Below are 223,884 nucleotides of genomic sequence, written 5' to 3'. Positions count from 1 at the left end.
ATGGCCTCTCCTTGAGGATGCCAGCAGGTATGAATTATTGCCAGAGGTGGTGGTTTCTATGATGCCTGTCCAGTTGGAGCCTGCCTACCCAATGTAGCACACGGAGGCTGCTGAGTATCCCATGGATGGGACTGACTAATGGGGTGGGATGGGTTTGAGTGGGCAACTTAGGCTCGTGTGTCCCATTAGCAAGCCCCTGAGCCACGCTGCATGACTCTGCTCTGCTTCCAGGCATTCTCAGCCGCATCCAGTTCCATGCATGTGGGAACCGATGGATGATTAAAGAAATCCCTTCCCATGGTGGGGACAGGGCTAGGACTCCTTAGGGCTTTCCCTGCTCCTGGACAAGGTCCTGCTGACACAGCCTGCAGAGCAAGCACCCTGAGAAAGCCAAGCAAAGCCCAGAACCCGTGGCCAGGGCCAACCCTGACATGAATAATGTACTCCCTTGTCTTTTTCCCCCTCCACTCATTCCCCCCATCCTCACACCTCCTCCCCCTCCCTGTTCTCCAGCTGCTCTGCTGGCCCCACAGCATTTCAGGTTAGGTCTCTGAGGAGGTGGGGTTTAGAACATGCTGGTAAGATCCAGGGCAAACTCATCAGAAGACATGGAGAAATGCAGCCTGAGGAAAAGGTGTAAGAATGGCAAAGGAACATGCATCCTTCAGGAATCTGGCCCAGGCTCGTTCTGAGAGTGACTTGTGTTGAAAACTACAAATCTCCCTACCAGTTGCAATAAAGCTCTCAAGGTGTCAGCCGTTACTGACGCTGCACGACCATGAGTGTGGTTAGATTTCATACCAGGCAGCTTCTTCAGGAAGAAATGAGCCAAGCATTAAAACATTACATGACAAGTTAAGCAGAGCAGAGGGTGGTATTTGGAGGGGAGACTTCCAGACAGCCAAATGCTGTGAGAGGGAATAATGCGGGCAAAGATCCTGTGAATTGCACAGAGGTCACATTGAGCGACCCAAACCGTCTCTTCGAGCCCTTAATGTCTATGATAATTTATTAGTTCAAAAACATCTTGGAGGTCAGCAATCTCAGAGCTTTATGGCAGAGGCATATGGGTCAAACACGCCACCACCACCTCCTCTTCGGGAATCTTGCTTGAAGCTTTCAAAAAGTGAAAATAGATTTACCAGGTTTTTCCTGCTTTTAGCTAATGGTCTGTGAAGGAGAAACCGCGGCAGCGCAGAGAAATGGGGGAAATGAGCCTATTCCCAGCTGAATGATGGGTGTACATGCGGCCTTAGCACCTGTCTCGGCCTTTCATCCCCCGCCCTCAGCACAAATCCCAGAACCTCTCAGTAGTGTCAGTGGCATTCTCACTTCTCCTCCCTTCAAAAGGCTCTGGGGTAACCCTGGCTGGCGACTGGCTCTGGGAGGTGAATGCTGGCCTGACATGCTCAGTGCCTATGGAAATGACCTTTCCTGGAGCAGCAGAAGCAGGAAATAAACAATAAGAAAGGTAATTTAACAAGGTGTAACAGCTTTTAAGGGCTCATTTATTCCAACCATAGGAACTAGACTCCAACAGAAATAAGTGCCGTTCACAGCAGATTTACTGAGCAGCAGAACATCAGAGAGTTTGCACTTGGCATTTTGGCCCACTCTGGTATTTTATCCTCTTAACAAAGAGAAATTAAAATTGGAAACCGTGAAGAGAGAGAAAAGCATTTTAGACTCCAGAGCACATGTTCATTCAACAGAAAACTATGCAACAATCTAAACACCAGGAACGGCTCAAAGCAGGGGAGCCATCCACTGGCAAAGCAAGGTAAACATTTCCCATAGAAATCTAGCCAGTACCATTAACGGGTTCCAGGGCTGTTAATGGCTTCACATCATCATCTGAAATCTCTTTTCAGATCCTGATGCACACACAGCTAGTGCAAGCTGTGACTCCAGTCTGCAAGTACAAACAGTGCAGGATCAGGCGCTGGCAGAAGAAAGGGAATTTTGTCTACTTTGCAATTGGACACTGCGAGAGCAGTTCGTGGTCCACACTAGCGGGTCACGTCATCCCACCTCCAAGGGCGACACAGCTACAGCTACACTGCTTGTCTAATAGACTTTTCTGACAGGGGACAAAGGATCTCTTCTAGGAGGATGCTTCCATCCAGAAATCCAGGCCTTGGGAGATGCTCAGCCTTCCTATGAAGAAACATTTAGTTGAGCTGAATGTTTTCATCCCTTAATATTTACCTTGAAGGGCTTGACCACACTGAGCCCTGGTCTACACTACGAGTTTAGGTCGAATTTAGCAGCATTGGATCGATTTAACCCTGCACCCATCCACACAACGAAGCCATTTTTGTCGACTTAATGGGCTCTTAAAATCGATTTCTGTACTCCTCCCCGACGAGGGGATTAGCGCTGAAATCGACATCACCGGGTCGAATTTGGGTTAATGTGGATGAAATTTGACGGTATTGGCCTCCGGGAGCTATCCCACAGTGCTCCATTGTGACCACTTTGGACAGCACTCTCAACTCAGATGCACTGGCCAGGTAGACAGGAAAAGGACCGCGAACTTTTGAATTTCATTTCCTGTTTGGCCAGTGTGGCAAGCTCATCAGCAGAGGTGACCATGGAGTCCCAGAATAGCAAGAGAGCTCCAGCATGGACCGAATGGGAGGTACTGGATCTGATCACTCTATAGGGAGACGAATCCGTGCTATCAGAACTCTGATCCAAAAGATGAAATGCCAAAATATTTGCAAAAATCTCCAAGGGCATGAAGGACAGAGGCTATCACAGGGACCTGCAGCAGTGCCGTGTGAAACTTAAGGAGCTTAGGCAAGCCTACCAAAAAACCCAAGAGGCAATGCCTGCTTGGGGTCAGAGCTCCAGACATGCCGCTTCTATGATGAGCTGCATGCAATTCTAGAGGGTGCCCCTACCACTGCCCCTCCCCTGTACGTGGACTCCTGCAAGGGGGGAGTCTCACGCAACAGGGATGAGGGTTTTGGGGATGCGGAAGATGAGGAGGAGGGGGAGGTTGAAGATAGCGCACACCAGGCAAGCGGAGAAACCATTCTCCCTGACAGCCAGGAACTGTTTATCACCCTGGATTCAATACCCTCCCAACCTGGGCTCCCGGACCTTGAAGGCAGCTCTGGTGAGTGTACCTTTGTAAATATAATACACGGTTTAAAAGCAAGCATGTTTAATGATTAATTTGCCCTGAAGACTTGGGATGCATTCGCGGCCAGTACAGCTACTGGAAAAGTCTGTTAATGTGTCTGGGGATGGGGCAGAAATCCTCCAGGGACATCTCCATGAAGCTGTCCTGGAGGTACTCCCAAAGTCTTTGCAAAAGGCTTCTGGGGAGGGCAGCCTTATTGTGTCCTCCATGGTAGGCCACAGCAGGCCAGTAGCATGCAGGCTGGAATCATTGCATAAGAAAGCATGGCAGCGTGTGGTCCTGGTGTTTGCTGGCATTCAAGCAACATCCGTTCTTTCTCTCTCTGTGTTATCCTCAGGAGAGTGATATCATTCATGGTAACCTGGTTTAAATAGAGGAATTTTATTAAGGGGACATCAGAGGTGGCCGTTCCTGCTGGGCTGTTTGCCTGTGGCTAAAAAGAAATCATCCCTGCTGTTAGCTACGCGGTGGGGGGAGGGGTGAAGCAATCATCCCAGAGAATTGGGGGGCGAGGGGAGGGTTAGTTGGGTTTGTGCTGCACGTTAACCTGAAAACATCAGCCCCCTCCTTTTAAATGGCCAGTGTGTCTTTTTCAATCTTAATTTCCCTTTTTTTCCTCCCGCAGCTGCAAATATTTCAACGCTGCAACTAGCATCTCCGTCCCAGAGGCTAGTGCAGATAAGAAGGCGAAAAAACCGCACCCGTGATGAAATGTTCTCTGAGCTCATGCAGTCCACCCAAACTGACAGAGCCCAGCACAATGTGTGGAGGCAGATAATGGCAGAGTCCAGGAAAGCACAAAAGGACCGTGAGGACAGGAAGGATGTGCGAAAGGACAGATTGCTGGAGCAACAGGAGAGGGGGCTGCAATATGATGAGAGGAGGCAGTATGCAATGCTGAGGCTACTGGAGGATCAAACTGATCTGCTCTGGCATATGGTTGAGGTGCAGAAAAGGGACAGACTGCCACTGCAGCCCCTGTCTAACCAACCGGCCTCCTCCCCAAGTTCCACAGCCTCCTCGCCCAGACGCCGAGAACGCGGAGTGGGGGTGGCTCCAGGCACCCAACTACTCCACCCCAGAGGACTGCCCAAGCAACAGAAGGCTGGCATTCAATAAGTTTTGAAGTGCAGCATGGCCTTGTCCTTCCCTCCTCCCCTCATCCACCACCCCTCCCGGGCTACCTTGGCAGTTATCCCCCTATTTGTGTGACGAATTAATAAAGAATGCATGAATTTGAAACAGTGACGACTTTATTGCCTCTGCAAGTGGTGATCGAAGGGGGGAGGGGAGGGCAGTTGGCTTACAGGGAAGTAGAGTGAATCAAGGCAGCAGGTTTTCATCAAGGAGAAACAGACAGAACTGTCACACCATAGCCTGGCCAGCCATGAAACTGGTTTTCAAAGCTTCTCTGATGCGCAGCACGCCCTGCTGTGCTCTTCTAACCGCCTGGTGTCTGGCTGCATGTCATCAGCAGCCAGACGATTTGCCTCAACTTCCCACCCCGCCATAAACATCTCCCCCTTACTCTCACAGATATTATGGAGCTCACAGCAAGCCGTAATAACAGTGAGAATACTGGTTTCACTGAGGTCTAACCGAGTCAGTGAACTGCACTAGCGTGCTTTTAAATATCCAAATGCACATTCTGCCACCCTTCTGCACTTGCTAAGCCTGTAGTTGAACTGCTCCTGACTACTGTCCAGGCTGCCTGTGTACAGCTTCATGAGCCATGGCATTAAGGGGTAGGCTGGGTCCCCAAGGATAACTATAAGCATTTCAACATCCCCAACAGTTATTTTCTGGTCTGGAAAGTAAGTCCTTTGCTGCAGTTGTTCATACAGACTAGAGTTCCTGAAGACGTGAGCGTCATGAACTTTTCCCGGCCATCCCACGTTGATGTTGGTGAAACGTCCCTTGTGATCCACCAGTGCTTGCAGCACCATTGAAAAGTACCCCTTGCGGTTTATGTACTGGCTGCCTTGGTGCTCCGGTCCCAAGATAGGGATATGCGTTCCGTCTATAGCCCCACCACAGTTAGGGAAAGCCATTGCAGCAAAGCCATCCACTATGACCTGCATGTTTCCTAGTGTCACTACCCTTGATAGCAGCAGCTCAGTGATTGCGTTGGCTACTTGGATCACAGCAGCCCCCACAGTAGATTTGCCCTCTCCAAAATTGATTCCCGACTGACCAGTAGCTGTCTGGCGTTGCAAGCTTCCACAGGGCTATCGCCACTCGTTTGTGAACTGCGAGGGCTTCTCTCATCTTGGTATTCTTGAGCTTCAGGGCAGGGGAAAGCAAGTCACAAAGTTCCATGAAGTGCCCTTACACATCCAAAAGTTTTGCAGCCACTGGGAACCATCGCAGACCTGCAACACTATGCGGTCCCACCAGTCTGTGCTTGTTTCTCGGGCCCAGAATCAGCGTTCCACAGCATGAGCCTGCCCCATTGCCACCAGGATGTCCAAATTGCCGGGGCCCGTGCTTTGAGAGAAGTCTGTGTCCATGTCCTCATCACTCTCGGCACCGCACTGCCGTCGCCTCCTCGCCTGCTTTTGCATGTTCTGGTTCTGCATATACTGCATGATAATGCGCGAGGTGTTTACAATGCTCATAACTGCCGTAGTGATCTGAGTGGGCTCCATGCTTGCTGCGGTATGGCGTCTGCAGGAGAGCAGGGTTGCAGGGGAAGCGGTGGTTGGATGACCAGTTTTGCAGACCTACTGCACCGTCTGCTGCCAGGACACAACAGCTGAGTGGGCTGCATGCTTGCCGTGGTATGGTGAGACAAGAGCAGCCGAGCAGAGCTGCAGCGGAAGCGGCCCTGCGAGACCACCAGGAGAGCAGAGTGCCAAGGAAGCAGTGGATGACGACGGTCGTATAGAGGACCTGCAAGGTGGATTCGTAGCATCAGGAAAGCAGAGTGGCAGCGGAAGTGGTGGATGACGATGACAATGGTTGGCAGTCCTACTGCACTGTCTGCTGAAAGCAGTATGGCGCCCACACAGAAAAAAGGCGCAAAACGATTGTCTGCAGTTGCTTTCACGGAGGGAGGGGCGACTGGCGACATGTACCCCAAACCACCTGCGACAATGTTTTCGCCCCATCAGGCATTGAGAGCTTAACTCAGAGTTCCAATGGGCGGTGGAGATTGCTGGAACTGTGGGATAGCTACCCACAGTGCAACGCTCTGAAAGTCAACACTAGCCTCGGTAGTGTGGACACACTCCACCGACTCCGCCCTTAGATATACAATGTGCTTAATGCCTTAATGTGGGGACACACACAATCGACTGTATAAAATCGCCTTCTAAAAGATCGCCTTCTATAAATTTGACCTAATTTCGTAGACATACCATGAGTCAGCACAGGGCACTTTGCTTAGCACATTTCAGGCTGGTACAGAAGGAAAGGAGAACTCTCTACCTCTGCAAACCTGGTGAGATCCCTGGGGATGAGCACCTGGGGACTGAGGTTTTATTGGCCAGGACTCATGTGGAACAGCTGACTTGGTCTGCCTGGATGTCGAGTTTCCTAGCAACGAGAGCCCAGGGATTTGGTTCCCTTTCAGGTTGGGTAAGCTTGAGCAGGGTTATGCACTGTATTAATTCATACCAGGGTGGGCTCTTTTACTCTCAGATTTTTAAGGCCAGAAGTGTCCATTGTGATAATCTAATCTGGCCTCCTGCATAGCAGGCCTAAAATCCCCACCTAATAATTTCTGCATCAAGCCCATAACTTCCAGGTGAGCTAGACCACCTCTTTTAGAAAGCTATCCAGCCTTGATTTAAAGACTTCAGGTGATGGAGAATCCACCACATCTCTAGGTAAATTGTTCCAATGGTTACTTACCCTTGCTATTAAAAAGTCCCTTATTTCTAGTTGAGTGTATTTAAAACCAAATTAATAAGCATGTTGAACTGCACTGGTTTCCCCTTTGCTGCTAGGGGACATTCAAGGCATTGGTTTCCAACTCTAAGGTCCTAGATATAGCTTCGGTCCTGGCTTTGTTACAGGTGACCTCTCTGTCTATGCACCCACTAAGCTAAGCTGCTTTGGCTCATCCTCCCCTAAAATGCATTCCTGGGAGATTGGAGACAGAGGGTTCCCAGCTGTGAGATAAGCTCCCATCAGCCACCAGGCCCACTGCAGTTGGGGAGTCTCAACATGAATGCACAATGCAAGGCATCTCTCTGATCAAGCATGACTCTGATTATATGGACCTTTGCTGGGGATGGTGGTGGTTGGCTTATGATGGGCTGGCATGGCTCTGTACAGGGAGTGAGGGTGTCCTTGGTGTCTACTCTAGGCAATTTAAACCTGTTGCTTGATTTTAATTTGTGTCACGTGCCCAGATGCCACAGCAACCAGCTCATAAAATTCATTAAATAGAATAAATCGAAAATGCACTGAACTCAGACTGATCACACTTCACACTCTTCAGTTCCACTCGCTTGTAGACAATGAAACCAGTCTGTTTATTTTAGCCTTCCCTTCCAAAGAGCAGTAAAACAGAAAAGGTTTCCATCTACACCATGAAAGCCCTGCCAAATCCACTTCTCTCTTTTTTAATAAAACTCCTCACCCACATGCCGTGTTTAATGTTACTTAAAGGGCAAATCTAGGGACCTCTTTGTTAAATATTTCTACAATAAGACTCACTGGTTCTCCTCCTTCCTTATGCCCCAGAAATTTTGTCCCCCAAGAATACAACAAATCAGAGAGCGCTATTTAAAAAGCCCCTATAGAATGGACCCAGAACGTTGCACAGAACAGTAGCACAATTTATTCTGACCAGTGTATCCAGGGATTTCAAATAAAACCTGAATTCCCCCCCGTAAATGGCAGTTTTAATTAAAAGCCAGGTTCTTCAGGTTCCTTAACACAGAAACTGCTCGAATGCAGATTTTAAACACAGCAGCAGGAACCATAATTATTCATTTTCAGCTGGAGTGGCTGGGTTTAAAAGCTCCATTTGCACTGGAAAAAAGTCAAGCAATAAGCTCACTGAGAACTTCCTGCAAAACGTGCAGTGGTTAAACGGCCTGCCGCTTTCTCCTCCAGCTGTTTGGATACAGAGCTCCTTTCCAAGTGACAATGAGCAAACAGGCATGACCCCTAGGCCTAAACAATTCTGACTTAACTGACTCTTCAGATCTTTTAAGAAGAGCCTTTCCCAGCAATGCAGGATGGAGGTGCACTGAGTCCTTGGGTTCTACTGCACAGAAGACAAGGTATTTGTCACTCCCTAGTACATGGCTGTGTTTATCCCACTTCCCTTGGTCGTCGCCAGGTTAAAACTCACTTAATGGTTTGTTCACCTGAACTATTCCTGTGTACCTGCCTCCCATATCATTGGCTACCCAGACACTGAAACATCAACAAGGAGTGCCATACCTCAGGCTGTGAAGAGCCGGTTGGAAAACAGATTTTCTGCCCCATGGAAAAAAAACAGAGTTTGAAATTTTTTTCATCCCAAACCAAAATTCTGAAAACATTCATTTCAGGTCAATCAAAACTTATTTTGATTTTGACCTTTTTTTATTTTATTTTCTATCAAACAAAGAAAATTTGGAATGAAGAGTCATTTTGAAATAACTCTTCTAGATCCATCCAGCTTCCAGAGTTACCTGAGCAGCACGAAGACCACCATCACAATGAGCACCATAGTTTCAATATATGCTCCGGTGTGACTGGCTCAAGGAGCCTGAACTCTTAGGTCTGGGTTGAGGCACAGTGGCAGAAGATGCTGTTGCAGAAGCTTAACAACAACAATACCTAGTTCTTCTAGAGTGATTTGTATCCATAGATTTCAAAGTGCTTTACAAAGGATAGCAGTGTCATTATCCCCATTTTACAGATGGGGAAACTGAGGCACGGAGTGATTAAAACGACTTGTGCAAGGTCATGCAGCAGGACAGTGGCAGGGCTGGGACTAGGACCCAGGTCTCTTGAATCTCAGCTCTACACACCAGGTTTGCACTGCTGCTACCCACTACACTGGGTTTGGGAGAGGTAGGGTTTTGATTGCTCGTGCCAAGAATTAAATGCATATTTATAATTGCACATATTCCATTTTTAAGGATTAAGACATGTGAGCACCAGCTTGGGGCTGAAAAAAAACATTAAAAAGTACAAAAGAGACATTTCAAATGAAACCGGAAGTCTCTGGAATCAGTTTCTTTCTCTCCTCAATATCAATCTCTAGGAAACAAACAAAAGACTTTTAAAATATTAAGACATTATTGGAAACAATAAAAAACATGCCAATAAAAAGCAGCATGTAAATGGATCAACTTTATTCAGTGTTATTATTGCTCTATCAGTTCTGACAATTAAGTTGGCACATAACAAAATAATAATTTTTGGGACAGCAATGAGCATTAAATACTTTTTTCATTTTTTTTTTAATACTCATAATATTTTCCTTTGCAGTTTTAACAGTTATGAAAAATTATAAAAGAAAGCTGTGCAGATCTCTGATCTTGAGACTAGTCTATTCTCTGTATCAGGACTTCTGCAGTTAGTCAGTTGGGGTAATTACCCTGGAGTACAGTTAGCAGAAAGACACTTTTCTCCCTTAGGAACACACATTGGGCAGTTGGGCTTTCCACTGTTCTACACCCAGTTGTGTTAAATGTTGGAAAGACCCACTGCTGTTTGCATTTCTCTCTGTGCAGAACACCACCAGTAATTCTCTCACAACAGCCAAAGATTGTCTCATACTTACTTATGTTTGTAAGGTACATCTGAGTCCCTATATTCCGTTCTACCCTCACCAGGCTTTTCATTCTCGAGCTGTGCCTGCTCTCTGACCCTCCAACTTCATTGAATTTTAGTTTAAATCAGTTCCTTATAACTTTATAAGATGCAAAATCTTGGTTCCAAAGATCATCATTTAGCAAGCAAGGGGGAAGTCCACACATATACCACACAAGCTAAGTAGGAGCAGTATACAGTATATTAAACCCTCAGGACGACTGATCTCTCAACAAAAGGGGCAGATTGCTTGCTTAGAGTCAGTTGCACTGAAGGGTAAATCACTTAAAAGATGCAGCTAGTCCAGTTGTGTCCCTCTGAAGTACAAAACCAAGGAAGGGAGAGAGTCCTTTTGAAGTTCAAATGCTCCAAACTAGCCACAGCTCTCTGGCTGTGCATTGCATCAGAAACGTTGTCATTCTAATACTGAGTTTACTTAAGACACAAAACGTGTTTGCAATGAAGTTGTTCGCATCTTCTGAAGTTGGCCAGCTCTGCTGCTGCTAAGTGGCATCTCTGGTGGTCCCCGCATTTGTGTTAGTGTGTTGGCCAGACGGCAACCACAGCTATCGCAATCAGCAACAACACAATCACCACCAACATTCCTGAAACAGACAAAGCAAAATTAAGTTACCGTCTTCGTCTTATCTGAAGGATTTTTTTCGAAAAAGGAAACTTACTTTTTGAGTCCGCTTACATCACCCTAAACAATAACATAGGGTAGAAACTCGGCTACCCAAAGTTTTCAATTCTAACTAAAACCAGATCATTACATGTTAATATATGTATAGAAATCAGACTACAAAAATCATTTATGAAAGGTAGTTTGCTTAAAGCTATCAGGACTGACACTGTATATTTGGTCTCTGGTTCTGTCTTCCCAAGAATAATTCAACTATTCTACAGGTGAATGATTAAAAAAGTCACCACACAACTTCAGCCCCTGTCCTGAAGAGGGACACCAGGTTATCACGACACACTCCAAGCAGTCCCATTAAGTTAGTTAAAAACATGCAGGATTGGTGAAGTTTAGTAGAATTTACGGAATCATAAATTAGTTCTCTCTCTCTCTAAGACAGGTGAGTGCTAAAATTTAATAGGAAGATTGCTGCCGGGACGTAAATAATTTGACTACTACAAGGCAAAGTTATTTGCAAAGCAAAAAACCACAACAAACCTGTGCAAAACAAATCTGACTTAGGAAAATGAATGGCGGTGAACATTTTAAAAAAGAATTTGAGAGCGCAAACCTGCTGTGTGTAATATGCTGTACATTACTGGGTTTACAAAATGTTATGACAATTTACTAGCTCAGGTGCAAAACTCAGTCTTAGCAGGAGGAGAGGGACAAAACTATTCACATATTAAAAAGAAAAAAGATTGCTCTAGGACAATGACAGACTAGAATTTTGCAAGCCCTCTGCATTTGAGTCTCACAAAGCTCTCTCTCATTCACAATACAGACTGACTGAAAGCCGGAGATAAAAGGACAGTGGTTTTCCCAGACCATGTTTTGTGATATCTTGCTAGATGAAGCTAACTCTGCTGCAGTACTCTCTAACCTCCAAAACATAAGGGAGATAACCTGCCCCTCTTAACTGAAATACAAGTTTTACATCTTGCAAATGGAGTGCATCATTGCAAATTTTGGTAATAAACCCTTCTCTTTCCTAAACAATGACAAGTCCCCTAGCATTAGAACACCTGGCAAAACCTCCTGGATAGCTTCACAATGTCCTATGCATTTCACTCAACAGAACACCACACACCGGCTTCCCCTCAGATTAAACCATCTTTGAATTATTAAACAGACTTTTTTTTTTTTTTTTTAAAACATCCGCACTAAAGTATCCCCTTTAGAGTCGGGCGAACCATATTAGGGCTCAAAGAGTGGAAAAAATGTCCCTTCCATTTGGTCTGCTAACAGATGACTATTACTCAACTACTTACAATATTTACAAGTCCAGCTCATAGCAATTAAAAAGGATGTATTAAAATAAACTTCTTTTTCCAAAGTGGAAAGGATATTAGACATGGCTCTTCATAAATAGTGTCATGTTTTCTGTGCAGAAACAGCTTCTATGCCAGTGGGCCATATTTTTTTCCAGTGAAATGTGGTTGCCACCAACTTTACTTTTCATCTGAATTTAGAACTAGTACCACGTGCCCAGTCTGACCCGGTCAATATCTCACAGCACTAGACATGGATTTGGCTCTTCCTAATAAAGTTGTTTGTTAAATTAACACACCATAGAAGCCAATATTAGCATGCTTCCCCAGTGATAAACAAGTCGACTATTGTTGAGAGTCAAACATGTTTAATTTAGCCTAATACTTGTTCTTGGCCATCAGCTCTTATTCTAATTGGGAAACTCTTGGAATAATCATAAATCTCAGGGTAGATAACACATTCTTTAAAGAGCTGTTGGTGCTGCATGGGAAACCATTCTGACCGAGAATTTCAAAGGAGCCTATGGGTGTTAGGCCCCAAAACACCCACTGATGTTCAAAGGGGGCTTAAACCTAAATTCCTTGAGCACCTCTCCCCATCGTGTTCGCTTACACAGCAACCAATGACCATGTGATGGAGCACTGCCATTTCACGGGGGAATAAGCCACAGGGCCAGAGGAGTTTTTAATTAACGATCCTGTTACCGTACACACACCCCTGGTACTGACTACCACGGAAGAGAAAAATGGAAGCAAGCGATCCGTGCAGAGTAACTCACACACAACCCTTCCCAACAATTTCTACACAGCGTCTGCTAATTTTTAAGAGGAATTGGTCCATGAAATTTACTGGCCATTCCCCATCCCTCCCCAAATGACCTGTGATAAGAACTGATAGTGCTGTTGGTCACATACAGCACGGTGAGACAAAAATGGCTGAAATGCCGGCAGAGTACTCAGGCAACACGTGACTCTACCTCTTCTGTACATGACATGTAAGCCCTCCCAGCTCTCCCAACACTAGCCAACACCAGCATTTGGAGGAAGAGCAGCTGTCGAGAGCTAAACCCAGGCAACACTAAGGAGAAGCCAGTACGAAGAGAGAAGTGATTCACAGATCCTCCCTCCCTGATCAAGAGCATCTGCCTTCAAACTATAAGCTGATCCACAGCGTTGGGGTCCTCTGGGTCTTCTTAAAGCTACTGGATACTCCAAAGATCCAGGATGGCAAACTGCAACGCTGCCCCAGCCACCTGAATCACCACTGCCCTGGTGAACTATCCATTTGTGACCTTCAGCCTTGATTATCGCAACTCACATCAAATACTGGAGCCACATGCCCCGAAAAAAGCTCCAGAAGAATAAAACATTCCAGCCTGTCAATTTAACTGCACTGGTTGTCCCTGACACATCACCCTGGTGCTCTGCCCTATGCACGGCTGCCCATTTAATAGAGAACCTTGCTATAGTCAAAACCCTCCCACAGCGTTAGCTCTAACTACCTAAGAGATCAGCTCTCCCTCCATAACCATCATCTCCCATGACAGCAGTGCATCACTGAAGCCATGAGCCTGTCAACAAACCAAGTCTCATAAGGGCAGGAGACAGACATAAGCGGGAGCTGGACTTAACCTATGGAATTCATCTCTGGAAGGTGAAGAGAGCAGCCCTGAGCCTCACTGTGTACAGAACTGAACACAAAACTCTTCTCTTCTACTTGTCTTTCCCTCAGTAACTTCCTCTCCCCGACAAACACCTCTCCCCCCCCCCCCGCCCCAAGAATACAGGGGTGATTCTCAGCTAACATTTAGCAAGCTGAGTCCACTGGAGCTATGCAGACTTGCACCAGGTAAGACTCTGGCCTGTAATCAGGGAACTTGCTCCCCAAGAAGGAAGAGAGAGATTGATGGTTGTTATTTGTGATTCTGGAGAGGCACTGAGGACTTGTCTACACTGTGCATTAGTCTGCACTACAGGAGTGTAAAATCTAGTGTGCACTAGAGTGTCGTGCACTAACTGTACCCTGCTGACACACATTCCAAGTTCCCTAGTGCATGTTAATGTAGATATTCCAGTGATGGATGCTAAACATGAGCACAGATATAGGTAGAGAGAGATATTTGTTTTTCCTCTGTTAAAGGAGAAAGAATAGTGCATTTAACCAAACCAATTAACCTGTAAACTTGTACTTTGACCATTAACTTTCAAAGGCACCAGATGAAATTTAGAATATGATACATTTTAACCATGTTTGAACTCAGTCTCCATTTTTAAAATGTACTGTACATTTTGGGGTGTTTCTCTCTGACGGCATGGTTAGGAGTGAACGATGCTGCTGGAATTGGGAGAAATAAGGCATGTAATTATAGTGAGACACTTTGCCTATCCAATATGTTTTTGCGCTGTCGGAAAAAGTTTTAGAAGGTCAAAATCCTCAGTGCAGTTTTGATGTAACTGAATTCAGAGATTTTAGCAATTAAGAGACAACTGAGATTGGTTTCTTGCAAAATACTCTACAGGTATGAATTAGTAATGATACAAACTAAAATTAATTGGACATAACTATTCTGTGATAACTCCCAAGTAAATGTGTTTATCAACAGAATTATTATACAGCAGGATTTCAGGAAAGCAGAGGATTAATCAAAATGTTGCCAACATGCAATAGGAGCATGACCAGGAGATTTAAAAGAAAGTGAAATACAATAGCAGCAGAGCATGATGAAAAATAAAAAAATAAGTTTTGCGCCTTGAAGGAAACTGGTATACATAAAGTTAGGAGTTTTGTTTGGAAACACTAAAGTAAGCAGCAGATGACCATGTGCATCATCAACAAATACTTTTAAGCCTATATGGAGTAGACGATTACAAGGATATGGATTTATAAAGTTGTTTTGTGCCCACTAAATTGCAAAATGTGTGACATGCTTTCATAAATAATCTCATTGACACGATTTGACAGTAATTACGCACTCTAGATTCTCTGCCTGTTGGGCTTTTCTTGCTTCAGTACTGTGAAGTGTAAACATCCCATCACTAAGGAACATCTCAAAGAAAGTTCACATGAAAAACTCAGTGATGAGGTAAGCAGGACTTACAGAGAATGGAAGAAACAACAGATGCATATGTGACTAGTATGAGATATGCTGATGCAGACCTTCGTTTAACAAGCTTACAAAGAGGAGAAGGTGAGAAATGCAAGTAATAATCTGCATATAATCAATGGAACAAATCAGCAAACATGAACCACTGGACAATGGACAGCTATTTTGTAGTTCCTTAGTCTGATGAATTTAGAATATGGATGCTGCTGAAGGTTAGCCAATCCTAGAGATGTAGGGAATCCAGAATGCTCTCTCTCAACATGCGCTCTGTCTAAATCTCGCAGCCATTAGCGAGGGGAAATGCTACGCTACAAGACTAAGCTTTTGAATCTCCACCAAAACAGGAGCTCCAGTTGTATTTTGGACAGCACACAAACTGGATCCACCAGGATGCTCACCCATCCAAGAGGGGCAAGGACGAATTGAATACTACATGTGCTGAATATCAGGGGAGCGAGCGGGTTCACAGGTACTAACAGACCATAACCTGTGGGCTGTGAGCTGATAACTCTTTGCTAGCATGCCAGGCACAGCTACAGAAAACACCAGCCTGTCCTTCCTTCACTAGTGACTGAACTACGGGGTCCTTCTCCCCACTCTTTACTACTCCACCTAGGGAGTGAAGATCCCCTTCACCCTTGGGAAACATACCCACTTCCCATACACAGCCCCAGAGCAGGTGAAGGTTCGCTCAGGAACCCCTCACTTCCCAGACTACAGGCGAGGGGAGTGCATCATCCTGGCAACGGCACCCCGGCTCCTGGGAGAGCAGACTGCGGAGCAGGAGTCAAAACTAATGACAAGTTGGGAGACCCCTCTGCACCTCAGCCTCTCTTTTCATGAGGCAGCCTCATGCCCCATGGACGCCCTTCACCTGGAGTGCACTGAGATGCACCCTGGGGCATCTCAGAAACAGAGTTTGAGACAGTGGCAGCAGGAGTGTTTCGGTCCCACTATAGAAGGTCAGGGGAAGAACAAGCATAGCTTGCTGCCACTTTGTAGAGACAGGGAAAGCCCCATGAAGACTAAAGTTCTTTCTGTGGTAGGAGAGGCAAGGAGGAGGGCAGTTATGTCACTGTCCTGCCTTCCTCCCTCCTCCCCGCCCCCGAAAAAACTTCTGTAGGGAGCACTTGCGTCAGTTGGTAGATGCTATGAAGATAGTAAGTAAGTGGGGGTTTGGGAAACTGGAGGCAACTGTGATTCATTCTGGTATGGTTTATGATTAGGATAATCTTGCACTGATACACTGTCTTTAACCTAACACACTTAGAGAGATATAGAACCAATACATAGGAATCACTTCATCCACCACTGAAATGCAGCCACCTCTGGGATGAAACTAGGCAACTGTTTAACAGCACACACGCAAGCACCACAAAAAGCATCTTCAAGGAGGCTAATATCTGTTCCATCTGAAATTGTAGGAGGAATTTCAAGAAGGAATGTGATGGGATTTAGCGGGACATTTTAACATGCTACTTGTACGTAGAGCTGACTGAAATGAAAATTTTTTCATAATTCTTTCAGTAATGGGTGTATAAAAATTTCAAAATATTTTTAAAAACTGAAAGAAGCCATATTAAATTGGGTCCTTTTTGAACCCTTTAATATGGAAACAATTTCAATGTGTTTTTGTGAAAATAGTTTTTTGGACCAGCTCTACCCCACTGATGACTATGATCAGATATTAACAAGCAGCAGTCAGGGCTGTCCATCTTTTTCAGAGGAGCAAACCCTTAGCAGTACAGAGACACCTGCTGATCCAGCACCAATGCCAAAGGGTGAAAGACACTGAGTGAAATCTCAGCACCTCCTCTGAAGAGTCCCATTCTACGATACACTTTGGTTAGTTTGTGAGAGCTCATGTCCTGAGCTGAAAAGTGGACCAGGCTGCAGGGCCTGTTTGTACATGTAACTTTACAACATCCACGCAAGAGTTTCAAGTATGCTGGAAAGATGGGTAAAGAAATACCAGCTAGAGAGCAGAATGAGACCATACAATTATTTTCCCCATTTATAACCTAATCAGGATTTAGCGCTACCCTCCCCCTACAGAGCAGTTTGTCTTATTCAGTAAACGACATTGTAATCTGTCTTAAAAATGATAATGAACCACATTAGTTTCACCGGCAAATGCCTACTGCCAGCCAAAGCCAAGAATCACTCGTCAAGAATCTCCGTTACTCCTGCTGCCTTTTGGAATGGAAGCTATGGGAGCGCCTGAGGCCAAATGTTCACCATTTCTTTAGAGTACTTCTAATTCTTAATAGTAATGATGGTCTGAACTTAGTAGAAGTTTCTGCACAAGAGCACAACTTGATGAAGAGACAGCTTTTCACATTGGACATATAAAACGCACCCAATTGTTGCTTGTCAAGTCAATGTTTAATGCCCATTTTCTGGCATGCCAATATTTACTGTGAAATATCCACTTATTGTGCTGAATATAGCTCCTGGGAAGTTGAGCGTGTTTAGAGTCTGGCAGCAATTCAAGAGCCTTTGAAAAGGCATTCAGGAACTCTGTCATAAATATGTCTTGTTTTGACAACTCCCTCTTGAATAAATGTCAAAAATTTTCTGGTCTGCTTCTATCAGACTATTGATTTACCATTAAAAGTCACTCCATACCTGCTGTATACCGACTACTTACATTTAATATGGTACCAATTAGGACATACAGTAATAAGCTTCTAAAAGGGGACATATAACGTTACTGGCTACATGCAAAAGTTTCAACAATCTGAGGAATATGCTGGATAGACAGTGTGGAAAACATAACATTACATTAAGGATATTTCTCTTCAGTGTATCATTTGCAAGCAAGAAGCAATTAATTTCATTTCTATAATGAAAAGGCATTTGCTTTGTAGCTGAAAAGCTTTTCTTGTTCACCCTGCATGCAAGCCCCACAACTCACTCTGAGTCTAGATCCAGAGGAGGGATGTCTTTGGGACCCTGACTATATATAGCAACAGCAATGGAAGCTTCCCCACAACCACGCCATCAATCTGCCTCAGCTAAATGGGAGTGAATATTGGTATAAAAAACTGCAAGACCCCCAGTTCATTTCACATAGCTACCTTATGGCAATGGGATAAGTCACTACCAAGCTGCTTCAGATACAAACAAGTGATGGCAGTCGGAATGCCTTGGCATATCTGACCCAGTCCCCTGAGCCACCTACTCCCTTATCAGTTTGACATTCTTGAAGTTAGGAGCTGGTGCTGACACATCTGCGGACACTAGAAGGAGCGGATAAGTTACTCTTGAATGGCTCTGCCCTTGGCTTTCTTAGAGGTCCCAGGGCATAGTGTTGGATAACTGTCCTCCAGCCCAGGCAGCTCTCAAGCATTTTCAGTGCACGGTTCCATTCTGTCACCATTCTTGCTCAACACAGCCATGGGGCTGTCAGGAGAGCTAATGAGGGAACAGGTTTTATAGTGTCTACAGTACAAAGATGGCGCCCAGCTCCATCTCTCCATCTCACCCCACCCATTGTGTGCAGCTGAGAGAATTACCCACTGCCAAACAGAAAATGGGGTTCAGCTGGCTGAGCCACAGCTCAGGTAAGAATGCCATAAGGTTCACATGCAAGCAGAAACAAGACGACATGAAAGAATATAGTGAGGGCAGAACGTTTGCTGCTTGTTTCTCAGGCTTGCAACTTGAGGGTCATCTTAGATCACAGCTGATTCTGTACCTCCCGGTAGGAGGACCTCCCAAGAACAACTTTTACCATGTGAGCTCAGCACAAAGGTTGCACCCTCTCCTTTAGGATGGAGGCTTCCCAAGGCCTTTACCACTTGAGGCCGGATTGTTGTAATGTGCTTTAAATGGGGCTGCACCTTAAGGCTAGCTAGAAACTGCAGCTAGTGCAGATTGCAGCTACTGGCGTATTAAAGCGTTTCACTCAAGAGAACACACTACACTTGTGCTCTGTGCAACTGATTTCTGGTGAAATTTAAAGGACTAGTTTTGACCTACGCAAACCCAAAGGGCTTGGGCCCTAAAAGGTCTGAAACCCTTTCTCCAGCCCCCAAGGTGATACCATGGTCCCTGCAAATATCTGACGCTCTTGATCTCACCATGCCTGATTTTCAACCATGGAATTTGCCACTCCCCCTCGGTTTGGCAAATCCAGGTTTGGGGCTGAGAGGCTCATCTGTTTTTTTAGGAGAAAGATGGTGAGAGAGGGACCAGGGGGCACTGGACGCAGCTGAGAGGGGATAAGGGAGGGAGAGTGAGAACTCTACTGTGAAAGTCCTTTTATGGTCACTTTAACCTGCTAAGTTCTGAAGCATATTCATAACCCGTGTTCTGCACACAGAGCACTGATGGCACCTTTAGAATCAGGGAGAAATAAATAAAAGCATATGGCAAGGATAGGCTCTCCCCCTCTTACAGATGGCTCATGTCCACCACTTTGCATTTGAATTCACAGTCTGGGGGTACTAAAGAATCATACCGCTGCTGTGACCAGGAATGCTTTTTTCTTCTTTTCCACACCATAGCAGCTGTGGGAAACATCTCTTTCAGATGTGAACTTGACTAAGCAATCCATGCCTTTGTCACTTGGAGTGGTGTGATGAACTCTGCAAGGGTTAAAAGCCAGCTGGAAACTGAACTTGATGCCAAATTGGACCACCCATTTTGTAAGCTGTGTGGGTTTTGGTTTGATTTTTTTGTACATCAAGAACACAGGAAACTAGGGTTCAGTGCTGTGCACTAGCTGCCTGCTGGTTTTCTGGACGGAATTTCAGGTGCTCAGTTCAACCTAAAAAGCCCTAGATGGTTTAGGACCTGCCTACGTAAGAGGTAATTCTCCACCGGTTCCATAGTTGTGGTTAACATGGGTACTCAGGGAGGGGACTCCAGCTCAACAGAGTATTCCCCATGAGAAGCCCTCAGCTGTGGAACTATCTTATGCCCTTGACTCAAAGTAGCCCAGGTGTGCAGACCTTTGGGGATCCCTGCAAGGCTCTTTTTTGCTTTTGTGGTGATCATTTATGGAGGAGGTGGTTTGGTGGAGAGAACCTTGCCATTGCGAGTGGAGCCTTGTTTGAGGTTTTCTGATGTTTTGCTGCTGGTTTAGGTGTATTATTATTCTCAATTACATCAAAAGTACCTAGAAGAGTAGATTGGTGCCTCTTTTGTGTCATTATGCAGTGAAGTAAAAACAATAAAAATATCACATAATGACTTTAAAGAGCCTGGTGTAGCATTACATTATCTGGATATATAATGCGACCCATGCCAAGAAAATTATATCTCTGCAGAACTGTGTACCCAGAGTTTAGGAATAAGTCCTCAGATCTATCACAAATGACATGGAGTGCTAACTTATAAACACAGTATTTGCTTTACGGAGGGGAAAGCAGGGAAGAGGAATTTTCAAGGAGAGACTTTAGCGTCACTGCTGCCTTCTTTGTGAACTTCTTTTTAATGTCCCAGTTTAAGGAAAAATACCTTACCTGATTTTTAATTAAGTTAATTTTTCAGTGTTGCCAGGTATATGGCAAACAAATCTGTTAAAAACCCTTTATCTTCAAGACATCAGAGAACCAACTTGGAAGGCTATGAATTCAATTTATACACCAAAGTCACTAGTTTTATATGGCAAACAACCTAACAAATCCATCTTTCCTTCATATTCCCTAAATAAATCACAACCCCACGCTCCCCCCACATCCCAAAAGCCATAAAACCTTTCAGTCTATATTTTTCTGTTTTAACGTGAGACAGGGTATTCAATTTGTATTGCATTAAGAACCACTTTAGTATAAATCCCACACTATTAAGCTGGCTTGCATGTAAATACACTCCCTGATTGCTACACCTGCATCATTTGAAACACATCCTCTAGAGGCCTGCTCTTTATTAATTTTGTGACAGCCAAACTACCCCCCTCCCCCCAGTGTGATATGTCTGTGTAAAAGTCTGCAATTTCACATTATCCTACACCCCCACCCATCCGAAGAAACCTACACACTTTATTGCTTTTGACCTTCTTTTTAACAGGTATGACTTGAGAAATTTAATGTTACAATTGTACTTCTCAACTCTGACACCAAAATCATTGGCAATCCTCCAACAAATCAAGCACAGGCTTTGGGAACAGCTAATAAAGGCTCAGAGAGCCATATGTTTCATCGGGTCTAAAGAAAAATGAATACGTCTGAAAGAAGCTGAGCGCCCTGAGAACATTTGCATTTGGAGGAAAGCAAAAGCTAGGTCACTATGCGATATGAAAATATTACAAGTTATCAAATTTGGAGTTACACATAAAGCTCCATATTAACGGACAATCTTATCAAAAGCCTTAATGATCTGAGTGCAAACATGAGAGGTTTTGTGTTTCTTTGTAACAATCCCTCAATCCATCTTGTTAAACGTATGACTGAAATAGTGCCCTTGCTCTTCCTTTTTGCCACGTAGCATTGGAAGTCAGCTGTAGTACCATAGTGGATGCTTGGTCACAATAAAGTCTTACAATTACCATTAATACCGTCATTTGCCATCAGAGCCTGAACATGTGTTAGTATTTACTACCAAGTGCTGACTGCTGGCAAAGGAAATAAAGTGAGGGATGAATCAAAAGCAAAAGAAAGAATGAGATGGGAATTCATATATGTCAGAGTCAGAAGAAGTGTGCAGTGAGTTTAAATCCAAAATGTTTAGTGTCTCCACAATCAAATAATCTCCAGAGTTTATGGTCCCAAACCACATGCACACCCCAACGGAATGAAAGGAAATGAGATAAGTGTTCCCCCTAAGCTATCATTGTTCTATCTCAATTCATTTTTGGAGCTATTTTTTAAATCTGTTGCTACTTTTCTAAAAACGAAATCAATGCCAGAGGGTGTACTCAACTATTTCCAAGTGGAATTTCAAAGACTTTCCAAGCTCTTTCAGGAAAATTTGTTTTTTAATATCCAACTTCAAATTAACTGTGATAGAAGATTACTTCACTGAGGATAGTTATAGCATTCTAAATACCAGAAGCTTTTCTCTTTATAGTTTCCAAATACCTCTTTTGTCCTTACAAAACACTCTGGTTTATATCTTTTCTAAGGTACACACTTTTCTAAGGTATGTTGGCAATGACTAGAGTGGTTGAGGTCTATCGCTTTAAAACAATATGGAAGCATGACTTAACCGATTACTGTACATCTATGTAGACACCAAGTCAGCAACCAGTTACATGGGAAGGCAGGTATTTGAGAGGGTAAAGAATGAACGGAAGGTTCTCCAAACGTTTTAAAGAAGGATGGGTGCATCTTATCTCCATTATACAGATAGCATGCCTGTGCTCTAGTTGCCCTAAGTGATTTGTCTAAGGCTATGGCTACCCTACGAAGCTTTTAGCGACACAGCTGAGCCACTACAGCTGTGCTGCTAAAAGGCGCACAGTGTGGCTGCTGTTTGTCAGCAGGTGAGAGCTCTCCAACCAACAAAAAAAGTCCACCCCCCAGGAGCGGCAGTTTTGGAAGTTTTGGAACCGCCTTCCAAGGGAAGCAGTTGGGGCAAAAGACCTATCTGGCTTCAAGATTAAACTCTATAAGTTTATGGAGGAGATGGTATGATGGGATAACATGATTTTGGCAATTAATTGATCTTTAAATATTCATGGTAAATAGGCCCAATGGCCTGTGATGGGATGTTAGATGGGGTGGGATCTGAGTTATTACAGAGAATTCTTTCCTGGGTATCTGCCTGGTGAATCTTGCCCCTATGCTCAGGGTTCAGCTGATCACCATATTTGGGGTCGGGAAAGAATTTTCCTCCAGGGCAGATTGGAAGAGGCCCTGGAGGTTTTTCGCCTTCCTCTTTAGCATGGGGACATGTCACTTGCTGGAGGATTCTCTGCTCCTTAAAGTCTTTAAACCATGGTTTGAGGACTTCAATAGCTCAGACATAGGTGAGAGGTTTTTCGCAGGAGTGGGTGGGTGAGATTCTGTGGCCTGCGTTGTGCAGGAGGTCAGAGTAGATGATCATAATGGTCCCTTCTGACCTTAATATGTATGAATCTATGAATCTTTGTTGGAAGGAAAGCGCTCCTTCCACCGATAAAGCGCTATTCACGCCAGCGCTTTTTGTCAGTAAAACTTTTGTCGTTTGGGGTGTGTGTGTTTTTTTGTTTTTTTTTTAAACACCCCTGAATGACAAAAGTTGCGCAGACAAAGTGCCATTGTAGACAAAGCCTAAGAAACACAGAAAAGGCAGAGAGAGAACTGGGAATAAAATCTATTAGTCCCGATTTCCAGGCAAGTCTGCTGGATAGAGAACGTGGAGCCAGATCTGGTTAACCTGAACTATTATCCACTTTTTATAAACAATACAAATTAGTTCATAGCACAGTCATAGAAGCAGCATTTCCACTTACCTTTTTTCAAACAAACATTACTGGATTACTGCAGCTTCAGTGAAGCACATTAAAACAATTGATATCGAGGCAATTAGCTGTCTGAATTACCCCTACCTCCGTATGAGTGCAAAACAAATGAAACATTTTTAGACAATTCATCACTGCCCAAATACATACTGGGTGTAGATTTACTAGTAAAAATGGTATAAGCTTTTTCTAGCCATTCAAAGACATAAACATCACTTATAAACACTTTTGTTATTCCCACCTAATATTGCGCTCATATTTCAGCGGAGAGCTCTGACAGGTGATAACTACTACACAATTGTGTGTTTAATTTTCTATACTTTTGTTGAGACGCCAGCTGATTACAGTATACAAGAAAGCTACTTTGGGGCAGGAGCCATCCTTTTGTTGGGTCTCTCCAGCACAGTGGAGTCCTGGTCTGTGATTGGAGCTCCAAGGTAGATCCACAATACAAATAATAATAATAAAAACTAACAACGTAAACACACAGGTTTCCCCTAAGAGTCAGTTTGGGTGTTTTTCACACATCACCTGTTTTCTGGGTGGAGTTGGCAACATCCTCTCCTCTGTCTGATGCCTTGTATTGATGTCGGTTCTATAGGAAGCATCAGATAGGAGATGTTTGTATATAAGGTCACCAAGATCTCATCAAGCGAGAAGCTGGAAACATTCAAATGCTTTTTCCTTTTGTTCTCCGTAAAGTGACTTCATAGGCTTTCCTTGTCCATCCCCACATTGCTATCATCAACCTATTTCCAACCCAAAAGGTCATCAGCTGACACAGTTACTGGATTTTCAGATGTGGCTTGTTTTTTCTTTTTTTTTTAAAACACACACATTTTCCAATTTTCCCCCTCGCAGCTGCCTTTCCCTTACATGAGTGAGACCTGGATGTAAGACGGGTCAAGTGACGTGCTGCATTTCTGAATAACTGCGTTATACTTTGGAACGGGACTCCTAAAGGTTTGAGAAACTCACAATCCTGCACTAAGTTTTACCAGAAGGAAAAAACCCAACCCAAACTAAACCAGCCACGCTGGATAACAAGGGAAGAAAATCTCCTCTGTACCTGCGACACTGAAGGTGAAATTTGCCCCCTGCACAAGGAGCTAGCACAGGGCCTGGACACCACTTACATCCCTCTTAGCCCCTCAAAACAGTGCCTAAATGGTACACAGGCCTCCCTTGCTCAGGGGTATTTTACCCCTTCAGAACATAAAAGCTGATTATAGAGCTAACAAGGAGAGATTCTCTATGAACGTCTACACTTCGGGCCCAACTGAGATGCAGGTCTAAGGGAGTCTGAATTGGTTTACGCTTTCTTCCAGACTCCTCACAGCTTAAGATACAGTAACATAGGGTCAGTCAGACTTGCACCTCACAAGGTGCCAGAAGACGGGGTGGGTCAGGGAAAAAACATAACAAAACAGGGGAGGGAGGGTTAAGAAAGAGTGAGCTTTACTGTAACTTACTGCTTTTCATGCACTCTGGTAGTCAACTTCCCTGTGACTCTTGTGCTCTCACAGTTGCCAATATAGGACACATTTGTCAGGGACAATTAGTTTAATAGGCTGGGGCATGGGGGCCGAGAGGCTCCCAAGTGCAGAAGGGTCACGTGGACGATCGGGTGAATTTTAGGCCATTTTCTTAGGAGGGAAAGGAAAAAAAGCAGAAATAATCCTAAAGTTCAGCACAACACAGTGCTCCAGCTGCTTACTTGCAAAACTCTCTTGTGAAAACGTTACTGCTCCTCATTCTGCTCCTCACACTGAAGGGACTTTTCTCCCTGCACTGGCATGATCACAGGCCTCCCACCAGGTCCTCACGGCTAGGTGGCACTCATCCTTATATGGGAAGGGGGGGAGGGGCTTCCCGCAAGGGGAGGCAGCCAGCAGGGGGCACTGAGGAGCAGAGAGAGGTAAGCAGAGCAGCACTCCAGCAATTTGCCTACCTGCCGCCCCAGGGCAGCACTCCTTCTCTGGCACACCCTTCCTTGCGTGCACACATCCACACACCCTCTCAAGCTCAGACCCTGCCACCCTCACAGACAGTTTCCTCACTCTGCTGCCTTGTTCCCTCCAGCACAGTAACTACAGCCGAGGCCAGCAGGGGGGATTGCAAGTGATTTTCCGGGAGACAGAGTGGAGCACCACTGAGATGCTAGTTCTTTTCCTGGAGTGTGGAGCAGGCAGCTGTGGAGGACCTAGGCCAGGGAAGTGCTGGCACTCCACTCCTCCCTCTAGTATGAAAAAAACAGTGATTACCCTCCTTGCTAGGCTAGAGCTGCCTGGAGCAGACGGGGCAGCCGAGTGGGGAGCATACCTGCCAATGACCCTAGAGTGCTGGCTGGGATACCAAGAGCCTGGGATGGGTGTTCAATCCCAGCTAAACCAGGACTGTTGGCAGATGTGACTTCAGGCCCCTCAGCGTACGAGTTACACCAGCAGGGCTTTCCTTCCTTACAGTCCATCTCAGTGAGCCAAAAAACACCAAGGGCATAAATGACACATCAATAAGCAGATGAGCACTGGAGCCTAAGGGATCCTTACTGGGCCTAAATTGGGGTCACTTACCCAATGAGGATTCTGCAAGGGTAGAGGTACGTTACATCCGCTTAGACACCAGCCCCAAATTGATATTTCATTGTAAGAGCCATGAGAAAAGATGCACGTCTTCCTCTGTGTGTCACACTGTGCTGAGCATGCCAGTCAAGCTCTTAGTAACAGATTAAAACAGGGAAAACAAACAAAGGTGGGGAAATGGCGTCAGTCAATATACCTCACAAAGCTTCCACTGCTACGTTTCACAAGCTAATGCAGTGGCAACGCAGGGCATGCTGTTATTGCCAATTTATGCAACAGCATCAAGGGTACTTACGGGTGTGGGTGAAGGGGGACAATTACACAAGCTTGGGCTGCCATGCCTGCTGCATGTGATAGCAGTTACAAGCACTTCTAGGCTTTTTAAAGCATGTCTGAACATCTGAATGGAGACAAATTGATTGAAAAATATGGTTTTCACCACCTCAATTGCATGGAATAAAGCAGCAGGGCGCTGGCTAACATGCCCATGTCATGACACATGGCATGTGTGGAAGGGAAGAAAGCAGAAGGAAATATGGACAATGATAGAGTTGGCCAGAAGTGACAATTCTGTTTCGTGGTAACTTTCAAGGTTTCCAAATCTGTTTTTGTTCTGCACTGGAACAACTCAAAACCTTCCCAACATTTCCATGAAAACAAAACTGGCTGATATATCTGGTTTTGGATGCGAGCATGTGCTCTCTCTCTCCTGGTGGTTAGGGCACTAGCCAGGGGCGTGGGAAACAGGTTCAAGTCTCTTCTCAGACTTATTCTAAGCGATATAGGATGAAAAACTGCTCTGCATGTAGCGCAGACCTGGGTTCAGGCTTTTAAGTGCCTCAGTCACTTTTGAAACTGGGACTTAGGTTCTCAAAATCACTTAGGGCCAGATTAAATACCTTTACAAACCTGACTCTTAGGCACTTTTCAAAATGGTATCCCTAGCCAATGGGACTTAAGTCACGGGGGAATAGGAGCTTTTGAAAATGGGACAGGCTTTGAAGGCACTTCATTTCTTTTTTAAACTCATAATGGCTGAGTTTTACATACAGACAACAAAACTTCCAGTGTCTCCATCAGAGGAGGATGGGGAGTGGAAAAGGAAGAGAGAATATTTAATGATTAGTTCCTTATGGTTCTTACATTCTTGAAGCATATTTCTTGCACTCCCTGGAACACTTGTGCATTCTTGATTGCAAGATGGCAATAAGCGACTTCCTTTAAAAGCATAGTCTTTTATTGGAATACTAAAAATATCCTGAGAGCCAAGCTTTGCTTAGCTCTCACTCTTTCTTGGAGACGCACCATCATCCCAATGTGTTACATTTCAAAGACAGCAATAAACATTTCAGCATGGTCTGTTCAATTCACTTCATAATATTGTGCATTTCTATTATAGCCCCACTAGCACCATAAATCACCTGTGCACAGATTAAGCATGAGAAATTCCAGCTCAAAAGGAGTGTGGATTTTTCTTTTAAAAAAATTAGAAATGGGTGAAAAATACAGTCAAAAATGGAAGGACTCTGGCAACCTCAAATATGGAGCTACTAGCAGGACCCATAAAATGGCAAATGCACAAGTACGCAGCACTGCTCCAGAATATCTGTGTGAGGTAAACCTACCAGAAAGGAAAATACTCTTTGAGGTACTGCATGGAGAAAGATTCATATGTTTATAATGTCTAAACAAACATTGCAGAAGAGGATTAATTACACACAGCACATCTAAACTGGTTACACACGTCCACTTCTGCATAACTTTCTTTCTTTCTTTATTCTCTCAAGGCCTGCATTACTGTTGGATTGTTACACCCTTCAGTTGCCTCCCTTTGCAATTTCCCAGGGTCTGAAGCAGAAACGTACATTTTCTGGTGCACCGAATATAAAGCTAGAGTAGCTGAAACATCATCCGTGTTACTATGTCAGCTCTGGGAGAATGAATTTTTCCTTTAGAAGTGGCTGTGTGGCTATGGTTGAGAACTAGATGGTGGAGTGGAGACAGGATGACCAGATGTTCTGATTTTATAGGGACAGTCCCTGTATTTGGAGCTTTTCTTATATAGGCACCAATTACACCCCCACACCCTGTCCCGATTTTTCACACTTGCTATCTGGACACCCTAAGTGGAGATGTGTTCTGGCTTCCACCTCCGACTTCAAGATGTAGTGCAGATGGGACAAATTATTTTTTTCCCCTCCCTCAGGGATTTCAGAAGTGTATGGTAAACTAAATTGTGTTAGTAATTGTGCTTAGTTCTGCTCATGTTTATAGCTAGACATGCCCACTCTCTCACTTCTTTTTGTCTGCCTACTGCTGTCACATGCAGTAAGATTTCTGCAGAGAGCTAGTTCTGTGGAACGTGAAATGCACTTGGCATTAGTTCTGTTTACCACCAACCCCTCTCTCTCCTTGATGAACTCACAGGAAAACACACACACTTTCTAGAACTCTTACCCCTTGGCTGGGTCTCTCATGCAGCAGAGAACCTGTATAAAGAACCAATGGTTATTTTCTGGTAGCTCTGTTTACAAAAGTTTATTTTATAAAATGAGGTATCAACAAAATGTACGATGTGGAAGAGTCTGGTACACAAATAGCAGGATGCTGTGGCCTAACGGAGGAAGGGCTCCTTTGGAGCTGGGGACTGCAAGATACATCCTAATCTGGGTCACAATATTCACATTCAGGCTCAGCACAAGCGTTAACTGACTTCAGTGAGACTACACCTGTGCTTAAAGTAACACGCATGTGTAAGTACCTTCCCGAACTGGGGCCTTAAAAGGAGGAAAGATAGTTTTCTGGATAAGGCACTGGACTGGGCACTTATTCTTGGATCAATATCTGGTTCTGCCCCAGACTCTGGTGGAGATTTGGAACAAGTCACTCAATCTCTCTGGCCTCAATTTCTCCATGTGTAGAATAGAGATAATAGCACCTTAGCTCACAAGAAGGTTAAGGGAGTAAATTCACAAGTGACTAACAGACACTCAGATGCCACAGTAATGGGAGCCATTTATGTATCCTCTAGCGAGCCCACCCAACAGCCAGCTGGCCTGGTGGTCAGGCCTACAGTTCTCTATCTGCTTGTTCTGGAGGGGGCCCTGCCAGGGCATACACAGCAAGCCTCAGTCCCTCTTGCATCCCCCTTCTTCTCCCCTTTGGGTTCTGTCATGATGCGGAGGAAGCAGGAGGGGGAGCAGGCCCAACCACTCCACTGGCTCCTGACTTAGGGCCCAAAGGGGTGTTGCAGTGTGCAGACCACTCACCGCTCCACCCAAGTTACACTCCCCTGGGACACTTCCTACCAGGTTGTGGCACCTCTATTTGGAGCACGGTCACATTCCTAGTAGAATCAGCTTAGCCTGCCAGGGGACAATGACCTATTCTTCGGGGCCTCTTGTGGGTTTCCAACTCAAAACGGGGGATACGGGTCACTGCTTCCGGTGTGGCCTTACCCATGTTGTAGTCACTCTTCCAACAGCTCCAGGATCAGCCTCACTTTCTGGTGCAGTCTGTAACTCCTTTGCCTCAGGCCCTACCTGGACCCTTTTAAACTGTCCCTCCACATGGAGCATGCCCTGTAGTTCCTTAGAGGCAGGGCCTCCCTAGCCCAGTACTGCCCCATGCCTTGCTCTGGTTTATTGTGGGGCCTGTGAACCCCATCACAGGACGAAATATCCTATGGAAACAAAGATAGCCATTTACCTTATTATGAGAGATACTGTGTCACATTTCCCTCTTCCTATTACATGATCTCATGGACAGAAGGATGATAAACACAAAGCTTTCCAGGTCTATCGCTCCGGGCATTTACTACTGGGTGAAGCACTTCCTGCTCTGCACAGCCCTATAGGGTAAGAATCCCCATTGACTTACTGAATCTGTTCATGCTAGTAGTACTATGCCCAGTAGTCAGCAATTACGGTATCAGGCCTTAGTCCTATGGAGACGTATGCAAGTAAGTCAATTTACTCACGTGAGCACTCCCATGCACCTTGTGTTTAAGTGTGTGCAGCCTCAGACTCTTAGTTTGTGCTCCTGGAGGTAGTGCCAAACACATGGAAGTCTTTGCATTCTTGTTTTTATAAGGGTGATGTCTCATCCAATACTAGTACATGACCTATGGGTTAGGAGGCCTAGTGTATCCTCTATTACTCTCTGCCAAGTGTTCACTCCCAGTCCAATAAGACTTGAACAGACGAGTAGTGTGATTTTTTTTTTTTTAAAGATTTTTTTTCCCTCTAGTATCCAAACTGATTCATTTCAGACACCATTCCCTCACTTTTCATTTCAGCAAGGCTAAAAGAAATGAACTGATCATGCCAACTCGGCTCCGGCAGCTGTTGAACTGAATGTAGCAAAGCCTACGCCTTATCTTTATGAACTTTCAGTTGTGTTAGGCTTTGTATTTTTAAATCAAATGCCACACTTTTCATAGTGAGGAAAATCTGAGGGCCCTCCTCTCCACGGACAAGAGAGTTCCTTTTGTACTTTACGTTTTCATTCAGTAAAAACTACTGTTTCTTCAGTTTCTAGTAATTTCACTAAATACAGTGAGGAGACATGCATGTTGCATATAAGCCTAATAGCACAGCACACCTTCCTTAAGAAAAATTTTCTATAAAATATACATCGAGATCAATTCCTTCATAAGCTGTTGTAAGGCAAGTAAATGTTATTTTAAGTGCTTAACAGTCACAAGTCTACTTGTGTAGTACTTTATATTCTGATTTCACAACTGATACAAGGTGTTCTGAGAGGGGAAGTTTGTTTTTTTTATAATACTTTAAAAAAAAAATCAAAACCTGTTCTAACCATCTGCTGCAGTACAGTCAAGGAGCACCTGCATAAAGTTTTTCTAGACAATGCTACAGTGTTCCTAGGTTTCATGCCTGAAGCATTTAGTAGTTTTATATGAAATTTTATGAGCATCGAGTAGAACAGAAACATGCATAATCCTTCCAATGCATGCTCAATCTCACACAGGCATGGAGCTATTGGGATGATGTTTTTCTCAACTATTTTAGGAAGACTTAAACAGTAGATGGACATGGATAAGGTTAACACTCAAGTGGAGAAATATTTATCATCTCACAAATATGATGGTGGAAACAACTACAACACATCTTTCACCATGGTCCTCAGAAATTTAAATACAATTAACCCACTGCTAAGAAACCTCAAAAGAGGTTATATACTAAATTGGGTAAGTAAAAGGTTTCCCCCTAACTTTTGCTGAAACATATCTTTAGTACCTGTACATTTGCTGATATATAAATATGGCACTTTTGTTGAGAAAAATGTTTTAATAAATAATTCAAACACGAACAATATTCTTAGAAACATGATCACCCTTTGGCAATCCAAACCAACCAGAGCATCTAAATACTGCAGAAAACAGCAAATTAAATATTTATTATTAATGCCACTTACAGCTGTTAAGAAACGACCGTTATAAAAGTGCCAATGGAAACAACAGACCGGGTAAGACATAAGATATTTCAGAAATAGCCTCTAGCCAAACACACACACAATTGTGATGAGCAATTACGTTCAAATTGCACAATCATTGTTTAAAAAGTCTATGGGTAACTGAGTCTGAAGAACAGAAAGGCTGATAAAATACCACAGTTCAGTAGCAATTTAAAAACCCTTGTTCATGTAGACCAAGCAGGGAATTCAGTCCTTCCTGAACTCCTGAAGTAATCTAACTGTTAACAGAAGTTTCTACAAAATAAATAAAAAAATTGCATTTGTCAGAGCCCACACACACACAGAGATCTTTGATTCCTAAATGCTAGTGCACAACACATAATTTTGGTTTTGGAAGACCGCTTTGTCTCCTGTGTTGGGGTGGCTAATTTTTTTTTAAGGCCGTCTTGAATGGTGCCAAAACGTTATAATTTATGCAAGTACATTACAAGAGGTTTGCTCTCATTTTGCAAAAATGAAGTACAAAAAAAGACAGAAAATTCTCACATTATTTCATCTCAATACTTTCCTAACCTTTGCTAAGTTTACAGAACTATAGTTCTCTGCCTTTGCCATCACATATGACAACTATAAGCTGCCACAGCAGCTGCAAAATAAATGCCTTTAAAGGAAATAAAGAAATAATTGCATTAAGGACAAAGAGCAGGGGAAAAAAAACTGACTGGGTGACATGAGTAATGCAGGGCTGAACTGGACGTACCCCTGGGACTGAATGTGGTGTTTGTTACAGATCAATCCAGGGTAACCCCTCTATACTCACCGACTACTGGAGACTTTTGTTCCTAACAGAGAAGGGTAGTAAAAACAGAAGGGGAATTGGGAGAACCCGCACATGGAAATAAGGTTTGAAACCATGTCCTCATATATACTGTACCGTGTTCTCATGCCCTGAAACGTGTCCACCTTTTTGAACTCTTTATAGTGTTACTCTTTAGATAGTGCCAGAGTTACGGATGGAGGCTCACAAAAAAGAAGTCTGTATAGTGAATGCACCCGTTGTAAGACAAAAATTGATCCGTACAAAATATTTTGATGTGAAATTAAATTGCTTATCTTACTATACTGAGTTTTCCCTTGAATCTAGTGCTGTAGTAATGTTTTCATAGTTTATTCCCCTTACACCTCTAGGAAGAAAAATAGTAAAGAGGCATATAAATCGTTGTGGCTCATTTGTCTGAATTTTACCGCTTCCCCTGAATTTAGGACATTCCACATGCTTTCCCAGTACCACTGTTTTGATAGTATTACCAGAAGTGTCCCTTATTAATCACCTTGCCACTAAAAGGTCTCTCTGGAGCATTTGCTTATTATAGACTTTTTCAATATGTTTCAGTTTACTCTTAATTCGTTAAAAGCTCAGCAAAGACGAATACATTCAAAACTAACTTCTGCCACCACAGAACTCAAAAAGAGAGAGGAGGTTTTTCCTATTACCTATGTTTATTTAGACAATCCCACGCAGTTTTCCTCCACTCCCCAAATATCAGAGAATTGCTGGATTATGCCTTGTCTTGGTCTAGAAATATGTCTACACATTTAAGGATTTGTAGCTAGGAATGTTTCCTTTTAAGGCGACATTAAAATGAATGAAATACCTTCCTGGATATTACTATTTGAGTCAGGATGTTTGGAAGAAATTCTTTATTGGCTCCATCCTGCAAGGTATAGAGATCTATGGGACCATTCACATACTTAAACATGTGCTTCAATGCCTTGCTGGATCAAGGATAAAGTATCACAACCCAGCAGAATAGAGCCTTTACGGGGTACAATGCATCTCCAAATGTTATGGAACTGCAGCTTGTGGGTTCTTCTGGTTCATTATAACTAGGACATTTGAGACCAACTGGTTACTAACTGCAGTGACAAAGCACTGCAAAGCAAGATTTTCCCACTAAACGAAAATTCGATGTTGTACATACTATTCACTCATTGGTCTTCCTTTCATACATCAGTGGCTGATGTTACAAACTAAATACCTCAGCAGGTAGGGAGGGATGAAGAAAAGATGAAAACATCTAGGTTGTTAAGCTGATGATTGAGCAGCAGTGAGTGGAGCACAGATCTACGCATGTCCTGTGTTTGATGATCACCTGGTTCTCACTTGGTGGGCCAGCAATGATTAGAAGCGCTATGTAGACAGTATACTAAGGAAAGGACTACACTTAGAATCATAGAACCATAGGGTTAGAAGGGGCCACAAGGGTCATCAAGTCTAACCCTCCTGCAGAGATGCAGAATTTGTTGTGTCTAAACCATCCAAGACAGATGACTATCCAGCCTCCTTTTGAAAACCTCCAGTGAATAAGCTTCCACAACCTCCCTAGGCAGTCTGATCCATTGTCCTACTGTTCTTATAGTAAGGAAGTTTTTCCCGAAATGTAATCTAAATCGGCTATGCTGTCGATTGAACCCATTGCCTCTTGTCCTACCCTCTGTGGCAAAACAGAACAACTTTTTTCCATCTTTTTTATGGATCCTTTCCAGTTTCTCTACATCCTTTCTGTATACTGGTGACCAAAATTAGACACTACTCCAGCTGAGGCCTAACCAGCATTGAGTAGAGCGGTACTATCACCTCCCCTGACTGGCATGCTATGCCTCTGAGACTGCAACCTAAAATTGCGTTTGCTTTTTTTTGCAACAGCAACACATTGCTGACTCATGTTGAGGTTGTGATCCTCCACAACTCCCAGATCCTTCTCAGCAGTGCTGCAGCCAAGCCAGTTATCCCACATTCTGTATTTGTGCATTTGTTTTTCCTTCCTTAAGTGTAGCACCTCACATTTGTCTTTGTTGAATTTCATCTTGTTGTCTATAGGCCAGTTCTCCAATTTATCAAGATCCCTCTGAATTTTAGCTCTGTCATCCAAAGTGTTGGCAACCCCCCAGCTTTGTGTCATCTGCAAACTTGATCAGTATGCTCTCTATGCCTACATCCAAGTCATTAATAAAGATGTTAAACAACTCCAGACCCAGAACAGATCCATGTGGAACCCCACTTGATACCTCCCTCCAATATGACATCATTCCATTAATAGTTACTTCTTTGTTTGTGGTGGTTTAACCAATTATGGATCCACTTAATGGTAGTTCTGTCAAGCCCGCATTTCTCCAGCTTACTTATCAGAATGCCATGTAGGACTGCGTTCAGACACTGCACACCCAGCTAGCATGGGTATAAATAGCAGTGTAGACGGTGAGGCACTGCTTAGGTATGTACCCTACACGGCTCTCTACACACCCAACAGTACCTCCCACATCTATACTGCTCTTTTTAGCAGTGTAGTGTCCCACTGTCTCCCCCCGACAGACCCTTTCCCCAATACAGTGAAAGACACTGGCAGCGGGGAGAGGTTCCAGCAGCTCCCCTTACCAAAGTCCTTCCCTGCTGCAGGGAAAGACTTTGGCAGTGGGGAAAGGCTCTGGCATCCCCACTGCCTCACCCTGCCAGATCTTTTCGCTGCTGCATACAGCTACACACTGCAGTGAATCCAGACACAGGCTGCCTTTTGCAGGAGCATGTAGCTACATGGACCCTACACACTGTTGCAATTGTACACAAGGGCTTAAGACTAATCATGTGGGTGGTGGTGGGAGTGCCTTGTGCTGCTTAACAGCAGCCCCTCTCTGCTGCTTTAATATCTTGTGTTAGTGAGTTCCACAGGTTAATTGCAGTACATACTGCATTACCAGTTTCAAATGTGTTGTTTTTCAGGTCAGAAGAGTGGTGACTGCAATATGGGACCTTAAAGGAATCCGGGGACCTACTCCACCCCAGGAAATATACGCTGAATATCAAAGTTTCAAGTAATTGAACAAATACGGTGTTTTGCTTTGTATAACAGTCAAAAAGATCACTAGTGCTACCACTGAAAAAGTAATGTTGTTTACATGACTTCTAGGAGGACTCCTATCTGCAGAGCAGTAACTCAAGCCAGATGGTGCAAGTCTGCAGAAGTTTCACATATAAAACCAACACTAAAAGTCTTTTCAAATGGAAAAAAAACCAGATCCCCTTCATTCATTCTTATAAAGGTGTGTGTCAAACTGTAAAATGATGGTTTTTTATTCTTGTCTTCAATCAGATTATACAAAGATGCATTTTAAAATTATACTTCAGATTTATCATTCCTCTGTTATAATCTATATCACCTGTGGGTGTGTTTTATTACTGTTAATCGAGCCACCTTTAAGGACAGGACACTATGAAAAGACCCTGTGCTGTCTGGGGCACTGATCCAACAAGCAGATCTGCGTGGCCTGACCCAGGCATCCATGTGGAGCCCTACTGATGTCAGCTGGGCCTCACATAGGTACAAGGGTCTGCCCAGCTGGATTTACATTCAGAATCAAGGCTCAGGGGCCAGATCTAAAGCCCTTTGAAGTCAATGTAAAAAAACAGATCGCCTTCGATGGGCTTTGGGTCAAGAATGACATGATCCAAACTGACATGGTGCTCAATATTCAGATGAGGTGACAGAAGGGAGCCAGGGGACTTCTACAATGTGGCTTCTGACAGCTCGTTAATAGTGGAATGCAGTTTGTCCAACAGGTCCTGCTCCAGCTCAATCATGCTGGCACCTTTAGTCCGTGCAGGCTACACGCTGTATTAAAAATATGGGCAGCTGCAGATTGCCTGATTTTACTTTTTCTAGGTGCAGCCTGTGGGACTGCAGTAAGGTGCTGATGCTGCCCTGAAAGGGGCAACCTCCGATTTAAGACAAGCCATGGAACATCAATGCTCTTTAAATAAAATCCACATTTATCCAAAGCTTCCCCTCTCTTTGCTCCAATTACATTTTTTCTCTTTAATAAAGGTTTGGGTGTGGCAGTTAGTTTGCTTCCTAACAGAAATCATTTTTAAATTCTCTATGGGGGTTTTAAAGACTTTGAGAAGAGATGTTTAGTAAGATCAACTGCCAAGAAACATCTCCCAGTTAACTTCCTTTGGTCCCAAGTCAGTAGGTGACATTAGCACAGCAGATTCTATCTGCAAATCCAAATTTCTAAAAAGAGACAGACAGTTTCCCCCCCAGATCAGTGGTTCTCGGCATTTACCATTGTGGGCCACATACGCAGCCCTCTATGGGTTACGTGGGCCTTATCTGCACAATATATATATTATCTGTATGGCCCCGAGGATGTCACATGGGCCACAGCTGTGTGCTGATTGGGCCCCAAGTGGCCATGGGTTAAGAACCACTACCACAGACTGGTTTCAGAGTAACAGCCATGTTAGTCTGTATTCGCAAAAAGAAAAGGAGTACTTGTGGCACCTTAGAAACTAACCAATTTATTTGAGCATAAGCTTTCGTGAGCTACAGCTCACTTCACCGGATGCATACTGTGGAAAATACAGAAGATGTTTTTATACACACAAATCATGAAAAAATGGGTGTTAATCACTACAAAAGGTTTTCTCTCCCCACACCCCACTCTCCTGCTGGTAATAGCTTATGTAAAGTGATCACTCTCCTTACAGACTGATTTTGATAGGGAAAACATCCTAAGCAAGGCAAAACATTTTTTAACATTTTAGCTTTCGAAACACATGGTGTGGCCTATAATACTATTCACAGTAAAGGATGATTTTAAGTCCCCTTCCTCACTTAACTTGCCAGTGAACATGGGAAACCATTAGTTCAAGCTGCTACAATTAACTCACAACTTCCCCTTCAAAGCTTGCACAATTTGGAGCTGCTTGGCAATGCAAACAACCCGGGAGACTCATTTTCATTGCAATGTGAAAGGAGGGGTAAATTACTGAGTTAAGTAGATTATTGGGGAAGAAGTCACACTCAGCAACCTTCTGAGATGATTAGACCCTGGGAAATTCATATTGCAAATCCCTAGGCCCTGACAATGCACATTCATTACCAGTTTCTGGACAATCTGCAATCAAGAACTTCTCTGGCAGCATTAAACACCCCTCTTCCAATGGACTTTCATTTAACTTTTCAAAGAGGAGCTAAATTTTAATTTTGCAGGGAGAATGCTTCAGCAGCGAAGCAAGCACACACTCAGCAGTTCACCAGTAAAATAGCCATTTTCTTCAAAGAAATTCCATCATTTTCCAAATAAAAATGTTATCACCACCAAATCCAAATACACACACACGGAACATAGGCAACTGACTCCCTTTGGGTACCCTCAAATGGACCTCTGCGAATAAGACCCAGAGTGAAGCAGTTATTTCTGAAAGGAGCTGCTGTTTTACAGTGGGGTGCACATTTAATAAATACAGCGATAACACAGCAACTTTCAATTTGACCAGTTAAAAGTTACAGTTGTGGCAAGAAATCCAGTTCCCCTAGTGAAAAGGACTTATGTGTTTGACTTTGTATCAGGTATTACACAGGAAGTTACAGGAAAGTGTCAATGCCCAGGAGTAGAAGACAAACATGAAGATTAAACTCAATAAGTTTCTGGAGGAGATGGTATGATGGGATAACATGATTTTGGCAATTAATTGATCTTTAACTATTCATGGTAAATAGGCCCAATGGCCTGTGATGGGATGTTAGATGGGGTGGGATTTGAGTTACTACAGAGAATTCTTTCCTGGGTATCTGGCTGGTGAATCTTGCCCACATACTCAGGGTTTAGCTGATCACTATATTTGGGGTCGGGAAGGAATTTTCCTCCAGGGCAGATTGGAAGAGGCCCTAGGGGGTTTTTGCCTTCCTCTGCAGCATGGGGCACAGGTCACTTGCTGGAGGATTCTCTGCAACCTGAAGTCTTTAAACCATGAGTTGAGGACTTAAATAGCTCAGACTTAGGTGAGGGGTTTATTACAGGAGCGGGCGGGTGAGATTCGGTGGCCTGCGTTGTGCAGGAGGTTAGAGTAGATGATCATAATGGTCCCTTCTGACCTTAATATCTCTGAGACTATAAAGCTCCTGTTCTATTGTGGCCACTCCCTTTATGCAGAAAGAAGACTGCTGGAAAAATACTGCCTCTATGAAAGGCTGCTCCCCAGCAGCTTCAGTCAGTGAGCTCCATCACAGGGTTTTATTTGTTTAAGGGACAGAATTTTCTTAGCTTAGAAGAGTCCCTTTTCTTTTTTTCATCTGGTACGTTACAGTGTATGCTATTCACCGTTCTTTTGTGAATTTGGGGCTTTCCCTTTGATTTACACTTTTTGTGCAATTGTGTAAATCAAAGGGAAAGAGAATAGCACAAGGCATGAGCAATATGGCATGCACAGGAGAGCACTGGCTTGAACTCCCTCTTTGGTCACCTGATGCTGGTTTACTAAAGACAGGGGTTTTTTTAGACTTTTTTTTTTTTCAATGAATTGAAAAGCACCTTGTAGGAGAAAGGAGAGGATCTGAGGTTGCCACACTAGGATACAGCTGCTGAAAGTAAATTCCAGCATCACCAAAGCCTTATTCAATCCCAGTAACTCAGATTGACCCTCTCGGGCAGTGACAACCTCCTTCCCTCTCAATGGGCCCGAGGACAACACTGAAATGATTTCAAAAGTACAACCCTTGGGCATATGCAGACAGATGATCTTCAGGATACACCATCACTGATGAGCAAGAAGCATAAGGCCTGGGGAGCCAGGTCACTGAACTGGAGCACGGGATTAATCTCCGGAAGATAGTCACAGGAGGAAGAGAGTTCTGATATGGGACGTAAAATGTATAAATAAAGAAGATGTGAGCATGGAGAAGTGGTGTCAGGGGCACATCATGCAGGTAGGAATACGTGGAGGCCACCTGAAAGAACATTAGGGTTATTGATCTAGGGGATAAACCAGCTGAGCAGGATCTAGAGGCAACTACATGTGCTCTGAATTGGACACTTCACGATCTAGTGTGGCTGTCCCAGGAGAGTGAAGGTCTGATTATCCTTCTGCTTGCTCTTTACTCCTGAGGGCATTACACACCAAAAAACTTAAAATTCTGCACACAATATTTTAATATTCCACAAATTTTATTTGTCAATAAATAAATGCAGAGTCTCCAGCATGGCAGTGGGGAGCACAGGCCCCTGGCTTTACAAAGGTAGGAGATCACTCTACAGCCTCCCCACTGTTGCACCCAACCAGTGAGGTTGCACCCAACCCTGACACAGCACAAGGCCTGGGCCTGCCCCAAAAACACCCTGGGGCCCAGCCCCTCTGCCCCAGGCACACCACGTATGGGACAGGCAGGCTCAACCAGGCAGGATCCAAGTATGGAGGGGCTCAGTGTGGGGGGATCCAGGTGTGGGGTGAGAGAATTGTGTGTGGGACAATCTGGGTGCAGGCAGCTCAGTGGGGGGGTCTAGGTGTGGAGGGATCTGGATGCACAGAGGCTTGGTTCCAGGTGCAGGGGCAACGGGACTTTGCAGGGGCTTCCAGGTGAAAGTGGTTGGGGCTTAGCGGAGGGGTCTGGTTGTCTCAGCAGGGGGGTCTGGTTTCTGGGGGAGTGGGGCTTGGTGGGGTGGGGGTCTGGGTGCACCTAGCTGGGGGTCAGGGGCAGGGGGGTCTGTATGTGTGGGCTCAGGCTCCTCAGGGTGGGGGGTCTGAGTGCAGGGAGTTCAGTGCGGGGTGGTCTGGGTGCAGGTGTGGGGGTCTGGAGGCAGAGGGTTTGGGTGCAGGGAGGCTCCAGATGCAAGGGTTGAGATTCAATGGGATGAGTTCAGATATGGAGGACTAGGGGGGTTCTGGGTGAGGGTCAGGCTTGTCAGGGGTGTCTGGGTATGGGAGGTTCAGATGCATGGAGGTTGGGTGGACGGGGGGAGCAGCTCCCCAAACAGTGACCCCTCCCCCTGAAGCTGAGGAGCACAGTGGGGCAGAAAGCAGGGCAAGATGCTGAGCTTCCTGCAGCTGGGGGAGGTTTCTGGTGGTGGGTCTGACCAGCCCCAGCCACTCCTTGCAGGGGAAGAGGAAGTCCCGTCCTCTCCTGCCTCCAGCCTAGCCAGGACGAGCAGCTTATCCTGGCTCAGGGTAGGAGCCACTGGCTGGGGTGTCCCACCTCTCCACCAGCTACTCCGGGTGCCTGAAACAATGTACCTGTGCAGCTAGGGAGTGGTGTGTGAGTGCTCTTGCGGCATCCCTTTGCTTCCCTGTCAGAAAGTCATTTTTCTGCAGGGAAGCAAAAAAAAAAATCTGCAGGGGACATGATTTCTGCGCATGCGCAGTGGTGCAGTATTCCCCCAGGAGTAGCTCTTGGACTGTATGCTGGGCAGAGAGAGCAGCTGAGAATCCTTCAGCACAGAACCTATGTGCCTTTACCCTCAAGACCTCCTTTGTTGAAACTACCTTGGTTTTTATCAAGCTCCAACAAATGCAAAGGTAAGTCTCAAGCAAGAAGCAAGGCACTATTCAAGACCATTATCCAGCAGCCTTATACAAATAGTGCAGACAGATTTACACCCCAACTCTTATCCACAAGCCGAGCTAACTATGGCTTTTTCACTAAAGGGTATATTTGAAAATTTTCCTTTCTACAAAATTACAGCACAGGGAATCATCTACCATTCATAAGACCAGAAATGCAAACCAGTGCAGCCATATCCGAACACGGTTGCAGGAGTCACCTTCAAAAATGTTTCCATTGCCTTTGTATATCACATTACTGCAACATTGTCTACAGAATCCCTATACCAATGGTAAGAAATAGGGGACAACTAGAAAGCTTTGAAAAGGTACCCACTGTGGGCAATTAAATTAATCCCATGTGGGCAACCTTTAGATGGGCCTATTGGGATTTCTCCCCTTCTCCACAGTCTCACTCTCCCCTCTCTAATTTCCTCCCTTCTCCACCCCATCTATACTCTGTTCCTTGGTTATCTGTACACAGCTGCCTTGACCTGACACCTACTCATGTGAGTCTCTGAAATGAGGGTTCTCTAACTAGATAGTGCAAATTCATGCCTCACTTGTATCCAGGCTTTTTAAAGCAAACTTTTTCAATGAGAATTGCTGCCGAACTCAGCGCACTCCGTGGCCTTCCTGGGGAGCACACTTGTCTGGGCTGTCATCCCTGCACACCAATACATGGCAATCTATCTTCCAATTAAGGTACAAAGCCAGCTAATATACTTAGACTCACTTTATGGATTATCGAGTGTATCAACAGTCCTATGAAATGGGGGAAGAAATGCTAATTACGCTTCGCAAACTCCTGGTAGTAGGTTTGCCAGGCGTCCGGTTTTCGACTGGGACACCTTGTCAAAAAGGGACCCTGGTGGCTTTGATCAGTACTGCCGACCGGGCCATTAAAAGTCTGGTCAGTGGCATAGCAGAGGCCCGGGGCTAAGACAGACTCCCTACCTGCCCTAGCTCCATGTGGTTTCCGGAGATGGCCGCCAGGTCCCTGTAGCCCTTAGACGCCGGAGTGGCCAGGGACTGCGAGGTTCTGCGTGCTGCCCCTACCTCGAGAACCAGCTCTGCAGCTCCCATTGGCTGGGAACTGCAACCAATGGGAGCTGTGGGGAGCGGTGCCTGCAGGTGTGCACGTAGAGGTTGCAGGGACCTGGCGGTCGTTTCCTCGGAGCCACCGTAAGCGCTGCTGGGACCCCGCACCCCAACTCCCTGTCCCAGGCTGGAGCCCACCTGAACCCCAATCCCTCACCCTCGGTCCCACCCTCAGCTGGAGCCTTCACCCGCACTTGGCTCAGCCCAGAGCCCCCTCCCGTACCCCAACCCCATCATCCTCAGTCCCAGCCAGAGCCCCCCTCCCCCCCTTCACTCCAACTCCCTAGCCCAGCCCGGAGTCCCTTCCGGCACTCCAAACCCCTCATCCCCGGCCCCATCCCAGAGCCCACAGTCCAGTCAGAACCCTCCCCCCCCTGCACCCTAACCCCTTGCCCCAGCCCGGGACCTCCTCCTATCCCCAAACCCCTCATCCCTGGCCCCACCCCACAGCCTGCACCCCCAGCCCAGAGTCCATACCTCCTCCCACACCCCAGCCCGGTGAATGTGCGTGATGGGGGGATGGAGCGAGCGGGGGCAGGGTCTCAGAGAAGGGGCTGGGCAGGGGTCTTCGGTTTTGTGTGATTCGAAAGTTGGCAATCCTACCTGGCAGGCATCATCCTGAGCCAGGATACCCATCTCAAAGGCAGAAACAAGCTACTGGATAGGGAGCTGTTGCTCTGCCTGAGCAGGGCATGGCATTTGGCAACCGAATAAAACCCTCCACTTCATTACCCAAGATGAATGGCCAACCAGTGGTCACTGACAACACATACAGCCTTAGGCAAAACATCTGAGGCCTTACATTTCCTCAGACCTAGCAAAGGATTGAGTGCAATTGAGGAAATGCTCTGGGAAGAATTCAAGCTTCCCATAAATCCCTTACTTATTCTGAGAGATACATCCTGGGTTCCCCATTCTAAGTCAGCGGGAACTCTGACCAGTCACCAGATGTCATGGTAATGTGTCTTTTAAACCCTACCTGTGGGGACTTTCTTTGTAGCCTATAAATCAAATAGCCCATGACTGATTTTTTAAAATCTCTTCTCCACAGTAATAGCTCAGGCTGCTGGTAATAACAGTGATGTCACGGCCACATCTGGCCATGCCCCTTGTGCATGGATCTTCAAAATACACATTTCAGATAACCCTCCCAGGTAGTAATTTAATACCTCTCTCCTCTTCTGCCTTCATACAAGATGCAGTGACAGAAAAGCAAAAGTGGAAAGGGGAAGCAAAAGTGGATGGGAATCTGGGAGGCAGTGACCATGAGTTGGTTGAGTTCAGGATCCTGACACAGGAAAGAACGGTAAACAGCAAGATACGGACCCTGGACTTCAGGAAAGCAGACTTCGACTCCCTCAGGGAACAGATGGGTAGGATCCCCTGGGGGACTAACATGAAGGGGAAAGGAGTCCAGGAGAGCTGGCTGTATTTCAAGGAATCCCTGTTGAGGTTACAGGGACAAACCATCCCGATGTGTCGAAAGAATAGTAAATATGGCAGGCGACCAGCTTGGCTTAACGGTGAAATCCTAGCGGATCTTAAACATAAAAAAGAAGCTTACAAGAAGTGGAAGGTTGGACATATGACCAGGGAAGAGTATAAAAATATTACTCGGGCATGTAGGAATGAAATCAGGAGGGCCAAATCGCACCTGGAGCTGCAGCTAGCGAGAGATGTCAAGAGTAACAAGAAGGGTTTCTTCAGGTATGTTGGCAACAAGAAGAAAGCCAAGGAAAGTGTGGGCCCCTTAATGAATGAGGGAGGCAACCTAGTGACAGAGGATGTGGAAAAAGCTAATGTACTCAATGCTTTTTTTGCCTCTGTCTTCACAAACAAGGTCAGTTCCCAGACTGCTGCGCTGGGCATCACAACATGGGGAATAGATAACCAGCCCTCTGTGGAAAAAGAGGTGGTTAGGGACTATTTAGAAAAGCTGGACGTGCACAAGTCCATGGGGCCGGACGAGTTGCATCCGAGAGTGCTGAAGGAATTGGCGGCTGTGATTGCAGAGCCATTGGCCATTATCTTTGAAAACTCATGGCGAACGAGGGAAGTCCCGGATGACTGGAAAAAGGCTAATGTAGTGCCAATCTTTAAAAAAGGGAAAGAGGAGGATCCTGGGAACTACAGGCCAGTCAGCCTCACTTCGGTCCCTGGAAAAATCATGGAGCAGGTCCTCAAAGAATCAATCCTGAAGCACTTACATGAGAGGAAAGTGATCAGGAACAGTCAACATGGATTCACCAAGAGAAGGTCATGCCTGACTAATCTAATCGCCTTCTATGATGAGATTACTGGTTCTGTGGATGAAGGGAAAGCAGTGGATGTATTGTTTCTTGACTTTAGCAAAGCTTTTGACACAGTCTCCCACAGTATTCTTGTCAGCAAGTTAAAGAAGTATGGGCTGGATGAATGCACTATAAGGTGGGTAGAAAGTTGGCTAGATTGTCGGGCTCAACGGGTAGTAATCAATGGCTCCATGTCTAGCTGGCAGCCGGTGTCAAGTGGAGTGCCCCAGGGGTCGGTCCTGGGGCCGGTTTTGTTCAATATCTTCATAAATGATCTGGAGGATGGTGTGGATTGCACTCTCAGCAAATTTGCGGATGATACTAAACTGGGAGGAGTGGTAGATATGCTGGAGGGCAGGGATAGGATACAGAGGGACCTAGACAAATTGGAGGATTGGGCCAAAAGAAATCTGATGAGGTTCAATAAGGATAAGTGCAGGGTCCTGCACTTAGGACGGAAGAACCCAATGCACAGCTACAGACTAGGGACCGAATGGCTAGGCAGCAGTTCTGCGGAAAAGGACCTAGGGGTGACAGTGGACGAGAAGTTGGATATGAGTCAGCAGTATGCCCTTGTTGCCATGAAGGCCAATGGCATTTTGGGATGTATAAGTAGGGGCATAGCGAGCAGATCGAGGGACGTGATCGTCCCTTTCTATTTGACATTGGTGAGGCCTCATCTGGAGTACTGTGTCCAGTTTTGGGCCCCACACTACAAGAAGGATGTGGATAAATTGGAGAGAGTCCAGTGAAGGACAACAAAAATTATTAGGGGTCTGGAACACATGATTTATGAGGAGAGGCTGAGGGAACTGGGATTGTTTAGCCTGCAGAAGAGAAGAATGAGGGGGGATTTGATAGCTGCTTTCAACTACCTGAGAGGTGGTTCCAGAGAGGATGGTTCTAGACTATTCTCAGTGGTAGAAGAGGACAGGACAAGGAGTAATGGTCTCAAGCTGCAGTGGGGGAGGTTTAGGTTGGATATTAGGAAAAACTTTTTCACTAGGAGGGTGGTGAAACACTGGAATGCGTTACCTAGGGAGGTGGTAGGATCTCCTTCCTTAGAAATTTTTAAGGTCAGGCTTGACAAAGCCCTGGCTGGGATGATTTAATTGGGTATGGGTCCTGCTTTTGAGCAGGGGTTGGACTAGATGACCTCCTGAGGTCCCTTCCAACCCTGATATTCTAGAATTCTATGAAAAGGAAACTGCCCCTTCCTATTATTTATTATTTGTTCCTAGGCTACCCTGTGTGATGCTACAGAAGCATACAGTATGACCAAGGCAGAATTCGTTCACAGCTAGGAAGAAGAAAATGGCCCAAGTTAATTTTATAAAACCTCTCCTTGAGCTTAACCTAGACACCAAGCATACTGTCTTCCTGTCATCTTCCAAGTTTCAGAAGCTGGTTGCTTACTATGAAGCCACTGCAAAGCGCTTAAGAAGATTATTACAATTCAGGCTTTGTGAATCCAACTGGGAATGAAAAGAAAGTGGAGAAGGTGGGTAAGCTTTGTTATTTTTAGTGGGGAAATTACTGTGTAAGAGGGAGGGTATCGCCAGATTGTGAGCAATGCAATTATTGTTATGGAGGATATTATGTGCTATGAGGCAGCCTTTGCTTCAGCTGTGATCCCAACAGGAGAAAAATATTTAAGAATGCAACTACTGATTTATTCTACCTAGGATTTAACTGATTACTGCTAACAAATTACTTCAAAAATGGGATTACATGCTTATCTGACATTAATGTGTCCCTCTCTCTCACAGTTGGATTGTCAGTACTGGTACTAGCAGTATAGATGGGTTCCAGCTACGTCCCACCAGCTGTACTAAGTGGGAAAGTACTCTGGTGCTGGGCTTCTTGGCACTTCTGGCACGCTGTCTAGGTGGCAGGTGTGTGTGAAAAGGCAGATCTGTTAGCACCCTTTGCATCCCAGTTCAACATCCTGCTTATGTGCACCAAGTTATCTAGTAAATTATTCCCCGATCTTGGCTGATGATGTGTGCAAGTTTTGAATACAGGAGATTCCTGGGCAAGGTAAACTTTCTATGCTCACCCCTTACTAGCCACTTCTAGACATTGATTTGCTGATCAGTCACCAGGCAATGAAATATCTCCTTGGCATACACAGATGGTCTTCTACCAGAGGACTTGAAGCGTTGTTCTCTTCAAACCTGGGATCTTCAGCAGATTAACATTCTTCAGTACTGATTGAAATACTGCTAAGACTATAACTAGTAGCAGGTCCTAGTCCAATGACTTTCCCCCTCTCCCAAGTCCAAAAAACTTGTAGTTTTTTTTTCAAATAAACTAAATATGAAATTATTTCCATAGTCTCTGTGGGCTGGTAACATAGATGGAGCTGCTGCTGACCAGGCTAATGTGTAGAGCTGAAATAAAGGCCTACCCAAGTGTCGATTTGTGGCCTTGCCGTGACGCAGAATGTAAAAGGGTAGATATACTTTTGTCCATGATAAGAAGAAAAAAAAGTAATATGTTCTTTCATTGCCTTGGCAATACCTTCCACCCCTGCCGGGCTGAGGCAGCTGCACAGGCCCCTCGGGGAAAGAGAAAATGGATTAGGGGTGATCTGCTGCAAGAAACGCATGGTGACTTTGGGTGCAGGTCAGAGAGGCACCTTGAATTGCATAAGAGCAGCTGGGGTAGGAGAGGAAGGACAAAGTGACAGCCAAGCCCCTAGAGCACAACTGAAGGACAAGGGAGGAGGACGGATGGCAACAGAGGGAGCTGTTTGAGCAGCTGATCGCCATGACGACCAGCAAGCTCTGGACACGAGTGTCTGCACCAGCACCATTGCCAGTGGACTCTCCTACATGCTAGCATGTCCTGCAGCCAAAGCAGCTACTGGACAATTCTGGGATGGGGCGGGTAATGAGTCAGTCAAGGCAGTCCGAGGATGGAAGTACGCATGAGCAGATATACCCTGTTCATTCGACCCCCATGCAACCATGGGGAAAGGAGAAAAGGCTTCGCTGACAGTGTGTAATTCCATTACCAGTGAGATGATAATGCTCAGACTGGCATCACTGTGACCGTTTTCATGCACATAGCACTTTTCAATATTGTTACTGTTTACATATTTTACTGACTAGCAGCTCGGCTGACTGTATTTGTTCTTAAGGCAGTATTTTATATTATGGCATTGGGCACACTTGCATCCAAATGGTTTTGTAAGCAGCGCCATCTTGCCTTTAGTTGGCCAAATGCACATTCTACTACTGTCCCGCAACTACTTATAATGTAATTAAACCTTCTTCTGCCAGGTGCTCATACACCAGGGTACAGCTTCCAGGCAACAGAGGGTAGATTGGGTCCCCTAAAGTTACAGCAGGCACAGACACCCCACTGATAGCCATATTATTTGGAAGGAATAACATCCCTTCTTCTCCAAACAGGTAAAGTCCAGATTTACCAAACACCCTGGAGTCAGCACCCTGCTGGTGCATCCTAAGTTAGCGTTCATGAATCTGCCTTTATGGTCAGCCAAGGCCTGCATAATGATCAAGCAGAATCTTTTCTGGTTGACATATTGATGTGCCCCTTGTGGTGGGCAAACAATGGCCCTGTATGCCATGATGGCTGCATTCTCTCAAAGCCAGTTGTTATTTTGGGAATATTAGCAACATCCACCGCGCATGGCTAACCCACAGCAAAAATCACCTCACAAATCTCCATCACTACTGCACCAACAATTGACTTGTTAGCCACTGACCTGTAGCGGTCTGGCAATAGCAACCTGCTTCTGGACTGATATGGCCTCCTTTATCTAGGTGTCCTGGTGCTGGAGTGTGAGGAACTTGCCCCAGCTAACTCCAAGATGGTGGCCTTCCTCATGAGGAAATTCTGGAGGCAATGCTGGTCATCTCAGATCTGCATAATAATGTAGTCCCACCTCTCAGTGCTTGTGATCCTGTGCCGTAACCACCCATCAGCACAGAGCAGAGGTCCACCCCACCTCTAGTCCTACCCCCAGCTGCGGCTCCCGCCTCAGCCCCCTTAACCTCCCCTTGGAGCCGCGACCTCGCTCCCGGCCCCAGCAGGGCGGGGACTGGGGTAAGAAAGGGTGCAACCCTCAAAAGTTTGGGGGCCCACTGGCATAGGGGGAATCCACAGCGACAGCAACCTGCATCAGCTGGTTCCACTCTGCAATGTCAGCATCTAGCTGGCATAATCTCCTTGCCAAGAACTGCCACCTCCACTTTGAGGACTGCAAGCTGCTGAACTGCATCCTGCTGCATTAACAGTGCAGCCACAAGTAGGAACAGTTTGTCACCCTGTGCTGATCCATGTTCTGGCAGAGGCTGGAGTGGACAGAAGTGAGGTGCATGCAGAGCTGGAAGTGCTTCAGGTTGCTGTGCTGAAGGCCTAAGAATACTTCTGCACAGGATCTTGGGAAAAACAGAAAAGATGTCCCACAATGCACCACAAAACAATTCACAGAGTAGCTCAATCCTAGAACATACCACCAGAAATCCTTTCACAAGGTTACTGCAGTAGACACATGGGTATGACTCGAGTGTGGCCATGCAGTTGGCTTAGGTGGGTTTAGCTATCCCAAATGCCCTACCCAGGTAAACTCTGCAGTGAAGAAATAGCTGCAGTCTGTGCCTCAGTTCCCCATCTATATACTGGGGGTGATAGAACTGCCCTACCACACAGCGGGGTTGTGAGGATAACTACATTAAAGATTGTGAGACACGGCCATACTATAGTAATGGAGGCCATAAAAACACCTAAAGATGGATGAAAAGATCATTAGCTCCCTATGGCTAGCAGCCTAGATCACTAAAGTTTTCCTTACATCCTTCAGGAAATGACTTATCTGAGATACTACACATCTCCCATCAAGCTATCAATAAGTTCCATTACTCACAGCTCCCTACGTTCCATGGAAATATAGACGTTCAGACTTTAAGGCCAGAAGGGATCATCTAGTCTGGCCTCCTGAATAACACAGACCATGGTACCTCACCCACCCACTCTAGCAACAGGCCCATAACCTCTGGCTGCGTTACTGACATCCTCAAATCTTGTTTTAAAGACTTCAGGTTACAGAAAATCCACCATTTACACTAGCTCAAACCAGCAAGTGGCCCGTGGCCCATGCTGCAAAGGAATGCAAAAAGAACCCAGTCTCTCTGATGATCTGACCTGGGTGGAAATTCCTTCCTAAGCCTAAATATAGTGATCAGTTATACCTTGAGTATGTGGATGAGACCCAGCAGCTAGACACCTGAGAGAGAATTCTCTATAGTAACTCAGCCCTCCTGTGCTAGTGTCCCATCTTTGGAAGTTGCCTATATCTGCTAATTGCAGTTATGGATGGGACACACACCACTGGAGGCAACTACACCATACCATTCCCTCCATAAACTTATCATGCTCAGTCTTCAAGCCAATTCGGTTTTTTTTCCCCCCACTCCACTACTCCCTTTGGAAGGCTGTTCCAGAACTTCATTCCTCTGATGGCTAGAAACCCTTATTTAATTTCAAGCCTAAACTTGTTGATGGCCAGTTTATATCTATTTGTTCTTGTGCCAGCATTGGCCCTTAACTTAACTCCTCTCCCTCCATGGCATTTCTTTCTCTGATGTATTTATACAGAGCAATCATTTCTCTCCTCAGCCTTCACTGTGTTAGGCTAAACAAGCCAACCTCTCATAGATTCATAGATATTAAGGTCAGAAAGGCAGGTTCTCCATTCCTCTGATCATCCTAGTAGCCCTCATCCCTGGGTTCTCAGATTTCTAGTTCTCTTAGCCTGCCTATGATGAGTTGTTTCTGAGCCTGATGGGTACCCTGAGGTCATTATCTATACGTCCTATGAGTCCAGCCAATCTACAAGCAAAGGTCTAACCACCTGACCTCAGGACAGATATATAGGCTCTAGGGCTGTCGAATGATTAAAAAAATTAATCCCTATTAACTGCAGTTTTAATGGCAGTACCATTTTAAATTTATTATAAGTATTTTTGGATGTTTTTATACATTTTCAAATATACCTATTTCAATTACAATGCAGAATACGAAGTGTGGAGTGCTCACTTTATATTACTATTTTTGATTACAAATATTTGCACTGTAAAAAAGTCAAAAGATGTACAATGTACAAGTCGAAGCATAAAGGGGCATCTGAAAGTTTAGCATAGCTGGCATGTAAATACCTTGCAACACCGGCTACAACAGTGCCATGTGAAAACTTGTTCTCACTTTCAGATGGTGTTATAAGTAAGAAGCAGGCAGTATTATCTCCCATAAATGTAAACAAACTTATTTGTCTTAGCAATTGGCTGAACAAGAAGTAGGCATGAGTGGACTTGCAGGCTCTAAAGTTTTACATTGTTTTGTTTTTGAGTGCAGTTATGTAAAAAAAATTCTAATTTGTAAGTTGTGCTTTCACGATAAAGAGATTGCACTGCAGTACTTGTATGAGGAGAATTGAAAAATACGATTTCTTTTGTTTATCTGATTCACCTTTAACTTATACTCCACGGACTAAAATGGAGCTAATCCCGATTGCATTCAGCGTAAGTGAGAAGAAAATCAGATTCAAGTACAAATGCACCTGAACCCCGTGGATGCATACTCGGGGCGGCTAGCCCATGTCTTTGCTGCCTTTGCCCAGGCTAGTGCAGCTACACTACTATTTTTAGCATGCTAACTCACACAAGAGCTAGCATGATTATTTCTAGGCAAGCTGGGAATCAGACTCCTAGCTCACAATGTAGACATAGCCTAACTTGTTCTGTGGACGCTGGTACAGTGCACTTTAAGGAACTTTTAGTGAACTGTAGTCACACTTTGGTTTGCTGCTGTGCACACTAACACACCATGTAGACGAGACCTAAGAGAAGCAAATGGGGAACCAAGAGACGAGAGAAGAAATTATAGCCTGTAAGAACCATAACTAAAATGAAGAATATAATAGTAAGATGAAAATTTACCAAGGTCCTGGGGACCAGACTCCCTCTCAATATACACCAAAAAGGTCGGATGCAGGGACAGAGTGAGAATCCATCCAGCTCTGCACTTCAATCCTATTTCTTTCATAATCAAACCTGAGGTTTCCTCCAATGATACATATTGGTGATTAATTTTAACTAAACATTTATCAAACTCAAAAACCTATCTGAACATAATGCCTATACACACAGCTTGAAAAGATCCAAAAGCAAGCAGCAGAAAAACACAGAAGAGTTAGTTACCTTCCTGTTAGATCTTTGGTATCATAATAACCAGGAAAAATCATTATAGATTCTATTTTTTCCACCAACAGGTGTTACTAAAATTTTCTACATTGCTTAAAAGCTGATATTTATTAGGTGGTATTAAAAGAAAAAAATTAATGCAAGATTGAGGTAAAGAAGTTCAGCACACAGACAACAGCAATTTTAAATGTTAATGTTCATATACAGTGTTTTTTCTTTTTTAAATATGCTAGTTTATGTAATTAAAGATCTGACAAAAAATATTCAGGATGAATCGTATAGTACAGTTAATATTTCTGTAAGAACCCAACATTTAGAATTTCCTGACTTTTAAGTCCTTAATTTTTCACTTTGAAGTGGAATTAAAATTATTTTTTTCATTTAATGTTAAGGAACGTTTCACTGCTAATGGCCTTTACAGGTACTATGGTTCTGATATGGTTCTTAGTGTAAGTACTTCAGCAGGACTGCAACATTTGCTCATTGTTCCAGAGCAGTCTACTATTAAGGTGTCCAAAGAGCCATAATGAAAAAATTTCTATGTTCTTGGATTCATAAGCAGTGGAGCACAAAGAGACCTGCATGGGCTGGAAACCATATGGCATTTATAAATTCTCACGGTTCACAGAGAACTGATGGGGCCAGAAGTCTCTCCGGTCCTGGCAGTTTGACCTTGACCTTTTTGATTAAAAAGTAGAATAATATAAAATTAACATGGCACACATTAAATGGATTAAAAACTGGCAAACTGATAGTCCTCAAAATGTAATTGCACATGAAGAAGCGTCATAGAGCGGGTGTATTTCCAGTGGGGTCCCACAGGGATTGGCTCTTGGCCCTACGCTATTTAACACCTTTATCAATGACTTGGAAGAAAACATAAGATCACCACTGAAAATTTGCGGATGACAAAAAAAATGGAGGGAGTAGTAAATAATGACGAGCACAGGTCACTGATATTGAGCCATCTGGATACCTTGGTAAAACCAGGTGCACGCAAACAATACACATTTTAATATGGCTAAATGTAACTGTACATCTAGGAACAAAGAATGGAGGCCATACTTACAGAATGGGGACTCTACCCTGTAAGCAGGGACTCTGAAAAAGATTTGGGGGTCGTGGTGAACAATCAGGTGTGACTCTGTGGTGAAAAGAACTAATGCAATCATTGGATGTATAAAGAGAGGAATTTTGAGTAGGAGTAGAGAGATTATTTTACTTTTGTATTTGGCGATGATCCAACTGCTGCTGGAATCCTGTGTCCAGTTCTGGTGTGCGCAATTCAAGAAGGACGTTGATAAATTGGAGAGGGTTCAGAGAAGAGCCACGAGAATGATTAAAGAATTAGAAAACATGCCTTATAGTGACAGACTAAAGGAGCTCGATCTATTTAGCTTAACAAAGAGAAGGTTAAGTGGTGACTTGATTACAGTCTGGAAGTATCGACATGGGGACAAATATTTAATAATGGCCTCTTCAATCTAACAGGGAAAAGGTATAATGTGATCTAATGGCTGGAAGTTGATGCTAGACAAATATGGATTGGAAATAAGGCATACTTTTCAACAGTGAGAGTAATTAACAATTGGAACTTCCATAGGTCACTCACAGGGGATTCTCCTTACCTGACCATTTTAAAATCAAGATTGGATGTTTTTCTAAAAGTTCTGCTCTAGGAATTGTTTTGGGGAAGTTCTATATGGCTTGGGTTATACAGTAGGCCAAATTAGATGATCACAATGGTCCCTTGTTGTTTTGGAATCTACGAAATGGGTGGTTTTCTCTGATCTTGTGGAGCTTGCAAGGCGAATGAATAAAAGATGCTGCTTAAGTTTGTGCCCCTTATGATGAAGCAAGATATTTTACAGAAGATTTGCCTTTCATCCTTTACATGCAGACACAGAGACAGATGGAAGTGGCAATGTGGCATCACAAAGCCTCAGTCTAAGAATTAACCAAACTCCCTGCTATGCAAATGCATGGGGGTGTCCGCAGGCAGGCAGACAGGTAAATAGGTGGGGGTGAGGCAAAAGACAGAATCTTCACATAGATGTGACAATCATACCTCTGACCTGTCTCTCATTTCAAATCTAAATTCACCTTCGTGTTCTCATTTAATTATACTTTATATCAGGAACACTGAATTAAACTGTGATTACAGATAAATGTTTTCTATGCTAATGACATAATTTCCATAACAACTTGGGGCTGAACTAATCAAACCTCAGCCCTCCCTGACAAACTACCCAAAATAGCACTGTTTGCGAGTAGTCCTCTCCATCCACCACATCACCACTTCTTGACTGCCTCCACTGGGTGATCTCTGTTACTTGCCAAATCAAATTCAAACTTCTTGTTCTCACCTACCACACCCTATGCAATCACTCCTCAGTCTCTCCTCACCATGTCTCATCTCTCATTATGACATGCTACTCTATGCACTCTTCAAGTCTTTTGCCTCAAAGCTGTTCTCTGATTGCTGGCTTGGTACCTTCTCTTATGCTGCCCCTTCAATCGGAAGTCATCTTACTTCTGGTCCTTGTCCACGAAGCGTCCATTTTGTTTCCTCCTTCAAACCCCTATTTGAAATTCACCTCTTCAAGCAATTCTGCCACTTGCTGCTCATCTTCAGAAACACCCCCATCTCCCTGTCCTGCACTGGTACACGGGGTCTTGCCTTGCATAACGTGGATTGCAAATCTCAAAGGAAGGGAACACGACTACCTATGTTTGTCAAGCTCCATGTAAGTTTACAGCATGACATGCATTATTAATCATTTCACATTTTCTGGGCTAGCAACCTATAATTTGTTCCTCATTTTGGGTTGTGGTTGTAGACAGGGCCCACATTTGTGCCTCAGAAGATTGAGAGGGATGATTTACTATAGATGAGCTAATTACCTTCCATAATCATCTCTTCATCGGTGTTAGTCAAACTGGGTTTTTCTGAACTGACATTTTCAATAAAGATGCAAACCATGTCAGTATTGGTCCATTACAGCCAAGAGATGTGAAGACAGGAAATCATGTGAAGAGTTTCAATATTTATCGGGAATTGGTCTCAGCTTGCTGGAGAAAGCGTCACAAATTATTATTCCACCGGCTTTGAAATAAGCCACTTTCTAATCTTGCTAACGTTAAAGTTTCTTTTAGGTGATGTTCAAGATTACTATATTAGTTAGTTATTCAAGTCATTTCTCTAAAAGCTAATAATCTAATAACCCCATGAAATTTGAAGGCTAGTATTCCTCCCTCTATAAAACACAGACATTAGTTTCTTAAGGAACAGTGTTTGCCCTTTTGGTCTAACCTCCAACCCACCATTAAGACTGATGAACAAAACCTCTTCTACCCCCCACTAATTGTTTTGTTTACCCATATACGTCGGCTATAAAGGCTGGATAGTTTTGGGTCCCATAGGAACTTTCAGACAATTGCTCTAGCATTCTGTTGGGGGATGTGGGTTTACTTTTATAAACAGAGGTTGACCTCTGGCATTGCCAAGCTTGCATTTGCTACTGTCTTCAGTTTGGCAACACAACACAAAAGCAGTGTGCATGTATACACTTTCCAGGCTGAGCCAGCTATTCAGAGTGGGCTGGAGCTTCACACGTAATGGGCCCCCTAGAGACAAAGCCTGAAAGTTTCTTAATTAAGTCTAAGTGAAAGACAGCCTAAAAGCATCCCGCTTACATCTTCAGAGTACCTTCATTCTGGACTTCAAACACACAGAGTACACTGCCCATCAGACCAAAGCATTAATAGCCAGTTGACAATTTTTCTCTTTTAAATATAGAATGCCTTGCCTTCTGTGCAGCCTTTTCAGCCTGCTCGCATTTTCCCTGCAATTTTAGACATGTCTCTGGTTTATAAAACAGGAAACAAAGGGACTTCTTGTGTGTCAGCAGCCCTCCACAGGGTCTGCGTTTCATTCCACCCTTCTCCAAAGCAGGGCAATGTCTGGAGAGCTCTTTAGCCGTTTTTGGCTCATTAACATTTCCATGAGGGATCAAAGAATATATTTAAAAAATATCTAAATATAAGTACAATTCCTGCTAGGGAACCAGAACATATTAAAAAACCTGTTCAGATTCCTTTCCCTGACCTGCTTCATTATTATTAGGTAACTGTCTCTTCATGAAACCAGGTTTTATTTCCATTGAGCTGCCATTCTATAAATCCTGTGGCAGTCTCAATAAATCCATTCCACTCAACCCCCGCCTCCCGCGACATTTTCTGAGCTTCCCTGTGATAACGCTCCTTGAAAACAGAACCTAATTACTGCCTGGCAGTAAGTCACCAGGAGTAGGAATTGCTTTAATTTTTCCCCCTTTTAGCAGCTGCTCAGGGTAGGCTGCGAGGTGGCTGTGGTAATGAAGCTGGGGTGAATACTAAAGAAGCACTGAGGCATAGCATCCTGCAGAGAAAAATATAGTATTTTCTCCTTGTTGGAAGCAAATCAAGGAGCTTTACGTGTCAAAAAGGGAGCTTTTTACCGTATATTTGCATTCCCAAACCAGAGGAATTCCTATGCACCTGACCATCTTGTAAAAACTTCACCTTAAAATGTTGAAAGTGCTAAACACACCCTCCCCCTGCTTCTCCTCCTCCACAGCAATTCTTTGCTTTCTCATTAGAAATGCCCAGCAACATCCACTAGACAAAGACACTGCAAACAAAGTGCATGGAGAAGGCGGGAAAAAAAAATCGAAAGAAGAAAGAAGTGCAGAAGAATTCTTCGTTCACTGATCTGTAGAATACATTAATATCCTAAACTGTTGGCACAGCCTAAAATACTCAGGAGGCTAACAATGCAAGCAATGACTCTGAGTCTGGGATCTTCAAATAAACCACCTCCGCTGTCATGGCCACCGGGAAAGAGAATAACAGCGATATTAGCTGACCTTCATTTTGTTGTTACTCCGGACCTGAGTGCTGGACCCCTGTTTGCCTGTTACTAGGATTTCTTAGCTGAAAAATGTAAGCATTTCCTAGACGATACCAGAGCCAGTTTATTAGGTAAATAAACCAGGCCCTAAGCAGTTGCTTCTGCTTGATAATGAGAAAGATCTCCCCCCACATCCTCCACCACCTAAAATAAAAACCCATCCATGCTCTTAACTAACACTGCATGCACGTTTTTAAACAGACAGTTAATGAACAGGTGAAGGGCATTTCTACCTAGCCAACTCATGGGCAAGACCATGTGTTCACCAAACTACAATATAGACACTGCCTACCATTTTTACGGCCTATGTCATATAAACTTGTCCATCCAAGGAAGTGGAAAATCATCATCAAAAGACTAACATTATTTCAAACATTTCTCTGAAGACTGCATGTAGGGGGAAATAGGGGTTTTTTGAAGTGATCATCCACAAAGGGCTGTAAAAAAAAAAAAAAAAAAAAGTATAAAGTGCGTTTCCCAGAATCATAGAAATGCAGGAGCAGAAGGGATCTTGCGAGATCATGAAGCCCAACCCCACATACTGAGGCAGAACAACATACACATCATACACATAGACAGAGCACCAGGACTGGCATCTGTGCCGCCCAGCTGGAGCGAGCCCCACTGCCGCACAATCTAGAGCACCGGGGCAGGCCGGCGGCTCTCGCAGCCGCGCTGGCCAGCAGGAGCTCGCAGCCCTGCCGCCCAGAGCGCTGCCAGCACAGTGAGCTGAGGCTGTGGGGGAGAGGGGACAGCAGGGAAAGGGTCGGGGGCTAGCCCCCCTGGCCAGCAGCTCAAGGGCCAGGTAGGAGGGTACCGCAGGTCAGATGTGGCCCGTGGGCCGCAGTTTGCCCACCTCTACTCTAGTTCCTTACCACCACCTTCCAGCTAAGAAGGGCTGGAGGCATCTGCCTTGAAAAGAACACAAGGTGCTCAGTCCTCTGAGGGACAGAGAATGAGGCCTCCACAACTCTCCTGTCTACTGCAGGCTGAGGAGCAAAGGACTGAAGCAGTGTTTCAAAATCCTACCACAACATTAAAAAAATTACTTTTGTACAAATAGTTAATCAGGACTTTTTTAAAGCAATTCAAAGTCATGACATGGAAGTTATGATAAAAAAAACCCAAACAAAGCCACCAACTATGCTATGAAAGAATGGGCACCATCAAGTTAGTCTCTGACTCTGATAACCTACCGATTAACATGTTTCAGCATTATTTCTGGAAATTCAAATTGGTGATTTAATTCTGAGATGTATCCCAGGAAACAAAACTGTAAGCAACTACCCCTGAATATTTCAGACAATTCCAAGTTTTCCTTTTTATATTCAAATATAACTAATTACTTGGCCATTTGGGATGATGGATGGCTTGGGTGAGGTAGGTGCTTAGCGTCTCAGCTTAGGCTGATTGTACCAGTTTAGTGGTATGTGGGCTGCCAACAGCTGCTCTAAATCTGCTAGGTGCAAACAAGCACTGGTGAAGTTCAGTCTATTTGAACAGCTGCATATGTAAATGTAATTAACTAGGTGTCTATTAGAGAGACAAGGTGGGTGAAGTAATATCTTTTATTGCACCAATTTCTGTCTATTGCCTGTTTTTTTCCTCACCCACCCTTTACTCTCATAAGCATACTGTGTGCCACCCTCCCTCCTTCACAAGAGAAAAATCTGACCACTTGTTGCTCACTAAATGGGCCTAACCTTTATTAGATCTTAGAGTGTGTGTGATTTATACCTTTACAGATGAGTCCCAGAGACTCCATTCTCCAGACCCCCATCATTCTTTTATGCCCCTAAAATATGGGATTTTGCTATCAAAGTTTAGTCATCCTGTGAATTATTTAGGTTTTCGGCTGAAGTATTTCCATTAGGGCTGTCAAGCGATTAAAAAAAATTAATCGTAATTAATCACGCTGTTTAACAATAGAATACTATTTATATAAATTTTTGTGGATGTTTTCCACATTTTCAAATATATTTATTTTAATTACAACACAGAATACAAAGTGTACAGTGCTCACTTTATATTTATTTTTTATTATAAATATTTGCACTGTAAAAAATAGGAAATAGTATTTTTGAATTCACTTAATACAAGTACTGTAGCGCAATCTCTTTATCATGGAAGTTGAACTTACAAATGTAGAATTATGTACAGAAAAATAACTGCATTCAAAAATAAAATGCAATGAAAAACTTTAGAGCTTACAAGTCCACACAGTCCTACTTCTTGGTCAGCCAATCGCTCAAACAAGTTTGTTTACATTTGCAGGAGATAATGCTGCCCGCTTCTTATTTACATTGTCACCTGAAAGTGAGAACAGATGTTTGCATGGCACTATTGCAGCCAGCATTGCAAGATATTTATGTGCCAGATACGCTAAAGATTCATATGTCCCTTCATGCTTCAACCACCATTACAGAGGACATGCGTCCATTCTGATGATGGGTTCTGCTCGATAGCGGTCCAAAGCAGTTCAGACCAACGCATATTAATTTTCAGCATCTGAGTCAGATGCCACCAGCAGAAGGTTGATTTTCTTTTTTGATGGTTCGGGTTCTGTACTTTTCTCATCGGACTGTTGCTCTTTTAAGACTTCTGAAAGCATGCTCCACACCCCGTCCCAATCAGTTTTCAGAAGGCACTTCAGGTGCTTAAACCTTGGGTTGAGTGCTGTACCTATCTTTAGAAATCTCACGTTGGTACCTTCTTGTGTTTTGTCAAATCTACAGTGAAAGTGTTTTTAAAACGAACAACATGCTGGGTCATCATCCGAGACTCCTATAACATGAAATATATGGCAGAATGTGGGTAAAACACAGAGCAGGAGACATACAATTCTCCCCTAAGGACTTCAGTCACAAATTTAATTAACGCATTATTTTTTTAACAAGCATCATCAGCATGCCCTCTGGAATGGTGGCCAAATCATGAAGGGGCATACGAATGTTTAACATATCTGGCACATAAATACCTTGCAATGCTGGCTACAGAAGTGCCATGCGAATGTCTGTTCTCACTTTCAGGTGACAAGCAGGCAGCCTTATCTCCCGTAAATGTAAACAAACTTGTTTCTTAGCGACTGGCTGAACAAGATTTAGGACTGAGTGGACTTGTAGGCTCTGAAGTTTTACATTGTTTTGTTTTTGGGTGCAGCTATATAACAAAAAAATTCTACATTTTTAAGTTGTGCTTTCATGATAAAGAGATTGCACTATGGTACTTGTATGAGGTGAACTGAAAAATACTATTTCTTTTATAATTTTTGCAGTACAAATATTGGTAATATAATAATATAAAGTGAGCACTGTATACTTTGTATTCTGTGTTGTAATTGAAACCAATATATTTGAAAATGTAGAAAAAACATCCAAAAGGGTTAATAAATTTCAGTTGGTATTCTACTGTTTAACAGTGCTATTAAAACTCATTAATCAAAATTAATTTTTGTAATTGAAATTAATTTTTTGAGTTAATCATGTGCGTTAACTGCAATTAATCAACAGCTTTAATTTCCATATTTGAATTTCCAACCAAAAAAAAAGGAAGTTTTACCCAGGAAGAAAGCCCATTTTCCAACCAGCTCTATTCATAACTAACAGTTCTACAAACTGTATCTAGTAACCCATTCACATTGCTCCTGTCACTGCTAGGGTAGTGCATTGCATGCATTACTCTGTTTTTTTTTATTTATATACTTATGTATGTTAAACACTTTGTTTCTGTATAGTTCTCTGCATTCCAATTAATTATTCTGATTGTGATCCAGTGTACCTGTTTCTCCATCAGATACTTTTAAATCAGATTACCTGAGTGAATTTCACACATTACTCCAAATTAAGGGTACGTCTATACTACCTGCCGGATCAGCGGGTTGTGATCGATCTATCGGGGATCGATTTATCGCGTCTAGTGTAGACGCAATAAATCAATCCCCGATCGCTCTGCCGACAACTTCGGAACTCCACCATGGCGAAAGCGGAGTCGACGGGGCAGCGGCCGTTAGAACATGAAGTAAGTGATTCTAAGTCGATCTAAGATACATCGACTTCAGCTATGCTATTCTCATAGCTGAAGTTGCGTATCTTAGATCGATCCCCCCACACACACACACACAGTGTGGACCAGGCCTTAGTCTCATCAGTCACTGATGCTGCACTAGAATATTCTCCTCTGACTTGAATTCAATGCCTTTATTTATAAACCCAGAACTCGTTGCTTCAGCTGTTTCCTAGGATTGTGCCAAAGGTTTGAGAGCCATCCACTCTTGTCCCTAGATCCTACTACAGATTTACATTTTGCAGCTGCTAATGTATAGGTTTGAAAATGTATAGTAGAACCTCAGAGTTATGAATACCTTGGGAACAGAGGTTGTTTGTAATGCAAATATTCATAATTCTGAACAGACCATTATGGTTGTTCTTTCAAAAGTTTATAACTGAACATTGACTTATTACAACTTTGAAACGTCACTATGCCAAAGAAAAATGCTGCGTTCCCTTCTCCCCCCCAACCCCCACAGTTTATGTTTAACACAGTACTATACTGCATTTGCTTTTTTTTCTTTTTTCACCTCCGCTGCTGCCTGATTGTGTACTTCCAGTTCCAAACAAGGTGTGTAGTTGACCTCATAATTCTGGTGTTTGTAACTCTGAGATTCTACTGTATTGTGTTTTGAAATCTGTGTCTTGCCTCATTACCTTACATTTTTTCGCACTGAACAGCACAATCCACTCATCCCGTTTGTTTTTGTTTATTTTTTAGTTATCCAAAAGATTAGAGGGGAAAATGTTGTTCTCCTTTTCTCCCCAGTATACTGTCTCCATTTGGCAGCATTGTTCCTGTCACTGTTTCACATTGCACCTGTACAGCAAGTAGCAGATGAGTTTCCCCTTATGCATGCATGGGTCTTTTCTTCTTCCCTGCTGTGAAAGCATTTAAAGTGTTGTGTAAAGCCACAGAAATTGGCAGGAAGGACAACCAGAAAGGTGTGGTACCTGGAAATACTTTTAACCCAGACTTTAAACTAACTTAATTCTAAACCCCTTTCCTTAGCTTTTCTTCTGGTCTGACCCCTGAGTGATCCCCTTCATTGTTTCTTCTTCCAACCCTTGGAACACGTGTTTCTGACTCTTGAATCAATTCTCTGTCCTCCTTTGTGAATGCTGTGACAAATCATTCATGTCAATTTGCTACAACAGGTACCTTTCCTGTCACTGCTCCTGTACCTCCAGCTCCCCATTCCACGCTGCACTTTCAGATGAACCTGCTGCTGTCATTTTAGACTGTAAGCTCCTTTGGGCAGGGACTGCCTTTTTATGATGTGTGCGTAAAGCAGTGGGCCCCTGCTCCTTGAGTGGAGCCTCTAGACATTACTGCAATATAAATGAATAGTGTCCAAACATCCTAACAGTGCACCCTACAGAAACAGACGCTTACCTGCCTGCCTTTACCATAGTATCTGAGCACCTCATAATCTTTAATGTATGCATCCTCACACACCTCTGTGAGGCAGGGCATCATCCGATGAAGTGAGCTGTAGCTCACGAAAGCTTAGGCTCAAATAAATTTGTTAGTCTCTAAGGTGCCACAAGTACTCTTTTTCTTTTTGTATAAAGACAATATACAGCAAAAGACAAGAAAGCTAAAACGAACCAAACCTCCATTCACATTGCAGCTTACTTGCCTTTTGTTATATTTTGTACATCAGAGGAACAAACCCGAGTAACTGCCATAGGTATCTGATTGTGCGTGTGCCCTTGTGTGTAAAAATGGCATAAACTAGGTTCTTCTAATTCATCACTGCATCAAATACAATGCTGCAGTCTTTTAGCTTCATTGCAGTAGAAGTTCAGATTCCTTGATTATGAGAAATGATTAACATGGTATTGCTATATGGAATACACCTATTTTAACATTAGTGCTAAGCAGCAGGAAAGTGGAGGCTCCGATTTTCCTGTCGCACACCATCCTGTTGAGGGAGCAGTGCTGCTGGTCCAATTTGCACTTTGTACACAATACATTTCTTTTGTTTGTACCATTCTGTCTCAGTTGTTCACACGAAACACCTTTCTGGACAGCATTTCTTAAAAATGGAAGAAACTCAAGAGGAAAAAAACACACAGAGAAACATACAACTTGGCAGGCCAAGAAAACTAATCAAGTTTCAAGCATGGACAGGTGACTCAGAACCAATGCAGCTTTCGGGAAGAATATTGGTGTAACCTTTCTGAGAAACAGACTGCAGGAAAGGTTGATTTAATGTCACACTAGACCTCCACTGCTCTAAAAATAAATAAATAAATTGATAGAGACTTGCTCATCTAAACACACAATGTACGTCAGAGGAACAAACCTGAGTAACTATCATCCATAATTTATAAAGCAAATTAAGTTCATGGCAAAAATAACTATTACTGAGAACAGAGGGATCGTAGAGTCTGGCAGGAAAAGGCCACAGTCTGCATGAATCATTACTTTCTAGAGGAAACCTTATATAATCCAGGCTACTCTATTTTAAAATAATTGAAGCCTCCTGGAAACTAAAAACAAACTAGCAAGTTTGGCAAAAACGCTGCATTAAAATTCAAATTCACTGGTGATTGGTTAAGATAAAAAGGAAGCCTGTTCCCAACTTACTCTACAGTAGCTTGAGTCTTAGTTTCAACTTCCTCAGAAACCTTTATCAAAAGATAAGTGAAATGAACACTAGACACACATCTAACTGGGTCCATCAACGAACGAGTTCCTAGAGAAAGGCTATTAGATTGCAACGCCACCTTGTGGAACAGGAGAAAAACTAAAAGTGAAACAAACCCTGACTGATTAGATCTAATTTTACTGTGGTAGAAAAATCGCCAAGGGCACAACTGATATGTAAATTCATTCATAGTTGCTTCCTATTTTCTTGGAAGTTCAGAGTGGTCCTGAGTAACAATGGCAAAGACAGGCTCCTCCCCAGACTACTGTTAAGAATGAAACGATATAACCATGATGTCAGAAATATAAAACTTGCTCCTCTCTTTGCACTTTCTTTCACTGCGAAGAAGCCATCCCATTGCTTGCTGCCTCCTTAAGAAATATGCCTTTTCTCCTTAATCCTACTCCAAGAGCCTGCTATAGGAGACCACCCAAGGAGTGTCCTCTGAATGAGAAATGGTATAGGATCACATGGACGCCAATCCCCTCCCATCTTTTGTTTAGAAGACTTCATCCCGTTAGGGCACTTGTCTATGACCTCGGTCAGAACTAGAGTCTAACCTTGAGTTCTACTGAAATGAAAAAACTCAGAAAAACCAGACCATTAATCCGCTTTGTTATTCAGTGGACGCATTTTAGAACAGTACAAGTATTCTTTTTTTTTTTTTTTTTTCAAATTCAGTATTTAACCTTATCTATACATGTGAAACTGAACAGCAGACCTCTATGCTAGCATTCATAAGACCTTATTATTTGGTGCCTGTATTTTTACATCAGGGTCTTTGATACAAAATTAATCTGTTCCATTATTGTTCTCAAATCTCCAGTTTGAGATTGTTTGAAGCATCTCAACTTGAATTTTACCCTTAATATTTTTAAAGCCATATTTCAGGTTTTTTTCTTAGAGCCAGAATTGGTATGCTAAATTGTGTATGTACTTTATTGTGCCTATGAAATCAAATATATAAACATCATGATTTGTGACTGTTTTTGAGTTCTGAATACAAAGAAACAGTGACGCAATTTAGCACATTCTCCTTTGAAAACCTGACCACAAAATATTATGTAATAATTCCATTATAAAAGCAAATATTTTGCACTAAGCCATTCCTGTGTCGTCCAACTTCTTAAGGATCAATAGTATATTTCTTACGCTGCTTTTTTACTTACTTGATCAATGGTTTATGTGAGCATGATGGTAAAAGGTGAATGACAACACAACTGCTTCATTAATGGAAATGGAAGTGAAAAGTGTCATCAGCTATCCCCCATTGGCATACACTTCTATGGAAATGAAATAGAGCCAAGCAGCATACAAACATCATCTGCTTGTGGAAGACAGAGGATTGTCAACAATAATTTCAGTAGAAACAGTACCCTGACCAAGGGCTCAATCATGTGCCCACTGAAATCAATGGGAGATTTGTCACTGACTTCAATATGGCGGTCACTGGGCCTCCAAGGGGATGCACTCAAAATGACAATAGGTCATAATTTGTTGGAATCTAGGCTGGGATTGTCATAAGCACTCAGCAGTGGCCTAATTCTGCCCCCACTGAAGTCAAAATGAGTTTTACCACTGACCTCACTAGGATTAAACACTGCCAAATTAAATGTAAAAAAGTAATAAGAAAAGCCAAAAAGGGAGTTTGAAGAACAGCTAGCCAAAAACTCGAAAGGTAATAAAATGTTAAGTACATCAGAAGCAGGAAGCCTGCTAAACAACCAGTAGGGCCCCTGGACGATCGAGATACAAAAGGAGCACTTAAAGACGATAAAGTCATCCCGGAGAAACTAAATGAATTCTTTGCTTCAGTCTTCATGGCTGAGGATGTTAGGGAGATTCCAAAACCTGAGCCGTCTTTTGTAAGTGACAAATCTGAGGAATTATCACAGATTGAAGTGACACTTGAGGACGTTTTGGAATTAATTGAGAAACTTAACAGTAACAAGTCACCGGGACCAGATGGCATTCACCCAAGAGTTCTGAAAGAACTCAAATGTGAAACTGCAGAACTATTAACTATGGTTTGTATCCTGTCCTTTAAATCAGCTACAGTACCCAATGACTGGAAGATAGCTAATATAATGCCAATATTTAAGAAGGGCTCTAGAGGTGATCCTGGCAATTACAGACTGGTAAGTCTAACGTCAGTACTGGGCAAATTAGTTGAAACGATAGTAAAAAGAATAAAATTGTCAGACACATAGAAGAACATAAATTGTTGTGCAGAAGTTAACATGGTTTCTGTAAAAGGAGATCATGTCTTACTAATCTATTAAAGTTCTTTGAGGGGGTCAACAAACATGTGGACAAGGGGGATCCAGTGGACATAGTGTACTTAGATTTCCAGAAAGATTTCTAGGTCTCTCACCAAAGGCTCTTACGTAAATTAAAGTTGTCATGGGATAAGAGGGAAGATCCTTTCACGGATTGAGAACTGGTTAAAAGACAGGGAACAAAGGGTAGGAATAAATGGTAAATTTTCAGAATGGAGAGGGGTAACTAGTGGTGTTCCCCAAGGGTCAATCCTAGGACCAGTCCTATTCAACTTATTCATAAATGATCTGGAGAAAGGGGTAAACAGTGAGATGGCAAAGTTTGCAGATGATACTAAACTGTTCAAGATAGTTAAGACCAGAGCAGACTGTGAAGAACTTCAAAAAGATCTCACAAAACTAAGTGATTGGGCAACAAAATGGCAAATGAAATTTAACGTGGATAAATGTAAAGTAATGCACACTGGAAAAAACCACCCCAACTATACATACAACATGATGGGAGCTAATTTAGTGACAACTAATCAGGAGAAAGATCTTGGAGTCATCGTGGATAGTTCTCCGAAGATGTCCACGCAGTGTGCAGCGGCAGTCAAAAAAGCAAATGGGATGTTAGGAATCATTTAAAAAGGGACAGAGAATAAGACGGACAATATCTTATTGCCCTTCTATAAATCCATGGTACGCCCAGATCTTGAATACCGCGTACAGATGTAGTCCCCTCATTTCAAAAAAGATATACTGGCATTAGAAAAGGTTCAGAAAAGGGCAACTAAAATGATTAGGGGTTTAGAACAGGTCCCATATGAGGAGAGATTGAAGAGGCTAGGACTTTTCAGCTTGGAAAAGAGGAGACTAAGGATGGATATGATAGAGGTATATAAAATCATGAGTGGTGTGGAGAAAGTGAATAAGGAAAAGTTATTTACTTGTTCCCATAAGATAAGAACTAGGGGCCACCAAATTAAATTAATGGGTAGCAGGTTTAAAACAAATAAAAGGAAGTTCTTCTTCACTCAGTGCACAGTCAACCTGTGGAACTCCTTACCTGAGGAGGTTGTAAAAGCAAGGACTATAACAAGGGTTAAAAGAGAACTGGATAAATTCATGAAGGTTAAGTCCATTAACAGCTATTAGCCAGGATGGGTAAGGAATGGTGTCCTTAGCCTCTGTTTGTCAGAGGGTGGAGATGGATGGCAGGAGAGAGATCACTAGATCATTACCTGTTAGGTTCACTCCCTCTGGCACACCTGGCATCGGTCACGGTCGGTAGACAGGATACTGGGCTGGATGGACCTGTGGTCTGACCTGGTATGGCCATTCTTATGTTCTTATTATATTCAGACCGATGTGGAGCGTTTTTGAGAATTCCACTTGAGGTGTCAATAAAATCCCAATTGCAAGGCAAATAAAATAAAAACCCTAATTCTTCTATCTCAATTGTACATAACCAATGAGACAGTAAAAATAAAGTAGCAACTCTTTGCAACAACCCCCATCAACAGATCTCTTCATTTAAAACCAGTTTTCTCTCAATACATAGACAAGACTAGCGCATAAATCCCACCACTTGATGGGAGACAAAGTCCATTAAGGAACCTGAAATTCTGTTCACAGAAATAAGACAGCCACAGAAACACTGAGTGTGTGTGTGAACTTCACGTAAAGTTCTGACTGCATCAGGGATTCTCTGGTTTATTACTACGTTGGCTGCTAACGTTCTTCGATAATACGAATATTGATGATGCCGTGTCAAACACACTAATATATTATATTATGCTCTTAAATTATTCCTCTGCTGAAGTCAGAATCCTCTGCAAGGACAGTTGTCAGAAAAAGACATTAAAATGAGGCACAACTCACAGGAAGAGATAAGAGCTAGAATAACAAAGATACTGTTTTCATGCAAATATGTTAAGGATTAAAAAACCAGGGTGTGGGAGAGCCAGCCAGAGAGAGAGAAAGAGATCACAATTATTTTTTGTAAATCCAAAGTAACCCTACTGAAAGCCAATGGGTTAGTCTGCATTTAAACCAACGTCACTGAGATCAGAATTGGGCCCCATACTTCTAAAACTGATTTGCAAAGTTACCTGTGAGGTGTCAGTTCTTTAGAAAAGCTCATGTTCATCTGCGAGCTTTTTCTGACTTTAGAGAGACACAGTGGGTGAAATAAGAGCTCTTCTTCAGCTCTAGGAAAAGTACTCAGAGCGTCACAGCTAAACACAAGATTGAACGGATTGTTTAGTATGAGTACCTTTCCCAGACCCACAGAAGAGCTCTGTGAAGCTTGAAAGCTTGTCTCTCTCACCAACAGAAGTGGGTCCAATAAAAGATATTACCTCTCCCACCTTGCCTCTCTAATATTCTGGGACCGACATGGCTACAACATTGAAAACATTTTCTGACTTTAAATCTTTTTTGTGCTGGGCATGCTTGGCAGTAGGGGAGAATGATTGAGAAATGCTAACAGTAACATGTTAGAACTACAGTAGAACCTCAGAGTTACGAACACCAGAGTTACTGACCAGTCAACCACACACACACCACTTGGAACCAGAAGTAACAATCAGGCAGCAGCTGAGACCCCCAAAAACAAACAAACCCCTCCCACCCCCAATAAACTATAGTACTGTGTTAAATGTAAACTACTAAAAAAATAAAGGGAGAGTTTAAAAAAGGATTTGACAAGGCAAGAAAACGTGTTTTATTTAAATTAAGAACATTAAAAAGCAACATTTTTCTTCTGCATAGTAAAGTTTCAAAGCTACATTAAGTCACTGTTCAGTTGTAAACTTTTGAAAGAACCACAATAACATTTTGTTCCAAGTTACAAACATTTCAGAATTCCGAACAACCTCCATTCCCAAGGTGTTTGTAATTCTGAGGTTCTACTGTATGTACTGCCTAGCACAGTTATTACAAGATAACCGAATGATCAGACGGCCAAAGAGTAACTAGCTATTTGAGGCCAGTCTATTGTTTATGTATGCACAAATTGTTATGCAAACACAGGAAGACCCACTGGGGTAGATTCAAAAGGGCAGTATTGAAGCAGGCAGACCTCCTCACCCAAAGAATTTTTTTCCCAATGCGGACAGGGTAAGAGGGTAGTCTGTGTATCCTCCTAATTTCCATGTTTTACAGCTTCATACTCTCAAAACCTGTATCACAGTCGCTACCTTAAATTGTTGGGGAGGGATTAATTATCTTGCAACATTGTCTGGATACTATATTTATATTAAGAAACTTTCAGAAAGGGGGAAAATATATCTAAGAGCTGAGAAATTATTAGACACACTAGATATTGTTTGATAGCATTCCATAAGCAGTCATTTTCACTATTTCCCCTGAACTGTCATTTAGCTTGGCAGTTTCCCACGGTTATACAGAACATTGATTTTTCAAGCTTTTTTCATTTGTGGACCACTAACAAAATTTCGAATGGAGGTGTGAATCCATTTGGAAATCTTAGACATAATCTGCAGACCCCGGGTTGAAAACAAATGTAAAACCACAGAAATTGGCAGGATTCAGGAGCAAATATATCAGATACTACTTTAAGTTTAATTTTGTTTAGCCTGCCTACATTTTGAGTTTCAAACATACAAAAGAATTACAAAATAAAAATGTCAGTCATATCTATGATTCTTTCCACAGCTGATAATTTTTGGGTTAGGTGGAAAAGTACTCCCCTGCCAAACTAATCTGTAGTTGGCATCTGAGCTTCACTTAAACAGATTGAAAACAAGCAGTTCAATTTAATTCACAGATTCATACATTTAAAGCCAGAAGAGACCATTATGATCATCCAGCTTAACCACTTTCATAACACAGGCCATACAAATGCATCAAGTGATTTCCGTATCAAACCGATAACTTCTGACTGAGCTAGAGCATAATATCTCATAGAAAAAAACATCCAACAAAACTCATCACATCCTTAGGTAAATTGTTCCAATGGTAATTACCCTCTATTAAAAATTATGCCTTAATCTGATCTAAATTTGTACAGCCAGTGGATTTTTGCCTGCTAGATTAAAGAACCTTCTATCAACAAAAAACATCTTTTCTTCATATAGGCACTTATTGACTAATCAAGTGTCCTCCTAGCCCTCTTCTCACTGTTAAGTCACATAAATTGAACTCTTTTAGTGTCTCACTATAAGGTAGGGAAAAAACCAAGGAGTACTTATGGCACCTTAAAGACTAACACATTTATTTGGGCATAAGCTTTCGTGGGCTAAAACCCACTTCATCGGATGCATGCAGTGGAAAATACAGTAAGAAGATATATATACACAGAGAACATGAAAAAATGGGTGTTGCCATACCAACTGTAACGAGCCCAATTAATTAAGGTGGGCTATTATCAGCAGGAGAAAAAAACTTTACGCAAAGTAAAAACTATTTCCCCATGCTAATTTTCCCCCCCTACTCACACCTTCTCACTCCACCCTACTCACACCTTCTCACCTTCCCCCCTACTCACACCTTGTCCACTGTTTGAAATGGGCCATCCTGATCATCACTACATAGGTTTTTTTTTCTCCTGCTAATAGCCCAGCTTAATTAATTGGTCTCGTTACAGTTGGTATGGCAACACCTATTTTTTCATGTTCTGTGTGTGTGTATCTATATCTATATATCTTCCTACTGTATTTCCACTCCGTGCAACTGATGAAGTGGGTTTTAGCCCACGAAAGCTTATTCCCAAATAAATTTGTTAGTCTCTAAGGTGTCACAAGTACGCTTCGTTTTTTTTGCTGATACAGACTAACACGGCTATCACTCTGAAACCTGTCACTACAAGGTAGGTTTTCTAGAGCTCAAAATCATTCTCGTACTTCTTTTCTGAACTCTCTCTAAGTTGTCAACACCCTTTTGGAAATTGTGGACAACAAAAATGAACACAGTAATCCAGTAATGGTCTCAACAATGCCATATTACCATTTCTATTTGACATTCATCCAAGGATCACATTTGTTCTCAGCCACCGCATGACACTGAAAGCTCATGTTCAGTTCATTTTCTGCCACAACCTCCATGTCCTTTTCTCAGTTACAGCTTTCCAAAATACAGTCTCCCATCCGACTAATATGACGTAGATTCTTGGTTCCTAAACGCACAGCCTTGCATTTAGTGGTATTGAAATACATGTTCAAGTGAGGCTCCCAGTTTATGATGCGATCCAGATCGCTGTGTAGAACTGACCGGTCATTAGTTACCACTCCCCCAATTTGGTGTAAACTGAAAACTTCTCCAGCAATGATTTTATGTTTTGCAGAGCAATGATAAAGATACTGAATAGCACCAGATCAACAAATAATCCCTGTGGGACCCCACTAGAAATATCCCCTCCCAGCACTGAATGATGATTTGCCATTTACAGTTACTTTTTGAGATCAGTTATCCAACTTTCAATCAATTTAAAGTGTACTGCATTGATTTTGTATAGTGCTATTTTATAACCAGAAAATTATGTGGTAATTAGTCAGATACTTTAAGGGGGCTTAATTATATTATATCAACACTGTTACCTTTGTCAGCCACATTTTAAATCTCATCAATTAACAATATCAAGAATTTTCTTGAGAGGGAAACCACAGCACATACAACTTTCTTGGCACCAGGGATAAATTTGTTCCTGTGAACTTAATATGAGTATAGAAGTACACAAGCCATTTCCTACCACAGGAAGTTGACTTTTTGTCCACCATCTTCACATGCCGGGTTTGACTGCGCAGTTTGTCATCCGTATTTGCTACCAAATTGGTGAGGTCATCGATGATCTCTGGGGAAAAGGAGCAGCAAAACACAACAATTAATATCTGATGTTCTCTTGCATCACTTCCAAACAAACTAAATGTATACCCCCAAATCAAAAAAACAGCAAGAGGACCAGAAACATGGCCCCACCATTAAACAGCAGACTAAAGGTGGTGGTTTGCATAAAAAGGCATCATTTAGGAAATTGGGAGTCAAATTCTACTGAGGAATGTAGAAAGGAACACAAACCCTGGCAAGACAAGTGTACAAATATGATTAGGCAGGGCAAAATAGAATTTGAAAAGCAACTAGCAAAACACACAAACTAAACAGCAAAAATATTTTCAAGTATACCAGAAGCAGGAAGTCTGCCAAACACTCAGTGGGGCCACTGGACAATCAGGGTGCTAAAGGAGCACTCAAGGAAGACAAGGCTATTGCAGAAAGGCCAAATGCATACTTTACGGCAGAGGATGTGAGGTAGATTCCCACAATGGAGCCATTCTTTTTTGGGTGATGAATTTGAGGAACTATCCCTGACTGAGGTGTCCACGGAGGAGGTATTGGAACTAGCTGATTAATTAAACAGTGATAAGTCACCAATACCAAATGGGATTCACGCAAGAATTCTGAAGGAACTCAGATATGAGATTGCAGAACTACTAACTGTGGTATGTAATCTGTTGCTTAAAGTAGCCTCTGTACCAGATGACTGGAGGATAGCTAATGTGACCCCAATTTTTAAAAAGGCTCCAAAGGTGTTCTGGCATTACAGGCTAGTAAGCCTAATTTCAGTACCAGGCAAATTGGTTGAAACTAAAAAGAACAGAATCATCATACATACAGATGACTGTGATATGTTGGGAAAGAGTCAACACAGCTTTTGCGATATAAATCATGCCTGACCAATCTATTAGAATTCTTTGAGGGTGTCAAAACAACATGTTGACAAGGGTGATGCACTTAATATAGTGTACTTGAACTTTCAGAAAGCTTTAACAAAGTGCCACACCAAAGGTTCTTACGCAAAGTAAGCAGTCATGAGATAAGAGGGAAGGTCCTCTCATGGACCAGTAACTGGTTAAAAGAGAGGAAACAAAAGGTAGGAATAATAAATGGTCTGTTTTCACAGTGGAGAGAGGTAAATAATGGGGTCCCCCAGTGGTCTGTATTGGGATCTGTGCTGTTCAACATATTCACAAATGATCTAGAAAAGGGATAAACAGTGAGGTAGCAATGTTTGTGGACAATACTAAATTACTCAAGATAGTTAAGTCTAAAGCTCTTTGTGAAGAGTTGCAAAGGGATTTCAGAAAACGGGGTGACTGGGCAACAAAATGGCAGATGAAATTCAATGTTGACATGTGCAAAGTAATGCACATTGGAAAACATAATCCCAACTGTATACACAAAATGATGGGGTCTAAATTAGCTGTTACCTCAAAGAAATCTCAAAGTCATCATGGAGTTCTCAGAAAACATCTGCTCAATGTACAGCAGCAGTTGAAAAGCAAAGAGAATGTTAGGAACCATTAGGAAAAGGATAGATAATAAGACAGAAAATATCAGAATGCCACTATATAAACCCAAGGTATGCCCTCAACTTGAACACTGCATGCCATTCTGGTTGTCCCACCTCAAAAAAAGATCTATTAGAATTGGAAAAGGTAGAGAGAAGGGCAACAAAAATGATTAGGGGATGGAACAGCCTCCACATGCGGAGAGATTAAAAAGACTGGTACTGTACAGATTAGAAAAGAGACAACTGAGAGGGATATGATAGGGGTCTATAAAATCACAAATGGTGTGGAGAAAGTGAATAAGGAAACATTATTTATCCCTTCACATAAAAGAACCAAGGGTCACACAATGAAATTAAACAGCCAGGAGGTTTAAAACAAACATAAGTACATATTTCTTCACACAATGCACAGTCAACCTGTGGAACTCGTTGCCAGGGGATGTTGTGAAGGCCAAAAGTATTAATGGTTCAAAAAAGAATTAGATAATTTCATAGAGGATAGGTTCATCAATGGCTATTAGCCAAAATTGTCAGGGATGTAACTTCATGCTCTGGGTGTCCCTAAACCTCTGACTGCCAGAAGCTGGGACTGGACAACAGGGGATGGGTCATTCGATAAATTGCCCTGTTCTATTTAATTTCCTCTGAAGCATCTGGCTCTGCCCAGTCAGAAGACAGGATATTAGACTACATGGACCACTAGTCTGACCCAGCTTGGCTGTTCCTATATATTCTTATGGAAGAGGCTCACAATTGCAATTTCTGTAAATGTTTCTGCAAGCATTAGTTCCACTGCAGTGATTGCAGCAGGACAAAATTAAAAAGTTTCACATTGTTTCAATACACTGCAATGTACAAATGGCAATTCCACTTATAGCCAAGCTGTTTGGTGGTGGAAGAAACAAAACAAAAACAACACACTGATTAACTGGAAGAGGGCTCTCCTGCACATACTTTTTAACAGAAGGACAACGAAATTCCAGGCCAAGCCTTGCCCAGTCCCATGCACTCATTGGATGTATCCTTGTCCTAAAAACCAAACTAGGTGAAAAGCCTGGGTTGAGATTTCCAGAAGAGGGTGCCAAAACTTACACACACCCAATTTTGAAGATCTAGGCATACGGTACAAAGCTATTCTCACAGACCTTAAAGAAGACCACTTTGCCATTTAAAATTTCCTCAGAATTCATCCTGCCAACTAGAAATAGAATTCAGATCACTTTCTTAATGGTCAGCACCTCTAGATTTTGTTTAGAAATGTACACACTACTTATTTCTGGATGTGTGAATCCTCTACATTTCAACTGATTTCTACCATGCAGTTAGGAATGAGTTTCATGTGATAAATGAATGAAATCAAGGAGCACAAATTAGCAGAGGGACAGCAGCCAGAAACTGCATAAGGTTTCAGCACATCTTCCTCTGATTACACTTCTCGGACTTTCCCTGCTATTGATCAAGGTCTTAATAAATTCAATTCAGTATCTTTTCATATAAGTTCTGGGCTCACTGGAGTGTCAACTGGCAGGTGGTGACTTATGAAGTCATTTGTGCACAAAAGGATCCTAGTATTGCATTTCTCAGTTACAGCGCTAATGAAACTTCAAGACTTAATTGACTGAGGAAAAAAAGACAAAAGAAAGAAGAGCAAAATTGAATTATGTTACATCTGTGATACTGAAATATGTTAATATCCTGCTAATTTTTTAATGCATATAATACCCTGTTTACACACTGACTGAGGGTTAAACAGCGCAATTACCAAATGCAGTGTGAGACCTTTATTGCTTTGACTGTATTATGGTAAGCTATTTTAAACAAGAGATTTCCCAAGTTCCTCTCTGCTCTGTACACAAATGGTGACACACAAATAACCCAAGACTTTTAATGAACGTGAACAAGACCTTTTGGGTGTGTAAGGAATGCAGAATTAAGCACAGTTGACACCGTTAATGTCATTACTTGTTCTTATGATTTCTAGAAAACACTATTTTATACATCTAGAACCAGACACAAGCTTTCCACTGATGTATGAAAAAAATAAAACTTGGGCAACAAATTATTCTCTAGCATTTGCTGCAAGAAAATAAACTTTCCTTATGCATATTTCCACTATATCTATTTTTTCCTCCATCCCAAGTAGCAATTGTGGATGGAAACAAAGAAATTAAATCTGTGCCTGACCATGTCAGTGGATTGCACGGAGAAAAAAAAAAAAATCAAGATTTTAGTTCACTTCATGATTTTCTCCTTTGTACATAGCTGACCGAGTAGCTATGAAGTAACAGGGGGAGATTTCCATAAGCACAAGTGGCAGGGAGGTACTTAGCTCTCATGGGACGTCAACAGGAGTTAAGGATGTTACTGCCTTTTTTTTTTTTTTTTTTAAATTTAGAAAGCTTCCCCCATAGTCATTTTTAGCGCAAAAATGCATAGCATCAGGTCTAAGTCATCTCTAGGCGACAAGGAACTGGAATTGAAAAGAATCCTGTACTACTTTTGAATCTTTAAATATTACATCTGTATTCCTTTCCCTCTATTAAACTAGTTAATGTTTATATTAACGGAGCTCTATGGCCAGGCATTAGCTACTTCTGCCTTTCTTCCCATTTCCCCCATTCTCCGTTTGTTCTCCTCATCTAGACTGCTCATTACTCCAATGCCAAAGTAGCATTTTTATACAAACCAACAGGAATATTGTATATTTACCTGGGACAGAATGAAACAACAACAGTAGAACTTCAGAGTTACAAACACCTCAGGAATGGAGGTTGTTCGTAACTCTGAAATGTTTGTAACTCTGAATAAAACATTATGGTTGTTCTTTCAAAAGTTTACAACTGAACAGTGACTTAATACAGCTTTGAAACTTTACTATACAGAAGAAAAATGCTGCTTTTAACCATCTCAATGTCTTACCTCGTCAAATCTTCTCAAAAACTTTTTTTCTTCTTTTTTTAGTGTTTACATTTAACAGTACCGTAATTCATTTGGGTTTTTTGGTCTCTCCTGCTGCCTGATTGTGTACTTTCAGTTCCAAATGAGATGTGTCATTGACTGGCCAGTTCGTAACTCTGAGGTTCTACCGTATTTACGTTTGGTATGAGTAAGGCTGTTTGTCTGTCACGGAGGTCACAGAATTCACTGATTCCGTGACTTTCCATGACTTCTGGAGCAGCTGGTGCAGCTGGCTCTGGGGCTGCCTGAGCAGATCAGGCAGCCTCTGGGCCAGCAGCACCAGCTGCTGTTGAGGCAGTATGAGTGTGGGAGGGGTCCCAGGGCTGGAGCAAGGGGTTGAGATGCAGGGTGGTGCTTACCTTGGGGAGCTCCCCGGAAGTGGCCGGCATGTCCCTGCAGCTCCTAGGCAGATGGGGCAGGGGGTCTGCGTGCTGTGTGCGCTCTCAGGCGCCGCCCCCAGAGAGCCCATTGGCGCAGTGCCTGGCCAATGGGAGCTGCGGAGCCGGAGCTTGTAGTGGGGGCAGCACAGGGAGCCCCCTGGCCTTCCCTCCCCCTAGAAGCGTAGGGACACATGGATCCAGGTAGCGGAGCCTGCCAGCCCCTCCAGCTCCCCATCCCCCAGCACCAGCGGGGTCCCGGGCGGCACACGCCGCCCCCCTCACCCCCCAATACCAGCAGGGATCCCGGGCTGCACACCGCTGTGCCCTCCCACCAGCACCAGCAGAAGTCCCAGGCGAACCCTCCGAGCACCTGCAGCGACCCTGGCCCACACACCCCAGCACCCAAGCGACCCGGCCCAAGTTTTATTCAGGGGGTCTATAGTACAAGTCATGGACTGTGAATTTTTGTTTACTGCCTATGACCTGTCCATGACTTTTACTAAGAATACCCGTAACTAAAACGTAGCCTTATCTAGGAGTGATTTTTACACTGGTGAAGATCTTGCTGTTTGTTCATCTTAAACTGTTTTCCCAACCACCACTTATTCAGACACAAGGTTTGAATCACGGGTTTAGCTCAGGATGTTAATTCCCTTTCCTTCTTCCCCCTCCTCAAGCCTAAAGGCTGCAATGACAGAACTTTTGGAAAGCTGCATCTGTTTTGTGTGATGGGGCACACAGGAAGCCAGCACAATGCTGCATGCATTGCAGAGGAGAGTTTTCTCATGTTTGCCTCTAAATTTAAAAAAAAAAAAAAAAAGCGTGCTGAAAGTTCCCTTCACAATTCAGTTTCCCATCGTTGTCAAGGACAAAATGATAAGCACGCTTGGGAAATAAGATACTTTCCTTTGCCAACACCGAGCAGATCCTCCTTGAAAAACATCCTGGCGAACAGGCTGCAGCTAAATGAGGAGAAACAAATGCAACCAGGAGTGTTTTTTGTCTGAAAGCTCAAGGTATTATGCTTGTATCCTTTCTAAATCCTTCTCGTCCCACACTACCTGAATCAGGATATTAGCAATGACTCATGTCCCCATAAAAATAAATATATGAGAGAGAGAGAGAGAGAGAGAGAGAGAGAGAGAGAGAGAGAGATATTTTTGTTCCAAAGAGCTGGACTGCATCTAGTTTGGGTGAAACATTTTGAACTCCCAAAGATTTTATGTCACCATTTGCTTTAAATATAAATGGAATCAGCTCAGCTGAGCCAATTTCATTGCAATTCCAGTACAACACCACACAAGTGTCCTAATCTTCTAGTACAACATTTTTAATAAAGATAATGAGCTCCACGAAGTTCCTGGCAAAACTTAATACCCATAAGTGCTAAGGACTAAGTGAGACCTCCCTTGTACAGGTGTGCTGCGACAGAAGGGGGCAAAGACAGCAGAAAGAGCCCCCTCCCAAATCACTTGCTCAGGAGACCAAGCATAATCTGGCCCAAAAGGCTGTGATGTAAAGGGCAGCAGGAGAAACCAACACGCTTGGCAGACCTAGCCACCCCAGCAGAGGGCAATTCTGGGAACAGGAAGGAAGTCTGTGTCCCTACACATACTCTGATGACTGTACTGGGAGAGAGTGGGTTATACCTCTTGAAACAGGTGTAGCAAGCAGTGCCCCTCCCCCAGAACCCCACAGCCTTTTAAAGGAATAAAACCTGTAAGCACCACTGCTTGGGCAACGCACCTCCTCCATCTCCACTGTCCCAGTTCAGTTCAGACTCCTAAGAGCGCTTGACCATCATGTATATTAAGAGAAATTGCTGAACGGAATAAAGTATGATTTGACTACAATGTATATTTACTTTAGAAGGTAGATTTTTCAACTCTCTGTTTTACTGCTACAATATCTATATATTTCTAGGTAGCAGGAGCCGGCTGTAGGAAAGAGACTACTGGCAGGAATCAGATTATCCACCAAGGGTGCCGAGGGAGACGAATCCATGGCACCCTTCCGCCCAGCATAACATTTATCTTTTCAATGCAAGTTTCTTCCCACCACCACTCTTTTACAGTGAAGGAACACAGATAAATAGGCAGAGATTGATAGACAACCAAAGGAATGAAAGCTTCCTATTTTCCTACACAGCAGAATGGGAAAGCAAGCTGAACACTGAAAGGTTGCCATTGACCTCATGAAGGACGTTACTGTAACACTGCACTGCAAACCACACTTAAAGATGCCCCACTAACTGCCAACTCACCCAAATTAGTTGAGATTTTTCTTTCAGGAAAGGAGGATCACCGAACAGAAGATAAAATGTGCTGTAAACACTTAAAGTGTTTCAGTAATCCAGGCACAGCTGAAGTGGGAGAAGTTTGGGGGCTTATTACAACACAAAATATGCATTAAATCAGTTAGAAATTAGATTGCATTGTACCATTTATATCAATGTGAACTTCTGCTTAAAAACTGATGATGTGATCTGGCCTTCCAAGCAGGTTGACCGGCCTTTAATAAAACTGGACCCCTCCCTTAAAAATGCACACACATTCCCTTGATATTTTCAAAGTGATCAACTACCAAACCAAGAATTGCAGCCATTTTCAAACCCCAGATGATGAGCTGGGTGACCCAAGTAACTACACAGGTTTCTGGAGGAAGAATTGTGGAGATAGCTAACTGTGAAACTCCATAGCATACGAACACCTATCACCAACCAGCCTCTGATCCCTTTTTTGGAAGGTGGCAGCAGAGAAATGTGGACTTCTAAAGATTCAGATTTCTGGAAATTTTGAAAACGTTTCTGAAGACAAACTCTGAAAATCTGGGCTGTAAATTGTAGTGGCAGGTTTTATTCAGAGATCTAGATTCTCATCTCACAGTGTCACAATGCTCTCTGAGCGCTTTACCGATTTACCAAGGTGAACACAAGATGGTCTCTGTATGGGACAATTGCCACAAAAGTTCCTTCTTTGTGTATGACTTTTGCTTTTCAGGTTGTCAATTCCATTGCTCTAGCTGTCATGGATCTCATGATTATGAAGATTACAACAGGTTGGGATTAATTCAGGTTACCATCAAGTAACATGAATTAATCCCATGTAGGTATTTGTAAATAAGGGCCAAAACCCTGAACAACTCTTAAGACCAAAGAAAAGACAGTGAGGAGGGTAGACAAGGGTGGGAAGAGGATGAATTCTTGGTGGTCTGTGTGGATAAGTAGGCAGATTGCTGTGTTCTGAATTGCCTGACACTATTTTATTTTAAAGCAAGGTCAATGTTTCATCCCTCGGCATAGTGCATTTTGTGGCACTGCAAGAAAGCCAGGCTCCACTATTGGTCACTCGTTCCCAAACCAGAAGAGGAGGGAGAAAGTACAGGACCAGCTCCTGGAGGATGGGGAAGGACAACCATGTACTGATAAAAAGCAGCCTTCATGGGAAAGTAAAGTAAAGTGACTTGACAGCCTCAAAATGAGCTCCATCTACTATTGCCCAGCCAGACAGAGGTATATAGGGGAGGATAGTGTATAACGGAACCATTTAAAAAAAAATACGAAGGAAAATGTGTTTAGGTTTTATTTCAGTTTAGCCCAAGATACCTTGCTGAAGCCATAAGGCACCATACATACCTACTTTTTTTAAAACTGAAAAAACATTTTTAAAGAAGTATTACACTTTTAATCCATCACTGCACCATCCATCTGGGCCTAATTATTAGAACTTAACTGCATTTGATAAACCAGAAGGATTAAAAAGCTAGCTCTTTGTCATGCTACATCAGTCATGGCAAATTCAAAGCAATATTGATGGCTGCAGTGAACTTGTAAAGGATCAATCACTTATCTACCATATAAACGGTGCATATTCCTTTTCAAAGTCTTATTCTCAAAAATGGAAACACCGGCCTTAGTAGCAACTGTTAAATACTTTCTACTTAGTATTACCCAAGAAACCCATCAAAGAAGATCTTGACCTCCCTCCATCAATTGAAGAGGTTATGAAAGCCATCAAACAACTGAACTCTGGCAAGGCGTCCGGAAAGGACAGAATTCCAGCAGAACTGTACAAAGCAGCAGGCCCAAAGACTATCGAGGTGTTTCACTACATCTTCAGCAGTATTTAGGAAGAAGACGAAATGTGACAAGATTTTAAAGACGCTATTATTATTGTATCACTGTTTAAAAACAAAGGCAGCAAAAACTACAGAGGCATTTCTCTCCTCTGTACAACAGGGAAAATACTAGTTTGCATTCTACTGAACAGACTCATTGTGAACATATCTGAGAATCTATCTGAAGCGCAATGTGGTTTCAGACGAGCTTTCAGAACTACAGACAGGATTTTTGTGGTAAGGCAAGTCCAGGAAAAATGTTTAGAGCAGAATATGGACCTGTATGCAGTTTTCATCTACTTGACCAAAGGCTTTGATAAGGTCAACAGAGGGTCTATGGGTTATTTTACATAAATTGGCTATCCAAGAAGGTTCATACAAATCATCCATGACCACATTGGAGAGAGATCTTCTCAAAGCAGTTTTTACAGATGACTGCACCCTGATGGCCCATAGACATGACATAACCTTCAGGTCATCATTGATAGATTTTCTGAAGCATCTCAGCTCTTTGTCCTTACCACCAGTCTCAACAAGACAGAAGTCTTAGTCCAACCAGCACCTCATTCCAATGCCCCAGCCATCTCCATCAAAGGCACACAACTGAAAAATGTGGACCAGTTCAAGTATTTGGGCTGTACCATCTCTAGTGACTTCCCTTGATAAGGAAATTGCCTTCAGAATCAGTAAAGCCCTTGGCCGACTTCAAATAAAAGTCTTTAACCAATATAACATTCGTCTCTCCACCAAATTGAAGATCTACAGTGCAGTGGTCCTAACCTCTCTCCTTTATGGTTCTGAGAAATGGACTCTTTATAGATGGCACATTAAACAGTTTGAGCAATTTCGCACACCCTCCCTAAGGTCCTTGAGAAAGGAAACACAGCCAGCACTGAGGAAATGTTACTGAGAGCACAACACAGGTAGACCAGACATGTCATCAGAATGGAAGACCACCGTCCCCCAAAACAAATGGGAGGAGCTGAGGCAGAGCAAAAGAAAGAAGGGTCTGTGACATTACGCCCCATATTCTTCATAAAATATTGTTATGCTACGAATAGGGCAAAACAGATGTGTTTTGTGCAAGATGGGTCATGTGAGGTATCATTGGAAAGGTTATGATTTATTGAATCTGATTATCCAAATTGTATGTATCATTTCTGAATCTGAAGTTAGTTGTAATTGTTACATAGTCAATATTCCTATGTGCGTACTTTGGGAACATCCACCAGACAGTATGCCATCAGCCTGGATGGACCATTAGGAAGGACAATAGGACTTTGAAGATACTAATCTCCCTCCTTCCTGAGAAGTTTCCTGGGATGCTGCTTTGACACTGCAGGGTCATGTGATCATGTCACCTGGTACAGGATACCATTTTGAAATGCTGGTACTTTTCCACAGGAAGGAGGTGGGGGTCAAATTAGGAAACAAAGCATTCCCACAATATGCAAATCGTATTTAAGGCTGGGGAGTGAGTTAATCTTGGCTCTTCTCCATATTCTCCCCGTCCAAGAAGGAAGACGGATGAAAACACCTGAAAAAACAAAGGAATTGATCTGGGGGAGGCAGGGGCTGAGCCCAGGCAAGAAAGGTCAGCCTGTAAAAGGAATCCCTGAAGATTTAAGCTGTAAGTGATGCAGTTTACTTTCAAGAAAGTCTGCAATCTGCTTGAAACAACATTTAGGATGAGAAATTATTATTTGTAGCCAGTATTCCTATTAAGCTTAGTTTGCATGTTTTGTTTTATTTGCTCGGTGATCTGCTTTGATCTGTTTGCTATCCCTTATAATCACTTAAAATGTACTTATTTTAGTTAATAAACCTGGTTTTTGTTTATTCCAAAAGCCAGTTTGTGCAATTTATAATGGGGGGAGGGGGAAGCTGTGCATATCTTCCTCCACATTGAGGGAGGGAGTGAATTCCATGAGCTTATGCTGTATAGAGATCTATGCAGTGTAAGACAAATATAATTTTGGGTTTACACTCCAGAGGGTGTGAGCGCCAGAATGCTGGGCAATTCCCTGAGCGGAGTCCTCCCAGAGAAAGCTGATTGCAGACACTGTTCGATTCTACAGCTGGGTGTGTCCCTACCTGTGTGTGCACTCTGGAAGAGGGGTTGAGAGCCTGTCAGAGCGACACAGAATAAGGGGAACCCAGGCTGGTGGGACAGGAGGACTCAGCGGGATCCCAGCACATCAGGTAGCAATCCAGAATGGGGGTTCGACCCATCACAGGGTCATCCATATAAGTACTTCAAAGATAACTTGAAGAGCAGTCTCCAGTGGGCTGGCATCAAACTCAAAGAACTCAAGCAAACAGTTCAAAACAGGACTCACTGGCGGTCTCTGACAAGATTAGCATGCAACAGGTTCGAGCGGGATAGATGAAATTGTCTCCAGGCTGCCTGGGAAAGGCGTCACAGATCTGCATCATCAAACATCACAGATATGGACTACCCATGCCCTCAGTATGGCTGACTCCATGCATCTGGGTTTGGACTTCAGAGTTATATGCACAGACATAGAGGAGAATTGCAACAATATTATCGTCATTGTCAGTGATGGATTATTATTACTACTACAACAAATTTTTAATCACCAGGCTTCAGAATCCTGAAACTTCACATTAATGGTGCAGAAATAAGATCTTTAAAATCATCATTGCTGTGTATTTACTCTGTCTTTGAATTAAATATTTGCAGTGTGACAGAGTAGCGTCAGACTACTCACTCTCTGAATTTTGGTTTCCATTCAAGCATGTGCAATTATGGCTAAAATTATTCAAATGAAATTGACCACCGTGGAAAAATACCTTCTGAAATTAGTACAGTGGAATAAGAGCCTGGCAGTGGAAAGAGGATGGTGGGGGGAGTATTTACACAATTTAAAATGAGTAAAAATGAAATCTAGATCAGGTTTGTCAACAGCTAGGAATCTATAGAACTATGCTAAAGACCACCGGAGAAGGCAGGGAATAAAAATGGTGCTGAGCTGAATTTAACAAAAGTTACAATATTCTTTTCAGATAAACTATTAAAGACTCTGTATCTCTTTTTGCTTAAAGATTTTGCTTTTGTAGAAAACTACAGTGAAATCATAAAAAAACCCCAACTTTCTCTGGTTTACTTAAATTCAGAAAAACATTCAAGCCTTCTCTATAAGAGAGTGGTTCTCATTCTCTCCAGCCGTGGCATGGATAATTTCAGCGCTTCCCCTGGGATGGACATACCACATGTTAGCACAGCCATAAGTCATTTCCAAAGGAAATGGATATGCACAGTACTACATCTGGTCACTTGCATCCAGGATCTGGGGGAAACACAAAGGCAAACCCTGAACTGAACCCAGACCAGGTATTAGGAGAGACTGTTGCATGTAATAAGATTTAAAAACAAACAAACAAAACCCTGCAATTTTTAGATGCTCTATTTCCATAAGGTCACCTGTCCCACAGTGACTGTTTAACATGAAAAAACATGGGTCCATACACCATGACCACCACCCTCATCTACAAATTCCCCACTTGCTCCCCATCATTCATGTCTCCACCAAGCCTCTCTGTGATTTCCAATATCCATGATTTCTCAGACCCCTCGTCATGGTCCCTTCTCCCTCTCCCCGTAGACTCCGTTTACCAATTCATTCTACAGCTGGTTGAATATTTTCTGATGGAATAGTCGTCCATTGGAAAATACTGTTTGATAAATAGTATCAACTAGCTCTTGTATAACTATCAATCAGAAGATCTGAAAGTGCTTTACAAAGCAGGTCACTATTATCCCCCATTTCACATATGGGGAAACTGAGGCATGGAGAGGTGAAGTTACTTGTCCAAGGTCATCCTGCAAACTAGTGGCAGAGCTGGGTATAGAATCCAAGTCTCTCAAATCCCAGTCCAGTTGCCATACTGCAGGTTTCATGGGAATGGATCACTTTTGTCACATTTTCTGCGGGGTTTTTATTTTTTTATCAGGCCCAAACATTTCATGTCAACTTTATCATTGTGTTTCCCCTTATTATTATGACATATTATATATATAACAAATATATGGTCAAAACATTAAAGTTGAAATTAAATGTTTCACGAGGTCGAATCTAAAACTCTCAGTATATTTCACTGAGCGAAAAGTTCTGAGATTGACTTTTCCTCCTGATTTTGAATGAAATTTCTAAACCTCAGAATTTCCAGCAGGACAGAAATGATATTCTTCGGACCACTCCAATTCACTCTCCAGAACCCTCAACTCCTTTTCTTGGTCTCTGTTTGATAATAAAGTCAGTCCCACCAATCCTCACTCTAACTCACTTTCTCCGTTTAGCTCCTGGGGTGCTGAACAACTCTAGATCAGTGGTTTTCAACCTTTTTTTCCAAGTGCAGGCCCCTAAAAAATTTCGACTGGACCCCTTTGGAAATCTTAGGCATGGGCTACAGACTCCCAGAGGTCCATGGACTGAAAACCGTTGTTCTAGATCATGCAAATCTCATTACAGACATGAAATTTACCTATTACCATCGTACTGATTCCTGGAAGGACTAACAGCAATAACCTATGCCAGTAGTCAAAATGCAACATATAAGCATAAATGCCATACACTTTAATCAAGAAGTGAGAGTCGCAGATATTACAGATCCCAGCATGCAATGCTTCAGTTTGGTCCAAGTGGGGGGTCACTGCAGGCTGCAGCTGCCTATTGCTAATGAAAGAAGCTGCAATCTGCTTTATTTTATGCAACTTCAGTGGAACCCTCTGGCTCCTGGAAAGTTGCCACTGCAGTCCTCGGTTGGGCAAAGTCTGGGCAACTATGACATATGTTAGCCAAATAAATGCAGCCTCTGAGGCACATATCAGGTGCTTAGGACACTACTGGGTGTTATAAAATAAAGTAATTATTACTATTTCCCTTCCTCCCTGGTTTTTTCATGAATTAATCAGGAAAGAGAGGGGCTTGGAGCGTGGACAGAGGGAGAGGCACAGTAAGAACTCCATTAAACAAGTGCAAGCCAGACAGTGGGCTGGAGAGCAGAAAACTTCACTACTTAAGAAAACAGCATTTTTCTTTTACAGGAAACAATGTCTCCCCCCAGCCTGCTCCCTGAAGCAGGAAAGGAATTTGTTTGGTTTGGGTTTCTTTACATCCCAACATGACTCAGAGTTTCTGCCCATGTCATATTCAGGTGTGCCCCTGCCCCATAGGCTTGGAGTTTGTTATCATTCTCCTTAACCACATATGGAGTCCCAGGGAAGAGTGAATTTCTACAGAAAACAGGCCCTCTACAGCCCGAGTTCCCACTTTCATACCAGGCTTTACACGAAACAATTTTCTGATTTATTTAACACACATAAAAGACTCATTTGGTTTTGGCAACTGTGTCTTGAATCTCACTCTTTCTGCCCTTTGAGTAAAGAAAGCCAAGAAGAAACTGCCACATGAAAAACAGTACAGGCGAGCACACACACAAAAAAGATCTTTACAAAATGATTTATTCTTCAATTTAAAAGAACACGCGTAATGTATCTCTACAGTATATCCCAATGCGCGAGTCATAGAATATGCAATTTTATATGGACATTGGAGTTAGCCTTACGAAAAATATATTGAAAATTAAAATACATAATACTTTATGCTTCGCAACGCCCCCCCCCAAAAAAACCCCAAAAAAACAATACGACAAGAATCTAGGTTGGCAGCCAACCAATCTGTATATTCTCCCTCTCCAGGTCCGTGGGGCCTCAAGAGAAAAACAAGATGCCAAGAAAATGAATTACACTTTGAATGCCATTCTGTACACATCCAAACCTCACAATTACACGTTAATAAGAAAGAAAGCATTGTTCAATGGCAGTGATATGAAATGAAGATTGCAACTAATGTAAGTACATCAGAAACCTAAAGTACCATATGCCAGCTGTAACATCAATACGGAGTGAAAGCCGAAAAATACAGGAAGGAAATTCAGAGCCAAGCTTCTCAATCTATCTCCAACTCAGCTAATGTGCCCAGTTTTTGCAAAGGATCTCACGTTTGTGTGATGTGATGTGCCACGGACAATGCCTCAGTAGAAATGGGTGCTTTTTCTCAATTTACCCCCAAAGCTTAAAATTCAAAGTACGTTAGTGTTTCTATTGACTTCAACTTTGCCTTGTTTAATACAACTATTATTACAGAGGCATCAGTAGGGACTCCATTATGACGACTCTGTTAAGTTTTGCACTGGAAGCAGGACTCAAAGGACTGTTTCACACTCTATTGATCCAATTTGATCTCCACTTTGGCACAGCGGCCATTTTATGGAGAACTGAATTTTCCAGGGGTGGGTTTTTGTTTTTGTTTTTTTTTTAAAAGGAAAATATTTACTAACATTTGCAGAGGAACCAATCAAATGCTCCTTTTGGAAATTTTGTCCTGTTTTTGTCACAGTTCTTTGAGCCCCTCCTAATACAGGGGGTGTTTGACCAATGGCCCTTGAAGGTTGCGGTGTTCAAAAGAAAATGTATGTTTGTTTATGCACTAAAGATGTTCCAGACACTGATTTATAAACTTAAGTGTTTGAATCAGCTCTCCTGCTACATGCCACCGCCCCAACTGCTTTCCCAGCATCTCTGGCATGAGCAGGGTGTGCTCTGAGAACCTGCTGTCCCTCCACTGTTGTAATTGCTAAGCTGCTCCCCCACTGCATCATGGGGGAGGGAGGATGGTAGCTCTGGCTGCTGCATTACCTATTCCCTGTCTGGCTGTGGGAACCCCAGGCAGAGCAGGACAGTGTGAGGAATTGCAGGTCTTGGAACACAGGCCCATGCATTTCCAAGTGGTGCCCAGACCACCCCTGTCACCCAACAGCTCTCCGGAACTACAAGGGGAAGGGGGCTAGCAGGACTCTGGCCCACCAGAGTCTCCACCGATGAAGATCCTGATTTAAGCAGACATCCAGCCCCACCAATTAACCCAGACACACTACCTCAGCTAGGAGGCGGCACAGGAATCAGCTGAGTGGACTCCTGATCTGCTGTTGTACTGAACCTTAATTCCTAACTGGTTTGACTTTGCCATTGTTCCAACTCTGGTTTGATCTTTGCTACTGCTACTGTATGTGACTGACTCCAGCTTGACCATGGCACTGTTCCCTGGTTCCTGACCCTGGCTTGACCCTAGGCACGTCTGTATGTGACTGACTCCCCTCCGGACTCAACACTGATTCCAGCTCAACATTTGGATGGATTCCTGACCCCAGCTCCGGTTCGGATTCTAGCTTTGATTCCTGGCCTCTGATCCTCCACTCTGACCATTAGGCACGACCGTCCATGCCCCAGTGACTACAAACTGGAGCTTGACTGGCTTTGCTTAAGGAAGCACCTAGTAAAAGATGGCTCCTCCTCCCCTCACAGCTAGATAACAACCCCAATTCCCTGCCCCAGCCCAGGGGTTACTGTAAATTGCATCCAGATACCTAGGGACCACACATCAGCTCCAGATAGAGTACAATGTTTCCCTCCCTCCTCAGTATGCCCCTTGCACCAAGGATTGCAGGCAGGGAAGGGTAGGAGCCAGCTGTGACTGTTCCTGAACCCCCCAGGGACTCTTCTATACAAAGGGAATTCCCACTGGAGCAATTATGGGTTGTTACTTCTCCTGTCATACCCCACGAGAGGCACAAGAGCAGTAGAGCAAAGCAGAGCAATCTACCCCTCAAGTATTGACTGCGGACCCTTGTTCTTTTGAAATGTTTGATCTCCAGGCCACCCTGAAGTGGGTGAGTACCACTGCCTGATGCCACCATGATCTGATGTGATGGATCTGTGTAAGCTTGGTGTACTTTAGGACAACATATATGTTGTTCCTACTAGTGGAGACCAGAGAAAAATATTTGCTTCACTACTGAGTCCTTTATCATCTGCTATGTGTATCGATGGAATGTCTCCAGGACTGCCATATCCCTCACACCTGTCACATGGTATTAAACAAACACAGCTAAATAGACCCTATCACTCGTTTCGACCCAAAATAGTTCACAAGGGATGGATATATAGCCAAATCAAATTTTGCTAAACATCCAAGCAAAATGGATCTTTTATTTATATCTCCAAATACTATGTCTGAAGTTAATTAATACATTTGCAAATCATCCTAGACAATGGAAAAGAACTGTCCCAAGCCATCAGCTGTAAACGATCATCAGATTATTCAGAATCAAACAATGATCCCAAGAAAACAAACGGTAACACTGAATCCAGGATACACAATTATTAACTACAACTGTTATTTTAGAACACACACCAAAAGTTTCCCTTCCCAGCTGCTTATTTTGTTTTATTCGAACAAAAACCATGAGCATTAATTTTAGTTGTACTTAATTGAATAATTTCTCAAGGGAATAGTTCAGGGAGAGTTTTAAAGCAGCCTGTTTCCAAGAGCCATTACTAATTGGCATGTACCATAATCTCAGTGTGCCAACCAAAATAGTATGCTTTAATGTTACTGGAACTACTTTCAATCCAGATGTGTTGAGAACTCTCAGTGATATAAGGCAGGCAATAACTATATTTACACAAAGTAGTATTTTGAGTTTCCTTTTGCAGCTATCTGGGATGAGATAACAGTCTCCATAATTGGAAGCATTTGAATATAAAGCCAGGTCACTTATTTCTCCCCCTCATTCCCAACAAAAGTTTTGCATCCCTTTCTTTATTGACTTAAAGGCTGTGTGTATGTGTAGAACAGACCTCCAGTTAGCAGAGTTAACTAACTGTAACCCGTGGACTCTGCAATCAGAAAGGCAAATTGACTCCAGTTTACAAAACTTACTGAACTATTTTTGCCACTAGCATATATCCCATGCAACAACACTGATTGCAATTGGGTGGCATGGGTTACAAGTCAGTAGGAGAATCTAGCCCATTGTCTTGTAAATATTTTTTCTATGTTCCGTAAATATCTTATCTATGTACTCAGGGTGAAAGCCAAAGTGCTCTTTTCACTATGAAAAAAGGAAAAGACCAAAAGGTTTCTCAACATGCAGTGAGATCTTCAAATCACTGACTTCAGGTGCAATGCTACTGAGTAATTTTTCCACACAATTGTGTTTAAAGAGAAAGCATTAACTCTGTGAGTACAGTGTTTTCCAGTAGTAAACACTGGAGTCTAACCATGAACATTTACATAATTGTGTTCACACCAGTTAATCAGGTAAGGGAGGGTCACTATCTGAAAAGTTTCTCTTCCTTTTCCATTGGCTTGTTGCCCTGCACTCTACGGTATTTGTAATGTACTCTCTGACAGAACTTGCACAGACATATAGGTCTGAGTTTTCATTCATTTCATTCAATAAAGTAGGACTTTAAACAATGGATATAAAAAAAATAAAGAAAAAGGACGGAACTAGCCCTAACTTCACATTTTTGTTCCCCCTTTAACACACAGTCAGTATGATTTGAAATGTGCCAATATCAGAAGGAAACTCTGAATAGCTATAAAAGTTTCTTTACTTTACCTCACTATCTTCCCAAGTCTTCACACAATCACTATATTCCTGTAATAGACATGAAACGAATTTACTCAAAAGCCAAGACATATGTAACAATTCAGTGGGCAACAAATCTACACTGAAGTTGCGTGCCGTTGATCTGCCTAACAATACATCACTAATGAAAGGACCACTAGAAAAAGCCGATGACTCATTAAAACACAGCTGTGAAGTTTTCTTTTTGACTTATAGCAGCAGAGAGTGATGTTAGCAGCATGTTGATGGATAACCCTCAGAGGCAGGCTTCTTCCTTGAGGACAAAGGCCTATCCACTTGGGAGCTGCTGTAGAAGTTTCTCAAGCACCTTGCAAGTCTAATTTCTCAAATCTTGCCTAGATCTGAAGAGACCATTTGTTCCATTGCAAAGAGATTTACGCCATTGATTACAGGGCTAATACCATTTTGTCCCCAAGGAAAAATTACAGTCAACAGGTTTTGCTTTAAGATAACCGGTATTGCCCCTCTTACATGCAAGAACTTTCAAGTAAAACAGTAGCTTTTCCAGTTTCTGAACAGCCTTTCAGAAGCCTTAAAACATATGCAAGCAGAAGACAGTTCAAGTATTGCAATTTCTGAGATGTCCAATCCATATGGGATGTATAATTCATAAAGTTATTCCTACCCAAATTAAAGAAGATCTGACCAAAAAAGCAGGGCTTACATGTCCAAAAGTATTAACCATAGCAACTATTCCCATCTGACCAGAATTTAGGTAGGAACTCCCATATTCTGCATGCGCATGTTAAAAACGTACTTTAGAAGTTACGGAAATACCGTTAATTGCCACCACGGTTTCTACAAATGAGAATTTTTAAACAATTAAGAGCACTTGGTTTAGAAGTAGATTTTTAAAAGGATTGGAAAAAATGAACAATGGTATGCTACAGTTCTAGGAATACCAAAAGTGTATTACACAGAATGTTAAATTGAAGGAGAGAAAATGGAATATGTGTTGATGCTGGCTTTATTGCTTCTCTCCAAGGCGGTGCTCCTTCTTCATTAAGTTTCACTTTTTTATCACTGGAGCAGTACCATCTTCAGATTCCATCTGTCGTCCTAGTTGCCCAGGGATAATGTTGGACTACGATCAAAGGGGTGATTTCACAGCAGTAAGGGCAGTGACATAGCCATCCACCTTCTCCAAACCAGACTTCATGTTTAGTACGCAAAACATTTAATTTTTAAAAATAAAAAAGGAGGAATTTTCATTGTGCATCTGGTTTAAGCCCAACGGCCGGTCCAGAGCAGGGCTTTCATGCTTCATTCTAGCTGTTCTCAGAGTTTCAGCAAAGTAGGATGAATTATTTAGGGGGAGGAGAAAAAAAATCTCAAGAGTTTCCAGAAGCACTGTTAGCAGCACTTCAGTACACTGATCATTTCATGTGCTAATATGACATCACGGCCGTCTACCTAGAGACCAGCAAAGTCTCTTCAATGATGCATCCAAGTTTAGAAAGCAAGAGGAGCAGTGGCCACAATGGCCAGGCCCAACCCTGGTCTCGCAGGGTAACAAACAAATTAATCACTGTGGGTTCAAATTCTGTCTCCCCGATTCATAAATACTCTAACAAACTCATGAGGGTCTCTCAAAAAAGGAGTAGGATTTAGCTCTGAAAGAGAAGAGATGAAATCCTGGCTTCACCAAAGTCAAGAGTAAAACTTCCAGTAACTTCAACAGGACCCAGCTTTCACCCTTAAGCTTCCAACTGATCTGAAGGTGTAGCCTCAAAGACTGCAGTGCAGTAATCTAATCTTGAGGTGATAAGGCACACAGAATGGTAGCATGGTCTGCATCCCACAGAAAAAGTTGGTATTCCTTTTCGCCAAGCACAGATGGCAAAATGATTTTGACAACTGCTGCATCCAGGAGTGACAAAAGTCCAACAAAACCTGCAAAACAGAACAGGCGCCCACCCTCAAAGGGACTGATATATTCTCTGCTAATTGTTCAGGTTACTTCCACCAACCTACAAACATCATCTCTGTCTTCTCTGCATTGAGCCTCAGACAGCTCGGCCTCATCCAAAACGCCCAGTCTCATCTGGGCATTAAATGATGTGCTCAGCTACAACAAGATGGCTGGATGTAAGGAAGATCTAGGGCTGAGTGTCAGTGAAGAAGAGCCACCATAGCCCATACCTACTGGCCTAAGAGAGAGAGAACTTTACAGTATTCCCCATCAGTATGTCTTGAGGTAGACAATCACCCAGTATGACCCTATGGGATCACAGATAAAAATAAGTGAAGCTACTTTAAGGAAGCTCTGTCAACCCCTGTCAGAGACCACAAACAATTCACCAACAGTATGAAGTATGCTCAATACAGTATGCTCACAGTATTGAAGACAGCTGATAGATCAAAAAGAATCAACCTGGATTCCTGGATCTAGATCCTCAATTGGTGTAAATGGTCATAGGTCCACTGAAGTTAATGCTGACTTATGCCAGCTGAGGATCTGATCCCTGATCTGCATTCATCAATGAGAGGAGCTCATCAACTAACTTCGCTAGCACAATTTCATCACCATACCAAGGTCGGAAATCAGACTGACTGTGTTGAGGGACTCTGATTCCTGCCACTGCCAGAACTGTTGTAACTCAACCTTCCCAACCATCTTCCCCGAAAAGGGAGGATAGAATTAGGTCAGTAACAGGCAAAATTGTTACCTGATGGCTTCTTGCACAGATGTCTCAGAAGTGCTTCCTTAAAGGAAGCCATTCCTTTGTCAAAGTGGCCTTTACCAACCAGAAAAGGCCTCGATCTAGCACACATCACCCCCCAAATTTCCTACAGCATCATCAGAATTTCCTTGATACCAGCCCAAATTTGAGTTGCATTTGTCCTCCTTTCTATATAAACCATGACACTTTAAACCAGAAGTCTGTCCCATAAGACACAAAAGATATTGATGTGAAGGAAACAGATGAGAGCACAGTTTAACGCATTTATAGACAGGAGCTCCAAAAGCCCAGAGAGAAGAGCATAATTTTTAAAAACGGAGCCAGAGTTCACTCACTCTCCCTTTCAAGTCTGTAGAATGGGTAGATGCACGAGGAAAGTCTGTAGTCTGTAGATGCACGAGGAAAGTGGTTAAAAAAAACAACACATGGATAAAGCTGGGCATCCACAGATAATGGGCCCCCAAATATCTGAATCCTGGCCAGCTGTAGCTAAGGGTTTCTTCCTTCTCCCTGTCCTCTGCCCTTGGCCATGGCAACTTTCCATGCTCTACCCCATGGATTTTCTGCAGCTGTGGCTGTAAGCATGCTGTTTAGTGTGGCTCCTCCCCTCAGTCCCTGAAGGCAGCTCCATAGTGGGAGCACCTCATAGGGCTGCTCTACGCCTCCATGAATTTCCCCCCTCCACACAGCACATTTGTTGAGAGGGCCAGTATGATTCATAAACAAAAGCTATACACGGCTTAGGTTTTAGTACCATTAAGTGAAGTGTCCACAAGACACTTCAGAAGATCATGGTGAAACGCTTCCTTAATCTCCATGCACAAGCTCTAAATTCCAGAGTGTGACAAACTCCAGCCCAGGAAGGAAATTTTAAGCCTCCTCTTTATCAAAAGTTTCATAAATACATAATCTGTTCAGTCTGTGATAAGATTATCAGTCCTCACTCCACTTATTTTGCAGTTCTGTTTGTTACAGAAGCTAGCAGTCTGATCGCTTTGAAATGCATGGGTGCAAGTTTGTGTGCCAACTTTTACTGAAGCAGCAGCCGGAGCTCATAACTCAGCCATAAACATTTTCACTGGTCAAACAAGAATTCAAGCTTTTCCCTTTACAAACGTACAAAAAAGAAAAGATCTATTAAGGAAGAGTGTGAATGCGAATATAGGGGACCATAAGGTTTTATTAGCTGTTCATATGTGCATGTGCTCTTAAAGTCAACATTTATAATGATTCAGGGCTTTGATATCTCACCTTAAAAATGAGAGTTGTGTTAATACAGAGGAAAAAGCAGCTCAAACAGTAAACATGTAAACAATTTTTGTCAGTTTTTAAAAAGCGGATTTTTTGAAGTATTTACAGTGTCCCAAAACACCTTACAACAAACAGAAAAGAATGAAGTCAGAAGGGGGTTGGGACATCTCTCTGACTAGGACAAATACTAGTTGAACAAACAAAACGTTTCAGGTCTTCTTTCATTATTTCTGAAGTCAAACAGAAGATTCCAGATGCAATCAAAATAAATTATGGTATTGGATTCTCAATTGTATCCTGATAAACACTGTTTTGGTTTACAAGGCTGGCTTTATTACAGCACTCTGTAAATCCTGACATCCCTAACTTCTCAATATATTTCACAGGGCAACATTAAAGTATGAAAAGCTACCATTTGAACTTGTGGAACAAGACTTAAAAGTGAGCTGTTTGATTTTAGAACGACTATTGAAGACAATGGCTGAATATCCAGGGATAAATTCTCTGTTGGTATGGATTCTCAATACCACATCTCACAATAAGGGCAGATACAAATACATGTCCATTCGTGTGTTGTTTGCAGCGTTGCTGTAGCTGTGCTGGTCCCAGGATATGCAAGAGACAAGACGGGTGAGGTAATATCTTTTCCTGGACCAACTTCTGTTGACATTATATGTTAATATATAACATTATATTATATATTGACCTTTCCCCTTTTCCCTTGAAAGACTTAATCAGGTCCAGATAATTTAACACATCGATGCATTGTATGTGCCATTCCCATTAATACAAAGCACCAGATGCTATGGTCTGGCAGAGCTGCACTTGGTTCAATACCTGGCAGAGGCAAACATGGCTTTATGCCACCTACCAAAACTGGAGCCAACTGGCAGCTGGAGATCTTCAGAGCACCAAACTAGCTCTACACCACCTGGGGATCTCCCCTCTGCGGGGGCAATCCTCACAATGCCAGTTAAGCCAGATTTAGTCCCTTTTGTGCCACCAGAATAGGAGCCAGCTTGCTGACCCACGTCTATGGCACCAGCAACAGCAAAGAAAGGTGTCCCACTTGTTCTACTAACAATGTTTCCAAGTCATTACAATGCAAGCGTTCGTATCAGGCCCATCCATCAAGTACACGACTATGTGTTTACTGACAAGTTTTAGCAACACACAAGAACAAGGAGCTACTGTGCCTGCAGTTATTGCTTATTACAAATACATAATCTGGCCATTTTAAAGAAAAAAAGGTTAAGTGTTTGGCATCACCAGTGGCAGGTGCACTAGAAATCCACACAGTACATACACCCACACCAAGGACAACATGTGTACTAGTTTTCAGATTTTAAAGTTTAACCTCTCTAGTTAAAGAGAAGTTCAAAAACCTATTTCAAGATTTCAGATCCTACTTTTTGGCTGCCTATCTTAAATAAAAACTTTAACACATTTATTCCTTTGCTTTCTATTTAAGGAAAGGTTTCCCATCTGGACTGACAACCTGCATTCCATAGCTTTAGCCTGACAAATGAAAACAGCTGAGTTATAAATCTCCAAGAAACGGATTTGTCATGGAAACGGCAACTGAGCATTAATTACGGGTGCAGTTCAGTAAGAAAAACAAACAAAAAACCCAAAACAATGCAGGGTGTTTCTTCCCTGTATCCTCTGTCTTTTTATTTTAAAAGGCTAGAATTCTTAGACACCTAAGGGAGTTGGGCACTCAACCCGCACTGAATTTCAATAGCAGCTGCACACCTAACTCCTTAAGAAACTTTGGAAATCCTAAGTGTATTCATGGCTAGTAAAGTAAGTGGATAGACCAGTTCTTGAGAATAAAACCTCTTCCAGCCCATTGGTGTCAATGGAACTTCAAGTATCAGACATCAGCATAGTAAATGCACAGGGAAACCAGCACCAAAAGGGCTTAGAAGGATAAAACTGTAGTAAAAAATAATTTCATTAATGCCTCAGGATATCATCATATTACCAAAGTCTCTCGGCTAATATAATAAAAAGTGTTAATTAGCAGATTTCGATCACTGCGCCATTTATTTTATCCAGGTTTTATATTTGTACGTTAGCTGCTAAAAAAAATTTCCTTTTCTTGTCATTGATTTTCCTTTCCTTTGGAAAAAGGGCACTCTTTATACATGGTTTCATTTTAGTATATTAATTCAGCTCTTTAGTGGCAGGGAAGGGACTGCTAGCTGATCAGTAGAAGGTATCCAAGCAAGAAAAATTAGGTTTGTTAATTCTGGTTACTGTTAACTCTCTCTTTACAAACACTGCAGAGCCTTTAATTCAGTTTCTTCTAATATTTTTAATAGCCAGTGCATTATAAAAATCTAGCTTCCCATGAAAAACACACTGCATTGTCTTGTATGCATGTGATTTAAAGGTTACTTCATTCTTCTAGTCCTAACTTCTTGGCAATCTTTCCTATTGATCTGTGGTGAGCATTAATTCACCTTTGCACAGTTGGTGGTTGAATAACTTTCCCCATTTCTCTAGCTTTCTCCAAAACCTGAAAGTTTTCGTCATGCTTTTGACTTGTAAACCAGCGGTTTTGTTCAATTAGCGGTATTACTGCCACATTGTGCAGTGACATCGGTTTGCAAAAATGTTTCACTGCATAATATACAAAATGTGGCTAGTTTGCTAGCAGGACAGTTACTGTACGGATGTCTAGCCTTTTCTCTCTCCGTGGGTGGCATTTAAGAACACTGACTCATCACATGTGGAAAAGCACACAGAAGTTTGCTCCCAACTAAGATAAGATCTGGGAAAACTCCCTTTAGTACCCTGATAAAAAACACTATAAGAGCTAGGCATTTACTACTACTAGACCACCATAATGTATTATTAAGTATCCAGGTTTACTGCAGACTACTTGCAATCTATGGGTCTTGTACAACACTCAGCACCGTAGTATCCAAGCACTTCCCACTTTGCTCCTCCATTATCAGACTTTGTTGTTTCCTGTTCTACCATTTCTCTGATTGCTCATCGTCCAGTGTATTTCCCCATTGCTTCCCTTGTCAGTCTTCGACCAGTACACACTATCCTCTAGGTATTGGTTATTGCTATTTGACACCACCTGTATCTCATTACAGCTCTTCTAAGTATACATTTAAAATGTTATCACACTATTGTCACTATCAATATCTGTTTGCAGTAAGATTACACCTGGGTGTCTATTGCTAGAGGCCAGACACAGGAGAAATGGCTGAGAGTTGCATCTTAATGTCTTTATTTTACTACACCTCAGGTAGCTCTGTGTCTGTGTTGTGTCCTCCATTCTGGGAGGATGTCTGATGTACTTTATAATTCCCCCATCTACAAGCAGACAGAATTATATGTTTAAAAGCTAAGTGAGGCGACTGTGTTTGGAACTTCTTTTTATTAGGATTGTGGTTTGATTCCTATCAGGTTTCAGGGCTATAAAAGCAGATGCTGGCAGCACAATACATGTTTGTTAAAGGCTATTCCAGCTGCAGTGGTAAATTTTTATTCACCTGATTTTTGACATGCTGAAACAAGACATGCTTTACACCTCTCCGATATGGCGAAGATACTTTCATCACAACAACATCTCTCTCCCTATCTCTAATTGATGCTGACTATTAAGTCTAACTGCACTGGTGGAAAGAGAACTTCACCAACCACTGTATGCTGGGTACTGCAAGCACAGAGTACTCCCTGCTTATTATATAAGATGTTCTTTGCAAAGAAAAAGCCATAGGAAGTGCACCTGCCATAACTTGCAAGCTGGAAAGTGTAAGCTAACATTTCAATGATCAACCACAGTGCTGCTGCCTAATGTGTCAGGTGTATCAAGAAAAATAAACTTTGCAATATGTTCCATTGATATTTCAAAGGGACGTAAATGCCACAGTAGTCATAGGAGCAAAGGATCAGCAGGGAAGGGGCTGAATGAACAGACTCAGACAATGACTCCATGTGAATAGAACAGCAGATCAATTCAGTCTGCAACTGAAATAGTGTACCACATGCTGTGAGAGTGGTGTGGAGACAGACAGCCCTTTGAGAAGAGGGAGGGAGGAAGCAGATTACTCTCCACTGATTCCACTTGGAGCAATGCTGGCAGCCCATTGCTATCACTAACAACATTTATATAATGCCATAAGATGAGAAGAGAGCAGAGGAGCAGGAAAGAATTGCAGAAAGGCAGGAGAAAAAGAGGAGTCTGAGGGGAGCAAGGACACTGGCCAAAAGGGATGGCATGTTGGAAAGTTGGTCCATCAACCCTCCTTTTTCAGTCACCCAAGCATGAAGCTGATGGTGGTTGCAGCAGAAATTTTGAATTTCCACAATGAGGTTTAAGACTGTTCCGTGTTATTTCTTTCTCAAGGAGGTTTGAACAGCGTGCTGAACACCCATTTGTCACAACTTGAGTTCTCTTTTTTGTTGTATTATCAATGTTTGAACAAACATCAGGAACCACTTTGCCATACATAGCTAGTGCCCAGTACAGCTTTCCTATAGGTCTGCCTCATCAACATTCACTCCATTTTCCAAGTTCAAATGAAAACTTCTCTTCTCCCTTGACTATCCCTCTTCCTTTCCTACTGCTTGGCATCTGTTTCAAACTCTGAAGTGTTTGGGAATAGTCTTTGTAGGAAAGACTACAGAAGTATGCACTGTCTAGTTGTTACCGATTGATACAATTTGCAATGTGAAAACTAAAAACAGCACACACCTTAAGTCAGACAGAGAATGACACTTTTAGTTACAACTGAAGTCTCAAGAAGACGACTAATTCAGGAAAGAGGAAGGAGAGAAAGTTCTCTTCTCTTCTTTAATTCCCTAAGTACACAAATGTGGCACGTGTCCAGCATGGCTTCCCAGATGTAATGCTTATCTTCACACGGGATGGATTTCCAGGGTTAAGTCCTCCTTAAGGCTGGGGACTCCACCACTTGTTTACTATTGCATGGCATTCCCATCCTTTACTTCTAATTCACTATTATTGCTGGGGTTTTAAAAGCTGCCTAAGGAAATCAGGCACCCAATTCCCATTGAAAGCCAATGCGATTTTGGCACCTCCCTCACGCGCCTTTCAAAATGCCAGCCTACGTGAGCTGCCAATGTGCTGTGAACAGTTACCAAAAGACAAATCATTGAAACTATACATTTTTCACTTTTCCAGAGTTCCCCACATTTGAAGTTCACATCTTGACCATTCTTGCCTTTTACTTTTTTGGGATGAGGGAGCAGAGGCAGGAGAGAAGGGGTCATGCGTATGCATGCGGAACAGAAAATATACCCCTTAAGTGGCAAACGATTTAGTTCCAGCTTATTTAAAAGCAGATTTTACCTTCAATATTTTCCCGCTGGAGAAATGGACAAACTGTATTGTTCCTAAAAGCATGCCATAATAAATGAAAACCAAACACCAGTGAGAACTCTTAATTTCTGCTGTTTATTGGCTGAGGCAATGGCTTTTAGCAAGAAAATGTTGCTTTCACTGGGCAGAACACATTGTTTATAATGCAAGCTTTTGAAGTCCAATAAGAAAAAATAGAGAGGATTTTGTTGCTTTGTGTGTGGTTTTGTTTTGTTTTAACAATGTGATACAAACCAGCTTGATACACAAATTAGAGGTGATCTCAGTCTGTTAACCCAGCTAAAGCAAGAACATCACTGGCAAGAGGATGGGCTGACTAAATGCCACTGATTGGCATTAATATGGGGTACAAATGCGGACTTCATTACAGAGGCAGAGCATGGCTTCTAGCTTTGAATCCGCTACAAATAGTTTCGCTGCACTGAAAAGTGGGATTTCAGAATAGTGTCTCACATTTCACATTTACCGTTTTACCATTTAGTCAGAGACTATGGCTAGTCTTGCCACCCCTCTTGATTGAAGGAAATGACCTACAAACATCATAGCCCCTACTGATTCACACAAAACAGATGCCTTGTGCAAAATGTCAGCCAATGGAAGCGGGTGGGGGGGAGAGGGAGAAAGCAAACACTTTAAAATTCAGCCCGAATTGTAAAATGTGGTTTAGAAGTTTTTGCCTTTCATTTCTCATAAACTAGATCACATATTTCCATTAAGGTCCTTTTGATTTCTTTGTTGTGGAATGAACAATGCTTTAAAGCTACTAAAATTTCATTTCTAACATGTTTCTGTTTTCGATCTAGCAGCGGGACTATTTGTTTTCCTAGCTCGTGACAGAATTAAACAATTTGTCTTTGAAAACTCTATAAGCCTTCACCCTGACCCCCCAACCCCCCCTCCTCCATCTGCTTTTCAGATTATGGTACTTTGATTTTTACCAGCTAAAGGTTTATGAACTGTTGTATAAACCCAATTACTCTCAGAGTAAATTGTTTAAAGCTCATATGTTGTTTTTTAAATTTTTCCCTGTGGAATGCTATTTGAGATTTTGAAGAGAAGAGACTCATTAGGGCATTTTGGACTAGAAACGTACAATTCAGAGAACTATGGAGCTTCCAGAACTGCAGAGAGGGAAAACCTCAACACATTTAAAGAAGAATGAGGCACCCCCAGAGACTTTTCAGGGTAGGGCTGTTAAAAAAAAGTAAACTTGGTTTTGGGGGGAGGAAGTCCTCTAAAAACAGATTAAGTTTCATCTGAGGTAGGGTTTTGCTCTTTAGTCAGTCTCTGCCCCACTTCCTGATTGAAAGCAGGGGCAGGGGACCTTCCACTCTATTCTGGGATGTCAGCAGCAGATAGCATCCCAGCACAGTGTCTGATGGGACACTCCTGCAGCCAAGAGGAAAGTTGCTCTTCAACTTCCTCTGCTGATACAGCTTAAGTTTGCAGGAGATAGCATTCCAGTAGCCGAGGAGCAGGTACAAACCAGATGGAATAGTTGAGAGTGGCCATCAGGAAAAATCAATGGAACTGGGCTGCCAGATGCTTCTCCAGATATATACAGAGATGGGGCTTGAAACCATGCATCCCCAGCAGCGGCCCCAAGCTAAGAATAGGAGCTAGTTCCTGCTCCTGGCGCTACCAATGCCGGTATCTTGCTCCACACACATCAGATCTTCTCCTATTCTGTAGGAGTCCTAAGTGGTGCAAGAAGCAGAACTGCTCCTGTAGTGGTCCTGGTAGCAGCTCTCCTTACACATCAACTCATGCTCAGTGATCCAACCACCTCCCTCATCGTGTATATTTTAGATAACAACCCTTCCCCACACAGTCGCTCATTCAGCTGTTGGAGGGCTCCAGCAAGGCCTCCGTTGGGACTGTGTCTGCTTTTCTGTGCTAAGAGAAGGTCATTAACAGATAAGCCTCTGCCTGCCCCTGGGAAGTGGACAACCTCAAATTAAAGCATCAGGTTCCAATTTTCAGTACTGTGAGCAACTGCACACACAAATCAAGCATGCATATGCAGTTGCTATGTGTCAGCACTGAGAGGGAGCTCTAAGCGATCACCAATCCAATTTTAGTTGCAAAAATGACAGATGCACACACGCAGTGCCCTTTCAAATAGGCAGGCTGAATTCATGAAAATGTTCCCATTTCAATCCAGCCCCATCATCACCGGTGTATGCGCAATGTGCCCAGCCGTTTAATGGCATCATTGGCCAGGTGGAGAGCTGCCGTTGAAATAAATCAGTGGGCACTTGACAAGATACATGACAGTCTGAAGTTGACGACAGCTGGATCGCAGGTCATTAGAAAAACAGCATGTAAAGAGACTGGCTGCACAGTTGCCCTGTCGTGTTCGAACCCAGTTCAGAGATGACCACAGGTGCCTTGGGAGATCAAAACCTGGGCGGGGTAGATGGTTGGGTCAGTGACGAGAGAGTGATTAACAACTGTCACCGTTGACTATTTGTTGTGCCAAGCAGATTCCACCGTCACATCTTGCGATGGCAACATACTGACCATATGCTGTATTTGAGCCTAGTCTGCACAGCACCATACAGGAAATTAATATGTTTTGCTGTATATTTGTAAGAAAAGGAGCACAATAACATTCAGTGAGGAGCTCTAGTTCTCTGGCCTACCTTTCCTTGCAGTGAGGAGGTGTGGTCTAATGGTTAGATCAGGGCACTGGAAGTCGGGACTCCTGGGTGATGCTCCTAGCTCTCCCACTGACTTGTCATCTGACCTTGACCAAGTCGCTTCACCACTCTGTACTTTCGGTCCCTCATCAATTACTTATCAATACTTCCCTATCTGGCATTATTAGACCTTATAAGCACTTGTGAAATGCTGAGATCCTTTGCTATCATAGTGCTATACGAATGAGGGCAAGCACCATCTTAAATGGAACAAGCAATACCGCTAACTCACCACCTGCAAAGAAGATCAGATTAACAGACCCACCAATGTCTTATTTACTTTCGCTTCTTTCTGTTAAGTCTCCTCGCAGGCTGGCCCCAGTGCACTGTGTAAAGCAGCTGTTAAGAAACAAGGACAGTGTGTTGCTTTAACGAAACGGCTTTACCTCTAGTGTCAGAAATGACAAATGATGAATAGTTTCTAGCGAGTTCCTGCCGTGAGCCTGGCCCAGGCTGTCAGGCCAATATTAACGGGTTCGGGTTGGGGGGTTACCCTTCAAGTGGCCAACATAAGAGGAAGACCAAGGTGCCATGAGTTCAACAGCTGCAGCTTGTTTAGAAAAATGCAGGCGCTCACTGAAGTCGTGCAATCAATCTGTACCCAGCTTCCCCTCCACCCCTTTCCACCGATTTAAAGTGGAAGTAAAACACTGAGAAGTTAAACATGGGGTAAGACGATTTGCCTAGAGAGGCAGAGGACAGTGCTGCACGTGCACCTCCAAAAACATCTCCCTCCCGTTTTGCCTTAGAGGTGAACGGGAAAGCTCTCATTAAAACCTTGCAGTGAGTTTCCAGATAAAAGGCATGAAGATCCAAATATTATGAAACACCTAGTATAGGGAAATTATAACTAAGAGGCAAATCTCAGCACAGCTGCTGGACTGTGCTACATCACAGCTAGCATACAGCAACGGGTAGCAGGCGAAGGGAGCAGCCCGGGTTGCATGAGGAGATGCAATGCTGGAGGCAGGCTGCTTTCAGGCACTTAAAAAGTGCACCTATCGCTCACCCACTGGAGCAGTGTGTGTGTGTGTGGGGGGGGGGGGGGTGGTAAGGCAATGTATCCTGTGACTATAAAAATAGTTCCCAGGAGAAAGAAGAGAAAGATAGAGGAAAGGTTTAAAAATCTCAGACCTGATCAGGGCCCTGTTCCAACTCTTTGCTCTGCCTGAGCAGTGCAAAGGATGCAGAAATCTAGTTTTAAAAGCCAGCGGGGGACTGTTCTTGCATGCGTGAATCCCTAGGTGGTGCAAAACCAGCTTTACACCAGGCACCAACACTGGCCTGCTCAGTGTAGGGGGCAGAAGGCTGTGTAGCCAGAGCATACTGTGTGCTAGCCATCCTGGGCTTCCCCTACCTATGCACCCCAACACCTGGCACATAGCTCAGGTGCAGCTGAGGATCCAGCCCCTTTTCTCCACTATTTTGAATACAATTACTGTTTAGTAATGTATTCTGACCTTCACTCTCCAGGGCTTGCTGGACCAGATTTGGGACCCTTCTCCCAGGAGCCCGGCTGCCCTTTCAGAAACGACATGTGGCCCAACAGCCATTTCCAGCTCATTTTCCAACTTGTGAAACGTGTGAAGTATTTTGACATATTTGAAACCTCTCTCATTAGTTTGCCTCTGCCCGCTACTGTCCCTGAGACAAGAAGAGTTGGAAGAGTCAGGATATTGTTGGGGAGAGTCAGTTCTTGGCTTCTGGTTACTAGTTAAAATCCAGCCAAGATGAGTAGCAGCCCAAAGGGGTAGTGCTGAGAATGGATGTGGTGTTCACAGTCCATCAGTGTGACCGCCGCACACATCCACTCTGGATTAAAAAGGCGTTGGAGCTTGGACTGTAGTGGAGATCTCTTGAGATCAAAGCTCAAGGACACTGGTTTAGGGCAAAGGCATTAACTTATTCCATTAGTAAATCTAGGAGGGCCTCATTTCTCCTTTCAAGCACCTTTCTGCAACACCACATCAACAGTGGGGTGTAATCCTGCAGTCTATCCCCAGCTATAATCATTGCTGATATCAGGGAGACAGTTTGCTCAAATAAAAGGTGAGCACTCATCTCAGGGTTTGGTCCACCCTCATTATTGCTAATTAAGCACTGACTACTTGCTTAGTACTGTATAAGACATCTTGAAATCAAAGACAGACGTGCCCCATAAATTACACTTCTATCTGCTGTGCAAAATTCAAGGGATTTATCAACCTTTCCAGCACTATCTGCCCAACGTGGCTATTTGCCAGAGACATTCTAAAGATTCATGTTTATTGACTGCAGCTCCCCAGATTCTGCAGAAAGCCACAGGCAATACAAACACATCAGCCTCATCTTCCAGCACTCCCATTCGCTCCCCATTCATTTCAGGATCTGCTTCGGAGATGCTTTCACCTTTCTAAAGCCCTCTCCCTAGTCTATCTTACCGACCTGGCTTCCACTAGTTTTCCTGATGCACTAGCACCCCCTTTTGGACATCCCCCTCCCCCGCCCCACAGAACTCGTGGGGTCCAAATCTTCCCCTGCTGCATCGAGCACGCAGAACAATCTTCCACTTTCTCCTCCACACTGACTCTATATCTCTTCAAATCTCATCTTAGCTCTTTCCGGCTTTGCCTCTGCACCATATTTCTCCCTCTGCTACTCCAACTGGAGCGTTCATAAACTGTTTATTTAGGAAGTTTTAACAGGTTTACAAATCACTGCCATGTAAATATCAGAAACAAAACAATCATTACAACAATGAGCTTATTTTACTTAGAAAAACCTTATGTGGTAGTGTAATCACCAAGTCGCTCTATTTACCAAGGTGCTACCATATTACAAAGCGAGCCTTTTTACACCATCCAGAACATGTTATTTCTGGTATTTTATTAAAATCAAAAGAAAATACGTATATGTATCAAACCAGGCAAGTCTATCAACTGTTAATATTCAAAAGAAATTGGACAGGTGTGCTGGGTTTCTTTGCAGGCAAATGTATTAGGTCTCCAAAACAGATGTTCTATGAAAAAGGAAATAAGCGTGATATGTTACTGGCCTGAAAGTTTACAGGGATTCAAGAGCAACTGGAACATGTATTATCAGTTACCATTTCATTCTATCACTCATTCGTAAGTCATTTTGAGATACGCCCCACGGATGTAAAATACAGTTTATTACAGCAATATCATTAATAAATAAATAAATACCTGGCTGTTCTATAGCACTTGTCATCAGTAGATCTCAAAAGGCTGCAAATCAGTAGATCCAACAGCATATAAATATGGCTAATTGCTAAATCTTAAAATGCCTCAGGAAAACACACTGAAGTTTTTCTCTTGATCCTATATTGTATGAAATTAGGGCCCGTCTAAATTAAACCACTAGAGTGGCACAGCACTGTAGCACTTCAGTGTAGCCACTGCCTATGCCAATGAGAAGGGTTCTCCCACGGGCATAGGTAATCCACCTCCCCGAGACATGGTAGCTAAGAATTCTTCTGTCAGCCTAGTGCTGTCTCTCAGGGGGTGTGGATTTTTCACACCCCTGGGAAAAGTACCTATGCCAATGTACGTTCCCACAGTAGATCAGCCCTTACAGACACTATTCAAACGTCCGTTTATATGGACCACCAGCCATTGGGGAAAACACACCGCATGCAGTGAAGTGGGCAAGGCCAACAAAAAGCAGTGGAATCATGGAAACATCATGAAAGAGGATAACTTCGGTTAGAGACACAGATGAATTTTTCTTAAGCTATTTATTGGGAATAAAGTAAACGGAGACATAGGTCAAACAATCATCCTGCTCTTTGCTAAATGCTAATGTAGGTGTTGAACAGACAGTAAGATTAAAGGGACTTCCTCCTTCCTTCTAACAAGTAGGAAAGTAATCCCCTCCACACTAGATGTTTTAATAAATGCTACTACATATTCCGACATCTAATCAACACACTTCTAGAATAACCTGGGGAAAAAAGATTCAACACTGTCTACTACACAGTAAAGTGATCAGAAACAAGAAGCATCCAACATTCATTTCCAAAACAGGGTACACTGCAAATGCTCTTCCCACGTCTACATGCACCCCATTTAAGCCTTAGGTTACAAGATTCTTTAAGATGCAATTTTTTATCTAGCTTTCACAGCACAAATAGCCACAAGAAAGCTACCAAGAACCCCTGTTTGCCGATTCAGGATCATTCGATATGAAGGGCACTTCATACAATCCTAAGCAAACTGCTCTAAATCCCTTAACTGATGGAAGTACAGAGAATACTTTTATCGATTTCATGATACAAGACACAGGTCAAACACTGAGTGAACAACGAATAATTCATGCTTGTAAAGGAACATAAAAATACTGTATAGTTAGAAATTCACTGCATATCTATCAGTGGAGTGCAAGAGTTTTAATTAAGACAGATTAATGCACCCACAAAACCTATTGCATTAAGGCAATTATGGCTTTCCTAGATTGGCTGCCAATATGATACAGGTCCAAAAGAAATTACCCCTTTCTGCTGCAACAGAATAAATTGGTTTCCTTGAATCCAGTGGTTAAAGAATCCAAGTTCCTGACCTTGACTGTTTTACTAGTAGTAGTCTATGCTGTAGGGAACAAATTGGGATGACATTTGCTGAAATGTGTGGGATTTATGGTATAATAAGTTGTGCATATGTGCCAAAAAATAAAACACTTAAATCCAACAAAATCAAGATTAATTATCTATTAAAATACCAAAGAGAACAGCGCAATACAGGTGGTGCAAGAAACTGTCTGGCTTTCTTACATTGTGACTAAAGTTATTTTTGAGGTCACATTAAACATTCTGCATCTTCTATCACACTCTCACTGGGAAAATGAAAATGACTAAGGAGCAGCTATTTTTCTGTGTGGATTTTGCCCTTTCATAAACAAACGCTATATAACCCTTTCATAGACAATCATGCTAAACTCACACAAAAATATTGTACTGCCTGGCTTTCATCAGTGAGACAGTCTGATAATTAACTACTGTGTGTTTATGACAATCCCTGCACAGAGGTACAAAACACCCTATTAGTGCACCTACCAACCTACCTACCCACCCACTACTCCATGCCTCTGTAGATCAAACCCATTTCTACTCTTCCCCACCTCCAACACAGTGGCCTTGGGTGTTATTGCTGTTACTTACAACTATAGCTGTTCAAACATCAATATGTTTGATAGATGCCTCATTCTCTAAATGCCATTCTTATTCCCTTTTGGTTTTCTAAAGGCAACTTCATGTACTTCCTTTCTTCAGCAGCAATAACCATGCTTTAAAATCACAAAGCAAACATCCTTTTAAAAACACATACAGAGATCATAGAAGACTGAGTCCCGTCTCCCCTGGAATGTGAACAAATTGTTAATACCCTTGCAATCTGCTTAGTTTCCTTCTTAATCCTCATTTTAGCCAGTGCTCTCCTCGCAGGAGTTCATATCAATATGTCACTAGCAGTCAAATAATGCAGTAAAGAGCCAATGTTATTGTGAGCCTACAGTGGAATGACTTGCTACCCAGCAGGAGACCAATCTATATCAGGCAGCGGTATGCTCTTCTCTAGCAGGGGTAACTGCTACAAATGAGCTAGACTCCTCATGACAACATCAAACATCCTTGCTAAAATATGGTCAGTTGGTTCAAGCTAGAATACAAAGGCAGCACTGCTCTCTCCATATATCTGTAAAGCAAGGCATCTGTGTCTCCCCTCCCCAGTGCCCTACCCCTAAACCATGACCACATGTACACAGCCCTCTACCGTGTCTCACACATCTGTCAAGTCAAAGTTTACAGGACCACATGACAACTACAACAGCTTTGCAACGTTTGCCTTGGTACACATAAATCTGAAGCCTTGAAATCTGAGCCATGCTTCTCCTTTCAGGTGCCTTTGTGGTAGTCTGTTATTCTGAAACATAGTGAAACTTTCATTAAATTTTATTAGCTTTGCTTCATTTCAGCAATGCAAATAGTTTTCAGCAGACCACAGTTCACCAGTGATTACACTTTTCTAAGGAATTCACAGTTCTAACAACTACTGATCAATAAATAAACTGAAAGGAATAGTTGAAAATACTGTGTTGTTTCCCTTAGGGCTCACTGACCCCACAGTTTACTATACATATGCCAGCAACAGTTCCAGGAAAACAAAAGATGACAAACTTCTTATTGCATCTATTTCACAACCATGACTGCCTTGGGGCCATATCTGTTTTATGTGTCGTCCAATTCTTAAACAATTCTTCTCAATCTTATTTGCTTTTAATTATAAAGTAAGAGATGAGATAATTCACACCATATGATTTTTTTTGGAGGAGACAGAAAAGGGTAGAGAGGAAAGTACACCATCATCTTTGCATTTAGGTTACCAGAGTGAAGAGAAACAGGGAAAATACAAGGTTTGTGCCCTTTTAATGGTGTATAAAGCACCAAAAAGGTTTTGATTTTGCTTGAGGTCCTCACACATTAAAAAAAACACATTAGACTGGAAAATTCTATGGACACTGGATTATGACAACCCACATATCAAACAAGTGAAACCTGAATGACTGAAAAGTGATTTTTATTTAGACTGCTTAGAACTCTCCTTTAAAACGTATTTAACGTACATACCCTGCACTTGGATGAAAAGATCTGTTTGTTAAAGATTCAGCCTCCTCCATCATTTCAGTTAAGTGCTGAAAAATTGCCTAACCTACTTCTGTGTCCCAAAGAAGGACCTAGGGAAAAACCTTTAAGAGAAGCCATTAACTACATCCCTCTTGGTAAATGGTATATTGGATATTTTCAAAAGGACTACAACTTTGAAGTATATTTTCTCTAAAGTTTAGTTTCCAAGGACAGGCAACTTCTATGGCCAAAGCTCAACTACCGCTAATCAGTAGAGCCACAAAGTGGAATATAAGAATGACGGTACAGTACTTGTACAGTAGGACTAAAATGTTTTTACTATCCCAGAATTGATAGACATATTAATTGGAGGCAGCTGCAAGGGAAAAAAACCTGCCCTAGTGACATGATTCATTCCTTTTCATAGATAATTACATCTGCTCATAGTGAATCATAAGTTCAGGGAATTTTTTTTATGTTAAGTTTAAACACAGCAATCAGATATGTTAGTCTGTAGGATAGGGCAAGCCAGATGACATGTCCTTTTTCAGAGACTTGTTTACATTTTCAGTGTTGTCAGTCGTGAATTAAATGGCAATTTCATACACCAATAATTTTCACCTAGATAAATCCAGTTTTTATAAGTGGTATAGGCAGTGCAGACACTAATGGCAAAAGCCCTCCAAGGGGAGTAGTTGGAGCAAAAAACCTAACTTGTTTCAAAATTCAGCTTGATAAATTTATGGAGGGATGGTATGATGAGATTGCCTGTAACAGCATATGGCCCATCTGCTACTGCTGTTGACAATCTCCAATGGCTGGAGGTGGGACACTAGAGGGAAAAGGCTCTGAGTTACTACAGAGAATTCTTTCCCAGGTGTCTGGTTGGTGGGTCTCACCAACATGCTCAGGATCTAACTGTTCACCATATTCAGGATTGGGAAGGAATTTTCTCCCAGGTCGGATTGGCAGAGACCCGGGGGGGGGGGGGGGGGGCGGGCACCAGCTTCTGCAGCATGGGGCATAGGTCACTTACCGGTTTGAGCTAGAGAAAATGGTGGATTCTCTGTAACTTGAAACCATTAAATCAAAATTTGAGGACTTCAGTAACTCAGCAAGAGTTAAGAGCCAATTGTAGGAGAGAGTGGGTGAGGTTCTGTGGCCTGCGATGTGCAGGAGATCAGACTAGGTGATTGTCATGTTTCCCTTCTGGCCTTAAAATCTATGAGCAAAAGAGGGATCACTAAATCAGCAGCAGGGAGACTTTAGCAGCATAGTTTGTGCACCTTAAGGTGCCAAGCATTTTTACTTGGTAGTTTCCCAGGGCTTGTACCCAGGCTGCATCGTTTAGCACTCTATAGCAGAGGAATTCAAAGCCCTTTAGCAAGAGGACTACTTTGCAACTTCTGCAAACAATAAATTAAGCTTCACCAGCAATGCAAGGTGGTATGCCCCCATTTCACAGGTGGGGAACAAAGTCACAGAGAGGTTAAGTGATCTGCCCACAGTCACACTGTGAGTCAGTGGACAAGCCAGGAACCCCGATGGCCAGTCCTTTGCTGTAACCACCAGATCACAACGGTACGTCAGCCATAAAACTAGGGGTTTTCTTAGGTGTGTGGGGGATGAGCAGCGGCTTGAATATCAGCTTGGATTTTTCCGTACCCAAACTAAAAATGAGAATTAGCAATTACTGTGCAATTTGAGCTGCTGTTCTTGTAAAAGGCAGGCGATGCACCAGTTGCATTTTATCTCATTTATTTCTTTAGCTACATGAAACCTAGAACATAAACGAAGCTTTCCCCAAGAATTATTCTGGTTTTCCTAAGAGAAAGTAACATTGTTTAAAAGGAAAACCATCCCTTTTCCCATTCTTCTTCTAGTTCTTAAAATCTGTCTACTGAGAGGCCGAAGACAGTGCAAGTTGTAGTTCAATTCCATAAGTAGTGAGAAAGCCCATCAGAAGGTGTCATACTGACAGGACAGTCTCTGTTCAGGTTTTCATGTCACGTATGTCCAATAGATGTAGTACATCTTATCTTCAGGCACACATGTGGTTAACAGGAAGCACCCAGATACTAGGATAAACAAGTTAAGCCCCAGTCCTTGCAATACCTATGAGCTTAACTCCTGTTTCCCATCGAAGAACTGGAGAGTGACCTTTGGCGAAGACAGACATTTAAAGTCTCCCTCATCTCTCCCAAAACATTACTTTCATTTTTAGCCCTAGCACCACTGCTTGTTTGTGTAACTGGAGACGTGTCAGGCCCTTTCTTCCAGAGTGATTTAAACTGCTCCAGTGTTAAAAGTAAAACAGAAAGAACAAAGATGCTAAAATATTAATCATCTTGCACAGCATCCACTGGGAGTAAGTGGAAAAATGCAATGCTTTGTGATCTGCTGGCCTCACTTCCAGGTTACTGCCTGTTCAACACACAGAGACTCCCTTTCCTGTACATATGGAGAGGACTTGGGAAAGAATTTACCTCACCAGCTCTTTTAGATTTGCCATTCAGAGTTCAAAGTTCCCTCTGTAGTGACTACTACTTACTGTTTATTGCTGAAGAATGACAATGTGCTCGGTGCAGCACTGCTCAGCAAAGCCCAGCCATTTCCTGCCCCAGAGCTTCCGAGGTACATGTATACATACATATATACATACACACACACACACACACGAGAGAAGACAGGATGCACTGACAGCTCCAGAGAACAGAGAGGCTTGTTTGTGTGTGTGACACAGAGTTATTCTTATTATGCTCAGAATGTGGGGGATTTGTGAACAGAGAACCTAGAAAGTTAGATCTGCTCCCTTTACTCACAGCAGGCATGCAGGGTCCCATGTAAAAAGTTCCATGTGCTCTTCATGTTCAGAATCTGATCTTGCAAAGCCAAAATTCTGATGGGTCAGGTGCACCTGATGTCACCATCTACAACAATGCAACACAGGGAACTCATCTCCAAAGGAGAGGAAGATCCCAGCATCTATGTCAAAGAGAAAATGGGGAGAGAGACAGTAATAATCATCTGCTCCCTTCTTCTCTTTCGTGCCACGTCAACACAGTGGGGCTAAGGCGGCAGCTGATATCAGCAATTCAAAGGGAAACCAAACACTCACCTTCCACTTAGCTCACTTTCTACTGTAGTTGTTACACAGCATTGCTAATGTAAGTTGCCACTTGGCTACGAGTTCTGCATGGGTAGACTTCTAAGACCAGAAGGCGCTCCAGTGACTTGTATGAAAGTCCACTCACATGGAGCTCCTTGCTGGATCATGGCCTTGTTTTTTTATTTTTTTGATGTTCCAGTCATAAGGAAGCTGAAACAGACCTACTGCTGAAAAGGCAACAGAGTTTCCAGATGGATCCAAGGGGTCCAGGGAACCAACAAATATATTCAAAGCAGCAGTGAAAAGAAGTTGAATTCTGCTCTCAGTTAAACTGGTGTGAGTCATACAAGACTCCTTTGGTTCCAGTACAATTATTCTGGATTTATGCTAATTTAAGTAAGTGCAGAATCTGCCCCAAAGTGTCAACCTTTTCCCTATTTTTCTTACTCTGCTACCAGGAATAATTTGTCATGGCAGGATATGCTGCATCAACCCTCCAAAAAGATTAATATTGAAGTAAATCGCCCTGGAGTAGGTCTACAGCGGTGCCACTGTCGTGCTTCAGTGTAAACACTCATGTCACTTTAGTTAATCCACCTCCCCGAGAGGGGGTAGCTAGGTCCACAGAAGAATTCCTCCAACAACCTAGTGCTGTCTACACCGGGGATTAGGTCAGCATAGCTACATCTCTCAGGGGTGTCAATTTTTCATAGCCCCGAGAGCTCTGATGTAAGTTTTCAGTGTAGACCAGCTTGTAGATTAATAGAATTAAATTCCTGAAGGGGATGATTCACACTACAAAAGAGGAATGGTGTTGGTGGGACTCTTGGGCTATTGAAGACAATAGAACTCTGGTCCCATGCGTTGTAACACACCCAAGACCCACATCAATCAGACATAATGGCTGGATTTCTTAAAAGGGACCTAAGGGAGTAAGATGTCCATCATCCAGAAAAGGTCATATTATGGAAGATACTATTCAACGCTGAAGTAACCGGATATGCTGATGGTGCTGTGGAACACTAAGGTCAGAAATGAACCCTTTCCTCTGTACCCCATAATCCCCCCCCCACACACACACAAGCACGCATGCATGTGCAACAACTGGCCAGTTGCACATTTCTTCTGCCAGTCCCAGGAGAGTAGATAAGATGAACCCACTGGTTTGCACCACTTTGGGACCCCATGTTCCAAAACACACTTATGAAACATGAATTATTTCATGCAGTATTAACAAGCAAAGAGAAAAGGGAAACTACTGTTTTTAAGGGACAAAACGCAGCTTTTTGATTTAACTCTCCTCCTTAACTCATTTATTCTATGCTTCTCCCCCTAAGGGAAAAGATGAAGGATCATGTGGGGAGGGTGGTGGCTCAAGACAGTTTAAGTGTGTATGAAACGGCTGTTCCCTCTCAAAACACCATTTGTGTTGCCAGTGAGATTGCAACACAACCATGACACTGCTCATTTACTCAATAAAATATCATGAATTCCAGCTGGAGATTCCTTTTCCCTTCCAAGGGCAAAAGATGTTTTTCTTGTTTAGGGTGTGGAGAAAGATGCAAACTAACATTCAACCATATTCCAGTCTTTGGGGGAGATCCTTAAGCCCCCCAAACCTGTATGAAAGTTAGACGGCACATGAATAGCAAACTAGCACTGAATTTGCCTCCTCTATGGCCTCATCTACAGTGCGAGTGTGACCGTGTGCTGACAATGGTGAGTGCAAGAAGGTTCATTCCCAGCCCTTTAGCTGACATTGAAAATGTCTCAGCAGTGGGAACAGAGGAACAAATCCTTCAACCCCATTGCAGAAAGAGAGAGGGAGGTTGGATGAACTGGGTACCCACTAAAATGTTTATAAAATAGTTTCAACCCATCTCTACGAGCAGTTAAACCATTTTCAACCCCAAGGGAAGTAAAGGGGATCAGCGGCAGACCACCACTGCCAAATATGATTAGTTTTCCTCATGTAGGTGGGGACCTATGAGCAAGTCCACAGTTTGGTAACCTGAATGGTCATGTCAATGTTTTCTGATCTGAAGTGCCATGTAAAACATAAGGCATACCTCCCCCTGCCCCCTCTTCAGAGTATACTCCACAAGTCAAACACCCATTTCTAATATTAACTTAAGCACAGCAGTAATCAATAACGCAGGTTAAAAAGAAAGGTTGGGAAGGTTAAAAAGAAATGGCATGGCTGCCATTTTTCAGTGCCTAAAGTTTATTTTTTTGTATCATTACTGCCAGCAGGAATCATTTGAAACCTTTTTTTCCCCCTTTCCAAAACAAATTTCTTGCTAAAGTCAATAGTGCTGGCCAGTATATGAAATGTTTTTACAGGACATAGCTGAAGAAGAATTGCTTCTCTATTGAAAGGGGGGTTTGGTGGGGACAGGCCATACAGTACATATAAACTGGGGGTGGGGTGGGGGTGACAATCTCTGTTTATAATTCTCTGTCGATAGCACCCAACTCTATTAAGACTGGTTTGTTTTTTTACCAGGCTTCTTTAAAACTTATTGTCCTGGGAGACTTGTAAAAAATGCTCTCTAACATCTCCCAGCAACTCTGAAATAAAAATGTTTTTCTTAATCTTCCTTATAACTCCACAAAATAAACGGTCAGGCAGCTACAATTTAGGAGCATGGAAAATGTTAATGACTTGGATGACAAGCCAGGCCACAGAATTCCCCAAATCCCACAACAATTCTCATGGCCTTTATTCAAACAAGGTCTACTGATTTTCTCTTTCCGATAGACTGAAAATGTTCCCGACTCCTGGAGAATATCCAACGTCTTCGTTCCAACAAAATACCTGAGTTATCCTACTAATTGAGACCCATTTAATCAGGTCTTTCATCCCACTGGATGTTGTCAGTAAAAGTCATCAGGACACATCGCTGCAGAACCAGGAGTAATTCATGAGTACTTCATGCATGAAATTTTTAAATTCTATCTTATTATGGAGGCCCTGGTTGCAGCTCTAACAGAGCTAAGTGCAAGTTGAGTTTTGCACTTGATAAAGAAATTAAGTGCCTGTTTCAAGTAGGACATATCTTGCCCAAAATTACACCACTTATTGTTTAAGTACAAAATGAATTTTCTGGGGATTTACAAGTAAATCAGTTAATTAGTTTATGAGTTAAAATTTTAAAGAGTGGATGCTGTAAGAAATTTAGCATCCGTCTCAGACTTTTTTTGTCCTGAATGATCTCATCTCAGGTAGTTGTCGATCTACAAAATAAAAAAAAAATGGGCAGACAAAAAAATAGAACAGATCTACAACAATCGGTCATTTTTGAAAAGACATTTTTAGGATTAATGGTCTTTTTTTTTCATTATTCTTTACAACTGAAAGTTTCTCTTTCAGCAAAGGCTGAAGAATAGTGTTCTCCCTCAGAGAAACTCACGAAGAAATGCCCTATTTCAAAATGGCTGCTGTCTGTCATTGGGCAGTCTGTAGTCTCAGTCCCATTAAGAACAACCATGGACATTTTGAAAATGACAGCTTAACTCAGAGCTGCCTATGCCCTCAGTCCAGATGAGAACAATTGATATTGGTAGGCATTTTGAAAGGGCAATACCTTTGAGTTTTTATGAAGTTTTATGTGCCAGCCTCTCAATTATGAGAAACAGAAGCAAAACATGACCATTAATCTTAAAGTTTCTTTTCAAATACCATCTGCTGCATCAGATCTATTCAACAGGGAATGCCAAAAGGGAAACTTGCCATACATTAATATGATGGATTTCTGTTAAATTTAACCTTAACTCTGAAGTTCTTGGATTTATAATGCTTGGTTTTGAGAAAACTGCACTATCCCTGTAATTTGTTTTTACCCTAAATTACTGACATGTCCTCCCAAACTTACCTCTATCTTAATGTACTTTTGGTCTGGGAATACTGAGTATATTTAAGATTTTTTAAAATTAATTTTAAAAATTAAAAAATCTTGCATGCCAGAAAGAAAACAAACACTAATTTCACTGGTCTCTCTAGGACTACCATTATAATCAACCAGGGGAATTGGATTAGGATCTATAATCAGTAAAATATTCCCTCAACTCCAAGAGTGACTAAATTTGCTTTGTTGCTTTTCTCCACTACTTTAACAAAGTCTGTTCCATCAAGTGTTGAGAAAAACCAATGCCATGCTGTCGCTGAAAAAGTAAGTTTCTGGCTGTAATGATTGGGAAGATGAATTATGAACGTGAATGGAGTGTAAATTGACTCAGGGTCACACAGGGGAACCTGCAAAGCACCTACCCCTTATGTTGCTGCTTATAGTTCTACCAAACAGCAAAAGGTGTGAAATTACCAAGACTCTTTAGTTTCACTGGCGTTTCAGAATCCTGCCAGCAACAGTGACATTACCACGAATCATGTCCATTTCATGCCACTGCTGCTTGCCTAAAGCTAGGCTGGAGCTATTTTTATGACAAAGTGGCCCAAAAAAGGCTGGGAGGGAGAGTTAGAGAAGCAGATCCCACTGCCCACTTCCCCACTCACTCTTCACAGTGGGCAGAATGCTCAGAGAGTTGGAAATGACAAGATGAAGCTCCTTCCCCTTTGTAGAACTTAAATGGAAATACAGCTTGAAGTCCTCCACTCTAGTCAGAAGCGGACACTAAAAGAAAGCACTACTGAATTAGAAATCCCAGCTGCATGGGGAAAGGGAGCCTGGGTTTCTCACCAGCTGTTGCCCTGGATCTCACTAGCCTACCCCCACAACTTAGCCCTGGTCTACACTACGGGGTTAGGTTGAATTTAGCTGCGTTAGGTAGATTTTAAAATGAATGCGTCTTCACAACCAACCCCGTTCTGTTGACCTAAAAGGGCTCTTAAAATCGACTTCTGTACTCCTCTCCAGTGAGGGGAGTAGTGCTAAAATCGACCTTGCTGGGTCGAATTTGGGGTAGTGCAGACGTAATTCGATAGTATTGGCCTCCGGGAGCTATCCCGGAGTGCTCCAATGTGACCGCTCTAGACAGCGCTTTCAATTCCAACGTACTAGCCAGCTACACAACGAAAGACCCAGGAAATTTGAATTTAATTTCCTGTTTAGTCAGTATGGCAAGCTCAGAAGCATAGGTGACCATGCAGTCCCCCCAGAATCGCAAACAAGCTCCAGCATGGACCGAAAGGGAGACACTGGATCTGATTGCTGTATGGAGAGAAGAATCTGTGCAGGCCAAACTCCAATCAAAAAGAAATACTAATATATATTCCAAAATTGCACAGGGCATGGTGGAGAGAGGCTACACCAGGGACACACAGCAGTGCCACGTGAAAGTTAAGGACCTCAGGCAAGCCTACTAAAAGACAAAGGAGGCAAACGGTGCTCGGGTCAGAGCCCCATACATGCCGCTTCTATGATCAGCTGCATGGCATTCTGGGGGGGGACCCTACCACTACCCCACCACTGTCCGCAGACACCTGCAAGGGGGGAGTCTCATGCAACAGGGAGGAGTATTTTGTGGATGAGGAGGAGGAGACTGCACAGCAAGCAAGCGGTGAATCCGTTCTCCCCAGCAGCCAGGACCTTTTCATCACCCTGGAGCCAATACCCTCCCAAGGCGGGATCCCCGACCCTGAAGCCAGAGAAGACCCCTCTGGTGAGTGCACATTTGTAACTACAGTACAGGGTTTAAAATCAATAGTGTTTAATGTTTGATTTGCCCTGAAGAATTGGGATGCATTCGTGGCCAGTACAGCTACTGGAAAAGTCTGTTAACGTGTCTGGGGATGGAGCAGGAATCCTCCAGGGACATCTCCATGAAGCTCTCCTGGAGGTACTCTGAAAGCTTTTGCAGAAGGTTTCTGGGGAGGGCTGCCTTATTTCGTCTTCCATAGTAGGACACTTTACCATGCCAAGCCAGTAGCAAGTAGTCGGAATCACTGCAGCACAAAACATGGCAGCGAATGATCCTGGGTTTTGGTTGCATTCAAGCAACATTCGGTCTTTATCTTTCTGTGTTAGCCTCAGGAGAGCGATATCGTTCATGGTCACCTGGTTGAAATAGGGGAATTTTTGTAAGTGAATAGTAAAAGGACCCTGTTCATGCTGGATTGTTTGCGCTTGGCTAAAAGGGATCATCCCGGAGAATAGCCACATGGCATGGGAAGGGGTGAAGGGATCATCCCAGAGAATAGCCATGCGGTGGGGAGGGGGGAGGTGTGTGCTGCACATCCACCTGAAAAACGCAGCCCCTCCAAATTCTGTTGCCCAGCCGTGTGTGGTGTGTCACCATACCAGCAGGCGCTCAATATAAAAGACGAAATGCGACCTTGTACCTAAAGCACATGTGCTGTCTGCTGTGAATTGCTTGATTCACTTTGAAAGAGTCTCCCTTAACCGCCTGCCCTCCTCCCCAAGTTCCATATCCTCCTCACCTAGACTCCCAAGAACACGGGGAGGGGGTGAGGCTCTTGGCACCCAGCCACTCCACTCCAGAGGATAGCCCAAGCAACAGAAGGCTATCATTCAAATAGTTTTGATTTGTAGTGTGGCTACAATAAACAATGTGGCCTTGTCCTTCCCTCCTCCCGCACCCCACCCCACCCAGGATACCTTGTCAGTTATCTTTTTTTTTCTTTTTTTTAATTAATAAAGGAAGAGCGCATTGTGTCAAAACAATAGTTACTTCATTTCCTTTGCCAGCTGTGATTGAAAGGGGGAGGGTGGTTGGCTTACAGGGAATTAAAAGCAACAAAAGGGATGAGTTTGCAGCAAGGGAAAACACACACAGCTGTCACGCTGTAGCCTGGCCAGTCATGAAACTGGTTTTCAAAGCCTCTCTGATGCGCAGCACGCCTAGCTGTGCTCTTCCAACCGCCCTGGTGTCTGGCTGCTCAAAATCAGCTGCCAGGCTATTTGCCTCAACCTCCCTCCCTGCCATAAACATCTCCCCCTTACTCTCACAGATATTATGGAGCACACAGCAAGCAGCAGTAACAATGGGAATGTTGGTTGCACTGAGGTCTAACCTAGTCAGCAAACAGCGCCAGCGAGCTTTTTAAACATCCAAAGGCACATTCTACCACCATTCTGCACTTGCTCAGCCTATAGTTGAATTGCTCCTTACTACTGTCCAGGCTGCCTGTGTACGGCTTCATGAGCCATGGCATTAAGGGGTAGGCTGGATCCCCAAGGATAACTATTGGCTTTTCAACATCCCCAATGGTAATTTTCTGGTCTGGGAAGTAAGTCCCTTTTTACAACTGCTCGAACAGCTCTTAGTTCCTAAAGATGCAAGCGTCATGGACCTTTCCCGGCCATCCCACATTGATGTTGGTGAAACATCCCTTGTGATCAACCAGTGCTTGCAGCACCATTTAGAAGTATCCCTTGCGGTTTGGCAAGGTGGTCCGGTGCCAAGATAGGAATGTGTGTTCCGTCTATCACCCCACCACAGTTAGGGAACCCCACTGCAGCAAAGCCATCCACTATGACCTGCACATTTCCCAGAGTCACTATCCTTGATAGCAGAACGTCAGTGATTGCACTGGTTACTTGGATCACAGCAGTCCCCACAGTAGACTTGCCCACTCCAAATTGATTCCCGACTGACCGGTAGCAGTCAGGCATTGCAAGCTTCCACAGGGCTATTGCCACTCACTTCTCAACTGTCAAGGCAGCTCTCATCTTGGTATTCCTGCGCTTCAGGGCGGGGGAAAGCAACTCACAAAGTTCAAGGAAAGTGGCCTTACGCATGCAAAAGTTTCGCAGCCACTGTGAATCATCCCATACCTGCAACACTATGCTGTCCCACCAGTCTGTGCTTGTTTGCCAGGCCCAGAATTGGCGTTCCACTGTATCAACCAGCCCCACTGCCGCCATGATGTCCCAATTGCCACAGCCTGTGCTTTCAGGAACGTCTGTGTCCATGTCCTCATCACAATTATCCTTTTACTGGCGTCTCTTAGCCCGGTTCTGCACATACTCCAGGATAATGCACGAGATGTTTACAATGCTCACAACAGCAGCGGTGAGCTGAGCAGGCCCTGTGCTTGCCATGGTATGGCGTCTGCACGGGTAACCCAGGAAAAAAGGCGCGAAACGATTGTCTGCCTTTGCTTTCATGGAGGGAGGGAGGGGCGACTGATGACATGTACCCAAAACCACCCTCGACAATGTTTTTGTCCCATCAGACATTGGGAGCTTAACCCAGAATTCCAATGGGCAGCAGAGATTGCGGGAACTGTGGGATAGCTACCCACAGTGCACCGCTCCGTGAGTCGAAGCTAGCCATGGCATTGAGGACACACTCCGCCAACTTAATGCGCTTAGTGGGGACATACACAATCGACTGTAAAAAATCGATTTCTAAAAATTGACTTCTACAAAATCGACCTAATTTCGTAGTGTAGACATACCCTTAGTCTTTTGTATCTACCTCTCACTAGCAGATAATCTTTCAGCTAGCGGTTCCACCTATTTACCACTTCATCTCTCTAAAATAAAGAAATAGAGTATCTAATAAAATGCTAATTTATAATCTTTAACTTAACTCTGCAGCCCCTAATTCTGGTCTGGCACAATAAGATTTTAAAAACTAATCTTAGTCTCTGGAGCTTCTGTGCATTATATATAAGACCTTGGCAGTGGGGAGATCTTCACTGCTCCTCTTTAAGAGCAAATAACCTTGTCTGACAAAAGCATTAGCAATATGAATGTCAAAATAAAGGATCCCTTGGGCATTTCAATAAACAATCAGAGCATCAATTTAACACATGAACAGGACAGTGCATAAGCTAAATAGATTCTCTTCAAGGCTAGATATTACCATATGCTTCCCACTACAATGAACCAAACTACCATAAACCAGTGGAAGAAACCCGGTTGATCTCATTGTGCACCCAGTTACACCAGTGTAGGAGAGAGGAGAATCTGCCCCAACATGCCTAGTGTTCGTCTTTGACTCAAACTCAGACCATCTAAAAACAATCTTTGCCTCCTAATGGCAGGCTGGAGGTCTGAGCAAGCCAGAACAGTACTGTGTAGAATACCTATTTTAATACGAAATATTACATTTGGAGGGGCAGGGGGCAGAGACAGTCACAGCTCAGCCAAAAGAAAATACCCCCCGCCTATCTGATTTTCTATTCTTTTAAAATTATCTAGTTTGGGAAAGCAACTTTACAGTTCAATTCACACTGCTAATTTTCTTTGGCAAAAGACCATGTTATCAATAAACACCGTCTAAAATCCCAATTATAGTACACGATACCCACCCATGATACCCACCCTGCTACATAGAAACAGAACAGAGAGACGTGGAAAAATGTAACCATCAAAAAATAAAGGCAGGTAACAAGCCTATCTGAAATTACATGCCAAGCAACTACATTAAACAATGCTAAGTTTGTAAAGTCAAGGACTAAAAAATTAAGGAATGCCAGAATGAAGGTTGCCCATCCTAGTGCCCCATGGCCCTCCCTTAATTCTTTATACCAGTATCCCCCTCTGCTACCCCATCCCCGCCCTCCCCCAGTCCAGCTCCTCACCTCCCTGCATTCCAATAAGGCAGCTTACTTGTTTCTCCTCCTTCCTGCCAGCAGGGGGAGCATTAAAAGCGGGGGAGGGGGTGAAGGAGAGAGAGAGAGCGCGAGAGAGAGCCCGCATGTCCTTGCACTCTCGTTCTAGTGCCCAGCACCAGGGTGGTCCCTAGCAGTTGGGAGGTGCAATTGCAGGGAAAGACCTGCTCAGCCTCTCCAGATCTGAGATGGGCCACACTCAGTACAGATTAAATCTTTGGAGGATTTAGTTGCCGAACTCTAAAAGGTCTCTATTGAGCATGTCCCAAGTGAGATTTTCAAAGGTTCAAAACGTAACCAAATATGGGCAAAGTTTGACAGGAATGAAGACAGGCTATGCAGATGATAAAGTGCTGTTGGCAGATTCAGAAGGCCTGATGAAGTTAGTGGAGTTTATAAATTAATATGGCAAAGAATAGAGTCTAGAGTTGAATGTGGACAAGACAGAAAACTACGGTGGCAAGCAAGGATTCTGTGAAATATGCACAATTCCAGTGAACGATACCTCCAGACAGCAAGACAGACATTATTGCTGCTTAGGAAGCATCATTACAGAAGATGGGAGATCGGATACTGAAGTCAGCACCAGAGTAGCAAGAGTGAAAGACACATTCTGGAATAATAAACACCTGATGAGAGGGAACATAAATCTGTTTATATTCCAACTCTTAAAAAAACTTACATTTGGTTTGTGTTAAATTACAGCTGTGACACACGTACACACAAACAATAAAAGAATAAAGAACCTACAATCCTTCGAATGACGGTGTTATGAAAGAATTATGAAAACATCATGGATAGACTGTGTAATCACCAAAAAAGTATTGGAGATGATTGGAACTCTCTAAGCAGAGAGCTTATGAAAAGAAAGTCAATGTGCAGGGCACATTTTAAGGGGTTCAGAGGGCAACGCATGTTTACGTGCACTGGAAGGGAAAGTTGATGGCAGAACACATGGCAGAAAAAAGTTATCTTGGATGGCATGACAAAGTGGGTTTTCCCCCCTTGTTGTTATATGTGTCTTACGGCCTTGTATTAATACTGTGTGTACCTCAGTTTCCCTGTGGACTGCACCATTGCCTCGGTGGTTGGAATATGGGTGTCTGACTTTTGCTGAGGCCCTTGGGGGCAGGTGAGGCTGTCCACTTATCTGCACATAAGCAACGGACGGGCCCTTTGTAACTTGAGAACCAAGAGGGGGATGCGACCAGGTGACACTTTGCCCGGGAAGCAGGACAAAGACCATAGGAGAGGCAATGGGCGTGTCAGAGGCCAGACAGCTGGGTCCAAGACAGTCTGCTGTGGTGGAACTGGAGAGGAGGGGAATCCAGGGTGTCTGGCCTGGGGTTCCCCCAAGATGGACTTTGCTGTAATTCATGATGTCTGTGCTTACAAGATCTGTTCTACGCTGTGTTCCTGTCGACCAACAAACCAACTGTTTTACTCACTGGCTGAGAGTAACTGCTGACTGCAGAGTTGGGGTGCAGAGCCCCTCTGGCTTTCCCAGGGATCCCGTCCAGGTGGACCTGCTGTGGGAAGTGCACGGTGAGAACAGGGGTGCTGGATGCTTGGAGGTCAGACCCAGGAACGCAGTAGCCAAGGAGGCTTTTTGCCTTGGGCAGCGTGCCCTGAGGGGAGTCACGCTACACCAGAGTCCTGGCTGGCTTCATACAGAGCAATCCCAGAGCATCTGGCTGGTGACTCTGTGACAGATGGTCAACGTGGTATCCTGGCTGAATTAAAAAGAGTATTCATCCACACAGATTAGCAGAGAATCATCTAGAATGGTTGCAAACCTCCAGTAATGGAGATAACACACAAGAAGAGGACGACAAAAAAAGGCACCTCACTGGCAGCAGGGTCATCCCGTGCCAATTTCAAGTCCCTGTTCCAAAGCATGGAGATGCCAGGGCACCTCAACAAAATGGTAAGAATTTAACCTGGTTAAAACAATGTATTTTTTCCCAAACCCTTGTTCTGAAAAATGCCTCCAACTTTTCAAAAACACAACCTGAGGCAGACATCCAGCATGGACAATTTCAGCCCAAACAGTTCAAGTTTGGAAAAGTTGTAAGCCACTGAAAACAGGCTTTGATAGGGTGCATCTACACAACATTTTGGAGTGAGTCTCCCAGCCCAGGTTGACAGTCTCGAACTAGTGGGGCTCTCACTAGAGCTTTAAAAATAGTTGGACAGCCCGTGCTTTGAAGTTGAGGCTTAGGCTGGAGCTGTGGCTCTGAAGCCCACCAACCTCCCCTAGACTTCAGAGCCTGAGCTCCATCCCAAACCGCAAGCTAAAAGCATGAGCTGTCCAGCTATTTGTAGAGCTCTAGTGCGAGCCCCATAGCCTGAATCTGTCGGGCCAAGCTGGGAGGCTCATGCGAATATACTTTATATAGATGTACCCATAATGGGAAGGGTTGAGTAACTTTCCTACAGGCCTCTCTATCTGTGCTGCCTACCTAATGCATCAGGGGCATTGAAATTTTCAATCAGTTGCTCTCAGGAAAACACATCAGCTGGCTTGATAAATCATAGCTGGCTGCCTTGTGTTATTGTCATCTTTAGTTTCATTCTTGCATTACAGCCTATTTCAGAACACTGCAATCTGCATATCTTTAGGACTTATATTTCAGAATGCGTTTCTACCCTGATGCTTGAACAAAGATGCCGTGATCTGAACTGACTGAGCATCTACTTTACCGTGACATGTAGAAATGTTACCTACAAGAGTATGCTCTGCTGGAGTGAGCAGAGGGGCATGATTTAGTTTTGTCTGCTTCCCGAACAAGGGATCACCACTGTCTATGGCATAACAGAGAACCATACTAGCCCTTGATACACTGTCTGTGGTGTTTACTACTACCTAAGCGGTATTAAAAAAAAAAAACACATACTCAAAATGCCTGCGGCTACCAGCAGAATTATCTACATTAACATGCCCAGTGGCACTGACTGATGGGGGTGGCAACAGAAGGAAATTATTGGAAGTCTAGTGTCCTTCCCCCTCCTCAATCATCTGCAACTCTAAGGCAGTACAAAGGATATATGCTTACAAGTCAGGCACCAAGGTATCACAATGAAGCATTTAAGTGCGTGGGGCTTTATGGATATTTTTTAGGAAAGAAAATTATTTACAATGTCAGTGATCACAAAAGGCTTCAAAGTCCATAATAGATTACTCCATCCAGATGAATTACAAATTGGTATTTCATTATCTGAATTTGCCTTTTATTTCATTTGAAACACATATCCATCCCCATGTTATAACACTGGGTAATGAATCAGAATCCTAATAAAATTATTTGGTTCTTTGTTTTAAAATCACCCCAATGTTGTCTCTTTAGAACCTTAACTTACAACACTTTAGAAACACATGGTATCTTTTTATCTGGTCACGTTAACCTCAATTATGTTTATAACTGAAATATACAATCTAGTTTAAGCAAACACTTGTGCCCAGTGCTGCTCTAATTCTACAGATGTCTACAATTAATTTTGTAGATACTCAATCTAGAAATCACTACTCATGGTGCCATTTCAGTGTCTGAGTTTAGCTGAGCATTACCTGCCATTATCAAGGCTATTTCTGAAAGCAGATCTCTACTAATCATAGAATATCATCCTTGGAAGGGACCTCAGAAGGTTATCTAGTCCAACCCCCTGCTCAAAGCAGGACCAATCCCCAATTTTGCCCCAGATCCCTAAATGGCCCCCTCAAGGATTGAACTCACAACCCTGGGTTTAGCAGGCCAACGCTGAAACCACTGAGCTATCCCCTCCCCCCAACCACTGAGCTATTGCAGTGCTATTTAAACAGGCAAGAAAGCTGTATCTTCTATTCAAGTGTTGCACAGTGAAGAGTTCTGTTTATACATAAGACGTTAGTGGAATATCCAATTTTATCCTGCTTTATTTCTCACTCTGGTTGGAACATTACAAGAAGTCATTTAATTCAGCTTTCTGGTCCAGTGAGGCACTGATTACTAAAGTACTTCCATATGTTACATTTATTTATTGTAGAAGGGATCAGGGAAGAATTCTAACTATCTGGCAATTGGTAAACATTACAGGGGATCAATTTTTGACATAGCCACCATAGTTCTGCTTTTGGGAATTGCTCAGTGATGGAAATGGGCTTGAACGGTCTGAACGTCAGTCTGGAGGGACGTTCCTATCTCAATCGGGTCTGAACCATATCAGCGGTCTCACTGAAACCTACCAACACCATCTCACCTTCTACATAGAGTTCAAATGCTTCCCTGTAGATTTCAAGCTCTGCACAACTCTGCGGTACCCTGCATCTCTCTCCACTGTCCACCTCCCGCTGACCTTGATCCTCAATACACACCTTCCACCTCAGGAACTCCTTTTGCACTGTGTCACTTCTCTTTGACCCTCCTTTCATGCTGCCCTACCCTGGAACTTCCTCCCTAATACTGGTGTGGAAGGCTGTGAAAACCCTCCTCACAACACATTTGTCCCACAAAGCTTATCAGTGGAGCTCTGTAGCTCTACCATTTCAAACACTGCTGCAAAATTGGGTGAAGAATCCACCTTCTGGTCATGTGGTGCTTTGTCCACCTAAATTGTTGCCCACTGTTCATCCATGTACACTATAAGGCCATGGGACAGGAACTGTGTCTCTTGGATATTTTGTACAGTGGCCAAGCACAATATTAGTGTTCAACAAATCAAAAGAAAAAAACATTAATAATGCCACAACAACAATGATGTGGGTGAACCAGACAATCATTACATCCTCAAATGAACTTGCACAGAAAAATCATAAAAAAGAAAACACCATATCACCTTGGGACAAACACTTTTCATGGTGATCACTCCGTATCTGATCTTTCAATACTCATCCTCAAAGGAAATCGGCACAACACCTTCAAGAGCCTGAGAACTTAAATATGTAACTCTGCTAGACACAAAAAACCATGGACTCAGAGACGCTGGTTTTACAGCTTATTACAACGTATAACACCCCAACACTGCCTGCTCCCTTTAATTACCCACTTCAAACCCCTTATTTATAAAACATTCTAACCCTCAATTGCTCATTTCATTTCAAGCGCCTGCCTACAACGTTCATTATTTAACAATCTGTCCCAGCTTATACTTAGCTCACTCTGATTTTCTTCCCCAGACCTGAAAGAGAGCTCTGTATAGCCTGAAAGTCTGTACCTTCCACCAATAGAAGATTATCTTTTTTTTTAATTATTATTACTACCACCACCACCACCTCATCTACCTTGTCTCCAACATTAGTAATAGTCGTTTGGGCTTTGAGTCAAGGCAAAAATGACAATGGTCAGCTCTTCTGTTTGCTATAAAGGATTGTGCATGCTTGAGAAACTACACACTCTTAATTAGCGATTAAGGAGATGACAGAAGACTAGCTTTGAAAAAGCAGGGATCTCTTCCTTCCTTCCTTCCCTCCACCTCCCCCACCATTAGATTGAAAGTAACCTGCCACTTTCATTCTGGACTCAGATTTTGTTGTGATGCAGATAAGGGGAAATGAACTGAAGAATCCCCCTATGCTCAGAAAAAGCACTAAAAATATTTCTGCTAACATTCCCAATATACAGGCCACTCACCTGCAAGGTTGCAATTCAACCATTTGAACACAGTTCTTTCCTTACTCGCAACTCATTGAATAGACCACCTCACCCCCTCCCCAGCCCACCACTGGGGCCAGAGCTCTTTTGGGAAGCAGTGATGCATATGAACCAAAAGGTAAAATGGCTTTGTTTGATATTCCAAGATGTGCACAGGTTTTCATTTTTTTGCAGAAAAAGATAATCCAAAGATTTAAAGAAAAAACACAGTAAGACAACTCCTAGAACTGTTCAACACCTCTCAACCAGGCTTTCTAACTTCCAGGCATTATGAATCCCAGAACACAAGCTTGCATAGCAGCATAAAGTGACTGCTCTTCTCATAATCCAGGATATAGGATTTCTGAGGCCTTTTCTATTACAAAATAAAACACTTTCTTGTAGTTCTTTGCCTATTTTCATAGGGTTAGTGTGAAATGCAGGAGAATCCAACAGGTACAGTTCACAAACTGACTCAAGCTTAACGGGTAACTGACTTCAAGATGTCCTTACCGGTTCCAGTAACATCTCATGATGATCGAATGACCAGGGGTGTGGGTTTCTTCTTCTGTGTTGTAACCACCTAGGTTTTGACTCTCCTGCAAGCTTTCTGCAAAATCCATTAAATGGCTGTTAAGCCCACTTGATGAAATCACCACAATACAATGCACATGGCCCCCACCAGTCTTGACTCTCCCCTATTGCTGAGCATTACACAAGTCCTGATGGATATTTAAGTAAGCCATGAGGCTCATCCTCTAGGCAGCAGATGGATCCACATTTGCACAAGTCTCCTAAGCAAAAGGTAGAGAGGATTGAGGGACGCCATTACAGCAATATAACTTTTATAAGGAAAAACTCTCTTAGCTTATTCCATAGCCCTCCTCTTTGTAAATTATCTTAAGCAAGTAGGCCCAAGACATTGTCATGTTGTTTTTGTGTAACAGTGTCTCTTTAAACAGAGCCTCAAAAAGGGATGTATAATAAGTACTAATGATTTAAGAACACTGACAACGTGACATCTAACGTACCATATCAGAGCACCTCAGAGGCGTGAGACTCAAAAGGAAATCCATAGGAGGATCAATCAGACCCAGTTAGCGGGACAGACAGGAGAGGATTTGAAACCCAGTCTACAACAGTTCCCTGCCCTTAGAGAAACACCAGACAGCCTGCACCCAAAAAGCATACGCTGGATGCCTGAGATCAAGGCATCTATGAGGGAGATGATCAAAAAGGCTCGTTATTTTAGTCATTTCCTAGCTTTTCACACAAAAGCCACCCTGAGCCCATGAAGTCGGAGGACATACATCCTACTGCTACTTTGTTGCATATATAGATTATGAAAAGCTGAGACATACAACTCAATTGCTGGTCATATTCAGGTGTCAAATTTCCTTAAATATGGCCTGTATAGGAAGAGAGATTGGGTTTGTGCCTTTCTGCTTCCTCAGACCACTTTCAGACACTATAAAAAAGATGTGGGACATGTGTAAAAAAAAAAAAAAATCCCAACACAATAGAAACCCAGCTCGTCTGCCCCTTGACCCTCTGCCCTTCCCGGAAGACTACGGCTGGCTGTGGAGCTGGCAGCATTAGGGAACACGAGATGCTAGCTACGAAGTGAAATTAACAGGGAACATTACATATCCCCCACGGAGCTTACCTGGGTCCCTGGGTGCCAATAACTCAGGGAGGGGCATGTTCTTGGATGCTAGGAGGCCAAGGGCAGACACAGCCTGCTAAGCAAGCCAGAGGGAGAGAGCAGAGACACTATTTCAGGCGACAGGCCAACTCAGAGGAGGAACACTGTCTGAGCAAAAGTTGGGTGAGAGTCAAAGGATGAACAAGAAAAAGGTCAGGAAAGTAGAGCTAGCCTGACTGATCACAAAGGTCCCCAGTGAGATGGCCTCCCTGGGAGGACTGTGAGAAGAGAGAAGTTATCTGGGGAGAGTGTGCAGCCAGCCACTGAAAGGGTAGGACTTGCTGTCTGGTGAGCTTGTGCATCCCAGGGTGTACACAGGGTCCACCTGAGAACTGGCCTCTGGGTGCCCAGAAGCAATACCCCTAAATTTGGTCCTTTCCCTACTCAAGATAACTCTCAGTTTACAGGTAAAACTCCCTGTCCAGTCAGGCTGAGATAGATCTTCAGCTCCCTAGATAAATCAGTTACCACTTGGCAAATGATGCACTTGCTGGGTCAGGGCTGCCTGCCTACAATGATAGTATCTAAATTCTAGGGTAGGAGATTAGGAGTTAGGATTTTTTAGGACGGGGTGTTATAATCTGCACCCTGATCTCTGTGTCCCTTTATGGTGAGGGGAACTCTCAGGAACAGAAGCAGCCTGATTCCTGTCTGAAGAGGACACCTGCCAACTGTGACTGTCAGCCCCTCTGAGGAGTCCAGATTCAGCTGTAAACCTGAGGATCATTCATGGAATTGTGAAGGCACCATCTTGTAGCTAGAGAGGCAGATAAATTGCTTGGGAGACACTCCCCCAATTCCCTGAATTGCATTCTCAAGCCAGCGGGTAAGGACTTTTATTACCTACTGTCTATTAAACCTGTGGAGGGTTTTGCCATCTTATCCCACATGTGAGTCTTTTGGGCTGTGCTGAACTAAGTCAGCTAAACTGTTTAATTGTTGCTACAGAAGAGATTGTCCCAGGTCATCAAGGGCGCCCATGGAGAACACCTACCAATGGGACACAATTTTATTCTTGCTGTATCAGCTCTCAAGCAGGGAAATTCATGGCTGCTATCAGCATAGGAGGGCACTGGTGACCCTGAGAATATTGGATTACCCTGTTATATTTATTTGTTGTTCAATACAATTATTCTGTTGACTATATTGTGTGTAAAAACAACGAGGAGTCCTTGTGGCACCTTCAAGACTAAAATGTATTTGAGCATAAGTTTTCGTGGGCTAAAACCCACTTTATCAGATGCATGGAGTGAAAAATACAGTAAGCAGTACATGTACACACACACAGAGCACATAAAAAGATGGGAGTTGCCTTACCAAGTGGGGGATCAATTCAATTGGCCTTGTTAGCACTGACCCCCCACTTGGTAGGGCAACTCCCATCTTTTCATGTGCTGTGTGTACACACACACACACAGAGCTTACTGTATTTTTCACTCCATGCATCTGATGAAGTGGGTTTTAGCTCACAAAAGCTTATGCCCAAAGAAATTGGTTAGTCTAAGGTGCCACAAGGACTCCTCGTTGTTTTTGCTGATACAGACTAACATGGCTACCCCTCTGAAACCTGTATATTGTGTGCGTTTATGTTATTCCTTGGGAGTCTGCCATTATCTGGCAGGTAGCTCAGGGTTACCCTGTGCTTCGAATTTTCCTTCCAAGATGCCCCGGTGATCCCACCAGGAAGGAGTGAAGAGGTGGAAGAACCACCAAGTAAATTTATCTGGGAAGAGAGTAAGGAAGTTACATCCCGCTGAGCTGATCCAGATCAAGCCAGATCAGTCCATCAAAACCCAAAAGGAGACTGGCATTAAAGAGATAACCAGGTGGATAGTGGCACTACAGTTTTTTTGTTCACACTGTTAAAACCAGGGGGGTGGGTTGTTGGTTTCATTAAAAAAAAAAAAATTACTCAAAAACCTGAACAAGCAGTTGGGAAAAAGCTCTTTTCTTAAAAAACTAATGGCAGATTAAGTTTGCCATTCATATCTGACACCCACCAATAAGCCCTCCAACAAAGCCAAAGGTAAGACCTGACCGGCCTGATGCTTACAGTATAAAGAACAAGGAAGAAAGAAAAGCTTTGAAGCCGCCTTTCAGGGCTTCTTTATCGATCTTAAAGAAATAAAACAATGTTACACGACCAGTCTTTCTTATGCACTTCTGATCACCTTTAAGATGAGAGGAGGGAGACCGCTTCCCCCGCACAGAATGCGATGGGTGAGTTAGAGACTGACTAACCATGGAAAAATCCACATAATTGAGAAGACAAATGTTGAACAATTATTTTACAGCTTGAACTATTCAAGGAAAAAAGCTAAATCTGCCAAGAGGCCAGACAGATTCCCTGTATGCACGTATTAGTATGGAGCAGCCGAGTCAAGCTTCAGAAATGTAATGCTTTTATCTTCATCCAGTTTGTGCTTTGGTGGTTATCTGTTTCTGAAAGCACTAAATAAAGCAGTAAAAATGTTGAAGGACAAAAAGGATGGACTCCACATATTGTGTGTGTGGCAGGGTGTACGTATGTGTGTGGGGGGGTGTAAAATGGAGGGGGGCTGCAGGAAAAGAAAGGAAGGTCTCGTGGTTAAGACAGCTACATAGTGACAGGGAGAACTGGATTATTTTCCTGCCTCTGCCACAAAGTTCCTGTGTGTTACTAGGCACATCACTTAAACCAAACTTTTCACAGGTGGTCACTAATTGTGTGTTCCTCATTCGTTGGGTCCCCACCTTGACAACATAGGTCTGACTGGCTGAAGTGCCAAACACCCACAGCTGCAAGCTGAAGTCAATGGGAGCTGTGCTTTGAACATAATGGGCTACATAACCCTTTACGTACCGTGAAAAATTCAGGTCCCAGGCATCTCAAATTGGGCACCTAAAATTGGTGGACACTTCTGATCTTAATTTCTCTGTAAAATGGGGATAGTACCACCTCCTTACCTTGCTGAGGTTCCTTGAAAAATAAATTTATTAATATTTTGGAAGCAGATACTTAAGTGATGAGCGCCATAGAAAAGCACAGTATGAAATTAATAATTCTGTCTTCAGATCAGGATTTGCATACTGTGCAGTAAATATGGCAATGGGGCCACACATTCAACAATGAGGCTAAAACAGATACCACAAATAGCTGCTCTTTAAGCAAGCACCATCCATCCTGAACACTGAATGAGAAAGGGATCCTATGGGAAAAAAATAATGTGACCATGTCATTAAAGATTATCATAATTCATACGCACAAGGGGACCTGACAACCTTAATTCTGGCATTTCTTATATTGAGGCTGTGTATTCTGTTAATGAGATGATTCAGGACAAAAGATTATCTGACACAGGTTGTAAATTTTTTCCCCCATATTAGGTTAGTTCTAACTAAACAACATGCATTAAGATGCAGAAAGATTCCGCAATTAAATGGAAAGCAATTCTGCTCTCAGACTATAAGCGCAGGGAGGCTAGATAAAAATTAACTACTGCCTGAGGTCAGTCACTCCATGGGTTATGGTTATGTTAAACTTGAACATTAGAACCGTGTGCCTCTCAAGAGATTATTTTAAGTCTGATCCTGCAAGGTGCTGGGCAGCTCCTGAACACCCTCAAATCCCAGTGACAAGGGGAGCTGAGAGAACTCAACCCCTTTCAGAAGAAACTCTGTTTTGCAGGATCAGACCCTACATGAAGGAAACAAATATTGCTTAAACAAGAATGTTAACATTTTTAAAGTTAAAAATATCTTAAATCATTCCTTATTTACCAAGCTAATGCTAACAATGAGATAATGCCCCCAACCACAATTCTTTAGTATTCAGAGCTCAGACATATTCTCTGTGTACAATGCTAATTGGCTTTGACAATAAAATAATGCTCTTAATATTCAGAAATGTAAAACCACTTCAGAATTCCACTTTCTGATTAATTACTATAGAACCTCTGAGTTATGAACACCTCGGGAACGGAGGTTGTTCGTAACTCTGAAATGTTCATAACTCTGAACAAAATGTTACAGTTCTTTCAAAAGTTTAAAAACTGAACATTGACTTAATACAGCTTTGAAACTTTACTATACAGAAGAAAAATACTCCTTCACCCCCGTTTTTTAATAGTTTACATTTAACACAGTATTACACTGTATTTGGTTGGGGTTTTTTGGTCTCTGCTGCTGCCTGATTTTGTACTTCTGGTTCCAAATGAAGTGTGTGGTTGACTGGTCAGTTTGTAACTCTGTTTGCTGGGTAAGAGGGAAATAGCTGTACCAGAAAGGAAGGATAGGCCTCTGGCAAAGATACGGAACTGGGACTCAGGTGGTCTGGTTTCAAGTTTCACCTCTGTCACAATTTCCTGTATGATTTTGGACAAGTCACTTAATCTCTGTGCCACAGATAATACTTCCTTTCTCCCACCCTTCACCTTGTCTTATTTAGATTGTAAGATCTTTAGAAAAGGGTCTCTCTCTTACTAGGTGTACATACAGCCCTAATTTCAGCTGAGGCCTCTACTAAGATCCTAGTCATTAATAATTATGTGCTAGACTGAGTGTCATTTGTGACACATACACACGCTACATTGTGCGCCAGGCTAGTTACAGGCTTTGAAAGTCCTACTGAGGAAAATTAAGCACTCATTTCCTCCTACATTTGTGGTTTCAACAGCATCCATCACCATAGTAGTGAAGCGTCTCAGCAATAAGTAGCCGTACAGGTTTCAGAGACAGAAGGCTGGTTCAGTTATAAGGAATGGATTTAATTATAATGGAAAGTGTTGGATCGACAACCCTCAAGTCTGCCATCCTATTTGTCTACAGAACGGGTACAGGAGAGGCAGCAGCAGGGACTTTTCTCCACACTGTCCTACCAAGCTGAGTCAACAAAGAGTCTTTGTCAGTCTCAATTCCCATTCAATCCTCAAGGTCAGACTGGCACTTAATTAGTATCAACTGGGACCTTATAGCCCATGACTGATCCATTTCATATGCACCTGAAAATAGTAATAGCCTTTGCTGACTAATAAACCTGGATCTGAACTGGTGACCAAGAGGAAAAAAATGAACCCATTCCCTATCATCAATCCTGAGCCATCCATTTGCGGATTCACTGCCTGTATTCTGGTACTGATTAGTCCCATTAGCTAGATGGGCTCTGCAACAATACAGACATAAAGCTTGATTCTATTCTGGTTCTTGCAACAGCAGCAACATTGTTAAAGTTCCAATTACAACATTTTCCATTACTGTTGATAAAGGGGAGGTGATAAGCGCAGACAGTCACTGCGGTAGTTACAGACATAATTCTGGGCCAAATTCTCTGTTAGCATAGCTCTACTGAAGCCCACGTATTTGCACTAGTAGAGAATTTGTCCCTTTGTCACATGGATGGTGCAAAAGATTGTAGGTACATGGGCAAATTTAATGTTTATAAAAACTTTAACTCTGTATTTCCAAGCTTTTTCTTTTTGGAAATCTGATCCTTAACATTTCTTAACTTTCAATTACGCAAAGGTGTTCTCTGTTAAGTTAAATTAAGATAGTAAAGACAGATCCATTACTTCAGAAAAAAATCCTTTGGAACTTTTTAGTTATTAACATAGTGGCTATTAATATAGTGATCCACAGCATTTTGAAGATTCTCCTAACTAATAAAAACACTAGCTGCAAACACAGATAACCCTCTGTCCACTTTAAATAATGCATTTTTGCATACTGTACTCTCATGTGAGTATCCCACAGTGAAAAACAACATCTCTAGGAGGGTAAAACTAACAGCATTCAGAGTTTCTGAAAGCATTCCCCAAAAATTATTGCACTGTGATTGCCTCATCAAAAGGGCCAGAGGCCACTTACTTGATCTATTCCATGCTTTTCTTCTTCCATATCACAAATAGAAGAGGACATGCAGAAAATTTTCCAAGACCAAAGTTGAAACTAACGATGGAAACCCTCATCATTTATCCCCCACCCCTCCCACTGCTAACCAAGATCATCAGAGTCCTAAGTCTGTTTTTTGAACATCAGCAAAAGTTACTTCTCTTTGGTATCGTTTCTGTTTTGTTCTCCACTGCAGCTTCCCACAAAATAACATGTATGCACTGGATGTCCAAGCAGATCTGAAAAGCAACCCTAGGGATACAGTCCAGCTGGCAAACATTTAGCCACCCTATTTCTAGAATACTGATTACCATAGTACTTCGGTAAGGAATGACATGAAATCCCGTTAAAACTCAAGAGTGACCCAATGAAATCAAGATGTCTGCTCATAGAGGCCCTGTGACCAATAGCGGATCTAGACTTTTTTTTTGTAAGTGCAATCTTGGCAAGAACATACTTAGCACTTCCCACCTGCTAAGGTGATCCAAATTACAATATGCCACAAGTCTCTTAAGAATCCTGGATGTATTACTATCTTCAGCAGCTTGGTCAGACTTCGGCAAGAGACCATCTTTCCAAAGATGACATTTAATCGTTTTTGGTCAGACGAGCCAACACAATAGCATTTACATGTGTGAACCATGATTAAGGAATAGCTTCAACAATTGTCTGGCATGCCTATAGCACTCCCTGGGACTGGAGCACCTCTTATTGCATTGCTACACAACGGGCATTAAACTAAAAGAAAAAAAAATACCTGCAGGCCATTGCTACTGAACTAGAAAGAGCCCAAACCTCAGCAGAGCAGACTGTCTGAGCTGCTGCTGGGAGAGAGCAGTTAGCAACAGTGGTTTTGCCTACAAACATAGGCTGCTTGGGAAATGGTTAACCAACAAAATTCAGAAAGGTGGATCAGTGCGATTGGCAGAGGTCAGATCAATTATAAGGCAGCTGAAGTTTTAATCACAAAATATTTAATTCCAAATCTTTACAAGTGAGGAACAGACCTCAACCTAGTTCTAGGAAGCAGGAACTCCCAAAACAGACTAGCTTAGTGACCCAGAAAATGAGCTTCCCATAGAAGTGTATAGTTTCATGGAAATTTTGACTCCAATACAAAAATATTGATTCAGCATTCAAGGAAGATGAACTTCCCCTGCTTCACCGAAGTATGTATGATGCCATCACCACTCAGCCTTAAGAAGGAAAAGATTTTGAATACAATGGCGATTACAGGGCAGTTACGTTTGTCCATTTTTGACTGTATAATAGTGACCAAATATTGGCAAAGTGTGTGAAAAAGATCAGTTGAGAGTTACATACAGTGACCAAAATACAAAAAGTGTAAAGGGGCAGGAAGCCACTGGATAATACATGCAAGGGATTTCAGCTTTTCCAGTGGGCCAGCGGCATGGAATGGCCAGCTACCGTGCTCCACGCCATGGGCGGAAACATAAGGGAAAAAATAAAGCATGGGAGTTCAGCTTTGCCATTGATTCACAGAGAGAAGCTAAGTCACTTGCTCAGTGCCTCAATTTCCACACTTTTGCAAAGCGCTTTGAAATCTACAGCTGAAGTGTGCTATATAAATGCCAGGTATTATCATGATGATTGCAAGATAATGAACAGAGATGGACAGGCAGTTTTAGCATTCTCCCTTCAAACATGGAATCTGGTCAAAACTTCTGGGAGATCAGCAACAAGAAGTGGGTGATGGTCACCGTTTATCACTTAAAAAGAAAAGGAGTACTTGTGGCACCTTAGAGACTAACGAATGTATTAGAGCATAAACTTTCGTGAGCTGTTTATTAGTCTCTAAGGTGCCACAAGTACTCCTTTTCTTTTTAAGTGATACAGACTAACACGGCTGCTACTCTGAAACCTGTCATTTATCACTTGGAACTCTTAGGTAATGGTTGTCATTTTTACTGACATTTGAAGCAGTGTTGTCGAGTAGCTAGAGCGGGGTGGGCAACCTTTTTGGCCTGAGGGCCACATCTGGGTATAGAAATTGTATGGTGGGCCATGAATGCTCACAAAATTGGGGGTTGGGGTGCAGGAGGGAGTGAGGGCTCCAGCTGGGGGTGCGGGCTATGAGGTGGGACCAGAAATGAGGAGTTCAGGGTGTGGGAGAGGGCTCTCGGCTGGGGCAGGGGTTTGGGCTCTGGCTGTGGGTGCGGGCTCTGGGGTACAGGAGGGTGGGACCGAGGGGTTTGGAGGGCAGGAGGGGGATCAGGGCTGAGGCAGGGGGTTGGGGCGCGGGAAGGGTTCGGGACGCAGGCTCTGGGTGGCACTTACCTCAAGCAGCTCCAGGAAGCAGCAGCATGTCCCCCCTTCAGCTCCTATGCGGAGGTACGGCCAGGCGGCTCTGCGTACTGCCCCATGCACAGGCGCCGCCCTTGCAGCTCCCATTGGCCCCATTTGCTGGCCAATGGGAGCTGCGGGGGTAGCGCTTGGGGCGGGGGCAGTGTATAGAGCCCCCTGGCTGTCCCTAGGCGTAAGAGCTGGAGGGGGGGCATGCCGTTGCTTCCGAGAGCCATATGGAGCAAGCCCCCGACCCCACTCCCCGGCAGCAGCTTGAGGGCCAGAATAAAACATCTGAAGGGCTGGATGTGGCCCCCGGGCCATAGTTTGCCCACCCCTGAGCTAGTGGAAGGGACTGGAAGTCAGGACTCCTGGGGTTCTACGCTACTCTTACTAGCCAGAAGCTAGGACAAGTCAAACCAATCTGAAAAATAGGTTTAAATAACCTGCCTACTTCAACAAGATGTTTTGAGGATGCATTGTTTAGAAAGAGCTTTACACAAAAAGTGCTATGGGGTACACTTACTCTTACCAACACTACAGAGCCACAAAGCTGCATAGGAGAAAACACAGACAGAAGATTTTGGAGACCCCTCCATGTTTAAAGAGAACATAGATCACAATCCAGATTACAAGATGTCAAAGACTGATGTTTCACTCAGAACTGGAAAAATGGCCTCTCTTGAGGATTCCGTTACTGAGGGTAAAAACAGCAATCAAAGTGTTTTGGTTGGTATTTAAAAAAAAATAAAAAGATGGATAATTTAAAAGACAACTTATGAAATTAGATATTTAATTGAAAATTTCTTTATCCACATGGGGCAGAGGGGACTTAATTATGCTGAGCATCTTTTCCTAATTTCTCTGTTTGCATAAGGCTATTTCCTAATATAGAGGATGAGTAAAGGGCAACATATTCAAAACAACGGATAAAAATCACTGGTTTGGTCAGAGAGAGGATGTCAGACAAGCATGGGAAAGCTATTCTATATTAAGCCTACTCGGGTAGCCTCCATCGAGCTCCCTAACTGTGATTTATATTATCTAAACATTAACTGGAAATGTTCACTTAATATCACATCTGACAAAATATAGGGAAGAACACTGATTCATGGAGGAGGCAGATTGACGTACACAGTTAATTGGCAAGTAAAGGGGTCTTTGCCTTCTCAGTGGTTAGATACAATACTGCTCAATGACAGACCACATGGATCAAATCTTCATGCCAGAGAAAACTGGCAGTATTTTCAAAGTTCTAACTCAACCATGACTATATTGTGAGGAATGAGCGAAACCAGAAGATCTGCTCTCAGAGGATTCAGTTCAGGTCATTTGGACAATTAAGTTGATGACACAGCATCTTTAAACAGCAGATTATTTATTATTTGTATTACCTAGTGTCTAGGAGTCCCAATCATGGACCCGGAATCCCATTGTGTTAGGTGCTGTACAAACCCAGAACAAAAAGATGGTCCCATGCACAAGGGGTGTATCTGATCAGCTTTACCAATTAGACACCAGAATCTAAAGAAAAGATAGATTTTCAGATCCCCGTACTTCACTTAATTTGATCCTACCTTTAATTTCCTGAAATCCTCAAAATCCAAATCACTTGTATAACACAATATGCTGGTTCTTTAATCACTGGCCACAGACATTCCCATTTAATTAATAACAAAAGGCTAAAATTTTTAATGAGACCAAGAGAGGAAGAACCCTAATGGGATCCAAGAGCAAACAACTAAAAGTCAAGTTATTCACACATGGCTACTGTTACACGAGATGCTGCTGTTAATCAGACGTGCTAAGACACATCTCTTTGCAAGTAACCTAACTTTCCTTTATGGATGGCCCTGAATACATTAAGCCCTGATCTACACAAGGAGTTGAGGTCGAATTTAGCAGCGTTAAATCGATTTAACCCTGCACCCGTCCACACGACGAAGCCCTTTTTTTCAACTTAAGGGGCTCTTAAAATCGATTTCCTTACTCCACCCCCGACAAGGGGATTAGCGCTGAAATCAGCTTTGCTGAGTCAAATTTGGGGTACTGTGGACACAATTAGATGGTATTGGCCTCCGGGAGCTATCCCAGAGTGCTTCATTGTGACCGCTCTGGACAGCACTCTAAACTCAGATGCACTGGCCAGGTAGACAGGAAAAGGCCCGCGAACTTTTGAATGTCAATTTCCTGTTTGGCCAGTGTGGCAAGCTGGTGACCATGCAGAGCTCATCAGCAGAGGTGACCATGATGGAGTCCCAGAATCGCAAAAGAGCTCCAGCATGGACCAAATGGGAGGTACGGAATCTGATCGCTGTATGGGGAGAGTAATCCGTGCTATCAGAACTACATTCCAATTTTCGAAATGCCAAAATCATGGAGCAGGAATCAATTCTGAAGCACTTGGAGAGGAAAGTGATCAGAAACAGTCAACATGGATTCACCAAGGGCAAGTCAAGCCTGACTAATTTAATTGGCTTCTATGACGAGATAACTGTCTCTGTGGATGAGGGGAAAGCGGTGGACGTATCATTCCTTGACTTTAGCAAAGCTTTTGACACTGTCTCCCACAGTATTCTTGCCAGCAAGTTAAAGAAGTATGGGCCGGATGAATGGACTATAAAGTGGATAGAAAATTGGCTAGATTGTCGGGCTCAAGGGGAGGTGACCAATGGCTCCATGTCTAGTTGGCAGCCGGTATCAAGTGGAGTGCCCCAAAGATCGGTCCTCGGGCCGGTTTTGTTCAATATCTTCATAAATGATCTGGAGGATGATGTGGATTGCACCCTCAGCAAGTTTGCAGATGACACTAAACTGGGAGGAGAGGTAAATACGCTGGAGGGTAGGGATAGGATACAGAGGGACCTAGACAAATTAGAGGACTGGGCCAAAAGAAATCTGATGAGGTTCAACAAGGACAAGTGCAGAGTCCTGCACTTAGAATGGAAGAATCCCATGCACTCCTATAGACTAGGGACCGAATGGCTCGGCAGCAATTCTGCAGAAAAGGACCTAGGGCTTACAGTGGACGAGAAGCTGGATATGAGTCAACAGTGTGCCCTTGTGCCAAGAAGGCCAATGGCATTTTAGGACGTAATTGTTTCCCTCTATTCGACAGTGGTGAGGCCTCATCTGGAGTACTGGGTCCAGTTTTGGGCCCCACACTACAAGGAGGATGTGGAAAAATTGTAAAGAGTCCAGCGGAGGGCAACAAAAATGATTAGGGGACTGGAACACATGACTTAAAGGAGAGGCTGAGGGAACTGGGATTGTTTAGTCTGAGGAAGAGAAGAATGAGGAGGGATTGGATAGCTGCTTTCAACTACCTGAAAGGGGGTTCCAAAGAGGATGGATCTAGACTGTTCTCAGTGGTAGCTGATGACAGAACAAGGAGTAATGGTCTCAAGTTGCAGTGGGGGAGGTTTAGGTTGGATATTAGGAAAAACTTTTTCACTAGGAGGATGGTGAAACACTGGAATGTGTTACCTAGGGAGGTGGTGGAATCTCCTTCCTTAGAAGTTTTTAAGGTCAGGCTTGACAAAGCCCTGGCTGGGATGATTTAGTTGGGGATTGGTCCTGCTTTGAGCAGGGGGTTGGACTAAATGACCTCCTGAGGTCCCTTCCAACCCTGATATTCTATGATTCTATGAAAATGTGTCAAAATCTCCCAGGGCATGAAGGACAGAAGCCATAACAGGGACCCGAAGCAGTGCCGCGTGAAACTTAAGGAGCTCAGGCAAGCCTACCAGAAAGGCGAACGGCCGCTCCGGGTCAGAGTCCCAAACATGCCGCTTCTATGATGAGCTGCATGCCATTTTAGGGGTTCAGCCACGACTACCCCCAGCCGTATTGTTTGACTCCTTCAATGGAGATGGAGGCAACACAGAAGCAGGTTTTGGGGATGAGGAAGATGATGATGATGATGAGGTGGTTGTAGATAGCTCACAGCAAGCAAGCGGAGAAACCGGTTTTCCCAACAGCTAGGAACTGTTTCTCACCCTGGACCTGGAGCCAGTACCCCCGAACTCACCCAAGGCTGCCTCTGGGACCCTTCAGGTGGAGAAGGGACCTCTGGTAAGTGTACCTTTTAAAATACTATACATGGTTTAAAAGCAAGCATGTTTAATGATTAATTTGCCCTGGCATTCGCAGCTCTCCTGGATGTACTCCCAAAGCCTTTGCAAAAGGTTTCTGGGGAGGGCACCATGGTAGGACACTTTACCACTCCAGGCCAGTAGCACGTACTTGGGAATCATTGTAGAACAAAGCATTGCAGTGTATGTTTGCTGGCGTTCAAACAACATCCGTTCTGTATCTCTCTGTGTTATCCTCAGGAGAGTGATATCATTCATGGTCAAGTGGTTGAAAAAGGGTGCTTTTCTTAAGGGGACATTCAGAGGTGCCTGTTCCTGATGGGCCGTTTGCCTGTGGCTGAACAGAAATGTTCCCCACTGTTAGCCACGGGGAGGGGGAAGGGACTAGCCGCACGCTGGAGGGAGGCAAAAGGCGACCTTGAAACGAAAGCACATGTGCTATGTATGTAAGGTTAACAGCAGGGTTTACCGTGAAAGAGTAAGCTGCATGTGTTTCAAGGATCACAGGATCTTCTCCTTCCCAGAGGCTAGCGAAGATTAGAAGGCAAAAAAAACGCGATGAAATGTTCTCTGAGCTCATACTGTCCTCCCACACTGACAGAGCACAGACGAATGCGTGGAGGCAATGTCAGAGTGCAGGAAATCACAAAATGACCGGGAGAAGAGGTGGCGGGCTGAAGCTGAAAGGTGGCGGCAGCGTGATGAGAGGAGGCAGGAGTCAATGCTGAAGCTGCTGAAGGATCAAAGTAATATGCTCCAGCGTATGGTTGAGCTGCAGGAAACGCAGCAGGAGAACAGACCGCCGCTACAGCCCCTGTGTAACCGACCGCCCTCCTCCCCAAGTTCCATAGCCTCCTCACCCAGACGCCCAAGAATGCAGGGGGGGGGCCTCCGGACACCCAGCCACTCCACCCCAGAGGATTGCCCAAGCAACAGAAGGCTGCCATTCAATAAGTTTTAAACTTTTAAAGTGCTGTGTGGCCTTGTCCTTCCCTCCTCCACCACCGCTCCTGGGCTACCTTGGTAGTTATCCCCCTATTTGTGTGATGAATTAATAAAGAATGCATGAATGTGAAGCAACAATTACTTTATTGCCTCTGCAAGCAGTGATCGAAGGGAGGAGGGGAGGGTGGTTAGCTTACAGGGAAGTAGAGTGAACCAAGGGGCAAGAAGTTTCATCAAGGAGAAACAAACAGAACTTTCACACCATAGCCTGGCCAGTCATGAAACTGGTTTTCAAAGCTTCTCTGATGCGCACTGCCCCCTCCTCTGCTCTGCTAACCACCCTGGTGTCTGGCTGAGCGTAACCAGCAGCCAGGCGATTTGCCTCAACCTCCCACCCCGCCATAAACGTCTCCCCCTTACTCTTACAGATATTGTGGAGCACAAAGCAAGCAGTAATAACAGTGGGAATATTGGTTTCACTGAGGTCTAAGCGAGTCAGTAAACTGCGCCAGCGCGCCTTTAAACGTCCAAATGCACATTCTACCACCATTTTGCACTTGCTCAGCCTGTAGTTGAACAGCTCCTGACTACTGTCCAGGTTGCCTGGGTATGGCTTCATAAGCCATGGCATTAAGGGGTAGGCTGGGTCCCCAAGGATAACTATAGGCATTTCAACATCCCCAACAGTTATTTTCTGGTCTGGGAATAAAGTCCCTTCCTGCAGCTTTTGAAACAGACCAGAGTTCCTGAAGATGCGAGCGTCATGTACCTTTCCCGGCCATCCCACGTTGATGTTGGTGAAACGTCCCTTGTGATCCACCAGAGCTTGCAGCACTATCGAAAAGTACCCCTTGCGGTTTATGTACTCGCCGGCTTGGTGCTCCGGTGCCAAGATAGGGATATGGATTCCGTCTATGGCCCCACCACAGTTAGGGAATCCCATTGCAGCAAAGCCATCCACCATGACCTGCACATTTCCCAGGGTCACTACCCTTGATATCAGCAGATCTTTGATTGCGTTGGCTACTTGCATCACCACAGCCCCCACAGTAGATTTGCCCACTCCAAATTGATTCCCGACTGACCGGTAGCTGTCTGGCGTTGCAAGCTTCCACAGGGCTATCACCACTAGCTTCTCAACTGTGAGGGCTGCTCTCATTTTGGTATTATTGCGCCTCAGGGCAGGGGAAAGCATGTCACAAAGTTCCATGGAAGTGCCTTTACGCATGCAAAAGTTTCACAGCCACTGGGAATCGTCCCAGACCTGCAACACAATGTGGTCCCCACCAGTCTGTGCTTGTTTCTCGAGCCCAGAATCGGCGTTCCACCGCATGAACCTGCCCCATTAGCACCATGATGCCCACATTGCCAGGGCCCCTGCTTTAAGAGAAGTCTGTGTCCATGTCCTCATCACTTTCGTCACCGCGCTGACATCGCCTACTCACCCGGTTTCGCTTTGCCAGGTTCTGGTGCTGCATATACTGCTTGGTAATGCGCATGGTATTTAATGTGCTCTTAACTGCCAAAGTGATCTGAGCGGGCTCCGTGCTTGCCGTGGTATGGCGTCTGCACAGAAAAAAGGCGCGGAACGATTGTCTGCTGTTGCCCTGACGGAGGGAAGGGCGACTGACGACATGGCTTACAGGGTTGGCTTACAGGGAATTAAAATCAACAAAGGGGGTGGCTTTGCAAGAAACTGAATGGCCCCCTCAAGGCTAGAACTCAAAACTGGGTTTAGCAGGCCGTTGATTTCACAGAGGAAGGGAGGAGAAAATGAACACAAAACAAATCTGGTTTATTTCTTGTTTTGAGCCACTTCATCTATCTTTATACATCTTGCTGGCAGCAGACTGTGCAGTACGACCACTAGCCTTCGTCATCTCCTGGGTGCTCGGCAGAAGACGGTGCAGTATGACTGCTGGCCATCGTCTTCTGCTGGCTGCAGATTAAAAGACAGTGCACTGCCGGTAGGACTGAATCGCCATGAGACGAAACTTAAAAGGGAAATGACCTGGCTGAGTCACTCCCATGTTTGCCCAGGCGCCCCTGACCTCATCGAGGTTGGATAAAAGAGCACCCAGGACTACATCGACGACGGCTACCACTCATACTGCACTGTCTGCTGCCAAAAGGCAATAAACTGCTGCTGTGTAGCAATGCAGTACCACGTCTGCCAGCACCCAGGAAACATACGGTGACTGTGAGCTGAGCAGGCTCCATGCTTGCCGTGGTATGGCATCTGCACAGGTAACTCAAGAAAACAGGCAAAAACGATTGTCTGCCCTTGCTTTCATGGAAGGAGGGAGGGAAGGGCGTGCTGCGCATCAGAGAAGCTTTGAAAACCAGTTTCATGACTGGCCAGGCTACGATGTGAAAGTTCTGTTCGTTTCTCCTTGATGAAAACCCACCCCCTTGGTTCACTCTACTTCCCTGTAAGCCAACCGCCCTCCCCCCTTCGATCACCGCTTGCAGGGGCAATAAAGTCATTGTTGTTTCAAAATCATGCATTCATTATTAATTCATCACACAAATAGGGGGATAACTGCAAGGTAGCCCAGGAAGGGTGGGGGAGGAGGGAAGCACCGGGGGGGGGGGGTGGATGAAGGAAGGACAAGGCCACACCTCACTTCAAAACTTATTGAATGCCAGCCTTCTGTTGCTTGGGCAGTTCTCTGGGGTGGAGTGGTTAGGTGCCCGGAGGGCCCCCCTGCATTCTTGGGCGTCTGGGTGAGGAGGCTATGGAACTTGGGGAGGAGGGCGGTCGGTTACACAGGGGCTGCAGTGGCAGTCTGTGCTCCTGCTGCCTTTCCTGCAGCTTCACCAGACACCGGAGCATATCAGTTTGATCCCCCAGTAGCCTCAGCATTGCATCCTGCCTCCTCTCATCATGCTGCCGCCACCTCTCCTGCTGCTCCAGCCATCTATCCTCTCACGCGTCCCTCCTATCCTCTCATTCATTTTGTGCTTTCTTGGACTCTGACATTGTTTGCCTCCACGCATTCTGCTGAGCTCTTTCAGTGCGGGAGGACTGCATGAGCTCAGAGAATATTTCATTGCGAGTGCGTTTTTTTCGCCTTTTTATCTGCACTAGCCTCTGGGATGGAAATCTTAGGGGGAGTGTTGAAACATTTGCAGCTGCGGGAGGAAAAAAAGGGAGAGTAGTATTTAAAAAGACATATTTTAGAGAACAATGGGTAGACTTTCACAGTGAACTAAGCTGTTAACATTACATAGCACATGTGCTTTCAGTACAAGGTTGCATTTTGCCTCTTATATTGAGGGCCTGCCAGTTTGGTGAGAGAGATCACACACGCAGGGCTGGGCAACAGAATTCGGCTTGCAGGCAGCCATGGTAAGCCACAGTTTTTCGGCTTCTTCAACCTTCATAACATGTGGGAATGGTTTCAAACAGCAGCACTCTCCTTTCCCATACCAAGCACCCGTTGGGTTGGTCATTTAAAAGGAGGGGCTGCAGTTTTCTGGTTAACATGCAGCACAAACCCCCACACCCAATTCTCTGGGATAATCACTCTCCTGAGGATAACACAGAGAGATAAAGAACGGATGTTGCTTCAATGCCAGCAAACACCAGGACCATATGCTGCCATGCTTTGTTATGCAATGATTCCAGACTATGTGCTACTGACCTGGCGTGGTAAAGTGTCCTACCATGGAGGACGGAATAAGAAACCCCAGAAACCTTTTGCAACGGCTTTGGGAGTACCTCCAGGAGAGCTTCATGGAGATGTCCCTGGAGGATTTCTGCCCCATCCCCAGACACGTTAACAGACTTTTCCAGTAGCTGTACTGGCCGCAAATGCATCCCATGTCTTAAGGGCAAATTAAACACGCTTGCTTTTAAACCGTGTATTATATTTACAAAGGTACACTCACCAGAGCTGCCTTCTCTGCCTTCAAGGTCTGGGAGCCCGCGTTGGGAGGGTATCGGATCCAGGGTGATAAACAGTTCCTGGCTGTTCGGGAGAACGGTTTCTCCACTTGTCTGGTGTGCGCTATCTTCCTCGTCCCCAAAATCCTCATCCCTGTTGCATGAGACTCCCCCCTTGCAGGTGTCTGCGGAGAGGGGTGGGGTAGTGGTAGGGGCCCCCCGCTAGAATTGCATGCAGTTTGTCATAGAAGTGGCATGTCTGAGGCTCTGACCCGGAGCGGCCATTTGCCTCTGTTTTTTTGGTAGGCTTGCCTGAGCTCCTTAATTTTCACTCGGCACTGCTGCGGGTCCCTGTTGTAGCCTCTGTCCATCATGCCCTTGGAGATTTTTGCAATATTTTGACATTTCGTCTTTTGGAACAGAGTTCTGATAATACGGATTCATCTCCCCAAACAGCAATGAGATCTAGTACCTCCCGTTCGGCCCATGCTGGAGCTCTTTTGTGATTCTGGGACTCCATGGTCACCTGTGCTGATGAGCTTGCCACGCTGGCCAAACAAGAAATGAAATTCAAAAGTTCCCGGGGCTTTTCCTGCGTACCTGGCTAGTGCATCTGAGTTGAAAGTGCTGTCCAGAGCAGTCACAATGGAGCACTCTGGGATAGCTCCCGGAAGCCAATACCATCGAATTGCGTCCACACTACCCCAAATTCAACCCAGCGATGTCGATTTCAGAGCTAATCCCCTCGTCGGGGAAGAGTACAGAAATCGATTTTAAGAGCCCTTTATGTTGACAAAAATGGCTTTGTGTGGACGGGTGCAGGGTTAAATTGATCTAACGCTGCTAAATTCGACCAAAACTCGTAGTGTAGACCAGGGCTCAGTGTCAGATCCTGTACATTGTTTACGAGAAGGAAAGTAGCATAACAAAACAAATCAACTAGTTTATCGACTGATGACACAGTTATTGACACAAAACCCCTCACAGTATTGTCTTGCTACTGTTTGAATAGTAGCAGTATACTGCGCGTTTCCTGTAGGGCCTACAATAAACTTGATAAGCTAGAAAAACCATGGTTTTTCCATTTAATAAATTAACTTTTGCTGTTCTTACCATTCTGTTCCTCCAGCTCATTCCCGATTTCCTGCCCCATTTGTTTTTGCCTCGATAAGACTGAGGAGAGAGCATCAAGCCCAGCATCTTGCTCTGCACAGAAACAAGAAAATAAAATACATTAAAACCCCTGCTGATATGCCATGCTGCATCCTGTAGAGGATGCAAGCTAATCCAGAGTGTTAAACTATGCCAGAAGACATGCAAGGGGGCAAAGATCTGCTGTGTGTGCAAAGAGGGTTAAACTACATTAACAAAGAGAGACATCACCAGCATGACAATGAATTCCTATTGCAGCAGCAGATTTTAGATAATAAAAATAATGTGAATGATGGGTAATTAATTTGTCTGCTCTGGTCAAGATATTCAGCCGAGTCCCAAAAAATCCAGAAACTGAACATACAGCTGTTACTCAATCATAAATGCCCTGGAATTTCTGGCACACATATATAGGCCCTTGATTACCCTTTTTGATTTTCCAAGGAGGTTTTAACATGACTAAAAGACAAACAGGTGATGCAAGCGCCAAGGAATTCAAATAGGTTTTTTAAAGCTGAGAGAGAATATAGCATGCGTGCAAGAGGGAGACCAAGAGCATTAACAGAGCCGGATATAAAGAAGGCAGCTACAATTTAAAATTTCCCCACACAGCTCTGTCAAGGCTCCCCAATCCCCACCTTGGCACAATATGGACAGTCTCCAAGGGCAATATGGACAGTCTGTGGGCCCCATGCAGCCCTGAAAACGCACCTCATTTGTGATCTGCAGCTCTTACTACACAGGAGGCCCACAAGTGGCATTATAAAGGATGCTGCAAGGAAGAACTGCTATGGTTAACCACTTGCTGAAAGGCAAAAAACACTACGTAGGGCGAGGCTGCGTGAAGAGCCAGATATTGCTAAGCTGCAGCCAGAGAATCAGAGGTCAAAATATTGATCTGTACATCCAGAGTCTGTTTGCCTCCTAGAGTGCTGAATGCCCAACATCCCACCTAACAAAGAACCTTTCCAGCCCATGTGTGTCCCCACATGTTCACGACGCACACACACACTCAGATAAGTTTAATACCCACCATATGCCAGCAGTGTTTAAAGCTGACTCCCAAACGTTCAAAATAGAGTTGATGCTATTCTCCTGCCATGTAACTCCACACACCAGTTCATGTGCCGATTAAAATACAACTTGACTACGTAGAGATTTATTTCATTCGATCATCCTCAATGTTAAACACTGAATTGCATGCTCCCGTCTATCCGAAACCCTATTATCCGAACCCCTTCTCTGTCCCCCACGTCTCTCTCATTCTGGAAGACAAGGAAGGGTTTTGGATAAAGCAGAGGTTCAGCTAATAGAGCAGAGACCCTTGGCCAGGACTGCGAGGAGGTGGCAGCGGAAGATGAGCCCCTGGCCAAGGGGAGGCCACCCTGCTCCTGCATGGCTCCTGCAGTAGTGCAGGGTGCCCTCTGCAGCCCTGCTGTCACGGGAGTGAGTGAGCCGGGCAGAGCAGAGACCCCCAGTTAGGACTGGGAAGAACAGGACGAACCCCTAGCCGTGTGCGAGGCCACCCCGCTTCTGAACGCTCATATGGCTGCTGCCCTCTCATTTATCCAAATACAATCTGTGAACCCATGCTATTCAGAGAATTATGAGCATAGCTTTCTTCATTTGCATCTAATGCATGCAGGCTGGGAGTTAGGTGCCCAGTTGCCAGTCGGATTTGGGTGCTCAACCCCTAGGGGCCCTTTGAAAAAAATCCAGCTTCTAGAAATAAAACAGATATTGTCATTATACATCAATTCTTATCTAGTAAGACCAGGTTTCCAAGCACTAGGGCATGCCTAATCTTAAACATGCATAAATCAATACTGCTAGCAGGGGCCTTAGTGGAAGTCAATGAGACTAGTGACATGCTTAAAGCTAGGCATGTCCTGAAATACCTGCTGAATCAGGACCGAATCAAGCTGTACCCAATAGTTCCTCGCTGCACAACTGGTGTTACAACACAACACTTCTTCCACTGCAGCCACACTCAGCTTTGCTAGTGTACATATTGTAGGCTGTAGTTTGTGTGTGCATCATAACCTAACAGACCCAGAGGGTAATCTGCATATGACTTTAAAGAAACCTTGCAAACATGTCACACCCAGACAAAACCTACTCCCCATTTACCCCAATGAAAAAATGTATGTAAAAATAGATTGGTTGGGGCAAATGGAGGAGGAGAAGTTTGTAGAGCTGCTTTAAGGAGGATACTGTCAGGTCACTCTGCTCACAATGACCTTAAGGTGCCACCATACTCCTTGTTGTTCTTTAGAACCTGGTACTCTTGTACCATGTGAAAGCAGCAGTATTTGAAGGGGAAGACCAATGCAAGAAAGTTTTATGCCACAGAACACCAGGATTTTGGAGCAAGAAACCAAAGACTGTCCCTCTGAAACTAAGGTTCTGAGATCTCACAGCATTTCTAAACAAAATTAGAATGGATTTTTAATACTCTGAGAAACTGACCAAGATTACATAAGCTTATACCTTGTATGATCCTCTGCTGTTGCTGTCTGATCTCATTAAAGCCAAGCCCGCTGGTTTCCTCCGTCTCTTCCAGGAGCCATGGGTTGGTCACACCTCGTTTCACCCCTCCAGTCATTAGGCTAGATCTGAAAATGGTTGGGTTTTTTAAGTTTAAAAAAATTCCTCTAAATAAAACCTGTTTCCTCTACAATTTGTCTCACAAGCAACTGGCTTATAATCATGAAGCTGCAAGACAGTCACTTGTCATACTGCGTGCAATTCCCTCCAAACACATTAGCCAGAGAACAATTTCTGAACTATTACGACAAAATTACCTTATAGGGTACATTACACCGCCTGAAGAAAAGGGAGTGAGATTATGATCTTGTAGCAGATACTATTACCATGTTTCTACAGGACACCGGGTAGTATATACACATCTAACTACATTGCTTGTATGGTAAGCACGCAAGACAACATAATACTTGACTACTGTTACACAATGAAAAAACACTGATATTGTTTTTACATGAATATTCATTCATTCCCCTTTTTCCCCATACAGTAAAGAATAAATATATTTTATTTTTAAATGCAGATGCGGAGTTCTAAGACTCTAGTGGTACTGTACTGTATGCATACCCCGACAGCATAATGGTTCAGTTCACTAGTACAGCTATAGATTAGACAAGTGCACTGATTCCCTGTACTCTGAAGAAGTCTGGTAAGTGAAAACTTTCTGCATTTCAAAAAAGCAACTGTGGAGAAGGAAGTCAGACAATGATTTCTCGGAATTTTTTCGTTTGACATAAGTGAACACAAGAAATCAGACAATCCCACTCTTAATTGGAACAAAAAGAAAAGGAGGACTTGTGGCACCTTAGAGACTAACCAATTTATTTGAGCATAAGCTTTTGTGAGCTACAGCTCACTTCATCGGATGCATTCAGTGGAAAATACAGTGGGGAGATTTATATACACACAGAACATGAAACAATGGGTGTTACCATACACACTGTAACGAGAGTGATCAGGTAAGGTGAGCTATTACCAGCAGGAGAGCATGGGGGGTGGGGGGAACCTTTTGTAGGGATAATCAAGGTGGGCCATTTCCAGCAGTTGACAAGAACGGCTGAGGAACAGCGGCGGGGAATAAACATGGGGAAATAGTTTTACTTTGTGTAATGACCCATCCACTCCCAGTCTTTATTCTAGCCTAAGTTAATTGTATCCAGTTTGCAAATTAATTCCAATTCAGCAGTCTCTCGTTGGAGTCTGTTTCTGAAGTGTTTTTGTTGAAAAATTGCAACTTTTAGGTCTGTAATCGAGTGACCAAAGAGATTGAAGTGTTTTCCGACTGGTTTTTGAATGTTATCGTTCTTGACGTCTGATTTGTGTCCATTTATTCTTTTACGTAGAGACTGTCCAGTTTGGCCAATGTACATGGCAGAGGGGCATTGCTGGCACATGATGGCATATATCACATTGGTAGATGTGCAGGTGAACGAGCCTCTGATAGTGTGGCTGATGTGATTAGGCCCTATGATGGTGTCCCCTGAATAGATATGTGGACACAGTTGGCAACGGGCTTTGTTGCAAGGATAGGTTCCTGGGTTAGTGGTTCTGTTGTATGGTTGCTGGTGAGTATTTGCTTCAGGCTGGGGGGCTTGTAAGCAAGGACTGGCCTGTCCTCCCAAGATCTGTGAGAGTGAGGGATTGTCCTTCAGGATGGGTTGTAGATCCTTGATGATGCGCTGGAGAGGTTTTAGTTGGGGGCTGAAGGTGATGGCTAGTGGCGTTCTGTTATTTTCTTTGTTGGGCCTGTCCTGTAGTAGGTGACTTCTGGGTATTCTTCTGGCTCTGTCAATCTGTTTCTTCACTTCAGCAGGTGGGTATTATAGTTGTAAGAATGCTTGATATAGATCTTGTAGGTGTTGGTCTCTGTCTGAGGGGTTGGAGCAAATGCGGTTGTATCGCAGAGCTTGGCTGTAGACAATGGATCGTGTGGTGTGGTCTGGATGAAAGCTGGAGGCATGTAGGTAGGCATAGCGGTCAGTAGGTTTCCGGTATAGGGTGGTGTTTATGTGACCATCGCTTATTAGCACCGTAGTGTCCAGGAAGTGGATCTCTTGTGTGGACTGGTCCAGGCTGAGGTTGATGGTGGGAAGGAAACTGAAATCATGGTGGAATTCCTCAAGGGCTTTTTTTCCATGGGTCCAGATGATGAAGATGTCATCAATGTAGAGCAAGTAGAGTAGGGGCATTAGGGGACAAGAGCTGAGGAAGCATTGTTCTACGTCTGTTGGCATACTGTGGGGCCATGCAGATACCCATAGCAGTGCCGCTGATTTGAAGGTATACATTGTCCCCAAATGTGAAATAGTTATGGGTGAGGACAAAGTCACAAAGTTCAGCCACCAGGTTTGCCATGACATTATCGGGTATACTGTTCCTGACGGCTTGTAGTCCATCTTTGTGTGGAATGTTGGTGTAGAGGGCTTCTACATCCATAGTGGCCAGGATGGTGTTTTCTCTTTGGTCACTCGATTAGAGACCTAAAAGTGACAATTCTTCAACAAAAAAACTTCAAAAACAGACTCCAATGAGAGACTGCTGAATTGGAATTAATTTGCAAACTGGATACAATTAACTTAGGCTAGAATAAAGACTGGGAGTGGATGGGTCATTACACAAAGTAAAACTATTTCCCCATGTTTATTCCCCGCCGCTGTTCCTCAGCCGTTCTTGTCAACTGCTGGAAATGTCCCACCTTGATCACTACTACAAAAGGTTGCCCCCACCCCCACCCCTACCCTCCAGCTCACCTTACCTGATCACTCTTGTTACAGTGTGTATGGTAACACCCATTGTTTCATGTTCTGTGTGTATATAAATCTCCCCACTGTATTTTCCACTGAATGCATCCGATGAAGTGAGCTGTAGCTCACGAAAGCTTATGCTCAAATAAATTGGTTAGTCTCTAAGGTGCCACAAGTCCTGCTGTTCTTTTTGCGGATATAGACTAACACGGCTGCTACTCTGAAACCTGTCATGAATTGGAACAGTATTCAAATTTTATTTAAAAGAAAGAAAAAGAATGACTTATGGCTGTTAGCTAGAGCAGGGGTTCTCAACCTTTTTCTTTCGGAGGCCCACCCAGCAGGCTATAAAAACTCCAAGGCTCACCTTTGCCACAATAACTGGTTTTCTGCATATAAAAGCCAGGGCCCGCGTTAGGGGATAGCAAGCAGGGCAGTTGCCTGGGGCCCCATGCCACAGGGGACCCTGCAAAGCTACACTGCTCAGGCTTTGGCTTCAGCCCCAGGTGGTGGGGCTCAGGGCCCCAGGCTTCTTCCCCGATGGGGTGGGTCTTCAGCTTTCTGCCCTGGGCCCAAGTGAGTAATGCTGGCCCTGCTTGGCAGACCCCCTGAAACCTGCTTGCAGCCCCCTAGGGTGCCCCGGACCCCTGGTGGAGAACCACTGAGCTATAGTATTACAGGTGTTTTCATGGTTACACAGGAAAACAATATTTCAGGGTGCCCTTTTGGTTAAGTTATATAAATTCAAGTTGTAAAATATTTACTCAATGACGACGGATTTCTGGATCCCCTACTTTCAACTGCATATTGGTTGACTGGTATGGAAAGCGTATATAATACAGTCTGCAGTCCTTCCGCACCCAAACTCCCAGTTTAAATTATGGGAGTTTGGGGTGTGCGCAGATTGCACGACTGGTTCCTGCACAAAGATCCTTCCTGAACCTTCACCAATAGTATACTAAGCTAAAATGAAGAAACAGTCAGGACATTTCTAAAATACTACTCTACCCAACACCTCCTCACCAAAAACCTCAGGAGGTCTTTCAAGTGCCTCTTTCTCACATAATCTGAGCAGTTTACAACTTCAGGTAGGATTAGAAATAAAAAAAATCGGCATCAGTTCATGCAATGGATGATGTACAGTTCCAACTCGCATACTTGCACAGATTTTGTGGCTTCTATAAATCAAACAAAATAAATTAACTGAGCAAAATACCAGAGAAAGTAACCAAAATGGGTTGTATGTTTTCAGTGAAGGGTTTGGCCACAGAGCATTGCAGAAGGGTCATTCATTTCAGCAAAGTTCAGGAGTGGCATCTAGCCATTCGGTGAGGATATACAGTAAGCTAGAGGCATCTGCTGGTTAAGAATGGAACCACCACTGCTGTAAAATATTTTAACATCCCTTCTCAGCGTGAATTCACGGCTCCCTATGAAGTGAGCTGTAGCTCACGAAAGCTTATGCTCAAATAAATTTGTTAGTCTAAGGTGCCACAAGGCCTCCTTTTCTTTTTGCGAATACAGACTAACACAGCTGCTACTCTGAAACCTATAAAATCAAGGCTACACATAAATGCAAAGGAATATGTGTGTGTATCTCCATACTATAGATTTCAGATGACATCCTCTGTCAAAATTAAACTTGAGAACACACTTAACACCTGCTCGCACTTATAAAAGTTTCAATATTTATCGAACTCTCTTTTGTTGAAAGTAAAGAATTTGCCAGGCTTAGATAATGAATCATGCTCATCCAGGACTAAGTGCTTATTCTACCTCATGATATCTCACTTAACTGTACTGACCATACTGAGAATTTAAGTATTGCAGAGCGGAAAGCAGTTTGGTTTATGGCTATAATCATTGGCTTGCTTTCTATCATGTTTAGAACAGTTGGTGGTTTGGATTATCCCTGTATTTCAGCTTTTAAGCCTCTATACAAACTTATGTATATTTATTGACGTGATTGTGAAGCAAGTTTTATTTCACAAGGACACAAACCATGAAATTTTTTTTTCTAGATTAACTCCAGAATGCAATGATGAAACCTAAGTACTCCATATAGTTCACAGTCACTGCTACCCTCTTTGCAGATCCCAATAAAATGAAAGCACCACACTTTTGAGAATCTAAAAACCATTTAAAAACTACTCTGTGACACGTTATTGACTTGAACTGGAACCATATAGAACATAGTTGCAACCAAGGTCCTGTAGTGGCACCAAATCTTATATAAAGGGGGTCAAATGAGGTGTCTAAGACAAGGTTATGGTTTGCTGGTTATGATTATGCTGTCTATGTGTGTGTATCATTTTTATAGTTGAAGTTATGAATATTGGCTCTATACTGTCTGTATTCAAACTTATGCTATGCTTCTGGGGAACACCCCAGATCAGTTGGTGTCAGCTCTGCCTAGCCTGCTTGATGGCCCCTTAAGGACCATCTGCTATACAGCTGACCCACTGAGAGAAGGCAGACACGCCTTTGGACTCGGCAAGGTGTGCAGGGACCTGCCTATGGAGAGAGCTCTGAGGTTTTTCCAGGCTGTGTGAGGGACAACTTGTCTTTGGAACCAAGAAAGAAAGACCACATGGCAAGAGAATATAAAAAGCTGCTGCAGCTCCTCCATCTTGTCTTCAGTCCTGCTTCTGTCCTCTGGAGGGACTTTGCTACACTGAAGCTTTGAACCAAGGACTGAAGGACCTGTCCCAGCTGTGGATGTACTCCAGAGACTTGATGTGAACCTGCAGTTTATTCCACCCCTGCTGCAAGCCTGAACCAAGAACTTTGCCATTACTGAATGTAATTGATTCCAGTTAACCAATTCTAGCTCTCATTTATATCTTTTTCCTTTTATGAATAAACCTTTAGATTTTAGATTCTAAAGGATTGGCAACAGCGTGATTTGAGGGTAAGATCTGATTTGTATATTTACCTGGGTCTGGGGGTTGGTCCTTTGGGATCAAGAGAACCTTTTTTCTTTTACTGGGGTATTGGTTTTCATAATCATCTGTCCCCATAACGGGTGGCACTGGTGGTGATACTGGGAAACTGGGGTGTCTAAGGGAATTGCTTGTGTGACTTGTGGTTAGCCAGTGGGGTAAAACCAAAGTCCTCTCTGTCTGGCTGGTCTGGTTTGCCTTAGAGGTGGAAAAACCCCAAGCAATTTGTCCTGAATTGCCACTCTCAGTTGGGTCCCCCCAGAACCAGCATCGTTACAGTTTGGTAGTTCAAAGAGAGAATATACACCATAACAAAGGTAATGACGTCTAATTGGATATTGTCAAAATAAAGAAAGAGGAATATGTAAATCTCTCCGCTCTGACAGCTCAGCAAGCAAGAATCCAAATATATTTGCCATTTTAAAAAGCTAATGCAAGCAAATTCGGAAAAATTTGTGGAACTGTCTCTCTAATATTCCACCTTATTCTTTTCAGAATAGCAGCAGTGTTAGTCTGTGTTCGCAAAAAGAAAAGGAGGATTTGTGGCACCTTAGAGACTAACCAATTTATTTGAGCATGAGCTTTCGTGAGCTTTCGTGAGCTACAGCTCACTTCATCGGATGTTTTGCCAAGACAACTGCTCTGCTTGTTACAATAATCTTTTTGACATGTTTGGTAACTACCTTCCCACACAGTACCGCATAACTTCCTACTTCCTCTGATCTTACCATGTTTCGCTTTGGTGGCGTAAAGATTAAAGCTTATCCAATTAGCCACCCACTGCCTCCGCCAAGTTAATCACTTAAATCTTTGAAATCGTCACAGAGCAGTGGAGTGTGTAGATAGCTTTTGATTACAGGAGCAGATTTAACTAATTATAAGACTTAGCAATGTGCCCAAATATAAAAGATGAGGGGGTTTAAAATCAGGGGGCTGTGTCACTGCTTAACAAGTAGGGGCTTATCTTTCCGAAGGCATTGTTTCACTGACAATTCTTATAAAACTTCCCAAGTAACTTAGATTAGTCAACCAGTGCTTACTTTAGACCAAGGCCACACATTAAGGCTTACCAGCTTTAGAAGAATGATCAGCAAGACTGAACTTTAAACAAAACCTGGGTCAAATGACAATTGGCTGCATGATTAATTGAACATTCCCTTGAAGATACACTAGCATTCTCCGCAGTGTCTAGAGCACCTCAGCTTGGATTCACAGATTCATATTGAATGTGAGCAGCACAGTGGGCCACTGAGTGTGTGCTCTCATTTACACATACCACATGCCAGGTTAGGTGATTAATTCACATTTCAGGCCATTCCTGGTTATCAGAACAGTATTTATGGATTTAAAGTACAAAGACACCAGATTGCCCAAGAGGGCTCCTCCAAGCCTGGGTGATATTCTACCACCACCACCAATTTGTACTTTTACTCTCCACTAAGGTCCTCATCAGGCACCTCTCCAGAAGAGAGGTGCCCAAGAAAACTGCTCCTGACAGTGAGGGCCCAATACACAAGGTGCTGCCTCAGTCATAGGGGCTGAATGCTTCCCAGATCCCACCAGCACAGGAGCAAAGAACAAGCCTGCATCTCAAACCGAAAAACTCCCCATGACAGAACTACCCCGCCGAACTGACCTCAAGATAAATGGCCTAATCCTGAGTCCACTAACTTTCATGGGAGCAGACTAGAGCGTGAATATGGTAAACAGTGTTGGCAAAGTAACTGAGAAAAAACCAGATGAAACTGAAAAAAATGTGGTCTTGAAAAACAAGTCAGTTCCCTTCCATATCAAAACAGCAGCAATATCCCTCAGTTATTTCTCCATCCTTCTTCATTCCCCCTTTCCCTTTGAGTGCGAGCAATGACAATATGGAATTTATCATACCCCAAGATGCTTGGAGTCTCAAGTCACAAGTTTTGTGTGCATGTGACACATAAGTAATCCTTCATTTGACATACCAATGTGAAAGTCACTTTTGAGATCCACTAGCCTGTAATACATCTTGACAGTGAGATTGATTAGGCTGTGAAACAGTCTCTCAAAGGAAGCAGTGGAAGCCTCATTTCTTGGCTCATAAAAACTAAGCTATAAGGAATAACTCTGCAGTGACAGGGAGATATTCTGGGAATTACCCAATTGGACAATTCCATCTTTTTTACTGGGCCTCCCTGTCATCACAGGGGTTCCAAAAGCTTTCCCTCCCTATACACCCTGAACAGGTTCTGATGCAGATGACTGGAGGGGTGGAGGAAGGCCACTCGGATAACATTCCCACTATCACACAACACAAAATGTTGGCCACTACAGGCTCGTCTATACAGGAAAGTTTTACCAGTTATGCACATATAGTTATCACAATATAGCTCCCAGTGTGGACAGAGTAAGAGACTGGTTTAGCTTAAGCACCATTCAAACAACAGAAGCAAAACCGAATCAAACAAAAAAGACACTGTTATACCGGAATAAGAGAGTCTCCTCACAGGAGTTACATTGTCTAACTACAGTTGTTTAAATTCACACTTAACTCATACTAGTATAACTTTCCTGAGCAGACAAGCACTAAGGCACACACCATGATAATCATGCTCCAGGAAGTCAAAAATCAAATTTTGTTTAACCCAGTATATTAACGTCAAGAACAAATCTGGAGGACCCTCTTTCTAGGTCACCATTTACACTTCTGCAGAGCCTTCCTCCAAGGATCTCAAGTAAAATGGGTAAACACCCACCAAGAGCATGTCCATGACTTGGACCACAGCAATGCTGAAGCCAGGAGTCTAGACTTTACAGCTTCTTCCTCTGAGACAGCACTCTCACTCTCTTCTTTCAAAAGGAAAATGGTTCTTTAGAGGGAACTGCCACCTGCGAAATCACATCTGAGGTGATGGCCGTAACAATGGCTTCTCTCTGTTTTTGCAATCTATTCTTTTTCTATTCACAAAATGAATCTGTGACAGTCACCCATGAGTCCACCTAAGCTTCTCTGCACTGGAGACAAGCAACTCCTCCTTTATTCGCATTTAGAGGACTACTTCTGAAACCAGAAAGCATACTACGTTCCAGCACTAGCCTTTCAGATCTGAAACCATATTACCATGTTGTTTGATCACAAGTGAAATGAGTTTATTAGTTTCAGTGCCCATCACAATGGACATTTATTCTTATCACAAACCCAGCACATTTCGTTTGTTGAGTCTTGGGCCAACAAACCAACCCAAGGCAAAAAATGCAGCAGCAAGTCCAGACACAGAAGCAGATGGGAGTAGGAAAGCTTGCTCAAGACTGCCGATTCAAAAAAAAAAAAAAAAACCAAACCTAAAAGCCAACTGAAACTATAGAGCAAAGGTTTAGAGCTGCCAGGAGAGCATGCTCTCCTATTGCCAGTTTTTCTGAGGCTAATGAGTACTAATAGTAGTAATGAGCTGGAAGACCCAATCAGAAGTTTGAGGGCTACAAAGGCAGTTTGATTTATTTTTCGGTGTATTTCAAGCATTTTCTTTTGATTTGCTCTTTGTTAAAAATATAAATACATAACTGTGGTCCTGACCACTTGTGACCATTTAAAAAATAAAAAACAACTTACGGTATATTTTACAAGAACATGGGCAAAAATCCTGTGCCTTGGACAAACTCCAGCTTGGGTAAATACTCTGCCTTACTAAAATCACCCTGCTTTTCAGCTGCAGACGGTATTCACTTTCTGTGTACAAATGTTGTGGAGTCTTGTCTGATGACCACCTCTAGATGTCTGCTCACTTAGTACGGACAGTGTATGTAGGAACTTGCATAGATCGCTCTACAAGGAGAAGTCATGGTGGAGACACATATCCATTGAAAGCCAATGAAAGATAACATTTAAATGGAGAGAAAATGAGCTCTCTGCAATAAAGATGACCCCGCTCAAAGAGTCAAGTAAACAGCACCACCACTCCTCTGGAAAATTCTAGTTGCATCCCATCCTAATTAAGGCCGACAACGCCGGAAGGTAACTAATGCTCTATTAAATAACGTAATGCCCTGTTCCGCATTCTGGCCCAAGCTGTCACTTAGAATAAAAATTAAGAGTATTATGGCCACTGTACTACACAACGTGAAACAGCATTACAGCAATTTTCAAAGGCTGTAAGCTCACTGAATGGTGACCAAATATAAACTGAGATTAATTTTGGTAAAACCTTCACAATTGTATGCTGTGGGGACGATAAATATGTGATCACTGGTGCAAGAAGGTTAATGAAGGGAACAGCTATTTAAAAAAAGAAAAAAAGACTTCTGAAAATTTGGGCTGTCACATTAGGGATGGATTAGATAAAAAAGCTGGTACAGAACCAGAAAAGCGGGTCACAGCTAGATCTTAAAACTTCATGTGTGGCTCTTTTTTATGGAGGAGGGTAAAGCTAACTTTCAGATTTAAAATGAAATCTGGTCTACTAAACTCCAAAATGGGCACTTAAAAAGAAATCCAAAGCAATGCTTCTAAAGGAATCTCCTGCCAATAAAGTCGTTAGTTTAACAGCAAGGAAAATTTATGCGTTCAGCATGAGCAGCAACAGCAACACATGCTTCCTCTCCACTGACCTGCCAATATGTCATGGACTTGACTGGGCAGCAGAGAGAAGTTCAATTGCCAGGCACGTTCAGCCCCTGGCTTCTTTTAGAATTGTCAACAAGACGACCAACTGTGGTATTCCCACCACTGCCACCACGTGTGTCACAGTTCAGGGCAACTGCGCCTGTAGTCCCCCTCCATGGCACCCACACTAGGCATCGGTTCCTCAGCAGGCCCCTCTCTTGGGCAGAGACCCAAGTCTGTCTCTCCTGACTGGGGTTTTTCCAAGCTTCACAGTTCCCTGCCTGCACTGTGATAGCCCCAGCAAGCCAGAGTCACTATGCCCTAGGTCAGTGTCTTCACAACACTCTCTCTCCAGAGGCTATATATAGTATATTTGCATACAGTTAAAAGAGTTACCACACAGCTCTTTGTAAGCAAGCACATTTACTCTTAAGGTGAAAGCATTATTTAAAACAATTTAAAAAACACTACACATACGCTAAAAGCTTACCCAGGGTCACCCCAACCCCAGCCTTCGGCTCTCCTAGGTGTCAGTCCTTCCAAGCTTTCCCTAAGGATTAGGGCCCTCCCTTGGACAGAAGGTCCTGTCCATTTGCTGGATCAGAAAGCAGGCCCCAAGTCAGTCTGTCTGTCCATCTCTGGAGAATCCAGTTTGAACTACTACATCTCAGCATCTCCAGGTGGTGCTACAAGCTGAGTAAATTCTCCTTATCACCCCCACTGTTATTAGCTCCCGGATAAGCTGCGGTTATCCTCCCCAATCGAATTACATACAATCCCTGGCCCACAAAGAACAAAAACTTAATACAGTGAGATCTCCCAAAGATATTGCAGGAAATTGCCATAGCTGTCACACCCAGAATTTCTCAAGGATCTAGAAATTAACACGGAATTTTGTTTATTTCCTTGTTTGTGCATAAGCATCACTGGTGTCAGTGCAGGTCTAGGGATATGCTCTAGAATTTCCTCACCCTCTGTTCCCTGTGCAGCAGCAGCAAAAACTGCCCTAGACGAGTGGAGTGTTTTTCTTATTTTTCAAAGACCGCATTTCAGCAGCTCAGGTTAATTTATGTACCGACTGGAACAAGCAATGCACAGGAGTCTTCGCGGATAATCAGTCCACAGGGAAACCTCTGCATACTTGTGATTTTACATGTTTGAGTAAACTCAGCTCTAAATATAAAATCCAGACTCTGGACAAGTCTGAGTCCCATAACACAATTAACGGATTACGGACAAGTCCGTAGTTTTACTATCTGCAATCAATGTGGTATTGACTAGATTTAATTTTAACTGTTTCAAAACACCATGTTGGTGAACAAGAGAGAACAGGAATAGCTTATCCAACTTAGTATGCTGCAGCATCATAGGATGCAATGTGCCTCTGTTTTGGAATTAATTTTACTAAGGTTTACCGCGACTCATTTTCCACACAAGTATTTCTTTATTAGTCCAAAGGCCACTTGGTGGTGGTTTACATCCAAAATACAAGCATATAAACACATACTTTATATGCTAGCAACAATATAGTTATAAGCATTGAGCAAATACTTACAATCTGATCTTGGAAGATACTTTCCCATTATGACGTGGAAGGTCTAAGGAAAATCTCTGACAAAGAAACCCCTAAAAGCTTGTCTTTTTACACATTGTAATAAACAAATGATGTCTTTGCTGGTTATTGGACTTTACCTAAAGCCAGATGAGGCAGTTAAGGGCTGAAACCCAGATCCTAGCCCAGTCAAGATTAATGGCTGGACCCCTTTCATCAAGGTTTTATATTTATGTTTTGCAATATTTCTTTCTAACTACTAAACAACCATTTCTTTTTAAACAAGCTTATACAACTGAGACACAGAGGTTCTATGGCCCTGTTCTTTGCAAACAATTCTCACCATAGACCTTACAAACTAACTACACCAAACATCTCTTACGGCATACTTATCCACAGAGTAACATGTAAGGTATCCAAATAAAGCTCATAACTTGACAAGATTCAATATTTGTGAGATGTATGTACAGATAATATTTAAGGAATAATGTATCTCTCTCTAAAGTAATCTTTATGGACTTGAATAAAAAAAACAGTCACCAGGCATACCATGTTACAGTGATAACCCATTCAAGCAAGAGGGAGTTGTCACCCCTCCCTACTCAGCTGGCCAGGTAATGCAAGTTTATATAATCAGCCAAATATGAGCTCTTCTTACCACAGCGTCACATGGGGAGCTAATGCAATCCTGGGATGCATAAACATGGGAATGTCAAATAGGAGTAGAGAGGTTATTTTATCTCTGAATTTGGCACTGCTGGAATCCTGTGTCCAGTTCTGGTGTCCACAATTCAAAAGAGATGTTGATTAATTGGAGAGGGTTCAAAGAAGAGCCACAAGACTGATTAAAGGAATAGAAAATAGGCCTTACAGTGATAGACACAAGGAGCTTAATCTATTTATCTTAACAAATAGAAGGTTAAGAAGTGACTTGATTACAGTTTAAGTATCTGTATGGGGAACAAATATTTGATAGTGGGCTCTTCAATCTAGTAGAGAAAAGTCTAACCCTATCCAATGGCTGGAAGTTGAGGCTAGACAATTTCAGACTGGAAATAAAATTACATTTTTAACAGAGTGAGTAATTAACCACTGGAACAATTTATCCAGGGATGTGGGTGGATCCTCCATCACAGAATTTTTAAATCACAACTGAATGCTTTTCTAAAAGCTCTGCTCTAGGAATTATTTGGGGGCAGTTCTCTGGCTTATGTTATACAAGGGGTCAGACTAGATGATCACAATGGTCCCTTCTGACCTTGGAATCTATGAATAGTCTACCCTTGCCACACCCCAAAACAGTCTTCAGTGGTTTTCCATTGACAACTGCAAATGATCAAAACCACTTGGAGGTGGAAAGGATGGTTACAGCAAGCAGGAGATTGCTCAGGCTACGAATATAACAAAAGACTGTTTCAATATAACAGCATAGGGAAAGGCACTCTGGATCTCTTCACTGAGGAAGCCCCTTAAGGAGCAGGGGGCTTTCAGTGACTTTTGGATCCTCATTCTTGTGAAACCAGCCAGCTCCGCAAAGGACTGAACTTGGGGAGAAAGCTACTTTATTAGGTAGGAAAGGTAACTATTGGTAAGTGTAGGGCCAAGTTCACATTTTAGCATTTCAACCAGTTGCTTCCATCACTTTCTCTCGTTTCTAGTTAAATCTTTGTTCTTCCCTTACTTTTATTTTATTATAAGCACTCACAAGTGCTATGTGGTTTCCAAGAGCAGTTGTTTGAGATAAAACTGATAAGCTGGGGACACACTCACTGCACATTTTGGTGCAGAGGATCTGTAACTGTTAAGAGTTGCCCATGTCAGGGGCCAAGATTCTAAGGGATTTGGGGGTTGGGGTGCGCCTATTGTTAACCTGAAAGGTGGACTTAGGACTGTCAGAGCCCCAAAGTGGGTGCTTGGAGGTGTCAGGGAGCTGACCCCCAGCCACAAGATGACAGACTCCCTCCTGCTGGAGGCAGGAGGTACCAAAGTGACTCACAGTCCTGGGTGCCCTGAGAACCATCACAGTAACTAATTATTTACTGCACCTTGTACCTAATTAACCATATTTTCTATATTTCTATTACCTCAACCCTAATCTTAAGATAACACTAGTATTTCACAGGTCACTACATGTTTAACACAAACAATCCTTCTTTCTTATACCATCATTCTTTTTGGTTATATGCTTTGGGCCTAACATCCAAACAACTGAAAACCATAATTCATCCAGGCCCAGCTCAGGTCTACATTCCTAGGTTCTGGTACAATGAAAGGCATTCCGCACACTGGATCATCTATTGACGCATTCCAGAGTGCCCCCTGACCACCAGGCATCCACTGCTATCAAACCCACACAAGTCTAAGGCACTGGTTTACAACCTGGGGTCCACAGACCTCTTGAGCTCCACAGACTACGTCCAAGAGCAGCGCAAAAGGTGACTCTGAAACTAAAGTTTCAGATCCCAGAAAGGCATTCTGTCTTTCTGATCAAAAGTATGTGAATGCCCCACCTGCAGGTCAAAACCTGGAAGTGTTGTCATTACCAGAGAAGCCCACCGTTTAGGACCCTCTCACACATTGCATCAAATGCCGTGCTGACCACGTGCAACATTTCTAGTTGAATTCTGTTCAGTCAGTTTTCAGTCAAAGATTTCAGAGGCAGGGGTCTGCAGACCACAGGTTAAATTTCCAAAAGGGTCTGTACCTCCATTTGAAAATTTTTAGGGGTCTGCAAATGAAAAAAAAGTTGAAACTCCCTGGTCTAGAGAGTAAAGGGGGCTCCCCAGACATGCTCACTCACCCACCAGACTCCTGGCGATCCCTAGGCATATGCTGGCACCTGAAGAAAGAGGATAGATACACCCTCCTGGCCCAGGAACAGCTGCAGCTCTGTTGCTGAGTTACTGCTGATAAGCTTCTTCCAGTGTTTGGGGCAAAATGTGCCCCTTTGGAGTAGTGCATGAGATCATGAGTTCCACATGCATGTTCCACAGCACCAGAAACTATCCACAGAAAGGGCTCCCAAATGCACAAAGTTAACAAGCCCAAGGCGGCAGCGGTCTCTAATCTTCCAGTTTTAGTGAACACAGGTGTTATTTTTAACAGCAGCAGGTGACAATACATTTATTCAGAAGTGTGATTTTTAAGCTGGCCTATGTTTTTACATCCCTACAAAAAGACTCCTGCCTTCTTTGAGCGCATACACACATGCAGAGCCCTGAAGCAGGACTGGGATCCCGCAGTCCCACAGGACCCACTGCCAGAATAGCAGGGACAGGATAAAAATTAACAATGCGGGGGGAGTGGGATGAGAGCAGGATTAAAAAACAGTCCTGCAGAGGGCTCAAAGCACATGCTCAACAAAGACAAGCTATTACAGCTCTTCACTAAAAAGGGGTCACACCTTCAGAGCAATTCCCCCAAAGCACACAGGGTTTCAAAATGCAGAAGTGCTGTCATGCTATGAAACTAGTATGCAAACCTCAAGAGTCAGCACAAGGAGTAGGAAGCTTTTGGGTCAGGCTTGACATGTATGTACAAAACCAAACCTGCACATTTGTCTCTACAGACACAATGTGCAGATACAGTGATTCAGTGTATTTAAGAGTCAGCAACTTGCAGTCAGAGGTTTGAGACTCCTTGCAGCCCGGATTAGTGGGGGGGAGGGGGAAAAAATAATCACGTCTTTATCTCACAAGCGTATTGATATTCTCATGAGAAAGGTTTCTTTTCAGTTAAGATTTGTTTAGCTTTTTATTGATTATGTAGGTATACGTGCCCAAACAGCTGTGATGGGCATTTTTTTTTAAACAAATAGAATGACATATAAGAGACCTTTCATTACAAAGCATTCCAGAGAATTTTACCAATTTAAACCGAACTGCAGATTACGTACTAGGATCATGTCATTGACCAAAGAAATGCAGCAACCTCTGCAACTGTAACAGAACGCAGCTCTACTTCTCTTCTAAACTATTGTGAAGGACAGAAGATCCAACTGAAACTTCTGGGAAATTTAGGAAGAATGAATGCAATAACCATACTGGAATTAGGCCAAAACACTGCAATTTAGTGACCTAAAAGGAGTCAGAATATGGATTTTACATCTCATCTGAGAATTGGAATCACCAATGGTGCAATGTTCTATGCCCTAATACTTGGGCAGTTCTGATGGAGATCAAAGATCATCATCTAGTGAATAATCATAATGCTACCTAGGTAGTCCATGGAGGAATTCCATCTAAATTCTGACAGAGCCCAGCCCAGCTTAAGAAAGCCAAGAAACAGAATCACAGCAAAAGGCAGCCTTAGCATCGGTGAGATCTACCCCTCATTCTTCTAGGAAGGAGACAGGGAGTGATCATTTCACCATATGGTTGGGTGGTTGTTGTTTTTTTAAACTGATTGTCTCAGCAATGCACAAACTTCAGACTAAAGCATCTTGTCTGAGTTTCTGAGACAACAGGCATATAGAGTTATGAGTTGCTTTGAGCTATCAAATCTTCAGTGGCACATTTAAGAATTAGCATCACTCAGTTAAACAAGGAAGTACCAAAGAGTAGCATTCTGAGACACAAAAAGGCTGGTATCGATAAACTGTTATCAATGGCCTTTTCGGTTTCATCAGTTTCCAAGCCACTAGAAACCACCAACCCACCAGTATTTTATTGTGCATCGAGTTCTGGGTATGATGCTTGTAAACATTTATATTAAGACTTCTTAGGACATCCATCTGTACATTTGGAGTCTACTCACGAGCTGTTCCCTAACAGACGGACAGAACATGGATCTTGTGCAGCTCTCGACTGCTCAATTTATGGGCTGCTAGCAATTTCTCATGTGGCAATCCTTCTTCCCCACCAATTAACAGGGTTGTGTCATTTTCAAAACCAGGGAGAAAAATAGATCCCAGGTGTAGCTTTTTCTGTAGAAAGGAGGAGGCTGTAGAGGAAAGCATAGCACAGAGAAGGAAAATTTCAGACTAGCTCTTAAGTGGCTGTTGTTCCTCCTGGCTGTGAAGGACTGGAGATAAGGTGTAATGCCAATAATTCAAGGAGGAGCCTAGTTCTTCAGTATAAAGGCATAATGATAAAGGAGAGTTAATCCTGAAGTTAACAAGGAGTCTGGTGACACCTTAAAGACTAACAGATTTATTTGAGCATAAGCTTTTGTGGGTAAAATACCACTAACAAGGCTACTCCCTGATTCCTGAAGTTAATGTGTCAGCTACAAGATATGGCTAGAATGACAAAGAAGAGCTCTGTGTAAACTCGAAAGCTTGTCTCTCTCACCAACAGAAGTTGGTCCAATAAAAAAATATCACCTCATCCACCTTCTCTCTCAATTAAGGGTCTACAGAGTAAGCTATTTGCTCCATTCACAGGGCTTCTCCAGTCACGTATGCCACAATAAGAACTATTGCACAGATTTGTAATCAGGTCTAAACCATGCTAAGGACCATTTACCCCTGGCACATCACAGCTGGAATCTGCCTCCTTACAGCACCACCTTCTGCTTCTAGCAAAAATATGGGTAGCAATTTGAGGGTTAAACCTAATGTGCAATTGATCTCATCACCATTCATTCAGCTAAGTCCAGTACGTGCGGCTCATTTAAGAGACCTGCACAGACTCAACTAGATCACAAAATTAGAGATGGAAGAGACACAACAGATAGAACTCATCTGTGCCTTAAAGACAATTAACCTTTTATTCCCTCTGTCCTCCCCATACACTGAGGTGGTAACTATTAAACTGATACTCGATAATAAATGTATGCAGTGTAATTGTAGCCATGTAGATAATAAAGGCATATGTTTTCAGATTTATTTCCTTAGCTATGAAGTTTTCTACATGTAAATAAAAATGTAGTCAAGAGACGCATTTAAAGTGCTGGCTTTAGAGACACGTTCAAAACATATACCACTGCTCCTTTAAAATTGCAGTATCGTACCTTATCACATCTGGTTCTGTGCCATCATTCTTATAGGATGCTTGAAGTTGTCTCTGTCGTGTGAGAAGGTCATCCACTAAGTTTTGCCTTCTGTCTCCCTCCAGTTGTGTTCTAGGGGCATTTGGTTAAGGGCCAGTCACAGAAATAAAAGCACATTTAAAACTTGTATTTCCAGTGTTAAAAGCATCACTCTCAAAAGTCACCTATTACTGCAATACCAAAGCCAGTCAGGAAATAAGAATTTTCAAAGAGCAATACGTTAAAATAGACATAATCCTAAAAGCCCACTCTTCTTCACTTGACGAAGATTGATAACATTATTCATTCATAAGAGTCAGGCTGCATGGCTCCTAAGACAAGGGGCATAAATTATTATAGCACTTTCTTCACACCTTGAACTCTAATACACAACATGGGGACACCTCCACGCTTCACTGAAAGGCATCTAGCAGAACCCTATTTCTGCAATTTGCAACACCTTAAAGAAAGAAAGAAGAAATCCTGATTTGTCTTGAGAATCTGATCCAGACAGCACAAACTGATGAGGAGATTTGGGAAGATTTTGTTGTTGTTTTTTTACATTGAATTAATGTAAAAATTAAGAGCTGTGAACTCCAAAAAAAAACCATATCATCATTCTCAGGCACTAAGCGTATTAGTTGTCTTTAAAAATCCCTAAGAAAATGATTTGTTCTACAATTTTGTTAGCATATGATGGTAAGACACGCAGTCTGGAAGCTTGACAGGACAAGGACTGAGTCTTCCTATAGGTCTGTCCAGTATACAGCACATTTTAAGTGCTACTACAAAATCACCACCAGCAAACTAGATAGCTCTGTTTGATTCAGCATGGCTCTTAATATGTTAACTATCTTGCTGGGTGATGAAACAAACGAGGTGAGAAGCCCTCGCCCAGCTCACTAGGTGGTCAGCAAGTTACCAAGAGGTTATTTAAAGGATTTCTTTACATTTACAGAGTTATATCACTAGCACTCCCCAGTAGCAACTGAAGTAGGGCTTGTTGCTTTTGAAGAAAATGACCCAATTCACTCAGTCACTGAATGACTAGTGTTCTTAGAGTGCTGCCCTTCTTTAATTTTTATTATTTTTAATAAACTCAATGATGCCCATTTTAAAAGTGATTACCTCTCTTCCTTGAGTTGTAACCTGAGCAGGTGCATAGCCACAATGACTTATATTTGCTTTCTTACATAGCAGTGCCATTTATCTGCTCTAAGGTAATATTCTCAGATGAAAGGATAACTGTACCCTGCATTCAGTGCAACATTCTCAACGTTAATCGTTACAACAAAAGCTGCTGGCTTGTTGCAGTTAAACAATCATTTCAAACCCTCTGCCCCCGATTCAAACATGGATACGAGGCCACACCAAAGGCCAGTGGCTCACTTTCAATGCTACCATAAGGCAGCTTGCAAGTAAGAGGCCTTCAAATGGCCACTGGATATACTTCCATAGGCACACATGGGTTAGAGAGGAGACATGATAGAGACTCAGAGAGGACACCATAAAGGTACAAAAAATAATGGAAAAATGTACAGAAGGACAATCTGGCACTACCAATTACCGCTGCCCCTCCCCCCAACTGAACAGCAAGGAGAAGCCAATGATGTGAAAAAGTAACATTTTTCACAGGTTAATTGTGTATTGTGTTAATCTCACTGATATTGCAGCAAAGAGCTTAGTAGGACTCCTAAATGTTCTAGACTTTTGTATGATGTTAACAGAATGTTCCAGAAAGTTTAAAGGTACTTGTCAATTTCAAATCTTTCTTTTTCTCGTACACTTGTATCTCATCCAGTGACAGACGAGCACAATCGTAGTTTGTCTTATACTTGAATTGTAGTAGCTATTTGGGGCAGACACTGTCTTTGTGCTGCGTTCGTGCAGCACCTAGCACAATGGGATTTCAAGTCCTCGACTAGAACTCCGAGGCACCACTACAATACAAATAATAATTTAAAAACCCAAAACCTTCCCTTGTAGGGCAGAGTGTCATCAGCTGGGATGCACTTGTTCCCAGCGAGATTCTAACATCTGCCCTTAGAGCAAAGAGAAAGTTTCTAAGAGATGGAAATAAAAATCCTAATTAAACAAAGGAGCTTAAATTTTCAAAAGTGAGTAGTGATTCTGGGTGCCGAATTTGAGGTACCCTGAACGGGTCTGGTTTTCAGATTCTTGGTGTTCGGCACTTTCTGAACATCAGGCCACTGAAGATGCCTCAACCTGGGCACTGAAAATCACTACTCATTTTTGAAAATTTAGGCCAGAAGATATAACTGGTTGTAGCAGTTTAATGGAACTAAGCAAGTGACCCACTCTATAAAGACAGAGCCAATTCACCAGCTACTATACCCCATTAAAGTGAGTGGAGTCACACTAGGATGAATTTGGCTGTCTCTCTCTATTTTGGGTCACCGGTACTGGTACAGGAGATTTTCAGACCCATACAAATGCTATTGGGCTGCTATCTGCTTGCCCCTCTTACACACGGCTTTTCCAGCTGTGTGCAGGAAAGACTAGGTCAGGACATGAAATCCAGAGTACAGGTGAATGAGGAAGAAGTTACACATTCCTAGCATGTCTTCTAGGACTATCCAACTCTTCCATCCAGAAGGGCAGAGAAACGTTTCCTTCACATTAACAGCATTAACAGTTGAGAGGAGGACGGGGCTAACTGCAGCTTCCTTTCCAAAAGAGCCTGTTCTACCACCCACTCCTACGATATGAGAAAGGACAGCGAGATACTGTTTACATGGATACATCTGACGTGTTGATATAGCTCGAAGCAGTAAGTCCTTCAGCTGGTCGATCTTTACCTTGAGATTCTGCAACAATGATCGGATTGTCACATTAAGCTGAAGGAAAAAACAAAAACAGTTGTTGGGTTTTTTTTGTTTTTTTTTTTTTTTTTTACCAGATTACAGTGTAACCATACAGACATCCATATTCAAATGATCCAATGCAGAACCCCACAAACCCCACAGCAGGATTCCCTCTGACACTGAGAAAAAAGCCTGTGCTGAGCTCAGCTGTGCACAAGCGGTGCTGTTTGGGATTTTTTCAGAAAAGAATTCTATGGTAACATTGGTTTTGCAACCAGTTTTTTAATATACTCATGCTAATTATGAGATCTTTCTTTCAAATCCTCACAAATTAATTCCCCTATGTGCTGGAATATTTTGCCCACATTTTGCTGTTGTCCAGTTAATTTCCTGGTTCTTTATTCTACTTCTTAAGGGAAATATGGATGCTGCCTTTGCCTGTAGGCAGAGATCTCTTGGCTTCTGTGTTTTAGTGAAGGTTACTGTCAGAGGTTCAGAGATTCCTTCCCCTAGTTCTCTTATAACTTCCAGATCTGTAATTTCATTTCTATTTAGTTTTACCGCCAGACACTTGTTTACCATCTTTGCTCATCCTTGACTCCTGGCCTCTCCGGACTATTGACTGTAATAATTTGTATTCCTGTTGCTTGCATGAGGTTCTTAGATTTATCTTTTTCTACTGTAAACATTGTAAAAAAAAATTCTCCTCCTCCAAGCAAGCTAACAACAGTACTGTAATGTTCTGGCTACCTTGGAGTTCTCTCACCCTTTTTACCTTTACTCTGTAGAAAAGTCTACATTTTCCCTCCGCTTGTCCTGAATATTGTACCCTTTGATTTTGCTAACTAGAGGAAAAGCACACATGATTGAAACTAAGTTGGTAATCACCCAAGTTACAGACTTGCATGCGCTTGAAGGTGCCTCTTGTTTGCAAGGCAATAACTGTACTGTGGGTGATCACTCAAAGAGAAAGCAGAAATAAGGCTGGGATACATGCATTATGGAGTAAACAGGGAGCAGGACAGCTTGCTTTTCCCCTCACTCCTACGCTCCAAATGGCCACTTCCCTCTGAATTCCCCATTCACGGCAAACTAGGCCACATCAATTTCTACCCCTTGACAGCTAACCCCAGTGTTCTCAATAGCCCCAGAATGACTGTCTGTTCCCCTTGAGGAAGATTGAGAGGCATTTTGTCAGGCAAAAAAGGCAGTTAGGTGTCCAACCTTCACTTCCCCATTACTGGGGATTCTTGTAACGTAGTGTACTTGATATCAGCACAGAGGTGATTGGTGGAGTTTCCAGAAGTGCCTCACTGAAAGTTAGACTCAGGAGCCTGAAACCCCTTTGAGACTTGTACCCCTCCCAAGTATGAAGATGGTAGAGTGGGTCAGATGTTGAGGCAGCCATATTTGAAGTGAGCATGTGATTAGCCAGTTCAGAGGGTAAGTAGCCAGAGGAGAGATTTGCGTAATAGTTGTGCCACTGAAAAACAGCCAGGCAGTCATTTAAGCAACATTTCCCCCACTTTTCAAAGCCGAGTGACCCTTCAGGACAATAAACACAATTGCAAGTCCCCACAACCCTGCCAGGTGTTGTTAAAGGCCTTCTCATGGATACATCTCCCGCACCTTTCTCTCTGGGAAACGCTGCATTAACCTTATCCAGCCTACCTTGCCAGAGTACAGGGGGGATTGGGAAGAACGTCATGTCAGTATAATGAAAGGTAAGTAATCAACACCATCCATCAAGAGGGATTCCCTCCCCCACCAGCGAAAAAGCCCTACAAGGTAAGACTGCATGCTGGCCTCACTTCGCTCCCACTGAAAACAATGGGAGTTTGACCGTTGACTTCAGTGTGACTAGGGTTAACCAATGCTTGAGCATTTGTGAAAGCCTCACCCTACAGCCTTTTTAAACCTTAGCTTTTATACTCCATTTCTATTCAATTATAAACACAGGGCTTTTTTTTTTTTTGGGGGGGGGGGGGGAGTGTGGGAGGTCACATCACACTAGTCACAAAACACCATAAAAACCAGGATCTTGTTGACAGCTTGTACCACACAAATACCATACAAAGACATCTCTATTAAAACATTTACTAGCCACAGCAAGTATGATTGATCAGCCATGTGTTTCTCAACGTGAGTTCTTGTTATCATAACAAATATTTCATTGCTGGATGTTTGTTTACAGTGGAATCAAACACTGCCAATACTTGTCTCTAACTGTTCTGAGAGCAAATTCCTTTTACTCCATTAAAACACAAAACATGGAAAAATTTCTTCACAAAAGCATTTTAACCGGCTGTGTAATGTTTTGATAATACACAGGCTACAAAGCTTACAATACAAGAGAGCCATTAGACAACACTGATGCAGCCCCCCACACACACACTTTTTTTTTTAAGCCAGACATCACAGCGAATGAGATGATGCAAATGCGAGAACTTTGGCCCGTATAAATACTGGTGAACTAAACAAGTAACAGTTTTTGCTTTGCCTGCACTTCAAGAGTGAATGTGGCTGCACAATTTAAACGCTTCTGCAATTTGGGGAAAAGATCATTATAGCATTTTTTTTTTTGGGTGGGGGGGAGAGGGGTGTTGGAATTGCTTGGTTCTGTTCGAGACCCCTACCGGACTATGTTCAGAACAGCTACAAGAGCAGGCAGCACTGTGAACTTCATACTCATGCTTCCCTCTCCATCCTGCCTTGGTCTCTAGCAAATAATATACCTCAGCCGGGACCTAGAGCAGTGGTTCTCAACCCAAGGCCTAATCAGCACACCGTTGCAGCCCATCTGACACCCTCAGGGCCACACAGGTAGTAGATCTATTGTGTGGATGCAGCCCATATAACACAGAGAGCTTCATATGCGGCCCACAGTGGTCAGTAGGTTGAGACCCACTGACCTAGAGAACAACCACTCAGGGCAGAGGCCAAAATCAATCTCCCTACTTCATTTAAGCCAGGATTCAGGAGGGTGCTTAAGCACATGAATAATCCTAAACTTGAGAATAATCTTACTGACTTCAATGGGATGAAGCACACGCTTAGAGTTAGACACATGCTTACGTACCTTCCCAAATTAAGAAACTGAGAACCTCTTTTCTGAGACTGACTACAAAGGGGACAGGTAATGGCAACTGTGATTCCAAACACTTGAATAAACTGGAGCCTAGTTATCAATTCAATCCTAAGCATACATGTAGCTCTTCTGTTCTGTTCGCAGTTAAAACATGACTGGATCTACCAAGGCTTAAACAGGGCAAAACAATACTGTCCACACTGGATTTAAAACCGTGTTACCTTGCAATACAGTTGTAACTAGTAGGATTCTGGTAGTTTCCCTGAGGGGCAGGGATGGGAAATTCTACAATCTTGTTTAAAACAATGGTAAAATGGATCTAGGAAGAAATCTCTAGCACAATTAAGTTAGCACTGTTCCTAGAAAAGCGTAACTGCGCAAAACTATGGAAACTATATGCACAAGGATGTGACAGGGCTAATGAACTTCTGAGCCCAATGTGAACCAGGCTAATGACTAACAAAGGAGAGACAGACAATAGAAAGCACTGAAACTGGATTCATTTAATTACAATTATGGATATTGACCAAGAAACAATTCAATGAGAACACTAGGCTAAGGGGGTAAATTAGTATCTAAAATGAGGGCTGTCCCTCGTGAATGAGAGCTGAGATGGGGTTTTGACATGTCTGAGGGAGATATTTATTGTAACAACTCATTTAGGAAAAAGCTGCATAAAAACTCAGCAAGGATTGTTCTGACGTTATCCTGTTAGCTGCCTGGGCTCGGGAACGTGTCACAGTCTGGAGCCACTTTCAGGTTGAACTCTGGGATAAGATTTCTGAGAGTTTACGGAAATGAAGGTGAAGAATAGTGAAGTTCTGAAGACTTGGAAGTGGTGGAAGCCAAAGCACTGCAGGACCGACTGTGGGCACAATGCTGCACTAGCCCCAGGGGATTATGCCAGCAGTGACTGAAGAGTTCTTCAGCAGCTTACACTAGAGAGCTTACAGCGGTGCAGCTGCAAGGATTCAGGAGAGAGCCTAAGCCAAAAGGAGAGAGCTCTCCCGTCAACTTAGTTAATTCACCCCCAACAAGTGGTAGAGAGCGAGAGATGGGAGAGCTCTCCCATGGACATAGCGCTGTCCACACCAGTGCTTAGCTCGGTGTAACTTACGTCGCTCGGTGGGGTGGCTTATTCACACCCCAGAGCAACGTAAATTATACTGACTTAAGTTATAGTGTAGCCTAAGATTCTTTGTTGTTCTTATGAGAGATTTTTGTTTGGGGGTTGTTTCTCCCCCTCCCCCATTCAGCCAGGAGGCCAAGTGACTGTACTTTGGGAATGGGTGACAGGGGACGGATCACTTGATGATTACCGGTGCTGTTCACTCCCTCTGGAATGCCTGGCATTGGCCACTGTCAGAAGACAGGACACTGGGCTACATGGACCATTGGTCTGACCCAGTATGGCCGTTCTTATGCCTTCAAGATCATTATAATAGATCATTGTAAAAAGCAGCTATTTTGGTAAAAGTCTCTTATTTCAATAAAGCCCCAAAATTTCATTTCCAGGACACTCCAAGGGACAGTCTACTGTGTTACTCCAAACACAGATTATAAAGAACTGCCTACAGGCTTTGGAATCCCAATGCCATACAAACCACGTACAAAATTCACAATTAGACTATTGTTCTTCTACCACATGCCCTTTTGCTTTAACTACTGATGCTCCATACCCCACTTCTAGCTCCCCTTTGAGTATGAAGCCCACAAGCTTAGTAATGGAGCATCAGAACAGAACTAAGTTAATTGTTATTTTTCCATTTTAAAAAACTAAAGCTAATCTCAATTCATTATCTAATCAAAGTGACACACTGCAGGCTATATGTCCTGACAATGAATTGAGATTAGCTTTAGTTTTTTAAAATGCAAAATACATTAATATAAGGCCCGATCCCATAAAGATTTATGCACATGCTCAATTTTACATTGTCAAGGGGGAAGTCAGAGTATGTAAAGCTAGGCATGTGCATGTGTCTTTGCAGGATCAGGCCTATGATTTTAAGTTTAACTCCAAAGAGAGTAGTCTATGATTTTCCTCCTGAATTAATACAAAAGTGGAGAATCGAACAGTAACAGGTTAAGCACTGAAGTCTCCTTTTCATTCAGGTCAAACATTTGAAACTCTGCTCTTCTGATATTTTTGGACTTGCACAACTCAAAAATGACTGAATCTAGAAACGTCATATTCGGCTGTTTATAGCCCCAAATGAGGAAGAAACAACCCAAGCCTGAAAATCTGCTCTATACTTCAAATTCAGGAAGCTGGCAAGTGAATAGCATACATTCTAATGCAGTTTTCCTGGCACCCTTACCCAAGGGCTTGGAGGTGGGGTTGCGGGAGGAGCATGTTTTCTTAATGTGTAGTAGATCTCTTTTGACTGACAACAACCTAGAGCAATTCAAAATATTGGACATGCACGACTAAGAACTTCAGTTCTTATTTTTGTAAAATAAACCAGTGGCATTAAGTGCAAGAAAACTAGCATTCACCAAAAGGCTGAAGTTGGAGAAGTCAAGCATAAAATTTCAGGACATTCAAAAAGTTAGTTTATTCAAAAGCTCTGTTCCTGTTTTCTTTATGTAAACCTTAGTAAACGTACCGTATGTTAACGACATACCATAAAAAGAAAACCACACAGGGCATGAAATGTTGCATTAGATTAACAGATTTTAAGGTCTAGTCCAATCTTCTGTACAACATAGGCAAGAGACTTTCACCTAGTTATCCCTGCATTAAGTCAAATAATGTGAGTTTCATTAAAACATCTCTTCCAGAAAGATATCCAGTCTTGATTTGAAGACAACAAGAAATGGAGGAGCCATCATAGAAACCTAAATTTGGAGTTTCCTGAATGTGTGTTTCTCAACTTTACCACTGTATTAGAGTTTGTTATAATTAAATACAAAACCTAAGATAAAAGAGATGTTTAACGTTAGATCTTTCATGAAGATATGGTACCTTCGTTGAATTTTCACCATTTCTTTGACATCGGTTACGTTCCTGAATTTTTTCAGCAATCTCTTGCGCAATGTGACAGGTGGAATCGTACATCATCAACCTATAAACAGAAAGATTTCAGACAGTTAAGAAAAGTCTCCCCCAGTCATCTCTGTGCCAAGGATCTTGGTTTTAGTCTCTCCTTTGTTAATCAAGTGTCTAGAGTGTCTGCCACAAAATAGCCCCTGAAAAACTATGACAAAGCCAAATGAAAAGCAGATGCAAGAAACAGGTCTGTCTTAAAAATCAAAGCCAACTTAATAGTAGGAGTGCTTCCAGACAACCTAGCATAACCTGCTGGATAGAAAGTGTCATTGCAAGCAGTTAGAATCACTAGAGATCCCAAGATACAGCCAGGCAGCTCAGCTGTAGAACCGCCAGCCACCAGTGCTCCAGGCAGCGCACTAAGGGGGCAGGGGGCGTTGGATAGAGGGCAGGGGAGTTGAATGGGGGCAGGGGTCCCAGGGGGCAGTCAGGAATGAGAGGAGGGGTTGGATGGGGCAGCAGAGGACAGGGAGTGGTGGATGTGGTAGGAGTCCCGGGGGGTTTGGATGGGGTCGGGGCAAACCTGGCTGTTTGGGAAGGCACAGTCTCCCCTAATAGGCCCTCCACACAATTTTGAAAACCTGATGCGGCCCTCAGACCAAAAAGTTTGCCTGCCCCTGGTCTACCCACACAGTGAAGCACAATCCCAGCTGCAGTGCTGAAGTCTCCAAGGGTAGCCGGGGGGGGGGGGGGGGGGCGCTCCCACTGCAGAACTCTGAATGCATCCAATGAAGTGAGCTGTGGCTCACGAAAGCTTATGCTCATATAAATTTGTTAGTCTCCAAGGTGCCACAAGTCCTCCTTTTCTTTTTGTAGAACTCTGAGGACACCCTGGTTTCACGGGGTGCAAAAAGCCTTAACACTTTCCTCCAATCATTAAAGACACCCGTTGCTGACACAGAAGAAAGTCAATGATAGCCCCCAGCTAGTTATTTTGTTTGATATTTACAGTGCTGGTTTGCATTGTTGAGGCAGATAAGCCTTTGTTGAGCCCAAAGATACAGTTACAAAAATATAATGTAAAGTAAATTATACACTGACCAGTAGCCTTATGGTATGAGTCACCGATTCCTGCCATGACAATGCTAAAAAGCTAAGTTAGGAGTGAGTCACAGTAATAACTATTAATGTTAGCTCTTCTAATTTAAGAAAACACAGCAACACACTGAGTCAGGGCTTTTTTTTTTTTTTTTTTTTTTTTTTTTAAAGATTATGGATGGTCCCATAGGGAAGGGGATCATTAAGAATTTTTACATATGTATCCTCATTCCTTTAAGCTAAGATGCATCTTGGGTGTGGCAATTATCGCATAATGAAATGAAGGCAGTCTGACAGGTTTGGTCACAGAGACCCCCTGGGATTGTCACCCAATGTGCTGAATTTACCTCTGAGCCCGTTTTGCCTGCCAGCTTGGAATTCCAGAACCCTGCCTTGTTGAGCCAGACATGCTAGCCTGCTGCAACACAGACCCAGGGTCTGAACCATGTCCCCAAAGCTGCAGACTTTAACCAAAAACTGCTCAGCAAGTCACCTATCTTCAGCACCCAGACACCCACTTCCCAATGGGATCCAAACCCCAAATAAATCCGTTTTACTCTGTATAAAGCATATACAGGGTAAACTCAAATTGTCCACCCTCTATAACACTGATAGAGAGATATGCACAGCTGTTTGCTCCCCCAGGTATTAATCACTTACTCTGGGTTTATCAATAAACAAAAGTGATTTTATTAAGTATAAAAAGTAGGATTTAAGTGGTTCCAAGTAATAACAGACAGAACAAAGTAAGTTACCAATAATCTTCTTTCACAGACTAGACTCCTTCCTAATCTGGGCTCAATCCTTTCCCCAGTACAGTTCCTAGTTCCAGCAGGCATCTTAGGTGAAAAACAGGGGCTCTCTCATGACTGGGACCCCCTTTGTCCTGCTCCACCCCCTTTTATAACTTTGGCAAAGGCGGGAATCCTCTGTCTCTCTCTCTGGGCTCCCACCCCTCCTTCTAAATGGAAAAGCACCAGCTTTAAGATGGATTCCAGTATCAGGTGACATGTTCACATGTCCTTGGAGACCCCCTCCATTCTTCCAGGGATGGCCCACATGAATACAGTGGAGGCTTGCAGATAAACAAAGCCATTTACAGTCAATTGTCCTAATCACTGGGAGCCATCAAGATTCTAAACTACCATTAATGGCCCACACTTTGCATGATTACAATAGGACCTCAGAGTCATACTTCATATTCCTAGTTTCAGATACAAGAATGATCCTATTTGTATGAATCTATGAACACACTCAGTAGATTATAAGCTTTGTAATGATACCTTACAAGAGACTTTTTGCATAAAGCATATTCCAGTTACATCATATTCACACTTATAAACATATTTTTATAAAGCATATGGACTGCAACGTCACAGGGGGCTCCATGCCGTAACTTGAAAAAGAAGTAAAGAGGGAAGGCCCCGCCTCAAAAGGTTAATCATGACTGGAAAGTACCCAGAGCAACTCTGTAATTAGCTAATTTACTTCAAAAGTCTAATTCCTGATTTATGGCATTTCTTTCTTGCCCATCACTAATATTAAAACTTGGCACATGTATTGCACTTTTCATTCAAGGAGCTCCGAGTACTATGAAAACATTCATAAATTTAGCTCAAAACCTCCCCTGTTCCCACCTGTGAAGTATCCCTTGTCTTATTGTACAGATAAGGATGCAAATTATTGGGCTCAACACAGTGGTAGCTAGGTAACTTTTAATGGCCTACCATACCCCACGTGGTGTGACTAGACGATCTAATGGTCCCTTCTGCCCTGAATTCTATGAACCTATGAAATAAAGAAGCACAGAGTTGAAGGAATATGCCCAAAATCACCTTAAATCCATGGCAAAACTGAAAACACTAGACTCAGTCCTGTGCTTTAGCCTCAAGACCATCCTTCCACTCCACCAAATCTCTTTGCTGCTAGAAAACAGAAGTACCTTAAAAGTAAAGTAAGCAAAATTCAGTCCTCCATCGCCCCTGGCAGCCACACTGACTTTAGTACGTTTTGTGGTACAACGAAGGCCAGAAATTGGCTCTAGTGAATAGGACATTGGACTACCCTGAGCCCTGCCATTTACTCATTGTCTTCTACTGGCCAGTATACTTACACTCTGTGCCTCAGTTTCCCCATCTATAAACTGGGGATAGTGATGTTTTCTCTTTTGTAATGTGTTTTGAAATCTATGGCTAAAGTTGCTATAAGTGACAAGCATTATCATTCATTTTAAACATAAAAAGAGGAAAGGATGAGTCCATCACTCTCAATATCCTACTGCCTAAGTTGTTGACACCCTCTACTGTACAACTGCCTAGATTCCCCAGGAAACAAAGAGAAACAGAATAAAATAAATATTTTGCCATAAAAATTCTGCAGTGCAGAACTTTACAGGATTCTTTTTGTGCATAAGGAGCTATAAGCTGAAGGAATTGTTTGAATAATATATCGACAACTATATTTTTCCATCATGTAAATCTTTTAAGTGTTTCAATTTAAATCCTTTTATTTGAAAAAAAAAAACCCACTCAGATGCACCTGTGACACTCTGTACCTGAGAGTGGCACCGTGGAATCCCCATATTCCCCATTGTCATATAATTATATGTTTTGTACAAAGTATGCCTTCTGAAGCATTTTAAAAGTCTTGATCTGTTGAACATTAATATCCTGTTGGATTGTATGTGCCATCATTGTATGGGAAGTTATGACGTTTTGCTACGAGTGTGTTACTGAAATATTTTGTGAGGTTAGGAACACCCACAACCAGCCTTCTAGGTACAACAAAGGAGTAGCAAGACCTGCTGATGGTCCATTAAAGGGAATCCAACTTTCCCAGAGGCCATCCCAGAAGACTTCTCAGACAGAACACATAGACAATGGAGACTGCTTGACCAATGGGGGCGAACCCTCGTGTGACAAGCACAGATCTTTCCAGCAAGCTGGAAGAAACTATAAAAGAGGAGAAGTGACATCACCACTGGACCTCTCTTCCCATCTCACCCCCACCTCAACAGGCATCTGGAGGACAAAGACTTTGAACAGGGGAGGATGGTCCCAGACTGGAAAAAGAATCCCAGGATCTGAGGATCTGTAATCTGCTTGTACCATCTGTCAGGGTGTGACACTGCTTGATTCAAATCCTGTTTCGTTTGCAGAACTCAGACTTAATTTATTTTTATAACTTAAGTAACCAACTTTGATCTTTACGCTAGTTACTTATATTCACTTAAAATCTATCTTTCTGTACTTAATAAATCTGTTTTATATTTTACCTAAAATAGCGTGTTTTGGTTGAAGTGCTTGGGAAATCTCAGCTCAGTTTACAAATGCTAGTGTGTGTCCTCTCTACATTGATGGATGGGTGGACTCAGTAATGAACTTACACTGGTCAGGCTTATGACCAGAGCAAGACGGTACAGTTCGAGGTGCAAGGCTAGAGAGCTGGGGGGAATTTGCTGGAGCCTCTCTGTTATTGGTTCATGAGCGGCTGGCAAAGCATTCAAGTAACTCAGCTGGACGTGTCCCTGCCTATGGAGGTCTGTGTAAATGCAGTACCTGCCAGAGGTTTGATGTGGCTTAACAACAGCACCACAGCATAAGAGGGATACCCCAGGTTGATGAGATCAGGTTGCACCCCAGGAACCCCATCACAGTACCATTATATCTAGAAGTTCAATAATAAAATACCAATATATTTGCATGCTGATCTAAATATACTAAGTTTATAAAAGTAACTGATCAATAGTTTAAGACTAATCCAATAGACGAGACTAAATAGATGCAATTTGCGTGCCAAAAAAGCAAAAGTAAACTAAGTTATGGCCATGTACCTACTGCACAATTATAAGAAGCACACACTATTAAATATTTAATACTCAATTTTCATTAACGGATTCACAGATTCCAAGGCTGTAATCATGAAAGATTCTTTGTTACACTGGTCATAGAATTTCCCCAAAATAATTCCTACAGCATATATTTTAGAAAAACATCCTGTCTTGATTTAAAAATGCTCAGTGACAGAGAATACACCACAACCCTTGGTAAATTGTTCAAATGATTAATTACACTCACTGTCAAAAATGTAAACCTCATTTAAAAATGTCTAGCTTCTAATTGCAGCCAATGGATCATGTTAGACTTATCTCTGCTAGATTGAAGAGCCCATTAAGTATTTGTTCCTCACATAGATATTTACAGACTGCAATCAAGCCACACCTTCTCTTCGTTAACCTTCTCTTTGTTAACCTAACTAGACTGAGCTCCTTGCGTCTATCACTATAAGGCATGTTTTCTAATCCTTTAATCATTCTCATGGCTCTTTTCTGAACCCTCTCCCATTTATCAACATCCTTCCTAAATTGTTAGCCACAGAACAGGACACAGTACTCCAGCAGTGGTTGCACCAGTGCCAAATATAGAGGGAAGGTAACTTCTCTACTCCTACTTGAGATTCCCTTGTTCATACATCCCAGGATTCCATTAGCTCTATTTGGCTACAGTGCCACATTGGGAGCTCATGTTCAGCTTATTACCATGACTATTCCCAAATCTTTTTCAGAGTCCCTGCTTCCCAGGATTGAGTCCCTATCCTCTAAGTATAGCCCGCATTCTTTGTTCCTTAGTGTATACATTTAGCTGTATTAAAACATATACTCTTTGCCTGCACCCAGTTTACCAAGGGATTCAAGTGGTCCTGAATCAGTGACCTGTCCTCTTCATTATTTACCACTCATACGATTTCAGTGCCATCTGCAAACTTTATAAGTGATGACTTTATGTTTTCTTCCCGGTCATTGATAAAGATGTTAACTAGAGTAGGGCCAAGAACCGATCCCTGAGGGACCCCTTTGGAAACAGATCCACTTGCTGATTATTCCCCATTTACGGTTACATTTTGAGACCTATCAGTTAGCCAATTTTTAATCCATTCCTAGTCAAATACCTTACAGAACTCTATTACCTTTATCGATCAAACCTGAAACCTCATTCAAAAAGGTATCAAGTTAGTTTGACAAGATCTATTTTCCATAAACCTATGTAGATTTGCTTTAATTACAGTATCCTCCCTTAATTCTTCATTAACCAAGACTACCGAGGTACATACATTTTAACTAAACAGAGTTCCTAAAGAGAAAAGAAAAGGAGTACTTGTGGCACCTTAGAGACTAACCAATTTATCTGAGCATAAGCTTTCGTGAGCTACAGCTCACTTTTGCAAATACAGACTAACACGGCTGCTACTATGATTCCTAAAGAGAGCAACTTAAATAGAAATCACATATATAGAGAGACCATTATCTGATAGTCTAATAAGCAAGTAAGGCAAAGTGAAATGCTGTGAGCTTTACCTATAATAAAGTAAAATGGGAATAATAGCTACCTACCTATCACCCAGCACCAAGGTATTTAGTGGTTTTATTTTTTTGTAAAGTTGCTTAAAGAGGAAACTGCTATATAGGAATTATGAACTGATATTTGTACTTAATCTTCCAAAGTTCTATTACATACATTTATAACAAACTTTTGTATATCTGCTGTTATCCTTTCATCACCCACAGAAATATACACGATACCCATCCAACCAAGTCAACTGAACAATGCTAAGACCGTATATTTGTTTCAGTATTTTACACTACGCTTTTGTTTATGAACAGAAGCATCAGTCAGGATCCAAGTCTATTAAGTAAACATCACCATGGACCTAAATGCTTGGGAGAGGTTGTTAGGAGGGCCAATAGTTTCAATTTTCCTTAAGAGCATTATGGGCCCGGTTTTCAAAAGAGCCCAGCCCCCAACCTACCTCCAGCAGGATGAGTTCTTTTGAAAATCTGGCCCACCATGTGACTAAGGGGAAAGGTATAATGTTCACTGTGACCCTAATTCTGACTAGCCGTTCACTTCCCATGGCGAACGCCTGCACTAATCAAACAGCCCCGACTTGGATAGGCAGCTCTTTGGGCGGTGGGGCGCATTTGTTCTGGGTTTGTACAGCACCTAGCGCAGGGGGTCCCGCTCTGGGACCGGGACCCTGCAATAATACAGCCCCCTCCAAAAAAACCCGCCCTGACCCTGCCGGCAGCGCGGCCTGGGCGCTAGCTCCGGCAGCCCGGGGGCAAGACCAGTGTCACGGACACCAAGCCTAGGAAGGGGGATGGGAGGAGAGGGGTCCCCCCAGGAAATCCGGGCCTGCCCCGTAAGGCCCCGCAGAGCCCGTCGGGGTGGGGGGGGCGGATGGGGGGCTGTCCCCCCGGGGGTCTCTCCCCAGAGCTGGGGACCTGGCCTTGCTTCGCGGGGGGGGGGGGGGCGCAGGTGTCGCACACCAAAGGCTCGGGGGGAGGGGGAGGGGGAGGGGGCGCGGCCCCCCACCCGCTCACCAGGGGTCCGGAGCCATCGCTGCGCCGCGGCCGGCCCGCCCCCGCTCTTCCGCCGGCCGGGGCTGCTGAGTCCGGAGCCGGGCTCCGGGCGCTTCCGGGCTAGGTCAGCTGACTACGGCGCGCGCAGGGACTCAGAACGGGACGGAGAGGCAGGCGATCTACATCCGGGTCCTGCCCGAGAGGAGGCGGCATCAGACAAGCCCTGCCCCTCAGGCAGCCAGGGGTGGGAGGCTGGTCGCACAACCCCCGGCGCGGGGGGCTTCACTGGGTCGCGGGGCGGGGGCCAGGTCACACAGGCAAGGGGCAGCGTCAGGCGTACCACCTCGTCGCACCCACACAGGTGCCTCTTCTGTACATTTCTGCCTCCAGCTACCTGGTGCCGGTTAAACCGTGTCGCTTGTGTACTCCCACGGCATGCACCCGATGAAGTGGGCTGCAGCTCAGGAAAGCTCACGCTCAAATTAATTGGTTAGTCTCCAAGGTGCCACAAGTCCTCCTGTTCTTTTTACTCCCCTACAGACACCAGGTGCCGAGGGGGCGCGGCTTACCAGCTGGCACCTGCAGCCTACTTTCCTTCTTCACTGGCATGAAACACAGAGAGGCAGCTGGCCTCCGGCCTGCTGCTAGGCTGTCACAGTCTTGTGTCCCAGATCCCCTCAGGCTCTGCCAGGTATAAAGGTTCCTTTAAATCAGGTATTTTACACACCGCGCCATCTACTGGCCAAATAGTGCAATACAGTTTAACAATCCCTTATAGGCTGCCTGTATCCTAGGCTTTTTCTTTGTTGCTTCACTCAGTCAGCTCCCTTGATTGTAGCAATGTTGAAAGGGCTATGCTGGATGACCCTACTGGGCACTGTGTCATCTGGCCCCGTTCAGAGTTGGTCTGCACAACACAAAGCTTTGAAAATGCACTTGTCTTTGTCTACACTCTCTGTCCCACCATTGCCACAATCTCTGGAGCTGAACTGGGAGTGGAAAAATTTAGCAAAAAGTTCCTACTATCGACAAGTTTCAGAGTAGCAGCCGTGTTAGTCTGTATTCGCAAAAAGAAAAGGAGGACTTGTGGCACCTTAGAGACTAACCAATTTATTTGAGCATAAGCTTTCGTGAGCTACAGCTCACTTCATAGGATGCATACTGTGGAAAATACAGTGAGGAGATTTATGTACACACAGACCATGAAAAAATGGGTGTTTATCATACACAAGTGTAACACTGACAAGTGTTTATCATCGACAAGTGTAACACTTGGTCGGTGGTGGACAGGATCTAACTTGGGACCTCTGGAGCTTAGTACATGAGCTAAAAACCACCTGGCTGTTAAGCAAACTCATTTTATCTTTCTCTCTAAGTGGTCTCAGTGCCACTACATTGGACAGAACTCCACACCCTGTAGGTTTGTGGGTTACACAAGCACTTAGAGATCATTTCATTTTTCATGTGATCCTGTAGCATGGGAGTTAGATGAAGTGATTGAGCTAACAGCCCTCAGGTTAAATGAGAACAGTTTGGGACAGTGAAACTAGACTAGTTAATTTCACATTTGATTTTAGCCCTTTTCATTGGCTGGTTCTCTTGAAGTGTCGTTCTTTCGTTCTTTCTCATATTGGTACCCATTGCTCCAATAGCAGAGTATCTACCAAGAGTAAAAACTGATGACAATATTTCTTCCTTCCCTGCTGGCAAGAAGCAGGATTAAATTAGTTTTTAAGAGCAGGAGGGGACTAAAATATAAAAGCATGAGAGGGAGGAAAGCTTGGCTGAAGAAGTGAGGTTTGCATTTAGCCCCAGATGCCACAAGGTTAGTGGAGAAAAGCTTGAAAAGGTGACACCCCCCCCCCCCAAGGGCTCAAAAACCAGAAGGCAAATAAAAAGATTCCTTTCTTTTAATCTCATATTTTTTTAAACCATCTCAATAGTTTTGGCGGCCTGACTCATGGTATTTGAAGGCTTGGGACTGGCAGTCCTGGAGCTGCAGAGCGGGAATTGGTCTGTCAGGTAGCCAGGGCCCATATCAGGAGGGCTTCACATATTAGGACAGAGACCTTCAAGTGGACTCTGTGCTGAGTGAAGAATCAGCATAGACAGCAGCAAAGCAGGGAGATGCATGCCATTAACATGCAATGGCAAGCAGGTGGGCCACTTGCATTCTGAACGGGCTGGAGTTTCGCCAGGGCATAGGGCTCCATTCCTAAATACAGAGATCTGCAACAATCAAGCCTAGACATAATCGAAGTACAGATGCCTGAGTCAAACAGGCTGGGGCTAGGGGCACCATTTAGTAGGGGGGGCAGGGAATGGCTCTAGGGTCACCCCTCCCCCGAGTTTCACGGGGGGGGGTCTATTCACCCTAGCGCCAGACTGAACTCTTAACCTCAACAGCTTGACTGTGATATGTGATGAGTTTGGAAGCTGGGAGCAGCACAGCCTTTGTGGCAGGGAGTTTGTTTATAAACAAAAAGAAAAGGAGTACTTGTGGCACCTTAGAGACTAACCAATTTAGTCTCTAAGGTGCCACCAGTACTCCTTTCTTTTTGCGAAGAATACAGACTAACAGGGCTGTTACTCTGAAACCTGTTTATAAACAGAGGCAGGGTGATTAAGATAACAAAAGGCTTATCATTAAAGTAAATTGATGATCCTGAAAGCACTGCCAGGCACTTCAGTTAAAAGATAGGAAACAAAGGGTAGGAATAAAAGGTGAGACTGGAGAGAGGTAAATAGTGGTGTTCCTCCCCCCTCCCCCCCGGGTCTGTACTGGGCCCAGTCTTATTCAACATATTCATAAATGATCTGGAAAAAGGGGTACGCAGTGAGGTGGTAAAATTTGCAGATGATGCAAAATTACTCAAGACTGTTAAGTCCAAAGCAGACTGCGAAGAGTTACAAAGGGATCTCACAAAACTGGCAACACGAGGGTAGAACCAATTCAATGTTGATAAATGCAAAGTAATGCACTTGGCAAAATATAATCCCAACTGTACACACAAAATGATGGGGTCTAAATTAGTTGAACCCATAAAAAAGAGATCCTGGAGTCATTGTGGAGAGTTCTCTGAAAACACCTGCTCAATGTGCAGTGGCAATTTAAAAAGCAACAGAATGTTGGAAATCATTAGGAAAGAGATAGATAATAAGAGAAAAATATTGTATTGCCTCTATATAAATACACGGTACACCAACATATTGAATAGTGCATGCAGATTTGGTTACCCCATCTCAAAAAAGATACATTGGATTTGGAAAAGGTACAGAGAAGGGCAACAGAAATTATTAGGGGTACAGAATACTTTCTGTATGAGGCGAGATTAAAAAGACAGGGACTTTACAGCTTGGAAAAGAGATGACTAAGGGGGGATATGAGAGAGGTCTATAAAATCATGAATGGTGTAGAAAAATGGAATAAGGAAACGTTATTTACTCCTTCACATAACACAAGAACTAGGGGTCACCAGAGGAAATTAATAGGCTGCAGATTTAAAACAAACCAAAAAAAGTATTTCTTCACAGTCAACATGTGGAACTCTTTGCCAGGGGATGTTGTGAAGGCCAAAACTGTAACAGGTTTCCAATAAGAACTAGATAAGTTCATGGAGGATAGGTCCAGCAATGGCTATTAGCCAGGATGGGCAGGGATCCAATACCATGTTCTGCATCTCCCTTGCCTTTGTTTGCCAGAAGCTGGGAGTGGGCAACAGGGCAACTTGATGATGACCTGTTCTGTTCATTCCCCCTGGGGCACCTGACATTGGCCACTGTTGGAAGACAGGATGCTGGGCTAGGTGGACCATTGGTCTTATCCAGTATGGCCATTCTGATGTTCTTATATAGAACCCAGACGTATCTGCTCTCTGCTGTTTCCCACTAGACCCCACTCTCTTCCCAGAGCTGGGATAGAACCCAGGAGTCCCAACAGGGTCTCTCTCTCCACAGAGTTAGTAATAAAGTAAGAATATAAATTAAGATTTTAAACCTAACCAGTGTCCCTTAAGTGACTTGCCACAAGATGTCAGAACATGTTCTTAGAGCTGAGTGGGTCTAATATTTATTTAATTTTCTTTCTTTTATAAAGGAATTAGATACAGGGCTCCTGTCAGCTAATTGCTAAGTTATCTGCCAAAAAACTAGAGTTTTCAAGTGCCTAAGTAGCCCCAGGAATCCTGGTTAAAGTTGCCCTCCCCCCCACCAAAATCTGAAATGGCACAGCCTTCTGGCCAGCCACAGATGGGAGTGGGTGGCTTTGCACAGTGTACGTGCACGAAGCGGCAGTGTTTGTGTTGCAAACATTGCTTTGGCATGTTTATTTCTTTAATAAAGCTGTTTCAACTTCATTATTTTTTAATTTAATGGAAATACTCCTAACAAAACTTACTGATCTTTTTGTGTAAAAGGCCACCTTTCACCTGGCTCTTGGCCCTAGGGTTTGTGGAACAAATGTATCCATTTAATTGTTGCTTTTAAATTTATATGCTCCTATGTAATCTTCAAAAACTACTTTACATTAGATTGTAAGCGCTTGGGGGAAGAGACTGTCTCTTCTCAGCTATCTGTACAGCAATATAGCATGGGGAGCCCTGATGCTGTTTAGGGCTTCTGAATGCTATTATGATAATATAGAGAAACCTTCTTTTGTTCCGTTATAAAGGGGCAAATATAGGAAGAAGCAAAGAAACAGATAGAGGCAAATAAATGAGCAATTGTTCCATATTTATGTAATTTTTCAGGCTGTGTCCTTCAGTGAGTTGATAACATCTAGTGTCTGACCGACTTACTGCTCTGAGTGGGAGAGTATGAAAGTTCCAAGCTCTTTGAGGAAGTTCTGAATCCAGCATTTACAGAGCTGTGAAATAGGCTTTTATACTTGAAAGAATCAAGCTGTATTCCCCATATAAACAGTTACATCAATCGAAAGAACTACTGAAATCCCCTATTCATTACAGTGGCTTGGTCAGAGTCAGTGAAATAGATTTTACCAGTTAAGACGACTCTGCATGAGAGTAAGCATCCATGTGCAGACCGTGGTCCTTAATTGTTTGTGTGACATTACTCTTTTCTGTCAAACAGCTGCCATGTCCACCCCAGAGGTGGCTGCATTCAGTGACACTAAACTTATCACTACCTCATGACCGTATTACTACCTCATCTCTAGATACAGGTTATGTTTATAAAATGGCGTGGCATCCTTTGAGATGAGAGGTGTGATAGGAAAGGTTATTTATTATTATTGTTACTATTAACTAAATAATGCTGGCTCAGATCATTTACAGTTGACCAGTTTTCTCCATATACCTCTGCACACCCCAGCAGGCCATGTGAGCACAAGGACGACCAGAGGTTACCAGCTTGGTCATGATGGATCGCAGCTTTAGATGGTCTTGTTTCTCTTTAAAATGCACATGCCTTGTAAAGGAGCACCGTTAGAGCTGGTGGGGAAATATCCTTGTTGTGCTCAGCCCCAGCTCACAGTCACTCCTACCATGATGAATCTACATTGTATATCTGTCAGTTTACAGAAGACCCCTATCTCCTGAAGCTCCTTGGAGGCAGGAATTGTGTCTTCCTCAGGGTGTTGTAGTGGGCTTCTTGGCTTCAGCCAGCCTGTCTCACCTTGATCCTATCACACAGGCAACAAGTTAATGTTTACTTGTTTGACCTCCTGATTTTATGATAATAATCTCCATTAATATAATATTTTGGCATCCAGGCCTGTAGGGCCTCTAAACAATGTACCACAAACAGTATTTGCAGAAGGGCAACACCTATTCAGCGACAGCTCCGTGAGCTGGCAAATCTTCTGACTTTGCCAGCTGACAGTCCCCTCACCCAACCATGCCCCTCCAGTCATACTCTGTCTGTCTGTCTGTCTGTCTCTCTCTCTCTCTCTCACACCCACACACACAAACACACTACTCTTTCTTGCTCTCTCTCTCTCACACACACACACACACACACACACAACCCCGCCAGTCCCCCCATTCCCTTCCCAAATCCCCCCAGCTTCTCTTCTGCAGGTCCTTAGCTGGTGCTCCATTTGTGAATTGCAGACCAGGCTGACACTGCTCTCTCTGCCCCCACAGCATACCCCGTGACAGTATTTCCCCTCCCATAAGGCCACATATTCTCCAATAACCATGCTCCCCAAGGTGTGCTCCTCTAGATTTGAAATGCATAGGTGTTTTGACCGGATATGGAGGGCACTGGCAGGGCTGGACTATGAGGAAGTCAGGACATAGCTGAATGTTGACATGGTAAATATTTTGGATGTGGGTGCCCACTAGGGGGACATACATAGGCTAAGCCAAGTGAGCCTACACAGTAAAACGAGGCAGTTTTGCCAGGCCCTCTTAGAGCCAATTCCTTTCCAGTCCACTGGAGTCAAATAAGAATAAAGTGGGGAATTTATCATGCAAGATCTGCTAGGCACATTTTTCCCCCTGTACGATTGCTGCAAACATATCCAGATATTTATATATGGATTGATGCTCCAGAAGCTGCTGGGGGACATTGATAGCAATGCTTTATTGTCCTCATAATACCAGCTTATTATTGCAGTATTTCTGCAAGTTATGACAAAGAGATGTTTCCTGTCATCATATTTACAAACTCCCGGCAACTCCTGTTGCTCTCTGAGTAAATGTTGCTGCTTGGTGCTCATGCCTTTGCGGTCAGGTCCTGCCGTGTGCTCTGCACCTGACCCCACCTCACTCCACTGAATGAAAGTGATTGTGATGGGGGTGTCCACCCCACACAGGACTGGAAGGGATTAAGGTGGCCAGGTCGGCCTGTTAACTCCACAGGCTGCACTTGGAAGATGAGCCAGGGAACAAGGAATTGATTGCAAGCAGGCTTAGCTGGACAAGAGGAGGCAAGGCCCATAAAGCCAGGAAGCTGGCAACAGATAGGGGCAGCCGTCACTCCCTGGGAGGAGGGTTTGGAGCTGCTATTCCCAGAGAAGGGCGGGGGAGAGCCAGGAGGGATAGGAAGCAATCTAGAGAAGGAGCAGTGAGGGTTGGGAGAGGAAAGCCCAGAACTGCAGGACTGGCACCCAGAGTAGAGAGCAGGTCTGGGTTCCCCTACCAGCCACTGAGGGAGTGGCACCTGCAGCAGTGAATGGGAAAACTGCCTGGGGCTGCTGAAGGAAAGACTTTGATATACGCTGGAAGGAGGGAACGCTGAATGGCCTGGCCGGAGGATTGAGTCATGAAGAGGATGCTGCAGTTCTTGGAGTGAGAGAGGGACTACAGACCAGCGGCAGAGATGGAGTGATGGTGTACAGCCGTGGGAAGGGGCAACAATCCCCAGAGCGGCCAGGAGGAAGCGCCCGACTAGTGGTGAGTGGAGCACCCTGTGACAGTGATTCTCCTCCATAAACAGAGGAATGCTCCATCGCCCGTTTGACGCTGGCTGACCAGGTCACACTACAGTGTATTCAGGTCAATTCACTTGTGTAGTTCAAGTAGTGGTTAGATGTATAAAAGTGTATTGGGTATTTAAACTTCATGAAAACTAATGGGATGTTCTTCACATTGTTTTCATTTGTGTTCTTGTATAATGTAATAGCAAACATTTACATGGTAAATACCCATGTAACAAAACAACTCACCAGACCTGGAGGAAGCTTTGGGGAATGCAAGGCTGTTACTCTGAAACCTTTCTCAGAAGAGGCGCTAATTCCAAAGCAAATGGGTCATTGTGGTGATGACCTGAGATCAGAAACTCAAAGTGCATTCCTCACTCAACACCATCAAAGGAAAAACCCGTATGGGTAAAGACACTCTTGGCTGGCTCTCTGTGTAAAGGAGCTATAAATATGGATTCAAGAAATAATCCATCATCTCTGGACTGTTCGGATTCTAACAGGGCAGAATAACTGAACTAGAAGATGGAGATCCCCAGAGTTATTCTGGGTAGTCCTGAGAGACTTTTGGAAAACTGGCAGTTTATTACATCACTGCTTTTACTACTTGGACTTACAAACTGTGACTCACCTGTTAATATATTTACCTGTTTTATCCTCTCAATAACTCTCGTTTTCTTTTCTTAGCCTAATAAACCTATCATTAGTTTACTAAAGAATTAGCTGCCAGCATTGTCTTTGGTGTAAGATCTGGAGTACCTATTGATTTGGGGTGAGTGACTGGTCTCTTGGGACAAGGAGAAACCTGATGTGGTGTGATTTTGGGTTTAAGTGACCTTTTATCACAACATTCTGTTTGTCTGGGTGGCAAGATAGACTGGCGAGTCTAAAGGGATTGTCTGTGACTCCATGGTAAGACCTGGAGTTCACATTTTATTATCGGCTTGGTGAAATCTAATTATAGAACATACCACCAGTTTGGGATGTCTGCCCTTTTCTGACAGTCTGCCCTGAAATAATGACAGGTTTCAGATTAGCAGTCGTGTTAGTCTGTATTCACAAAAAGAAAAGGAGTACTTGTGGCACCTTAGAGACTAACCAATTTATTTGAGCATAAGATTTCATGAGCTACAGCTCACTTCATCGGATGCGCCCGATGAAAGCTTATGCTCGCGAAAGCTTATGCTCAAATAAATTGGTTAGTCTCTAAGGTGCCACAAGTACTCCTTTTCTTTTTGCCCTGAAATAGGCACTCACAGTTGTGAGCCACTCCAGACAGTGTGACAAGTGGAACTCATGAGGTGAGAGCAGAAGAATGATGTCCTTGTGCACTCTGAGGTAAACTCTGCAGTCCTACCGGAGAGGGGAAAACTTAGCTAGGGTGACCTCTGGCCCCATACCGAATGTGGCAGGCTGCAGGGAGAGGAGAATGGCAGATCTGCAGCAACTGTAGTGACTTCAGAACAAGCTGCAGTAAGAGAACGGTATTGATCCTCAGAGATGCTCCTCAGGGTGTTTGAGGCACAACCCTATTTTGGGTTATGGGGTCAGATCCTGGACCTCCGTGGGTTCACAACCGCTAAAGATGTACAGTGAAATCCTGGCTCCATGAAATAGTGACGAATACTCCCATTGATTTCAGTGGGCCAGAATTTCACCCCCATCTCTTTAAGGAATGCCCAGGCCTTGCTCCAGACCCCTGTACAAGGGTGAATTTCACCCTTAATCCTTCACCCTTACCTCCCAGCAAGGAAGGTAAACCAAAGACTAACTGAATTCTCTAAGTCCCTAACTACAGACTTTGATATTCACTGGTGGGGAAATGCATCCAAAGGGTTTAGGTGGAATTCACTGTGCAGACGTGGTTGTCTGGCTCACTGCCCCCCAAAATGGACCCAGCTGAGGGGTCCTGTTCTCCGCACCTGCAAACTCTGTTTTAGACCATGTTCCTGTCGTCTAATAAACCTCTGTTTTACTGGCTGGCTGAAAGTCACGTCTGACTGCGGAGTTGGGGTGCAGGACCCTTTGGCTTCCCCAAGACCCCACCTGGGCGGACTCGCTGGGGGAAGCGCACGGAGGGGCAGAGGATGCTGCATGCTCTGAGGTCAGACCCAGGAAGGTGGAAGCTGTGTGAACTGTGTGTCCTGAAGACAGGCTGCTCACAGAAAGGAGACTTCCCCAGAGTCCTGACTGGCTTCATAGGGAGCAGTTCCAGAGCATCACCCGGGGACTCCGTGACAGGAGGTTTCAGGGGTGAGTGACAACAATGATTAAAGGCCTGAAAAGACTCTAATGGGATGAGGGATTGCAAAGATGGTGAATAAAAGGGGACATGACAGAGGTATACAAAATAGTGAGTGGCATGGAGAAAGGAGAGCAGGAACTTCAGTTTACCATTTCTCTCATAATAGAAGAATGGAATTGGAAGACAGCAAATATAAAACTTATTAAAGGAATTTCTTACAGAAAGCATAATTAGCCTGTAGAACTCAAAGCAGACTGCTAAGAATTACAAAAGGATCTCACAAAACTGGGTGATTGGGCAATAAAATGGCAGATTAAATTCAATGTTGATAAATGCACATACGAAAACATAATCCCAACTATACATACAAAATAATGGGGTCTAAATTAGCCGTTACCACTCCAGAGAGAGATCTGGCAGTCACCGTGGAGAGTTCTCTGAAAACATCCAATCAAGGTGCAGCACAACCAAAAAAGCAGCAGAATGTTAGGAACCATTAGGAAAGGGCTAGCTCATAAAACAGTATATGTCATAGTGCCACTATATAAATCCATGGTATGTCAACATCTTGAATACTGCAGGCAGTTCTGGTCACCCCATCTCAAAAGAGATATATTAGAAATTGAAGAGGAGGTACAGAGAAGGGCAACAAAAAAAGCTTAGGGTTATGGAACAGCTTCCGTATGAGGAGAGATTAAAAAACGGGACTGTTCAATTTAGAAAACGAGACAACGAAGGGGGGATATGACAGAGGTCTGTAAAATTATGACTGGTGTGGAGAAAGTGAATAAGGAAGTGTTATTTATCCAGTCACATAACATTTGGGATAAGAAAAGCACAATCATAGATGTAAGCTACCTACCGAATGACTGTGCTTAAAGTGAAGCTTCTCCTATGGGCAGGTTATTAGATAATGATCCATTATGGGGCTTCTTGCACCTTCCCTTAAGCATGTGGTGCATGCTGGCAATTTCCTGCAGTATCCTCAATAAACTTTACTGAATTAAGCTAAACCTTATTGAATAAAGTTTAATATCTTTGGATCCATTGTATTAAAAATGTAGCTGTTTGTGTTCTCCTGGGATTGTAGGTAACTTTTCTAGGAGAGGTTTCAGAGTAGCAGCCGTGTTAGTCTGTATCCGCAAAAAGAAAAGGAGTACTTGTGGCACCTTAGAGACTAACAAATTTATTCAGAGTAACAGCCGTGTTAGTCTGTATTCGCAAAAAGAAAAGGAGTACTTGTGGCACCTTAGAGACTAACCAATTTATTTGAGTATAGTGAGCTGTAGCTCACGAAAGCTTATGCTCAAATAAATTTGTTAGTCTCTAAGGTGCCACAAGTACTCTTGTTCTTTTTTCTAGGAGAGTGACTAATGTAAACCTTGGGGGAAATGTTGGGAACTTCAAAGAACTGTTTGGTACAATACGTGTGAAATGGAAAATACAAATTCTCCCCTCTGAAGCCAGCCTTTTGAAGCTACATCTGGGGAGAGAGATCCATTGTCTACCAATTAGCTGCTTCTGGAAACTCCTGATCAAAGCCGCCCTCCCCCCAACTGTATAAAGGAAGGACTGAAATGTTCATGAGAGTGCTCATTCTCAGTTGTGGCTGTCATGAACCTGTAAGCACAAGAGACCCCTGGAGGGGTGGGGGGCTGAAGTATTCATCTGCCAGAACCCATGGTGGAGACAGTAGGAGGGGTCTCTGCTAGACTTATTAGCATGCGGGTAGGTTCTCTTAGTGTCTTTAGTATGTTTTCTCTGTAGTGCATTTACCTATAGAATAAATGTGCTTGCAGAAGAAGTGGTGCATGGTAACTTACGACCGTGGCAATTGCACAGTTAACCACCCCTGAGGAGATAGGCAAAGCAGGCCTGCTCTGACATTGCTGGGGAAGTCGCAGTAGAATTGGGGCGCTGTGCCAGCTGGAGATATCCTGGTTAGAAGGGCATGAGAAACATGACAGCCAGGGGAGCCAGAAGCCTGAGCGTGGGTGCCCTTACTGGACTATAGCAGGGGAATACAGATGCAGCAGTCTGAACTGTGACAGTGACCACTACCAGAGGCAGGATATCAAATGCAGGGCTGAGTAATTCTGGCAGTTCATTGGTCCTCTCATAGGTCTACGTCGGGAAAGAGAAAGCAGCGAGTGCCTTCCCACCTCTCAAGCCTCATGCCATACTAAATGAGAAAAGCAATGGACAGGGCTATTACCCCAAGTTGGCTTACACTCCCTCCCCACATACACTTCCAGCCCTAGTTTGTTATAAACCTCCTTGGATTATAAAGCTAATCAAACTGACCCTCAACCTGTGCACTTTGGTTCTCAACCTTTCCATGTCCACAAGGCCCAGCATGGCAAAAAAAAAAAAAAAATCAACCCACAACTACCCAACCCACGGGTCTTGCAGCTGCAAAGGCTCATGGGATTTAGGTCACCAAAGACACAATGGAAGGAGTTTGGGTGCAGTATGCTAAGCAGTTAGGGTTGCCAACTTTCTAATTGCACAAAACCAAACACCCTTGCCCCGCCTCCTGCCCTGTCCTCACTAGCTACAGCTCCCCTCCCTCCATCACTCACTCTCTCTCACCCTCACTCACTTTCTCTGGCTGGGGCAGGTGGTTGGGGTGAGGGCTCCAGCTGGGGTGCGGGCTCTGGGGTGGGTCTGGGGATGAGGGAGCCTGCCTTAGCCCTGCTGACCAGACTTTTAACAACCTAGTCAGCACCCCCTTTTCGACCAGGTGTTCTGTTGACAACCAGATGCCTGGCAATCCTAGAAGGAGTTCTGGGGGTAGGGCTGCTTCTGGACTGGGTGCTGGTTGTGGTTGCTTTCCCCCTCTCATGATGCTGCTCCTGGAGACAGTAAATCCTGCTCCACAGCCTCTAAAAGTGCTGCTTCCTCTGCCCTGGAACTGAGGGGGGTCTTCGGTGGGGTTGACAGCTTAGGGACAAAATCAGGGAGCGGGGTCAGGGCAGCAGCAGAAGCAGGAAGGAAATGGCTGCTTCCTTCTCCTCCCTAGCTCTGGCTGAGTTCCAGTGACTGCAGCATCCTGCCAATATTTTTTTCTCAACCCCGGGGTTGCAACCCACTGGGCGCCCTCCTCATGCCAGACTTGGGGGTCGCTCCCCCTGGGCTGAGAAACACTGGTATGCTCAGTGCCATTGACAGCAAAATAGCCTGTCCCGAGGCAGCCACTGGGCTCCACTAGCCTGTCCCTCCAAATTCTCTTTGCTTTCTTTACATGTCTGAATTCCTTGGCAAATGGGATGAAGACAGGTTTGATTCTTTTCTGTGCACATCTGACATGCAGTAACCATGAAACATTTATTGCGTTCAGCTGCACATCTCATCTGGAGGGAATGGGGTCTCTACATATTTAATTTTTTTCCATTAAAAACTCATGAAACAATGATCCCTTTCTCACAAGTCCCTAATCAGCTTCCATTTCCCACCTCCGGGTGGACTGTTTTGTTTCATCTAGAAGAAGGAAGGGAATCTTTCCCCCATCTCCTTCATGCTGGTTGTCAGTGGTGCGGAAGAAAGTTGATGAAATGTCCTGATAGTGCCAAACAAGAGCAAGGCAGCAGGGGGCAATAAATACCTAGAAAGAAAGCAGCATAGGACATTTCAGATGTACTTAGACTCTGACCATGGGTGAGCATGTGGTGTCTGCAGGTCTATAAAGAGAAATATAGGAGAATGAGACTAGTTCAGGATCTAGTCAAGCTGTATCCTCCCTGTACTGTTGTATGGCTGCGAAACATGGACACTACACCGCTCTGACTAAGCAAAGCTGGAGGCTTTACACACAGAATGCCAATGTTGTATATTGGGCATAAAGTGGAATGACTTCATCTGTAATGCAGATGTTTATGGTTGCTCCGATCTACAGACTATTGGGGCTATTGTCTGCAGATCGTGCCTTGCGCTTTTCAGCCATGTTGTGAGAATGCCACACGACATTCCAGCGAATGCTGGTCTCCGGCTGGCTTGCAACATCTGGGATAAAATTCCACCAACCGAGGGGTGGAGGCGGCCCAGCAGACCTCCTATTACATGGGTTCATAAAGACTGCTCCAAGCTTGGACTCTTGGGCTGTCAAGCCCTTCCGCCGCACAGGAACAGACCAAATGGCGAATGATCGCTACATCTGACCATTTGGCTAAGCGTTGAAGAAGAAGACTAGTTAGGGAAAAGTGTACAGGAAATAAACAGAGCCTCAGGAGCCTGCTGCTATGAAAGGCTGGAGGTAAGGATTTAAGGCTCAGGAGAGAAGACCCCAAAATCTTTGGCAGAGTGCCTGAATGATGAGAGTGAAACCAAGTGCTGGCATGAAGAATAGAGGTCCAATATAAGACTGCTACCAGCAATGTATGAGGAGGGGTGGACTTCATTTGCCATTCTGAACAGCATTTCTTTAAGCTCTTAGAGGAAGTCCTTGAGATAAAAATAAGACACTTACAGAAACATCTGATCAGAGCATGACCTAAATACATTAGACAGATAGATAGACACTGCAAATTCAGGATTAAATGCGAAAGGAACAAAGAAGGAAAGATCAGCTGTTGCTGTCATTAGTGAATTAAGGTTACCTGAGTGAAGGATTTCTGTATTTTCAAAAATGTCACTTGCTTTTAAGTTTAACCTTAACTCTGAATTTCCTAGGTTTCTAATGTTTGTTTTTTGATCGTTTCCATGTTCTTGTCAAGTATTTTCCCCCTTTAAACTGTTGAGCTATACTCTTAACCTTAACAATGTTTTTTGAATATATGTAGAGTTTGGAATTCTGTAAAGCATTTTATGGCTTTATAAATCAATCAGTAATAACTTGAGCTGGAACAAACCGGAAAATGATAATGCATTGGAAATGTGCCTGGAATTACTATGCTTTTGTGCTTGTACTGTAACAGCTGTTAGCACCTTCCAACATGAAAGGCCAGACTCTGGCACCCTTTCTCAAGCTGGGCAGTAACATGGCTACACTGGAAACTTCAAAGCGCTGTCGTGGGAACGCTCCCACGGCAGCGCTTTGAAGTGCAAGTGTGGTCGCTCGCCAGCGCTGGGAGACAGCTCTCCTAGCGCTCCTAGTAATCCACCTCCACAAGGGGATTAGCTCTGAGTGCTTGGAGCCTGTTTACACTAGCGCTTTAAAGCGCTCAGACTTGCTGCGCTGGGGTGGGGGGGGTGATTTTTCATACCCCTGAGCCAGCAAGTTTGAGCGTTATAAAATGTAAGTGTAGCCAAGCCCTTACTCTGCAAATACCTTCAGCCCATTGAAATAATGGGATCTGTGCATGTGTTAAGTGACTACTTGGCATGAGTCAGGGTAGCACAATTATGCCTTAAGACACAGGACACAGTAAAGGGCAGGCATTGTTGTGCTGCTCCAGGACAACCCCAGGGAAGGAATAATTCCCTCCTTGTTCCAGGGGATAGAATTGAACATAAGGATTACACTGTATAGAACTGAGATGGAAAAGACCTACAAGGTCATCAGATCCGCCCTCTTCAGGGGCTGTGTACACTCAGGAGAGCAGAGGAGATATCAGATATTACCCTGGTACCAGAATCCTTAGCCCAAGGCCAAGCCAATGTGCAGGAACAGAGCCCGACAGCAGAAGTGGGTGAACCCCTTTTACTGATACTGGTGTTCCCTGGAGCGGTGAGAGTATTCTCTTGACATGAAGATAAAGGATCAATTCTCCACTGCCCTGCACCATGTGTGCTCGTTCACACCAGTACAAAGTGGGTGTTCCACAAGGGTGCAATGAGAATGGTAGCATCTTACACAGGTGTAAATGACTTTATAAGGTGCAGGGCAACAGAGCATTTGGCCCTGAGGAAAATGCTGTGGCAGTTCTTCTCCGAGGCCTTGCCCCAGCTAGGGCAAAACTGAATCCAAGGTAAACCCCACCCAGCTAATACGGCTTAAAGGTGTTCAGCTGCATTTACACTATGTCCCATGTGGTGTTTCAAATGAGGTTAGCTGACATGATTTTAAATAACACCTAATGTCCTTGTCTAGGCAAGGCCTCAATGGCCCCGGTGCACTTACTGACAAAGCGTTGCTTTCATGTTATTCAAGCCAGAATTGCATTTCAGCATGGGTCCTATTGATCAAAAGCTCCTCCCTCAGCTCAACAAAGCAGCACATCTGTAAGTGACTATAATTTTGTTTTTCCTCTTTGCATCCTTGCAACCTGCCGGTGAGCCACGTGGCATTTGCTGTACACATGATTCTATTTCGGTCTTCAACAAGAACCAAACAGTCCAGCAGGAAGTGGCTGGAAATTATTTTTTTGTGTTTATGTTTCATCAGGTCAAGGACAGATAGTCACTAGAGGACACACATTGAGCAATCCCCACCCCCGCCTCTCTGTTTTGCACACGGCTCTAGTTTTCTGGTGACACTGAAGTAAGGAATAAATTGAAGAACAAGAAAATAAAGTTTACCCTTGGGGGGAAATGATTGGGTTTAATGATCCTGCTGCTGTTTTGATCATTATCTCTCCCTGTTGCTTATTTACATCCCATCCTGTCACTAGACACGAGGTCTGGGCTAGGAAGGGGCTGGTGGAACTTTTTAACAGCTCCACCCCTTGTATTGTTTACATCAAATAAGTGTTTGGGGTGGGTGGGGGTCGCTAACCCTACGAGGACTCAGGTGCAATAAATTCAGCGTGGGACCAAGCCCAGCGGAAGCTGCTTGCTAGGTGAGTTATAATTTCACACATAATCCCAGAGAGATGTTACAGGTTGGGCTGGGCCCGTCTGGCTCCCCAAGGGGTGCTGCAGAAGATTTCCTTTTGGATCAGCTGGGAAAGAGGAGCAGGTCCTACTTGGCCCTGGTGAGCTCAGGGGGAGGTGATATGGAAGCCACACAAGGTAAGGCCACTCCTGAGAGGGAGCCACATCCTTCTAGACAGACAAGTACAGCAGCTGGTAGAGAACTGGTACAAAAAGGATGCATTTGATCTCTTTTAACTATGCGAGTGCTGCATTATGTGCGAGGTCTGTTGGGCCCGGCTAACCCCCCTCTAGTGCTCTGCCATGTTTCTGCTATGTTTCACTGCGATGCTGGCTTTATAGAGACACGCTGGTGCTTTGAAGGACGTGCTTCATTGCTAACAGGCTAAAATCAAGCAGAGATATTTTATAACAGGTATGGGTGAACTAGTCTGACCCAAATGAGAACCAAGGGAGTGGATGGCTCAAGGGACTGTAAATGGGAGACGGGGCTCTGCACCTCTAGGTCTCTGGCTTGGATCTATACTGACAGACAGAAATCTGGCTATCATCTGACAGTTGCTCAGTGACGTGTGTGAAATGAGTTGGTGGACCTCTGTCTAATCAAAATCAACACAACAGCCTATCACAATCTGCTCTCACTGTCCCCACAGAGTAGACCACGGAGACTGAACTCTCCTTTGCCCCAGGTCTGGGATGGGGCATACTGCTGGGAACGACTGGGTGCAATAGGACAGGGACGCTTGCACTACAGCTGCCCATGCTATACCCACTGAAGCCTGGTTAGTGGTCCCAACATTTCCATTTCCTCTTGTCACTGCACATCAGGGTTTCTGGCCAGTGACTAGGGCTGAAATGTTCATCTATTTTCCTGTGGCTAGCTGAGCACTGGGAAGTACTGGTGATCCAGAAGGGTCTGGTCTCATGAAACTCCCTCTGGAGCTTCCCAGCATTAGTTTGTTCTTGAATATAGATATATTGAATCAAAATAAACCTTGTGAGTTGAATATATCCTGCTCCTAAAATTACCGCCAGCCTTCAGTTATACTGTCTCTGTTGGAAGGACAGCGAACTCAGATTATATCATAGATTGGGTCCCATTTTCACTGGGAGCCATTACTCTACGTATGCTGGTTACATATTGGCTTGTGCTACTGTAGATGTCTTGAAAGGTAAACATTAAAAAATCTAGCATCCACACAAACAACCAGTGCCTGCTTTTGAGTAGGATTATACCTAAATTTGCTATACACTGCAATATAAGAGCAAAGCAGTCATGCATATAATCCCTACGGAAAAACCCACCCCCAGCCCAGAATGCACTGGGAGACTTGATATTTGGGGACAGCTGTTCCCCCTGCATGCATGTATTTGTACCAAGTGTCACCATTTTTGTGCATTATGAAATGCAAATGCTGCCGTTGGCCTGGTATATTATTCACAAGCTACATGTGTAAGATTAATAAGGAAATTGCTGACTACTCACAAGGGCAGAAAGCCAGCTAATTCTTTGGGTGGATTGGCCGGGGCAGAATTTCCTCTGGAGTGAGTTTTTAAAATCAGACTTTTCCATTTTTAAAGTCTCTGCTTCAGAATAGGTGTTTCTCCCACACTGAACCTATGAACCCACTGTCTTTCTTTCACCCACACACACCCTATTCAGTCCGAGTGGCTGTTTATATGGGAGATTGATCAGTACAGCAGTCAAACCTACAGCAGGTACAATTTGGACTGGAGTGGGAGTCTGTAGTCTTGTACACTTGCTGTACACATACACAGTCTGAAAGCAGCACATCCAAAACACACTTGGTGAATGCAGTATATTCCATACCAAAGACTCGTCCCTGCCACGGCTGGGCCCAGCCATTGTAAGTAGAGAATTAATGTGTTCTGCTAATCAACTATCCTTGCAATTAATAAATTTCTAGCGAAACTCATCCACCTGGAGTGCATTAGCATCCTATCATAGTTGAGCTCTCTTTACAGCTCTAGGGGAAATGTTTCACAAGGTTCTTCTCTGACGTGCTCATTTTTGGCCAGTCTCAGGGTTAGGATAAACAGACAGACACTGTATAAATTTGCTGAAATAAAGAACACATGGGGATCTCCTCAGATGAGTGATCCAGAGAGAGTTCCCTGCCTACAGGTGGCTTTTCCCCTCTTTTGGCTAATGCACAGATCCAGTGCAAAGCCAGACTCATGTGGATTTGAGACCTGTAGCAGGGAGGGAGGAAACGAGGGGCTTCCTTTCTAACATGAGGAGTTTTCCCCAAGATCTTGGTGATCTGTTCAAATTGAAGTTCAGGCTGGCTCCGGTGTAAAAGAAAAAAGACTCACGAACAGACACCATGTTTACAAAATGCTGTGTATAAGCAGTAAACAGTGAACCAAATAACGACACACCTGAATAGGGGCAGAGAAGGACTCCTTTTCCAGCACCCCCTGTCCCCACATGTTCTCTCCTGAAGTGCCTGGAAGCAGAGCGCAGATTGGCAGGAGTTTCCAGCCTCAGAGTAGGACACAGTGACTTCTAGGTGCCAATAATTCAGGGATTCGTAGTCAGGTGTCAGGGTTCCTACAAGGCAGGACTCTTTTCATGGGCTTCTGCGGGATTTAGGGGGAGAGGAAGCAGGCCATATAGTTTGGCCCCCAGCAGGTTTTTGGTGGGTTTCACTCTGCTCCATTGATGCTGGTGGGGGGGCGTACATGACCCTGCATGGTGCCAGGCTCAGTGACAACACTCAGTCAACAATAAAGAATAACAAGCTGAATGAAAACTGTAGAGCATGTGGTTGAGCTGCCATTGTCGTGGAATCAATGTGGTCCAGTAACCTGCCTCTTGGCTGCTTAAAAGGTCCCTGGGAGGAGGCACCCACTGTGTATTGTATTTGATGGCAGTTCAATGCTGCTGCTGCTCCAGAGCAGGCTCTTTCCAGAGATCCGATGGGGTTCACAGACCAAAGCATGCACCTTTGGTGGCGAATCCCGCCCCCAGCTCAGAGCCTGATTACACAGAACCCCGAGCTGGGAAGGGAAGCCAAGAATCCTCTCCCAAACCATGAGCGACACCACAGTGATTTCAGCAGCTGCCACGATGGTCTCAGGATTGCAGTGGCTCTGGTTGCAATGCCCTGCTCCCACTGCACTAGGGGGAATAGATGGTGGATAGGTAGGGTCCTCTCTGCCACCCCATCTCCGGAGCAAAGCTATATGCTCACTCCCAGAATGCCCTTCTCCACTGCTCTGTGGAACTGAGCAAGTCCTGCTGCGTTCAGGATCTTCCCTGGCTAAGAAGGCAGGAAGGAGAGTGTCGGGCGAGAAGGAGGAGGACTAACATTTCCTCCACACTTACTCAAGCATTATCCAACAACAGACTCTCTTTGGGGACCAGCAGCCAGGCCCCAAACTCTGAACGGGTCACCTGTCTGGTTTGAGCAAGCTGTACAGCCTATTGTTTGCACTCCTCTGCTTTTGCCTGCTTTACGTCAGAAACATTGCGATTTGGATCCAGAAGCTGCACAGCCTTAATTCAATCCATCTCTGGTAACATAAGCAGGGGATGGACTGGTCAGTCTGCTTGAAAGCTCACAGCATCCTGAACTGTCTGGTACTGCATTTTTGCCCAACAGGGCACAATTCTTTAGTATTCCCCACCAGATAAAAATACAGCCATTCACCAGACACATGAAGAGGCGAGGTGGGAGAGGGGACTGGAGAGGAAGCTGTTAGTGTCTCTGAGTGGTACAGAATCTGCAACAGGCATGAGGTATATCCACTGTGATCTGAACTTGTAGCATATTGTCCTGTTCAATGGCCCAGCCAGTCCATCCCGTATACGCACCAAGTTTGATTTACCCCTGAGTGGCACAAATTATTAATTGCCTCAAAGTCAGAGTTTGAGAATTAAAATATTAACTTTTTTTAAATTAAGTTTTTAATGTACCTGCCATGCTGCTAAAGGTGCCAGGCACATCTAGATAGAAGACACCTGGCATGCTGCTAAAAAGGCACCAGATACCCCCAGCACCAGGTACAGGTTCTCTCTATATCAGGTTTATTCGGGGGGGCCGTTATTTCAGTGGGATATGAATCAATTATATTGGTTCAGAAGGTTCCGTAAACGAGCACCTGTGAAAAGGTGAAGATGATGAGAACTGCTCTAGTTCTCCAAAGACAATACAAGAACTTCCTGTTTTGGGCAGAGATATGTTCTTGCTATTTAAACACAAATAGGTTAACTCAGGCCTTAGCTGCAGCTGTCAGACAGAATTAAGCACTCTGGCAGATGGTGGTGAATCGTGTTGAATAAAGTGTCTATTCTATGGAAGAGCTCTGTGTAAGCGTGAAAGCTTGTCTCTTTCACCAACAGAAGTTGGTCTAATAACAGATATTACCTCACCTGCCTTGTCTTTGCTCTATAGGGCCAGCTGATTCTCCTCAAGTCCCAGTGCTGATCATCTCTGAGGCTGAGACTTGGGACATTGATGCATCCTCTTGCGTGGGCTGTGGAGAGTTTGTGGATTGGGATAAGATGCCCGAGTTGGATCAGCAGCCAAGAGCTCACAGTCAGAGTCTCACCCAAACCAGCAAAGAGCTTAAAAAGCTGGCAAGAGAAGGCCATTGGGCTACCAACCATGTGCTAAGAGCTCGGGCTTACCAGCAGATCATCCAGCACATCCCGTGCCGGCTTGTGACCCCCGACGCGCTGGTTTACAGGGATGTCACAAGCAGGCTGTTTGGAAAGCAGAGTGTGAGTTCCCACCCCTTGCCTGAATTCCTTGGAGGGTGCAGGATGCCCACTTACTGCCTGACTATGGAAGGTGTAACCGCCGTAAAGAAAATACTCATCTGCCTTGGCAACCTCTTCCCCGACATCACCTACAGCCCAATCCTCCCTGCTGTGGTGGCTTTGCTGCTGCACTACAGCGAAGATGAAGCTCAGTGCTTTGGGAATGTCTCTCGCCTCCTCGCTTGTAATGACTCCCATACCAGCTACATAGACCAGTCCTTCCTGGCTCACCAGGCCTCCTGTATGACTTTTGGGGATCTGGCCAACAAGCACTGCCCAGCAGCCCACAGATTAATAGCCAGCACCTCTGAGAATGTCTTTGAGGTCTATTCTGAATGGTTGGAGTGGATATTTGGTGACCTTCCATTTGATTATGCTATCCGCATACTTGATGTGTACCTGCTGGAGGGACAGAAAGTCCTCTACCGGATCGCTCTGGCCTTGCTGAGGCAACACAGGCTCTCGGTGACCTCCGGAGAACTGGAAGTGACCAATGTCAAGGGAGATCTGAAGGCTTTTGTGCAGAACATTAGGGAGCACATGACGGCTGACAAGCTCCTGGAGAGAGCCTTTGGTATTCGGCTGTTCTCCCGCAAGGAAATCTGGCTTCTTCAGATGGCCAACAGGAAAGCGCTGGCTGAGAAAGGCATAACTGTGGTGCAGCGCAGGTAGGACTGATTAATTCACCAGCGTAGCCAGGTGATGTTCCCCACTGCTACTACAAACTCCACCTGGGGAGAGATGGCCTTACAGATGCTTGACAGAGAATGGGAATGAACAGAAATTATACAAGTTGGGCCAAATTAATTCCTCTCTCCAATGCAATCTCTGCAGCTGCCTCAGAGACAAATTGTCACTGGAGTAACTAACTGCATGAGGGATGAGTGGCATTCAGAAAACAGCACTACTCACGGGTTCTCTTCTTTTTTGATAAGGGAAAGAAATTAAATAAAGGAGAAATTGCTGAATTGGGCCCCCCCTACACACACACACACATTGGCTGGCCTTGTTAACTAGAATATCTGATGAGCAGAAACCACATTTTTAACAGTAATGCTGGTGTTTGGGGACTTGCAGAGCCCTCCATGATGGAGAGTTGGAGCACGGAGTCAGAAAGAAGTGCCATCTGCACTGGGAAAGGAACTAAGCTTGAGCATTGGCCTGCTAAACCCAGGGTTGTGAGTTCAATCCTTGAGGGGGCTATTTATGGATCTGGACCAACAATTGGGGATTGGTCCTGCTTTGAGCAGGGGGTTGGACTAGATGACCTCCTGAGGTCCCTTCCAACTCTGATATTCTATGACTCTATGACTGGGACAGCTGCAAGGGGCAGCCCAGTGGGTGTGGTTGGCATGGAAGGAGCAGACAGGAACAGGCAGTTGTGAAGCAAGTCACACACCCTGTGATGTTTCCCAGCTATGGAGAGACTGAGAATGATTCTTAGGGAAACAAACACAGAGCACCACGATGAATCCGAGATTCACAAAGTAACTAAGCACCACAAAATCAATGGATGGTGTCCCTGTTAAACCGAACCACCATTGCAATCAAGCAGCAGTCATGATTATTAAGTATCATAGCACTTAAATAAGTTTCCTGGGAGCATAGGTGTAGTTTGACTTCTATTTTTGGGGGAGCAGCTTCAGTCAGGCCAACAGGGCCACAAGTAGGTGGGGGGCGGGGAATTCCACACCCGCCCAAGGCTTGCAGTTTTGGGGGGGCAATGCCCCCTCTGTTCCCCACCTCCCCAAGCTATGCCCATGCCTGGGAGATGTCCCCAATTAAGCACATTTCCTGTGAAAGGGTCTCCTATTTAACCAGAGTGCACTGTACTAATATCAGTGAAGGGCTAAGGACATTGGTGCCTAGTACTGTGCTATGACAAACACACAGCTCTGCCAGGGCTTCTCAGCCTGACCTGCAGCACTCTGCTATTCCAGCTGCTGACCCACATAGACCAGCTGATGCATCTTATACCCAGCCTGCCAGTGCCATCCCGAGGCTGACCAGATAGCAAGTGAGAAAAATCAGGACAGGGGCAGGGGGTAATAGGCGCCGATATAAGACAAAACCCAAAATATCGGGACTGTCCCTATAAAATTGGGACATCTGGTCATCCTAGCCATCCCTTCTGCCTGGCTTGGGACCCCACAGAGGTCTGCCAATGCTGCCCTCAGTCCCCATGCATAATCATGTGCTACTACATTAATGAGCATTTTGGCTGATTACTGTTAATCATGAAGATTGCAACAGCACGCAAGGGCTCCAGTCAGGATCAGGACCCCGTTGTGCGAGGTGGTGGACAAACAAAGATGAAGAGATGGCCCCTGCCCCTGTGTAGCACCTAGCACAACGAGGCTCAAGATTGGGGTCCCAGCAGCTATTGCAATATTAATTTATTAACAACAGGGAGCTTCCAATCTAAAAGACACAAGAAAAGCTGAAGCACTGGGGACTAGGTTATTACGTAATAAGTGCGTGTGTTCGCCATTTTTTAGACACACCCCAGTCTTGAACTACTGAAAGTGAAGGTAGCTGTGTGCCGCTGAAATCTTTCCTCCCTCCCACAGGCAGCTGTTCCACCTGGCAGTAGACATGCTGAATTTCAGCTCCGCCATCGTAACTGCTCAGGAGATGCGCATCGTGTGGTCCTGGATTCCCGAGCGTTTCTCCTTATTCCCACCTGTCCTGTTATTCTCCACCTCAGAAAACGGATACAGCCTGCAAAGGTACAGGGACAACTGCAAAATTAGAGATAATGGACCAGATCCTCAGGTGATGTAAATAGGCATAGCCCAGTCACCGTCAATGGCACTACCCTGATTTACATCAGTGGAGGATCTGGCCCAACATGTTTAGCCAAGGAAAGGAAATAATATCTGAGCAGGTTTCTAAGACAGATGGTCTGTTGGATGAACTTCCCTGAGGCCCATGGCATAGATAGCTTGACAAAGGTTTCTGTAGAGTCACTCCTTTCTAAATCTTAAACCCACATATTCCATTTGATGCCTGTTTTACCTGAGGTGCAATGAGTTTGCTGGGTCTCAGTCCAATCCACTGGGGACAGCACAAAACCACCATCACTCTCATCCTTGCTGGGGAGAGGCCAAGGACTGAATGGGCCATGAAGACTGAACTCAGTTCTCTCTCTCTAGAGATGGTCCCTTTAGGTCAAGGTTGAGGCATGTTAACAGGGGTTGTGTCTAGAGCTGTGAGTCCATGTATAAGGAATAAAAGCTCCCTTTGCCCTTGGAGCTTGTTAAGTATGAACTTTAGGAAAAAGCCTATCTTGCTCCTCCTCCCCTGAGCAAGCATGTACTGGGCACACCAATCCCCGGTCTCTGTTCTGCCCCCTCCATCCTTCCTGCAGAGGAAGTACAGTCTCATACACTAAACTGCTGTTTGCTTCATGTGGCTGTGGCTTCTGCTGAGCCCTCCCTAGCTGGCAGTGTTAGAGGACCGACACGCAGTGACCACAGTGACGAGCAGGGTGTAAATGCCTGGACAGACAGACAGGCAGTCAGACATTGCTCCTGCGCTCTGATCCAACTTATGGAAGCAGCACAGAGCAAATGGCAATTGGTGAACTTCACCGTCACCTCTCCAGTTTGAAAATTAGCAAATAGTTGAGCGTTAAATGGGCTCCCCAGCCCCGATCCAACATGCAGTGGAGCCAACTGTAATGGGCTTGTGAATGAGGATTTCCAACCCCTCCTCTCACTCCAGGGACAGCCGGTGCCCAGGCATTGATCATCCCCTCTTGCTCCTGCTCACATTTGTCTGCCAGGCTCAGAACTTGCTTTCCCGCCCCTTGGTCTGGGCAGATGCAGCGTATCCTAAGAACCAGAGAGGGAGCCTGCAGCACAGGATGCGAAGGCGGCAGCCTTCAGCGCATGGCAGGGAGCAGCGCTGGAATGTCAGCTCACAGACATGGCACAGCTCCTGCCCCCACAGTGCTTCATAATCAGAGGCAGCTCCTACGTGTTCCTGGTTCCCAGAGGCGCCTTCTCTGGGGCAGAGGAGAAAGTAAAACACTGGGGCAGCCAAGCCCAAACGGAGATAGCCAAAGGGACCAGCTAGTTAGCAGCAGCTGCAGTACACGTGCTAGACAGGCACCGGGACTTAAACTGATCCTGCCATTGCTGAGTGCTTGCAAACAAAGTTGACTTAATTTAGCCCAGTCTTTCTTCCTTTCTTTCTCATGATTTTCCACCCCCCCCACCCCCGCATCTTCCAATCCCTCTTCCTTCAAAGATCTTCAGTTACTGCCCCCTTCCGAAAATAATCATCTTCCCTGGAATAATCTCAGACTAGCTGACCCTTATGATCCGTCTAACCCTGTGTATGATTCCCCCTCTACTCCACTCTGGGGCTTGTGTAGACACAAGAGTTGCCTCAGGAGTGCTGACACTGACTTAGCTAAACCAATGTAACTACTGAGTATGTGAGGTCACATTGCATTAGGGCCTGCACCGGTGCACCCCATATTGCATTTGAAGCCATGGGTGAGATTTTCCAAAGCATTCAGTGCTGACCTAACTCTGCTGATGTCAGTACTTCCCTTGACTTGGAGTTAAGACAGTGCAGAATGCTTTTGAAACACCCACCCCATGCATCTACACAGCGTCAATGGCAGCACACCGCAGTATGGGTAGGCATCTCAGGATACCTTCCGCTGCTTCCCAGATCACAGCATTCAGAGCCAGTTTTGCAGCAGATGGTGGGGCTCCCTGATTGAGGACCCCATCGAACCCAAGTCCTGAGTGCCTGGGCTACGCGCACCACGTTTGCGATTCTAGCCAGGGCTCACAAGTGCTGGGCTTCTGGACTTGGGTTTTGTTTTTTGTTGTTTTTTTGGGGGGTGGGAACGTGGTGGGATAAAAGGGCATTTAAAGACTTCTTTGGATAAAAGAAACCAAAGAATAATGACATGAGATGTGCAAACACTCACGTTGGAGCATTTGCTTCAGCTAAAACTGAGATGCCACTTTCATTAGCAATCCTTGTCTCATCTTAGACAGTCAGGCCACACTTACTTCTCAACACAGGACAGCTAAAGTAGAATATATTGTATACTTAGCAACCTTGACAAGGTTCCTCCAGTATCTTAAGGCACATATTGCTCCTTTGTACTTCTCTTTCCTTTCCCCTAAGTGTTTGCTACAAAAAGGTCATGCTTCTTCTTAACTGCATGTAGCGAGGCGTGCTTGTGAAATTATTTATTTATGCAGGTTTCACAGTTGAGACAAAAAGCAGACTGTGGCCTTCTGGCATTGGAGAGTTTGGCCACTGATCTCAGCAGGGTCCGGCCTTTTATTCTGATCTCGATTACAGTGGGGTAAACCAGGATTAACTGAGTCAAATGGGGTTACACCCCAGAAGAATGGCTGTAAAATCAGAGTCAGGCCTTGATTTTATACCCCTCCCTTTCCAGCAGGTGCTATTTTTATGCTCTACACCAAAACCCTGCTTAAATGGAATTAACATGTTCTACATCACGCTCGCTGCTCCTCTCGTGTTTAGATCAGGCAGCCAACTCCAAAGGGAGGGGAGGCTCTCTGCATCAGCATACAGACACGGAGCTGATACTGTGCTCCTAAATGAGCCCTTGATTGATGGCAATGGGTTGGTTCTGGCTCTGACTCCGGTGCCTGTCCCCAGGCTGCAAATAACACGCAAAGGGCTGGGGAAGACTTCAGTGGATGCAGGAGCAGTGCAGGGCTAACATAATTGGTCCTCTGCCACCCACCCTCGCTAATCCCAGCACAGAGGGCATGCTGGGGGCATGGAAGGGAAGTATATGCAGTGTCAGGACCCCAGCTATGGGAGCGCAGGTCAAGGCCAGAGCTTGGGTTGGAGAGGACTTGATAACATGGTCCAAGGCCAGTCTAGAGGGTCAAGGCCAGAAGCAGCAATCCATCATGCTCTGGGATCAGGTCAGAGTTGAGCGAGTCAGATGAAGTAGCATTAGTGGAATCAAGGCAGGGCGAGGCGTCAGGAGGGCAGCAGGGAAGTAGGAGTGAGGCCAGGTATCAGGGATAGCGACAGGGGCAGGGGCAGGAACCAGGCAAGGTATCAGGAGTACATAACAGAATCTGTTTTCAGCAGCAAGCCACAGATCCACCACAGACAGACGGCCTCCAGGTGTTTTCCCTAGGTCTTAAATAGTGCACCTGGGCCAATCAGGGAACGCATTTGGCTCCATCAGTCAGGACCTGTGTGGGCAGAACACCCAGTGCTGCTTGAACCGGTAGGGCTCACATGCTGCCATTCCCCGCTTTGCCAGAGCTGTTGAGCAGCAGCATGGACATGGCAGGAACCAGCAGGCCTGAGGGTCCAGACCTGCGGGTCCTCTCCTGTTATGGAGAATCTGTGCTGCAGTGCAGCCGCTCTGACTTACACGGGGGGCTGGGCTGGAATCCCAGAAGTCCCAAGGGGGCCTAAAGCCTCCAGACCGGAGCCGCTCAGAAACCACAGGGCAGAATCTGGCTCCAGGGGCACAAGGACTGCAGAATCTCAGGCTCATAACATTTAAGAAAAACATCCAGGTTAAAACAAAGCTTGCCCTGCAACCACACCACCCAGTTCGGTCTTTTCATTCTAAGCCTGGGAATCAAGGTTAGGTAGTGTGGCGAGATTTTATGTCTGGATTGAGCTGAACAATTATCCGCTTCGCTGAGCAAAACTTATGGCTTTAGCATATCCATCATATGGCGACTTCCTCAGTTACTACACCAACACACAAGTTGCTGGAGCTAAATGATGAACTGCTTCTGCCACTCCCCTTTTATGAGTTTGCACAGGCAGGCTGTTTAACGTAACAATAGAGCAGCTATTGTTCTCCTCAATCTTTTACAGGTTGCTGTGGCTTTCTGTATTTGAAACAGGTTCTCTGAACCCCTAACCAAAGAGATCCTGGGCCAAGTGCTTCCCTACAAGATAAATCACATGGGTTCTGTCGAGGATGAGTAAAGCCCTTGGGTTGTAAATGCTAGTAGTGTAAAACTAGGGCACCTGATCCCCCACAATATACCACCACCATCTCCAGGATAGCAATGGAAACCCCTGTAAAACCCAGACAGGGAATTACACAAGCTGCGATCCACAGAGAGGAAGTGATGGGAAAAATGCAAGGAAGGACCATCTTATAATGGGGACCTGGCCTTGGAGAAAGGGGGAGGGGCAACTCATCTGAAATCACGCTGTACAGAAGGAGTGAGAACGCATCAATTCAATGTCTGTATCCATCAATGCAGCCCTGGTCATCAGTAGCTCTTACAGATCTAATGTGTAGAGTGACCAGACCAGCAAGTGTGAAAAATCGGGATGGGGTGAGGGGTAATAGATGCCTATATAAAAAAAAGTCCCCAAAATCAGGACTGTCCCTATAAAATTGGGACATCTGGTCACCCTACTAACGTTCCGTCATGTGTGCTGGGCCTAACAATTCCAGGATCAGGGGTCCTTGCTACCTTATCTTGTAGTGCACAAAAATGGCTCCTGATCTAGAGGCTCACATAAGTATTCTGGAGCCCCCTCCTTCCTTGCTGCTCTCTCCCCTCATCCTCTGGCTGCTCTACTTCTCTCTCTCTCTCCTCCCAGTCCAGCTGGCAAAGAGAGTTATTCTCCTCTCCTGAACCGGAACCCTTGCTCCTCCAGGTACATGCTGTGGTGAGGGCTTCTAAAGTCAGGACTGTTTCTGGCGCTGATGCGATTCCATTTGTGACCTTAACCGGTCTGTGGCTGTTTCCCCAGCTGAGAAATGGGGGTGACAATGAATGGGTGTAAAATGCTTTGAGGTGGAAGGTGCAATTCTACATACAGACCGAGCTCCCTTTTGCTGACCACCCCACTGCAAAGGAAGGCAGGAAAATACTCTCCTATTTTCCTACAGTGTAAGCAGGACAGGCAGCTGGGGGGCGGGGGGAGGGGAGGGAGAGGAGAGGGCATCAGACATGGCTCAGAAGGGAAATCCAGTTACTGGGGAAGGGAAACCAAATGGCAAGGAAACTGCAGGCTGACAGCCACCATAATTGATGCTGCTGGGAAAGCGAGCAAACTGCTGGGACCCAGAGCACTTTGGGGAGAGGCTGGACACATCACATCCAATTTGCTGCCACATCAAGGGGCCAGACAGTGGAATGACAAGGGACTGTTTCACTCCCCTGCAGGGTCTGTAGCCCCATCTCTGTGAGCCCCTGTGAATGTGACGGAGATGGCGGCTCTCTAGGGAGCCCTGACTGCTGTAGAACCTGCCCAAATGCGTGATGGAGCAACAAATGCAGAATGGCAGAGGGCCACTGATACCTAACACCCCTGTGGCAAGGAGCTAACAAGGGACTCTGGCTCAGTGCTCTAGAAGAAGGTGAACTCCCCCAACCCCATGGTCCTGCCAATCTGCCCTAACGGGAAAATCCCAGGGATCAGTTTAATCCTGTGCCAATGATCAGGAATCTCTGCAGTTAGACATCTGGGGACAGATAACTTCCTGTATCACCTCAGGTCTATCTCATCCAAGACCCTGCCTCCATCAATGGCCAACAGCTGATATTTGAGAAGAAGGTGAAAAACCCTATGACACACCTAGTCGATAGTGCAGGAGGGGGAAATTCCCCCTGAACCCTTCTCGGGCCCAGCTGATGTCCTACAGCAGGAGATGTAATCACCTGAATTATATCACCATACAGAGATACAGATGGCATTACTGGCTTAGGAATGAGGCATCTTCTCTCTATGATGTGGCAGCACGGCAGAATGAAGTGACCCAGGAGATGCCACAGCCTTTGCTAACCGTCTCCATTCTGCTGTAGCTCTCTCACTCGCTCACCCTCCACTCCACTGTGGTGGACCTGGGGACATCCGTTTCATGGCTACGGTAACCGGGTTAACCTGTACTTGTGAGCTCTCTGGCCCAGATCCTTGAAAGTATTTAGGCGCCTAACTCCCACTGAAATCATGGGGAATTAGGTGCCTAAATATCTTTGTGGATCTGGCCATTTGTGTCTCCTCTCTCCCAACCTGAGCCTCAGTGATACAGGTGGGACTGTCTGCCCCTAGTGATGCCATCTCTAGTGTCACACCCCTTCTGAGCAGCTGCTGTCCAGGAAATAGCTGCATTTTGACTGCTCTTTCTCAAAGACACGAGGTGGGTCTCAACCAGCTCCCACCACAACTGGGTCTGTTCTTCCCTTTAAACTTGGAACCACAGGGAATTTCACAGACTCAGATCTGAAGGCCAGAAGACAGCCGCCCTCCGCCCCCCACGTGGGTCTTTATTTAATTATATTCAGGAGCCAAGGTGCTTTGCAATGATTAAAAAAGGCACACATGGATCATGGATAAACTAGCCAAAACAAGGAAAAAGATGAGAGCAGCATGAGAAAAGAAAAGTCAAGAGACAGTTTGGAAGGAAATGTGGTAAAACGGAGATAAAAATAAGCAGTAATAGGGAGGGGACAACACAGGCCGTGGGGATTGGATTGGCTTGTCTGAGGCCTGCAATGTGCAGGACCAGCAATGGTGTCATTCAGCCTGTCCCTGAATCTCTGCACGGGACGTTGCCTCAGCCTCTGCCTTGCTTGTCCGTTTCATTAACCAGTTAATGAATATCAGCCTGTCTGAGCAATTGCATGTACTGCCAACAGCAGTGATTCCGCGAATTGCCCACCAATGGGAAAGCACATTGCGATGCAGTGTACAAACCCCACGCTGGCCTGGAAAGGGTTAACAAGCTGCTGTGTAGTCAAGAAGCGCTGTCCCACTACAGTGGCAAGGGAGGGGCTAAAAGAGGAGAGCCCATTGGGGGGCTCTCTGGGTGGGAGAGCAGACCTCCAGCTCTCCCTCTATGAGTGTGATTCCCAGGTCCCACAGATGTGCCCACACCTAAGAATAGCAGCGTGTCCACAGCAGTATGGGTGGCAGCTTGGGCTAGTCGCCCACGTACCTACCCAGGGCGTCACTTCCCAGCTCAAATGCAACTGTACCCTATGAGAGAAGCTGAGCTGGGAGCCAGGAATTGACTAGAGACTGCTGCCTCCCCGACGGGCAGGTAGGCCTGTTGCAATGCTGTTGTCTTGGGTTTGCTACCAGTGACTAGTCTGTTGTTGCTGGGTAAGACAGCTGCAGGTGGGGCCCTGCCTGAAGGGACAGACGGCCAGGTAAAATCCTTTTGTCTTTTGCACCTGATCTGGGACTCAGCAGTGTTTTTTGCGAGGCCAGGAGTGACCCTGTCACAATCATGTTCCAATACCTGAAGGAGTCAGGCAAAGAAGGACTTAGGAAGAAAAGTTAGACCACAGCCATGTGCTGGGTGTATTAATATATTTATATCCCACTTTGCAAAGGCCAGTAACGAGGAATGTGCCAACCCGCTGGGCTCTCTACCCAATAACTCTAGGGTAAGCTGCCAAACCAGGTCTCTCTCTCATCAGTTTCAAACTCAAACCAATCCACTTTCTTTGTTGTCACCTGCAGGTTTTACTCATGCTGTGAAGGTTACGAACCAACAGTGCTGCTCATAAAAACGATGCAGGGGGAAGTAAGTATTTCCCAAACATTGAAGAGTGCTGTGAGTGTGTCCCAGTTTCTGACTGGTCTGGGGAGAAATGCATAGGAGGGCAGCCATATGCTGCACCAGCTTTGGTAAACAGAGGCTTGGAATGGGCAACAGGGAATGAATCACTTTATGGTTACCTGTTCAGTTTATTCCCTCTGGGGCACCTGCAATTGGCCACTGTTGGAAGACAGGATGCTGGGCTAGCTGGGCCTTGGTCTGACCCAGTATGGCTGTTCTTGTGTTCATACTTATTCGGGAATCAGGATAGTTATACTGGAATAACTGGGCTGTCCCATTGCCTTCTGTGGGTTTGCACCAACAGTACTGATTGGAACTTTGTAACCCACCCCACTGAAGATGTACAAGGAGGAAGAGATTCCATCCCCCTCTCCTATAGCTGGGCTGGCCCTGCAGGGCTAATAAGATTTAAAATTTATATTAGTCACTAAAACTAAAGTAGTGGCCCTGGATCCACATATGGGGCAGATCAGGTGAGTGAGAAGGGACCATTTTTATTTAGGCTCTGTCTACACTGGCACTTTCGTCGCTAAAACTTTTGTCGCTCATGGGTGTGAACGCCCCTCCCCAGCTCCCCCGAACGACAAAAGTTTTAGTAACGAAAAGCACCGGTGTGGACAGCACTTTGTCGGTGGGAGCTGCACTCCCATCAACGAAGTTACTGCCCCTTGTTAGGGGTGGTTTTATTTTCTTGCCGGGAGAGAGCTCTCCCGGCGATAAAGAGCAGCCACCCGGCACACCTTACAACAGCCGTGGTACAGCCGTGCCGTTGTAAGGCGTGCAGTGTAGACACAGCCTTAGTTTCCTTTCTGTGTAGAACTGCACTTTTGGGGAAAATGCTGCCCTCACAGCAACACAGGGGACCTCAGCTCTGATCTGCTGCTCTCGAAATTCCCACATGGGGCCCACAACAAGGTACTCAAAGGAATGTGTGTGTAAATCTACTTTTGCCACCCCCGCCCTCACCCCTGCTCGCCAGCCTGTCGTTTTCAGGATTCACTCTTCGTATTGCTTTTCCTGCTGGACTGAGTTGTGAACTCCAAACTGTTCTTCTTACTCTCCCCTTCAAGGTGTGCGGTGCGTTCCTCTCTTCTGACTGGAATGAAAGGAAAAAGAGTGGGGGAAGGTCCAGCTTCTTTGGAACAGGGGAATGCTTTGTTTTCAGTGTAAGTCTGATTCTGTTTTCTGCTGTATCTTGTTTATGGTTTGTATATTTTAAGGGTTAGTTGCGGTTTTTGTTACCCCTTGTAGAATTCAGATAGCACAGCAGGCAGATACTAGAGACAATTCACCATGCTCCTCAGTCCTGATAGAAGAGAATGCAGGGGAACATAGAAATCCCTCTGTCAGGTCAGAGCCATCTTGCTCAGTATCTTCTCCATTCCATCCCTCTAGTCCATGCTTCTGGGTGCAATAAACCTTGCAGTGTAAGGTGCAGTGTAGCCTGTTGGAGCTGCAGCAGGCTCTCGCCAAACCAGGAGACCCTCAGTAGTACTGTGTCATGGTTACAGGGTTAGCAGCACCTCTGACCCCTCTTTGCATCCCCACAGGTGTCAGCCCTCATGCCTTTACCTCTCCTGGGGCAGAATTCTCACAGTCTCAGACTAGCCCTGGACTATCAGGTTTCCCCAGCAGTCTACCTGGGTTCAGTGCCTGCAGTTCTTCCCTTTGGGAGCTGTGCTTAGTGGGGTATATAGTTACCAGATAGCCTGCTTACACCAGAGCAGCCTTCTTAAGCACAGGTCGGTTTAATCTTAACAGTAGGAATAAAACATAAAGAGCAAAAAGGGACTGTCAGAGAACAAAAGATCTGCAGGCATGTCTATCTTCCTGGAGCCCAGCCCTCTGCGATGGGAACTGAGGACAGTCTAGCTTCTTCACAGTGGCGGTGCTAGGCCACTGCAAACCATGCAACCACAGAGGACTCCGAAGCAGTGGGGGACCCTAAAGCTCAGACCAGCCTGTGAGGGCTTTTCATTTGGCCTGCCAGGTGTCCGCTACTCCCTCCTGCTCCCGCTGGGGGCTCTGCTTTAAGGATGGCCCCACTACCCAGCTGTAGCTCCACCCAAGGCTCAGCATGGCTCCAGCACCTGCATTTCCACCATGGTCCCACGCTGATCTGCCTCTGAACCCCCACCCTGGAGGACGCCCTGTAGCTGGGAGTGAAAGGGGCTATCTGACAGCCAGGGAGTGCAAGGGCCGGAGCTGCCAGGAGCCCAGAGCCAGCTGGAGCCAGGTAGCAGGACTCTCTTTACAGTGGCGCCCCCAGTAGGGAACGGGAAGGAACAGCTGATGCCCAGTGAGCCAAGCAGAAGGCCCTTGCTGGCGGCTCTGGCCCTTTTACCTCCCCTGGCCGGGCAGAGGGGATCGGGGAGGAGACTCAGATGTGGGTCTGCGCAGGGACACTGCAGCCTGGGAACAGGCAGGGGAGCCGGCTGCTGGGAGCCTAAGGCAGAGCCAGAGCTGAGTAACAGGACTGTCCAGACAGCAGAGCCCCCAGCTGGGAGCAGGAGCTGAGCACAGGCAGGGGAAGGTGGGGGACAGGACCAGCTCTGGAGGGAGTCACCCACTGCTTCCCTGGGCCTCTCCCAGCACCCTCACTGCCCCCATTTTCCTCCCAGTCCCAGAACGAAGCTTTGCAGGGGACCCCAGAGAACAAACACCACCATGGCTTCTTCAAACCCTCCACTGGGGGTCTGTGTGTGTGAGAACATCTTTTCAGCAGCAACTGCCTCCCGTCCCTAGAGAGAGTCTTTTAATCCAGCCAGAAGCCCTTTATCTTAATTTCCAAGACTCGGACTCCTGTCCCCTTGACAAACTGGTCTGGTGAGCTCAGCAGGGGATTGGAGGAAGACTATCAATGGGAATGGCTTTTGCATTATCCCTTCAGTGCTGGCAAATGGGTGGCTATCTGAAGTCATAGTACACTTTCCTGCCTATATGCAGTCAGCCTTGGCTTGAATTAACCTCATATTCAGACAGTAAGCCCCCATACAACAATCAGACAAAACCATATAGTATTCATGAATTGTTAACTGCCCCACTTCCTGCATGGAGCTGGAGGCCTTCCAGCCCAACCAGGAGATCTCCCCAGTGGTAACCCAACCATCCGACACTGTAGTGACATTTTTCAGAGTAACAGCCGTGTTAGACATTGGTGGAGTTTAGCACTAGTAAGCCCTAAAGACCAGCCACTACTGATGGACCTACCTCTAATATCCACATGAACAGCCAACCAAACCACCCCACAGAACGTCAGCCATAGCAGGATTTGGAAGGCTATGCCGCCCATGTGTTGCTTTTGTTTTAAAGGTACGCCCTGAAATGGAGAGATACGAGTGGGTGTTCATCAAGAAACCAGAGCTGACCAAAGCAGTGCCACGCTCCCCATGCCAGCGCCTTCCTTCTCCCGCCTCCCCTGTCCTCAGCACACCTCCTCCCGATGGCCACTTAGCCAGTTCAAACCATCTGACTGTGCCCGTGTTGCAGAGGGCTAAAGGTCGCCTCTCCCCATACCTGGCAATCAGACACTTCCTCCTGCCTTCAAAAACAGCCTCCATGTTCATGTCCGGGACTCGGGAAGGAATCGTTATTGGTAACTATGCTACCATTACACACCCTCATACACTCCCAAGAGAATCCGCTGCCCCTGCCCCAAAGCACTGTGAGACAGACTGTGTAATTTACACACAGCCCTCAGAGGGATAGGATGGAGCTGCACCACTTTGCTCCAGAGAGCACAGCGGGAAGGTACATGCTAAACCATCCCTTGGGGCGGCAAAGAGTGCCCCACAGTTTGAAAACCATTGCCTGCCTCCTGCCAGGAGCCGGCGGATCAGAAGCTGGTGGGAGCTGCTTGGACCGCTTGGGCCTCTGGCTCTCCACGCTGTGGGAGCCGCGGGGTGCTGGCTGGCTGCCCGGCAGTTCTCTCTGCCCTGGTCCCTGAGCCAGGTCACCTCTGCACAGCCAGGTGCCCCTGGCACGGCTCCAAGTTGTACCCCTGATGTGCTTTTGCCTTTCCCCCAAAGAAGCCCAGCATCAGCTGGCCCCGTGGAGCAGGCCCCTGCCCGCAGAGCCCAGCTGCCATGTGATCCTCCCCAAAGCCCTTGCTCGCCGCTGCCCTGGTGCTCCTGGTTCTGCTGCTGCTCCTCAGCCCAGAAGTGACGCATGGGGTGTTCACGTGCCCCCCCGGAACCTTTAAATTGTGCCCCCCCCCCCATCAAAAGTTACGCATCATCTCTGATAAGTGGCATGGTTAGGGTTCTTATCAGACAGGCCAGTCTCTCCATTCACCCATTAACCTGTTGACAGCAGGTCCCCAAAAGTTTCTGACCTTCTTTTGCAGGTGGTGGCGGAGGCCAAGCTCTGTACATTGATGCCGATCTCTACTATGGGAGAACAGAGCACTGCGAGACATTTGACAACCCTCCTCTCTGTCAAGAGAACTTCCAGGTGCAGCTCCTGGAAGTCTGGGGCTTTCAAAATGCCTAATCACCATGAAATCGCCGCTCCCTGTACCATATTAAGGAATGAGAGATTCCTCTCCACTACACAGGATACCATGGCTGGTGATGAGCCAGTTGCGATCAGATGACACACAGATGCCTGACTCTAATGGAGGGAGTCCGCACATGGGTTTCTCTTGCGGCTCTGAACCTCACTGCTGTTAGCCATTCTCCATATCTTCCCCCTCTGTCACAAGGCAGAGTTATATTATGGGAACTGCCATACTATAAATGTTTAATAATCATTAATAACAAAAGTCCAGAACCTTCACACACAAATCAAACCAAACCCCAAACTTTCTGAGGTTTGAAAAAATTGAGTTAATTTTTGAGGAGGGAGCAGGCTGGATTCGACAGTTTTCCTGTCTCTCTGTGTTCTTGGCTTCACTTTGAAGTGGAAATACCACAGACCTCATGGTATCTAGCACTGGGCTATGAATCTTGCTGGGACTTACAGGACCTCCATCCTGGTTCCAAGCCCAAAATGTTTTTTATAACCATGAGTGGAACCTATATCATCTTTGAGGATCGACAGTCACTATTAGAAGTGACACCTGTTAGTCCTCATATAACACAATACAAGTAGCCCTCATGTACAGCTACCATTGTTAGCAGTGGAAGTTGCCAGATAGTTACCATCAGACCTGTGCCCATTAATTTTCTGTACCATCTCTTAAAATGAAACCCATCAGGATAAACTGAAGGTGTCCTCAAATACCCACTAGGCTCTACTCCAGCCTGAATACTTATAACTTTGTAGTTGTGCATTTGCACTACACATGAATGCAGGCAGGTGATCTGCTTCTTGAGTGGACAGATAATGCAGGACAACAGCAGATCACAGTGGGCCTTTGGTATGAAAAGAGTTGGTGAACTCTGGGGATCAGGAGATTCCCTAGAGGGAATATTTTTGGCCAACCATCTCTACAGGCTTCAGACCCCTCAACATTTTCCATAATATCATGACACTTCAGTAAAAGGTTTGTCATAGGGTCAGAATTACTTTCTCACTCCACGAGGTATGGCTTTCAGGATCAGAGTTGCAACATGTCAATGGATCAGCCCAAGAAGGCACCCTGCCACTGCACCTGTTTTGTGGATAAAGAGAGGGCTTCAGTCCCCAGGACTGTCAATCACAGCACTAAATTAATCTAAAAATATGCAAATCCACAGTTATGTCATTTATTGCCAGCATAATATCTCATTATAAACCCCCCTCATTGGGATGTTTATACTCTCATGAAAATGTGTATTCAGAGAAAAGGAATAGGATGATAGTTGCAAGGATCTAAATAGTTAACACATCTAACAGTCTAATCTAACATCCCATAGTTATCAACATCAGGATAATAGGAAAGATGAAATATTAACATATACATGCTGACAGGCAGGATAAATACACTCAATGGGTTTTGGAACCTATGTGTAAACGATTTAGCTTGCAGAAGGAAAACATATTCAAAGCCCAAATACATTTTTCCATTTACAGTCTGATTTTTCTTGTGTTCATTTTCTCCAGCTATTCAGAGCAGAAGTAATCAATACCTCCAAGGGAAGCAGTCCCAGAAATGCTATGAGACAAGAAGAGGGAATGATAGCAAACTCACACACTAGTCAGCTATGCAGCCATGTGAATAATTAGCAATTACCTCTATTCTTCGGAATGCATCTTGTAAGATAAAAGATATGATGGGGCTTGAATCTCCACTCCCTCTCATCAATTTTATGCTAGTATAACTCCACTGAATGTGACAGATTTTAAATGTGAGAAACAGAATAGACTCAGAGCCTCAGTATTTCAGACGAAGCAATGTGTGTAGATGTTCTGAGCAGGTCCTTTTGCGGATGCCATCGCATATTTCAACGGGGCTCACCTTTTTCCTACAAGCTTCCTATTTTGTCATCGCATGAGATCTGACAGTTATAAAAGTGAGGCATAAAGATCAGTGGTATCACTTCATGCCTTGCCTCTGGCTGAGACACTCTTTTTTACATTTGAGTTCTGCTAAGATTTTCCCAGTGTTTCCCTCTTTCCAAGGCCCCATGCCGGACCAGCCTGTCTCCATTAGGTTTCCCATCAGACTCCATCCTTTCCCAGGGGCTGAGTTCGCTGCCTCTATAGAAATCCTGACTCCCCCCTCTTAGCTCAAGACTCTTCTTACTTAGCTGTCCATCTTTGCTATGCCTTTGTGTATTGCCTGGATCAAGGTTCAGGGTATTTGATTGTAAAGGGGAACTGGGTCTCATCCAAAGTACCTAAAACACTTGAGACTTGAGGCCCCATTATCTGTCTTTGATGCAACAGCAAAGCCTGCCAACCTTTGTGATGCTGTATGTGCCGCATACCCAAGCTATCTGCGGATTTCAGCTGTAAATCACAATAAATTATCAGGGTGATTATTACATTCAATTCCCATGATCTGCAGAGTGGTCTTTGTCACTTTTAAAATGTATTTATTATTTTACTTTCTTCTTTGCACTTTTATTCTCTTGCTGTGTAAAATTCAAAACAATTAAAGGAAAAAAACCATAAAGCAGTGCGGGCTGGGTGGCTCAAGGGCTTGGTAATGGGATATAAAGAGATCTTTCATCTACCTAAGGTACTTATCTGCCCCCTTCCCCATTACCATAGTATCTGAGCACTTCACAATCTTTTAATGTATTTATCCACACTGCAACTCTGTGAGATAGGGTAGTGCTATTATCCCCATTGTACAGATGGAGAACAGAGAGGCTAAGTAACTTGTCCAAGGTCACACTGGAAGTATGTGTCACAGCAGGGACCTGAAATCAGTGCTCCCAAGTTCTAGGCTAGTGCCCTAACCACTGGATCATCCTTCATCTCTGTTGTGCTGTTACTTGACTACAGCTCAGGTCAGCAGAGCCGGAACTTTGCTGCTTCTTGGTGACCTATGTGAAATGAGGTGGTGGATCTCATTTCATTCTCCAGGGGACGGATAATCACATCACAAAACTACTACAAGCACAACTGTCATTCTGTAATTCCCTTACTGACAGCCTTAACAGAGAAGCCTAGAATTAAAAGGGTCATTGGAGACTGAACACAACTGAGTTGTTCCTTCCACATTAGGGTAGACTCATCGTAGGGTACCTATTTTTAATCTAACAGGATTTCAAACATGTATAATAGGCCAAATTCACTACAGTGTAACTCCAAAGAATCCCATGGATTTACATCAGGGATGAATTTAGCCTAATTAATTTATTTTAATGTCCCATAATTACATATACTGATGGGGAGCTCTGGAAATATGCACATATTCCCTTGTTCCTTTCAATGCCCCAACATTTAAACATATGCATGAGCGGCACCACAGATATATGCATGTGATGAATCAGGAGTTCTGCACCTGTTTATTGCAAAGATAGTTTGATCAAGAAGGCTCTTTTCCATTTTCTTTTTATACTTTAACTTTATTTCAATAATCTAAAAAAACAAGAAAATTCAGGCAAATTTTGACATTAATTGACATTCAGGTTGGGAATTTAAACACAAACTGAGAATTCCCATAGCAACTGCAACTCAGTCACTTTATACATTCAAGTCAGGTCATGAATCTGACAGCACACAGCGTAATGCAAAATGCTGTATGTACAGGTGAGAAAGTAACAGTCTCTGTGGGAATAACAACTTTGCATTTCCTGACTTTTGTGCCTGTAAAAGTTCAACAATAATGCTGTATGGATGAGATTCATTAATGCAAAGGTACTTACACTACACTGATTTGCTTTTTAAATGGTACCCTTCTACACATACAGCAGGACATGCTTATCATCCACATCTGAGGCAGACACATATCTGTGACCCCTGTTTATCACACGGATCATAATAATCTCACTGTTATTTTGTGCTTCTGACATCTGCTTGAGCCAGCTATAGCCTCTTGTCTTTTACTTAGATTGTAAGCTCTTTGGGTCTGGGGCAGTCTTTTTGTTATGTCTGTACAGTGCCTAGTGCAATAGGATCCTATCTCTGGTGGAGACCTCAGTGTGTTCCACAATACAAATAAATAATACTATCCTTATAACAAACAAACACACATCAAAAGGATTTAGAAGACAAAACTAATTCCCCAGGTGGGTTGCACAGATTCCTCATAAGAAAGCTTTCCTTTCATTGTACCAGGTAGAGCTGCCATATGAAAGTAGGGCAAGTAAACCAGCACTCTTAAAAAGTAGAACGTTTGGCTTCCCTGTCTTAGAAGAGGCAAAAAGTGGTGGCTTTGCTGAAAAGTAGGCCAATCCTACTAAACATAGGGTCTCTGCTTACCGTATCAGAGGGATAGGAGCCAGGTCAAATGGGAAATAAAATGAGGGAATAACTGGATAATTCTGGACCTTTTCATTTACACACATTCGTTTTGCTTGATAATGAGGAAAAAAAGTGCCAAGGAATATATACTCTTGACTCTAAACCACACAGATCAGCAAAGTGGCTGGCAACTTTCAGAACTCCTGAGTGACACTGTGGGTGAATTGGTTAGCAACAGCTATATAAATATTTGATCCTAGCATTACTCTTTCAGAAGCAA

At 43.9% G+C, this 223,884-nt stretch overlaps 2 protein-coding genes across 4 annotated transcripts; one reads left to right on the top strand and one right to left on the bottom strand.

Annotated features, from left to right (window-relative positions):
- Positions 1-9,438: 9,438 nt before the first annotated feature.
- Positions 9,439-183,262, bottom strand: STX8 (syntaxin 8). 3 transcript variants are annotated; one of them, XR_014714082.1, is made up of 9 exons: positions 183,110-183,262; positions 175,609-175,708; positions 169,494-169,588; positions 166,713-166,823; positions 148,893-149,017; positions 146,364-146,456; positions 126,962-127,058; positions 71,000-71,101; positions 9,439-10,518 (listed from the first exon to the last, which is right to left on the bottom strand). XR_014714082.1 is itself a non-coding variant. In XM_084647599.1 (8 exons), the coding sequence occupies exons 1-8, from the start codon at positions 183,124-183,126 to the stop codon at positions 10,451-10,453; spliced, it is 711 nt and encodes a 236-aa protein (XP_084503725.1). In that variant the 5' UTR covers positions 183,127-183,262; the 3' UTR covers positions 9,439-10,450. The 3 variants fall into 3 exon arrangements, 2 of the variants coding, with proteins under 2 accessions (XP_084503725.1, XP_084503726.1); XM_084647599.1 differs by lacking the exon at positions 126,962-127,058; XM_084647600.1 differs by lacking the exons at positions 9,439-10,518; positions 71,000-71,101 and adding an exon at positions 117,025-117,315.
- Positions 183,263-199,463: 16,201 nt separating this feature from the next.
- Positions 199,464-221,750, top strand: LOC311531151 (TBC1 domain family member 24-like; the record flags this gene model as incomplete). The annotated part of the gene is made up of 7 exons (XM_084648284.1): positions 199,464-199,602; positions 203,886-204,921; positions 206,824-206,982; positions 214,727-214,790; positions 215,897-215,992; positions 218,139-218,421; positions 219,172-221,750. The coding sequence occupies 7 exons, from the start codon at positions 199,464-199,466 to the stop codon at positions 219,315-219,317; spliced, it is 1,923 nt and encodes a 640-aa protein (XP_084504410.1). The 3' UTR covers positions 219,318-221,750.
- Positions 221,751-223,884: the final 2,134 nt, after the last annotated feature.

Source organism: Lepidochelys olivacea, assembly GCF_965140295.1.
Source record: "Lepidochelys olivacea isolate rLepOli2 genome assembly, chromosome: 14".
Lineage (NCBI taxonomy): Eukaryota > Metazoa > Chordata > Testudines > Cheloniidae > Lepidochelys > Lepidochelys olivacea.
This window is presented reverse-complemented; position numbering and strand designations above follow the sequence as displayed.

Excerpts from the sequence above, each read along its gene's own strand:
- STX8 (XM_084647599.1), bottom strand. Across the intron at positions 166,824-169,493 it reads GCTATATCAACACGTCAGAT|AACACAACTGGAGGGAGACA; the intron begins GTATCCATGTAA and ends AAATGCCCCTAG. Across the intron at positions 71,102-146,363 it reads TGAGCTGGAGGAACAGAATG|AGATCATCGATGACCTCACC; the intron begins GTAAGAACAGCA and ends CCTTTTCCCCAG.